The sequence below is a fragment of the Ctenopharyngodon idella genome, chromosome 2, assembly GCF_019924925.1.
Source record: "Ctenopharyngodon idella isolate HZGC_01 chromosome 2, HZGC01, whole genome shotgun sequence".
Classification (NCBI taxonomy): Eukaryota; Metazoa; Chordata; class Actinopteri; order Cypriniformes; family Xenocyprididae; genus Ctenopharyngodon; species Ctenopharyngodon idella.
Genome location: NC_067221.1, coordinates 38021069 through 38261653, shown reverse-complemented (window position 1 = coordinate 38261653; position 240585 = coordinate 38021069). Strand labels below are relative to the sequence as shown.

General features: G+C 36.6%; 12 protein-coding genes and 1 pseudogene across 22 annotated transcripts in view; 6 read left to right on the top strand and 7 right to left on the bottom strand.

Annotated features, from left to right (window-relative positions):
• Window positions 1-2838: 2838 nt before the first annotated feature.
• Window positions 2839-29067, bottom strand: zcchc2 (zinc finger, CCHC domain containing 2). The gene is made up of 14 exons (XM_051911770.1): window positions 28468-29067; window positions 25117-25225; window positions 24951-25021; window positions 17170-17241; window positions 14745-14845; window positions 13866-13960; window positions 13644-13727; window positions 13495-13531; window positions 12328-12412; window positions 10966-11033; window positions 10673-10764; window positions 10438-10533; window positions 8132-9178; window positions 2839-4433 (listed from the first exon to the last, which is right to left on the bottom strand). The coding sequence occupies exons 1-14, from the start codon at window positions 29029-29031 to the stop codon at window positions 4372-4374; spliced, it is 2583 nt and encodes an 860-aa protein (XP_051767730.1). The 5' UTR covers window positions 29032-29067; the 3' UTR covers window positions 2839-4371.
• An 846-nt stretch (window positions 29068-29913) lies between these two features.
• Window positions 29914-65679, top strand: si:ch211-106n13.3 (vWFA and Collagen domain-containing protein). Its single transcript, XM_051911792.1, is given in 32 exon segments — window positions 29914-30050; window positions 30810-31378; window positions 31919-32042; window positions 32502-32761; window positions 32763-33066; window positions 34262-34427; window positions 34591-34816; window positions 35861-36034; window positions 36187-36264; window positions 38017-38028; window positions 38123-38206; window positions 38336-38389; window positions 38481-38534; window positions 38608-38661; window positions 38747-38791; window positions 38917-38970; window positions 39068-39121; window positions 39245-39289; window positions 45098-45151; window positions 48641-48685; window positions 49215-49268; window positions 49630-49683; window positions 52587-52640; window positions 53306-53377; window positions 54989-55024; window positions 55485-55529; window positions 56322-56354; window positions 58616-58762; window positions 58846-58900; window positions 63412-63603; window positions 63697-63774; window positions 65363-65679. Coding segments are annotated over 30 exon segments (2859 nt in total). The 5' UTR covers window positions 29914-30050; window positions 30810-31378; window positions 31919-31957; the 3' UTR covers window positions 65554-65679.
• A 919-nt stretch (window positions 65680-66598) lies between these two features.
• On the top strand, window positions 66599-68921 carry ccr12a (chemokine (C-C motif) receptor 12a). Its single transcript, XM_051911781.1, has 2 exons — window positions 66599-66744; window positions 66847-68921. Exon 2 carries the CDS (start codon window positions 66866-66868, stop codon window positions 67937-67939), a length of 1074 nt encoding a protein of 357 aa, XP_051767741.1. The 5' UTR covers window positions 66599-66744; window positions 66847-66865; the 3' UTR covers window positions 67940-68921.
• Window positions 68922-69269: 348 nt separating this feature from the next.
• On the top strand, window positions 69270-113279 carry hecw1b (HECT, C2 and WW domain containing E3 ubiquitin protein ligase 1b). 2 transcript variants are annotated; one of them, XM_051911748.1, is made up of 28 exons: window positions 69270-69570; window positions 79814-80144; window positions 82790-82897; window positions 85500-85594; window positions 89293-89368; window positions 91158-91327; window positions 93495-93637; window positions 93779-93879; window positions 94189-95334; window positions 95480-95581; window positions 98294-98444; window positions 99118-99230; window positions 102853-102974; window positions 103590-103775; window positions 103857-103991; window positions 104071-104176; window positions 105590-105686; window positions 105779-105862; window positions 105998-106104; window positions 107651-107765; window positions 108469-108582; window positions 108660-108812; window positions 108971-109069; window positions 109967-110096; window positions 110623-110769; window positions 110848-110962; window positions 111301-111499; window positions 112611-113279. In XM_051911748.1, exons 1-28 carry the CDS (start codon window positions 69526-69528, stop codon window positions 112720-112722), a joined length of 4602 nt encoding a protein of 1533 aa, XP_051767708.1. In that variant the 5' UTR covers window positions 69270-69525; the 3' UTR covers window positions 112723-113279. The 2 variants fall into 2 exon arrangements, with proteins under 2 accessions (XP_051767708.1, XP_051767716.1); XM_051911756.1 differs by having other exon boundaries at window positions 69271-69570; window positions 95513-95581.
• Window positions 113280-117608: 4329 nt separating this feature from the next.
• On the bottom strand, window positions 117609-124180 carry LOC127497690 (cytochrome c oxidase assembly factor 1 homolog). 2 transcript variants are annotated; one of them, XM_051866371.1, is made up of 5 exons: window positions 124084-124180; window positions 120546-120667; window positions 120305-120456; window positions 120127-120203; window positions 117609-119972 (listed from the first exon to the last, which is right to left on the bottom strand). In XM_051866371.1, the coding sequence occupies exons 2-5, from the start codon at window positions 120637-120639 to the stop codon at window positions 119891-119893; spliced, it is 405 nt and encodes a 134-aa protein (XP_051722331.1). In that variant the 5' UTR covers window positions 120640-120667; window positions 124084-124180; the 3' UTR covers window positions 117609-119890. The 2 variants fall into 2 exon arrangements, with proteins under 2 accessions (XP_051722331.1, XP_051722330.1); XM_051866370.1 differs by lacking the exon at window positions 124084-124180 and adding an exon at window positions 121234-121481.
• blvra (biliverdin reductase A) lies at window positions 121499-129776 on the top strand. Its single transcript, XM_051866330.1, has 7 exons — window positions 121499-121648; window positions 122883-123006; window positions 125988-126107; window positions 126221-126318; window positions 126466-126573; window positions 126650-126818; window positions 127813-129776. Exons 2-7 carry the CDS (start codon window positions 122888-122890, stop codon window positions 128075-128077), a joined length of 879 nt encoding a protein of 292 aa, XP_051722290.1. The 5' UTR covers window positions 121499-121648; window positions 122883-122887; the 3' UTR covers window positions 128078-129776.
• Window positions 129226-140754, bottom strand: wdr48b (WD repeat domain 48b). 2 transcript variants are annotated; one of them, XM_051866281.1, is made up of 19 exons: window positions 140513-140754; window positions 139841-139981; window positions 139547-139622; window positions 139358-139440; window positions 138473-138602; window positions 138249-138337; window positions 138037-138138; window positions 137236-137460; window positions 137043-137117; window positions 135791-135893; window positions 135458-135555; window positions 135274-135381; window positions 135079-135175; window positions 134255-134350; window positions 133841-133946; window positions 133657-133744; window positions 133499-133575; window positions 133122-133314; window positions 129226-131425 (listed from the first exon to the last, which is right to left on the bottom strand). In XM_051866281.1, exons 1-19 carry the CDS (start codon window positions 140558-140560, stop codon window positions 131330-131332), a joined length of 2031 nt encoding a protein of 676 aa, XP_051722241.1. In that variant the 5' UTR covers window positions 140561-140754; the 3' UTR covers window positions 129226-131329. The 2 variants fall into 2 exon arrangements, with proteins under 2 accessions (XP_051722241.1, XP_051722232.1); XM_051866272.1 differs by having other exon boundaries at window positions 139547-139625; window positions 140513-140737.
• Window positions 140755-141599: 845 nt separating this feature from the next.
• On the bottom strand, window positions 141600-157288 carry LOC127497607 (interferon-induced very large GTPase 1). Of its 2 annotated transcripts, XM_051866193.1 has the most exons (7): window positions 156992-157288; window positions 154769-155107; window positions 151320-151659; window positions 150742-150853; window positions 150031-150630; window positions 149492-149580; window positions 141600-147261 (listed from the first exon to the last, which is right to left on the bottom strand). In XM_051866193.1, exons 2-7 carry the CDS (start codon window positions 155095-155097, stop codon window positions 142453-142455), a joined length of 6279 nt encoding a protein of 2092 aa, XP_051722153.1. In that variant the 5' UTR covers window positions 155098-155107; window positions 156992-157288; the 3' UTR covers window positions 141600-142452. The 2 variants fall into 2 exon arrangements, with proteins under 2 accessions (XP_051722153.1, XP_051722163.1); XM_051866203.1 differs by lacking the exon at window positions 154769-155107.
• A 3662-nt stretch (window positions 157289-160950) lies between these two features.
• Window positions 160951-211120, bottom strand: LOC127497660 (CD48 antigen-like). The gene is made up of 9 exons (XM_051866317.1): window positions 210878-211120; window positions 207886-207973; window positions 202629-202934; window positions 202321-202360; window positions 186079-186296; window positions 185861-185992; window positions 162265-162305; window positions 161931-162139; window positions 160951-161115 (listed from the first exon to the last, which is right to left on the bottom strand). Exons 2-8 carry the CDS (start codon window positions 207938-207940, stop codon window positions 162047-162049), a joined length of 885 nt encoding a protein of 294 aa, XP_051722277.1. The 5' UTR covers window positions 207941-207973; window positions 210878-211120; the 3' UTR covers window positions 160951-161115; window positions 161931-162046.
• On the bottom strand, window positions 162577-190108 carry LOC127497676 (CD48 antigen-like). 3 transcript variants are annotated; one of them, XM_051866350.1, is made up of 5 exons: window positions 180006-180261; window positions 172122-172382; window positions 171392-171439; window positions 170748-171005; window positions 162577-165291 (listed from the first exon to the last, which is right to left on the bottom strand). In XM_051866350.1, exons 1-5 carry the CDS (start codon window positions 180136-180138, stop codon window positions 165212-165214), a joined length of 780 nt encoding a protein of 259 aa, XP_051722310.1. In that variant the 5' UTR covers window positions 180139-180261; the 3' UTR covers window positions 162577-165211. The 3 variants fall into 3 exon arrangements, with proteins under 3 accessions (XP_051722310.1, XP_051722317.1, XP_051722303.1); XM_051866357.1 differs by lacking the exons at window positions 171392-171439; window positions 180006-180261 and adding an exon at window positions 189926-190108 and having other exon boundaries at window positions 172074-172382; XM_051866343.1 differs by lacking the exon at window positions 171392-171439 and having other exon boundaries at window positions 172074-172382; window positions 180006-180221.
• On the top strand, window positions 210879-221934 carry cactin. The gene is given in 11 exon segments (XM_051866213.1): window positions 210879-211195; window positions 212342-212846; window positions 213632-213727; window positions 215782-215927; window positions 216017-216047; window positions 216049-216180; window positions 216329-216443; window positions 217862-218054; window positions 218145-218267; window positions 219916-220283; window positions 221083-221934. Coding segments are annotated over 11 exon segments (2481 nt in total). The 5' UTR covers window positions 210879-210914; the 3' UTR covers window positions 221574-221934.
• Window positions 221935-227570: 5636 nt separating this feature from the next.
• On the top strand, window positions 227571-230572 carry LOC127501791 (serine/threonine-protein kinase pim-1-like; annotated as a pseudogene).
• Window positions 230573-231853: 1281 nt separating this feature from the next.
• sema4e (semaphorin 4e) overlaps window positions 231854-240585 on the bottom strand; it is a 21334-nt gene continuing 12602 nt past the window's right edge. For 4 of the 5 annotated variants that reach the window (XM_051866245.1, XM_051866226.1, XM_051866236.1 and 1 more), the window contains 8 exons: window positions 239554-239705; window positions 239260-239432; window positions 238945-239101; window positions 238631-238853; window positions 238349-238464; window positions 237344-237507; window positions 233932-233984; window positions 231854-233846 (listed from right to left, as the gene is read on the bottom strand). In XM_051866245.1, the coding sequence (XP_051722205.1) occupies window positions 233221-233846; window positions 233932-233984; window positions 237344-237507; window positions 238349-238464; window positions 238631-238853; window positions 238945-239101; window positions 239260-239432; window positions 239554-239705 (1664 nt within the window). In that variant the 3' untranslated portion in view covers window positions 231854-233220. The remainder of the gene's footprint in view (window positions 233847-233931; window positions 233985-237343; window positions 237508-238348; window positions 238465-238630; window positions 238854-238944; window positions 239102-239259; window positions 239433-239553; window positions 239706-240585) is intronic. The other variant, XM_051866261.1, reaches the window with a different exon arrangement.

Genomic DNA, 240585 nt, shown 5'->3' with positions numbered 1-240585 from the left:
TTTCATTTCGTTACAAGATTTCATTGATGGTTGGTTTTGTTCCTTTATGAGATTTAAATGACGGCCAGTTTTGCTGGGTTATGAGATTTCAATGACAGTCGATATTGCTGGGTTACGAAATCTCAATAATGGTCGGTTTTCAGTGTCAGCCAATTTAGTTCCATTACGAGATTTCAAAGACGGTTGGTTTTGTTCTTTTAAGAGATTTCAAAGACAGTCGACATTTCAATCATAGTCGGTTTTGTTCCATTACGAGATTTCAATGACGGTTGGTTTTATTCGGTTACGAGATATTGATGACAACTGTTTTATTCAGTTATGAGATTTCAGTGATGGCCGGTTTTGTTCGATTACGAGATCTCAATGACTCAATGACAGTCGGTTTTCATTGTCAGTTTTGTTCAGTTACAAGATCTCAATGAAATATGTTTTGTTCTTTTAAAAGATCTTAATGACAGTTGGTTTTGTTCCGTTACAAGATATAAATGATGGTCGGTTTTATTCGATTATGAGATTCGAATGAAGGTTGGTTTTGCTGGGTTATGAGATTTCAGTGATAGTCGTTTTTTTTTTTATTACGAGATTTCAGTGTCACTCGGTTTTGTTCCCTAACAAGGTTTTGATGACAAGATTTCAATGACAGGTCATTTTTTCCATTACGAGATTTCAATGACAATCAGCTTTGCTCTATTATGAGATTTCAATGACGGTTGGTTTTCGTTTCGTCGCAAGATTTCAGTGGTTTTGTTCCTTTGCGCGATTTCAAAGATGGTCGGTTTTGTTCCATTATGAGATTATATGACGGTCAGGTTTGTTTCATTACGAGAGTTTATTGATGGTTGATTTTGTTCCTTTATTATATCTCAATGACAGCCAGTTTTGTTCCCTTACGAGATCTCAATGGTTGACAGTTTTGTATTGTTTTGAGATCTCAATGACGGTTGGTTCTGTTCCACTTCGAGATTTCTCAATGACAGTCTGTGTTTTTCCTTTTTGTTACAAGATCTCAATGAAGGTCGGTTTTGTTCGGTTGCGAGATTTCACCAATGGTCGGTATAGGCCTCAATACAGTATGTTTTGTTCTTTTATGAGATTTTGTCCATTACGAGATTTCAATGATGGTCGGTTTTGTTCTATCTTGCAAAGGAACAAAACCATCCATCATTGAAATCTCATAATGAAACAAAACTGACAGTCATTGAGATCTCGTAAAAAAAACAAAACTGACTTCACAAGTTTTCAGTGATGGCCTGTTTTTTTCCCATTATGACATTTCAATTATGGCTGCTTAAAGGGAATTCAATGATGGACTTTTTTTTTTTTTTCCGAGATCTCAATGACGGTAGGTTATTTTTTTCCTTTTTTTCCCTTTACAGAATTTCAAATACGGTTTTGTTTCTTTACCAAATTTCAATGATGGTTGATTTTAGTTCTTACTAGATCTCAATGGTTGATGGTTTTGTTTTGTTATGAGACTTCAATGATGGCTAGTTCTGTTCCCCTTCTAGATTTCAATGATGTCAGTTTTGTTCAGTTACGGGATCTCGTCGGTTTTGTTCAGGTACGAGATCACAATGACTGGTTGTTTTTTTTTTTTTTTTATTATGAGATTTCAATGTCACTCGGTTTTGTTCCATAACAAGGTTTTGACGACAGTCGGCTTTGTTCCTTAAGATTTTAATGACAACTGGTTTTGTTCCGTTACGAGATTTCTATGACGGTCAGTTTTGTTCAGTTACAGGATCTCAATGATGGTCGGATTTGTTCAATTGCGAGATGTCAATGACAATCGGTTTTATTCCATTAAGAGATCTCAATGATGGTCAGTTTTATTCCGTTATGAGATTTCAATGACAGTTGAGTTCGAAAGGAGTCAAACTGTTGGTTTTTACAATGTATGCTCTGGGAACGTTCCCAGAACGTTCTGGGAACCAGAAACTAACGTTCCCAGAACATTCTGGGAACCAAAAATTGTTAGCTGGGATTTAACCACTGGATTTACAGAAATCATTTTGTTATGTTTTCTTTTCTCAACATTGAATATCTAATCTGCTCCTGACGGACACAATTATTACTATTTCAATTATCACTCAGTTAAATTTAACTATGTATTACTGTCTTTGAAAAAGGCTAACACATTAAAACGCACAGATTCACATAATTTAATATTTATATGTGATACAGGGATTCTCAAACTTTTTTTTGTCAGCTGAACCTCTTTGACCTAATATATTTACTTGAAGCACCCCCTGAGATTTTAAGTTAATAAGTTAAGTCAATAATCTAAAAACATTTGCAGGTTCTCTTATGTCAGTTAATGGTCACATGACATCTAGGTAAACAACAAGAAAATTTCATCTTATTTTTAAGTGTTTATTTTTATTTTTTTTTTATTTTAAAATTATATAAATTTTAAATTTTTATTATTTAATTATCAGATTTTCATTAAACTGCATGAATACCTTGCAGTTCCTTCACAAACCCCAGTCTGGGAAACCCTGACGTAATATAATTTTAATGCACTTCATGTTGTTGATAAAGAATGGAATGCAATTTTTCTCTTTGTATGTTTATATCAATATGATGCAAGATTATCCTTTTCAAATCAATAAGATAAACGAGTTAGATCAAAAGTAATCTAAAAGTAGTCCGATTATATTACCTAAAATGTGTAATTTGTGATTACATGACTAACTACAATTTTTGTCATGTAATTTGGAATCAGTAATCGACTACAATTTGTAAGTAATCTACCCAGCGTGTGATTTAACTATCCGTTGGCTTTTCAACATCATGCATCTCTTGACAAGATTTCAAATCAAAAGCAACACAACAAAATGGGTTTTTGATATTTATTGCTAATATTTCTTGACATAAATGATCAATTTGCCAAAAAATGCAAATGTGATCAGATTAATTTGCCCTCTCAGTACAGATTAATCAACATTTACATATGAAATACAGTAAACGTAAATTCAGAGGCAGATATCAAACCTCGTTCATACAGTACAGCTTCATAAATCTATAAAAAGTGTAACGAATACAGTCGACATGGTCTGAACCTCGAGTAGTTAACTCCCTTTCGAGTCTATTTACAGATTAGTAACAATTTACCAAACCAAACGAAAGCACATTTAAAAACCTGCAACACACGTCTTCTCCACCGCATGTTACTAACCATAAATGTGCTAAAAACTCCTGGACAAGCATTAAAGGCCTCGAGCCCTTCATCAAAATCTCATGAAAATATCAAAATAAAATCCTTTCATGTATTTTCTCAATACAAACATGCCAAATCTGCTTTTCCTATATATATATAGTATATAAAAAAGAAAAAAAGTTAGGGCTGCTTTGGCAAAACTGCAACAATATTTCAGAAATACAACGTCGCAATTTTAAATATGTACTTTAAACACAAAGAATTAAGAGTTTTGAAATTATTTTCAACACACTTCCAGCTGCTTGCATGGCAATAGGCACAAATGTTCGCCTTCACAATTCGCCGACAATTTTTTCAACACACAAGCAAGATACTATGGATGCTCAAAGCTGTCCTACGTTAACAATAACTTTTCTTTCTTGGTTAGAGAGTAACTTGTGTCAAAATTACCTTTGAATTTCCTTGAACAGTGCTATAGGCTTAGGATGAACATATATGAAGGATTTTGTCTCCTGACATGAGTAACTGTGGCGCCCTCTAGTGGTCAGAGCGTGTAAATGAGAGGCAGTACTGCAGATCTGGGTATTTCAGTGCATTTCATTTTAAACACCCGACTCACATTTTTCGGAGAACAGTTGTAGTGCATCACGTTCAGAAAGAGAACAGGGCAAACCAGCAGCGTATAATGTCATAAGAGCATCATCATAAGCCCTCAAAAACTTCCTCTCTGCTTTCAGAAAGAGAACTCTCATCTTCAATAACAAAACAAGAACTTCCAAAATATGTTTACAATATTTTTTTCTTGTCGTTTTCTCTCGTGGCATGTATAAAAGCCTATAAAGATTAACCCGTGTCAGAAAACAAAAGAAATACTGCACTACAGGACTCAAGTTTCTTTTTCTCATTAACTTCGCCAGACGCTGCTAATGAGAACCTCAGCTTGTATAAAATCCTTCTGACAACAATGAACTATTCTGGACCTAGAACAAAAATCCTCTTGCAATCCGCCCTACTTAAGCTATAACATTAAGATAATTTAATTTCTAAGAGAACCCATTAAGTTTAGCAACTTGTCTTGTCATCAGTGTCGTTTGCATTGGCTCTTTTAAAGCAAACCTCTCCAAACAAGGATGCTTATACAAACAGAACAAACTCCATCTAAAGGGTCTCTGGAATCGCTGGCTGGCAGGGCTTTGGTCCCCTGCTTGCTGTCAATCGGTTTTGTCAAGTGCTTCTGAGGAGTTTGGGGCAACGTACTTCAGCCGGAAACCACCTGAAACATACGGAAATGTGTCAGTATGAGCGCTAAACGCATCAGGGAGCTGAAGAATAAAGCTGGAAACAAGTATGTGGACAAAAAGCACAGATATCGGTATGTAACTGTCGCCCCCTTGAGGTTTTTTACTGCCACAGCTCACAGCAACACAAAGAACATTTAAAAAGATTGTGCACCCACTAATGAAAATCATGTCAGAATTTACTCACCCTTATGTTGTTCCAAATCTGTATGAGTGTCTTTCTTCTGTTCACAAAAGAAGATATTTTGAAGAATGTTTGTAACCAGACCATTGACGGCACCCGCTGACTTCCATAGTAGGAAAAAAAATACTACGGAAGTTGATGGGTACCGTCATCTGTCTGGTTACAAACATTCTTCAAAATATCTTCTTTTGTGTTCCACAGAAGAAAGAAACTCATAGAGGTTTGGAACAACATAAGGGTGAGTAAATTATGACATAATTTTCATTATTGGGTGAATTATCCCTTTAAATATATAAAACGGAGCCACGCACATGCAATACACTGGTTTACTGCGTCACAAGGCATTTCCATAAAAAAACAAAAACAAAACCAAATCTCGTTCACGTTCTACATTCAAATCTACTATGGCAAGCCACTTTAACATTTAATCCTTAAAATGTACTAGTATCCATTTTCATGCTATAATACTTATTTTTTTTAGATACTAGTATCTATTATATTAGATACTAGTACTTATTCATTAGCTACTAGTGCTTTTTCTTTAGGTACTAGTACCTTTTTAAAAGATACTAGTACTTATTCATTAGATACTAGTTTTTATTTATTATTTACTGGTACTCAATCATTAGATACTAGTACCTATAAAATAGACACTAGTATTTATTTATTAGATACTAATAATTATTATTAAATACTAGTACTTATTCATTAGATACAGTACTTATTTCAATAGTGACTACTAACTACTGTTAACACATTTCAAAATTTGCCATTGACTTCTATGAGGATCTGTCATTCAGATATGAACTATTCAGTTTTGACTTGTATTCCAATTGTGACCAGTACATATATTTTTTTAATATACTAGTAGTTATTCATTAGGTACTTGTACTTTTTTTTTTAGATACTAGTACATATTATTAGATACTAATACTTATTAGATATACATACCTATTAAATAGATAATATTTATTAATACTAGTATTTATTCATTTGATACTAGTTCTTATATTTTTAGAAACTAGTACTTATTGATTAGCTACTAGTATTTATTCAATAGATGCTAGTAAACATTTTTATATACGCTAGTACTTATTCCAATTGTTACTAGTAAAATAAATAAATAAATAAATAAATTTATATATATATATATATATATATATATTAATATATATATATATATATTATAAAATATAAAGTGGCCATTCTGACTAGGCATAACATAAGAGGAGTAAAAAAGCAGTTGTGACTAGGACAATTACAAAAGATACTGATGTCTAATAAATTAGTACTGCTACCTAATGAATAACTACTAGTATCTATTAGTACTAGTATCTAATGAAAAGCATAGTATTTAATAAGTACTAGTATCTAATGAATATTTATACTAGTAATATTTAAAAAGATACTAGTCATTATTGGAATAATTACTAGTCAGAAGAATAAAACAGAATAACTACCAGTACCTATTCATTCGGAGATATCTTGAACCTCATAAGGAATTAGTGAAAATGTATTTGGAGATATCTTCAATCAAACAGATTATTACATAAACATGAGTACATTTCAACCATCCAATCAGAGTTCACATGGTAATACAATATATTAACATAAACATACTGAATGAAATTGATTGTAAGTAACTGGCTTCGTATGTTAGCTTATCTTACTAATTTGTTAGCATGAAAACACAAGGAAAGATAAATGTTTAATATGTTTAATATGACATTTTTTTTTTTGATGTACAGTATCATAAATACTTGACTGTTTGGATTTGATTATTGGCAGTTAATTAGATCCAGAAACCAGTTCATGCACTCCAGCCACAATACCCACAATACCCGCTCAAACAACCATAATAACCACGACATCCAGCACAGCAGATTTTGGAGTTTCTGAATTTTTGGAGAGTATTTATAATTCCTTAAAATAAAAAAAATAAAATGAGTATTTATCTGCATCAGAGAATGATCAATTCTTGGCATGTCAAAATTAGAGTCCTTCTCGCTGTAAAATAGGCCTACTCAAAATATATTTCAGCTATTTGAAGATTAAAAATTTCTACAGTTTGTGAATTTATATTTATGAGTAAGGCCCTTTGATAATAAAAAAGGTTTATGTTGCCCCTATAATATTAAAATGCAACACATTAAGAATGATGCGTCTCTTAATTTTAATAGTCGCTCTTTCTATGAGACAGAAGATGGTCTTATTGTTGGTAAAACTACTTCACTTGTACATTCATTGTTTTCTGCACCATTTTTTAAGGGTCAGTGTCTCTAATACAGCGAATTCACCTGATGACAGTGGTGAATCACTGGTACAACAATGCTAATGAATGAACAATAACATCAAAGAAACATGAGAACTGCCAAACAATGAAACATAATTGCATAAAGAGGGAAAACAATAAATAAATAAAAAATATAGGTGTCTTATTTCTCTATAACTTTCACATTTTACATTTTATATATCATATATATATATACATATATATATATATATATATATATATATATATATATATATATATATATATATGAATTTAAAAATGAATGAATTCATATCATCATATTCTCTAGTGCCATCTCCTTATTTCTAATCTCTCTCTTATGTTGTTGATTCATTATTATTCATTGCATTATTAGCATACTAAGCAGAAAAGTTAATTTAAAAAGTACTAGTACCTATTACATTCAGGATATCTTTGGTCTAAAAAGTTACTAGTAACTAAAAAAATAAGTACTAGTTCTAATTTTTCTTAAGTAAAGTGTAATTAAATACTAAACACTATTGGAACAAGTACTAGTATCTAATAAATAAGTACTAGTTTCTTTGAAAAGGTACTAGTAACCTAAAGAATAAACACTAGTAGCAAACGATTAAGTACTAGTACCTAATGTAATAGATACTAGTATCTAAAAAAATAAGTACTAGTAGAATGAAAATAGATACTAGTACGTTTTAAAGATTAAATGTTAAAATGGCTTGCCATAAATACGCTAGACTCAAAAACCAAAAACTGATGCACCTCTTGATGTTAATAACATCACAACATTTATTTTCATCAAGAGGTGCTTCGATTTTTGGTCAAGATCTTGTATTGACAATGCAAGAGGTGAGCACTCTGTGAAGTCTCCTCCAGCACATCCCAAAGACTTTCAATGAATTTAAGGTCTGGACTCAGAGGTGCCAGTTCATGCCAATTCAAACGATTCTTCATGCTCCCTCCCAACCATTCTTTCACAATTTGAGCCTGATGAATGTAGACTTTGTCATCCTGGAATATGGTCATGATACGTCTTACTACATCCTAAGTATTAGCTAAATTACTACATTTTTTTGTTCATTATTCAACATTTTTAAAAGAACCAATCAGATAATGGGGATGATGTGCAAAATTTGCAAATTGGAATGTGGAAAAAAAGAAAAAGAAAATTCACATCTGTGTTTGTATACTTGTGTAGAGCATTGCTGCCATCATCGTACCTGTCAGCCCGGCGTCGATGGACGGTTGCTTACAGTCTTGAGCGTAATGTCCACTCATGCCGCAGTTATAGCAGGACACGTTGTTGGTCTTCTTCATGTTGGTTCCGCCAGACATCAAGCCGACTGGTGGAAAGACAGGTGGGTAAAAGCGACGGAAGGGGGGCATCTGAGGCAGGCTGTAGCCCGCCTGCGACGCCAGCATGTGATCCGAGTGAGCGTGCAGAAACGCAGCAGGAGGACCGCTATGGGCGTAGAAGGGCAGAGGTGTCCCGTTATTCTGATGACCCTGGGCGGGGAAACTGTTGCATAGAGACGGAGGGAGGTGGAAGAAGGTAGGAGGAGGAGGCCCAAACATCTGACGTGCAGGTTGGGGTGGCAGGAAGTAGCTGGGTGTCTGGTGGGTGCCGTTGCCCCCACAGGTGCCACGGCAGCCGCAGGTATTGCAGCCCCCCTGCTGCTGCTGCTGTGTCCCACAGGCCTGTGGGGTAACTGGCAGGCTGGAGCTGTTGATGTAGGACAAGGAATCGCTCTGAGCGGTGCTGTGTGTAACCGCGGGGGCTGGCAGGGGCCCCGGCCCTGGGGTGTGCGTGGGTACACTTGTGGGGCAAGGTCCCGGTACTTGGCTACTGGAGAGAGGGCAGGAACTGGAAGGGGCGCTGGCAGTAACGGAGGCCTTGGCGTTTGTTTTGACGGGATTGTTGGCGGGTTGTAGAGGACACTGGCTGGTCGAGAGGACGCTGAACGCCCCCAGCGGTGGCTGTTGCTGTGGTTGAACGCTGGCCGATGATGTTCCCGGGTCTCGGGCCAGTGGGATGGTGATGGTTATCTTACCCTGCCCAGTGTCCCTCTGGGTGGTGTTGTACTGCAGGGAGTAGGGGAGGCACGCGGTCAGCGCCAACTCCACAACTGAAGGCGGCGGCTGCTGAACATTCTGGGGCTCAGCAACTAATGGATTCACCATGGCAACTGCTTTCCCGCCAACGCCTTTTGCGAGGGGAGTCTTTTCAGCTGGTTCCTGGGCTGAGTTATCCGACTGACTTTCAGTATCTGAATAGACACATCAAGTTTAAACATAATCAATTAAAAATGTCAATCATTGACAACAGATTAGAATTATTAAATCAAATGACTTTTTAGTGGATGTGATTAATCTAAAAACAAAAGTAAAGCAGAAGTTAAAATCACTAAATTAAAAATGAAAATAAAAACAAAAGCACAGACTAAATGTTAACTGGTTAGAGGAACACACATTCACTCAATCTGATCTTAGTAATTATATTAGCCAACATTTGATTAGCCCATTACAAAAGTCAATTTACAGTTAAAGGCACATTTAATGTCCAACAACAAATATTTTAGCAAAATAGTCAGAATTATTGCACTTCTTCTGTTTGGAGCACATGCGTGCAGCGGCGCTTGTTCACTGAAATCTGTGGAGTTTCGTTTGCATAAGGCTCGTCCACTCCTGACAGCAAAATGTAAATATTTGCATGACTTTCTAACATTTACAGATGGAGAATATACCTGTGAAATGTAAGTTATGTACTAAGGAAAATGCTATATTTAAAATACATTAAACAGCACAAGTATCTGTAAGAGCATCTGACGGGGCAAGCCACACTAAACTATATGCATTAACTATATCTTACCAATTATTTTGAAGCCCTTAATATAAAGAATGTCTCATGTTTAGGACAAATTGGATTAGCACTTTCCTCACAGAAACTCACTCTGCGTCCTCCGCTATTTTTCAGATTCGCTTGTAATATCAAACTACTGTATACTGATATAAACGGTATTGCCTCATCCTATATAGTTTATAAAAAATATATCAATATATTGTACAAACTCGATATACTGCCCTAGCATGAGTATATTACAGATTTTCTGGATGAAATCTCTCTTCAAAAACACATTCTGAACAACACATTTTGCATTCCTCCTCTTCTCTAGCTTACTTCCCAATCTAGTTGTCTAATAAAACCGGCATTGTATATTATGAATATTGCTGGCTCTTTGACAAATTGCTTTTGTTCCTCTTTTGTAAGTCTTTTGGCTAAAAGCATCTGCTGAATGCATAAATGCAGTGTAATGAAATGCAACAGCCGATCGCCTCATGGACAGTGTTCTGACATTTAGCGCAACTGAAACTCTGTCAACACAAATTCGATTCCCGGCTTGAGGCTTTTTGCCGATCCCGTTCCCCTCATTCCAGCCCGTGCTTTCCTGTCTGTCCTGTATACTGTCCTCTCCAATAAAGGCATAAAAAGGCCAAAAACATAACTTGTATAAGAAATGTAACACACCTTGGTCCTCCAGGCTCTTCTGGTGAACAGGGCTAGATGGCACTGAGTTTGAGCTCTCTGATGATGTGTCCCCCCCATACCGGTCCCTTCCTGTGTCTAGAAACCAAAGGATAGGAGTAAACAGGGTTGTAGGTCACTGTAAGGCAGTAGTACATGTATGCGTGACAATGTATTTAGAGATGCACATATATTGATAATTATCATTTTGTCACTTTTCTAGCCATGGCACAAACACCTTTGCAAGATGCCTGGTTGATCATCAGTGTTGCAGAAGGTTTCTGGATCCCATTAGAACTCTTGACACCAACAACTCGCCGGCCTCTATCCCTGAAAACATACAACAGCCATACAGCAGCCATTACTATAAACACTCCTGCTGCATCAGTGAGTACAAAGAAACTGTCTTAAATTGTTTTTTCTGTGTACATCATTTCGTTTTAAAATTTTGCCAGTTCAGACATAAAAACCAGGCCAACATTACAATCTGAAGGAAATTCAACACAGTAGTGTATGTGTGTGTTTGTGTACCTTTTTCCAGTTGATCTTCCTTTGTTCTTCTGTCCAGCTGTGAAGATTCTTCTGTCACTGGTGCAGCTCTGCAGGGAGACAGAACGAGAGTGTGTGAGCAAAACATATCTAAAAAGATCTGTGCATTACTTCAAATTGTTACAATGACTAACTGTATGTTACTTTGTTTTTTAAATAGTATGCAAAATAGTTTACGTGTGAACTATGTGCAAGTATGCTACACTGTCATCACATTAGTTCATTAGGTTGCATGTTGAATTCGGTGAGCAGTGCCCTGTCCTCGTGTCAAAAATAAAAATGGTTACTGCTACGGCTGCATGATTTGGGGAGGAATTTTTTTTTGCGATTTTACTGTTGAAAATGGTGATTGTAATTTAAAAAAAAAAAAAAAAAAAAAAAAACGACTGGATGAAAAAAAAAAAAACATCCAGGCTTGTGCTTGTTTGTAGGGCACAAAATTGATTTGTGATTTTATAAATATGTGAATATTGCTATAAAACAATAATAATAATAATAATAATAATAATAATAATTCTTTTTTATTATTACTACTTAAAAAATGCTAAAAAAAAACAAAATAAGTAATATTATTCTTGTAATGTCAGTGTAAAAATTGAAAAATTAGTGCTGTCAATCAATTAATCACAATTAATCGCATCCAAAATAAACGTTTGGAAGCGATTAATTAATTAATTATATATATATATATATATATATATATATATATATATATATATATATATATATATATATATATATATATATATATATATATATACACACACACACACAGGTAAATACTTCTTAAATATATACATCTATGTGTGTGTATTTATATCTACATAATAAATACACACACACACACGTATATTATGAAAACGCAAACTTTTATTTTGGATGCGATTAATCACGATAAATCGCTTGACCACTAAAAAAATCTATTAAAAAATATTTTACATTAAAACTGTAAATTTACAATATAATTATTGTTGTCTTAATTTCATAATTTTCAACCATTAAACCAATAAACCTTTTTATTTTTGATTTATCATGCAGCAATATTTACTGCATATTTTTAATTCCATGCAAAAACCTTTTGACAGAAAGAACATTTTTTCACAGTCCAATCAAACAGTGATTCAAGATTTGAAAGATTTGCTGGGGAATTACTTCCCAGTTCATTACTAACTTATGAAAATGGAACTTGACTACGTTGAATTGTAGGATTCAGTATTTCATTATAGACAGTATGCATTAAAAATTGTGCACTGTGTCCACTGTATACATACTGCAGAAGCACTATCAGCAGTATGCCATTCCAAGAATACCAAAGAGAGAGAAAAAAAAAATTTACAGTCTCACCTGTTCCAATTCAGTTTCTTTCTTCCAAACTCTCTCTCCATTCTGCTCACAGTTTCCTCTCCTCTGGCATTCAGAGCGCTGATTACTACAGGGAGAGGAAGACAGATTATGTGACGAGAGAAGGCCACGAACACAGGCTGCATCCGAAATCGCATACTCTCTTGAGTAGGTACTTGTTTTGAATAATTACCGCTAAAAAAGTATGCAGGATGAATGTGTGTAGTATGAATGTAATCTAGATGTACTACATTTGCCACGTTGTCATTATCATGTGACCTACCAGGGTCAGTTGCGTCGCTTCACTGCCATTCATAAATCCTCTCCTGTTGCCTCATGGGATAGTAAAGTGTCCATCATATGGCACACTTCAAAATCTCACCAGAAGTGGTATCTCATCTGGGTACTTTTTGCCCACTCTTTTATGAGTACTGTGAATTCGCACATACTTCTTTTGTCACATCCTGTTTTTGGCCTACTATATAGACGGGGAGTATGCGATTTCTACTGATCCTTACAGGACAGACCTGATTTTAATCATACAGTGGCCCCAGAATTATTTGGATATGTAAGACACATTTAATATATGAATGTCACTGAATTAGACAATAAAATATCAAACGTTTCAGACATTTTAAAAAAAGATTGCACAAGCACACTTTGCAAGCAAAACATTTCACAAGTTTGTTAGGTTTAAAATGATTAAATAGATACATTACCATTAAAAACTTTTTTTTTTTTTCTTCTTTTTTTTTTAAATAAGTCTCTTATGCTCATCAAGATGGAATTTATTTGATCAAAAATACAGTAAAAAGAGATTATTGTGAAATATTATTACAATTTAAAATGACTATGTTTTCTATTTGAATATATTTTAAAATGTAATTTATTCCTGTGATGCAAAGCTGAATTTTCAGCAGCATTACTCCAGTCTTCAGTGGAAATATTCCTTTTTATTATCAATGCTGAAAACAGTTGTGCTGCTTAATATTTCTTTGGAAACTGTGATACTTTTTGTGTAAGGATTATTTGATGAATAGAAAGACCAAAAGCATTTATTTGAGATAGAAATCTTTTGTAACATTATAAATGTCTTTACTGTCTCTTCTTTTGATTAGTTTAATGCATTTTTGCTGAATACAAATATTAATTTGTTCAATGAAGGTCTACCTCAGTCCCGCAGCTCTGACACTGTAAGCCTCCACATCTGTAAAAGAGAAAAGACACAGATGAGGCTGTAGCAGTCAGTACAGCATTAGCACTTGTAATGGTGCTGGCGTGTGTTTCTAGGGCAGATCTGACAGGTCTGTTTCTCTCACCCTCCTCTAGGCTGGAAGTCTCGGAGCAGTCCTCGGAGAAACCACGTTCAGGCTGATGGATTCTGGTCACGGGCGCACTGGTACCTGCAGAGAGGAGCAGATGGGCAAGTATTACAAAGAAAGATCAGGACAGGTGTAATAAAAAGCTCATATTTGGTCATTTTTAACATTCAGTCATCAACTGATAACATTCTACGATTGGCCAGTCAGAAGGTTCCTCACAGTGGCTACATGGCAGTACAGGAGCATCAGACAGGAAGAACCTGGAAACGTCACATCTCTGAAGGACGTCCTGTGATAAAGACAGGAACTTCTCCCTGCAAATGAACAAGAGAGAGAGGTAAAGGTATTAAAACATCCATTTTTTCTTGCTGGTACAGACGAGCACAATCTGTGACTGCATCTAAACTGTGCTACAGGAAGTAGAATCCCCTCTGGTCCTGACATCAGTGTTACTGACCTAAATACTGCCATGTGTTGTGGGACTTGAAAAGGACACTTTGTTTCATGTGACAAAAAAAAGAAAGGAAACACTGATTCCCTTTGACAATTTGATGACGAACTTATCGAAATCTTTCAATCTCTGAAGAATTTAAAACCATCTGCATACTGCTATATAATTTGAACATTTCTAGGCAGGAAGAGGGACTGGATAGATTTAGGTTGGGTTGGGTTAGTTGTAGTATTCCTAACCATGTCTACCTCATGCTCACACTTTAAAACAAATTGTACGATAACATGTACAAGCGTTCCGTTCTGGAAAAGATAGAAAGCCCAAGTAACTAAAAGCTGAGGAAAAGGAATGCAAAAGTAAGGATTTGCTGTCAAATCGATTAATCGCGATTAATCACATCTAACATAAAAGGTTGGTTACATAATATATGTGTGTATATGTATTTTTACATTTATATGATATATATAAAAATGGTATAATATATATATATATATATACACACATATATTATGTAAACACAGACTTTTATGTTAGATGCGATTAATCGTGATAAATCGATTTGACAGCACTAGGAGTAACGCAATGTAACATGTTCCATTTAAAAGTAATGTTCCCCAACATTCACTCAACACTAAAATAAGAATCACCTGAGGTTTCTCTCCAGTTCTCTGGATTCACATTGATCTCCACGACTGAGTAATCTGACGATGCCCTTCTCAAAGCCGTCAGGGCTCTGCTCCTTAGGAAGCTAGAGAGACAGAGGGATTGTTTAAGGGATTATTTTACCTCACATTGCACAATTTACATTGTCTACAGCTAAGCAGGTGACAAAATGCCAATAAAGCATACTAAACTGAAAGAGTGAGGCTATTTGGAATGGCATACTACTATACTATGCATTAGGGCTGCACAATTTTGGGAAAAAAAAAAAAAAAAAAAAACGACATTGGGATATTTTGTTTTTCTGCGATATGAAAAAAAAAAAGTCAGATGACTTGAATAGCTCAATTTGGAAAGAATGAATCATTCTAAGATGATTGGGGTGATTTTGTAGGTAAGTAAATACACACAGAAAATAATGAACAAATTACAAGTATAGATAAATTTAATAGAACAAAGATACAAATTAAATAAATAGTGCTTTATATTTTTCAGGTAAATCTAACAGTATTCAGGTACAGAAATTGAATACTCAAATGTAAAATAACACCGCACAGTCCTCACTGTATAAATGAAATATAATAAATCTGTGTCAAAACTACAAAAGTGATTTTTCTCTTTTTCTTTTGTTGTTTGATTAACATTCATGACACAGAAAGCAGCAGGAATATTGGGCTGCTGTCACTTTAAGACCGAATGCGTGGATCCAAAATACTGTTACACGTCCGTTTTTCTTTCTCAATTGTTTAGTTCACCTAGGATACAAGCAACTGTGTTAATGAGGATACTCAATGTTTTACGTGCATTTTGAAAATTTTTTTGCATGTGTGTTCGTTCAGGCACAAATAGACGCAAAAGAGAAGGCCATTCGGTGTTCACGTGCATCTGCGTGGCTCTGTGTGTGTGTGTGCGCACAGAAAACAGCCGCACATTCAGAATTGAGTTCTCTTTCGCATCTTCGTGTGATCAAATGGTTTAAAATCGCTCAAATGTTTACACTGAACGGACCTAAAATACGTTCAAATGATAAACTTTTGTATAGGGTATATGTCGAACGTCACATGACCAAACCAGAAAACTGGTCTCACTGCATCCGCTTGTCAGAGAAAGTGTTAACAGCAGTATGAAATGATGGCATATCTATGGACTTTTAAGGTAATCAGCGAAACTACCTAGTGTTTTATTAAATATCTAAATGTTAGTGTGAAGAAGAAAAACGAAAAAAGCTTTTAAATATCAATCAGCATATGCGGGGGACATCAGTTATGCTCATCTTTGCCCGCTTCTTTTAAATTATCTTAAATAAAACAGCAAATTTTTTCATGAAGCACATACAAAAGACCTAAACCGAAAGCGATCTGAACTGTTTTACAGAATATGGAAGTTAGATTGCGCATAACCCCTATGATGGTCAAACTTTGCATTTAATCTAAGAATCACGTGCGTTTTGAACCGTGGTTTCTGGTCCGTACGGAATAACGTGATGTGACTATCACGGATGCACACATCACAATTTCAATGCTAAAACGATATATCGTGCAGCCCTACTGCGCATACTGCATTTGCAGTTTGCAAAATGAATACCTTGCACAGTATGAGAATTTTCTGTATGCATAGAAAACCCAGATGACCCAACTATATACTTTACACAAAATGTGCAGAGCACAACCAAACCACACTGTGGAATACTGTTTCCCACAATGCAATGTGCCCGACCTGACCTTCCATTTCGAGTGTAATGTCTTGAGCCTTGATTCCGTAATTTGATTGGAATGTCATTTTCTCACTCTCTCTCTCACACACACAAAAACATAACCATTTCCAAAATTATAATGTGCTAATTTCATGTGAAAATAACTTGGCATACTACTGTTTGAAACATTTCTTTGCATAATGCTGTTTGGAACAATATTTTTAAAGGTAGTATGCATGCAGTACATTAATGTTGTTATTTTTAACTAAAAGTAATTAAAAAATCTGAAATAAAAAACAAATATTAGATGAAAAACTTATTAAATTTAGAAATGATTCCTTGGCAACTAACTAAAATAAGTTTAATTTGAGGTACTAAAATTAAAAATCAAGCTAACTAAAACTAATAAAAATAACGCACAACAAAATTACTAAAATTTAAACTAAAATTAAGAATGAAAATATAAAAATAAAAGCTAATTCAAAATATTAATACTAAAATAACACTGAAGTACACATAATGAAGTATGCGGAACGCTAGTATTCCATTTTAAACAGAGCCAGAGAGAGGGAAATAGAAACAGAAACAGATGGATGTCCATTGCTGGTCTGGCCAGGTGGCATCTTGCCCGACTGGTGGGCACACTGGCATGTGCGACAGATCCACGTGACTAAACGAATACAAAATACAGCACCAAAGACCTATGTCTCTCTGCTCACCTTTAATAGAAAGTCCTCCAACTCACGATGAGTTTTGGTGACAGCAGTAGATGAAGAGTCTGACCATTTCACCTGCAACAGAAGAGAAGCTCTGTGAGAATTGACCAGTGCTGCTGTCATCAGTCTGAACATAATGGATCTTTTTCTTGGATTCCCCAAAGCTCATCGTATTTCACTCAGACATGACTAACTGTGCTTGTCCACTTGCCACCGATGCCTTAACATGGATTTCTTCACATTGTCCTCAGTCAAATATTCCAATACTTTGGGTTAAAATTACAGCATGAGAAGAACATTTGAGCTCTTAGACTATTAGCTCATTTTCAAAGCTTACGGTGTGTTAGGCAAATAAAATACTCCAATGGAATCTCCCATTGAAATATGGGCATACCTGAAATACTTAAACCAGCCCAAATAAAGACAATGACATCAGCATGGGGCGTATGCCCAGAATCTGTTCCTGCCAAACTGGGTCACTGCACTTTTTTATGCTTTAGCATTTCAACCGCTAGCGTTCAATCTGTTTAAATGAATTCAAAAAGGCTTCAGCTCATGAAAAAGTTTTGTAGAAAAGAAATCAAAGTCTCGGTGCTAAACTAAAAATAACATTTAAACGTGCATAACTAACATACCTTAACCTACACTACGGTTAAAAAGTTTGGGGACAGTAAGATTTTTTTTTTTTTTTTTTTAAAGAAATTAATACTTTTATTCAGTAAGGATGCATTAAATTGATAAAAACTGACAGTATAGACATCTATAATGTTACAAAAGATTATTTATAATATACTATATATTAATATATAATATATTATTGGTTATATAATATATAAATTTTTCAATTGTAGTCTTTTAAAAAGTCATCTGAAATAAACTAAGTGTAGTGTTGTCAAAAATAGTGTTTTTTTGATACATATTGTTACTGAAATATCTGAAACGCTTCCAATACTCATTTTCCGCAGAATACATACACAACACCAGCTGCGCTTACTCTCTCTCTCATCTCTCTGACAGCGAGTTGACACACAAACCCGCCTCCCCTCACTCGTTTCATTTGCTCTGGATGAATATTGTTGGTGTTACTCAAATTTGTGCATGGGATTGTGCGTATTGCGCATAATTTTACTCATTCCCACATATTGTGCTCACACCCAAAGTGCCTCTCAGTACTAAACGGAGTTCTTTTTTATTGCTTATTGCACTTAAACAGTCATATACACACAAAATAATGTCAAAATGCCGGTCTTGGTGAGTATTCATGTGTAAACAGTCAGTTATGTTTTAAGTGAACGTAAACAGTTGAGAACGAAAACGCATACGTAACAGTATAATGGATCCTTGCGTAAGGTCTTAAAGTGACAGCAGCCTAATATACCTACTGCCATATTATGAGATAATATTAAAAATATCTATATGGCAGTTTTTCCCCATGGAATCAATAGCCGCTTTTCCACCGTCTTGCTGAATGGTTCTTAGAATGGTAAGGAACGGTTCCAGTTGTGTTTCCACTTGAGCCTGGTTCAGCACGGCACGATTACAAACCGTTCTGTGTATATATAAATATATATATAATAACATTAACTGCAAAAACCATGATAGTCTCTTAAGCCATTTCATGTTTGTGGATTTACAGAAGAGAGGAACGGTTTTCACTGTAGTCTGTTTTTGGGTAGAATTACACAATACACGTCCAAATGAATTACAGCCGTTGTGAAAGTTCTGGCAGATATCCACTCAAAAAGACTCAATTAGATGATGTCTGTAATTGGGGCAATTCCTCTATCTCAGATAACAGAGAAAGTGTTGAAGTGTTTATCTGTAACTCCAAACCAGCTCTTTCAACACCCGGGTAGCCAATCGCGCTGAGTAAATATTTTAGCCTTAACAAGGGCTGGCACGCTGTTTCGTCTGCTTCTCCAGTGAATACTGATGTCTTAATCGTAGGGTTTGGCGAGACACAGGTGGTCAGGGTTCAGTGGTAAGCCTGGGAAAGGGTGGAGAATCCGTCTTCTAGTGATGTATGGGGATTTCTGATTGGGATGCAACTCACATTAAGTTGGAATACAAGACTTCAAGACGGACAGAGAAAAGGTAGTGGCTCGAATTTGGGAAAGAACACATAATACTTTCTTTTTCCTTCAATTCTTATTTTGATTCGAATGGATGAGGTGAACTCATCCTGGATTGGAATAACACCACGTACTAACCAGGACCGACAGTGCACAAATCACAGCGTCTAATGTTTTTATGTTCACACTGAAAATAAAAACATTTCATGTTTAATAATGTGAAGTAGCATTCATTTATGCTGTTTATGATGATAATGAACAAAAGTGACAGTGATTGTGATTTTAAACAATCTGTCAGCACTGTTTTCTATCTTAATATATCCTGGGGAGAGTAGAGCAAAAGATGTCCTCACGGGTGTCCTCAATACGTCTCCTTCCCACTTCAGCCTCCAAACAACCTTTAGGTTATGAAAACTGAACAACAGCACAACAGACAGGCTGTTATGGAAATTCTGTTTATTTGTAATAAATGAAGATTTTTTTGTCACTGAACATTTAGCTCCTGAAACAGAATAGTTGCATACTGCCGAACCAACAGTCAAGTAATGTTTTATTTACTTGTCAAAGACAATTTCACTCGCACACTGTCTGTAACTTTTAGGCAGGCAGTTCCGCATGACCTTTTACAAGACCTGATTAATAGTGAAATTGTCAAAGCCATTTTAAAAAGTGGAACTAGTTTTAACTGTACATGCATCCTAAAAACACAACACAACACGCAACAGACAACCAAACATGTACTCATATTTGCGTGATATGGACAGTCACGGAAACACTGCGCATTGTATATAAACAAGAAATTCAGCGTTTGAGAGGAAAAGTCAAATGCTGACAGAAACCACGACAATTTTAGTGAAGAAGAGACCGTTTCATTCTTACCTTTATAGTCCGAAATGCCAATTCAGTATAAACGCCATAGCACAGTCGGCAAGACGAGGAATCGCAATGCTAGAGTTGTGTAAACAGGTCACGTGCTGCGTTCATCCAATCAATGACACCGCAAATATGCAAATAAGAACGTTAACCCAGCGTTTAGGAACGTACAGTGTGAATACCCAAGATTAATTGTTAACTCTGGGTAAATTATGAGCAGTGTGAAAAGTGAAGCAAGATAACCCAGGATTACCTGGGGTTTAGAATGACCCAGGGTTAACTATTTCAAGTGTGAAATGTCCTAATGAGCCATAACGCAACAGCTAAAGATGCCAGTCTTAATGAGTATGGCTGTAGCAGCAGTTCTAGCCGTCAATTTAAAGACTAACACCTTAAAACCAGTTGACAGATGCTGGATAATAACTTGCTTGATGTCTGATATGACTTATCTTTTTCAAGCTCTTATTTTTCATCTTTTCTCCTCCAACCACCTTTAAATGGTCCATGGACAAATTCAAGCGCTTAATTTTCTCAGACACATACCTGTTTACACATGGTATTTCAATCTGTCTCTTTTGTCCACTTCCGACCAATTGTCTCCTGATTTCTTCGAGGGGAGGGTCTATGGGCGGGTAAATGTATGGGCTTTTTTCATATCTTTCAATCTAATGGATAAAATAAGCTCCCGCAATTTACATATACACGCACCAAAGATGACCGAAAAAGAGCTTTTGTTTCTGCTCTGACAGCGGCAAGACCACGCCAAACGCAGTGAGTGCACGTTAGAAATCAGAAATGGTAAGAGAACATTGTGCTTGGTATGTTTTTTTGTTTTCAAACCAAATCTTCAGCCAACAAAGTTTAAATCCCGTCTGGCTAGGGTGCTTCCCACAATGTTTACACGATAGGTCAGTAGGCGAAGAGCAGGTGGTCTTTTGTGGCTGTTCGAACACATTCAACCACATTCAGCAATGAGAATACTTTTTGTGTGTCAAAAAAACAAAATAATGACTTTTCAACAATATCTAGTGATGGGCGATTTCAAAACACTGCTTCGAATCTTATGTTTCGAATCAGTGGTTTGGAGCACCAAAGTCACGTTATTTCAGCAGTTTGACACGTGATCCGAATCACTGATTCGAAGCAAAAGATTCGAAGCAGTGTTTTGAAATCGGTCGTCACTAGATATTGTTGAAAAGTCGTTATTTTGTTTTTTTGGCGCACAAAAAGTATTATTATCGCTTTATAATATCAAGGTAGAACCACTGTACTCACACAAACTGTTTTAAATATGTTTTAGTACATTTCTGGGCGTTTGAAGGTGTAAATTAACTTGCTGGCAATGGAGGCCCCACTGAGCCATCGGATTTTATCAAAAATATCTTAAATTGTGTTCCAAAGATGAACAAAGGTCTTACGGGTGTAGAACGACATGAGGGTGAGTAATAAATGACATTTTCATTTTTGGGTGAACTAACCCTTTAATACCATGTATAAATAAGGCCTAAGTATAATAGGTTGTGAATTTAATTGTGTTGACCAAATAGACTATTATTCAAAAAAATGCAATTACTCATTATTCATTCGTCATTTATGTCAGACACATTGTGAGATGATCATCTTGTTTTCATATTTTGCTTGGTACACTACAATGCCTTTCAAAGGGTATTTATCGTAGCATGACCCAGGTTTTGTTATAAAACAATATTGCAGGATTCCAGGGGCAGTTTTCACCCCTAAAAATTACACGATACATTAAGCAAAGGAAAAGAAAAGCACTTCTCTCAGTCAGGCCTCTCTCTCTTTCTCTCCCCAACTGTTTTGGCACTGGTCCATACTCTCACTGTGAGCCGAGCCAAAGCCTCTTTGGTAAGGCTGTCAACTCTGTATCAACAACCGGATGTTTACAGCTCAGGCTTTGCATGTTTCCTCACTTGTCCCAGAGAGACAGGAATCTCATGTACATAGCTGAGAGCGTAGCTCGGCCTTCAGGACATGTCTGGAGCCATAGAGGCTGAGTGTATGCTCATTTAAGGTCTTTTTAACACCATGAATAATGCAAAGCATCTATGCAAATCTAAAACAACAGCTTCTACAAAGACATTAACTGTGATTAACTGTGAATTGATTCACACCTACACTACATCAATGTTCTTTTTAACCAACCACATAAGCACAAATACAACAAATTGTTTTAAAGTCAAACTTTACTTTACTGTTTATTTCCGAGTGGAACATGATATTCAATGAGGGAAAAAAAAAAAAAAAAAAAAATGTAGTGTAGGATTTTATCCTTCGGGAATTGTCTAAATCATGAAACGTGGGTGTTAACATACCAGAATGCAGCCAGGCGGTTTCTTATTGGAAAAACGTGCAAAATAGCACCAAGAACATGTATTAAAGGGATAGTTCGCCCAAAAATGAAAATTCTGTCATCATTTACTCACCCTTATGTTGTTCCAAACCTGTATGAGTTTCTTTCTTCTGTTGAACACATAATAAGATATTATGAAGAATATTGGTAACCAGACAGTTGACGGTAGCCATTGACTTCCATAGTATTTTTTTTTTCCTACTATGGAAGTCAATGCCTACCATCAACTGTTTGGTTACCAACATTCTTTAAAATATCTTCTTTTGTGTTCAATTGAACAAAGAAACTCATACAGGTTTGGAACAACATAAGGGTGAGTAAATGATGACAGAATTTTCATTTTTGGGTGAACTATCCCTTTAAGAAAGTAAATGGGGTCCATTTTGATTTCATGTTGAATCTAATCTTTTCCGTAGCATTCTAAGCCCACTCCATATAGCTGTATAATATCAAATACATCAAATATTAAGGATGCACCAGTATTAAAATTCTGGCAGATATAGAGATGTGCTAATAATCATTTTCATTGTGTGGCCAAAAGAAAATGTATTTTAAAAATTATTAAAACTATTATATTTAGCAATGATTATGCTGGAAATAAATCTGCCGATAGGGTTGGGCTTTTTTCACAATATGAACAGAGAAGCAAATTACAAACAACAGGAGAAAAAGGACAAAGATACAAATTTAAAAAATGTTTTTCAGTAGATTATTTACCAGAAATTGAATAATCAAAAACACTGCATAGTCCTCACTGAATTATTCAATATAAATTGATTTTTATTAAAGTTACAAAAGTTATTCAGTCAAGAGCAGTGGGTGATTTTTTCTTAGTCTTGTGTTGTTTGTTGTTAACATAAATGACACAGACGGCAGCAGGTATTTTAGGCTGCTGTTACTTTAAAGGGGTCCTTGATTATGATTTCACTTTTTTAACTTTAGTTAGTGTGTAATGTTGCTGTTTGAGCATAAACAACATCTGCAAAGTTATAATGCTCAAAGATCAATGCAAAGGGAGATATATTCTTTTACAGAAATCACTTTTTAAGGACTACAACAAACGGCTGGTAGGGACTTCAACGAGCTTCTTCCCGGGTTGGTGACATCACAAACCCCAAAATTTACATAAACCCTGTCCCCGAGAACACACAACAAAAGGGGGTGAGGCCATGTTGGGTTGCTTTAGAGAAGAGGAAGAGTTGGATTTGCAGAAAAGATTAATATGATGGCCCATGCTAGTCGACGAGTTGAATCAACTCCACAGCTACTACATAAATTTACCCACTAACCATTCAGAAAAGTTGTAACTTCTTCCTGAGTCTCTCCATCAGTGTCTGACTCCGGTTTGAACAATGTAAGGCTGAACACTGTTACTGACAATCATCATTTTGGCTGCGTGAGATTCTCCAGCTTTGTTGTTGTTGAGCAGCTGATGTGTGAGCTGTTAAAGCTCCGCCCTCTTTGGAAAGCGGGCCAGGAGCAGCAGCTCATTTGCATTTAAAGGGACACACAAAAACGGCATGTTTTTGCTCATACCCAAATAGGGGCAAATTTGAATAGCTATAATAAATGATTTGTGGGGGATTTTGAGCTGAAACTTCATAGACTCATTCTGGGGACACCAGAGACTTATATTACTTCTTGTAAAAGGGGAATTATAGGTCCCCTTTAAGACCGAGTGCATGGATCCAATAAACCGATACACATACGGTTTTCACCCAACTATTTACGTTCATTTAGGACAAAACTGACTGTATTTTGTGAAAACTCCAAACTATGAGCATTATGACAATTGTGTGTGCATTTGACCATTTAAGCACAATAATCCGTGAAAAAGAACTGAATTTGGGAAAAAGAAAAAGAACATCGTTACTGTTTGTATCACTACACAAGCGCTGAGGAAGCCTCTGGAGCTGATATTCAGATATGGTAATAGGAGTTTAATTTCCGACAGGCACTTTTAATTGTAGACCACTCACAACAGACTGGGCCGTCTGACCAATCAGAGCAGAGTAGGTTCTTGGAAAGGACGAGTTTAGAGAGACTGAATCCTTTATTGAACCGTTTAGACACGGTGAAAAAACATATGCTGAAAATGTATATTGTGAGAAAAATAAAGTATTTTTTGACCTTGGACGCATGTAAAACTTTTGTAGGAGACCCCCAAAAACAAAATTAGGAACTTTTAAAATAGCATAATCGGGGCACTTTAAATAAGAATTTAATTCAAATCATTAATATACGGTCATTCGAATTCTGTGGAAATCTGTAGATTCTGTGCAGATCAACCAACATTTCTTTTCTTGCTTTCTTAGGAGACTCTTTCTTACCGTTATGACAGCTATGGGCACATATCATTCTAAATCATTTCCCACAACTGTGAAAATCCTGGAGCTCTCCAAGCTTCTTTTAGATGAAACGTCAGTGTTAAAACTCAGCTGTCTCTGAGGGGTTTTTGAACTTACCTCAAAACTGTACTGCCTGCCGTCTCCTCCCATAGAAACCTCCTTCAGAATGATCTTCTCAATGTGCACCACTGCAACATCAAAGAACATCATCATTACAGTGCTGCATATGTGGCTTTTTTTTTCTTTGTGCTGACAGGGTTTTCAACATGCGAAGGTGAGATACCTTCCCTCTGCGACGTGCCGCTGAGGTGTGGATTGGTGTTGCTGCAAAGAGTCCAGTCTACGTCATTCTCCCGGTGTCGACAGAGGAACCCCGGCCTGGAAAACTGGCTCTGTGACAGCGAAAGAAAAATAAGTTATTAAAAAGGTGCATAAACACATAAATTTCCAACATCACACTTTCTGAAAAGGAAAATAGACGCACTTGAAGTTTATAATTATGAATTCATGTACACTGTGTTTTTTTTGTCCTTTCCACACTAAAAGCAAAAATGTAATTTTAATGGGGTCCTTGATTATGATTTCACTTTTCTTAAACTTTAGTTAGTGTGTAATGTTGCTGTTTGAGCATAAACAACATCTGCAAAGTTATGACGCTCAAAGTTCAATGCAAAGGGAGATATTTTCTTTTACAGAAATCGCTGTTTAAGGACTACAACAAATGGCTGGTAGGGACTACAATGAGCTTGTTCCCAGGTTGGTGATATCACAAACCCCAAGATTTACATAAACTCCGCCCCCAAGAACACACAACAAAGGGGGTGAGGCCATGTTTGGCTGCTTTAGAGAAGAGGAAGAGTTGTTGTTGTAGTAGAGTGTTGTTGTCATGCCCTCATTTTACGCCGGACTGCTTCACAAACGAGGGTCAATTCAATGCTGGATTTGTACAAAAGATTAACATGATGGCGCATGCTAGACGATGAGTTGAATCAACTCCTAACCATTCAGAAATGTCCAGTTTCATTCTAAAAGTTGTAACTACTTCCTGAGTCTCTCCATCACTGTCCGACTCCGGTTGAACAATGTAAGGCTGAACACCGTTACTGACAATCCTCATTTTGGCTGTGTGAGATTCTCCAGATTTGTTGTTGTTGAGCAACCAAATGAGCTATTAAAGCTCCGCCCTCTTCTGGAGGAAGGAAATGAGGAAAGGGGTCCGGGATCAGCAGCTCATTTGTATTTAAAGGGACACACACACAAAAACGGTGTGTATTTGCTCACACCCCAATAGGGGCAAATTTGACAAGCTATAATAAATGATCTGTGGGGTATTTTGAGCTGAAACTTCACAGACACATTCTGGGGACACCAGAGACTTATATTACATCTTGTAAAAGGGGCATTATAGGTCCCTTTAAATCAACAAAACTACAGCCATATGTGATGTTTAATATACAGCTACGTGAAGAAACCAACAAAAACATTTTGTCTAAGGTGACAAGACTCAGGTTAAAGGTGCATTCACTCATCTTCACGCCCACTGTCGATGACGTTAAGGTCTCCTAAAATTGCCTACTTTATCATGTCAGAGCAGGTTAGAATAAGGTATATATACACATACAGACATCTAACAATAGCCTACTATTTTTAAATAGTGGATGACTGGTATGATTTTTTTTAAATGGACAATACCTATCTAGTAGACAGCAGAATGTCCATTATAACGTCAATAAATGTGGGGCGTCAATCAAAGCATTGCATCTGAGGTGCAACACTTACACAATCAAACCAGATCAAAGCCATTCACATTCAGTCATTCAAAATGTGTCAATTAATTTGGATTGAACCAAGTGATCCCTCGTTTCCTCTTGTTTTATAGCAATTGAGCATAATGCCTCAGCTTACATGTATACGACTCATCACCATCATTTAAACCATTAACATCATTCTCAACTTGACATCAGCAACAAACAACAGACATTCATAAACAGAGAGAGAATGTTGTTTTGGAGACCCGATTCAGTCTAATGAGTGCGGATGTCCCATGCAACGAAAAATCCCACACATGGCCTCATTTACAAAATGCAAAGCCCACAATAAAGTCATTCACATAGAGATCAAAGGAGATCAGGGAGGATAGAATTGGACACACTTGACCCACAAGCCTATAAGATGGATGAATTTAGCAAAGCAAATGTCCCATCATGTGGTTGTATTGGATTAAAGGGTTTGTTTATTTGAGATGGCACATTCCATATTCCTATTAAGATGGAATATGGACTGTGCTATAATTTGCTGACACATAACTCACATTAGATAACCAGGCATGTACTCACAAAAAAAGGGATGTTTCTGTGTTAATGGAATATTTTTAAATTCATGTTGGTGAATATATTTGTTCACAGTATTTGCCAGGATTTTTCCTGTCAGTGACTCAACATATGTTGACAGCTGCCAATCATCTGACATGAGCACATGAATCCTGTTGATATATGATACACCTCTGGCTGTCCCTAGTCAAAAATGAATAAACAAACAAATAAAGGAATCCTATTCGAGTATCTGAAAACAATCCGAGAGGGAATTTTCTTACAAGATTTCAACATAACTTAACAAAACTGCCTCTTTTAAAGAACTCAAAGTTCTATTATGGTTCCCAACAAGACAAGAAAAGGCACCTGCAGGACATAAAATGGAATGTAAATAAAATCTCAGTAGGGGTAACATTTTTCAGGAACCATGCGATTCCTTTAACTGCCCGACATTAAGACATTATTCCAGTACAAAACCTTTAGAACTTTAATAAACATTATACAATATCCAATGAGACTCTAAAGATTAAATAATAAATCAAGAAATCTTGTAGGAGTTTCAGTTTATCCAGTAGGATCTTATTTTATTCTTACTCTCATTGGGATCCTTTAGGATTGATTCGCAAGTATGATAGAAATTCCAACAGGAATCCAGCAAAAATTCCTTATAAACTAGAGGTTATTCAGATTCATGTACCAGTAATGTCAGTTTAAGTGGCAGTACCATGGAGCACTGATGGCATCACATGATAAAACCATGGTATTTTAATATGTATGGTACTACTGGCATAATGTTCAAATTATACTATGATATACTATGGTACTTTTTGTTAGTGTCTTTAAATTTCTATTCTCTACCTGATTTCTATTGGTACTGAATGTTTACCATGGTATGTATATGCTTCTCCAAGTGCTTTGGTCATTTGTATTAGTAACTTTAGACAATACATGAAAAGTATCATGGTACTACCATGTTTTTGGACAACATGTACCATAATAGAACAATTAAATTCCCTGGAGTACCATGTAAATACAATAGTAGGCCTACATGAATTTCAAAACCTTGGTGTGTGTGTGTATATGTGTGTGTGTATATTTATATATATATATATATATATATATATATATATATATATATATATATATATATACCATGGTTTTGCCATTTAATGTACCATGGTACTGTCACATGACTTTTCTGTAGGGGTGGTACTTCAAACTTCCATATTATTTTGGGGTACGTGTCCAAAACATTAAATTACCATGATTTTTTGCCATTTTTTTAGTGTAATGTAACAGATTTAGAGGTAAATAACACACACCCATCTTTGGAGTCTGTCCAACTGCGCACGCAGCTCTTCCCGCTGATGGAAACTGAACGCCGGGTGTAACGAGCCCATCGTGAAGAGCAGCAGCAGTTGGTCCACAGTCTCCGGCTCCGGTAGAGCCCCGCACATCCCCGCGTCCATTCGACTCAACGTCCTGAAGAGAATCGCGGCGCATTCCCTGCTCTTGGATCCGAGCAAAGACAAATAAACTAGCAGTTTGGACAGCACCACGGGGTCGCTTACGTCCACCAGCCCCTCTAGATCAGCGGGGCAGTTGGCCCGGATCTCGAAGTCCCGCAGGACGGTGAAATCTCTCCGGGCCAGATCCTCCAGACAGGCGCCGAGGTAGCGCAGCTCCAGCGGCTGACACATATGCAGCAGCCCGCACAGTAGTTCTACGCGTCCGGCCGGGTTCAGCTGTAAGCCGAACCACTCGAACACCGTCTCCTTATCGAGCGGAGCCGCTCCGGTGCCGCTCTCCCGATCGGTTCCGTTAACGGAATTCAAGTCGCATCGGTGATTTTCGCCTCCCGCCGCTCGCAGCTTCATCTTCATCATTATCAGCTCTCAAACACGATCATCAGAGATGGAAGTCCATGGATGGTACTTTCTTGCCAATATGTCGGCATCAAAACGCGATGAAATTCCCGATTTGGGGCGGAATTTCGTTAAAATTTGCTGTCTGTAATGTGACGGTGTGGCTTTGGTCAGTTTGCCAGATTACTCGCCTGCCGTGCCTCCAGAATATCCTGTCAATCATTCGTGACTCCGCCCACTCATCATAGGAATCGCAGGGTCCTAAACTCACCCTTTTGCTCATATTTGGCAGCTCGAAAGATAATTTTTATTTAATGATTCGATATACAAACTATAACAAATATATTTACATAATTAAATATATTTATGATTTATTAATTTAATAAAATATCATAAAATATTACAATAATTAATTACATATGGCATGAAATATAATAAATGGTTTTGCTGTGCTATAATCATATACCCGAGTGACCTTGTGCTTTTTATGTAACGATGATTATAGACATAAGATAAGAGACACCAATGTTCAAGTAACATTTATTATGACACCAGTAATCACAATAAACAATTCTTCCGCCAAGTCAAATAGTTCCATAGTAAGAGACAGTTTATGCTCATTAATAGATGAATTCAATTGACCTATGACTGAAGAACTACTTTCCACCTCTCGAGTATGTCACGTTCAAGTGTTTTGTGTTAGATATTTGCTACTAGCCATACTGACGATACAGGAATTTAAATACTGTTTTCTACATGTAAAAATGCACAATATGCAGCCTAACAAATGGTAACAGACAACGTAATAGCACGTTGCTAAATAAGGGCATAAGGATGTAAGTTAGTCTTTACACAAATCTAACCATTATACTCCTTAAATACAGTGGATTGGAGGTATTAACAGTGCACGTGCACTTTTTCAAATAATGTAAACCACAAGTTTATTTTACTTATAATAAATCCAAAACCCAGACGGAACCCACACATCATTTGGCTCAAGATGATGGCGTCACGAGACATGAAGAAGTCTTAAATCTCAAGTGAGTGTGTATGATTTTAGGCACTTTTTATATTATTTGAGTTCAAGTTTTTTGTAAATGATTAAATTTAAAAGTACACATTTAATTTAGTTCTACGAATCACTTGCAGTTCCATCATGAACCACTAGGGGATCCCGATCCCTATGGGGAAAACCTAGTTGTACTCAGTGTAAAGACCATTGTATCCACTAGAGGGCGACATTGTATAGCCGTGACATGCATGTTTCAGCACGCATTCACTTCTCAAAGTTTCAAGAACATGTAGAGTTAACAAACAAATGTCACAACCACTCTCCCCAACACCACCATTTCATTGAATATATTAGGACAAGCAGAAACATTCCTCATTCTTGAGATGATATACTTCTGTGCATGCCACATTCATTTCCAGTGCTTTTCCACCCTAGATCCAGTCCACACAACAAATGCATTGTAGTTCAGCGTCATTACATCGTATTAAAAACACTACACACCATTAAACTAAACTCACATGCTTCAGTTCAGTTGAGTTGTTTATGTCTTCTCTATTTTTGTCTAATGTGATTCCTCTGGTAGCTGGAGGGGCCCACCTTTGATCCAAAATAGCTGTGCCAATATATAAAAGTGTTTGAACAGTGGATATGTGTACAATTCTGTGGTGTATAAATATATACACATGGACGTTTAGCAAAGCAACTCACAGGTACATATTCCTTGACCAGGTACTAATGTGGTTAGATGTGCTACTTTCTTTCTAAACATATTTTTATTCATAAACAGGCCAATAGAGAACGACGGTGGTCCCCTAGAAGTTATTTCACAGTATTGGGATTCAAAGGAAGGTGCCAACATCTGTGTTTAAGTATCTGGCCTAAACAAACTACGTGCTGCTACTGAAGAATAAAGACATAGTCATCGCTATAACACAAAAGACATTGCACAGACATGATGTTAATGTAATGTCAATGGACTCTTCTAAATAACTCCATGCATGACGGCAGAGAAAATAAAGACATTTTGGACTGCGCTATTTGTGGAATGGGCCTTGGGATTGGAGGCTTGGAGCCATTTGGCTTGACTTTCTTTGAAGATGGTTTTGTGGAGGGTTAAACCCATACTCCTCCCTCTCTCTGATGCCTGTCGCTCTTTCATTCTGCCCAGGGAAGGCTGTACGTCACTGTGGGTGCAGATATAAAATAGTCTTTGGCTGTATCTTGCCATCTGCGCACTTTCTGCTGCACTGGACTGTAATTTATGTCAGTGATGAGAGCTTTTTTAGCTGTTGCCTTGTAACGTGTTGGTGGCGACTGACTGTTTAACCTTGTGGATATCCAGGACTTGCATTGTTGGTGAGAGAGAGGTTTTTTTTTTTTACTTGTTTATTGACATTTTTGATTTTCTCTCAATTTAACTTCTCCAAGGACCATGGTATTACTACAAATATACCATGGAAAATCATGGTAACCATAGTTGTTGGATGCATTTGTTAAAATAACCTATCAAACTGGTATAAGTGCTGTCAAATTGATTAATCACGATTAATCGCATCTAACAGAAGTCTGTTTACATAATTTGTGTGTATATATATATTATTATATTTCTATATATTATGTATGTGTGTACCTATACATACATTACATAAATGTAATATATACTTATGTAAGTGCATACTTTTGTGTTAGATGCGATTAATTGCGATTAATCGATTTGACAGCACATCTGATCATAACATGGTACTTCCGCAGTACTTTTTTGAAAGTGCAGATTCAGAATGTTTTAATTTTATTGTTAAATTTAATTTTAAATAATAAAAAAATTCAAATATTCTGAGAATGCTCAATATATATATTTATATTTATACTTCACATAAAATGCCATCTTTTTTACAGGATTTTTCTACCTGCTGCTTGGCTTCTAGTTGCCATACCATGCAGACATGGAGGTTTCGTTCACTGATTGTTTGTGTTTTGTTGCCGTACATCAGTGGATTCCAGCAAGAGGACACTCAAGCTGGTTTGTTATCTTATTCTTAGTCTTATGCTTTATGATGTATTAGTCAAATGATTTAAATCACATTTTAACAATATAAATATGCATTAAAGTGACACTCTTGAGGAATTTGTAGCTCAAAAAGGAGATTGAAGGCAGTAGCAACGTCAAGGCCATGGGTTCAATTTCCAGAGAATGCATGAACTGATAAAATGTACATGTATACCTTGAATGCAATGTAAGTTGCTTTGTATAAAAGCATCTGCCAAATGCATAAATGTAAAGTAAATGAATACACTTGACTTTAGTAATGCTTATTCAGTCATTCTTGTGTAGATGCTGTAGGGTGAATTCAGGTAAATTGAGCAACTCTTGACATTGAGACAAAATGTACCTGTCTTCACTCTACATTTCCTCAAAGAATTGTAACACAACTTTGTGTGCATGTGGACTCTATGGGCCAATGTTTTCCTGGGTTTGCAGGTTGTAGCACAACTCCCAATGACCTTGCATTCATCATCGATGGCTCCTCAAGCTTGGGTGTCCCCAACTTTGAAACAGCCAAGCGCTGGCTCATCAACATCACCAGTGGCTTTGACGTGAGCACCAGGCACACTCAGGTGGCGGTTGTCCAGTACAGTGACACCCCTCGACTTGAGATTCCTCTGGGAAAGCATCAGAACAGCCAGGAACTCATCGAGGCCATCACCTCCATCTCGTACCTGGGAGGCAACACGCGAACCTGGCCGCGCCATCAAGTTTGCCACAGATCACGTCTTCGGGATGCCTAACCGCACCTCCCTGTCTCCCAGAAACCGCATCGCTGTGGTTCTCACCGATGGGCGTTCACAGGATGACGTTGAGGATGCTGCAATGGAGGCCAGAGCACAGAATATTGTTCTGTTTGCAGTCGGTGTGGGAAATGAGATCACTAACTCTGAGTTGGTGTCCGTGGCCAACAAGCCAGCCTCTACTTACGTGCTACACGTGGAGGATTACAAATCTATTGCAAGCATATGGGACCTGATGGAGCAGAAACTATGCGAGGGTGAGTAATGCTTGAGCATATTTTTATAATCATTACAGGGACATAAACATGGGGCCCAGTACATTTGTTTACTCCTGAAGAGAAACTGTTGGTCATCATCTGCCAAGACAGGATGCTTACAGACCAATGGAGATTGTATCTTTGGACTAGTGTACTAGTTTTTTAATGCTACATGGTTTTGCACTGGCATTCATTTTCTGTTGTTTTGGTCACTGCATGTTGATTTGTTTCCTTTTTATTGCTCAAATGTTGCTCTTTCATAGCTGGAGAGACTTTTTTAAATAATCAACTTTGTCTCTGATGTTTCTCCTGAAATTCCTTAGTATGGAGGAATAAAAATGAACACAAATGAGTCAAAGTTATAAAATGAATGTGGATAGTGGCTCAGATTTGGTTTTGGAAGAATTTGAAGAGAAATCTTGAGTTTATATTGAAGGATTAGTTCACTTCAAAATTATAAATTCCTGATAATTTACTCACCCCCATGTCATCCAAGATGTTTATGTCTTTCTTTCTTCAGTCGAAAAGAAATTAAGGTTTTAGAGGAAAATATTACAGGATTTTTCTCCATATAATGGACTTTAACAGTTACCAATGATAGAACAATCTGTCATTTTCTAAAGAAGATAAAAATGATATACTTTTTGACCACAAATGCTTGTCTTGTACTAGCTTACGTAATCATGTTAGATGACGTAGGCAGAAGTACTGAGCAAGTGTTTACAACACAGTTGAAGTCCACTATATGGAGAAAAATCCTGGAATGTTTTCCTCAAAAACCTTAATTTCTTTTTGACTGAAGAAAAAAAGACATAAACATCTTGGATGACATGGGGTTCAGTAAATTATCAGGAAATTTTAATTCTGAAGTGAACTAATCCTTTAAGATCTCTAACTTTTGATTGCAGACTTTTTTTTCAGTGTTGATATCTCTTCTGAAACATCTGAGAATCTGAAGATGTAAGCCTCCATTTGCTCTCTCTATTTAATCTCAAAATCTCTGCTTTTTAGGCAAAATAACAGATATTAAAGAGATCTCATTAAATTAGATCTCAGATAATGGACATTTTCTTATTCTGTCATGGTTGTCTGGTTGGAAAAACACATTCGATGCAAAGCATTACAAAACAGTTGAAGTGCAACTAAAGGCTATAAAGTGTCTGTGAATTGAGTGGCTGCATTCTCTCATTCACAGAATCGGTGTGTCCGACGCGGATCCCTGGGACAGTGAACGATCAGAAAGGCTTTGATCTAATGAGCCTGATGAAGATCGAGCAGGTGGCTCAGAAGGTTCAGGGCTCTTTGATATCAGAGAGAGCGTCACAGCTCAGCCCTCGCATGGACATCACTCACAACACCAGGTGAATTTTGCTTTGCAATCTATAGCTGATAGATATATAGATATATTCTTGCACACATTGAAATGCTTGAATTGTCAATCCATGTGATGTAAATGAGATGTTGAGTGAATTCCTGTGGTTAGAAATTCAGGCTACTTTGACCTACACCTGATGTTCCTCACAGAGAGATCTTTCCAGAAGGCCTTCCTCCAGCTTTCGTGTTTGTGGCAACTCTACGCTTGAAAAACCCAGCTCACTGGATGAAGTTTGACCTCTTGAGGGTGTTATCTCAGGATGGAGTTAAGCAGATCGCTGTGACTGTGAACGGAGCAGACAAATCGGTCACTGTTACCTGCACCAGCACTCTGAAGAAAGAGCAGTCAGTCATATTTAATGACAGAGGGATCAAGGTCTGTGAAATTTTTGTCACTTTTAAATCTCATTAAGATAAACATTGGCTTCACACAATATCCATGCTAAATAGTAGGCAAGATAAGAATTAGTGCATCCCATATCCTATAGTAGGTTGATAAGGTGCCTAAATTATCTACTATTTCCAGTGTTGGGGAAAGTTACTTTTAAGAGTAATGCACTACAATATTGCGTAACTCCCTTAAAAAGTAACTAATTGTGCCAGTTACTTTTTTATGGAAAGTAATGCGTTATATTACTTTTGTCTATGTTACTTTTGGCTGTTTGTTTGTTTGTATTACAACAAAAAGGAGAGCTGTCATTCAATAAATTGGAAAACAAAGTAACTTGCATTACTTATTTGAAAAAGTAACTCAGATATTTTGTTGTAAATTTAAAAGTAATGCGTTACTTTACTAGTTACTTGAAAAAAGTAATCTGATTATGTAACTTGCGTTACTTTTTATGCGTACCCCCAACACTGACTATTTTTGGTGTAATCAATTTTTCATCAAAATGTCCCATTTAACATCAGAGTAAATACTTTTAGGACAAATTGGAAGTATGCAATTTGGGATATGGCTATTATTAAAATATCCATACAGTAAGAATATAAAAGCAGAAATTAATTAAGAATTAGTCTCTGATGATTCCTAAACAAAAAAGAAAATGTGAAATTTATATATCTGGTTAAGTCTGATGTCACACGTCACCGTGTGACATAAGTTTTATCTCCATAGTTGACCAGACAGTGATTCATGTTTTCTGAATCGTTTAAATATAGGTGTCCGGTTTTTAAAAGCCTAACCTTAAGGTGTTCTATAAATGAATAATGCTCTTAAATGGCTGTTGAGATAGTATTCTCCCTTGAAACGGAGTAGAGGCTTGGATCCAGAAACAGTATTTGATACATCACAACTTAACAATTGGTTTGTGTATTTATGTCTTATACAGTTTGTTACCTGTCAGGTGTGTACTTGTCTCTCATAAATGATATGACTGAATGTGTATGTCTTTTAATGATATGATTTATGTCTCCATAGAGGCTCTTTGACACGGATTGGCACCAGCTGAAGTTCTTGGTGAGACCCAAACGCATCACTTGTTTCGTAGATGGCGCGTACGTGGAGGAGCAGCTCCTAGATCCAGTTGTTCCTATCTACATTAACGGAAAGACTCAGGTGGCCAAGAAAGTCAATATCGAGACTACAGTCCCTGTGAGTGTTTCCAACATTTTATGCGCTTTTTGACATCTGACTGATCACAAGTTTGTAGTGGTAGACTGGTAGTTGGAAGTTTGCTACCACAATATTGTTCAACAAATGGTCAGATCATTACATTTCTGTTGTGTTTTGTTATGCTTTATCAGATTGTGCTGCAGAAGTTACGGCTCTACTGTGACCCCCAGCAAAGTGAACGAGAGACAGCATGTGAAATTTACTCTGTGGTAAGACTGTAGTATTATCTGCCACACTATTGGGCATGTGCAACATGGATCAACATCCTTTATTAGTTCTGGAACAACATTCCTATTCAGCAATTACAGCCTTAACCTTATTTCTACCCCTTATGCCCATTCATCCATTACCTTAAAGGGTTAGAAATTTCTATCATTAATTACTTAATTAATTAATGTCTTATTACCAAACCTATAAGACATTGGTTCAGAAGGCAAATGAAGATCTTTTTGATAAAATCCATGTGACTACAGTAGTCAATCTGAGGTTTAACCACTGGAGTTTACTACCTTTCTAGGCCTTGAAAGTGGTAGTTGTGTAGGCTGTCAATGGAAGGATAGAAAGCACTCAGATTTCATCAAAAAGATCTTCATTTGTCTTCTGAAGATGACCTAAAGTCTTACAAGTTCAGAACGACATGAGGGTGGGTAATTAATAGCAGTGTGCAATATTAAAATGTGACAAGATTTTTCGGCTGTCTCGTGATATCGCTATGACAGAGCGCGAGGGTGAAATTAGCATAGAATATACCACCGCTACATTTACATTAGATTACGGTGCCTCCCCTGTCGTTTAGCTTTTTTATAGAAATAAAAACCATTTAATTCAGTTGGATAATTTCAGTTGTAAACTATTGTAAACGTCTGCTCTGCTCATCCAGCACGAGCTGCAGAGTCGCACACAGTGCAGCAGGAATCACAGTTCACTGATCTTGTGACGAGAGTAAGGCGAGATGACTTACAAGACCATGGCAGAGGATTCGTTGCACAACAGAGCCTAAGTGTCTGATAAATGTCTTATCTTGTTGAATGCGTGCTCAGCACCGACGCTCCTTATACACAGAGTACATAAGATCGCAAATTCGAAAGCGAAAGTAAAACGCGAGCTCCCTGATGCGCACAAATTAGGCTACACACAATAGCCTGTCTCCCAATATCAAACCTATCTTAGGCTGGGCTGTGTAGTTGTAACCACCTCTTAGCTCTGGTCTCTGTTTTGGTCTCTGTACTTTGCACTTTGAATATTGAGACAGTACTTTGATTATGGTTGCACTTATTGTTTGCACTTAATAAGACTAAGACAAACTGTGTTATTTATTTTTGTTATTTATATTGTTTTTATTTCTGTGTTCAATTTGTGGAAAGGAGTTTAATTAGGAGGTCACACACAGCCTCAATAAGAAGTTTTGGAAGCTCATAATTCACGTACAGTAAGGTCTGAAGAGACTCATGTGAAATCATACAAGAGAGAAGCCAGTCAGTTAAGTTTGTGGCAAAACCTTTTACAGTGTGTGTATATTGTTGTCTTTTACTGCATATGATAATTCATACTCAGAAAGTAGAACTGAAATGACATTCATTACAAGATGATTAGTTAAAACATTTTGAAATGCACTTGCAGATTATTTTTCCAGTCATGAATTTTGTCACTGAGGATTTCTTTAAAATACTGTGCAAAAATCTGGTCTCGTTCTCGTGAACCCAATCTTGTGTCTCGTGAGCCTAAGTGTCTCGTCACACCCCTAGTAATTAATGACAGAATTTTCACTTTTGGGTGAACTAACCCTTTAACTCATATCCTAAATGAACCTTCTAATCTGACTGGTTGATAGTAATGTTGTTTCAGGACCAACAAGGATGTTGATCCAGGAATGTGTCAATCTAGGTTAACTCATTTAAAGTGTTTATCTGCCACCATTGATTTGCTTCCCACTCTAATTTATCTTTCTGTGTTTGTTATAGGATGATGACAGGGTAAGTTACAAGCTTAACTATTCTTGCTTTTAAAAATTAAAATGTTCTTTTTATTCTGGATTGGCTTATTTTGTTTGTGTTTTGTATCCCCCAGTGTCCTTCGGATCGCTCTCCTGCTGTAGAAGGTTGCGATTGTCCCAGTGGTAAACCTGGTCTGCCTGGTCTACCTGGACCTATGGTGAGATCCAGTAGGATGCATTTTTCAACTATGCATTCTATTGGATGGACAGACAAACTTGCTGAGGTCTTTTGCTTGTTGGGACATCTGATTAAAACATATATTTAACTCTTCACTGTTTCAACGCAGGGCTTCAGAGGGGAGAAAGGCAGAGAAGGACCTCCTGGACCCGATGGTAAACCTGTAAGTAGAATTATTACTGGTGTAGGTATAATTATTAGTGGCTCAGGTGATTTGGACAAATGTTTACCGTCATGATTTATTCATCCACCAGGGAAAACCAGGGGAGAAGGGAGCATCTGGAGAGCCTGGTCAAGATGGACAGAAAGTGAGTGAAACATCAAGAACATTTTCTGATATTCTCAAAGCTTTACGTTATTATTTTATTCATTTATTTACAGGGTGAAGCAGGTGAACCAGGACAAAAGGGGGAGCGAGGGCTGGAAGGACCCAAAGTATGTCGATTTTGAGCTTTTCTTTGACATTAAAATTAAAAAGTATATAATATCTTGTATAATTTTTCCCCCAACCTTTTAATAGGGAGAAGTGGGACCACCAGGGCCACCGGGGCCTTCAGGACCGACAGTGAGTCTCAAACTTTTTTAATCTTAATTTTCCTGTTGTTGTGTTTAAAGGTTAAGTGTATAAAGTTTCTCTTTAATAAGCAAAAACTACAATGACTGAAATTATTCCCTTAAAATCTTCTTTAGGGCACCGGCTTTTCCAAATTGGATTTAGATGACTTTGGAATTCAAGGAAGCAAGGTTAAAAAAACAATACATCATTCTATATCTATTGAAAATTACATTAAATGATTACCAAACATTATTTTTGCATATGCAAACTATCTTGACCTTATAGGGAATCCCAGGAGAGCCAGGGGAAATGGGACCACCTGGAAAACCCGGACCAAATGTAAATAATCTGCTTTACTCATGAATGTTCATACTGTGCATTAGTGATCATTAACAGATTTATCCCACTTGGAAATGTAAGTCTTTGACTGAAGGAGGTCTTCTTATTTTCTTTCCCTTGCAGGGTGAATCTGGGCCACCTGGTCTACCTGGACTTGCTGGTCCCAAGGTAAGACAGATTTAATTCTGACATTGCATCCAAAACTGTTGTAATTCAACTACCACTACTTCTGTAATCATAATCACTCACAACCAGGAGTTTTGTCCTGGACATTATGATAATGGAGCTCATTAAAAGCAGCTATTAAAAGGCAGTGGCCTTAAGCACTGCAAAAAGACTGTATGACTTGTTTTCCAGTACAAATATCTTAATATATATATATATATATATATATAAACATTCTTAAATCAATATACGTTTACTTGAGAATCAAGATGACTTAAGAAATTAAGTCTTATTTGCTGATAAATTTGTCAAAATTAATTGAGTTTATGTTTAAAATTAGAAAAAAATATCTGCTATTGGGGTCGGAAAAATAAACATATATTTTTCTTTACCCCATTGGAAAATGTTTTTTCTTGTTTTAAACTTATAAATTATAAATTAAACTTATAAATTTCTTATGTTACGTCCCTTTGCTTTTCAGGCAAGTGTCTCTTTGTTTAAGAATGCTTAGATGTTTGTACTGGAAAACGAGACAAAAATGCTGAGTAAGAAAATCACTTTTTGCTGTGAAATTCAGTGCAAAGATGCAGTGGTGCATAAAAGCCATATAAAAATGTACCAGTTCTGATTTGTTTTGATTGCATAGGAAGGAAATGCTACATCAGAAGCGCACGTCTTTTTTTCTGTTGACTTGTGCATAAAAATGAATGCACTTCCTGTTTCAAACCGTTGTGCTGTATAAAAAAGACTGTAAATGCATGTTTTTGTGGTGTATATTTTTAGGCAAACCCCACCCACAAATCTCTAGTCCTGTACCTCATGAATTCAAGTGATGTTGATGACTTCTACCTTGTTTTTGAAGTTCTTGTGAATCAGTGGAGTTGTTTCCTGCTCCTAGTACATGGCATAAACAGGCAAATGAATTTCAACATCACACCCAGAATTTCAAAGTATTTAAAGCAGCACAGGGTGTACACCATCAGAAGTGTTAGGGATACAATCAGACGTCCTCTCACACGAGAAAGTCCTCGATTATTTTAAGCTCAAGGGCATATTTGTGGCCTTGTCGTCGATCCTTTTTATCCGTCTCTCTGACATTTTTCTTAGCTTTTTGCCAGCAGGAGACTGCCGTCTTGCCCAAAGCTCTATATATAGTGACTTAAACGCCTAGATTATGATGGGTCAATGACACAGTACACATCATGAGCTGCTCTCTGCTCTATATGAATATAAGGTCACATTCCAGCCTAATTACTGTGTGCTGGTTACATTTTACATCAGGTTTAGCGTTATTATACATGAATACTGTGGTATTATGATAAATAAAAGATGAATGTTGCTTTTATGAAGTTTATGTTTCATGGCAAAGCTGACAAATCAGAGGTGTTTAAGAATCCACTCAACAGCACTCAAGATGCTAGGGGAAAATGCTGGCATTGTCTCATTTAAAAATTTTTAGTACCAACTTACCAGTATTGAAGTACCGAAGTCAGTACTTTTGACAACCCTACCCTTTGCTTAAAGGGTTAGTTCACCCAAAAATGAAAATTCTGTCATTAATTACTCACCCTCATGTCGTTCCACAACCGTAAGACCTTTGTTCATCTTTGTAACACAAATTCAGATATTTTTGATGTAATCCGAGAGCTCTCTGACTCCTACGTAGACAGCAATTTAACCACCACTTTCATGGTCCAGAAAGGTACTGAAGACATCGTTAAAATAGTCCACATGACTACAGTGGTTCAACCTTAATTTAATGAAGCGACGAGAATACTTTTTGTGCGCAAATCAAAACAAAAATAATGACTTTATTCAACAATTTCTTCTCCTCTGTGTCATTCTCAATACTGAGCCGGCGTTCTGATGTAGAACCTGGAAATGCTAAACGTAAACAGCGTAGGAGAATGTCAGGGAAGAGAAGAAATTGTTGAATAACGTCACTATTTTTGTTTTGTATTTGCGCACAAAAAGCATTCTTGTTGCTTCACAACATTAAGGATGAACCACTGCAAGTCACGTGGACTATTTTAACGATGTCTTTAGTACCTTTCTGGGCCTTGAAAGTGGTGGTTAAATGGCTGTCTATGGAGGAGTCAGAGAGCTCTCTGATTTCATCAAAAATATCTTAATTTGTTGTTCCGAAGATGAACGAAGGTTTTACGTGTTTGGAACGACATGAGGGTGAGAAATTTCATTTTTTGGGTGAACAAACCCTTTAAGTCTACTTTTCAGAAACATCTGAAAAGTAGACTTAAGCAAAATCTCCATTTGCTCTGAATTTAATTTCATTGCTGTCTTGGAGAGATATTAAAGAGATAGTATATATTTATTTAACCCCCACCTCCCCCCATAGTGTAGTGGAGTTTTTTAGACATAAATTGGAAGTCTGTCACTCAGATCTATTTTCAGGCTACTGCATCTGTCTCAGCATCTGCGTGCCGCCTGATCCCTGAAAATTAGTGCCGCCCTGCCATTTACTGCCCCATTAAATCAAGCCTGTTTATCAGTACAGGGCTTTGATTTGACTCTTGGCGGAGCTCAATGTTTGTTCAGGTTTGAATGTGGCTCTGTTTAAAAGATGTGACATTTAGATTTTGTCCCACAAACCAATTAAATAACCTTTAAAAACTTTCAAAACACTTGTTGATAATGTTCACTGAAATTAAGTGAACATTATGTTAAAGACATGCTTTTTTGGGCCGTAAATAATGGCGCAAATACCAGTAAATTGATTTGCGCAAGCTGGGGTTTACATGCTTGATGCATCGCACATCGGTTGAAGCTACTTGTTTAAAGCGTGCAATGGTTTCCGATTCATGTTTGAGACTGTGTGTTAGCTTTGTGAATTAGTTTTTTTTATATTGTGCATTTTAGGACTTTTTTATTGTGCATTTTAGGACTTTTGAAATTGTCTTCCAGTTGTATACAGTAATAAGGGGCTAGCATATGCATGATGAGACTTAAGTGAAAGTTGAACTCCAGGGCTGTGGAACCATTGGCACCAATGGTCTCTACGATCAACTTAGCTCACGATGCTTTCGAGAAACGCAGTCCTGGATGGGATCACTATTATCATGTTTGCTAGTTTTCCTTGTTAAGTCCCGACCTTCCCACTTTGGATCTGAGACAGAATTGCTCGCTGTAGCAGCAACATCAGGTTTCCCCAGACCACTGAGGGATAATTAGTTAACCAAAACTTGGTTTCATGTGGCGCGCCAAAAGAGAGCAGCCTCGTAAGGGTGGGTTTCCTGCAGCATTAGTGGTGCCACCAGCACTGGAAACAGCCTTTAATCATGACATGCAGACATACATGCATATGGCCTGTTAAAAGAAACTGAAACACACAAACCCCAAAACCCAAGAACAACTCGTGACTAGGTTGATTATAAGTTTATTTAAACAGAAATGGGTCATTATTTACACCTGCATCAAACATTCAGTGCATGCACAACAACCACCAAAAGGTTAAAAGAGATAAAAGTCATGTGGAATCTCATAAATTGCTTTTAGTTGGCCTTCTCCTGGATATAATTGCAGAGCAACGGTAAAAGGTACAATTATTGTTTGTCATGTTTTGAGAGCATGCTTTGTGTGAGGTCTTTCCAAATGTCAGAGCCTCGGGGTGAAGTATACATGTGCATCAATTTATGTGCGTGAAAGAGAAATACAGTAAGAGAGAAATATACTGGGAAATATATATTTTTACACTAGCATTCAGTAAAGAATGAGAAGACTGACACATTAGACATGAAACACTTCAGGATTATTCCGTGTCAACTCAACCAGAGGTCCCCAGCTCAGATTTTGATTTTTGTGAATATTGTTTCTGTAGAAAGACAAACATAAATAACAATGAAAGCCAAAATATTAAATGTCACAGATATGTATTTACTGAGTAATCCACTATTTTGTAGAGGGGGGTCAAAATTACAATTTTAACCTGTGATTTGGAGCCAAATTAGAGAGGTGTAAAAATGACTTTATTTTATTTTTAGACAGAGATTGGTAGGTCTATTAGTAAAATCTGTTGACTTCTGTTGAAATCTGTGTTTTTTGCCTCAAGTTTGCATGCTTGTAACTCAAGAAGTATTAAATATACCTTAATATCCTTTTAGATTCTGGTTCTTAACAAACTTTCCTTTTGGTATCCTCATTTTACAGGCCCTCGATGGTTCAATCCCAGAGATATAGAGACCTTAATGTTGAAAATCAAAAATTTGAGCTGGGGAAGTTTCCGAAATTTGATTGATTTGACACAGAATGATCCTTTAGTATCTTATAGCACAGCCTATGTATTTTACATTAACACTGTGGGCAATTCATTTAAGGCTGCATAAGGAATTGCTCAGTATATATATAATATATATATACCTATTTGAAAATCTTGAATCTGAAAAAAAAAATCAAAATATTGAGAAAATCGCCTTTAAAGTTGTCCAAATGAAGTCCTTAGCAATGCATATCCACTCACAAAAATAAATTTTTGATATATTATGCTAGGAAATTTACAAAATATCTTCATGGAACATGATCTTTACTTAAAATCCTAATGATTTTTGGCATAAAAGAAAAAATAAATAAATAAATATAATAATAATAATTAAAAAAAAATTATATATATATATATATATATATATTTTTTTTTTTACTAGTGGGTGCAGGACATAGTTTATTTATGTAAGTGAGGATAGCAAAATAAAGTAAACTGTGACATATTTTACCCAAAAATTCTTCATACAGTGGACTACCAGTAAAATTGATAAAAATTTGGAACCAAAAATTATTCAGACACTTTGACCTGACCATGTTTTGCTTAAGTGTTATCTGACATAATTAAGATTATTTTTTTCTGACACAGTTTAACTCTGAGATCTTGTCATATTTTATTACTAACTGTATTAATGAATGAAATGTTCAAGGTGTCTGAATAAATTTTGGTTTGACTGTATATATATATATATATATATATATATATATATATATACATAATTAAATATTAATTTTCACACTTTTTTCTCTGAATCTGAGCTTAGTCAAGTCAAACCCGTCTGTCACAGGACCGAACATAGTCTAAAAGAAATGTGTAGTTACACTGTTTGCCTTTGTAGGGCAGTATGGTAGTGTGTTATTCCCCATGCCTCATGCAGAATGTGGGACATTACATATTTTCTGTCAGGTGTGTTTCACCATACACAAATTACATGCACATGAAACCAGAAACATGCTATTTTAGACTTCAGAAAGGAGGACATCTCTTACCAGCATTCCCACATGTGTACGGCTTGTAATTTAGTACCTCAGAAAGTGCAAAAAAGTCTTTAGATAAGCGCTCTTTACAGTTGGGTGTAACATGTTTAGATTTTAATGACAGACTGTCTCAAATTTCATACTTACTTTACAATTAGGATGTGTGCATATTTAACTTCTCAGCGCTTGATTTCTCTTTATTTAATTAGTATGTAAAAATGTAACCCAAATTGGAACGGCAAAACTCTAATTATATCTGCAATTAGTGGAATATACCATGATTATTTAAGGCACAGTGAGAGCCTTTACCTACAGCTTACCACATTTCCCTCATTTCTGGAAATATATTCTGGAAATATCTGGTGTGGTGTTAACACAACATAAAAAACAATGTTATTTAAATAATATATTAAATTATTTACTTTTTTGCATTACAGTAATGCCAATAGGGGCATACATTTAATTTTAATTTTTTTTAAGAAAAAAATGTCACAGTGCATTTAATGGTCTTTGAGGTGCAATTTGATTTTAACAGCATTTGACCGCTTTGTTTTCATTCAGGGAGAGAAAGGAGATGATGGCGCTTCAGGATCAGATGGACAACCAGGAATCCCTGTGAGTTTATTTTACCATCTTATGTGTCTGTTCGTTGTATATTTATTCCCTAATCTGTTTTCTGCCACAGTTTTAGTTCACAACAAAACCATTTTTAAGCCACTTTATTAGTCAACTTCTCATTAACGCAAATATCTAAACAGCCAATCGCATGGCAGCAACTCAATGCATTTAGGCATGTAGACATGGTCAAGATGATCAAGTTCAAACTGACTGGTTCAAGCTGATAGAAAGGCAACAGTAACTCAAATAACAACTGGTTACAACCGAGATCTGCAGAAGAGCATCTCTGAACATGTTGAACCTTGAAGCAGATGAGCTACAGCAGCAGAAGACACACTGGTGCCACTCCTGTCAGCTAAGAACAGGAAAATGAGGCTACAATTTGCATGGGCTCACCAAAATTGGACAATAGAAGATTGGAAAAACGTTGCCTGGCCTGATGAGTCTTGATTTCTGATGCGACATTCAGATAGGGTCAGAATTTGGCATAAACTATATGAAAGCATGGATCCATCCTGCCTTGAATCAGTGGTTCGGGCTGGTGGTGGTGGTGATGTAAGGGTGTGGAGGATATTTACCTTGCACACTTTAGGCCTCTTTAGTAGCAGTTGAGCATTGTTTAGCCTACCTAAGTATTGCTGTTGACCATGTCCATCTCTTTATGACCACAATGTACCCATCTTCTGATGGCTACTTCCAGCAGTATAACTCACCATGTCACAAAGCTCAAATAATCTCAAACTGGTTTCTTGAACCTGACACTAAACTCAAATGGCCTCCACAGTCACTAGATCTCAATCCAATAGAGCAGCTTTGGGATGTTCTGCAAAACTGCAGAAACTGCGTGATGCTATACGTCAATATGGACCAAAATCTGTGATGTTTCCAGCACCTTTTTGAATCTACTCTCTAGTAAATCGCTAGTTTTCAGGTTATCTCGTTGTGAAATTTCTGTAGCCCACCAGATTAAAACTTTCTGAATGACACAATAGCACAATAATAATGTTGTGTTTTGGTGTTTTCACTTTTAATCAAATATTTATGTGATGAGATTGACTGTGTAGTAGTGAAAGGGTTCTAAAGTTTCATGCATGATGTTTCTAGTGAAAAGGGCCGTGTCACATGGTTTCCAGGAGGCCCCACAGACTGCTGCTAACTCTAGATTTAGATACTAATCCCCAAATACATACACACACATGTATATATATATATATATATATATATATATATATATATATATATACATATGTATACATATATATATATATATATATATATATATATTCTCAACATCAGCTCTCTTTATGCTCCAAATGTACTTTAAAATCATCCTGCTTCATCACCAATCATGCATATGTGCAACTCTCCGACTATGAGGAAGGAAAACGCTTCTGTAGCACAACAGATGGGGTTTTAGTCATTCTTATTTCACAATGCCTCAGAAACTGAAAGAGACTAATCTTGAGATCTTTATATGGTCCTAGCCACAAAGCAAACAGAATCCCTTTTGTTTTACATAAGGGTTCATTATTACTCCTAATCCTAATATTCTTCATTTTTTAACCAGTTGCTTTTTAATTTAAACGCCCAGTGCTGGCCTGTTTGTGCTCTTGACACACATACACACACACACACACACACACACACACGTATATATATATATATTTAAATTGCAAGAACTACTCTCTCTCTCTCTCTATATATATATATACATATATATATCAAGCAGTGACATCTTTTACATCAGTGACATTCTTTGTTAAAATGTCTTTGTTCTCATCATAACAAATGAGATGGCAGGAAGAGCATGTAAACTGCTGATGCCTTGCAAAGTTTTGTGATTGTGGTTGCAAGGGTGTCACTTCTTTTATTAGAAGCTACTTTCTTAGACATGCATCAATATTTTTTTTGCTCATACTTCTGTATAGTGTTTTCAATAGAACTATTAAACTTTGGTAACTCCTCCTGCACAGTTTGCACTATGGACATGAACGGCACGACATGTGTCTTGTTGAGGAGTGGTGTGTTTTTACTTTTGAGATGGAGACTTTTATTTATTAATTATTTGTTTAACAGCTGCAGCTTGAAACTTGCAGCTGTATATTTCTGCATGGTTAGTGTTAGATGGTTTCGATCCAAAGCTAAATTGAAGTGACTTCAGATTGTTTATGCTTCCAACAGCTAATGACTTGAAGTGATGTGGTTTAGTCCTCACTGTAAATATTTAGATATCCTTGGCTTAGTTTGATATATATTCATATAGTAAGTACTCCCTTTTGGGGGAATGTTTTGGCAAGCACACAGTTTTGCCCATTTCCAAGCCCAGATGCTAAGAGTAGCTGTATGGAAACTTTTAGGTAGACTGTGTCATGTGATTAATATAACAGTTAATACACCCCTCCCTCTTTCTGAGGTTATGGTGAACCTCTGAATGTTCTTATTTCTCTTTCTTTCCTGTGGATCCGTTTTATTTGGCCGGATCGTGGATACAGCAGGTGGAGACAGAGGTATTTCTAGTAACCAATTCCTTAATGTCAATAAATGCTCTAGTGCACTCCTAGAGGTCAGCAGTTTTTCTGCACATGCTCAACCTCTGTCACCTTTTCTTTCCGTCTGAAAAAAATCTGTCTTTCATGTCTGCTGCCTCATGCACTGTGTGGAAACTTTGCAAAGGAACTTTTGCTGTTTGATTGAGCAGTTTTACACTCATTCATTTCACAAGTTGTTTGGCCTTTGCTTCCTGTTTATGGCCAATGGCTCATTTGAAAGAAAAATTTACAACATTCTGAGATTCCTGAAATCTTTTGGTGCAGGAAACGGGATGTATCAGCTGTGGCTGGTTATATGTGTGGTGATTTGTGCTTCTCTTTTATCTTTCATCATAAAGCTCTCATGTAAACTGCTCTAATGAAAGAATACGTGCTTGCCAGTACATTGAATGGGTTACAGTGTGGCTTGGCAATGAGACAGAAAGGCTGCACTGGGTAAACATTCAATAGTGGTAGTAAAAAGTGCTGCCAGCATGTTAAAGTCACCATGAAATTAAAATGAACTTTTTTTTAATGGAATATTGCAGTATTTATTATAAACGATTTATACGTGCTCGTCATTTTTTTAAAATTCACGTCCTCATAATCTTTCATCAAAATAACTTCCCCTCCCTCTTATAGTGGCTTCTCTGATAACGTTTCCTGGCGTGTAGGTGGGACAACCTGTCACTCACATGAGATCGACCAATGGAAATCAACAATGATCCAACAATCCAATCAATTCCCCATGGACAAAATTTAAGCCCCGCCCTACATTCAGTCTTGTTCGAGAAGGCATTTCACTGATATATGTCACAATAGGGAATAAAAGACTATCTCAACTTCTGTTTCAGAGTAGATCCTTAACTGTGTATTGCAATTATTGTTTCAAAGGCTCATGGGAAGCAAAACTGTACTGCCTAAACCATGGCACATGATTGCTTTTTTTTGTTTTTAGGGGATACGGGGACTTCCTGGAGAGATAGGCCCTGCTGGACCTCAAGTAAGAATTAAAATTCATTAAAAACTATTCATTAAAAAAAAAACTTTTTTTGAAAGAAATTTTTACTTTTATTCAGCAAAGATGCATTAAATGACAGTAAAGACATTTATCATGTTAAAAAATATTTCTGTTTCAAATAAATGCTGTTCTTTTGAACTTTCTATTCATCAAACACAACTGTTAACATTGATGATGACGATAATAAGAAATGTTTCTTGAGCACAAAATCAGCATATTAGAATGATTTCTGAAGGATCATGTGACACTGAAGACTGGAGTAATGTAATGAAAATTCAGCTTTGCATCACAGGAATAAATTATATTTAAAATATATTAAAATAGCAAAGTGTACTATTTCACAATTTTACTGTTTTTACTGGATTTTTGGTTGAATAAATGCTGCCTTGGTGAGCATAATATTTTTTAAATCATTAAATAATATAACCCAGACAAAGTTTTGAATGATAGTTAATGTCATTTTAAGAGTGTTGATTTTGTCACAGCAACTTTTAACAAGTTATTTTGACAGGGTGAGCGAGGCATGCCAGGACCAGCAGGCTTTACTGGACCAACAGGACAGCAGGTATCTCATAATTTCAACAGAATGATGTTTTTGTTTAGTGCAAATTGTTGGCTCAATGCTAAAAATGCTAAGCAGTAGCTGTTTAGTTTCCTCATCAAGGCTTCTAATTTTGAGCAAAATGTCCAGCCTAAATGTTCCTAAACAAAATCATGCACCTATTACTTTTGTAAGAAAACATACTTAAGATTGGATAATTAAAAAAAAAAAAAAAAATCCCAAAGTTTAGCTGTTGATTTAAATTTTCTACAGCGTTTCTCAGCTTTAATCACTTACTGCACCTTTAAATGCTTTAGCATTGAATTACTGATATTTGATGCTTGTCTTATTGCAAAGTTGTCTTTAAAAATGTCTTTAATTTTAGGGACCCCCAGGCCCAGCTGGCCCACCTGGCATAGAAGGTCCTCCTGGTCCAAAGGTAAATCATCTCAGTTAATATGCGTAGTTTATTGCATATTTTGCATTAAGTCATATTTTATATAACATATTTATATAACTTGTTAAATGATATAAAAAACTAAAACATACAATGATTTTTTATATATATATATATATATATATATATATATTTATATACACACACACACACACACAAATATATATACAGTATCTCACAGAAGTGAATACACCCCTCACATTTTTGTAAATATTTGTAATATTATTATATCTTTTCATGTGGCAACACTGAAGAAATGACACTTTGCTACAATGTAAAGTAGTGAGTGTACAGCTTGTATAACAGTGTAAATTTGCTGTCCCCTCAAAATAACTCAACACACAGCCATTAATGTCTAAACCGCTGGCCACAAAAGTGAGTACACCCCTAAGTGAAAATGTCCAAATTGGGCCCAATTAGCCATTTTCTCTCCCCGGTGTCATGTGACTCATTAGTGTTAGTCTCAGGTGTGAATGGGGAGCAGGTGTGTTGAATTGTTAAATGTTAAATTAGGTGTTATCACTCTCACTCTCTCATACTGGAAGTTCAACATGGCACCTCATGGCAAAGAACTCTCTGAGGATCTGAAAAAAAGAATTGTTGCTCTACATAAAGATGGCGTAGGCTATAAGAAGATTGCCAAGACCCTGAAACTGAGCTGCAGCACGGTGGCCAAGACAATACAGCGGTTTAACAGAACAGGTTCCACTCAGAACAGGCCTCGCTATGGTCGACCAAAGAAGTTGAGTGGACGTGCTCAGCGTCATATCCAGAGGTTGTGTTTGGGAAATAGACGTATGAGTGCTGCCAGCATTGCTGCAGAGGTTGAAGGGGTGGGGGGTCAGCCTGTCAGTGCTCAGACCATACGCCGCACACTGCATCAAATTGGTCTGCATGGCTGTCGTCCCAGAAGGAAGCCTCTTCTAAAGATGATGCACAAGAAAGCCTGCAAACAGTTTGATGAAGACAAGCCGACTAAGGACATGGATTACTGGAACCATGTCCTGTGGTCTGATGAGACCAAGATTAACTTGTTTGGTTCAGATAGTGTCAAGCGTGTGTGGCGGCAACCAGGTGAGGAGTACAAAGACAAGTGTGTCTTGCCTACAGTCAAGCATGTTGGTGGGAGTGTCATGGTCTGGGGCTGCATGAGGGCTGCATGCTGCCAGCACTAGGGAGCTACAGTTCATTGAGGGAACCATGAATGTCAACGTGTACTGTGACATACTGAAGCAGAGCATGATCCCCTCCCTTCGGAGACTGGGCCGCAGGGCAGTAGTCCAACATGATAACGACCCCAAACACACCTCCAAGACGACCACTGCCTTGCTAAAGAATGTCTCCAGACCTAAACCCTATTGAGCATCTGTGGGGCATCCTCAAACAGAAGGTGGAGGAGCGCAAGGTCTCTAACATCCACCAGCTCCGTGATGTCGTCATGGAGGAGTGGAAGAGGACTCCAGTGGCAACCTGTGAAGCTCTGGTGAACTCCATGCCCAAGAGGGTTAAGGTAATGCTGGAAAATAATGGTGGCCACACAAAATAGTGACACTTTGGGCCCAATTTGGACATTTTCACTTAGAGGTGTACTCACTTTTGTGGTCAGCGGTTTAGACATTAATGGCTGTGTGTTGAGTTATTTTGAGGGGACAGCAAATTTACACTGTTATACAAGCTGTACACTCACTACTTTACATTGTAGGAAAGCGTCATTTCTTCAGTATTGTCACATGAAAAGATATAATAAGATATTATTTACAAAAATGTGAGGGGTGTACTCACTTCTGTGAGATACTGTGTATATATATATTGAATATAATTTTTTTAAGAGTTTAAAAAATATATTTTAATTAGCAATGATGCATTTAATTGATAAAGTACGTAATTTTTTATATCACTTCTCAGCATTGCTTTACATCTTGATTATAAGTGTACTATATAACATTTTATATATTGTATAATTATTATATAACATTATATAATAATTATGTAATGGAAAATTGAATGGAAATTCCATTTTAAATGTTATCTCCTGTCTGGAGGAAGTTAAAATGTGGTTGTCTGAAAACTTTTCTGACTTATTATTTGATAAGCAGATAAATTCTGTTGTCAAAGGAAGCTTCTTTCATCTCCAGTCCATCGCCAAATTAAAACAGTTCCTCTCAAAGAAAGACCTAGATGTAGTGATCGATGCACTTGTTACATCTCGGCTTGACTACTGCAATTCACTATATATAGGTCTACCTCAATCCTCCACACATCGTTTGCAGTTGGTTCAGAATGCGGCAGCTAGATTTCTGACGAGAACTAGGAAGAAAGAACACATCACTCCTGTTCTCTCCACCTTACATTGGTTACCAGTCAGATACAGAGTTGACTTCAAGGCTCTGCTGTATGTGTATAAAGCTTTGCATGGGTTAGCACCACAGTACATTTCCGATCTTCTTCATCCTTACTCTGCTCCAAGATCTCTCCGCTCATGCAATAAATTCCTTCTCTCGGTTCCTCAGTCCCGCTTAAAGACTAAGGGTGACCGAGCTTTTGCAGTTGCGGCTCCTAGGTTGTGGAATGCGCTTCCAGTTGGCGTGAGATCTTACCCCACTTTTAAATCTAGCCTAAAGACTCATTTATTTTCTTTAGCTTACGATGTTGCCTGAATTATATAGGGGGTTTTTGATTGGTTTGTGGCCTATCTTGCATGCTTTATATTTTATCTTATGTATTAGTTTATTATCTTTTATCTTTTGTGTAAAATTGTGCAGCACTTTGGTACAACACACGTTGTTTTTAAATGTGCTTTATAAATAAACATGAACTTGAACTTGAATTTATATATATTATATGTTATATTATATAACATTTTATTGAAACTTGTTTGTTGACAGGGTAATTCTGGCTCTCACGGACAGGATGGTCTCCCTGGTGCACCTGGTGCCAAAGTGAGTAAGCTAAGGGAGGGGGATTTCCGCACATAAAGATCTGAAAATATGATATTATCTCGTTTAGTGACATACCTGCCACTTTCACAAACAGCTTCAGGAAAAAACTTTGAGCAGCAGATGCTATATTAAGCCTCGATCAAGGAAATGTTTTCATTTTACAGAGTGTGAAATGGTTGCAATTTTTAATTCATTGCATTCATTGTACATTAAGCAGAAGAGTTAAGTTTTAAAGTGATGGGTCACCTGAAAATGAAAAGGTCTTCTGAAGCCATAAAATAGTGTATATGCAATACAATATATGCGAAAAACTGAAATGTATGTCTTTATTCTTTGAGAAGTGTCTGTCCAGGGTCCCTGTGGGTCCTTAAATTAAGTTTGATCAAATTTAGGGCCATTGAAAGTCTTCTTAAATATTTTAAATTGTATAACAAAAGTCCTAATTATCATTTTAAGAGGTCTTATATTGGGGGACTGAAAAACTGACCTAATGCGATTACTAAAGTGGGCTGCTTCTGTCACAGGAACGAAAGCACATTATTTAAAACATAATTTGAACACAATTATTCATTATATAGATTTCACTAGTATCGGCACTGTAGCGATTGTTGCACAAGTGAACCATCTAAATATTGTCTTATAAAGGTGTATGCATGTATCCACAGGGTTCAGATGGAGAGCATGGCATTCAAGGTCCCCCTGGTATTAGAGGTCTACCAGGGTTCAAAGGTCATAAGGTACGTTCTTCAACAGACAAACCTTGCTTTGGGATGCTTTAATAAAGATGTCCATACTATGGATGGACTCATAGGTTGCATTACAAATAGTCATCATTTGTCACAGACTGGCTATCATGCTATGTTTTATTTGTCAGTAAAATATTGGTATTTTTAAAGTCGCAATGAAACAGAAGTAACGACAGATTTTTTCCTTTGTATTGTATCGTACATCCAAATATAACAGATTATCAAAAAAGAAACAATTTAGGGAAGGGGCTTGGTTGAATGGATTGATTGTTGATTGGATTTTAAGATGTGGGTGTTTCACTCAATTGCATGAACGCAGGCTTGCGGGTATGGGGTTTAAGTGAACTAAATGATTGGAGACAGCAACAGAAAGAAGTCTGTTATTTTCACCAAAAGATTCTGTTATGAAATTTGGATTAAAACTTACAAGGTCAAATGAGTAAAAAAAATAAAAATAAAATAAACATAAATGGATGAGTCATTCACACAAAGATCTATAACATACATTTACAAACTAGACAGGCTGACTTTAATGTGACATTTGACATTTCAATAATCACTTTTTCCCTTCTTTTTCCCCTCCTACCACCCTTACAGTGCAAAGAAAGACACTTGATTTAATGAACAATATCATGAGTCATTACAGAAATTTTCATTTTCCCTTCTAAATTCCTGCTCTATTTTCGTGGTGGTGCTTAAAACCTTTTTATTTTCTCTTCTTTTCTTCACTTTAAATCCTTATAGGCATATTTTGTAGTGAGAATGATTCTTAAAATCATCATGAAATCAAAATGGACCATTCTTGTTTTTTATGCAATATTACAGTATTTATCATAAATGATTTATCTGTGCACATTCTATTTTTTTATTTATTCATGTGCCCTCATAATCTTTAATCAGAATAACTTTCCTTTCCCTCTTGCAGTGACATCTCTTCTCTGATGATGTGTTTACTGGCGTGAGGGCGGGACAACCGAGAGCCTGCTCACTGCAGAGCCAATGGGTGGAGCTTGACTTCCAGCCCCCCTCGCTGGACATAATGGGTGGAGCTAGACGGTCCAACTACACCCTAACACTACCAATAACCCTGTCACTAAACATAACTCCACCTATTATGCCCAGAGAGTGGGAGCTGGACATCATTTGGCTCTGCAGTGAGCACCACACGGGACACCCTGTCAATCACACAAGATCACAGCAATAGCAAACTACAACCATCCAATCATTTCCCTATTGATAAAATCAAGCCCCGCCCTACATTTTTTTCTTGTTTAAGAAGCCATTTCACCTGGATATATACGTCACGATAGGGAAGAAAAGACTATCACAACCTCCATTTCTTGCTGACTTTCACACAAAATGATGAAAAGTGTTGAGTTTTAAATGTAATTCAGCAAATTACTATTTTTGGTTAATGCAACCTCTGGATGGACTGTAAACTTTTGCACTTGAATGTATTGTTTCACGAGTTCGCCTGCCCATCACAAGTTCGGACTGAATGATTAGGCTCCCCCCAAACCTATGTTTGGAACTTCATTAAAAATATTCCTTGTTTCAGCACTATTAAGTGCCATGCTCTTACATTCTTGTGCACTTTTGCAGGGTGACTCAGGATCATCTGGACCAAGGGGAAGTCAGGTACTGTTACTGCTCAGTGATCACTGACATCTTTGACATTTGATTTCTCATCAACTGATTAAAAAAAACATGTCGTGAGAGAGAGAGAAAAGAGGAAGTAAAAAAAAAAAAGGTGTTACTGTTGCTGTTTTTTTCAAACAGGAATTCCGACCTACAGAAGACACAAACACACGCACATTTTTTTTTTTTTTTTTTCAGCAGTCAGAGTCAAAAAGTTTTAACAAAGTACCACACAACATGTTTCCAGGCTGTTTTATTGGTTAATGCTGATATGGTGCTGGTCCAGCTTGTGGATAAGCACAATCATGCTATTTACCAGCAAAACAAAGTAAATTTGTTGACCAAGTCTTTCTGGTTTCAGTAATTAAGACCAACCACTGTTTGTTGGCCTTTTCGACATAAAACTGTACATTTTTGTCAGAGCAATATTGACATTGTGATGATAAATCTCTCATTCCAGGGCGAGAAAGGAAACCAGGGAGAACCTGGAGTTGCTGGAGAACATGTATGTAACAGTCTTTATGCTTTATTAGTGATGTTGTTAATACACATGTACTTCTGGTTATGAATTTGAACAAACCCATAAAACCTACATATTAATCTTTGACACGCAGCTTGCCCCACATTGCTTGTGCAATGGAAATGAAAACATCCCACACACTTGTTTTGAAGGAAGAACGCAAGTCTCCATATTTAGAAACTATAGAGACTTGAATGTGAACTCTTTTGATTTGAGCTAGAAAGCAGCTACATAGCAACCATCCAAAAGACTCATGCAAACACATAACAATGCTCTAAAAACAGTTAGAAACCATGTAGAAATGCTCTGGCAACACCTTGGTAAAAAAAACAGTTATATACACAAACTACTGTTCAAAAGTTTTGGGGTAAAACTTTTTTTTTTTGAAAGAAATGAATACTTTTATTCAGCAAGGACACATTAAATTTTTATCAAAAGTGACAGTAAAGACATTTAAAATGTTACATTTCTATTTTAAATAAATGCTGTTCTTTTGAACTTTCTATTCATTAAAGAATCCTAAAAAATGTATATCATGGTTTCCACCAAAAAATAAGCTGTTTTTAACATTGATATTATTAAGAAATGTTTCTTGAGCAGCAAATCAGCATATTAGAATGATTTCTGAAGGATCATGTGACACTGAAGACGAGTAATGATGCTAAAAATTCAGCTTTGCCAATAATTAAGTTCATGATATTATCGTTTTATATATTTAAATGCAGATCAACTGCGCAGCACCTAATGTGTGTGATGTACTTCTGTCATTCTCAACAGGGTGAACCAGGCCTGAAAGGGAACAAAGGAGAGGTACATAACCAACTACTCAAAACAATTACTGTTGTCAATAACTCATAACCGCTTCCCGATGAGTCATAACCTGAAAGTCTCTCGGTTACGCAGCAAGGGACAGATACAAGCTTTAAGGTTTTGAGCCAAACATATACAGTGTCGCAACATTCTGGGATCTTGTTTGCAACTCCACAGTTTAAAGTGCCCCACTTTTCGGATTTTACCATATCAATCCGAGCGCGAGTCTGATGATGAAATATTGGAAGAACTAGTTATTCAACCCAAACCTCCATGGCAAGGATGACTTGAGCAGGACATTTCTCAGTGATAAGCTGCTCAGTTTGTCGTACATTATGAGATGTTGCAACTGTAATTCCTCACATCAGCATTAACAAGTGTATGTCCATCAACAAAACGAAGTGTACATTTCTAATTTATTGCGATGCATATGTGGGAACTGTACTATTAACTGTTTCAATAACAGCGCAGATGTTAGCCGAGCACTAACGTGAATGACTGATGTAACATTAAAGTTTGTAAAACAAATCTTGCTCCATCCTTAATTACTCAGAGTAGTAAGAACGACAGACAATCTGCATTAAGGGGTTAGTTCACCCAAAAATGAAAATTCTGTCATTAATTACTCACCCACCTTCGTTCATCTTCATAACACAAATTAAGATATTTTTGATAAAGTCTGATGGCTCAGTGAAGCCTCCATTGACAGCAAGATAATTACAGTTTTTCCTCAATTGCTTGAATACATTACTTGAACTTATGCCTCCTTTTTTTCGAAACTCTAAACACAAATCTATAACTTCTCACCCAATTCCCCAAACTTCCTATTTTCAGGTCAAAATGAAACTCTCCACTCAAAACCATTCAATCTAAGTGAAAAAACAAACTTTGCCCTCAGACATGACACACAAGCCCTCAAAAACACACACACTACAACACAGTCTTACACACTGGTGAAATAAATTCAAAACAATACTACAAAAATCAGTAAGTTATGTTTCTTGGTTCTCTCCCTCAAAAACATTTTCACATGATCAACACAACAAAAGAAACAACAAATTTGCACATTTTATTTATTCCTTAATATACTGTACAGTACAATACACCAAACAACAACAACAAAAAAAAATTCTGCCCCACCTCAGCATCCCGTCTTTGGTCTGGGACGGTAAAATCCTCTTGCATGCCTGATCCACCCTGGCACGCATCAACTGAAACTCATTACCCAGCCTCCCTCATAGTCATACCATGGACAAGGATATGGTCAACTAGAGTGACACGAATCTGAGGCTGCTTCTCTCCTTGCCTCATCCTCCTCATCTTCCTCCTCATCCTCTTCCTTCACCCCTTCCTCCTTCTCCTTCTCCTCCTCCTCCTCCTCCTCCTCCTCTCTGGTGTCCTCGACCTATTCAATCACGTCTCTCTGGATCCATTGTTCCAAAACTGAATGAACTGACATGGGCTCTTTTATCTCTCTATTGAAGGTTCTGATTGATGTGTGATAAATTTTGACTGTTAGTGTTTCCACGTGGGTAATTGTGTGCTAATTGAGCTCAGGCTGTGTTGACTTGAGTGAACAATATTGAATGCTAGTGCTTTCTAAATGACGTCATGGTGTAGGCAATGAGAAATGAAGGGATTTGTGTGTAGAGCTTTGCAGTGACAGTTCAACAAATCTGATTCATGTATCAAAACGGGAGTAGTGTTTATAGTTTAGGGAAATGGGTGTGCTTTTTGATAAATGGTGTTATGGTTTTGAAATTTTAGTTCAAAAGCCTGGTTATAGTGTTTAAGCAATTGAGAAAAACTGTAACACTTTCAGATGCCCAGAAAGCTACTAAAGACATATTTAAAACAGTTCATGTGACTGCAGTGGTTCAACCTTAATGTTATGAAGCGATGAGAATACTTTTTGTGCGCCAAAAAAAACAAATTAATGACTTTATTTACGACTCGTTTAAGCGGCTCAGAGTCAACTATTTTTTTGAGAGACAATAACTTTATTTATGATGCACTTTCAGCTTTACAACTTTGCAGACTGTTTACATTCACATACAGCTACATTACACACTGCATGAAAGGTAATCTTCAAAAATCCATAATAGGGGCACTTTAAAATACTTCTACTCACATTACTCAAATGTGCACAAAAAAATTTAAAGGATTTAAAAAAAGAACAAGTATTTTTTACTGATATTTCTGAATTCATTCTATAACAGTGATGACACTGATTTGAATTGTTCTCCCCCACTCCCTTTCAGCCAGGTGTAGCAGGGGATCCTGGGAGCAGAGGGGCTGATGGGAAAAAGGGAGATGTCGGTCCATCAGGGCCACCTGGATCTCAAGGCTTTCCAGGTCTAGATGGGTTACCAGGACAACCAGGAGTTCCAGGTTACCCAGGGAAACCAGTGAGTGTGATGCTGCTTATGAGCATTTATAAAGTATGCATGATGGTGATGGTCTTGTTCAAATATGACGCACTGTGTTACAGGGCAAGCCACCTACGGAAGAGCAGCTTATGAAGATTTGTGCTTCTGTGCTACAAAGTAAGTGTTCATGTTTTGTACTGTTAGGAAGAGTCTTTTGTCTCGTTTCAATGGCAAATACATTTTGTGAGGTAACGACAAATGAACAAATTCATTAAAAATATGCTTATGCAAACATCACTATCACTATTGCTCATACTTTTGGTTAGAATTTGAACAAATCTTTAACCGTTACTATTAAATTTAGTCATGTAACTCATCCTTACCAAGAAATTATCACACTAGCAAACAAATAAAAACCACCTTAGCAACACACCCACAACATCTTAAAATCTTTTCCATGACATTTTACGTAGAGCATCAATCACAAAATCTCAAAATCTACTTGTCATCTAAATTTATTTTGGAAGAAAAGACAAAAGTTTAGTCCCAAATGACACACTATACACTATGCACTTATACGCTATGCACTATTTAGGCCGTGTGCCCACCAAAGCGTTTTAGCCAGCTGAAAACTCTAGGCGCTCTGCTGAAAACGCCTATCTGCCTATCTTCTCATCCATTTTGTTCCGTTATCTGCTTGTTAATGTCGTTGTACAGCAAGAATGTTGTGACAGTTGCCCCTCCTCCACTCTGATCGGACGACTGACTAAAAAGTGACAGTGATGAGCGCAGCGTTTTACTCAAAGCTGAACATTCTTCATCTCGAGGCGACCGGTAAAAAGGCGAGCACTCGGTGCTTGAGCATGAAAAGACGTTCAGCGCCTTGTTAAGCTAGCCGCTGGAAAAAACGCTTTGGTGGACACACGGCCTTACTCAACCATGTATGAATTTTATAAGGTATTTTGTCATTTAACATCAGAGTCTGATAGCCCATCCCCCTCTGCTACACTGTAAAACCCAACAGTGAAATTAATTAAATAAAACGAGTTAGTTTCACTCAATTTATAATGAAAGTTCATTGTACTTAATAGAAAAAAGTTGCATGAACTCAAAATCTCATTGTAGTAAGCTGAACTCAATATTATTAGCAGCAGATTTCTAATTCCCAGCATGCTTTGCGTCAGACTGTATAAGAAAAATAAATGTTGAAATGAAGTGTTATTTTGTGTGTTTTTGCACAGGATTAACATACAGAGTTTTTGTGTGTTTAATGTTGTGTTGACTAACAGAGTATTTTTTTTTTTCTACTATGGTAGTCAATGGGGGGCGAGATCTGCTCGGTTACAAACATTCTTCCAAATATCTTCCTTTGTGTACAGCAGAACAAATAAATTTATACAGAGTTAGAACAACTTGAGGGGGAGTAAATGATGACATAGGAATAGCATTTAACTCTATGATAACTCTATGATAAATAGAGTGTGTAAATGGAGGAGTGTGCCTCATGGTCAGATAGCTGGAAACATCTGGAGTGGTAGGAGCAGTGATGCGACTTTCAGTTCTCTGTAAAAAGAAGAAAAACCTAAATACGGCTGTGAAATCAGGCTATTTTCATATAGGTGAACCACAGACCTTACACCATCTTCACCACGCACCACAATTCTGTGGAGTCCACAATAACTATGCTTGTCACTTGCACATAGCAAGGGATAACGGACAGACAGATGGTCATTATTGCAAAATAAATCACGTCAGAATGATCACGATGCCAGTGTGAGGCATTTGTACATTATTTTGCTCATTGCACACTATTTGACAAATAATTAAATACATGAATAATTTATTATGTGAGAATGAGAGATGTGAAACTTGCACAGATATGTAGGAAATGGTTGCCAGGGACAGTGTTAAAGTGTTCAGTTTAGCATTGTTATACAAAAATGTTTGATTGTAGAACACAGCAATTGACCAGAATGAGGTATTCCAGAGAGCCATGAAATGACACCTAACAGCATTATATCTAGCAACTGCGTTTGCAGGTGTGTATGATGCTGAGCGGTAGTCTGTCATATTAGAAAACCCCATTTAATCACTGAGTACCCAATATTATATCAAAATGTGTTTTGATATGATATTGTGACATCCATCACCTCATTAGCTTATTAGCAAATAAATATACATTTTATAATGAAGTTGTGCATTATATATTTGTGTATGAGTGTATTCTTTCTCCTCTCAACTTCAAAACTTGCCATCTCTTCTTTGGGCCTTGCATGTAGTCATATCTACTGTTAAACACGTTTCTTAACTATGAAACTTATTTAAACTTCAAATGAAATGTATGACAAAAATGTGTGTAATATGTCACAAACAAAACAACTTGAATTGTTATGTTTATACATTAAAGGGGGACCTATAATGCCCCTTTTACAAGCTGTAATATAAGTCTCTGGTGTCCCCAAAATGTCTGTGAAGTTTCAGCTCGAAATACCCCACAGATCATTTATTATAGCTTGTCAATGTGCCCCTATTTGGGTGTGAGCAAAAACATGCCGCTGCTTCCGGACCCCTTTCCAGAAGAGGGCGGAGCTTTAACAGCTCGCGCTTCGGTTGCTCAACAACAACAAAGCTGGAGAATCTCACACAGCCAAAATGATGATTATCAGTAACGGTGTTCAGCCTTACATTGTTCAAACCGGAGTCGACACTGATGGAGAGACTCAGGAAGAAGTTACAAATTCTAGAATGCATCTGGACGTTTCTGAATGGTTAGTGGATAAATTTATGTAGTTGCTGTGGAGTTGATTCAACTCATCGACTAGCATGTGCCGTCATGTTAATCTTTTGTGCAAATCCAGCGTTGAATTGACCCTCGTTTGTGAAGCAGTCCGGCGTAAAATGGCGGCATGGCAAACAACACTCTACTACTACAACTCTTCCTCTTCTCTAAAGCAGCCCAACATGGCCTCACCCCCTTTGTTGTGTATTCTCGGGGGCAGGGTTTATGTACGTTTTAGGGATAGTGATGTCACTAACCCGGGAAGAAGCTTGTTGTAGTCCCTACCAGCCATTTGTTGTAGTCCTTAAACAGTGAATTCTTTAAAAGAAAATATCTCCCTTTGCCTTGAACTTTGAGCGTCGTAACTTTGCAGATGTTGTTTATGCTCAAACAGCAACATTACACACTAACTAAAGTTAAAAAAGTGAAATCATAATCAAGGACCCCTTTAACACGATCGCTCCCACCACCTAGTTATAAAATGAATCATGAGGATTCGCCACCATGGGTCACATGACCATAAACGATAAAATTACTTCCTTGAAGTGAAGTCATTCCATGTACCCTTCACTATCAAACTTGTGAAAGGGCCCACTTTCATTTGGAATGCCCCTACAAATGGCACCCCCTTCTCAAAGTCCCCTTCAAGGGTGCAAAAACGTAATTTGGAATTCGTCCATTATGTTTCTTATTTTGATTCAATTCTCAACAACTGTCATTTTTATTTAAAGTGTTAAAGGTGCAGTAAGCGATTTCTGGGAAGCACTGTTGATATTTGAAATCAACCCGAACAAACACACCCTTCATTGCTCTGCCCACAAAATGCACGAACACGCAATGCAGTGGATGTCTCTTTATCATAGCTGAAGTGAAGCAAAATAATGCTTTGTGAAAAATGAAGCGAAGATGACAAACAAATGACAAGGAAGAAAAAAATTAACACACTGTACGGTACACATGAGTATATACAAGCAAGAGTTGGTTGTTAGTCTCCAGTAGCACAGCAGCTCCAGACAAACAATGACACTCAAAACTGTCCTGTTTCCACTTTTCAACAGCATTTCTTAGAAATCACTTACTACATCTTTAACAAACAACACCCCCCCCCCCCCTTTAGCATAGATATGAACTTGTAAAGTTGTAAAGTTGTAATTCATGAATGACTTGGAACACAGACCTAAGATTGGTGCCTTTTTAAAGAAGACACTCTGCAGATTATTGCAGAAGTGAAAGCCCTTAAAAAAAGATACTGTTAAGCCATAGAAGTTTAAGTTCACTGAAAAGCAAATGTACTAAACTAAACATTTTATTTAATACAAAATATATATATTTTACCATATAATTTGGATTTTGAATGTTTTTAAATAACCTATTTATGGTGATTACTAAAGTATGTGATTAAAAAAATGTGCCAAGTGGGGCACTGTCAGTTAACAGGCTATGAATGGTCTTGAAAAACTTGGTATAGGTGAAGGAATTTTAAAAGTGTGGTTTCTAGACCTGGAAAAATCAGGGAAATTAACAAAAATTGAATAAAGGTCATGGAAAATTTTTCTAGTGATATCAAGCTCTAAAATATTTTTTTTGGGTGGAAATTACTGTTTGTGACTAAAAAATTATTTTAAAAATCCCCATGGTGGCGAACGATTAGATAAGATAAAAAGTATAAACCCCGAAGAAGTTTCAGTTATTTAAACTTCTGGAATTTAATTATTTTAATTATCTTTTAATTATATTATTAATACATTTTAAATTACATTTAAAATTTCAACATTTTATTATTGTTATTTTTATTTTCTATTTCATTGTTATTTTTTTAATTTTATTTTAATAAATTGCTACTCCTAGTTTAGTACCAAATATCAGTTAAACATGTTGACAACCATTGCGGTTTTTGTTCCTTCAACAGGCCAGCTGCCACAGCTCCTGCAGGTGATGGGCCAAAGAAGTTGCCAGCACTGTGAAACCATACAAGGACCACCAGGCGATCCAGGTCCCCCAGGCCCAACGGGCCCATCTGGACCCACAGGGTATCCCGGCATGGCTGGGTCTCCAGGCTACCCAGGACCTCCAGGGAGGAGGGGACCTGAAGGGGTAAAAGGTGAGGATTATGTGAAGCTGTTTTGATGTTTATTTGTTGATTATAAAGTGACAGTACTGAAGGGAAAATCCCGCTCAAATGTTATTCTTACAGGTGATATTGGCCCAATGGGTATGAAAGGTGCTAAAGGACAAGGTGAAGTCGGGTTGCCAGGTCCACCTGGCCCAGCAGGTAAAAAACAAATGTCAAATCATACTCGTGATGATAATGATCCCTCCCATTTTATTATTAGGGGCCAAGCACCAAAGGTGCGTAGGCACCTATTGTATCTGTTGGCGTTCTTATTTTTCTTCTTCCACTCTAAGAAGTCTATGGCAGCCCATAGAACTGCTTGCGGGAAAGTTACGAAATTTTCCACACTGATAGAGGTCAGTCCCATCATTAACAACACCAATTTTGGAGTCTCTAAATCAATGCCTCTAGCGCCACTACCTGTCCAAAGTTTCACTCATGTTTATGCCAATAACTTTTAAACAATAAGGGTCAGAAACAATTTTTTTTACTCTGATTCCTTGGCTCAAGACGATTCCATTGCACCCTATGACATCATGAAAATGTCCCTGCCATTTTGAATTTTTCCGAAAACCTACTTTTTCTAACTCCTCCCCCAGTTTTCAGTTTCACGAAAATTGAACCAGGTAATCTTCAGATCATGCCGACAAAAAGTTTCAAGTCGATTTGTCAAAACGTGCGAACGAATTTTAAATAGCGCTTCCAAAAATAGACGTAAGGCTCTATCTCCTTAACGCTTTATCGTATTCAGACCAAACGTGGTCCATGTCATTACCTGGTGAATTTTGGCGGAGCGCCACCTAATGGTCCGGAGATACTAAAAAAATGGCTATTTTTGCTTATAACTTCTGAACGGCTTGTCCAAATAAAATAAAAGTGGTCTCGTTAGATTCGGGACATCATGCCGAGATTTCCCATATTGGCCATTTTTGGCATCAGCCATTTTGATTTTTTTTGCAAAATGCTATATTTTACACACGCATGAACGTATCATTACGAAACTTGGTATGGGTCATCTGCACGATGCCCTGAAAGAGTCTGAGAAGTTTCGGACCAGCGTCACCTAGTGGTGAATTTTTTTTTTACATGATTATAAATTTGAATGTGGTTTACTTATTTTCACGGGAGTCATCTCCTTGGATTCCTGAAGTGTCCAACGATACTAAACATGCTAGGTTTTGCCTTATGGTTAGTGCAACATTGTGATTTAGCGTTTAAACAACATTCGCGAATATCTTCTAAACCGTTTTGTCCGATCGAGATGAAACCACCGTAGGAAAATCGGAAACAGGTTGTTGACTAAATGCTAATGGCCAAATGTCAAAATTCTCATAGTATTTGGCAAATAAATGCAATCACAGTCAGGTGTGGGTAATGTGTTCATACATATAAATGTCTCTTAAACGAAGAGACATTTAAACGAAATGAGATATTTTCACCAAATTTGACACGCTTATGTATGGAGGCACTCTGAGGACACACAAAAAAAGTGGTGGGACTGCGCCCCTTGGTGGCGCTATAATTGAACAAAACATGAAATTGGCTCTAAATACAGTACCGTTGGTCTGATTGACTGTCTTTGTCTCAGTTTCTATCATAGTCTGTTATGACATTGTTGGTCTGCTGCTAGCTTCCTTGTTTGCTTCTGTTGTGCTTGGCCCTTTAATTGCTGCTTGCAGCTATATTTATTTATTTTTTATTTTTTTGTCTTTGTAAGCACGTCCTAAAGTAACTTTTTCTTCCACAGGTTTGCAGGGCCAACGTGGGGATGACGGTGAGGGATATCCTGGGCCTTCTGGTCCACCAGGAAAACCTGGCACTCCGGGCACCCCAGGCAAACGTGGGCCCCCAGGATCCATGGGGATTTGTGACCTGTCCTCTTGTTATCAAGCCTATGGCTTTCGGGATGATCCATTTAGAAAAGGACCTAACTTTTAGCATCAGGACAGTGGGATCTTACTGATTCTTTACAGTCTTTTCTCTCTCAGATGAACATTTCTGGTGCTCAGCATTGACCTCAAGAACTCATAACCTCTAAAGAATGATGTCATGATCTTGAATCTTGATCTTAAATATGTGACGTGTTTTCCTGTCTGAGAATCTTGAATGTGGTAAAATCTCTAATTTGAATGAATCTTCATTTTTGATGCCGCTCTTTTCCATACGATGGGGGCAGGGCTTCAAAAAATGACACAAGTAGCACCATAAAAATGGTCAGTACAACTCATGCTTTATATTCCATGTCTTCTGAAGCCTTTGTGTGAGACACAGGCTAAAAATTAAATCATTATTCAGTGAAAATGCTCTTGAACACCATACATGTTCATGTACTGTATACATTCATCATTGGTTTGTTCTCATGTGTCCTGTGACCAATTTAATTTTCAATTTCAGAGTTTCGTTTTTGAGTGAACTGTTCCTTATAGAAAATTTGCTATACTGTATCCACTGCACTGCCCTAGCCAAGCTACCTCTGTACGGGATGTGAAGCAATTTCTGCGGGCTATACATTGAACACCTATGTTCAAATACTTCTACTCAAGGGCTATTTGTTAGTTTTTATAGGAACATTTTTACTACTACAACATTTTTTAATTATTTAATTATACTTTCAATTGTTTGAGAATTTGAACATGTCTTGTAGAATTTAGCAGTACTCTTATTAGTGTAGTTTTGGCATGTCTTTCTTATTTGTACAAAGATCATCAATTAACATCTATTTATTATTTAATTTTTTCTGTTGATGTTCTTTTTTTTAATGCACATAGTATTTTAGCCTTATGTTTTTTTTTTTTTTTTACAGAATTTAGTTGTGCAGCTGACATTTCAAACTCTTTAAATTACAATAAATATTTTAAAATATTTAATAAAATTGTTTAATTCTTAATCATTTTGCTTGCTACTCTGTCACTTCCTCCTCTCAAAAAAATGTAATTAATTTGACTTGACATTTGACCGAAAATAGCAATGGTGAAAGGTTTTGCGTAGTGCTGACGAGTTGATTTAAATGCTCTTGACAGTTCCTCGTTCAGGATGTGTGCTGAGTTTTTCTCGGTAAGCAACAACGTGTTTGCATCAGTTCTGTCGCGGCTTCAGATAGTTTCACACATTCATTTACCAAAGGAACGGGTGAGTCAAGCCAATATTTGATGCTCAGAATGAACATCAATACAAATTATTAATTATTAACTCTGTGTTTGTGTTTGCTGTTGTTTTATTTAATTGCAACAGAATCTGACCTCAGAAACCAATGGATTATCAAGAGGAGGACATTTACGATTTTTTCAAAGATGCCAATGACACAATAACAAATAACGTTGTAAACAAAGAGGTTCCTTTGTGCAAGAAAAGTGATGTCATCCAGTTTGGTGCAGCATTTCTCCCAGCGTTCTACTACACCAACTTCTTGCTGAGCTTGGTGGGGAATGGACTGGTGCTGTGCATCATCTACAAATATGAGAAGCTCTCCACGGTCACCAACATCTTCTTGCTCAACCTCGTCATTTCGGACCTGATCTTCGCCTCCAGCCTTCCATTTTGGGCAGTCTACCACAAGTCAGAATGGATCTTTGGCAGCTGCCTTTGCAAGTTGGTGGGAAGCTGTTATTCCATCGGCTTCAACAGCACCATCCTCTTCCTCACTCTCATGACTTTTGACCGCTACCTTGCGGTGGTCCACGCCATCAGTGCAGTCGGGAGGAGGAAGAAAACATACGCGTTTGCATCGTCCGCTACCGTTTGGGTGCTCAGTATATTGGCTAGTACAAAGGATATAGTTCTTTATGATGTGATGGATGGTTCAAATGGTAAGCTGTGCGAAGTGACTGGTTACTACCAGACTACCCTCACAAAGTGGGAGCTGATCGGCTATTATCAGCAGTTTCTCCTTTTCTTCCTAGTGCCTCTAGTTATGGTCCTGTACTGCTATGCCCACATAACCATCAAGATCATGTCCACACGCATGGCGGAGAAGTGCAGGGCAGTCAAACTCATCTTTATCATTGTCTTCACCTTCTTCATCTGCTGGACGCCTTACAACGTGGTCATTCTGTTAAAAGCCATCAAGACGTCCTTTGGAGACCCGAACAATTGCTCAGAAGCCCTTGACTACGCGCTGTACATAACGCGTAACTTTGCCTACCTGTACTGCTGCATCAGCCCTGTCTTTTATACCTTTTTGGGGAAGAAGTTTCAAAGCCATTTTCTGAAACTTTTGGCCAAGCGTATACCATGGTTGAAGATTGATAACTTGCTGTCAGTGCCAAGTAGTAAAACCACATCAATCAGGAGCCCAACACTGCTTACTGACCAACTGCGTGACTAACAATTTTGTGTTTGGAAATTTGTTGTTAAGAGGACACAAATTGGAGCACCAAGAGAAAGAGGAAAAACAAAGAATCCAAGATGAAATGTTTGACCAATGTATGTTGTTTGACCATAAAAAAAAAAAAAATTCTCATTTAATGCATATTAATTAATAGTGTTTCTGAAGAGCTCCATCAATTTTACCAAATGAAGAAAAAGTATTGATAAAAAACAAATTGAAAAATATTTTACACGTTCATTTGATGTGCATATGTAAATATTCTTTCATAAACATCCTTTTGATGACATCAGAAAAAAAAATTATACAATTATTTTCTCGTTTAATGTATATTAATGAATAGTATATGTCTAATGGGCTCCATCAATTTTACCTAACTGAGAAAAGGCATTTAATAGTTATTATTGTTAAAAATAATTACCATATTTTACTGTCCGTTTGATGTACATGTAAATATTCCTTCACAAATATCGCTTTGATGATATCAAAACCAAAAAAATAAGAAAAAAGAAAAAAACTTCTATGAAAGAGTATCATTGCAACATAATGTTCATTGTGTAACCTAGACCTAATCTATGGGTTCTTTAGCAACATATAGCTATCAAATCTCTACGCTCTTATATTTTATTCTGTAAGGAGTAATATTACTTTGTGTAACATATATTGTTGTAAAGAGTTGCAAATTAATGATTTTATATTGCTGTTAATTGCTGGTGTAGCCCATGCTGAGAATTAAAATATTAGTAACAGGAATCTTCCTGATATTATCTTTTCAGTGTATCTAGTGACCTGTTCTTTGAACAATATAAAGGTCTCAGAAATGAGTAAGCTTCCTGTCTTGTCAACATCTAAATATATCCTGTTCATGAGATGGTTATGATGATCACATCTTCATTTTGAGCATGACCTCAGTCTCTACATTGTGTGTGTTTGTTTTGGATCTCATTTTAATATAAGACAATAAATGATTCTAAATAATCTATTTGATTGTGGTTGTTTTCTTTTAAGACATTAGTATCTGTTATACGCATTGTTTTTTATTCTCAATGTTTTAAATAAAAATGTGAATCCACCAGACCTTCCCAAATAAGAAAGCTGCATACTTATGCAGAAAAACACAATAGATCCAAAGGAAAACGACTATACTTTAATTTTACGAGTTTTTATTAGTAATAGTAATTTCTGTCGTCAAAACACAGTTTCCCAGAAGCACTTTACAGATAGCGTCCTTTGAGCCTAATAACATCCAATCACATCCAAGCCCAACAATCCATTCATCCAATCACATTTCGTCACTATAGGGACGATTAATCAGCAGCCAGTCGCTATCCAGACATCCAGTCAGCGTCCAGACTATCAGTGCGGAGAGCGCGTACGTGCGCGGGTGGGGTGGATGACTTAACCGCGGTCATAACTGGAGGGGAAAAAAAAACAGAAATCAATCTGACGGAGCGTTTCCATTGGTTACAGGCTCCTGGTACCCAGGAAATAGGATGTAGCATCTCCTGCGGTAGCTTTAGCAAACAGGGCAAATGTAAGGAAAGGGCGGCTGTTGTGCGGGTAAATATGGGACGGCTAATGGCCATATGAACGAGAAGGTGATGATTCACCGGCAGGTGATACTGACCCAGGTAAGTGTTTGTGTATTACACACTAATGCACCCTAGTCAGGCGTGTTTTGCGATGTCTGTAGCGAGAGGCAGTGGATGACAGCACGATAACAGTCACTGGGCTTCGGAAGTGTGGTGCGCTGCGATGTAATGCTGTTTTGTTTTATTTTGCCTGGATTTTTTCAGTTAATGTTGAACATCAGCCTCGGCCTCGCGCGTCTTTGTGTGGTGTGCGCGCGCGTTTGCGTGCACGTGCGTGTGTATTTGGCCCAGATGAGCATCCTCATTCCTGAACCCTACACTCGACACTGAACCTTAAACCGAAATCGACACAGTAACACTACAACTAAACCCACCATTTGTTCAAATATTATATAAAATTGTTTTAAAGATTTTTTAAGCATATTGTGCAGTTGTGCTTGGACTGGAGGCAGTTGTTTAATTTTCTGATAACGCACTGAAACACGTAATTTTTGGCGGTCGTATTAAACGAAATTATGGAAACATGCAAATTCAAGAAACCAACGAAATATTAATAACTTCAGTTTTAGTCAGTGTATGCTTTTTCCAGTGAGCTTTCTGCTTTTCTAAATATTTATTTTGCATAGTAAAATAAAACATGTAGCTGTCATTTGCCTTTTTTGCCAGATAATTATTCCAGATAAATACCTCAACCAAGTTTAGTGATTTGTTCTTCCCTCATATTTAAAATTATATAAAATATTTTCCTCATATTTTTATGGTTTAATCGAACTTGTAGGGTCATTAAAAATATCCCCCAAAAATTGGATTAAAATAGGCGATAAATAAATAAATAATAATAAAATATAAAAAATAATAACAGCATTTAAAAATAATAAAAATGCCCTGTCCAAATACCCACACTTGTGGTCTTGGCCACTTGAGAGCACATGTACACAACAGGAAGACTGTCCCATGTCTTAAAAATGCCCAAGTGCATTACTCTTAATGCACACTAAACCCACACTATCTTGAATCTCGCTTCGGAGCGGTATTCGAGGCTAAGTGTATCCCATCATGCATTATGTTCGAGAACTTGCATACCCCGAAATCGTGAGTTGTCAAGAAAAACATACTACTGTAAGTTTAATTACTAGGGATGCACCGATACCATTTTTTAAGGACCGAGTACGAGTACCGATACTTTTTTTTTCTAGTACTCGCCGATGCCGATACCGATACCGATGCCTATACATTTATTAATTTCTCTCTCTCTTTGTTTTTTCATCCCTATATATTACATATAATTTGGTAGTAAAATATAAAGTGTTGCACATTTTATTGATGCAAAGATGAGTAGGCTATGTGTATTTTCAATTTGCAATCATTTGCAACTGCTTTTTATCACTTAAAGAAGCACCACAATTTTAAAATTGTGTCTTGTGTTAGTTACATAACGACTACTGAACAGATATTTAGAAGTGTGTTTTAAAATGCAAAGTACTGAAAATAATAATAATACAAAAAAAAATAAAAAATGTAAATGCTCTGTAAATGCTTGCATTTTTTGCAAGACTATAAGTGTGTCCCATTAGGTAATCAAAAGTTTTCCACACACTTGCAGGAAATACGTTATGTAAGTAGACAAGTGGTAAGTGCAAAGATCGCAAGTGTGGGTATTTGGCCAGGGCAAAAATCAGACATCCTGAATGTCACTGAATAATTCACAAACTACCCAAAACAGCATCTTAAACCTTACATTCTAAGCATAAACTACACCTGATACTAAAATATCTACACCTAAACCCCAATGTAATGGATGCAAATGAAGTTAAGATGAAGTCAGACAGTCATAGATCGATAATCATCTTTTAAAATGATGTAACATCTGTTCATGGCTGTATAGTATATAGGCACTTCAAGAACTGCTGAAAATATCCACATAAAAAAATCAAGTCACTTTCTTCAAATCACTTTCAAATGAAACTCACCAGAATAATGATGCCGTATGAAAGTCAATAGTAATACATAAACAAATGACATAATAACAGAGTTAAAAGCTTATGTCTGGGGTGGATGATAAGCGTGGTTGTCCGTGTTTAGTTGGGGACATGTGTTCATTACTCAGGGGTCGTTAAGAGCAGGAATCATTTAGGCGAGGAGCAGAGATGAGGTAGATTAGTATTGATTTACCTGAGACCAGCAGTATATTGATCTGCTCTAAAATCGGCATCAAGGGACGGAAAAGCTTTAGAAGAGGAAAAATGGCCTTGTTCCTTTACAGACAGAAGTGCTTCCTGTTAAACGACCTTCACATGATGACATGGATGTTATTGAGTGAACTGACTTCATAAGTTTTTATTTATACATGACATTTTATGTAAATGAGCTTCCAGAGGGTATCCCAGAGCGATTATGTAATTTCATCATATTATTTCCATTAGTATGTTTTAGGTTAAAAGTAAAAATATATTTTGATCCTTTTAAAAAGGCAGAGCTTTTCTAAGGAGAATATTTTACATTTTGCCACCCATAAAATATATATTTTTTTAATTAATTAATTTAATATTTATTTTGATTATATTTAGAGTAAAATACTCATTAAAAATAGACTAATATGTGAAACATTATGCACTATGGCTGTGTCTGAAATTACATACTTCCCTATTATATATAGTAGGTGAAAAACAGCATGTGACAAAAGAAGAAATGTCCGAATTCACAGTACTCATAAAAGAGTGGGCAAAAATTACCAGGATGACCTACTACTTCTGGCGAGATTCTGAAGTGTGCATGTGATGGACGCTTTACTATCCCATGAGGCCACGGGAGAGGATTTGTGAATGCCAGTGAAGCGACATAACTGACGCTGGTGGTAGGTCACATGATAATGACAACATAGTGAATATACATATAGCACGTCCGTAATTTCCGTAATTTCATTAATACTACACACATTTATATATAGAACATACTTTTTTAGAACATACTTTTTATTCGCGATAAGTACCTACTCGAGTGTAAGCGATTTCAACACAGGTTATATAGCGTTAAATCTTGTGGACATTAGCATATTGATGTCATTGCATCATCAAAGCATTGCATTTTAATATGGTTAATGGCATCTGGTTATAATCTCAGAAATAAATATGATTATTTTGCATTTTTATTCCAGTTTTGGCTGATTTGTTCTGGTTAGGGCCCGAGCACCGATGTTGTGAGGAACCTATTGTAATTGTTCGGTCAATTCTTCTTCTCCAAAATGAATTGCATTTTTGAGGGCCTAAACATGCTCGAAACTCATGAAACTTTGCACACGCGTCAGAAGTGGTGAAAATTTACATATGGGTTTCAAAATTAGGTGTGGCAAAATGGCTCGATAGCGCCACCTACAAAATTTCAATTAAGCGCCCTTCGCTCTACGTTTCACATACAAGTATGAAATTCGGTAGACAGATGTAACAGCCCAATACCTACAAAAAAGTCCCAGGGAGCAAAATCAGTTACAGTTGTAGCGCCACCTGCGGGCAACGGGAAATGTCATGTTTTACACTGTGATTAACTCCTTATAGAGATTTAACCAAATCACCATCATATTTGGTCAGTCTAATCTAAAGCCTTAGCGATGTTAAATTGCCAAGATCTAGAGTTTTCGCTGAAGGGCGAAAGTCTGATGTTTTGCCATGAAAGAGGAAGCTGTTGTAAGTCAGGCATACAATGTCCGATCTGCCCCAAACTTCACGTGTGATAAGAGTCCTGGCCTAAAGACATCTACATGCATAATATTCAGTTAGTCATAGCGCCACCTGTTGGCAACAGGAAATGGCATGCTTTACACTGTAATTCACTCCCTGAAACACATTTAAATATGCCAGTGAAGTACCAAACATGCTAGAAACATGTTAAATCATGCAACACTTGGCTAAATGCTAATGTATGCGATTAACGCCACAAAACAGGAAGTTGTTGTAACTCAGGCATACAATGTCCGATCTGCCCCAAACTTCACATGTTTGAGAAGAGTCCTGCCCTGAACACATCTACATGACAATATTCAGTAATAGCGCCACCCACTGGCAACAGGAAGTGATGTGTTTAACGCTGCGATGGATACTAAAAAATGCAACTGAGTGCTAAACATGCTACAAACATTCTAAAACATGCTAGCAACACTTAGCTGAGTGTTAAAGCATGCTATTATCATCATGAAACAGGAAGTTGTAGTAACTCAAGCATACAATGTCCAATCTGCCTCAAACTTCGCATGTTTGATAAGTACCCTGGCCTGAAGACATCTACATGCCAAAATTTAGTTATAGTCATATCGCCACCAGCTGGTAGCAGAAAGTGTGGCAAATACAAATGACTGACGTAGTCCTCCTATATTTATATACTTAAATGCACCGTGCTCTGTTTTCCTAAAGCCACCGGGTGGTGGTGGCATGGGTGCGAGGGCCTTTTCATCGCTGCTTGCAGCTTTAATTCATTAGTTATATCGGAAATTCATCAGGTTGAGCACATTGCATTGTGGGATACAGTATCACACAGTGTTATCTGGTTGTATAATGCACATTTTGGCAAGTGTTAATTAAAGGTAGGGTAGGCAATTTCAGAGAGGCTTGCAATAGCAAGCTAGCTTAGAAAGCATAAGATCCCACCTGCCCTTCAGAGCATCTCCAAAGCCATGCCTCCTGCAAAACACAGCAGAGTCTGCAAAGCGTCATGATAGACGCTGTTAAATTACCTTATGTCTCAAAACACATACAGAGCTCTTACTTGTACCACCTGACTGCTGCAGATTGATATTGGCATTAAAAGTGTTGACATAGAAATGCAAAAATCCGAGTTTGAGGACGTGAACAGCTCCGGTTAGAATGTCACAGGTTGCCATCTCGTAATTACTGTTATGTGTGGCGTGAACGCAGCATAAACTTGTTGTTTTGGTTCAGGAGGAACTGTAAAAGGCGGCAGTTGTTAGTTTGTGGCGCTCGGTGACTACAACTCTGCATAGTCTTACAGAGCGCGCTAATGACGCGTGATGTCTGCGCAAGCAGGTGTGCGGAAGTATGGAAATACATATGCTGACAGGCAGGTAGGACATCCTATCATTGGATTCGAACTGAATGAAATGCTTGGATGAACATTTTTTGGTCCTGAGACTTCCACGGAAGATATATGTAAATTTTTTACTATTTAGACCATTTCTATTATTGATTGCTATCAGGATGTGAAGAGAGTTTCAAGCAGTATAACAAAGTGTTCATAAAAAAATTACCTACCCTACCTTTAAATGCATTTAATGCATGCAGATTTGCATAATTGACTTTACATTTACATGCTTTTGTCCAAAGCGACAACAAGCGGTTTGTCACAGAGCCAACAATATTCTTAGTATACAATGCCAGATTGCTCATGGCAAACTGTAAACAAGCTGTGAGATGCAAAAATAGTAACATAATGATAGCATGCCATTAAATGTAAATGTAAACCTCCAAGATGTTTGCAAATGTACTACCGTGTTCTGTGCCAAGCTAGAGTCTATTCTACGTCACAGAGGAGATTACATACTTCAGATCTTCTTGGTAACAGAATTGTGGCTTGATCTCTGTATTCTGGGGAGAAATATCCCGCTCCCATAGGCCTCTGTGCTTCGTTATGTAAGTACATTAAGATTCTCGTGTTTCATTTTGGCACGGCAAGCCTGACGCTGCTTGAGCTAATGCATCTCATCCTGCGCGACACGCAGGCACTCACAGTGGTATTTAATGGAGTCTGCCCTCGGGGCCTTAATGATTATAATTAATTTATCTGTGTCAGTGTGATTGCAAGGTGCATTGTTAAAGCTTCCTTGCATCTTGTAAACACAAATTTGCCCGGTGGAAGATTCACTTTGTTTTGTCATGTCACGATGATTCAATCAGCATCTGAATTTGCATTCCAACTATTTTCCATCAACAAAACACAGCAAAGAAATTACCTCGTTACCTACAAAAAAAGCTCTCTATTGTTATCTGCCCTCTCATTAACCTTTATGAGGATCACATGTCTGCACTGCTGGAGGTCTGCTGATGATATTGCTTTGCTGTGCTACGATCGGTTGTGACCCCTACAGTCCTCTGCCCTGTGGTGACCTCCAGCATGAAGCGCGGCAGATGCCCTGACCGAATTCACATCCCTTTTTCACATCTTATATACATGCATTTCAGGTCAGTATAATGCAATTCTGGACAGTCTTTCTCCAGTCAACGTAAAATTAAAGTGCCCCTATTATGCTTTTTCGAATATTACCTTTCATCTAGTGTGTAATATAGCTGTTTGTGAATCTAAAAGGTCAGCAAAGTTTTAAAGATCAAAGTGTACGATAAATGGAGTTATTGTCTCTCAAAAGAAAGAACCGATTCTGAACTGCCAAATTGAGTCGTCAGCAGTGCCAGTCTCACTTCCGTAACGTATCTTTGTAGGTTTGTAGCAAATTTGCTTAAAGGAGTCCTTGATTACGATTTCACTGTTTTTAACTTTAGTTAGTGTGTAATGTTGCTGTTTGCATCTGCAAAGTTACGATGCTCAAAGTTCAATGCAAAGGGAGATATTTTCTTTTACAGAAATCGCTTTTTAAGGACTACAACAAACGGCTGATAGGGACTACAACGAGCCTATAAACCCTAAAATTTACATAAACCCTGACCCCGAGAACACACAACAGAGGGGGTGAGGCCATGTTGGGCTGCTTTAGAGAAGAGGAAGAGTTGTTGTAGTAGAGTGTTGTTGTCATACCGTAATTTTACGCCGGACTGCTTCACAAACAAGGGTCAATTCAATGCTGGATTTGTAAAAAAGATTAACATGACGGCACATGTAAGGCTGAACACTGTTACTGACAATCGCCATTTTGGCTGCGTGAGATTCTCCAGCTTTGTTGTTGTTGAGCAACCAAAGCGTGAGCTGTTAAAGCTTCGCCCTCTTCTGGAAGAGGGGCTGGGAGCAACAGTTCATTTCCATTTAAAGGGACACACACAAAAATGGCGTGTTTTTGGTCACACCCATCGAGCTCAGATACTGTGAGAAAAGAGGTAAAGCTGCAATTAACCTCCAAAACAAAATTAAGAATGTTTAAAATAGCATAATAGGGGCACTTTAAATGAATATTCTATAGTTTGTGGTATAATGTGGCCACGCTAATAACTAGCATAGAAAATGATTTTGACTTTTTGTTCCTCACTCTGTTCTTCTTTTTTTGAAAGAAGTCTTTTATTCTTACTTCATTTGATCAAAAATACAGAAAAAAATAATTTTGCGAAATATTATTACAATTATAATAAGTGTTTTCTATCTGAATATATTTTAAAATGAAATTTATTCATGTGATGGCATAGCTAGATTTTCAATGTTGGAATATTTTTGTGGAAACCGTGATACATTTTTTAGGATTCTTTGATGAATAGAAAGTTCAAAAGAAAAGCATTTATTTGAAATAAAATAATTTTGTAACATTATAAATATCTTTACTTGCTGAATTGAATAAAAGTATTAATTTCATTAAAAAACTTACTGACCTTTAACTTTTGAATAGTGTTGCACATTTTTGAGATAATCAGCAATAAGCCACAAGTGCTGTCGATTTTGCTATTCAGAGTTTACATAACAGCAGACAGATGTTTATTTTTGGCTCTTAGGGATTTTATTGTCCGTAAATAGTAGATAGAGGACAAAAAACAATGTTGATGTCACAGGAACAGGAGGAGGAAATGCCAGATTCGAACCCGTGTTGTCTGCTTGAGCACCATAACTCAGCTCAATGTGTTAGAGAGCAAAGGTTATGTTTTTCTGAATTTTCTTTGGTGCAGTCTGTGGTGTCATTTTTCACTCAGTTTCCTGGACTGAATTCTAGCCTCTTTTTTTGAAGCATTATCTGTCCTGTAAATTTGCCAGATTGCCTCAGTCGAGTTTAGGAAGCAGAAACTGCTGATGATTGTGTGTGAAATTGGATTTGCTGAGTGTCCTTTGTACAGTACATCTTTTGCAGTGCAGTTCTATGCTGTTTAACAGGGTCTTCAAGTGCATGTCATGTGAGTTCTGTTGTTCTGCAGGCTTTGTGCAAACTGGGATGGTGAGGAGGAGGAAGTGAAGTCTCATAAATAACCCTTATGCTATGACACCAGGGTTGCACAATAACTGATGCATTTTGGTAGTTTTTCTACATTGCTTCAAACACTGCAGGTCATTGTATCACTCGAGATAACTTCGTCTGCACCTATCACAAAAACATTGCTCAACGCTGTAATCTTGTTTCTTATATTTTTGTTATAGAGGCATAATATTGTAAGAAATATTTCACTTGTGTGTTCTGTGGAGAAAAAAATGTTAGTCCTTCCTTTTCCGAAAGTCAGTGAAAGATACAAGAAACCTGACATATCATGTATTATGTTGCAGTTATACCAAGTTATCGAGTTACTCAGTTATACAATTTACTCACCACACATTCATTTTTTGACAGACAGATTTTTATATAGCTTTTAAACTTTATATCTTTTTAAATATTTTTTGCTTTATTTTCATAATGAAAATAGACACAAGCAAGTTATTTATCAGAAAACAGTTATTTTTGCATTATAATAATATTTTAAAATATATTTTTGATCAATTGAATGCTGCCTTGGTGAGCATAAGAGACTTTTTTCAAAAAATCATACTGACCTCAAACTTTTAAATGGTAGTTATGTTATTTCAGTAAGTTTATGTCAAATTATATAATTTAAGTGTAGTGACATTAAATATCTGAGGGACATCTAGTGTTATTGCTAGTGTTATATAGTGCCATTGTCATGTTATGGATTATAACATTTTCACAATATATTCTAAAGAATTGTTGGATTAACTTAAAAAAGTAAGTTCCCTGGTTGCCTTAAAATTTTGAGTCCCTTGAAATGAAAAATTTGAGTTAATACAATGAAGGCGATTGGTTTAATCAACAGAAACTCAAAATATTACGTTATCTGAACCACATTATTTATTTAAGTTGCAAATGTTAATTTTGCACCGTGTCTGTCTGCATTTGTACGAAGAACAAAAAATAAAAATATGTGGACTCCTCTTGACAATTAAAATGGTTAAAGTGTTGAATTTATTACAAAAGCATTTAAGCATGTGGACTTATTGTAATTGTGCATGTTGTCTGCACGCTAAAACCCTTCAGAAGTCATGTTTCTAAATTCATCTCCTTTAAAACAACGCTGCTAAAATATCTCTAGTTAAAATCTCTCCTAGAAAGTTGTTGAATGACTAGTCAACCACTTTGCCCATCCTTACTGAACAGAAAACCACAATACCTAGTTCATTTTTTGCCTAGGTTTTGGCATCCCACAGAGAAGCATAAGCTGCTGTACTTGTGGTCTATGCTACACATGCATCTGCGACTGTCCTACCACATCTGCTAATTGTTGCTAGACAGCCTCTTACTCTTCAACATGCAGGAAATCCTGTCTTTAAAAAAATGCATGTTACTGTGTAGACATGAGGGAGAGGATAATCCAGTTAAATAAACCCTATTTATTTTCGTTACACCTATATTCAATTAGAGATGAAAACAGCACATCACTCGATGAATTAAACATGAAACAGAATGAGGTCATGTGACAAAGTTGTACCAAACTGCAGTTTTTCTGTTTTAGTTTTCATTCTGTAACTATTAGTTTTTATTAGAGTTTTATATCATTTACTCTACCGTTTTACGGTTTGGGATCAGTAAAATTTGTTTTTGAAAGAAATTAATACTTTTATTCAGCAAGGATATTTCCAACTTCTGGCCTGGCAGCATAATACATTAATTTTCGTGGATCCATGTGAACAGGGATCATTTGACAGCGTTGTTGTCTGTACGTGAACGTCATCTGTAAGCACAGCATTCTAGTTAAGCACATGTGTGCCTTGCATAGTTAGCATGCATCCGTTTACTAGATGTTTAATACACTTTGAGAAGAATCTCTCAATGCAGATGTTCTTTGCCTGCTGAAGTAGATATCTTCCACTATAGAATGATCTCCTCAGTCCCCTGTTGGCGACATTTAGTGTCTCAGCCGCTGTTCTCCCCCTCAAACATGTCCTGACCTGCCTCGCTCCCAGCGGTTTTGTCTTTTCTGAGCTGACCATAAAAAGTCTGTATTTAGCGCAGCGTCTAAACCCTCCAGAACATGATTGTTCTTTGATTTCTTGCATCAACAATACACTTCGCACACCATATATGCATTTGCGTATAGCAATGGTGGGATACATCCTGTTTTACTCTTCCCTCTTGATTTTTCCTCAGAACTTGTACCAGAACAGGTTTCTCGGGCTTGCAGCTATGGCCTCTCCATCTCGTGCATCTCAGGGCAGGCGGCGATGTAAGGACCCGATTCGGCACAGTTTCAACCCTGAGCAGTTCCCCAACGTGGACTTCCAGAATGGCGTTCCTGAGGAGCTGGCGGCGGCCGTGCTGCGTTCCACCAGTGACACCGACCTTGTGACCTCCCACTGTCGCTCCACCCTCACCGTCAGTACCTCCAGCTACACCATCGGTCAGACGCAGGACATCACCCTCAGCTGGGACATCAAGGAGGAAGTGGATGCGGGTGACTGGATTGGCATGTACCTCATTGGTAAGCGTGTTTCTGTTTGGTCGTGTTTTATGCTGCAGGTTGAATGTTAAAGGGGATGCCCTTTTTCACAAGATATAAGTCTTTGGTTTCCCCAGAATGTGTCTGTGAAATTTCAGCTCAAAATACCCCACAGATCATTTATTATAGCTTGTCAAATTTGCCCCTATTTCGGTGTGAGCAAAAACACGCCGTTATTGTGTGTCCCTTTAAATGCAAATGAGCTACTGCTCCCGGCCCCCTTTCTAGAAAAGGGTGGAGCTTTAACAGCTTGCTCTTCGGTTGCTCAACAACAACAACAAAGCTGGAGAATCTCACGCAGCCAAAATGAGGATTGTCAGTAACGGTGTTCAGCCTTACATTGTTCAAACCGGAGTCGGACACTGATGGAGAGACTTGGGAAGAAGTTACAACTTTTAGAATGAAACTGGATGTTTCTGAATGGTTAGTGGATAAATTTATGTAGTTGCTGTGGAGTTGATTCAACTCATCGACTAGCATGTTAATCTTTTGTGCAAATCCAGTGTTGAACTGACCTTGTTTGTGAAGCAGTCCAGCGTAAAATGATTTGCACAAATATATAACCCTTTACTGACTTTCTTCGGCACATTTCCTTCATAAATAAAAATTCAACCACGGTGTCCTCAGTGGCTCAGATGCCGACAGTGGTCACTCTTATGTTCATTGGTACATCCAATAGCAGAACATTTGTAATGCTTTTTGGCGCATACATTGTATATCTCCAGCTGCTACAGCAAGTAAACAGAAATACTGAAATGCTGCTGCGGCGGCTCTTTCAGAGCGGTATCTATGCTAATAGGGCAGATCATCACCAGTTATGGGCGGGGCTTCTGGAATCTGGAACCACTCGTTTGGAGAGACTGTTTATTATTTATGGGGATTATAAAAAATGGAGTGGGTGGATTTTACCATTATAGGCTATTTGTTTACACACTGTGGACACACATCTCTGTTCAAACACCTTATAAAAGTGAATTTTGCATAATAGTCTTAGATTTAATGAATATTTTTAAAATATTTTAAAACTTTTGTGGTTCTTTGCAGCACCGTAAGGTTCTTAAGAACAATTTTACACTGAATATGTTCTTGATGTTCTGGATTTTCAGCCCATATGTAAACATTCCAAACAATCTTAGACCGCTTTAAAGCGAACCGAACCAAGACCATTTCGGGAGGTGGTCTTTAGTATGGTTCGCTTTCAGCTAACGGTACAGTCTCTAAAGAAAAAACGTGCACTGTGAGCACAAAACACTCCGGGCTCACTTGATTTTTGCACTTGTGAACTCCAATATTGTTTGGTCATCAGATACCTCCATACAAATCAGCTATTCATCACAGCTGCTTTTTACTGTCACTTTTGATCAAATTAATGCATCCTTTCTGAATAATAGTATTAATTTCTTTCAAAAAAATATCATACTGACCCCACACTTGTGAATGACAGTGTATTGTTGATGTTAAGTTATAGATTCTTCAGAACAGTGTATTTGGTTTCTGGGTTTTTAGAGCACCAGTACATAAATGGTTTTCTACTGCATATACATCTGGTTAGAAACAAAAAAAGAAATTATTTAAAAGACCAGAAACATCACAAGCTTTTGAAGCCCATTTCCACCTCAGTAAAGTGAAATGACTTTATTTCTCATAATTTGCTACTTTGTTTCTCATATCTGCAACCTTTTACTCACAGTTTGACTTTATTTCCAGATAATTGCAGCTTTATTTCTTGCAATTGCATCTTTATATCTCACAGTGTGACTTTCTCATGTTAAAGGTGCACTATGTAACTTTTTTGTTTTCAAAATGTATATAATGAGCGAGTACATCATGAATCCATCTTCTAAACCATGTTTTTGTCTTATCATGAATCACTACGGTACGCCTATAATAAGTGTTATATTCAGACTATTTTAGACCGAACAGGACGGCAACTGCTGTGGAGTATCCCAGTACCCGCGTGACTCGTCATATATATATATATATATATATATATATATATATATATATAACAGAGAGAAGTAGCTCCAGCTACAATGTTCTTCCACAAGACGCACACAGTTTTGTTTATTAACCAATAGAGCGCCAAAAGTTACATAGTGTACCTTTACACTTTCATCTTGCAATTGCCGATATGATTTTTTTACTCTGAGGTGGAAATGGACTTCCATACAAGCTGACTTTGTATTGTTAAACACAAAAACATGATATTTGTGTGATTATGTGGTATTTTTGAAATATAATTTTATTTCAGATAGACAATAAAGTGGCTGGAGTAGCTCTGCAGCACAGCAAAAAAAGTCTGTACACCTACAGTAGGTGTCATGTTTCCGGTGTAGACAACTCTGAATTCTAATGAGAGCGAAATAATATGTGTCACATGTGTCTAATATTAAGACACATGTGACACACATAATATTTGTCCCATGTGTCTGGTGTTATAAAGGTTCTCTGATGGCCTTTAAAAGCTGTTAATGACTTTTAGCTTTCATTTGAACCTTAAAGTGTGAGTTTAAAAGCTTTCTCATCTTTTAAAACTATCATGAATGAATAATCAAAAGATGCAATTATCTGTATGCCATAACTTGTGAAGAATAAGATAAGAGGCTTTTCTTTACTCTTTCTCTTAGATGAGGTTCTGTCAGAGAACTTTCTGGACTACAAAAACAGAGGTGTGAACGGCTCCCACAAAGGTCAGATCGTCTGGAAGATCGAGGCCAACTCCTACTTTGTAGAACGTATGTGCAGTTTTAACCGTACAATGCAAATTAAATGATGCAGCATTATAGACACTTATTTCACACACACAGGAAGCTGTCGAAGTTGCTTAAGATTTGTTTGTGGCTAAAATTTTAGCATGGCTGCTATGGTAACAAATGCACCAAGACAAACCACTTCCATACTAACAGTTTGTTCTAAGATATTTCAAGTCAAGAAGTGTGAAGAGAAGTTCACTCAGTTGTGACACGTTCATTTCATAGAACTCATTGTGCACTCGTGGTGATTTCAGCCTCTGCCACCTCACTATATGGGGAAATGAATGCATGAACTTCAACTTACCGTTTCATCTGAGAGAAACTATCATCATATCATAAACACACAGACACTCAATGGTCTTTACTGCAACCCGTCAAAATAATAGTTAGGTTTAACTTGAAGAAATTGTGACAGAAATATATTACTATTGTACAGTAAAATGTAGCTACGTCTAAATGTATTAATAATACTAACACTAATAATAATAATAAATTATTATTATTAAAACTTTATTTTTTAAGGAATAATCAAAATTTTTCTTCCATGTTTTAATTTTAAAAGTAAATCTCTGTTGTGCAACACTTTGTTTGACAAAAAAAGTTTGTTTAATTTCATATGATTAAAAGATAAATAAATTAATGTTTCATGTCTTCATTTGATTGCCAGAAAAATTTAAATACTCAACATAGAATTTCTGGAAAAAAATAATTATAATAAAAAATGTTTTTTATGAATTCAATTAATTAGACATGCTTTTTTGATTATTAAATTTTAATTAAACCATTAAAATGGAATACAGAAAACAGAATTTGGTAAAAATAAAACGGAATTTCAGGGGGAAAAAAACATATTTCATAGCAGAGTCCTGTACGCGGGTACCCGACGGGTGACCCGCCAAATTTTATGTAACGGGTGGAATAATATTTATGTGTCGGGTGCGGTGCGGGTCAGATGCGCGGTAGGCACGGGTAGACTGCGGGTCCAATAGCAAAGACTATTCCAACTCAATTCGGTGCATTTGACAGCTGCTTTCAAATGGTCCCGTGCTTATTTGTGTTCACTCGCTGTCTGAAGGCTTTTAATTACAGCAGGATTTGCAGCGCTGAGCATTGTAGACAATCGCGCTGCATCTGATTGAAAGCTATAGTGATTATTAAAGGGAGCGCGCTTTGCTTGCTTTATGTATTTAATATAGGCTATTTACAATTTGAATAAAAGATTTAGAATATTTTTTGCGCTGCTACAACAGGACCAGTGGCCAAGTAAACACTGCTTAGTTTTAGAAGAGACAACCACGTTTAAATGCCGAGTGAATCTGATAAAATATTTACTAGCTTTAAGCTTATAGTTAAATAGCCCTACTAAAACATTCTTTGTTCTATTATTTTACTTGTGTTGTTTAATGCCTAATGTTGGTTTTATTGCTTGTGTTGGGCTACATGAGAAAAATAGTTTTGTCTACCTGATGTAGGAGATTTAATGCGGGTGCAGGTCGGGTCGTGGTTTTTATGTCAAACGGGTCGGGTCGGGTCGGGTCGGGTGCGGGCTAAAATTAGTCTTTCTGTCGGATATCAGGTCGGGTGTGCTGTTAATAACTGCAGGTTTATCAAACAGGACCCATGCAGGACTCATAGGGCCCTAAAAATTAAATTTTTGTTAAACTAATAAATTGTTGTAATAGATGTTTCTTTCGTATTAGATGCATCTGTGCCGCAAAATGTTTTAAAAAGTGGTGGGGACAATATCGACCCTGGCAAAAAGTGGTGGGGACATGCCCCACCCGTCCCACCCGCAAATTACGCCTATGCTAAAATTTAACCATTAAAATGGAGTCCAAAAAAAAAAAAAAAATAACTGAATCCAGAAAAATTAAAACAGAAAAAATGGAGTTTGGAAAAAAAATAAAATGGATTTTATACTGCCCTACATATGGCTTATATGCTGTTTCTTTTTTCCTATTTGTTTTTGGCTCTTTTACTGATATGGTCAAATGTCCTATTTAAGAATTTTTTTTAAGTCCTATAACTTAAAATATATTAAAAGTAATGTTAAATGTTATATTATTTTTAATATTATTAATATTAAAATATAAATTCTGGCCATTATTTGACAAATAGCAAGCCAGATTTCGTTTATAGCAACATTTTCTTTCCTGTGGTGTTGTGTTTGCTTTAGAAAGAGGAAGTTGGGGTGGGATTTATTTAAGGGCCCTTTGAGAAGAAAAAAAAAAAAAAAAATTGACAATAACCACATTCAGCTATTTTTGTTATGAACGAAACCAGTGATGAATATTTCCAGACACTTCCTTCGCAACCAAATGATGGTAGGGGCCCTGAAAAAAAGTAAGCAGCCAATACACAGACAGTGTAGGATTAGCTACTTGCTATTTCTAGTTGGTGACATCATTTATAATTTATAATTTTCTGGGTGGAAACGATTTAGACACCTTCTAGACAGCCTTTTTTGGCTCCTGTGAACAAGATGAGTTAAGCATATCTGGAAGAAAAAGAAAATGTAAAATCTGCATCTGTAAAAGATTCTCGCTGTGACCTTTGATGTTTTCTGTGCTTTGCTCTTTTTCAGTGGAAACTAAGATCTGTTTTAAATATTATCATGGAGTGAGCGGAGCCCTGCGGGCCACCACACCATGCGTGACCGTGAAGAACCCCTCTGCACCGGTGAGCGAATGAAACAAGAAACATTTAGATTTTTTTATTTTTTGCCATAGTTTAAATGTCCAGACATCATGCCTTTAGTTGAGCAGTCGTGAGAAACGGACCAATCATGTGACCTCATGATGTGTGCATCTCTGCAGCGATTCCATTGCATGATATTACAGATGTGAGAAGAATGCAGCTGTTTTATCTTGCATCACATTTCATCAAGAGTTTTCAAGAGCAGAATAGTCTGTGCCATCTGTTTCTCAGAGGATTAACGTTACAGATAATCTCAGGTTATCATTCGATGGCTTAATAAAGGCCTACCTCCATAGCCACAGAGTGAACCAAACTCTCTTTTTGTTTCTTAAAGGTAAAGTGTGTCATTTACAGGACAAAATTTATGTTTTTCACCTTAACATTTTATTTCCACATGTGAAAGGAGCAAATTTTTATCAACTCCACAGAAAATTAGTCTTCCCCACACTTAGGTTCACATTATATCATTCATTTTCATTTAAGTGCCCCTATTATGCTATTTTAGGTTCTTAATTTTGTTTTGTCGGTCTCCTACAATAGGTTTACATGCATCCAAGGTCAAAAAACACTTTAATTTTCTCATAATATACATTGCAACATCACCTCTTTTCTCACAGTGTCTGAAACGGCTCGACAAAGGATTCAGTCTCTGTAAACCCCCCCTTTGTGAGAGCCTACTTTGCTCAGAAGGTCTAATCTGTTGTGATTGGTTGACCGCTTACAGCATGTGTCGAAAATTAAACACTCATTACTATATCTGAATTTCAGCTCTGGAACTTCCTCAGCACTTGTATACACAGTGATACGAACAGCAATGATGGTGTTGGTTTTACCATATCAGTTTAAGTCCTCATCCTTTTGAAGTGCAGCAAAGCAGATTTGCTTTGACAGTGCAGAAAACAGCATTTTCTCAACATGTCGACAACACAAACCAAACTCTTCCAGTCTCAGTTACAACTACGAGATATATCCAGCTGCAGAACCGCAGGACCAGCAGTTTCAGAACCGCAGCCACGGAACCGGAAGCGAGGGGCGGGGCTTAAACAGTCATAGTTGCGCTGTACATACACATAATTTTCTTTTGTTAAACATAAACTGTTTTCACATGGATTTTGATTGGATCGATGTCTACAATATTTAACAATACTTTTAAATAAAGTCACTTTTCTGTTCATATAATATGAATAAGATATCATGATGTACAATGAGCAAAATTTTAAAACATAGACTATTGATCATGCTTAATGTCAATGAATGGATACAAACAGTAGTTTATACTTCAAGGATAGGCTACAACTATACACCGTTTTTATTTAAAAAAATATTAATAAATGTGTAACATGTTGTGAAGTGTTTCCCATTTGAATGTATACATATGTGATAGTATTATTTCCTTCACGTTCATGTTAAAAATAATACTTGACACAGAGTATGAGAAGATTTAATGGATACAAACACTGCAGTTTATTGTTACTTCAATGATACTACAACTATACAACTTTTTTTATTATTTTAAAAATATATTAGGCCTAATAATAAACGTGTAACATGTTGTAAAGAAGTGTTTCCCATTCGACTGTATATTTAATCGTATTATTTCCTTCATGTTCATGTTGTTATAGACACTGAGATGTGACGTATTTAATGTCAAATAACACTTTAAAATATATTAAAATGAATAATATATTTTGACAAATGCAAAAAAGCTTTAATGATAAAATGTGAACAGATTGAACATTTTTATCAGATAAACACTTAATATATAAATTCGTTCGCCACATCAAGACAGAAATGTCACACACACAACTCACTGTATTCTTCGTCATTCTTAAATAAATGTTTCACTTGTTCAAGGATTTGCAAAGATTAAATACATGTAGGCCTATATTTGACATTAAATGTCCTACCTCCATGTCTTTAAGTAGGCTACTATTCACAACATGAACATACATAAGGAAATAATGGTACACTTTACAATAAGGTTAATTAGTTAAACATTAGTTAATGTATTAACTAACATGAATTAACCATGAGCAATACATTTGGTACTGTATTTACTGTATTAATCTTTGTTAATGTTAATTAACGAAAATACAGTTGTTCATTGTTTGTTCATGTTAGTTCACAGTGTATTAACTAATGTTAACAAGATTTTAATAATGTATTTGTCAGGAAATGAGCACAGACAGAGGATCCAAATGCAAGTATAACAATATTTATTGACAGAAAACGCTGTACAATAACTTCACTCCAAATGGTCAGTTGAGGCAGAGACTGTGGCGTGCAGAACGGTGGCGTGCAGAGTGGCGATGAACCGGGTGGCGCAGGGCTACAGCGGGTATCAGAGACCAAGGATAATCCAACCCAGAAAACAGGGCACACGACGATAGTCCAGAATCCGAGAACCAGGAAGATAAACACAGAGAACACGACACCGGGACAGCCTGCAACGAACTGACAAAGACCACATAAAGACACGCACAATATATAACAAACACTAACAAGACACGGCTGGCAACAGATCGCAATCAGACCATAATGGGTGACACCCACACAATCATTCACTCACACCCATACACACACACACAACAACACACGAGGGTGAGTAAGTGAATCCACGAACCGTGACAGTATTAGTAAATGTTGAAATTTCCATTAACTAAGATTAATAAATGCTGTTTAAGTGCAGTTCATTATTAGTTTGTTAACTAATGTTGTTAACAAATTAACCTTATTGTAAAGTGTTACCGAAATAATATTATCACATAATACAGTCAAGGGAGACATACTGTATGGTTACACATTAAGATATAAACTCGCAATTCTGACTTTTTTTTTTCTCAGAATTGTTCATATCACGCAATTTTAACTTTATAACATGCAATTGCGAGTTTATATCTCGCAATTCTGAGAAAAAAAGTCAGTCTTTTTTCCCCTCACAATTGGTAATAAAAAATTCTTTAAAAAATTTAAAAAACGTTCCAACTTTTCAGAATTCGGGTTGTACATTTACAAACAGCTATATTACACATGGTAATATCCGAAAAAGCATATTAGGGGCACTTTAAACATTTTATATTTATGATCATTCATTGAATTTCAGAGCAATAAAGACTTCATCATCCTTGATATCTTTCTCTCTGCCTGTCAGTTTCTATCCCCTGGCTACACAGCTTTTGTGTAATAGCAGCAATATCATGAATTTACGTCATAACAGTTTTTTCAGAACAATTTTTTTTTTTTTTTTTACTTCAGCTTGCGACATTTTTCAGCCAAATGAATGTGTGAAGAACATATTTCAACACAATTCAAAATCAACACAGCAAATGGTGTTAGTTACTAACCTATTGGCTGGTTGCATTATTGAGAATTGCTGTGTGATGCAAAGCTTGAATTGCAATGTGAGAATGGTAACGTCTGACCTGAAGGAGTCAAGTCAAAAGACAAAAGTTTTACAAAAGAAATTCTCAATTGCTGTGGCATATTTTTAAACCTTAGTGAAAAATTGACCTTTTTTCATTATCATTTTTTTTTTTTTTTTGCAATGAGGAACAAAATTACAATGTGTAATGCTACGATGCTGTGAATGATTTGCAGGAAGAACTGTTCTGTTGTGCAAAAGCTATGTAGCTGTTTTCAATGAAATCTGACGCATTTTACACTGAATTTTCTGCTATCAGGTTTTTAAGCCAGTTGCCACAGATGATGTACCTCAGAGTCAAGGCAGAAGAAGACTCATCAGCTTCTCTCTGTCAGGTGCGTGTTTCCATAAAAACGGGCATGACCAGACTGTTGATCATTAATCTTTATCAATATTTATGGGGCTTCTATATTTAGTGTATCCAGGGGTTTCATTATTGATCCAGTGCTTGCAGTCTCCTGTAAACAACTGTAGGAACATGTTTACCACAATTACTTTTTTCTTTACTTACCAAAAAAAAAAAAAAAAAACAGCTTCTGCAAGGTACTTCTTGGAAACCAGTGTTCATCTTTGTTGAGCAATTTAAAAGAATTTAAGATGCAAATTTGGCCCTGGTCATATAATAATAAATAAGTATGCTCCATTCTATTCTATTCTATTCAATTCTATTATGTTCTATAGTGTCAAAAGTACCGACTTCGGTACCAAATTTTAAAAATGTGATGCTTTTATCTTTGAAGCGTTGATCATTGTAGCCAATCAAAGACATACATTGTATACACAATGGCCAATCAGAGGTGTTTACGAATCCACTCAACTGCGCTCAAAGCGTCACATTTTTAAAATTTCAGTACCGAAAGTCTTTTACTATCGAAAGTCAGTACTTTTCTATTCTGTTCTACCTTTTGTTACATGTAGGGATGCACCGATATGAAAGTTTTGGCCGATACTGATAATTCTTTATATTTGAAAGCTGATAACTGATATATTGGCTGATAAATCTAAATCCGAATTTTTATATAATTTTTGAGAGCCTGATTACAAAAGCAAAAGTTTCACCATTAAAAGCCATATCCCAAGCACACAATTATCATGTTCTCATTATAATTTTTTGTGGCCTGTATGACAGACTTGCGCTGCACATGTTGCACTTGACTGTATTTTCCTTTTTGAAGTGACTCCAATCATATTTCAAACAATTCAGAACCATCATGGTGAACAGTGCGCATCTGAAGTGTCTCATCTGAAGGAAATAATCCATTATTTTTCGGCTTTAATATATCGGCCAATAACGATAACATTAAAAATTAACATATATCGGCTGATACTGATATGCTGGCCAATATATCGTGCATCCCTAGTTACATGTGATTCTGTATTCTTTCTGTTCAACTTTTTGCTCTGTTCTGTTCTGTTTTGTTCTGTTCTGTTCTGTTCTGTTTTATTTTGTTCTCTACCGTTTTGTTTTATTTTGTTCTGTTCTATTTTCTTTTATTCTGTTCTTTTCTGGGGTTTTTTCTGTTTTGTTTTACTCTGTTCTATGCTATTTTGTCTGTTTTCTCTTGTACTGACTTTCTGTTCTCTTCAATGCCTGTTTTGTTCTGCCATGTTATCTTTATTTGTTTATTCTTTATTCTGTTGTATTCTGCTCAGTTCTCTTCTTTTATATGCTGGTTTGTGTCTTTCTGTTTCTTTTAATGCAGTTGTATACGGCCTGTTCTGTTCTGGTCTAAAAGACACTTAATATTCAGCAATATTATTGATTTGACTGCACTGAGAACAAAACTTGAACTGAATTGAGCTAATTACACTGCTGTCTTCTGCTTTATAGTTGAATAAATAAATAAATAAATAAATAAATAAAAAAATGATTAAGTTTGCAACATGGACACTAATTATTGAACTGAATTGAATCAACATTGAACTGACTAACAACATTATTGAATTGAACTTGTTTCCAGCAGAACCAATAGAATTTGAATCGGTCTCTTATTTAAAGTTTGCATCATTAATTTGGTTACTTTCTTGTTTATCACTGTGAAGCTGCTTTGAAACAATTTCTATTGTATGAAGCACTATAAAAATAAAGGTGACTTGACTTCTAATTCATCCCTCTGCGGTCAGACTTTCAGGCCACCGGGCTGAAGAAAGGCATGTTCTTTAACCCCGACCCCTACCTGAAGATCGCCATCCATCCTGGCAAACACAGCATCTTCCCTGCCCTGCCTCACCACGGCCAGGAGAAGAGATCAGGCATCGTCTGCAATACCATTAATCCCGTTTGGCAGAGGGAGGTATGGGAAACAAACAAGCACATACACACACTAGATTAAACATGCTCATCTTATAAAACAATATCTGGTCCCACTGTTATTTATTCACAGATGTTTAACCCAACGCTGCCCTTCTGTGCTTTGTACAGAGTCCACATGGAATTTGTCATGTAAATCCTTCTTTCTGCAAATAAACTTATGCGTCACTGCAGAATATCAAACATGGCACACTGTCCTGCTCACTGACGGACAGGATTTTTGAATCTTTTTCTATTTTCATTTGACAACATGTCGTCTTTATAGGGCTGGGGTTTAAGAACCAGTTCTATTTATATATTAAAAAAAGGGAACTATTTGATTTGAGTCACAGACAAAATCGTTGGTCTAAAATGGCTTACTTACTAACAGACCCAGTTAGAGGCAATATAGATACACAGTTTTGTTTAATAAATGGTACTAATATATATAATATACAATATACACTACCTTTCAAAAGTTTCTTTTTGGAAGAAGTCTCTTCTGCTCACCAAGGCTGCTTTATTTGTTCAAAATACAGTGAAAACTGTAATATTGTAAAATATTATTACAATTTAAAATAACTGTTTTCTATTTGAATATATTTTAAAATGTATTTTCCTGTGATGGCAAAGCTTTCAGCATCATTACTCCAGTCTTCAGTGTCACATGATCCATCAGAAATCATTCTATCATGCTGATTTTCTGCTCAAGAAACATTTCTGATTATTATCAGTTGAAAACTGTTGTGCTGAACAATATATTTATGGAAACTGTGATTTTTCAGGATTCTTTGATGAATAGAAAGTTCAAGAACAGCATTTTTTTTTTTTTTTTTTTAAATAGACCTTTTGTGACATTGTAAATGTCTTTACTGTCACTTTTGATCATTTTTTAATACATCCTTGCTGAATAAAAGTATTAATTTATTTAAAAAAAATCTTACTAACCCCAAACTTTTTGAATGGTAGTAGATATATAATTAGGATTAATTATTTGGTGCTTTTTCAAAAGTATTTAAGAAACCTTAACCATATAACCATATAACCATAATCATTAAATGGATTGAGAATCAGAATAGTTAAATTCCTTACAATTCCCATCACTACATCTTTTTGGTGCAGATGAGATGATCACCTGGATTTGATGGGATTGTTTTCATGTTGTAGAGTGGTTGCTTCTGGATGATATTGTCTTCTGCTAAGTGCTCTTATTAGATTCGTGATGAGTAGAGGAGATCGCCTTACAGCGGAGGATTGCAATAGGTCAAGATATGGGGAATGAATGACAGAGAGCGGGTTTGTTGCCTTACTATCAGTATTTGAAGAGATATCTTTTGGTTGGTGCTGTATCTTTTATAGGTGATCATAATAGCTGAACTTCAGTCCTTAATTATTATAGGTTAAATTAGAGGGGACCTATTATGCCGCTTCTCACAAGATGTAATATAAGTCTCTGGTGTCCCCAGAATGTGTTTGTGAAGTTTCAGCTCAAAATACCCTACAAATCATTTATTATAGCTTGTCAAATTTGCCTCTATTTGGGTGTGAGCAAAAACACACCGTTTTTGTGTTTCCCTTTAAATGCAAATGAGCTGCTGTTCCCAGACGCTTTCCAAAAGAGGGCGGAGCTTTAACAGCTTGCGCTTCGGTTGCTCAACAACAACAAAGCTGGAGAATCTCACGCAGCCAAAATAATGATTTTCAGTAATGGTGTTCAACATTACACACTAACTACAGTTAAAAAAGTGAAATCATAAATCAAAGACCCCTTTAAATAGACCTGTTGAAAAAAAAAAAAAACTTAAAGGTCAATAGACATGCTATGCATTAACTGCCCATACAACTGCAGTCATATTGTTTAAGCACAGCACAGTCAAGCTCCATGCCAAATATTAACACACATAAATATTTGGGTGGCTTTTACAACCATTATATCTGTTTGTTTTGTTTTTCTACTTTTGAAAATAAAGAGTTTCCTGAACAGTGTCTTTTACACCAGCAACATCCATCTACCGTATGATGAAGAACGACTTCTCACATTGCATACACATTACTTTGTAAATTGAGCAATTGTTTGATACCAACAAATTTATTTTTTCGTATTAGGTTATAAGTTCTACTTGAAATGATTGCAATTTCTTCCTCTGTGTCTTTGTATTTTCTTCTCGTAGCGCTTTAATTTTGTGTCTCTGCCTACGGATGTGTTGGAGATTGAGGTGAAGGACAAGTTTGCCAAAAGCCGACCCATCATAAAGCGTTTCTTGGGCAAGTTGTCCATGCCAGTGCAAAGATTACTGGAGAAGCATGCTATTGGGTATGTACTCAAAGATAATCAAACCTAAACTAAACTTAAAGAGAAATTAGGCACTTTTGTGGTGTTTTAGCAGTTTTGATTTGTTTTGCTATTAAGTTGAAATACTAATTGCAAGGTGCTTGCTTTTGTTTTTTTTAATAGTGATCGAGTGGTCAGTTACACTCTGGGTCGGAGGCTTCCAACAGAGCATGTCAGTGGCCAGCTTCAGTTCAGGTTTGAGATTACCTCCTCCATCCACCCAGGTAATTCCAGTTTTTATTCTACCTTTTATTAAACTTAACAAATCCATGACATGTTCATCTTTATTATACATCCTCCTTCCTGAATAAAAGTATTCATTGCTGACCCTAAACATTTGAGCGTTAGTGTAGTTAATTATAATAAGCCATCATATTATTGGCTTCTACTACTGGTCTAATCAGACCACTCATGATAACATTAAAAAAATCACATGGTTGCCAGTATATTGTGCATCTTTACTAAACAGTATTGTCATGTATGTGTTGTACCACTATGTGCATGTAGGTCACAGATTTCTGTCCTCTCCACAGATGACGAGGACATGTCCCTTAGTACAGAGCAGCCAGTGGCAGCAGCAGAAGCTCAAGTCCAACCTCAAGCAGAAGACACCATGAGCTTAGACCAGGGGGCACCAGAGTTGCCCTTAGATGGAGATACGGCTTCTGTAGAGATGCCCATGGACGTTGAATCCGGGCAAAGCTGTGCAGCTGAGGAAGATGCCATAGAGGAAGAGCCTTTAGAGGCAGAGCAGCAGGAGGCAGCTGCCGAGAGCCGCGAACAAATGGAGCAAGGTGAGACCAGCATAGAAGCAGAAGAGACGTTCCAAGAAGAGGCAGAAAATGATAGTGCCTTTGCCGAAGAGCCTGCAGACTCTTCAGGAGCTCCTGCTGGAGCCGAAGAGGAGGTGGACCCGCAGCCAGTTTCGGAGGAACCAGAGGTGGATCTAGAGGAAGGCTGCTCGCTGAGGATCAGAACCACACCGAGACGGAAGCCGCGGCCCTGCTCTCTACCCGTGTCTGAGCTGGAGACGGTCATCGCTTCGGCCTGCGGCGAACCCGAGACACCGCGCTCCCATTACATCCGAATCCACCACCTGCTGCACAGCCTGCCGTCCACCCAAACCCAACCAGAAGATGCGGCTGGGCCTGAGCCCGACCGGCCACAGGGCGTAGAGGAGGAAGAAGAGGAGGAAGAAGAGGGTGCGACACTTGAGCCTCATGCTTTAACACCCAATGGCCCTCGCAGGACGCTGCCCCGCAGCCGATCGCATGAGCGCCTGTCCGACCTCATTCAGATGCTCGACGGAGATGGGCAGCCGCTCGGGGCTGAGGGCCAAACCGGAGTTCAAAGGTCACCAGGGGAAAGTGAATGCGATTTGAGCCCGGTGCCCTGCTGTAGTCATATGGCACACAGGCCGTTGGGCCCTGTGCGGGCGCCGTCTCTAGACAGTGCACGTAGATCGGAGAGCACTGTATTCTCATCGCAGGATGATGAGGATGAGATGGACAGGGTAAATGGCATTCTGGGATTGGAGGCAGAGACAGGACAAGGCGCTAAGAGCCGGGAGCCGGGGGATGGAAGCTGTCAGTGGGAGGAGGTGCCGGACAGTCACGTCCAGAGCCCACATGGCATTATGGGTAATGGAGAGTCACCTGTAGCTGGTCCAAGCAGTAGGAGTGAGTAGACTTCTATGGGTTTTCATGCATAAATCATGTGTTTTTTTTCATTATTATTATTTTAATAAGGTCTAGGTTTTCCCTTTAGCTGATACTCTAAAGTATCTATGAAGAATGCCCTGGATTGTGTTTGTGGTATGTTTAGGAGAATGTCCTTTGCCTTGTAACCATCCTGCAGTGAGCCAGCTTCCCGCACTACGGCCCGACCCACATCACTATCCCACCATAGACGAGCCGCTGCCCCCGAGTAAGTTCTGCTGTCTCATCATGCACTGTAATGTATTCAATGTGCTACAGGTAAATCGCCTATAGATTATATATAGGTATCAAAATAATGATTATATATATATATATATATATATATATATATATATATATATTCAGCAAGGACACATTAAATTCAAAAGTGACAGTCAATACATAATAATGCTGTCAAACAATTAATCGCGATTAATCGTTTATAAAATAAAATTTTGCAAAGCAACTGCGCTACTGAACAGTAATTAAAATGCTTCAAACAGCCATTCAGTTTTTTGTATTCGCAATGTTGTTCATCACAGCACCAAATACTTAATACTAACTTAATAGGCTATTTACTTTCAAACTTAAACATTTTTATATTTTAATCTGGACTACAACATGCCCTATAATGATTGAAAACGTTCTGACTATTTGTTATTGTTCAGTAACACTTGGTGACATAAGGCCTCATTAGTTAACATGTTAATTCATTATTAACCAAACTGACAATGAAAAATTTAAACTTATAAAGCAATTATTAATGTTAATTTCTTTGTTAAAGTTTAATAACATTACTAAAATCAAAAGTTGTTACTATTATTTAATGGACCTGAGCTAAAACTAACAATGATCCGTTGTATTTTTTTAACTAACATTAACAAAAAAATAATACCTTCTGTAGCAAAACATTCTTAATCTTAGTTAATGCATTAACTAACATTAAATAATGAGACCTTATTGTAAAGTATTACCTGTTGTTCTTTATAATTCTTTTGCACATTAATCTGTTTGAAACATTTTACTTTAGATTTTTTTTGTGTATTGTGTTATTGTATTTAAATGTTCAGAGTTCGTTTTGTTATAAGAAAAATAATTCTTAAACCTGTTATAGTATGACAACACTTTTTTGCAACTTATTTCAATATCGTGATAATACCGTATACCGTGATAAAAGCTTCAGCAATTATCACAACATGAAAATCTGATACCTTCACATGCCTAATATACACAGTACACACACATATATTATGTAAACACAAACTTTTATTTTGGATGTGATTAATCGCGATTAATCGTTTGACAGCACTAAGTTACAAAAGATTTCTATTTCAAATAAATGCTGTTTTTTTTTTTTTTTTTTTTACTTTGTTTATCAATAGATTCATTCCACAGTTTCCACAAAAATATTAAGCAGCACAACTGTTTTAAACATTGATAATAAGAAGAAATGTTTCTTGAGCAGCAAATCAGCATATTAGAATGATTCCTGAAAGATCATGTGACACTGAAGACTGAAGTAATGATGCTGAAAACTCAGCTTTGACATCACAGGAATAAATTACATTTTAAAACAAATAAAAATAGAAAACAGTTATTTTGAATTGTAATGATATTTCACAATATTACTGTTTCTACTGTATTTTTCACAAAATAAATGCAGTCTTAGTGAACATAAGAGACTTCTTACAAAAACATTAAAAATATATAAATGTATAATATGAGGTCCTATATCTATTACGAAACATCAAATACTATATGAGCAAAATGTTACCTCACAAAAACGTCCATAGCAAGACATTAACCCACGCTTTATTTATTTGCAGAATTATTTTTTATACATTTTGTTGCCTTTTAAATTGGAAATTGGATGGAATCAGATGAAAGTTCAGTTGTTAAAGTTGCAAAATATTGCATCAAATCAAAATTGTAAAATCCAAAAATCCAAATGAATCACTTTCTTCTAGTGTACCTCCCTTTATTGCATTTCAAAGCTGTAGGGAGTCAAAATACAACCACTTGGACGTAAACACCCTTTCTCGTGAAACATGAGTATTTTCATTCTCACTCTCACTAACCCACACTGTGAGATTTCATCACTGATTACCTATAATGCTGTAACCCCCTCAAGAATGTCTGCTTTCAAAGACATGATTTCACAGACCGCTTCTGTCTGTCACTTCATTTTCATAATGCTGGGGTGTGTGTTTGTGTAGTGTACCACAAAATGAGTCAAATCTGAAACATCCTACACTGAGGGAATTTTTGAAATGTTCTAAATAATGAAATCACTAAATAATGCACTAATTCAGAATGTGCACTAGTATTTTTTTAAGCAGTCAACCTTATATTAAATACTTAAAGGGTTAGTTTACCCCAAAATGAAATTTTCATCCCCCATAGAAAGCAACGTAATTACCACATTCAACGTCCAGAAAAGTATTTAAAACATCATTAAAATAGTCCACGTGACTACAGTGATTCAACCTTAATGTTATGAAGCGACGAGAATACTTTTTGTGCTCAAAAACAAAACAAAAATAACTTCTCCCTTGTCATTCACCTACTTTATTTACGTTGTTGGCCAGCTCCTATGTCAGCATCATGTGCTGCTCATGTGAACAGCGTCAGCCAATACTGAGCCGGCTGTAGTCAAGTGGACTATTTTAATGTTGTCTTTACTACCTTTCTGGACCTTGAATGTGGTACTTGCGTTGCTTTCTATGGGGGATAAAAAAACCTCTCAGATTTCATCAAAAAGATCTTCATTTGTGTTCCTAAGATGAGCGAAGGTCTTACGGGTGTGGAACGTTATGAGGAGGAGTGCTTAATGAAATTTCATTTTTGAGTGAATTAACCCTTTAAATATTTTTGCCTGGCAGACCAGTATATTGACTTGGGTGTTAAACACGTGTTTTTGTGTTTTGTTTGCCATGCTTAGACTGGGAAGCCCGTATCGACAGTCACGGTCGTGTTTTCTATGTGGATCACATTAACCGGACCACCACTTGGCAGCGGCCCACGTCCGCAGCCACGCCGGATGGCCTGCGCAGGTCTGGTTCCGTCCAACAGATGGAGCAGCTCAACAGGAGGTAAACAACACTATTTATCAGCTGTTACTCTTTTAATGACAACAGTCTATTGAGTAAACCATAATTTTACACTTCTTTTACAAAAAATCTGGAATTTAGATCAGTTGTATTGTATTAGTTCTGACTCACAGATCTGAATAAATGAGCCATTGTACTTTATTAATGCACCAACTTTTTCCTTGGCAACAGTAAACAGCCTACATTTGCAAGTGGTATATTTAGCACTAAAGGGATGCTGTTGCTGTAGTTAAAAGAAATGGGCACATAACAGTAGTATCTACGGCAACCTCTATTGTGCATAATTCAAATGCTGCTTTAAGCACCGTCTCTGTCTGGACAGTCCAAAGTATGTTCACATGGGCTTATAATCATGCACTCTTTTGCCACCTACAGGACAAAAATATAGGAGGTTCACAGAAGTGTGTTTCAAGTTAGGTTTCCACTTAGAATGTAGATTAAAGGATGTAATTAATGTAATTAGGCTATTTATTTAATGGTCCACAAGCAATGGATGAAAGATTTAGATTATTTTTAAAGCACACAAAGCTTTACTGTACCATCAAGCAGCATAAGCATAAGTGAGGGCATTTTGGTAAAAATAGTTGTAAAGGATTCAGTCCTACTGTACTGAAATTAGTGACTAATAACAACAATACTCTTGTGCACTCATCAGGTACCAGACCATCCAGAGGACGATGGCCACAGAAAGGAGAGATGAGGAGTCAGGCAGCCCACGCAACGAGAGAACAGCCAACACTGAAACAGACTCGCCTCCACAAACAACCGGTAACTTCATATACTTTCTATTCAATTCAATTCACATTTATTTGTATAGCACTTTTCACAATTAATTTTTTTCAATTAATATTGTTTCAAAGCAGCTTTACAGAAAAATGCATGTTTCTACATTACAATTTAGAGTAATTTGTTATCAGAGGTGACTGTGTCAAAGTAATGTCTATATGTCAAAAATATACAGTTCTAAGATATCACAAATAATGCAGTTAGCTAATATGATGTATTCATTTAGGCAGAAACAATAATCTCATTAAAGCAATTATTACAAGTTGTGATCATAATGATTACAATATGTAGAAAATTTGGCAGTGGTACATGTTGATTCAGAGTTGTCGTCATTTGAAGTCCTCGCAGGGGTTGGCGTCATCTCTTCACAGGTGTTTGGTTGTCTGAAATCTTCATAAGAGTCTGGATCCAAACTGGAGCTGGCGTACTCTCTAGTTACCTTGAGATGGGGATCCGGAGGTAGAGACAGAAAACCAAATGGAAAAAATTAGCATAGCTGCTGTTCATAACATTTCAGGCAAAAGATAATCATGTGCATTTCATCTGATATAACTGGAGACAAGGTTATGAGGTGCATTATGTGAATGCTTGGCCGAAGAGATGTGTCTTTAATCTAGATTTCAACTGGGAGAGTGTGTTTAAGCTCTGAACATTGTCAGGAAGGCTATTCCAGAGTTTAGGAACCAAATGTAAAAATGCTCTCCCTCCTTTAGTAGACTTAGATATAAGGTACTACCAAGAGTTTTGTGACCTTAAAGAGCGTGATGGATTGTAGGGCCATAGAAGATCTGTTAAATACACACCTTATAGGTCAGTAGCAATACTTTGTAATCAAAACGGAACTTAATATAGGTAACCAGTGTAGAGAAGATAAGATTGTACTTTATTTGATCATGATATGATCATTATATGATTTCCTGACCTGGTAAGAACTGCATTTTGTAGTAGTGCATTACAGTAGTCCAATCTAGAGGTCATGAATGCATGAACTAACTTTTCTGCATCAGAAACAGATAACGTTCCATAGCTTAGCAATGTTTCTGAGGTGGTAGAAGGCTGTTTTTGTAACATATGAAATACGATTATCGAAAGACAAGTTGCTGTTTAATACAACACCCAGGTCCTTTAACTGTAGAGGATGAAGTACCAAAAGTTTTTGGACCAATAAGTAATATCCTAATATAACAGAAGAAATTTACTGGTCATCCAATATTTTATGTATTTTCTGTAATTTAGAGATTTCATCTGGTCGTCATAAAATATGTAACTGAGTATCATTGGCATAACAGTGAAAACTAATTCCATGTTTTCTAATAATATGACCAAGAGGCAGCATGTACATTGAAAATAGCAGAGGGCCTAACACAGACCCTTGCGGCACTCCATAATTTACTGATGTTAACTTGGATAATTCCCTGTTTAAATAAACAAAATGGTAACAGTCATAGGTACGATCTAAACCACCCTAATGCCTGTCCCTGAATACCAGTGTAATTTTGTAATCTATCTGAGTATGTTATGATCTGTAGTGTTGAACGTAGCACTAAGGAAAAGTAAAACTTTTGATGCAGCCTTGATCAGAAGCTAGAAGTAAGTTGTCTTAAATTTTAACAAGTGGCGTTTCTGTGCAATGATGGGGCCTGAATCCAGACTGAAATTTTTTAGAGATATAATTTTTTTGCAGGAAGGAGCACAATTGAGTGGACACAACTTTTGGGGGGTATTTTAGACATAAATGGAAGATTTGAAATGGGTCTGTAATTTGCCAGTTCATTTGGGTCTAGTCCAATCTAGAGGTCATAAATGCATGAACTAACTTTTCTGCATCAGAAACAGATAACGTTCAACTTTGGGGGGTATTTTAGACATAAATGGAAGATTTGAAATGGGTCTGTAATTTGCCAATTCATTTGGATCTAGTTGTGGTTTCTTAATGAGAGGCCTAGATAGAGGTAAATGATAGATAGATAGATGGATAGATAGATAGATGGATGGATGGATGTCCTATAGTTGTAAAGTAGTTGTAAGTAGTTGTGCCCTGCAATTGTTCTTGAAGGGGCGATAATTGAGACTGAATCATAAAATGATGTAAGAGGTTGTACATTTACAATTGTATTTCTGATGCTTTCGATTTTCTCAGTGAAGAAATTCTTACTACTAAGCTAAACTGTGATCAGGTGATGTCTGTTTATTTGTTAATCTAGCCACTGTACTAAATAAAAACCTTGGATTATTTTGGTTATTTTCTGTGAATTTGCGGAGATGCTCGGCCCTGGCAACTTTTAGAGCCTTTTTATAGTGGGATATACCGTCTTTCCATGCAATTCTGAAGACCTCTAAATGAATTTGTTTCCATTTGCGCTCTAGATTACAAGTTACTCTTTTGAGAGCGCGAGTAATACTGTTGTACCATGGTGCAGTACTTTTCTTTCTAACCTTTTTTTATCTGATAGGTTTCTAATGTACTAGAGAAGATTTAAATGCAAAAAAGGCATGGGAGTCTTATTTAAAACATTTTGTGATGTTAACTTAGAAGTACCATATTTAAATGTTTTCCACTTGCTTGAGCAACATAATATAAATTTATATAGAAGTGATAAATGGAATAACATGTTTATATTTATTGATTTAAACGTGAATATGTCTATGGAAGATTGTATTACTGTATTATGTACATAGAATCACAATGCTGAAAAAGCATTTTCAGTAACTTTAACTACATTTGGAAATCAAAATATTGAATAGATGGAGAACTAATAGTTGTATTTGTGGTATACAGCCGCAGACCAGTTGCGCACTGCAAACGCTTCTTATGTGAAAGCACAATGAGCCCGTGCTGCTTCTGCACTGCATATGTACCCACATACAAACTGCGTACGCACTTCACACAGAGTATGTGTCAAACAGTGTGAAAATAATCTGTGAAAATGTGAAAATAATTTGCTCACCCTCATGTCAACCAGTTTGTTTTAGTCTTTTTCTACAAAAAAGTTATTAATATTTTGCACAATATCCAATGCAGAATGCTCTTTTCCAGGCCATTTGATAATGCGTCCAGCTACCAATTAGAGTATCATTTTCTTAGCTCCATAACACATTTTACCACGTTTAAATCCATTTGCAGAATTATGCAGATTTTCCACAAAAAAAAAAAAAACCCTGCAGATTCCATCAGGGCTTGCTCATTTGCATGTAACAAATGTAGAAAGTAAGCAATATCTGTGACGTTCTAAAAAGCACAAAAAGCATCTTAAAAGTAGCATATATGCTACATGTCAGGTCTTCATTTCAGGCTTTCTTTGAGGAAAATCAATCAAGGACTGAAAATTAAGTCATTAGTCATTAGTAACTTAAAAACTTGCCTTCTGTCTTTTGAAATCGTGTGTTCATGGTGCATGTGAGTCTTTGTTTGCATGCAGCCAATAGCAGAGCACACTAGACGTAGAAAGACGATAAGAAGGAACTGCACACAGACCTCACATGTCTTGTGAATGTGGCAGGTTTGATCATGCAGAAGCATAAACGAGATTTTAGAGCTGGGTCAAAAGGCATGATTTTAATTTTGGGTTAACTGTGCTTTTAAATGATCTTTCTTTCATTTAAGAGTTGAGGAGAGACGCACCATGTTCTCCGGGTCATTGTCAGAAGATCACTTTACTGCTGCAGAGTCCAGCAGTCAAATTCATCACTCACCCAGAGTTCTTCACTGTGCTTCATGCAAATTATGTGAGTTTCCACCACACTACACTTTTATTCATTTTTTAAATCATTAATTTTCTCTCTTAGACTATTTAAGTTAGACTACCGTTCGAAAGTTGAGGTCAGTAAGATTTTTTTGAAGGAAATTAATACTTTTATTAATCAAGAATGCATTATATTGATCAAAAGTGACAGTGAAGATATTTATAATGTTACAGAAGATTTCTATTTCAAATAAATGCATCACATTTTCCACAAAAATATTTTGCTGCACAGCTGTTTTCAACAGTAGCTTCTTGAGCACCAAATCAGCATGTTAGAATGATTTCTGAAAATTCAGCTTTGCCATCACAGGAATAAATTACATTTTAAAATATATTAAGATAGAAAAGAGTTTTTTTTAAATTGTAATATTTACACAATATTCTCACAATATTACAATATTGTAATATATACACAATATTTTTTACAATATTACTGTTTTAACTGGATACTTGATCAAATAAGTGCATCGCTGGTGAGCAAATAGACTTCTTTCAAGAACATTAAAAACTCTTACCGACACCAAACTTTTGAAAGGTAGTGTATGTTTTAATTAAGAAGTTATGCTAATGTTATGTTAACTTTCTCCCTTTTATATAGGGGGCGTATCGTATGTTCACCAACAGCTCATGTCTGAAACACATGGTCCTGAAGATCAGGCGGGATGCTCGAAACTTTGAGCGTTACCAGCACAACCGTGACCTGGTGAGCTTCTTGAATAGGTTCGCTGATGCTCAGCTGGAGCTGCCGCGGGGCTGGGAGATCAAAACGGACCCACAGGGGAAGGTACATCACAGTTCCTAACAGATCACATCACTGTCCGTCAAGACATTATTTCAACTGTTTGTCCTCCACTTTTCTCCACAGTCGTTCTTCGTAGACCACAACAGTCGTGCCACAACCTTCATTGATCCCAGGATCCCCTTGCAAAACGGCAGATTGCCCAACCACCTGACTCACCGCCAGCACCTGCAGAGATTACGCAGCTACAGCGCAGGAGAGGTCAGACAAACTCACAATCTAGAGGAAATTACTTTTATGTAATATTAGTTCATTTATTCGTTTCCTCATTCATTTCCAGGCATCGGAGGTGTCGCGCACCCGAGGGGTGTCTTTGTTAGCCAGGCCTGGAAACAGCCTGGTAACAGCCATACGTAACCAAAGCCAGCAGGAGCCAGTGCCATTAGGTTAGTTACACTTAGGGCTGGACGATGTTCCTTTTTTTCTGAAATGGGTTAAAAAATGTATGTACCCTAGTGAAAAATATAGTAAAATGTATTTGAAATACATTTATTTCATGCTAAGTATACTACTATTACATTTACATTTTTATGTACTTAATAAAAATACCCTGCAGTTGAACTTTTGGTATACTGAACTGGTATACTTAAGTCTGCTAAATTGGAACAACTAATTGTACCATGAACACAAGCTTTGTGTTCATGGTACAATGTTTCTCATGGTTTCCAGATTACACAGTGCTGGGAAGAAAATGCTTGAATTCATCGCAGAATTAATAACATCGCTGTGAAATCTTGTGAGAAGCAATCACATTTGTCACAGAATTCTCTGTTAAACCACAGATATCAGATCAAACAGTTTCCACATCAGCACTGTTGATCTGTGGTTTATCTGTGGTTTAACAGCATTCTGTGACGAGTGTGAACGCTCATCAATCCTTATCCATATTGACATTAAAACTCATTTTAGGCTTAATATTAAGAAATGTGCATTGTGCACAAGTAGTACTCCAAATTAAGTTTTAAAATAAAAATGATCATTTTTATATCAGTAAGTCTCATGCGATATGTCAGTAAATATGTTAATAAATTTGAACTATAAATTTTAAATATATTACTTTTTTACTAGGGTATACACTTCCATTTAAAACTGGGTCAGTAAGATTTTTTAATACTTTTCTTCAGCAAGGATGCTTAAATTGATCAAAAGTGAACGTAAAAAAATGTATCACAATTTTCACAAAATATGAAGGAGCTCAACTTTTTTCAACAATGTTTATAGTAAGAAATGTTTCTTGAGCAGCAAATCAGCATATTAGAATGATTTCTGATTAATAACAATGTTTAATGTAAAATAGAGTAAAAATCTAGTTAATGATTTATGTTTTCAGTAAATCTCGGGATGCAATATTTAATCATTTATTTTTAATGTACTACTATAACAATACTATAACATAGCTATAAACAGCACTATTTTATAAAAACATTTAGAGACTTTAGTAAACACATTTGAGTGATGAATCAGTGGCTAAAATGGTGTTTTAGACGGATTCATTTTTTCAAAAATTGGTTTGCAGAAATGAATCGGATTGTGCCAGTCTGTGGTCATTTTAATGTTTATGTTTTAACAATTTTTAGTTTTAAAAGTTTACATTTTTAAGTTTAAACAAGAGACTTTGTTAAAAATCTGAGACAAGGAAGGAGTGTGAAACTATTCCTGTTTCACTTGCAAATACAAAGACGTTAAGATCACAATGTTCATGATGTTGCCTATTTTTATTTAACCATTAAAAGAAACTCTGTATATCATAAATTTTCATATTGTTGAGTTGATATTAATGATTTTCCTTCTGTTCCCAGCATACAATGATAAGATTGTAGCGTTTTTACGGCAGCCAAACATTTTTGAGGTACTACAGGAGCGACAGCCGAGCCTGGCGAGAAATCACTCACTTAAGTATGAACCTCCGCCTTCCTCTGTTATTGTAATGAAATGCATCATTAGCACTTCCAAACAGTTCTCAGCTTTTCTGCTGTTTATGTTTTAAGGGAAAAGGTGCACCACATCCGAACCGAAGGCACACAGAGACTGGAGAAGCTGTCGTGTGATGCTGACCTGGTTATGCTGTTAAGGTAAAGCACCCAACAGACTGGCCACATGAAAACAAATTTAATGCAAAGATTTCCTGGGCGTCACAAGGTGTGCATTTGTAATTTATACTCTGTCACGCATGCTTTCTTCAGAATGTGTTTTGCTTTGCTTTTCAGTTTGTTTGAGGAGGACATCATGTCTTACGTTCCTCTCGCTTCATTTCACCCCGGGTTCAACTTCTCTCCGCGCTGCTCCCCTGGTTCTTCTCCTCAGAACTCTCCAGGTGAGTCGGCCGGGCAATCTCCAGGTAACCACAGGCCTCAGATGGTCTGCATATTACATTATATTATTTAGAAGTAAACTTTATATGATAATTCCCAATTCAGGCCTCATTTGCACCTGCTGTACACATCCTTCTCAAATGCTCAAATCAAAATCTCCTGACCACCTTTTCAAGACACATTAGCCCATATACATCAGTATTTAGCACTGGGATAGGATCTGAGATGGATATTAACACCAGTTATTACAGAGCTCTCTGAAATACTTGCTTCTGATTGGTCAGTTGTAACATTCCAAGGTCAGTCGATAATGTATGTCGTTAATAGCAGCGCTGTATAATGACCATTCATCTGGGTATTTGAGGCCAGCACTTCTTACTCTCATATCACTCCGCAGATGGACGCTGATGGCATCAGTTATTGACTCTATTTACTGTAAAATGAAACCAGATGACTTCAGTATTAATAGTAGCCCTATGGTAATATTGTTGAAGTATTTGTCTGGTTGCTCGAATGATTATTTTGTACACTGTAATGGATTATAAGATAAGAAACAGGTAACATTTTAAAACAGTTCTTCTCAAATCAGTATTTCCATGTCCCCATCATTATTTTTGTGCTGAAAACAGCTACATAAATAATAATAAGTAGTACTACTATAGATTATCCCTTAAATGTCAGTCTTGTTGAACTTTTTTGTTCATCTAGGCTCAAAGCTGCTTGCTAGGAACTGTTTTTATTTGTGGAAGCTTTGCATTATTAAATGTTTCAACTCAAATCAATATTTCGTGTCTAATTATTTACTTATGTCAAGTAGCTTTGTAATAAACGGGATAATGTACATCCAGCCGTTGTTATCGCAAAATGACCCCCTTCAGGCTGATACAAGCGATAACAACTGGCTGGATGTCCATTATCCCTTACTTAAAGTGATTTATTTACATGAAGATCCTCAAGTTTGCAAGGAAAGTGATAGTTGATTCACATACACTCTGATCTGCTCTGATAAAGGCTTCCTTGAGCGAACTCCTCTCGTTCCAGCCTGCTGTCTGTCTGGTGAGGGCTCTCCAGGTCAGCTGCTCTCAAGCCTTAAATACTGTCCCCACCCAGCTGCCCCTCTCTGTGTCATGATGGACATTTTACAGACCCTAAGCCTGTTTTGTGTGAATATTCAAACCTTTATTCACAGAGTTTCCTTATTCTGTCCATAAAGTGGTTAACTAGTCTTGTTTTGTATTCTTTCATTTTGTGAAACTTGACCGATGTGCATGTTTGGACACTCTCAAAAACCAGACAAAAAATGATCAAGGATAAAACTGTACTCCGGTACATTATCAAAGATCCTTGTCCTGAAATATGTCTTTTGACGTTACAAAAGAAATAATCATATTACCCATTAGTGTGTTTGTTCTTGAGGTGAACAAACTTCTCTTTCCTTTTGAGTTGTTTTATGGCCTGTTGATCCTTGTCAGTCATTCCCTGATGATTGATATTTGAAGTAAGCTGGAGTTCACGTCTGTGGTGATGGTTTGAATGTCTTTTCTTTAGGGACCCAGAGGGCTCGGGCACCAGCGCCCTACCGCAGAGACTTTGAAGCCAAACTGCGCAACTTCTACAGGAAGCTTGAGGCAAAGGGCTACGGGCAAGGACCTGGGAAGATCAAGTGCGTTAAGGCTTACAATTTTTATATATATATATATATATATATATATATATATATATATATATATATATAATAGTACTGTTCAAAAGTTTTGGGTCGGTGAGATTTTTTTTTTATTGTTTTGTAGTCTCTTCTGCTCACCAAGGCTGCATTTATTTAGTTAAAACTACAGTAAAAACAGTAATATTGTGAAATATTATTACAATTTAAAATATATTTTTTCTATTTTAATATATTTTAAAATGTAATTTATTTCTCTTAAGGCAAAGCTGATCCTTCAGAAATCATTCTAAAATGCTGATTTGCTGCTCAAGAAATATTTCTTATCATTATCAATGTTGAAAACAGTTGTGCTGCTTAATATTTTTGTGGAAACTGTGATAGTTTTTTCTTTTCTTTTTTTTTAGAATTCTTTGATTTAATAGAAAGTTCCAAAGAACAGCATTTATTTGAAATAGAAATCTTTTGCAATATTATAAATGTCTTTACTGTCGCTTTTGATCAATTTAATGCATCTATGCTGAGTAAAAATATTAATTTCTTTCTTAAAAAAAAAAAAAAAAAAACCCTTACTGACCCCAATCGTTTGTGTGTGTATAAATATGCTGCATATAATATTTAAAGTAAGATAAAGTGTAGACCATAAAAGTAGATCAGCAAGATAAATGTCCTATGCTTCTCATTTCATCTTATTTTTTTTTAGACTGATTGTCAGAAGAGATCACCTGTTAGAAGGAACGTTTAACCAGGTCATGGCCTACTCCCGTAAAGAGCTCCAGAGAAACAAGCTGTACATCACCTTTGTTGGAGAAGAAGGGTGAGGCTTTCAAATAGTTAGTGTTTAAGCTAAAGCCATATGTAGTAGTTTTATCTGAATTCTGATCTTCTTTCCAGACTGGACTACAGCGGACCATCGCGAGAGTTTTTCTTCCTGCTGTCTCAGGAGCTGTTTAACCCTTACTATGGCCTGTTTGAATACTCCGCTAACGACACGTACACTGTCCAAATCAGCCCCATGTCTGCTTTTGTGGAAAACCATTTGGAATGGTAAGGTTCTTTCCACTTCCTCCCAAGGAATTCCATTGACAGAGAAATAAATAGTTATGTCATTGGCTGCTCTCACCGACTGCTGTTGTTTTTGCCATAATGTCTGTTTTTGAGCTTTGTTCATGGACCGCATGATGTGACCGCATGTGTGTTTTCAGGTTCCGTTTCAGTGGTCGAATCCTCGGCTTGGCATTGATTCATCAGTATTTGTTGGACGCCTTCTTCACCCGCCCATTTTATAAAGCTCTCCTCAGACTGTGAGTGGACCAGAAGGCATTTAATGCATTAAATTAAATCTACATGTAGAGTTCGAAGTTGACAAAAAAATGACATAAATTGTGAATGTCCTGTGTATTGTATATAAACGTCTTTATTAAAAACACAAATCTAATTGATTTGTGAATTTTCAGCAGGCGTTACTCCAGCTTTCAGTGTCACATGATCCTTCAGAAATCATACTAATAAACTGATTTGCTGATGAAGAAAGATTTCAATGTTGATAACTTTGATAAATATGCTTAATATTTTTGTGAAAACCCATACATTTTTAGCAGGATTCTTTTATAAATAGAAAGTTCAAAAGAACAGCATTTATTTGAAATAGAAATTGTGTGTAACAATGTCTTTACTGTCACTTTTGATCAATTTAATGCATCCTTGCTGAAGATCAGTATTCATTTCTTTCAAAAACAACAAAATCTTACTGACTTACAAACTTTTATATTTGCTTCTGAATTAGTGGCTGACCGAAATTGTATTTTTGATAGCCAATAGGAAGCAGATATCTAGATTTATTTGATTAAGGGTTAATTGCAGTAAATTAAAGGGTTAATGACAGCAGTCTCAAAAATGTACTTTAATTCACTCTAATGCAATTTAACAATAAATAAATTAGACCTGCATAAAATCAAATTGAAACAGCTTAAATGAACATTTATTTTTTCCACATTTAAAATTCACAAAAAATATATTTTAAACCAACACAATGAAAGCAAACGCATCTGTTATTTGATCAAGCGGCCACAGTAATCTCAAAATAATTTCAAATATCAGTCAAATAGTTGGCCCGACCAGTATATCAGTCTAGAACTTATCAGAATATCCTGTAATCCTGAACTGTAAAAGCACTTGTTCATTGTTACCCCTGTTTGCAGAGCCACAGATCTCAGTGATCTGGAGTATCTGGATGAGGAGTTCCACCAGAGCTTACAGTGGATGAAGGAAAATGACATCACAGATGTGCTGGATCTCACCTTCACTGTCAATGAGGAAGTGTTCGGCCAGGTAGGAGAAACCCTGAAACATCATTAAAATGTTTGGTTTCCCTTTTTATCTTAAAATGAACACAAATACAAAAATGGGTAAGTTATATATATGAAGAGTTCAGATGCAAAAGCCGCTAAACGCCACTTCCGTCAAAATTGAGATAATGAAATTGAGCAAATGCTCTCCTATATAAAGTATACGTTCATCAAATACTTCCTCTTCAAATCTGTAAATCCTAGCATCAGCCCATTTAGAAATACCGGTTCGTTGGCAGAAACCACTAAATGCCACTTCCCTTTGTCAGCAAAAGCCTCTAAGTCTAAGTACAAGAACCAATTGGAAGATGCAAATCGAATCATATGATTTCAAGATGAATGACGGTGTGCGTATGAGCCGCTTTCGATTGCCGAGCTACAAGTTTTTATAATGTTTTGTCTATCGTTACAGTGGCAATGACAGGAAATATCTTTGCTGAGATTGGATGTGTGTGTGTGTGTGTGTGTGTGTGTGTGTGTGTGTGTGTGTGTGTGTGTGTGTGTGTCAGGTAACAGAGCGGGAGCTGAAGTCCGGCGGGACAAACATGCAGGTGACAGAGAAAAACAAGAAGGAATATATTGATCGGATGGTGAAGTGGAGGGTGGAGCGAGGCGTTGTCCAGCAGACACAGGCTCTGGTCCGAGGCTTTTACGAGGTAAGCATGATTGCCATCTGAATTACTCTCTGCCTGTCCATGTGGCCACCATTTAACCTATGACCTGTGTGTGTTTAGGTGGTGGACTCTCGTCTGGTTTCTGTGTTTGATGCCAGAGAGCTGGAGCTGGTTATAGCAGGAACAGCAGAAATTGATTTAAACGACTGGAGAAACAACACAGAGTACAGGGGAGGTCAGAACACACACTTACACCTACAAATACACAACATAAATGCACTCAGAAATCTTGATATTAGGGCTGTGCCGATCAAATCCATATGTGTTGAAAGATATCAATATATGTCCGGATTCTGTTTCTCACTATATTGTATTGTCACTTCAAGACCTTGTATTCATTATGTATTATATTTGATTTATGTGTTCATTCATATAATTTTCCTACAGTATATATAGAAGCAGGTTGATGTGTCTCAGTGCAGTCAGAGCAGCTTCTAATGGAAAAGTGAAATGTAAAATTCTAGTTGTAAGAAGGTTGTGTATATTTTAAACTCTCCGTCTACTCGCCCTCAGGTTATCATGATGGGCACATCGTCATCCGGTGGTTCTGGGGTGCGGTGGAGCGCTTCAATAACGAACAGAGACTGCGTCTGCTGCAGTTTGTGACGGGCACATCCAGCGTGCCGTACGAGGGCTTTACCGCCCTGCGCGGGAGCAACGGCCTACGACGCTTCTGCATCGAGAAGTGGGGCAAGATCACATCGCTCCCGAGGTATAGTGACACTCTCTTTCATCTTTCACAAATCTTGATTTGAGCTGGTATGCGAAAGGTTTTACATGAATTCAAAGGTGCAAATATCAGTAATGAAATAGTGAAAAGATACGTTTTAATAAAAATCTCTGTCGCCTGACAACTGTAAGCATTCGATTGATCTTTAAATGTTTTCTGCTAGTTTCTTCTGCAGTGATAAAGTCAACATACTACATTTACAAACCAGTTTACTTCCATTTTATTTCTGAGTGATGTAGATATTGATCATCAAAATGAAACACCTTACCGAATTTTAAGAAATAGAAATTTAAAATAGTCTAGAAATTCTGTGTAAATTTTTTTTAATATGAAAAGGTTTGACTGACAAATGAATGAAACTTTTCCTTACAAAAAACTTATGAATTTGTCAATGCCATCTGTTAATTTAAAAAAAGCTGAAATAAAATATAAATATTAGTTTAAAAACTTTGAACGAAAATTTTAAATTACTAGAATTGTTGCCTTGGCAATAAACTGAAATAAGTTAAAGCACTAAAATTATTACCTGGAAATAAATAAAAGCTAAAACTAAGATAAAAATAAATGAAACCTAAATAGCAATATTTATTTTAAAAAATAATAATAAAATAAAAAAAAATGACAAAAGCGCATAATGAAATTCCTAAAAATGAAAATAAAATTAACATGAAAACTAAAAATATAAAACTAATTCAACATATTAATAAAACTATAATAAAAATTAACAGTATTTAATAATATAAATAACTAAAAAAAAGAACATAATATAATTTAAAATTAGCATTAGTTAATAATTTTATTAAAAATTAACCATTTTAATAATATAATTAATTTAAAATGAACATCAGTAATACAAATAATTTAGAATTATCACTAAGTAATAGTATAATTACAAATGAAGTGTATTTAAGAATATTAATAATTTAAAAAAAATGCTTGTTCCTTGATTTTGTTTTTTCATTGGTGTCATCAATGTTAAAAACATGACCAGACCTAAAAAAAAAGAAAAAAGAAAAAAAAAGAATGACCGTGAGACTGGATGACAGAAACGTGTTTTCAGTCAGGCTGATAGATGTCATGTCTGGTTTCTCAGGGCACACACATGCTTTAATCGTCTGGATCTTCCGCCGTATCCATCCTACACGATGTTGTACGAGAAAATGCTGATCGCCGTGGAAGAGACCAGCACTTTTGGCCTTGAGTGAGGACTTCACATGACTTTCCATGTACACTCTATGTAATTATCTACTAGCGTGGATCGTGTCCTGTGTTCGTTTCTTTGGTTTGTTCAGGACACCACTGCATGCATCAGTCACCTGCGCGGGTGTACAGTGTGTAACGGGTATGCAATAGTGAAAGAGAAGCCTTCAACCTGCTTTAACACTCAGGGCCTCGACCTCCGCTGGAGTCACTCTCAGTTCGCACACAATCATTTCAACGCAAACACTCATTTTCCTTTGGTGCATTTTGACATTGACAAGAATTGTAAAGTTAAAACCAAATACGCTCATGGGAAAAATTTCTGACTGAGGTGCCGTAATTACTGTAAATGTGTGCACTAGTGATGAGTTCACCTCTCACCCAACACGGCATTATCACAGGAAGTGACATCACGTCATGTCACTTTGCAGGAGTCAAAGATGGACTAGGAGGAAATGGAAAGTCTAAACCTTGATTTGACACTTTTGATGTATTAAAGGAACACTCCACTTTTTTTGAAAATAGGCTCATTTTCCAACTCCCCTAGAGTTAAACAGTTGAGTTTTACCGTTTTGGAATCCATTCAGCCGATCTCCGGGTCTGGCGGTACCACTTTTAGCATAGCTTAGCATAGTTCATTGAATCTGATTAGACCGTTAGCATCTCGCTCAAAAATGACCAAAGAGTCTCGATATTTTTCCTATTTAAAACTTGACTCTTCTGTAATTACATCGTGTACTAAGACCGTCGGGAAATGAAAAGTTGCGATTTTCTAGGCCAATATGACTAGGAACTATACTCTCATTCCGGTGTAATAATCAAGGAAATTTGCTGCCGTACCATGGCTGCAGCAGGCGTAATGATATTACGCAGCGTCTCTCACAAACGTCTCCATGGTTGCAAGGCACGCTCCCTGTGCAAGCAGGGGGTCACAGGCGCTGCATAATATCATTGCGCCTGCTGCACCCATGGTACGGCAGCAAATTTCCTTGATTATTACACCGGAATGAGAGTATAGTTCCTAGCCATATTGGCCTAGAAAATCGCAACTTTTCATTTTCCGACGGTCTTAGTACACGATGTAACTACAGAAGAGTCAAGTTTTAAATAGGAAAAATATCGAGACTCTTTGGTCATTTTTGAGCGAGATGCTAACGGTCTAATCAGATTCAATGAACTATGCTAAGCTATGCTAAAAGTGGTACCGCCAGACCCGGAGATTGGCTGAATGGATTCCAAAACGGTAAAACTCAACTGTTTAACTCTAGGGGAGTTGGAAAATGAGCCTATTTTCAAAAAAAGTGGAGTGTTCCTTTAAAATCATTACAGCGTTAACAATGTTCAAGGATGTTCAAGGCTTCATGCTGTTTTATGTCTTGTCTGTAATGTTCGAATGAATTTCTAGTGTTGACACATGATTGCTTTCAATGAATGAATGTTTTTGGGTATGTTAAAAAAAAATGCCCCAACATAGCATATTTCCTTTAAGGTCATCACTGAAAGTGAAAATGCTAAGCAACACAACAAATCCAGTCAGAATATATTTTAAGTTTATTATACAGCTGTGTGTAGCGGGATTTTGAACCAATGAGATTTCACTGTGGGCAGAGCTACCCAGCGGAACAAAACAAAAAACATGGGACTGACAAAATGTCTTGTTAGTTGTTAAGACACTATGTAAAGGTGCATTTATGGTGACAGTGATTTATAGCGATTTGTGCTTGTACTTTATGTAAATGAGCAATGCAGTGCACTGCCAATGGGAGTGAAGACATCTCAGTAACTAAATGCTCATAATGAGCAAGTTTTACTGTTCATGATGTGATTCTTTATGCACTGCTGCAGTTTATATACAAATTTCCCTTCAGCACGTTCATTTTTATTGCCAAAAATTTTATTAGTAGTCAAAATGGAATGATTCTTTATTTTATTTATTGTATGGTTATTAGGGGTTCAAGCATGTAGCACTGAAACCCTATTGTAATTATTTACATTTCCAAGCATCAGCATTCTCCCCTAAAAGTGATTGGGCAGACCAAACCGTAAGGCGTAGAGACTTGAAACTTTGAGGGCTGGTAGTACTCATACGCCTGACGGTGGTGCTACTGCGGTCAAAAGTACGAAATGGCTCATAACTCCTGAACCGTTAGGCCTAGGCTCAAGTGTCTTATATTGTTGGAATCCTTGGCCGACGGATTTTTGATAACCTACTTTTGCAAACTAGTCCTAGGTTTTTGGCCCAATCGGAACCAAACCAGTGCAGCAAGATTCTCTGGAGTCTGATTGTCTATAGTTAACAAAAAAAGTTGAAATTCCAATTCACAGTCCCTAAGGGTGCCAAAGCGTTCAAAGTGGGTGGAGCCACTTTTACTATAATGGCTATAACTTGTTAACAGAATGAGATATTTTCACCAAACTTAGCACAGCTATGTAAGAGCTCATACTGTGGTCATGTGAAATAAAAGAATGTGGCGACTGGCCACTTGGTGGCGCAATAACAGGGGAAAAAAAACATGAAAATGGCTAAAACTACTTCACCGTTAGTCTAATCAACTTGAAAATTGGCATGAGGTGTCTTTGTTCAAGGTTCCATGACTGTCTATGACGACACTGACACATCTCATAAAACATGGCCGCCATCAGACAATGAATTGAGCAGCTATCATACAAGGTTAACGGAGGCCAATCGGAATGAAGCTTGCTGGACCTGTTTGACTCACGGCCCTACAGGCCTTTGAGAAATTTTAAATCGGGCACCGGGGTTGCCTTCGTGCGCGTAAAGGTTTGTGTATCGCGCATACCACATGGTAGAACTCCCTAATTCTGAGAACCTTGCTACTGTCCACCAAATTGTTCATTAAATATTGGAGATTTTTTTCGAAACCAAGTTTGGCAACTAGTTCTAGGTTTCTGGCTTAACCTTGATAACTGTTAAAAACCTTTTATAAACCATAAATTTCCTATGGTAAATTGCCTGTATTGGCTGTAAATGGTCTTTTACTTCTATGATCTAAGTAGTTACATGCTTGCTAAATAAAACATAATACATTTTAACGCATGTGTTTAAAGGCCTTAAAGCGATTGAACCCCGATAATTGCTGCTCGCAGCTATATTTTATGTATTTCAATTTTCAAAAACCGATCATGTTGGCATTAGTCTGCACTCTCATTGGCAGTTGCTGCATCACATCGTGGCTCATTTGCATATGATTAAATCTCTCACTAACACTTAAAATTTACTTAATATTTCCTGATGCCATGATATGCACTCATTTTCCCCAATATTTATAAAATGTATTATCTATTTATATGGTGTTTTTTATTAATTAAATTGGTGAGGGGTATGTAAGAAATGACAGACCAAATAGTAAAAGAATTTGTGCACCACACCTCAGCTGTTTATCAGAGTGTTTCAGCTGTTTTTGCGTTTAAGAAGAGCAGTGAGATATTCTGAAAGTAATATATTTATTCAAAAAGGAAGCTGGTTTAAATGTCAGGAAACATTTGAAAGGTCAGAATGGTTCGTTCTGTGGGTCGATTTATTAACGATTAGATTCCTGTGCTGAAGTTTTCATTATTGTTCATGTTTACATTTTAAAATGGCGTGAATGTGTGTATTATGCATTAAGATCATCATAAATCATCTTAACATTATGCCATTTAAAGGTGCATGTGTTTGTCTAATCCACACTTGATGAATCGGTCTTTTATTTTTATCTCCTAATGTTTTCATAAAGGGATTGTTCACCCAAAAATGCAACATGCAGATGATTTAATAGCTGAAATGGTTCATTTTCTTTCTTTCTTTTTTAAATAAATAAAAAAAATCTGAATGACATGAGGGTGATTTAATTTTTTTTTCTTCAGTTTTCATTTTTGGGTGAACTGTCCCTTTTAATGTGGTGATGGAGAACTAAAGCAATCACGGCTTTGATCGTCTCTGAAATGTAATTCTCTCTGAAAGCAATTGCAGCTCAAAATGAACAACACTTCCACTCAGCTTAAGATATTAGGAATGTAGAGAAAGTGCATTTGTATTATTTATCCCAATTAAGAAATTATAAAATGTCTGTATATCAAATGTGTACATATTTGCTTGAACAGTTTATGTAAAATCTACATTTTAAAATGTGATGAATCAATTCAACAGCCAACAATTCATCTTTTTTTTTTTAAAACATGTCCTCATATTACTATTTGCATAATGTTAGTTCAAAATGGTTTTCTCAAATGTATATTACTATGCATATTTGGTTGGAATTATAAGAAATGCTACTCTTTGGCGGTTGTGAAGGACGTTTCTTCATTTATCAAGCCCTGAAATTAAAATGAGAGAAATGAGAAGGTTCTGCAACAAACTGCCTTTCTATAAACATGGCATTCTGGGAAATGCAGAAAGAGTTGGCTCCTGCTTCCACCTCGGACATACACTAGCCTGCTTTTGTCTTTTTACACTTTTAATCTATCTGTATGGAAGAGAATAAGAGCGGAAACAAATGATACAAATGTTTGAATTGTGTATTGAGGTCACTTATAGCGCCTCTCTCAGGCTGAGCTCTGTAACTACAGCATTACACTGTTAACGAATGTCAATAAACAATCACTTTCTATCTCAACGTGACTCATGACTCAACATGACTGCATAATCCATCGGATGTGGTCTGACATTTTGCTGAATCTAGGAAATTGTACCATTTCTTAGTAACATTAGATATTAAATAACATTATTCTGTATGTGCTATTCTCTTCAGTCTCCCTTCTCATACACTCTTTTTAGTCCTGTAATATGAATCTCATGCCAGTTAGAAATGTGCCAAAACCAGCCAGCACATTGCTCTGTGACCATAGTAATCTGCAAAAATAAATAAATATATATAAAATAGAAAAAATATATATTAAAAACTTCATATCGTTTAATGAAAGATTTATACATTTCATTGGCTAAAACACTGTGATGTAATATAAAATATATTGTAATATATACAGATTGGAGGAAGTATTCATATGCATGGATGTTTTGGCAGATGAAAGCGAGGACAGATGGTCCCCAGAGCTCTGTGGAATATGAGGATATTTCTGGAGCAGGGGCAGGGTGGTTTTGGGGGATAACAGTGGGATTTTTGAGGAGCTTGAGAGAAGGAAAGTTTGAGACATGAAGCCTCAACTCGGTCTGGAACCGAGATTTAGTCAGATTCAAAACAGATTCAGAGAGATCTGAAGAAGAGTTGAGTTGAACAGATCATAGCATATTGCTTACCGCACTGTACTGGATGTACTACTATACAGTGCGGTAAGCAATATGCTAGTACAATTTAATAGTTGTTGTTGTTATATTATTATTATTATTATAGCTTGAAGTGTTTAAAGATTCTTAGGTTTAACCAGCATTTTTGGGCTCCTATGGTTCTCTGGCCTCAATCCTTGTCAAAAAAGTAATGAGAGAAGATGTGGTTCAGATCAGAGTCTGAGGACACGACAGGCCGTGTGGCTAAACTGGGTCACTGTGCTGCTGTGGATGAAATCTGCTCACTCCTGTGAATGATGATTTTTCATACGTAATGGTTATTATGAACTGAGCATGGTATAAATTAATCAAATGAAAAAAGATAAGACGTAACATGGGAAATCTTTCAGTACATGGCTCGGGAAATCAACCAATTATACTTCATGTTTTATTTCTAGAGAACAAAGAAAATTTAAAGGGTTAGTTCACCCAAAAATGAAAATAATGTCATTTATTACTCACCCTCATGTTGTTCCACACCTGTAAGACCTTCATTCATCTTCGGAACACAAATTAGACAGCAAGTTAATTCAAGTACAAACACCCAGAAAGGTACTAAAACATATTTAAAACAGTTCATGTGACTACAGTGGTTCTACCTTAATATAATAAACCGAGAATACTTTTTGTGCGGTGATGGCCGATTTCAAACACTGCTTCGAATCAGTGATTCGGATCGCGTGTCAAACTGCTGAAATAGTGTGACTTTGGCGCTCCGAACCACTGATTCGAAACAAAAGGTTCAAAGCAGTGTTTTGAAATCGCCCATCACTAGATATTGTTGAAAAGTCGCTATTTTGTTTTTTTGGGGCACAAAAAGTATTCTTGTCGCTTCATAATATCAAGGTAGAACCACTGTACTCACATGAACTGTTTTAAATGTCTTTAGTAACTTTCTGGGCATTTGAAAGTGTAAATTAACTTGCTGGCACTGGAGGCCTCACGTAGCTATTGGATTTCATCAAAAATATCTTAATTTGTGTTCTGAAGATGAACGAAGGTCTTACGAGTGTGGAACGACATGAGGGTGAATAATAAATGACATTATTTTCATTTTTGGGTGAACTACCCCTTTAAGAGAAAGATTTTTTTCTTATTTTTTTTTTTAAATGGCACAAAATTGTCTTACGTTTAACTTAACCGCATGACCTACAGCACTTTGACAAAGTGCACTTGTTTTTCTGCATATATTGCAGCTTTTGAAATTTCTCAGAAAATGAATCAATTGTGATTTTTTTTTTTTTTTTTTTAGTCTCATGAGAAATGTCATTCGACTTTCTGTAGTGTCTGAGGTTTAATCTTTTACTGACACCTACTGGTAAGGTTTAGTAACTACAGTGGTACTAAACTAGTCATGTCAATAGAATAAAGATCCCAGTGTAGGTAAACTGTATGAAAGGCTAGTATTCAATTTTTTTTTTTTATGTAACCCTGCTTTTTCAATATGACCAGACATCTGCTGTTACTAAATAAACATGTTCAAGAAAATAGTTCAATTAAATTTTGTCTCATAAAATGAGTGGATAATTTAGTGGAATTGTTAATCATTATATATATATATATATATATATATAAAATTACATTGTATGACATCATCCATCTTTAATGAAGCACATAAAACAGCAAAAAAACTACTAAATTAATCACAATTTCTCCAAGCTGCCCCATAAAAAAGTGCATCATATGACACAGGTTCCATACATGCCAAATAAATATATATTAACATTTAAATATATGTAAATGCCATAATCATATGTGCTTAAAAACATGCTGTCAATCATCTGTTGTACAGGAACGCTCTGACGATCCATTGGCGTTTGTTGACTGAGTTTAACGTTGATGCAATACTTCGGTGTGACGTTACTCCTCAGATTCCGTTACTTATTCTGTTACTCCTCAGATTGCGTCCTGTTGAAAATCTCTATGGTCTCTCCTTCCCTCAGCCTCAGGAACACTTGCTGGAGATGCCATCTAGTGACAAAAGAGGTTAAGATGATTATATAATGTAACAACATATATTAGCATACACAAGGTTACTTATCAAACCCATGCAGACACAGTTCTGCTTTGTGGGCTTCAGAGGAATATCTCTATTCTGGGATTTTTAGAAGTGAAAACATGGTACCTGTTCATGAGAGTGTCTCTGGTGGACGTTGTGTAGAGATAACCTCCAGTCTTTGACCCGGTAACTGGGATCTTCAGCTGAAAAATGATTTATACAGTGATTAATATATTGCTGACCAGTAGTAGAGTGAGTATTTCTCATGTACTGCATGGAGGATGGTTTATGGTGAGCTGCTGACCTGAGCGCTGCTGTGGTCCATACGGTTGTGTCGGTCAGATAAATGAATGTTGTGGATCTTTAGAGGAGGAGCGCCCAGACTGGCCATGGCTGTGGAATTATTGTTCAGTTGTTCAAGGGCCAGACGGTAGTACTCTGCTTTTGCAAAATTTTCTGAAAGAAACAGGACACATTTAAAAAAAAAAAAAAAAAAAAAAAAAAAAATTAACAGATAACATAAGCTTTAATTAACAATGACTTACTCTGCATGAGGTAATACATCATAGCGCACCCGCCGCCGGTCACTACAGTGATGAATATGGTCATCTGCTGCAGGAGGCTGGTTGATCGACTCATCCTTCCTCACTTCAGCTGGAGGAAAACTCTATACAATAGTAATGACAAAAAAATAGCTGAACTTGATCATATAAATATAACTGAATTTATTTCCTTCATGATCTTAAAGACCTTTTCATCTTCAATGCTTGAAATTAGTTTGATACATAAATGTAAATTGTGCCTCTCTCCCTTTCGTCATTTTTGGTCACTACTTATTGTCATACTGCCATTTATTGTTTCATAGTTCCATGGCTTTACTGTTCTAAATTGGTATTTACATGGTACTTCAATGTCCTTGAAAGACAGTCTCATGGGACATTCTCAAAAAAAATAAATAAAAAAAATAAAACAAATATATAAATAAATAAATAAATAAATAAAATAAATAAACGTAAAACAGTATGATGCAATATGCTATAATAGTACATTTTGTTAGTAGCCTATGAGAAATTTCATTTACAAATATCTGCCTTCGTCTTAAAGAATGATACTTTAGTAAGATATGGATTATCGTCTAAAAATGTCCATGAATTTCACAGAACTGAGCCCTAATTTTGTCCATTTGTCCATCGATTTCAAGGGCCGTTCATTATAATAATAATAAGAACTCACCGTCACATCGATTATTTTTATAAGACACTAACAGCAGCGCGCTATGGGCGCGGCCATGTTCGTTTTTCTTTGAAAAACTTTATTCAAACATTGATGTTTATAATCTGATTAAACGCATTGTAAACATTCAGTTGTGCGATTTGTTATCATATAAAGGATAAAGTAAATGTGTCCGTACTCCGTAAAGTTATCAACTCTTGATTTTTAAGATAGTCTGTTTATTTTCTGTAGCCTATTATTTGTCGACAACAGGAACACGTGCGGCTGGAGCGCGTGACGTCTGACGCAGGCGCGGTTACGAAAAAAGAGTTATGAAAGTTCTTTACTGAGTCACAGTAGAATGTCATTCATCCCTCTTATTTCACTGCAGATGCATTAGAGTTCCACACCAAAGGCTCTTTGAGGACATTCAGAGGTGAGGACGTTTATATCTTGCTCTTGTATTTGTGCATATGGAAGAATTAACATTATCTGTTGTGTAATCACTCATTTGCGCGTTCTTGTGCGCGATGCTGATGCGTTTCGTTAATGTGACGCTTTTGGTGATTTAATTAACACGCGCATTGAAGCGTTTTAATAAACCGATTTCTTTCTAGTATATCAATATACATTTTCTAGTATTTGAGAAAATAGCCATGTATTGACTATTTTAATAGCCAAAATCCTGTTGTCAGTAGTTTCTACATGCTGCTGCCTGCTGGTTAGTTTTATAAACCTTGTTACATTACAATTAAGCTCAAATAAATTATATATATATAATAAAATTTATATAAAATATAAAATTAGATTTTTTTTTGTGTCATTTGAAAACAATAATAGAAAAAATCCATTTTGACTTCATTTGGTATTTATGTGTATAGTTTGTAATTTTTAAATGAATGTCTTAAATACTCCTGTCATTACCATCACGTCAAGCACTTAAAATGTTAATTATTCTATTAATCACACAAAAAAGTGCCGAAGTTAAGAAACACAATCAAACATATTTAAAGGAAAGTTTGTGACCTTTATCATGAAATAAAAAGATCCTTTTATTTTAATAGCATGCACTTTAATGAATAATTTACTCATTTTCTACTGAGTTGTAAGGAGACTGACCACACAGTTAAAACACACTGAATGCCAAAAATGTTTTAAATTCCAGGTAATAGAAAATGTTTCCCCCATGTTAAATAAATGGGTAACTACTATAACCGATATAATACTTTATGCAATATTCAGAAAAAGTCCATTTGGGAGTCCAAGTCAATTCTCAAGTAACTTTTTTTTTTTTTTGTAAATGTAGTGCGACTCGATCTCTAGTTACTGCTTAAACAAGCCTTTATCAGACAAACACACATGCAGACACACCAAGTACTTCATTTCAGCCAACGTTCTTCTCAAACCAGTTTCTCAGAAATATTCTGCTCTGTCATGTCTTTGCATTGACTTGTTTTCATAGGATGACAAGATCAGTGTAGATGAGGATTGTTCCACTCCATGCTTGTTTGAACCTTTTGTGTAGATGTTGCATTTCATTTTTTTTCTTCATCATGCAGCAATTTAAATCAAGTTCAGAACAAACTCAGTTGTATTCCTCTACTATAAGCACACTTGTTACACTTGTAGCTAATGCTGATTTTCTGCTTGTGCACGTTGTGTTCCTGCAGGAATCATGTTGGGATCAGTGGTTGTAGGTGTAGGCATTGCAGGATGTGTGAGAATGAGAGATTTACTCGCTCCTCTACCGTCCAGCGCTGCAGAGAAGCTCAGCATCAAAGGCTTTGTGTCCAGGTCAGTGCATCATCCAGACATTCATACAGACACTTGATTTGTTACACACATTGAGCCTGATTGGCTTAAAGCACTTACGTTGCATGTTTTATTTTATTTTTTTGACCCCATAGAACGGAAGATAAGCTCTCTGTAGCCATTTCATATCATATAGCAAATATTTACTGTTCTGTCCTTGGTGTGCAGTTTAGAAATCCATACGCATATATACATAGACTATGGTGATATCTGCAGTTTAAACATGTTTTTGAGTCCTCATACTGATAGGTTCATATACATCAAAGTTGCACATACATCAGACTTTGACTCTGTATGTGTGTGTGTGTGTGTGTGTATATATATATATATATATATATATACATACATACATACATACATACACACACACACACACACACACACACACACACATATATATATATATATATATATATATATATATATATACACACACACACACATATATATATATATATATATATATATATATATATATATATATATATATATATACACACACACAATTTTTAAAAAGTCTCTTCTGCTCACCAAAGCTGCTTTTATTTGAACAAAACTACAGTAAAAATAATAATGTTGTGAAATTTAATTGCAATTTAAAAGCACTGTTTTCTTTTTTTTTTTTTTTTTTTTTTTTTTTTAAATAAAATAGGTATAAAACTGTTTTTATTTTGAAATAAAAATCTTTTATACTTATTTCAAACATTTGAATAGTAGTGTATCACGGTTTCCACAAAAATATGAAGCAGCACAACTGTTTTCAACATTGATATAATAACAAAAAATTAATAAAAAAAAATATTAGAATGATTTCTGAAGGATCATGTGACACTGAAGACTGGAGTAATGATGCTGAAAATTCAGGAATAAATTAAAATAAAATTTAAAATATATTCAAATAGAAAAGTTATTTTAAATTGTATTACTGTTTAACAATATTACTGTTTTATTGTATTTTTTATTTAAAAAACACAGCCTTGAGCAGAAGAGACTTCTTTCATTAATATTAAAACATCTTAAAAATTCCAAACTTATCAGTCATCAGTTGGAAACAGTCACCTCAACTCCTGTGATGTGTGGCAGCAGCAGCGTGAGATCGATCTCGGGAGAACTCTCAACATTCTCAAGTTTATTAAGGAAGAAGGGTCATATTTATACACAAGATAAAGCAGAATCATCCACAATGTCCAGTCCATCCAATCATAGTACACAAAGATCAACCCCTACCATATATGGCATATTAGGAAATATAAAAACAAGTAAGAGAGGTCAAATATTCAAATGTATGTGCGTGTCTTGAGTTCCCGTTTGCATACGAGTGTATAAATGTGTCCAAGGCCTAGTTCTTGTTTTGTCTAGGTGTGCCCATAATGTGCGCAACCTAATAGAAAGAAATTACGAACGGGCAGTCTTACACAAGAATAGTCAAAAGTGGAGCCTGAGAAAAAAGAAAATATTAACACACACACACACACATATAAAATATATAATATATATAAAATACACCGATCAGGCAAAACATTATGACCACTGACAGGTGAAGTGAATAACACTGATTATCTCTTCATTGCGGCACCAATGAACCATCAATGGCTCATTGATGCATGTGGGGAGCGAAGACTGGCCCGTGTGGTCAGATCCAACAGTTGAGCTACTATAGCTCAAATTGCTCAAGAAGTTAATGCTGGTTCTGATAGAAAGGTGTCAGAATACACAGTGCATCGCAGTTTGTTGCGTATGGGGCTGCATAGCCGCAGACCAGTCAGGGTGCCCATGCTGACCCCTGTCCACCGCCGAAAGCGCCAACAGTGGGCACGTGAGCATCAGAGCTGGACCATGGAGCAATGGAGGAAGGTGGCCTGGTCTGATGAATCACGTTTTCTTTTACATCACGTGGATGGCCGGGTACCTGGGGAACACATGGCACCAGGATGCACTATGGGAAGAAGGCAAGCCGGCGGAGGCAGTGTGATGTTTAGGGCAATGTTCTGCTGGGAAACCTTGGGTCCTGCCATCCATGTGGATGTTACTTTGACACGTACAACCTACCTAAGCATTGTTGCAGATCATATACACCCTTTCATAGAAACGGTATTCCCTGGTGGCTGTGGCCTCTTTCAGCAGGATAATGCACCCTGCCACAAAACAAAAATGGTTCAGGAATGGTTTGAGGAGCACAACAACGAGTTTGAGGTGTTGACTTGGCCTCCAAATTCCCCAGATCTCAATCCAATCAAGCATCTGTGGGATGTGCTGAACAAACAAGTCCGATCCATGGAGGCTCCACCTCACAACTTACAAGACTTAAAGGATCTGCTGCTAACATCTTAGTGCCAGATACCACAGCACACCTTCAGGGGTCTAGTGGAGTCCATGCCTCGACGGGTCAGGGCTGTTTTGGCAGCAAAAGGGGGACCAACACAATATTAGGAAGGTGGTCATAATGTTATGCCTGATCGAAAACTTGCTCAACTTATATTAATAAGTTGTAATATATATTTATACCATCTGAAAACTTGACACCAAGAACATCCAGGTAAACAAAAATGGATGTTATTAAAAATAAGATCAAAGAGACAACAATAGGACAAATACAATAAAACAAAGATACAAATGAAATATTGAAATATTGAACAGTAGCATTCAAGTAAGAGACAATACAGAAACTGAATAATCAAATGTAAAACTAAAACACTGCATAGTCTTCACATGATTTAAATATACTTTGATTCATAAGTGCGAGTACCGCGATGAGTTGTTTTCTGCATCTTATTGTGCTTAATAGATATTTTTAACGATAATTTCGATATATCGTGAAGCCCTATATTTTTCTCTCAGGATGTAGTAGTCATGTTTCTTTAAAAGATACATAATATATAATATAATATATATATAATACGCATTTCTTTTGTTAAATATGAATTTGAATCTTTCTGAAGTAGCAGCATGTTTTGTTTGTGTAGGAGGACTCTTGAAGATCAGCAGGGTGTGAAGCAGATCACGATGACGGAGGCGTTGAGCAGAGCTGACATCCATGTGGCATTTATATGCACAGAAAACACCAGCCATGAAGAGAGCATCAGGTATCACACAGGCTCCATAATCTCTTCTGACCCCTCTCACATGGCAGAAATGATCATTTTTGAGTTTCCTTCTTATAATATGATGGTGTCTCCACTGATCTGCTCAATCTCAGGCAGTTCCTGGAGGCGGGGAAGCATGTGTGCGTTGAGTATCCCATGACCCTCAGCTACACGTCTGCAGTGGATCTGTGGAATCTGGCTCAACAGAAGGGTGAGCTGCTGTCTTCATTCACAGCTGTGGATGCATGTCTTCTTGAGTAAACATTTGAAATTGTAGAGTGATTGTCATTATAAAGTAGCTAAATAATATTTTTCTGCATCATACTTAAATGTTTTAACTTCTATATGGTATCTTCAGGCCTGGTGCTTCATGAAGAACACATTGAACTCCTCACTCCTGACTTTAAACAGCTGAAAAAAGACATATCTGGGAAAACACTGGAGAAGGGAACGCTGCACTTCACAGGTATAATAGCAAACAGTTTATGTTCCTTTTAAAGGGTTCCAATAGAGTTTTGAGTGACAGTCATGTTTCTTCTCAGGTGGACCCCTGAAGGCAAATTTTGGGTTCCCATCATTCAGCGGCATTGCCAGACTGACCTGGTTGGTTGATCTTTTCGGGGAGCTCACGGTTACTGCTGCATCTCTGGTGGAGGAGAAAGAGAACAAATACATGAAGATGACGGCCCACTTTCTGACCCAACAACAGAAGTGAGTACACTACAACCACAGAGAGGGGCTTCTTTGTTTCTTAATTATTATTATTATCTTTTTTTAATTAAATTTATAATATTATTAGTGTATAGCTGCCAAATATTGTGACCATGAACACCAAAATTTTAGGTTAAAATATAAATGAGTGTACTTAGAAAATGTGAGTACAGAAATTAATAAAAAAAACAGTAAAACTGTAATAGTGTGAAATATATTTACAATCTAAAATAGATGTTTTATATTTAAATTAGGGCTGTCAAATCGATTTATGATCATGATTAATCGCATCTAACAAAAGTTTATTATAATATATATATATTGTGTGTGTGTGTGTGTGTGCACACGCATCTCTCTGTGTGTGTGTGTGTGTGTATACATATACACACATATATTATAAACACAAACTTTTATGTTAGATGCGAATAATCTCGATTAATCGATTTGACAGCTCTAATTTGATTATATATTTTAAAATGTCATTTATTCCTGTGATGCAAAATCATTACTCCAGTCTTCAGTGTCACATGATACTTCAGAAATCATTCAAATATGCTGATTTGCTGCTCAAGTATTATTATCAGTGTTGAAAACAGTTGTGCTGTTTGATATTTTTGTGGAATTCTTTGAATAGAAAGTTCATAAGAACAGCATTTATTTGAATTCTTTTGTAACATTATAAATGTATTTACTGTCACTTTTGATCAGTTTAATGCATCTTTGACGCATGATTTTTTAAAAAATACTTTTGCTTTTCTGTGTAGCCTCAATAAATATGAGGTCATGAAACTGCAATCACTATAACTAGATTTTATGGGTGGTGCTTGCATTGCTATGTGATTGCTAAGGGTGTTACAAAACAGTTGTTTAAGTCAAAGAGCCCATGCCCAAAACTACATGAATTTTTAAAAAAAAATTTTTTTTATTTTTTTTCATCTGTTTTATCATCTAACATGCAAAAATCAGATGTTAATCAAAGTTGTTTCTGACACAGGCCTCTTACTTGGATTGAAGAACGAGGTCCAGGACTGGGCAGAGCCAAAAACATAGATCTTCACTTCCAGGACGCCACTATCACAGAGCTTCCTGCCGGTCAGCGGGAGCCAGTGGGGCTGTTCATGCAGGATCTGGTGCTGTTCAGTCGAAAGTTGCAGGGTGACGTCTCTGCCGCGGAGCTCCAGGCAGAGAGGAGCCGGATCTTACACTGTCTGGAGCTGGCGGACCGCATTCAGCAGCTCAGTGAAAACGCTCAGGCCTGAACCTGTCCTGAAAGCATTCTCACAGAATTAGCCACTATGGGATTTTCGCTCTCTTTTCCCAAATGTCCCATGTGGAATTGTGGGATATAGACTGTGGGATAGAGACAACTGCAGTATAGAATAATATTATAATAAGTATACATTTTTTTTGGTAACAATTTACTTAAAGCATAATAAAAATATATATAATGCATTATAAAAATATTATGATCTCATTAATAATTATAACCACAGTTATAATAGTTTATAATACATATCTATTCATTAAACACACCTTTAGAAAGTATAATGCATTAAAATAGAAGGCAAACAACCAATTTCTGATGTACCAATACATTTTAACGTTATAATTATTTATGAAAAGATATAATGCATTGTAATGTACATTATGAATAGCTTTATAATGCATTAAACAAAAAGGCTTTAGAGGGTAACACTTTACAGTAAGGTCTCATTTATTAACATCAGTTAATGCATTAACTAACATGAACTAACAATGAGCAAAATATTTTACAGCATTTATTAACCTTTGTTAATGTTAGTTAATAAAAATGTTTGTTCATGTTCGTTCACAATGCATTAACTATGCTAAGAGATATAACTTTTGATTTTAATAATGCATTAGTAAAAGTTGAAATTAAAATGAACTAAGATTAATAAATGCTGTAGAAGCATTGTTCATTAATAGTTCATGTTAATCCTTATTGTAAAGTGTTACTGTAAAGGGTAATCAATTTTTTTTTTTTTTTTGGAACAGTGAAAATGAGTATCTAATGAGTTGTTGTTAAGCTCTAAAAAGGACAAAAAAGAACACCATAAAAGTTGTGACTGTTCTATTATTCACAAAAAATGACAACTTATGGTCTTTTTGTCCTTTTTGGACCTTGACAGCTATTTTTGTGTTAAGTATTTTTTAAAAATCAGTATTGGGAAATTGCAGTGATTTAAAAATGTATAACATATCAGCATAAAATCAAAAGTCTTTGATTTTGGAATTGAACTAATAGTTTTGTGTTTAACTAGTGGGCCGCATCAGAATATGCAGTAACAGCACTTTCCTTCATTGTATCGTGCATCTAAACTCTAGTTACTTATTAAGGTTACATGGCTAATTTATTATTCAACAGAAAGGGATCTTTCTTGCTGACTTCTTGTTTTTTTTTTTGTTTTTTTTACATCAGTTGGTATTTAGTGTGTGACTGATGAAGTGGTTTGTGTGTTTGTGCAATACATCTGCACCAAATTCAAATATACATTTCAGACAAATGAACCAGTGATTTTGGTCATTGGTGTTCATACAGGCTGGTGCATTGCAAAACACTATTGTTTGCTTTAATATTTCTCTTTGTCATAGTACATATTTAAGTTGCTCTGTTGACATGCTGTACTTTGTTCTGTGAAAACTGGAGGAGCTCTGTAGGCATTCATACATGCTTGGAGCAAAATCAAAGGTTCACTTATTCATGAAGTGCTGAAAGTTTTTCTGATCTATCTGTTATTTATGAGGAGATTAGAGATGAGAACTCTGGGAAAGCACTGAATTGAGCAGATTATGAGCTCTATCAAGGAAAAATAAATGTAATGCACATATCATTAAGGAATGTTCAATTTTGTTTCTAACCAAAATGCATTGTTTACATTTGTCTTCATATGTACATATTTGTGTTATTCAGTTAATAAATAAATTGTGCCTGCTTTATGGAGTTAGTTTCTGCAGCTGAATCCACACATTAACACAACTACATTTCAACTGTAGAACTTGAAATCTTGAACTTTTATTTTGTATTATGAAAATGAAGCCTACTTTTTTAAACACTTTTTTTACATTGAGTTTTTAAGCATCACAACTTGTTACTGTTATAAAAAATAAAATACAATTATTCTGACTTGCACTTGTTAAGTTCAATTCACGTTTATTTGTATAGTGCTTTTCACAATACATATTGTTTCAAAAATTCAGTAAAATGTTTTTGTATTCTTTCACATTGTTTTACACAATTATGATGGGTGCATATACTTAATTGCCTGGATCAAAAAAAAAAAAGTCATTTTCTTAATGCAAAATATTTTTGTTAACACAGGTTGATTTATTAACTAATTAAAGTATTAGTTATGAACTAACAGTGAACAATAAATGTTCACAGCAATTATTAATCTAGGCTAATTACTATGTATACATTTTAAAATTTTGTTTTATACATTAACATCAGTTAATGTAAAAATTCATGTCTAATGCATTAACAACAAACAGAACCTCACTGTAGTGTTAGCATTTATCTTTTGCTTTTGAGATATAAATATGATCCAGACATGAGATTCATGAAATCCTGCATTCCTTCCTCAAAAGTGAAATATTAACCATGTTTACAAATATTTATAAATCATGTTCAGACACCAAGAGTGAAAAAACAGTTTCAATTTTTATTCAAAAGACAAGTCAGTCCTAATGCCACATTAGTTAACAAGGGCAGGGCCATATTTCCCAGAAGCTGTGCTCAGATTCACACACACACACACAAAAAGAACAAACATTCAGATGAAACATTTCCATTTGGAAAGTGTCTGACACGTATGCAATAAATTGCATCTATACATTAAAAACAAGAACTTTTTTTTATTTTTTACTGGCTGCGTTGCTGAAATGCAGTTTCTAGATCCTCATTGGACAGTTTCGATTTCTGATTGCGAAATTTGCTGAAACAGTTTCTAGATCCTCATTGGACAGTTTCGATTTTCTGATTGCAAAGTTTGGTTGATACAAAAAAAGCTTCAAATAAATTACAACAACATATTAACCCTAGAAAATAAAAGTTGTACTTTGTTTATTTGTGGAAGAAAACAAAAAATGGGAGCAATGGAGCTTTAAAGAGCAGCTGATCTCAGTTCTGGTCTAGTTGAAAAGTGTCTGGAATGTTTGAGAATGGAAGTACTCGTGTGCATCATCATCATCATGCTGGACAAACACAACAGTAATAAATATACAAAAAAAATAATGAAATAATAGAAAAAATACAAAGTCCTTGTTTACAGCACATCGCAACAACTGCATCAATCTACAGTCGATCTTTAGTCTTTAACCTTCAGCTGTCGGTCAGATCTTTCTGCTGGCTCTGTCACTTCAGCCGGTGCAAAGAGAATGAGAAGAAAAAAACATTCCTCCTGGGTGACTAATCAGACCTGAGAAGAGCAGGGCATTCTGGGATGCTTCTTCTGGAAGTCGAAGTGATGCGGGCTGAAGGTGGTCGGAGGGGCTCACGTGGATTTCTGTTTATAATGAAGGGTCAGGTCTCCACCGCTCTTCCAGATAAAATGCTTAACAGTCCGGAGGTCCATGTTTGGATCCAAAACCTATGAAGTCAGCAGACATTTTTTAACAATAGTCTACAAAAAAGCATTTCACAATTTTTACTATTTAAAGCCGTTCACAAAACGAATGATAACGATAAATATATTAGCATTCACACCAACCCATGATATTGGTCTGTTTATTATAAGAACGCACTGCAGTTTTGTTGTCTCCTGCATCTTTAAAGCAGGATGGATTCTGATTGGCTGTCAAGTTTTATTGTTCATCAGCTAGAAAAAATCTGAAAGTGATATTGTTTCTCTGTGTTATCATTATTGTTGTGGTGTGGACTTAGCTATTCTTTTAAAGGGGTCCTTGATTATGATTTCACTTTTTTAACTTTAGTTAGTGTGTAATGTTGCTGTTTGAGCATAAACAACATCTGCAAAGTTATGACGCTCAAAGTTCAATGCAAAGGGAGATATTTACTTTTACAGAAATTGCTGTTTAAGGACTACAACAAATGGCTGGTAGGGACTACAATGAGCTTCTTCCCGTGTTGGTGACATCACAAACCCCGAAATTTACATAAACCCTGCCCCCGAGAACACACAACAAAGGGGGTGAGGCCATGTTGGGCTGCTTTAGAGAAGAGGAAGAGTTGTTGTAGAGTGTTGTTGCCATGATATCATTTTACGCCGGACTGCTTCACAAATGAGGGTCAATTCAACGCTGGATTTGCACAAAAGATTAACATGACGGCACATGCTAGTCGATGAGTTGAATCAACTCCACAGCAACTACATTAATTTATCCACTAACCATTCAGAAACATCCAGTTGTATTCTAAAAGTTGTAACTTCTTCCTGAGTCTCTCCATCAGTGTCGACTCCGGTTTGAACAATGTAAGGCTGAACACCGTTACTGACAATCCTCATTTTGGCTGCGTGAGATTCTCCAGCTTTGTTGTTGTTGAGCAACCGAAGCGCAAGCTTTTAAAGCTCCGCCCTCTTCTGGCAAGGGGGCCAGGAGCAGCAGCTCATTTGCATTTAAAGGGACACACAAAAATGCCGTGTTTTTGTTCAAACCCAAATATTGCCAAATTTGACAAGCTATAATAAATGATCTGTGGGGTATTTTGAGCTGAAACTTCACAGACACATTCTGGGGACACCAGAGACTTATTTTACATATTGTAAAAGAGGCATTATAGGTCCCCTTTAAATTTAGAAAGATTTTTAAAACTACATCTTTATAATTGTGGTTATCGTCATTGGTGCGAATGGGTCTTTAGGAACACAATGCAAATGATATAATCTCGCTTTAAATTTTTAATCAAATTTAGCGCAGTTGAGCAATAATGCATTATAAGGATGAAAATAACATTAAAGCAGGGGAAAGTAACCAAAACTGTGAAGTAGTGAAGGATTTACTTATGTTTTAGTATCGGTAACTGACTTTTCACACAGTTTAACTGGGGTTATAGTCACTTTTAACCCTGGGTTAATCAATGTTTCACACTTCTAATATTGTTATGAATGGTTATTTATGTCACAAAAGCAGGGCTACTGGACTGTGCTGACAAAGGTCAGTTGCTTAGCAAAAAACAACCATTCAAAACTAAATAACGGTCACCTCATTTAAATTTGTTTCAGCATCTGAGGAAAATAAAATGTTGAAGAGCAAATAATGAGTATATTGGAGCATTGAGTGAGTTTTCTTGTCTGGAGGCAGTAAGAAGGTGATGGCAGGTCTAACCTGATCTAAACACATGAGCTCAATCTTCTCTTCGGCCATCACTGCCATGTCTTCCTCTTTCTCCTGCTCTCCCGGCTTCTCATTGGCTGAAGAGCTGGTGGTCTGTGACTCTGTGTCAAGGTTGATGATCTTCTCATAGACGTGTTCCATCACTTTCCGCACCTGAAGCATGTCACTCGCAGACAGACGGTCCCTGAAAACAACAGGCCATGATGAATAATCTTCAAAATATTGTTGCAAATTTAGTCAAGTATCACTTTTACAATTCAGATGCATTTATCTTACGAGATGTCTAAAAACATTAATTTAGAAATTAGACTAAGCATAATGATTATTAATTATTATTTCTCCATTTGTCACTTATAGAGACAACATACTTTTTGAGTGTTTTGGCTCCAGATGATGAATGAGGTTGGAGGTAGAATGGGATCTTGTTGAATTTTGGCATGTTTTTCTGAAGCAGGAAAGAAAGCAGTCAATATACAATCAAAAACATTATCCATATGATGATGATTGTGGGATTTTAAACACTCACATCTACAGTGATATCAATAACCCATTGAGGTACAGTTTCATTCAGTAACATAGACTCTGTCTCTCCCCCAGAATCACGGCATAATAACCTGGAATTAGAAGGAAATATGAATATAATGAAGACAAGATCCAGGAAGGATAGTGAGTTTAATATCCTCATCAGTACTAGACTCTTTCATTCTGACCTAAACAGCGTTCTTCCGCCTGCTTCACCAAAGATGACAGGAGTGTGTGGGGGAACCTGGAAGTAGCCGTTGCCCTTTTGAATTCGACTCTCTTGTTCACCGTTTACTACAGAGAAACAAACACAGAAGATAATGAAGTCAGAAACCAAGTACATAATTACATGTTGCAAAATATCAGATGTTTTATAAGTATGTAATCGGAGTTCCAAAAATTAGCTCAGAACCCCAAAAAACAAAGCTTTATATAAACACAAAAATAAGAGTATTTTTTAAGAGATAAGAGTCAAGGAAAATATTTTTTAGTACTAAAAAGTATTACTAGAAAATAATTCCTCCTATATAATAAAATTCTTATTTAAAGTCCTTTATTAAAAGATGCATTCAAAAGTTTTGTTTTTACAAAAACACATCTACCATGATTGAGTTCATTTTCCTCCTCTTCCATTGGGTTTATGTGAGTTCTGGGCCAGAATTCCAACAGAGCCTGCAGGAGCAGCCCACCCAGATTCACTGGAACAAATGAATAAATACAAAGAATAGTTATGTTACATAATTCCCACTGTTGAGTTAATGTTGTAAGACTGAAAAACAAACAAACATACTCTTCAAAAATCCTATTGTTTATATGTATCATTGTCTTGTTTTTCAGAATGATATTCTAAATGTCCTATAGGTACATCAAAATGTCCATAAAGTAGAAAGATTTGTAAAAGAATTTTAAACAACTGCTAAATTAAAATAATTTCTATCTTGTTTTAAAGGTGAAGTAATACATTTTCTGCACCCCTAATGACACCCCTAAAATGTATGCAGTATACGAAAACTATTTTGTTTATAGACACAAAATCCATAACTTTTTTGACCACTGAGTGGCACTGCACCAAAACTGTGCAGGTATTCTCAAGTCATGGTTGTCATAACACACACCAAATTTGATCTGAATGCGCTAAAGCAATGCAGAGATATAGCCTTGCGTCCATTTTGATGTGCTCTTCGTAGAATTCGTTTAAACGTCATTCGAGGCCGGTTTGACTAATCAACTTGAGTTCAGTAACTTTTTGTCTGCATAGTCTGATGATGATCTGGTTCAGCTTTGGTGAAAGGAGGAGCTTGAAAAAGTAGGACTAGCTTAAGCCTTGTCTGTGAAACCAGGGGATAAACTCACAATTCTGAGAAAAATGTCTGAATTGTGAGACAAAAAGCATTTTCAACAGTATGCACTAAGAAGACAACTTTACACTTAGGGTCAGAGCCATCTGGGCTTGTAAAACCAGCATCTTTAGCTGCCACCCACGCCGCAAAGGAATCGCTTTCATCCAGCGTGATAGTCAGCATCTGAAAAACACATTTAACACACATTAACATACATCTTCGCCCACATTTTAATTGAAAAACATGATGCTAAGGCAAAAGGCATTGCCTCTAATACTCACCCCTGTTTTGAGATCTACAGAAAACCAATTCGGCACATAGACCATCTTAAACCTCTTCTTAATTTCCTCATCAAAGTCCACTTTACCCAGGTCTTCTCCCTTGCATGCCTACAAAACACAGATCAAGATTACATAACATTTGGCCAAAAGATGCCATAAAAATGTTCTCACTATCTGCTCTTACCTTGAGGACATCCCAGAATGCCACACTGTTATTGCTGTCTTTAGTGAGTATGTGCCTCTTGTCATTGAGAATATGACACTGAACGATGCTGGTGCCACCTGAAATTAAATTAAACTCAGTTCAATACAAGTTTCAATCAATTATAGATTAAAAAAACGGTAGATGTTTTTATCCAAAACACCTTGCTACAGTATTTTTTTTTTTTTTATAATTTTCCTGGAGAAATTGGGGTTTGGTGTCTTTCACAACCAGCAGCCTTGCTGGTTTAAGCTTTATCCATTACACAACATCTCCACCTTAAGGTTGTTCTAGCGTACAGTGAGGGTCTTTTACCTTTGATGACCTGCTCTGGCTGTGTACACAGAGGAGTCAGTGGGGCACTACAGTCATTGTCGTAGTCTCCAGATGTTCTGAAGTTAAGCATGCCCTTTAGAGACTGATGATGACAAAGAAAGACAAATACACATGAACTGATTGAATGATGCAATTCAGCTCATTTAAATTAGATTGCAGATATATGCTTAGACATAAGCTAATGTCAGGGTTTCTGCAGGTTTATGAAGGTAAATTTAAGACTTTGTAAAGACCTTTTTAAGACCAAGTAAAGAAAATTTAAGGAATAAATTGAAGGAAATACGATCTGTCAATATGTTCTGTAAATGTAAATGTCTACGGAGAAACACAATGAGTTGTATTAGAGTTTGAAAATACATTCATTTCACAAAAAAGGGTTTGGGTAGCTTGAATCGCTCTGCTCCCAAACACTAAAATGTGGATTTTTTTTTTTTTTTTTTTCCTGTACCTTCTGATCACACTGCACAAAAGTTTTTCCTCAGTATTTTTGTCTTGTTTTCCAGTGCAAATGTCTTTATACATTAAATACATCAACATGCATTTACTGGAGAAGCACAATTCATGAATTGAAGACTTTCAACTCGAATTTAAGACCTTTTTAAGGCCATAATTTGTGTAAAGGCAAATTAAGACAAAGACATGGCACACTCAACGCAATATAATTTTAAAATTATTTTTAAAGTACTTTAAAAGGTAATTTTAGTCCTTTTTGGAGCTTGACAGTAATAGTCCTCATTCACTAACAATGGAAAAGGGCAGATTAGTCACATCATAGGTAACTCTTATTATGTTATATTTACATTTACATTCATTCATTTAGCAGATTCTTTTATCCAAAGCAACTTACAAAAGAGGTACAAAACAAACAGTTCATCTTAAGGAGACAACAACATGAGAAGTGCCAGCAATACAAAGTTTCAAACATCCAGAATAGTACAAGCTAGATCAAGCGGGATATAAAAAAAAAAAATAAAAAAAAATAGTAAAAACATAGAAAAAACTCTCTTTTTTAAGTTAGCAAGATGCAATTAAGTGCTAATGGAAGAAATGAGCTTTCAGTTGTTTCTTGAATATTGTCAGGGATTCGGCTGTCCGGTTAAGGTTAGGATAGGTGTTCAAGGAAAAAAAAAAAAAATTGAGCGATATAAGGCTGAATAATGACAGAATTTTTATTTTGGCTGAGCTATTGCTTTAAGGAATAAACCCTCCGAATTGTGATTATGTAACTCACCCATTTGTTCACAAATGATTTAGTTGTGGACACCCAAATGGCTTGAGGAGGGTCGGCTGATTTGTCCAATTCCATCTGCACAGAGCATCAGATAAGTTGTAAGAGCAGCTTTCTTGAAGGATTCAGCACTTGCATTTGAGGATGACTTCATTTCTTTATTTCCGAGCATTATGCATCTCAAACTTGCTCTCACCTTTAGGACAGGAGCTTGCTCTTCACATATGAGCACACGTATGTCAGGGTTTCGCAGGTCAGTGCAGTAGATTTTTCGGTCACGTCCACCAGAGTAAATGTGCGTGAAGGCCTCGTTCACCTGCAAGGCCCACACACCCTCGTCGTGGACCCGGTATGTGGCAATACATCGCTGCTGGCCAAGAGACCACAAGCGTATTGTACCATCTGAGCTACCGGAGAGACACTATACAGAGAAACACAGCAGGCGGATAACATTATCAACATCAGTGAATGGTTGTGTTCAGTTTTTGGCAGTCTGAATAGCAAATATATATATAATATTCAAATATTTTAAGTAATATTTTTAAAAGTATTTTTGAATGTGTCTGAATATTTTTTTTCTAATTTGGCATGAAATGCACATGTGACCAGTGTTGGAGAAAGTTACTTTTAAAAGTAATGCATTACAATATTGCGTTACTCCCTTAAAAGGTAACTAATTGCGTTACTTTTTATGGAAAGTAATGCATTACGTTACTTTTTCTTTACTTTTTCTGACTTGATCTGGGCTTGCTTGTAGTCAATACATAGGAAAACAACGTAACTTGCATTACTTATTTGAAAAAGTAAGATAAGATAAGATAAGATATTAAGATAAGATATTTTGTTGTAAATTTAAAAGTAATGCGTTACTTTACTAGTTACTTGAAAAAAGTAATCTGATTACGTAACTCACGTTACTTGTAATGCGTTACCCCCAACATAGCATGTGACATCTTACAAAGTGTACAATATTGTCTGGAACGGTTCAAAGTCCTACCTGGGTGCCGTCTCTGTTTAGTAATAATGACTTGACGTTGTCACTGTGGCCTTTCAACTTCATTAGCTTGGCACATGTCCGTGGATCCCAGACCCTCAAAACCTGTCATAACAAAAAAAGTGACACAAAATACTTATTTAAACCTGCCTGCAGTCACATGAATGACAATATTCTTTCCTTCAAATGTGAAAGTAAAACATCATAAGACTAACCTTTTCTGTAGATCCTGAGATGATCACGGTTCCTGCCTGATTCATGGCCAGACTGTAGATGGAGTCCTTGTTTCCACTCAGCGAGGAAGCTGTCACAGAAAATATGAATGCAATACTGCACTCACTTCAAAGCAAAAGGGTTTTCAAATTCATCTGCTTTATTCCTCCTCAGTGAATAAGAAGGAAGACTGTGTCAAGAGTTATGATAAAGAGAGTTTGCTCACTGGTGACTGTATTATTAGAGGCGGTCAGAGCGGTCAGCGTATTCACATCCCACAGGAAGATCTGCCTGTCCAGCCCGGCTGATGCCACCAGCTCCTTGTCTTTCGCATATGCTAAAGCTTTGACGTAGTCCTGAAGTGTGAATCACAACCATCTTCACCATCAACAAAGATGTCTCAAAAATAGTAAGTTTGCACATAAAAATAGTACAAATTAGCATCAGTCTGTTTTCTGGGCCAATTCTCTAAGCTCCAAAGTGGATAGAGTTTATACCGACAGTCAAATGTCTGGCTACCATCAACAATTAAAGAGGACACTTTTACAAAGTCTTGATTTTGTTTTTGCGGTCTACTAGAATAGGTTTTTATGCTTCAAAAAAAATAATTTTTCACATAATTGATTTTGTTGCAGCACGTCTCTTCCCAGTCTGTCAATAATGCTCTATTTAGTTCCTGTCTCTATGAAGCTCCTCTTTCCGAAAAGCACAATGTGCTCTGATTGGACGGCTGGATAAGTGTGTTGTGATTGGTCAACCTCTTTTAGCATGTTTCGGAAATGTCACGCCCTTACCATAACCACGAGTTTCAACACACTACTAACTAACTCAACCAGGCCCCGCCCCTTTATATTGCGCGTGCCCTGGGCGGGAATCATTTAAATGAGGAATATTGCAACGTGTTCATTCCTGGAAGAAAATTTCGGGACTACAATCGAGGCGTTTCAAGGAGTTCCAAAACAGTATATAGAGAATAACTCCCTTTGGAGTGACTGTAACTTTGCTGACCTTTTTTATGCTCATTACAGTAACAACACACAAAGTTGAAAATGAACAATACACAAAGTTGACAAAACATTTTAGATCTAACTAAACAGAATACGAAACATACCTTATGTGTCCGTAACGTGGACATACAGAATCCCTTGTGTGCATTCCAGACTTTCACAGTGGTGTCCGAGGAGGCTGATATCACTACAACACAGAACAATCCACTGAAACTGGCTAATGCTTAGAATATATTCAATGAGATTTAAGCATGAAGTTTCCTGTAAAAAGCTTCTGAAGTGCTTAGACGTACATGTTTTTCCATTACAGCAGAGGATGATGTCATTCACCCAGTCAGTGTGATGCTCCATCGAAGCGATGTAAGGATCCTGCTGTAATAGTAAACAGCTGTCAGTAGCACATAAAGCTGGATATATCAGAAACATTTAACTATAAAGAGAAAGAACTTATGTTAGAACTTAAAATTATGATTTTGATGGAGATACAAAATTAAGTGATGCTGGAAATAGAAAGATATGGTCATACAGAAACAAAACATGGGACTAAGTGCATTAACATTCATAAATCATGAGCATGCTGGTTGTACTTTGTGTTGATTGACACTCCATATCCTGACGATGGAGTCTCGACCGGCTGTAAAGAGTCTGTTGAGAGCAGGATCCAGCTGAAGGGCATTTACACCGTTACGATTGTACTTCTCCACCTCATCCCTAATCACATAGGAAACCTGTAAACTCATCATTATTAAAAAATATTAGTTTATTAGACAATTAGAGATCTACCAAATCTCACAGTCTACCAAATTACCTATTTAATAAAGTTAAAGGAAAATGATTACAAAGAGGGTCTTAGGAACCAGATGTGTGTCTTGTAAATCTGTCATTAAGAGGTTATTTGATTTTGAAGCTATACGAAACTTGTATACAAACACATATATTTATCTAATGATTGTAATTACTGCGCCGCCAGTTGTAACGTTACTCAAACAATAAATTCAATTACAATATCACATATCTGTAGTGTACAGTGGCCCAAAAAATTATTTAGACACACCGTAAAATGACTGAATGTCATTGCGTTAGATACCTCACTGTACCATGGTAACACCACAGTACTTTTTTGTAAGGGTGGAAATGTTTCGGTTTGTAGATATTAGGAATGCTACATTGGGCGACCCTTTCCTGAAACACGTAAACATATTACAAATTCACTAAAAATAGTTCTATAATGTTTTGAAATATTATGTGTAAATTATCACCTGGACTTTCCTCCGTCCAGCAGCGTTCTGTCTGTGATGAGTCGCCATCTTGCATGTTGACAATCAGTGAATGCGTCACTTCCGGGGGACAGCGGAATACGTTCTGGTGCTTGTTAGGCCGATATCTGTCACTAGAGGCCGCCGTTGTGAGTACATTTGCGCACGAGTAAAATTTTTCTCTGGTAGTTGGTAATTTGCAGGAACTGGACATCATAGCTTTTAGACCCTAAATTTAAAATAGTTCAATGGTATCGAACTGCATATGACATAACAAAAGTTAAAATATAGCCTATAATTATATACTACTATAGCCTAATGTCTGTACAAAACAAGATGTGTACAATCTGGGTTACACATTATGTCTCCATAATCAAACACCTGATTTAACTCATTAAAGAAACTTAATGTCCTGAAATAGGTGTGTCACATAAGGGAGACATCCACAATGTGTGCTGCAGAATCAAACATAACGCACCATAGTAGTGCACAACACTGAGACAGACAGTAATGTGACAGTAACGTCCAAACATGATCCAAAATCTCTCCTTTTTTGAAATTTTGAAAGGTTTTCTATCAAACAAGACCATGAAATCAATTCTACATTGTTTTTTGTAGCATTAGCCCTTGCTTTTAAGTTATGAAATCTTTAAAAATGCCTTCAGGGTGTAAGGGGTTAATAAACATAACAGTACACTGCACACACCATATGAATAAACACAAATGAACCCTCCAATTTCTTCCTGGATAACATTTTATGGTGTTTTTTTCTGGTTTGGTATCAATATTAGAAAAAATGTGATTCCTGAGTATAAATGTAAATGACTGCTTTAAGAGCAGCTGACATGTGAGTTCAGCACATGCAGAATGCACGCATGCAGAAGACATTTGCCACACCAGTTGAAACTAAAGGGGTATGTTTTCAACTTAAATGCTTGATATTGCTCTGTTATGTCTGTCACTATTAAAGCTAATTCGCATATAAACATTATGCTTTTTTACCCTTTTTTTTTTTTTTTTTTTTTACATCTGAAACATATGTGTACAGCATAAATGTTATCTAAGTTATGCGCTAAGCAAAAATCAAACCTTATTTCATTCACTCAGCTTTATTCAGAATTGAATCATCACACAATTTAAAACATGTAGAACTACAATATGTCTGTGATAACCATGAGTACAAATCATATTATTTTTGCTCTGTATGTACTATATAAGCTTTCTAAAGAATAAAGTGATTAATTAGGAAATCATGGTTCATTTTCATCTCTGGTAAGTGAAACATGTGGTCAAGGTTTAACATACAAGCAACATGACTCTGCAAAATGATATATAAAATGAAATAAACAACAAAAACAGTAAATACAATTTGGATTGTCCATCACAGTTTAATGTATCTTCCAAATTCCAGCCAGGGACAGATTGCATTATCGCATCGACCACCTAGCATGGAGCAAGTCTTTAATTTCTTTTTTTAAGAAGAGGATACATTTTTGACACAGTAAATCATTAAACATTTCCCACTGGCTTTAACAGCCATGTTTGTCTCCACTTTGATGGTGAAATAAAAAGCAAAGCAGAATTACTAACAAAACATAATAATACATTATTTCCAGGAGCTCATTGCTTCTACCTTCAATTAAACTGCTAACAGTGATCGTAAATTAAATTGTCTAAATTATTATATTGTTAGCTAACTGCATTCTCTAAATTGTAATGTTGACATGCATTCTCTGTAAAGCTGCTTTGAAACGATATGTATCATGAAAAGCGTTTTACAAATAAATGTGATTTGAATTGAATTGAATATTTGTCATTAAAAACACCTCCTACAAAAGCATAATATGCTGCATCTACTAGTTCAGTGTGAAATAATATTTGATTTGAATTGGCATTTGTTTCTAATTTGATTTGGCATTTGTTTTTGTTTTTTGTACTTTCTATTACATGTACTGTAAACTCTCCAGAGCATCTTTTTTTGTGTACTTTTTCCATTCGTTTGGAATCTGACCATGTCCCTGGAATGTTTTACTGTAGTACTTTTCCAGATCTTCCTGGAATCTGCACACAAACCATTTCCAGTACGGCAGCTCAGAGTGGTCAGGGGTGATGCTCCAGTTAGCATATATAGAACCTCCTTTTCTGTATTCTTTCCAGGGGACTTTGTCATCTGAGGAATTTGGATAAAAAGATCCATCACTCGCTACTGCTGTTGTGCAGATATTAATGGACAAGTTTGTTGTTCCTCTGTAAAACCACCCATTCAGCCCATTATTGCGGTGGAAAGAAACACTGTGATCTCCAGGATGGCCTTCCATCGTGTGGGTGCAGATGGCTTTACAGAAAGGACACTGAACCCAACAGCACTGACAGAAGTGGTCAATCAAAATCTCTTCTGGTCTTTTCCTGCACATTTTCATGTCATTAATGCTTGTAAAGCTGTTCTGAAGCTTTGTCATCCCTTTCTTCAGACTGTCATTTAAAAGACTCTCAAGAAAATCGAAGTCAATTTCACTGAGATCACCACATGTATTCTCTGTGAGTTTTAGCTCATTTGTTAGCGTCGTGGTAAAGCATCTGAACCACATGTTGCCGTCTCCTCTCCGACTCTTGACCTCCACTGTAGCTGCTTTAATTGCATTACTTACAATCTTCCCTTTTTGTGTCAGATTTCCTTTGAAAATGTTTAGAATCATTTTGTTTTGTTTGGTGAAGTATCTGTCCACTTCATTTTTTATGAATTGTTTGAAGTGTTCTCTGGGATTATGAATGTATTTTATGTACTGGTCAAAATCCTCCTTTTCTGCAAGGGATTTCAGAATGTTTTTCTCCAGATTTGGTCTGTTTTCACGTAATGCTTGTATGTCAGACCTCATCTGTGCTGCCAAATCAATAGCAGTTTTGTTGTAAACCGCTTGTAGGATAGATGGGTCAAGTTTGCTGCAGATGAATTCACTCAGTATGGCTGTTGTTGTTGCTCCTTTGTAGTAGTTCTTGAAGATGTTCCAATACTGAGATTTCTGCTTTTCAAGATAAATTCTTGGGTCATTTGCTTCTCTGAATTCTTTGTGGAGTTCAGTAAACGTGTGTCTTGCAATGTCACAAACATGAAGACTGAGATCTATGGTAAACTCTTTTTTCAATGTGTATTTTTGGCTCACAGATTCATGTTGCTTTATTGACTTTTGAACACAATCGGTTATTTCCTGAATGTAACTGTCACTGTAGCCTCGTGTTCCAACTGGTGACTTCTTCATTATTTTCTCAGTGTCCTGAATAATTTTTTGAGTCAGACGCCTTATAGAGTAATGACATTCAGCATTTAGGTCCATGTTCTCTGGTGGCTTTTGAGTCCCTCTAATATATTCTATACCTGACATAATTTTTTGACCAAACCGCTTCAGTAATCCACCCTTGCTTTTCCTAGAGCTCTCGCCAGCTTCCTCTGAGGATTCAGCTTCATCAGAATGCTCTAGATGCTTCTTTAGTCTCATGTAGACACAATAATCATTCCGGATGTCTATCAGTTCATAGTCTTTCTGATTTAACCGCTCATTTACAAGAGTCAATTCCTGATTTTCAGATAAGATTTGAGTCACATCCTCCCAGAAGTTCAGGTCTTCCAGTGGAGGAGTATCTTCAGTCATTTCAGTGACCCATTTGTTCCACATTGTGTCAAACTCCTTGCTCAGCATATTTTCATCTGTTCCTGTATCTTTCAGTCTCAAAGCTAGTTCCTTGCTCCAACTGAAAAGCTTGTTTTCATACTCTGTCCTTCTTTGATCCAGCTTCTCCCTGGCTTTTTTCTGTTCAATTGCTTCATCTAACTTTCTTTTTGTTCCCTTCACAAGGTCATCATGAAGATCTTTGATTCTGGTTTCAAATCTTCCCCGCCACTGACACAGAATTTCTTTGTCTTTGTCCTCTTCAAAGTAAGACATCATTGACTTTTCGACCAGCTCTTTTGTCATCCTCATGTCAGCCAATAAGTCATTATCCTGAACCTTAATGTTTCCATTGGCAATTCTGTTGTAGAATTTGTCTTCAATGCTCAACATGGCGCTTCTGAGGCTCCACGTCCAGTCGCTGTACTTAGTTTCCAGTTTTCTGTATACTGCAATCTCAAGTGTGTTTTTGAAGCTGAACACAAAGCTTTCATTTAGCAGTGCATTCCATAGATCTTTAATACGCATTTTAAACTGAGTCAGCGTAATGCCACTGGAGTTAGAAGCTTTTGAGAGAATGGTGCTTTTCAGCTCCTGAATATTTCTGCTGTAGTCTGGGTTTGGTGGTGCCATTGGTGGGCTGCCTTCCCACAGCTGTGCAAAATATTTAACATCAGTCTGAACGTCAAATGTAATGACATCACTGAAAAACTCTGTATCACAGTCTTCTTCTTTAGCAGCGAGTTTCGTCATCTCATCCAGTTTCTCCTGCAGTCTTCTCCTTCCCTCCATGTTTTTCTCTCCGGCAGTGACATCTGAAACATTCTGATGCACAAACATGCAGCCTGGATTCAGCCTGATCTTCTTCATCCTCATGAAGGCCTGAACAACAATCTGAAGAATGTCCTGCATCTCCGCTGTGTTTTCTCCAAAGATGTTGATCAATGTCATATTTCCGAGACCAACAACAAATGTGGCCATTTCATTGTCATGATTTCGTGTTGACCTTCCAGCCAGTTCTAGCGCACGAAGTCCCTCAGTATCGACAACTAGAATGTAGTCAAACTTCAGCTGTGCTTTTTTCATCTCCTCTGACACTCTGACCAACTGCATGAAAGCTCCTCTGGTGCACCTGCCAGCACTGACGGCAAACTGCAGTCCAAACATGGCGTTCAGCATGGTAGATTTCCCAGAGCTCTGAATCCCTAAAACTGACAACACATAGACTCTCTTGTCTCCCAGTTTCTGGATGAGTGCATCAAGAACTGCAGTAACCCAGATCAGAGGAACATGGGCAGCATCGCCATCCATCAGCTCTAGTGGAAATCCAGACATCATCATCTCTGCTGCAAGACTCGGGAGAGAAGAGAATTTAAACGTCAGGTCTCGATTGTGCCTTTTCACAGATGAACATGATTCATAAATCTGACCAATCTCTCTCAGTATGTGCTCCAAGCCAAAGGTTGCAGCTTGTAGTTTCTCTGATACTGTCTCAAGTTCTACTTGTGCAGCTGTCAGTTGCTGTGATTTATCATGTTTCTTTTTAAGATTTAGGACTGTTGACCATTTTTCATCATACTCATGAAGAAGGGCTGAAAGACTTTCAGTAGTGTAGTCATCCAGCAGGATGCCCAGCCATTTAAGAAAATATGACACCTCATTTCCTACTGGTGAATTAAGTTTTTGGATAAAGATTTGGATAAACTGACTTAAGACTGATGTTTGTTGCTGTTCACGAATTTTTAGCATTTCTGATTGCTTAGAACTTTTGTTCTTTTCTATGTTGCTCCCCTTATATATCTCTCCTAATGTTGGTCGATGAAGTTCTTTATTCTTCTCACACCATTGATGCCACAGTTTTCCCTGCAATGGCAAAAATGATCCTTTGATTTCAGTCAGATCTTTACCCTGCAGTAAACTCATCATCTGCTGTGCTGACTCTTTTCCACTCCTGAGGTCTTCATCATTGTCCTCATCTACGATGATACCGGAGTGCTTGGCCACGTCTTCAAGCTTGAAAATGGGAAATGATTTAAAAGACAAGAGCCCATTATTTATAGCTCTTCTGATTTCTTCAAATACAGCTGACTGATTTCTGTCTTTTAAACCAATTTTGTATTTCCCTTCTCGCATTTCTGTGAGAGCTGAATCATTATCAGTAAGGAGGCAGACGAGTGGCTTTGAGTCCTTGTAGAAGTTTTGGATCTTGGTCATGCTTTTATCATTCTTGCCAAGTTGTGGTAAAATAGCAACATTTACAGAGGCCATTTCAGTCAGGATATCCAGCTGCTTCTCATTGGCTTCTGCATCACCATGAAGGTTACAGAATGCAACACAATGAGAAAATCTATCTGTTTTCTCTCCAGAGGGACAGTACCAGGCGATCTCCACCAGTCCATCCATCAGGACTCTGGTTCTGCTGCTGCCTGGGCAGTTCCTGTGGAAGAAAGTGTTGTGTTTCTCATTGATCAGGCTGTTCATCAGTTGAGACTTGGAGGTCACAGGGCCAAACCTGAAGAAAGCCACCATTGGAGTTTCTGCCTTGTAGACTGGCTGGAATTTGCTAGAGATCTTACCTTTATCATCAGTTGTCTTCCAGCTCTTGTTGATTTGTCGAAATGTCCAGAGTGGGAACTCAATCTGTTGTGTGAATGGATTTGGTACAAGCAGAGGCAGAGCATACTGACACTGTGAGAGTTTAGTCACCATGAGCTGCTTTAAGAAACTATCAGCACAATGAAACACAGCCATCTGAACATCCATTAAGTGGACAGCATCTAATTTGTTTGTTTCGTCAGAGGTTTTAGCAGTTTCTCCAAAAATATTAGCAAAGGCATCGCCAACATCTTCAGATGAGTCATTCTTTGTTTGTTGTGTGTGATGTTGTTCATTATTCTCTTTAATCTGGAGGCATCTTGCTCTGTAGTCCATCATCATCAATTTTTGTAGAAAAACTGAAGCCAGCTCCTCCTCTGCAAAAGACTCTTGGGACTGTGATTGTACAATTGGCTTAAGGAAATCAACAGTTCCCAGGTTTAGGTGTTTGCCTTCAAGATGAATCCTGTCAATGAGCTGCACAGAACCTAGCTGAAAAAAAACAAACAGAAAAAAAGTACCATAATACATAGTTAAATGGTATGACTAGTTGAAAAGCAATGGAAAAGAACGCTAATTAGTACACTTTTTGGTCATTTAGAATTAGAACATATACTAAGTATGAATATGTAATGTGATCCCATTGTCAATTAACATTTTCAGGTACAAATACGTACATAGGCTATTGTACACTTGGATAGATGCTGAAAAATAGGCTACAGTATATTTATTGACAGCATCTAAAGGTAAACATTACACTTACAGCTGTAGAAACTGATACAATGTAGGCTATTATATCACTTAAATTTTAGTTACGACATAGGCTAAAGTACTTTTGAGCCGCTATCCCACACTTTTTCTAAATATAGCCCTATAGGCTAAAGAAAAACTTAACAGGAAGACAAGTGAATCAAGTGAATCCAAAAATAGTCTTTCAAAAGCAAGTACAGACGACAATATGTTCCATTCGATTCAGGCCACTTGTAACACTTCTTGGGCGGCAAATTTTAATAATTTTTTTTTTTAAACAAGTGCATTATTTGATGGTCAATATTTAAACGATTCGGTTGCTACTGAGGAGACATTTCGCTGCATCCAAAAGCTGTAAATAGGGAGGTATGTCCATGTCCATAATATCCTTCGCTGCCTAAAGATAGGCCTATCCCACTACTGATTCTGTGACAGCTAAAAAAATAAAAGGAAAGTTGCGGTAGCCAGTAGCCTATACATGAACAGTTTGTGTGTATGTTTTTGACCAACATTTTCCACTGATGTAATTACTATAGAAATTAATATTGTAGTAGCCTAATACATATTTGCTTAGTTATCACAAAAGTTTTCTCTATTTATATTGCATATCATTAACCTATACGTTGCCTGCCTCAGAAGTCTGTCCGACTCCGAAATCAGTGTCGTGAGGCAGGTAGGCCAACCTCTGTGCGCAAACACTGCCTGCAAACTCACTGCCTGATAGGGGGGCAGCGAGGCAACAGCTGCGCCCGAAAACTGGAAAATGCTGCCTTCGGAGGACACATTTCAAAGTAAGAAGGCATCAAGGCATGTCCAAATCCAATGTTAGCTTTACTTCCTGTTTCCTGAGATTCTGATCTATTTTTTAAAGGCATCATAGATGTATCCTTCGCTGCTTTGATATCCCACAATCCTGTGCTTTCCATTCTGTGAGAGTTGAGATAAAATAAAGATGGCGTCTGAAAGTTTTTGCCGGTCAGTTTGTGTGTAAATGTATGTTTTTGACCAACATTTTCCACTTTTGATGTCATTTCTAGCGAGAAAATACTATTGTAGTAATTAAATATTTGTTTAGTTCTCACCAAAGTTTGGGCTATTTTGCTGCAGATCATTAAACTGTTATGCTGCCTCAGAATCAGTTTCGTGAGATGCCTTCATGCACAAACGCTGCCTTACAAGTCATTGCCTGATAAGGCAGAGAGGCAACAATCAGCTGCCGAGGTTTTCGGATGCAGCCAACAAGTCAAGTCGACTTTATGGTAATTAACTATGACGCGGTTCGGCGGCAACCAATCGGGATGTAGAGGTCCTCTGCTTGAGAGGATTACAAAGAATGTGGTAGTTTAAACTTTAGAGATTATTTTGATAGCTGCTGGTTATGAAATAGATCTTCGTCTCGTGGTGCCATCTAATATTATCACCGTGTCTACACCAGACGCGCTGCAACAGCTAAAAGCAGTCTACACTGAATGCGACAACCCGACTGTTGCAAAGCACTTGGACTACATCAGAAAAAGAACAGGGAATCCGTTTACTGTCGGGAATTTGTTGTGTCGCGTCGCACCGTGCCGCATCCAGTGTAGACAATATCACTGATTATAACGGGTTCTATTATCTTTTGTATCTATTATCTTTTTGCATCTCCCACATATGTGTGTTTAGCAAGGCGGTCTGTGTTGCAAGTTGGAGAAATTAAGATACTTGCCAGGTTATGTGTCACTACTCTGCTTTATTAATTTATCTAGTGTAAAACCCGGACGCCGCCACACAAATGTGGCTTTTTGTATGTCCTACTACAAAATTTAACACAGAGTAACAGCTCACTACCAGTTACAAAAGTCTGTCACAGGCAATTCTAGTTGCATTTTTCAATTAATTTCTTAAATTTTCCTTTGAATATGTTCTGGCCCGGCAACTAGTGGCGAATTATTTTTTTTTTTTACATATGGGTTGGCAACATACAAGTTCTTACCTTTTGTTTGTCACGTTTATCAGTTTGTAGTGCCAAGGTCCCCGATGGATGTGCGTTATTCTCACCGATGCTGGCTTCTGTTTCTGAACCTTGATTTCATAAAAACAGAAGAGCGAAAAATCACTGGCCGCCAATTTATAGACTTCCGAATAAAGCAAATGCCTCTTATGAGCTGATTCTTTTAAGTTGGCTAATTAACAAATATGGACAGCAATACATCCAGTGTCTTGCAACTTGACAAATATATTTTCAATATCATTAGGATATATTAAAATTAAGGTAACATTTACTAACCGTCAAGTATTTTGGAGATCACTCATCGATCCATGCAGTTTTATTACTACTACAAGACAATCCTTCGAACCAGTTACACAGATTTTAATCTACAAGACATTGGCTTCCTCTGGTGGACAACATTAGTATTACGACCTTCCCTAACAACTTCCACATGAATCATAACCTAATATTTAAATATATTGCAGTATTGAATCTTGAATGAAAATGTTAAAATCATGTAATAAACAAAGCATCTGTGTTACCACTTTGATATTCACTGTTTTTCAAGCCTCTTGAAGGTGTGTACATCTCTCTGGTGTGGAACTGCTGATTATTGTCAGTGAACAGACGTTTAATCTTGTCAATCAATTCTCTCATCTCTGATTGGTTGTTCATGTTCTTGCTGCAGGTGTGATATCTTCCTCCACATTTCTCCACCAGCTGCTCCAGAACAGAGTTGTTCTTCAAGTCATCTATTATAGTGTCACACTCTTCCCCTCTCTCATAGGTGAGGAGAATAATGAGGAGAACTCCGTCACCAAATATTCTCTGTAGCCATTCAATACCCATCTTATCCTCATCTGTCAGCTGTCCGAGTCGCACAACAAAAATGAAGACATGGATTTCATTCAGTATTTGACCAATAACATGATCAAGACGTTCAAGATCAGTCTCATCTGAGCCAATCAAGTTGATCACAGAGACATGATGTTCTGATATCTTCGTCTGTAATGGAACGATCTCAGGGAATTCTGCATTTTTTATACAGAATTGTTTCTCTCCAAGTAAAATGTTGTCACATCCAAACTGGACTGCCTCAGAGCTTCCAAATAATGCAACAGTCAAATCGGGATCACAGTGATCTAAAGCAAACACAGAACTGTTCTTAGACTCAGATAATATAAGAATAACACCACAATATAAGATAATGTAATGATGCTTTTTGCTGATATAGGCACATGTCTTACTCTTACCCTTTTTGCTCTGAGATGAATCATTAAAGCCTGAGCACACATGTACTATACTTGTGTTTGGATTACAGTCTGGTTCCAGGTTACTCCCTTCTTCTACTGGCTTCACATTATCCTAGAGAAAGAACAACAAAGGATCGGTTCCTTATTACCATGACTTTAAAAGGTTGTATAATTGTGCATGAGTAAACATTTGTATACATATGCCATGTGGCCAAAAGTAGGACATCTGAACATCACTTGAATGTTTATTCTACATCTGTGTAGGTGAAATTGCCAAACTTGTGAAAACGAAAATTCATAGAAAAATATATTGGGCCTTATATGTAAAGTGCAGCAAGAAATTTTGAAAATAGAAATACTTTTCTTTTTAAATTACACTCCTCATTCTTAAAAAATAAAGTGTCTTTATTGGCGTCTGGCAGCATAAAGAACATTTGAAATCAATGGAACCTTTTTTTTAAGAACTGTTCACAGAAAGTTTATTTTGGAGTGGGGGGAACCAAAAATGGTTCTTCTATGACATTACTGTAAAAACCCCCCTTTTGGAACATATTTTAAGAGTGTGTTATCACTTTTACCTTGTATTCTCCATGTGCTTTATTTGAGGTCTTTGATCCAGGGTCTTGATCAAGTGATGTGAAAGGAACTGAAGATGGTTGCAGTTCTACTTTAGTTGTTGAATCTGTCACAACTGGTTCATAATTGTCTTTGTTTAGGGTTTCTGTGTATTTTTCATCATGTGTCATTGGAGGGTTCCCCAAGACATCATCTGGTTCTTGATTTGTTACCCGAGGATTTTCCATGATGTCATCTGTATATTGATGTGTGACTGAAGGATTGACACAATCTGAATCTCTATATGACTCTGGAGAGGTGTCCATTTTATTATCATCTGTATCTTGATCCATAATTATATGACTGTAAAACAAAATAAACATTAAAATAGGTTTAGTGGATCATATAAACCCCAGACAAAATACAGTGGTCCCAAACACTATTTGAACATTTTAACTTTCATTGTATTGAATACAAAATATACTGCATATCAAACATCCGCAAACAAATGATGCTTCCCTTCAAAACAGGTATATATAGAGTAAAATAAAAGTTTTGAATGCTGTTCGCTTAAGTACGTCAGTACATCAAAGATGAAAAGGGCTTTTTAAGCATAAAAAAAGTGTAATACAGTTTTAAATTTTGCTCCCCCCCCCATATTAGAATGTGTCCTGTTTAACTTTATAAAAAAAAAGGACTACCATACATTTTTTAACATGATTTACAGAAGACACCCACTAAAAAGTAATTCAGTGTGTAACAATAGTTTATATCAAAAAATCTTTTTTTATTTAAAACAAGGATCATTTGATGACAAATTAAAATCACAGTACAGCCCCTAAATATTAATTGCCTTTTTTTCCATCTTTTCCACTATCCTTCAAACCAGTAGGTTTTACCCTTTTCTCAGCAAGTGGTTTTTGTAAGGAAGTAAACATCATTTAACATTTATGATCACATATTGTTATATATATTTCAACAAGTACAGGTCAGAGTAAGAATTTTTTTTCTTCATTTTTACATAAAATATATCTATTACACTAAATGACCATGGTTTGTTACTCTGAATGACGTTTTGCCAAAAAGGGAGAGAATATTGTCATTGTTGCCATTACTGCAATGTTTTTAGTATTAGTCTGTATCAGTCTGTATTAGTTTTAATAATATTCCTGAGTAAATGACAGCAGAAGCAGATGTTGAAAAATAATAAGTATTTTATTTTACTGTTCTGATGCTCTCTGCCATGCTTGCATAGATTGTCACTTTGTTTCCGACTTGCTTGGCCACAAAAATTACTGTGTTCCCTTTCAAGGGATCTCGTGCTGCATCGAGAATGACGCTGTGGGAATGCTCTGTGTGATTGCTTCATGAAGCACATGTGAAATCAGTCCAATGGTGTGACGAGACATCAGAAGCGGGTGACGTCATGACCAGGAAACTATAAAGCACACTCAAACAGTGAAACGCTAGCTTCTGTGTCTTCAGTAGCAGTCTCTGTGAATTGTTTGTCTTATCTGGTGTTGTTTGTCAGTTCACGAGCAAACAGAAGTTTAGATTGTGTGTTCCTCCCTGCTCACGCTACATCAAGATACACACAATATTTGTGTTGTTTGTTTGGGAGCAGAGCATGCACCCTGACACTGCCCACCAAACCAGTTAGAACGACTTCAGCTTTGGTAGGCAAGGCTTATGCAGCTTCTGGTCAGGCTGCAGCATGTCTACACACTATGAGCATACTGCAGGCCTACCAGGCTGATCTGCTAGGAGACCTAGATGAGGGTGGGGGTATTGGCCTGGACGCTGTCAATGACTTGCGCTGGGCCACAGACCTTTCTCTTCGTGCCACCAAGGAGACGGCCAGATCCATCGGCTGTGCTATGGCAGCCCTGGTGGCCACAGAGAGGCACTTATAGTTAAATTTGAGCTCAATAAAGATAAAGACATGAGGCCTCATTTATAAAGCATGTGTACACACAGATTTGATCTTAGAGTGTGCGTACACTTAAATCCTCGTCAACGCTCATATTTATAAAAACGGTCTTTGACGTGGAAAAGTGCTTAGCGCCACATCAGGGTCTGAGCAGATGTATACGCACTTTTCCTCGTCAGATTACTGCAGGTTTTTGGAAATCTAAGCTATTCTTGCAGCTCGTCATTCTAAATTAAAGGATTTGGACAATGACTAGTGATCTTTTATATGTAAATTACATCAATTAGGTGTCATTTACAATGCGGATGACTGAAACCATTCAGCTGCGCGCAAGTTCAAGATCATTTGTGATTTATAGATTTCACATCTGAAAGAGAGGCGTACGCTCGTTTTCTGTGTGTACCTTCATTCTATGAATCACACGTATGCACATCTGAGAAAAGATCATAAGATCAAATTTAGGGTGGTTTCTGCACAACATTTTATAAATGTGGCCCAAGAACTATCTTATGGACGCAGTGCTTTCACCTCCTGGCCTCTTCGGCGACGCAGTCACCACTGTTGTCGAGAGGTTTCAGGAGGCCACTAAGCAAGCGGCTGCGTTCCAGAAGCTCATCCCCTGCTGCTCTCAGGTCTTAGGGGCTGCTGAGTGGGAGCAGTCCCAAACATCAAAAGCCAGCTCCTCATACCGTGCCACTAAAAAATAGAGCATTACCACTCGGGCTCCCCCCCAGAAAGAAGAGGGACCGGGGAAGCGCTCTCAACCGCAGCCTTCAAGGGGTAAGACGGATCTGAGGACCATCATTATCGCCAAGAAGGCTGCGGGGAAGAGGCACTGATGCCAGTGGTGCCAGGCCTCTGAGGGTAGTCCCCTCCGAAGGGAAAATGGTTAACACCTCATTATACGGTGCCCAGTTCCCTTCAGTGCCCTCAGGGGGCCGTTCTGCCAACCCTGCCACCTTGTGTGCTTCAGGGCGCAGCAGTCCCCAGCAAGCATATATCCCAGTCTCCGCCCTGGAACGTAGCGGCGCCAGGATGCTTGCCCACTCTGAGGAGGGTCTCAGAGCGACCAGTTCGGTTGTTCCCTACCGGTTGCCGCTTCATGACTCAATCACGCACAGCGTTCCCACAGCGTCATTCTCGACGCAGCGTCTCGTTCCCTCTTCAGGGAACTAAGGTTACAGTCATAACGTAACTGAGACATTTTTGTAACTTAGGTTAACACCGTGAAATTGTCAAATATTTAAGAGCAATCTTTGCTGTCTTGTGTCTTTATTGGCATCTGGCACCAAGAAGAACCTTTAAAATCAATGGAACCTTCCCACTGCAAAAAATAGATTCGTTAATAAAATGTTTTATTATTAAAATGTTCTCCACACTAAGAAAAAAATGTTTTTTTTTGTTTGTTTGTTTTTTTTTTTGCAGGGGTTCCACAGAAATTTTTTTTTTTTTTTTTGGATGAGGGAACCAAAAATGGTTCTTCTATGCCATTACTGTGAAAATCCTTTGGAACATATTTTAAGAGTGTGTTATCACTTTTACCTTGTATTCTCGGGTGCTTTATTTGAGGTCTTTGATCCAGGGTCTTGATCAAGTGATGTGAAAGGAACTGAAGATGGTTGCAGTTCTACTTTAGTTGTTGAATCTGTCACAACTGGTTCATAATTGTCTTTGTTTAGGGTTTCTGTGTATTTTTCATCATGTGTCATTGGAGGGTTCCCCAAGACATCATCTGGTTCTTGATTTGTTACCCGAGGATTTTCCATGATGTCATCTGTATATTGATGTGTGACTGAAGGATTGACACAATCTGAATCTCTATATGACTCTGGAGAGGTGTCCATTTCATTATCATCTGTATCTTGATCCATAATTATATGACTGTAAAAAAAAAAAAAACATTAAACAGGTTTAGTGGATCATATAAACCCCAGACAAAATACAGTGGTCCCAAACACTATTTGAACATTTTAAATTTCATTGTATTGAATACAAAATATACTGTATATCAAACATCCGCAAACAAATGATGCTTCCCTTCAAAACAGGTATATATAGAGTAAAATAAAAGTTTTGAATGCTGTTCGCTTAAGTACATGTCAGTACATCAAAGATGAAAAGGGCTTTTAAAGCATAAATAAACGAATAAATAAATAAAAGTGTAATACAGTTTTAAATTTTGTAAGATTTTTTTTTCTTTTCATTTTTACATAAAATATATCTATTACACTATATGACCATGGTTTGTTACTCTGAATGACGTTTTGTTAAAAAGGGAGAGAATATTGTCATTGTTGCCATTACTGCAATGTTTTTAGTATTAGTCTATATCAGTCTGTATTAGTTTTAATAATATTCCTGAGTAAATGACAGCAGAAGCAGATGTTGAAAAATAATAAGCATTTTGATGCTCTCTGCCATGCTTGCATAGATTGTCACTTTGTTTCCGACTCGCTTGGCCACAAAAATGACTGTTTTTGTAATTTAGGTTACCACACCATGAAAAGGTGAAATTGTCAAATATTTAAGAGCAATCTTTGCTGCAGCACCACATGGTCTTCTGGGTGCCTTTTGATGATGTCACAAACTGTCGAATGACTATCAGTTTTTTATATGATTTCAGAATGGATTCTTGTTCCTGTTACACTATGATAAGACAAAAAACAATAAGACACAGTCCTTTTAATACAACCCCAATGTATTGTAATGTAATAAAATCAATAATCTGTGATTTGTTAGTTTTCTTTAACTTTTATTTAACTGACAAAAGCACAAAGAAAAAAAATCCAATGTTTTCACTGACCAAATTAATTGTATTTTGTAAATATAAACAAATTTTGATGTTGATGGCTGCAACACACTCCAAAAAAAAGGTTGTGACAGAGACAAAATAAAAGTAAAAAATTTGTATAATATTTTGAAACAATTCATAACATGGTAATAGGTGAGGGTATCATGTTTGGGTATAAAAGGAGCATCCACCAAAGACTCTGGCTTTGCGAGCAAAGATGGGTCATGGCTCACCACTTTGTGCCAAATTTCATAAGAGAATTGTCAAACAATTCAAAACTCACATTTGTCAATGCAAGATTGCAAAGTATTTGTCTTTCAACATAATATTGTGAATACATTACTTCACCCATATTTTGACATTTTAATTTCACAAAAGCTATCTGAAACATGAAAGTATAAACACTTTATTTGCATTTAATTTTTTTTTTTTTTTTTTTTATGTATAATGTATCTAAAATTACTTTTGTAAATTTTATTTGATGCAAACAACAAAATGGCGACGTCTCGTCTTTGATCCACATGCCAAATACACCAGTAGAATAGCTCCTACTCTACTGCCTAATATGAAACCCCAATATATATATATATATATATATATATATATATATATATATATATTTCATAGCTCTATACTACACGGAATAGACCATTAAAGACCAACTTTGCATAATAAATTCTGTTTATTGGTTATTTGATATAGTAAATATATAAAACAATCAAATAGGCTCTATAACACACAAAATATTATTGCGGGCTTTCAACAAACAGCATGAAGAAAATAACAATAATAAGAAAATATAACAGCTGCAAGCAACAAATAAGAATAATAAATTACTGTAGTTGATTTTAAAATATCTTAAAAAAAATGTCTGCATGTGCACATCCTGGAGAAACATAGACAAACTTCTCTTTAATCATAAAACTATTAATTAAAAAAAAAAAATAATATTAATAATAATAAATGAAAATTACCTGTTGTTCAGCAACTGGAATCCATCCCAGCTTGAAAGTCAATAGGATTAAAAAAACTGAAACACTTAAAAAATGACACACTGCTTATGAAGACAGGGTGATCAAATCCTTACTAAGAGAATCTCAGACAGCCTCATATAATCATAAAGATCCAACCTCTCAAACACAAAACTCATTCATGATTATCTTAATCTCACTAAATCTGATTATTTTATCTTAATCTCAACAAATCTGGTTAATACCAGATAGACCGATGGTCATTGAACTGGTTGAACTGGTAAAAATGAAACTGATCTAGAGTTTCTAAATAGGTTTCTTGTTTAAATAAGTCACGTGATTTCTGGTAAACTGAAAGTATGGGGTCAATTTCCCATCAAAAGTATTGCAGTCAGATAAAAAAATAATAAGCGTGCATCTGTCACGGTTTTGTTTTGTTAGTTTACTTTTCATGGACTTTTAGTTTTGTTTTCCCTAGTCATGTGTTTTTTTGTCTTTGTTTCTCACCAATCATTAGTTTCTATGGATTCTCACAGCTGCTTGTCACTGAATTCATTATCTCTGTGTATTTAGTAGGTTGTTGTTTGTGTTACGTGCACTCTGTTACGCCTTGTGGATTTACCTGAGGTCTTTTATTATTATTATTATTATTATTATTATTATTATTAAATACATTTGTATTGGAACCTGCTGACTCATCTTCATCTTTGGATTTTCAGATGTGTAACAGACCAACAGACCTTAAAAATAGACTATGCAGCTAAGTTTGCACATTTATTGGGATTATACAACGGAGTTGTGCCATCAACGTGAGCACTCCTTTCGATGACAAGACCCTCAAATCAATAAGTTCAGGTCTCTGAACAATTACGTACACACTGCAGCTAAATTTGGTTGTCAGTTCACCTTTTAGTGCTTAATCGCGTTCTGTACACACACAGTTAAGTAAAATACAGGAGGGACAACCGCATTCTACAACCATATTAACTCCCAAAAAATACAGGTAGTGACAACCGCATTTACAGAAAGTCTATGCAGTGTGTACAGAACCGAACTGAACAACTAGTTGTTAATGACATTTACGTGCACCGGTGTAACGTGTGTCTCTCGTGTATGCGCGGCGAATCACAGGGAAAGCATAAGCCTATCCAAATGCTTTATGCTGAAAATCGCGATTCATGTTTGCTCACTTTAATAACTTCATAAACCCGTTCGCTTTATGAAACGAGCTTAAACAACAAGTCCAAAAACGCTTATAGGGAGTGACCATGGCAACACAGAAAGAGCGCGCGCTGTGTGAAACTGGCTGTACAAGCAAAACACGACGCCTCCATCGACTGTGTTAGTGTGTTTAAATTGCTGAAAATAACGAGTGTTTTGTCACTTTAATATTACTTTGGTCACGATAACGGATACCAAACATGAAAGACGCCAGAACGTCGCTATGGTTTCCAAGCTGTCAATCATCGCATTTTCGAGAGTGAGTCGTGTTCCGTACACACATGTAACGATAATTTAGGGGATTCACTCCCGCATTTAAATGCGGTTGTCACTCCTGAAACTTACAGTGTGTACGTGCCTGGAATTTTGGTTTTGTTTTCCTTAGTCAAGTGTTTCTTTGCCTTTGTTTCTAGACAATCATTTGTTCATTGATTATTCTCACAGCTGCTTGTCATTGAGTTCATTATCTCTGTGTATTTAGTTCCTCCTTGTTCACCCTTCAGTTGTCATTTGTGTTATGTGCACTCTGTCATGCCTTGTGGATTTACCTGAGTTGATTTTATTATTACAGTTTTTCTCTTGTTGTTGTTTTTTCTCAAAACAATAAGTTCAGGTCTCTGAACAAGTAAGTTCTTGTTCACATCAGATTTCTTATTGATTTAAGCAAATTACATTTGTTTTGCCACATACTATGTACAAATTGTACAATTATCTCTGTGAAACTGTCAAACTCTTCAAAACTTCTAAACATTCTTTCATCCTTCCACATGCAAAATAATCTATTTAGTTATCAAAATCTGACAGACATGCATGTAATCCATAAATACTTATGACATGGAATATTTGTAATGTCTGCTGAATTGGCAAATGGCCTGCCATTGTAATGAAATAAGAATAACAATCTTTCAATCACCCAATCAAGTTTGGAAGCATACAGTAGGCTATATGGAGTTTTCCCAGCACAATCACTACCATTTTTGAACATGCAGAAACGTCTAAATCTCTAAACAGCTACATCGATACAATGCACTTATTATGTACATACATGTTTTATATTGTATTTATTTAAAACAAAAACAAAAACAAAAAAAATTAAAAATACAGCTGTAATTACACTGTTGAGCCTTCCGTAACCGCTTAACTGTCACGTATAGTTTTGGTTTTGTTTCATGTTTTATTTTGAAGTTTAGTCATATCTTATTGTTATGTTTTCATTGCTTTGTTTGCCATGTGCTCCCTGTTGTCATGTGTTTCCCATGTCCGCATGTGATCATGTTTATGTGCTTCCCTTGTTCTCATGTTTTAGGTTGTCATTGGTTCATTGGTTTAATCATTGCTTTCAGGTGTGTCTTGTTATGTCATGAGTCTCTGTGTATTTAAGCCCTCATGTTTGCCATTGTTCCTTGTCAAGTATTGTCAGCAGTGTAACCTCTGTGGGTGAGTTCCTTGTTCTATGCCATGCCTTTGTTTTATGTTTGATTAAGTCAGTAGTGATGGGAAACCAAGGCTTTCTGAAGTGTTTGAGGCTTTCATCAAATTGTGCCGAAAAGCGGTTCATTACTCGAAGCTTTTAACACAGTGTGCATTAGCAACATCTGGTGGTCAGACTTGTTTTCTCCACCAAATCATCGTGGAGCAGATCTATGGTTTGAAAAAGCACATGACCAAACAAAGTTTCGTAAGTCTGTGACATACAAAATCACTCTTGTCTTGTCTTGGATCAGTACTGTTCTATCTAACCTGATCTAATCTCATCTAAATTAATTTGTGACAATGAGGCCACATCTTGTGTCATGTGTAGCCTGGTCAGCGGATTCACATAGCCTATCGCTTTGACACATTTCTCAGATCAGAACTGAATCTCTCAAAACTACTTGTTTAACCACCACATCATCTAGTCTCTTGTGCATATCATAAAAGCAGTTTCTCATTCGTTTGAACAAATTGCAAATGCTTTAGTACAGTGGTTCTCAACCGGTGGGGCGCGCACCCCCGGGGGAGCGCGGACACTCTCCCGGGGGGGTGCGAGTAGGCTACAGGATGGGAGGGAAAAAAACCTGAAAAAAAAAAATTGCAAATTTTTTTTATGACTAAACTACTGTCATAAAAAGTTATAGTTTTGTATATGCATAACTCCTGAATAAAATTAAAATGTGTTTGGACTGATTTAAAAAAAAAAAAAAAGTTTTGAACAAATTTGATTAGTTTGTCGATAGTGGTAGATGGTATGTGGAGGGAGAGACAATTTTGACGTATCCTACTCACTCACTCTGCCGCCATCTTGACCAAATATATGATTATATGAATATGATTCTTGTCTATATCGTTTTGCCATAATAAAAAATAACATCTCTTTTCTCTGTTAATTTTAATTCCACTTAAATGTCCTCATAATGAAGGACCAGAGAGTGGTAATTGCTGAGAAAATGCAGACAGAAAGTTAGTGCAGTTTCATGAAGGACAAATGTCAATATCCAAGAGTAGGGCTCGAGCACAGCAGTCGGGTGGCTGGGCCTAAGTAGACAAATTGCTAAAATGGTTGCACAATGTGAGAACAGTTTGAGACATCCCTATCACACTGAACCAATGATACCGTCCTCAGACTGCCCTGACAAAAATGTGGGGCCAATCTGTTCTTCCAAAGGGGCAAATCCTACCTCATAGTCATTGGGGATCGGGAACGCAATAAAAGCACTGAAGGCCATTTGGAGTGCTGGAAACACTAATAAGTGAAAATGGCACACCATTGGCTGCAAATTTTATTTATTCTAAAGTATTAGCCTATAAAAATTGACCTTGTACTACTTAACCAGGTTAGTCCCACTGAGATTTTAAAATCTCTTGTTCAGCGAAGCACTCGTTCATAACATCTGCAGTAACTGATTGAAGTTCATTCACAACAGTAAAGGCCCGTTCCCACCAAGAACAATAACTATAATGATAACTTTATTTGGGTCCAAACCAATGAACGATAACTGTCTGTTTATTCTAAGCTCAGGTGCTGCAGTTGTGTATAACATGTTTTTGCTGTTCTTGTTGCAATTACATGGCTTTAACCAGCAGATGTCATTGATTGCTATGTTTCGAGTGAATAGTGTAACGCTGGGTGAACTCAAAAAACAAAAGGAGAACTGGATCCAAATGCAAAATAGTTTAATAAAAACAAACGTAACAAAACCAGAGAACCAGGGCACAGATAGCAGAATGAGTACCACAACAATGTACATCCATGTAGGACAAGACCTGACAAAGATTACAGGAAACACAGAGGTATAAATACACAGGGTCAAACAAGATAACAAGTTAACAAGACACACCTGGGAAAGACTAATCAATGGGGAAAACTACAAACATGGCCTCAGGAAACAGGACACAGGAATGAACACAAAGACAAGAGGAATATAAAAACACTTCAACATAAAAGTCCATACAAAACAAGTACAACATCAGGATTGTGACAAATAGCTAGTGTAATCGATCTAATCTAACCATGAATTTAGCTGACGAAGTCAATATAGTGGAATAAAAACAACTCCTAGTCTTTTTCACTGCAGCTTCAAAGGAATCAAGATAATGTTGTCGAAACAAGCGCTGGTTATAATCATTATAGCTGTGGTGTGGACAGTATTCTTTTATTTTTAGAATGATATTTAGAACTATGTCTTTATCGTTATCTATGTATAGTTTTTGTTCTTTTGTTCTTGGTGTGAACGGGCCTTAAGAGTATCTGTACACTTCCACAAGAGTGATGAAGTCAGAGAGTTAAATGAAGACTTTAAGCTCTGTTTGTGAATCCAGTCAATCATCAAAGTCTTTTTATCCAGTTGAGTCTGATCTTCAGCAGTCATGAGCAGATGAAGGTGTTTGGTGTCCTACTGTACAGTAGCTGATGGTGGTCCAGGTATCTCCTGTCATCTTCTGTGTCAGAGTCTGAAGAGAAATAAATCAAACCATCACAGAATGTGAAACACAGTTAATATTCAGTTTTTGCTGACATGATATTTATAATCTGTGACGTCTGCAGGAATAGAGATGAACAGACATTTGAATCTCACCTCAACATCATCGTAGTCTGTATCATCACTCTGTTTGACACCTGAGAGTCAGAATGGAAGTTGCATAGGTTGTATTGGATCATGTTTGTTTGCTTTTGATTGCTGTCAGATTTTAGCATAAAAAAGTGTGATTTCTTTCATTTATCCTTTTTTTTTTTTTTTTTTTTTTTTTTTTTTTTTTTTATAAAGAAAGTCGAAAGAAACTGTCATGTAATGTGGACAATAGACACTCGCACGATGAGGAATTCTTCAAGAAGACAGGCTTTAATAACAAATACTTAGTGATGCAATGAGATCCAGGCAGTCTAGCAATGATTATGTCAGAGATCAAATTTTAATAAGGAATATAGACATATTTTGATACAAAGGTACATCACATAATCAATTCTGATGGAAAATATGCCCACTCAGTCTTACAGCACAGAAAAGACACCAATGGTCTTACATTTGGAAATAATCAAACATATCAGAGCATATAGTAGGAAACATATAAATGATTAAAGAAATCAATACCATGTAAAAGAATAATACTATATTAAAAATAATAAAAAAATATGAGTAAAGACATTATCATAAACATTGACCATTTTGGATACACCTCTCAGGAAAGAGGATTAAAGGATTATTTCACTTTCAAATTAAAATTTCCTGATAATTTACTCACCCCCATTGTCACGTGTTTGGAATTTCTGTTTGCATTTTGATTTGTTCCTGTGTTCCTTTGTTAAGTTTCCCGCCAGTACTTTGTTTCTATGGTTACCTTCATTAGTTTAGTAGTGTCAGCTGTTCATCATTAATCATCTCGTTTCTGTTTATTATTTAACCTCCACTCTTCCTTGCACTCTTTGTTCAGTCTCTAGGCATCTTTACACAGCCGAGTTAAGCCGGGTCTGTACCTGCTCAAAATTCTGTGTAAAGACGCAATGGCGCATAAAAGCAGACCTAAAATACGCCGGGTCTGACCCACCTCAGCCCCTAGTATCAAAGGCGACTCTGATACTGTTTTGGTTCAGTGTAAATGAACGCGAGCTTGTGCCGCACTAAACTACGTCATTGTCGTGACAAACAAAAGCACACCTGTCAGCTCAGGCGGCGCGAGAATCAAAAGCGGGAGACAAAATATAGACCTCGCTTCATATTGTTTTAGGCAAATTAAATGTATACCAACAAGAGACCGTGAAGTAAAAGAGTCCTGTACTCACATCGCAAAGTCTCCGTTTGTAATCTTCCTTTGAAGAGGTGGATCACTGCGCTGCTACATTTCTCTCAGATACGGTAAATGCTTAACCCAGTCGGCGTCACTGTAATTATTGTTATGTTATATTCCAAAAATCCTCTCTTTGAGGATGATATTTTCACCCACACACGACGGTCTGGTGACATCTGCTGTCCTGCCTGAAATGCTAATGCTAGCATCATCAATGTTCGTTTGTTGTGCCAATGACTTTCTGGCTCTTTGAAAAAAACTTTCACCCTCTTTTAATCCTGTGGTAATGTACCCGGTGTAAAAATTCATAATTTCTTTATAGCACTTGATCCAAATGTAAAAATTTTATTAAGAAATAGAAAATAACTATCAGTACCACAGAATTACGACAAACATCAAAGTGTGAGATAGCTATAGCACGCAGTGGAAATAAATTTTTTTATTTCAAGTGTAATTTCATTGTTTATTTGATTATTTTTAAATTCTTAAAACTGTAGTTTTAAGCTTAAACATTTAAACATTGTTTCCCGTGATTTTAATTCCCGTGCAAATGCATTTATGCCGCTTCAGAGAAGCATTAAACATTCTGTGTAAATGCACATTTTTGTGATTTTATGCCACTACAGAGTTGGTTTCTGTGCCGCTTTTTCTGTGTAAAGATGCCTTCTGTTGTCAATAGATGTGTTTGCACCGTCCGTTTGCCTGCCTTTTACCTTTAATTAAAGTCTTTGAGTTTTGGATTACCTGTTTGACTCCAAATGGTTGAAGGTCAAAATGACAGTTTCAGTGCAGTTTCAAAGGGCTCTACGTGATCCCAGACAAGGAATAAGGGTCTTATCTGGAACGATCGGTCATTTTCTAAAAAAAATAAAAAACTATATAAACCATAAACTAAATTGTCATATACTATATGCTAGTGCAAGTATGTAACAATTAGTTCAAACTTTCACCTGTGGAGGGCAGTAATACACTTAGCAGCATCTACACTGCCGGAATTCTAATAGAGAAGAAGAAGAGAGCTAGTTCAAGACGATTTATGGTTAAAACGTATATCATTTTTAATTTTTTTTTAGAAAACGACTTATCGTTTCGCTAGATAAGACCGTCCTTATTCCTCATCTGGGATCATGTAAAGCCCTTTGAAGCTGCAGTGAAACTGTAATTTTGACCATCAACCGTTTGGAGTCAGTTGAAGTCCACTATAAGGAGAATAATCCTGGAATGTTTTCATCAAAAACCTTAATTTCTTTTCGACTGAAGAAAGAAAGACATAAACATTTTGGATGACATGGGGGTGAGTAAATTATCAGGAAATTTTAATTTGAAAGTGAGCTAATCCTTTAACTCAGGAGAAATCTAGTGGTCTGACTGTAAAAAATTGCAACATGTATGAAATAAGAAGTAATGTGTTGAGTATTTGTTTCCCAGATTCCCAGTATTTGACCCAGATTTAGTGTAGTCAGAACAAATGCAAAGATTTAACAAATAAATCTATTTTTAAACAAAAATAAAATATGGCCAGACAAAACTAGATGATGTATCTTGGTTTAATATCCTATTGACTGTCAAAATACATATTGTTTCTCTATATAAATTTTGCTGCTTATTTCAGCCCCTTTAATAATTTCCATATTCCAACATTCTTTCAGCACTAAAAAAACCTTTTCAGTTTTTTGAAATTAGCGAGATGGACATACCTTTTATTATTCTTGCAGCAACAGTAAAGGATCAAACCACAAATCACTCCCACAACACCAAACACAATAAACACAGATATGTAAGATGAACTGTAGGAGAGTGGGATGGTAGTCTATCACTTTCTGAAAAGTAAGAGATGAAGAACTGCAGTAATTAGTTTATTCATAGTAAACTTTACAGTCACTTAATTACAGTATCTACTGACATGACGCTTACAGTTTGTAAACCAAAAGAAGTTTGCATTGTGAGAATAAAGACGAGTAGATAATGCTCACTGTATGTAGCGAGCGGACTGCCCTATAGGTGTCTGTGCTCACTCCACTAGGGGTTTGGCCTCGTCTTGGGCTTGGACTAAAGGTATGTCTATTCAGGACATTTGTCTGGCAGCAGGATGGTCTTCGCAAAATACCTTAGCTAGATTCTATCCTTGAAATCCCTTCTTTTGCACTGCATGTGCTGTCTGTGCAATGGGAGATGGATGAGCCCTCGTTAGATGGCTGAAAGACCTTGTAGCCACGGCCCTCCTCAGCGAGTGGTTTCGACTAGACCGTATAGTCTGGTATGCTGCATAGTGTCTCCACCTGGGTTTCATTGTGGGACTATACACTGATTCTCTACATAGCTGTTCTTATTTATTTTGAACAATTTATTCACAGCACAACCTGCAGTGTTCTGTGTTGGGATTTTCATGGTGGTTAGGGGCTCCAGCTGGTGTTGCTTCAATCTCCTCTCATTGCATTGCACTGGTCTAATGTCATGGCCTTAGCAATGGCTTGGGTGGTGCTGAAAGCGCCGGCGCCGTCTTGGCCAATTGCCACCTGACTGGTTGAGTGTCTCCATTAGGTCCGGTGGCCGACCTAGGGAGAGCTTGGCGCTCTCCTGCCTTATTTATATATTATTCAACTCTTATTTTAGATTTGGGGATTGTGTAGTTTTTACACAGCTGGGATTTTATTTTTTCCCCAAAGTGTCAGCTGTGACACAATGACAAGAGATCTAAATCTAAAAGGAATGTCTCGGGTTACTCAACGTAACCATGGTTCCATGAGAGAAGGGAACGAGACATTGCATAAGTTGCTGTGTAAAACCTCCTAAGAGTCTTTACATGTACTGTATGCTCTTGCTCAGTAGAAAGAGACTGAGGCAATAGCACTTGGCGCTGAGCTATATAGCGGCTGGACCCACCTGTCCCTCGATCGAGTGCGCGAGCACCATTGGCAGGGGTTTCCCAAACACATTCCTTGAGCCTCCCCAACACTGCATGTTTTCCATGTCTCCTTAATCAAACACACCTGATTCAGATCAGCAGCTCAATTGGAGACTCCAAGCAAAGAGTATAGAACACAAGAGGCGAAACTCTGATACTTTTTGGGTAACAGCCACTAGGTGGCGCTTTGGTAGCGTGCCAGCCATTTTGGGGTGAAAATGCCAACTGAACAAGGACGACAGAATCCATCACATCTTAAGGCAGGAACACACCAAGCCGACGCAGACGAACTAGTGGCGACGAAAGCAGACTACGGGGTTGGCCAAACCGACAGCTGACGTCCGTTCTGCGCCTGCATAAGATGAAATGCCTTTCTGTACCAGCAGGTGGCAGTAGCTGAACAGCCAATCAGAATGATCAGATGGCCCGACGGTGCGGAACACACTGAGAAAGTTTAGTCGGCCGACTGCCGACCATCAGCTTGGTGTGTTCCTGCCTTTGTTCCACGCCAAAATCGGCGAATCTCACAGCCAAATCAGAAACGCAATAGAAAATTTCTCATATTCAGTAAATTTTATGATACCTACAGTAAATGTTGTATTGTCTTAGCCTGTATATGTTTTATGCGATCAGTTGTGGAATCCAACCATTACAACATAGTTAGCCTACTTTATTGAGTATTTCTATTTTATGCAACTTTACATATTTACTATTAATAGTAAATTAATAATTAATAAAGTTAAGATCATCATGTTTGTAGCGTGATCCATGGGATTAAAATGTACAATATATATTTCAGACCTAGTGGAGTAATAGTGATAGTAAATTACTCCACTAGGTCTGAAATATATATTGTACGTTTTAATCCCCCGGATCACGCTAAAAACATAATGATCTTATAGAACATGATGCATTGTGTCTGTTGTCCCATAATTCCCACTTTTGGGCACAAAAGTGTTTTTTTTTTGTTTTTTTTGTTTACATAGTCTTGCTTTAACAGACATTAATATAAGAAAACACTGCGAAAACAGTTTACTGTCAAGCTGCTATATTCGGTTATACATTTATTGTCCAACATTCCCACTTATTCTGATGCATATCCTTAATTTAATTTCATATGTCGGTATTAATTCAGTGTTTATAATGCTAATACTTGAACTTCAAAGAATTTTAACCCAAACTGACTGGGTTTCTAGAGAGCAAAGGTTTTGTGAAAAAAGTGGAAGACTTAAACACAAAGTCTGTAAAATAAACTGTAAAAAGGATTTGATGTTCACTAGTGATTTTATGTTATTCTGTGTTGCCATCATTCAGGTTGGATTCCAGCTTTAATTTACGTTTTTTTTTTTTTTTCTCAACACAGCAGCTGATATTGCCATAGAAGCTAGTTGGACTCATTGGACTGACGAATCGCTTTCACCCCAAAATGGCGGAAGCGTAGTTCTTTATGGAAGCACCTGTGTAGCAAATTTCAATTTGAAATGTAATATGCAAAATGGCAATGCAATATGTAAAATGGCAATGCAATTCTGTATTTAAATTTACATTTTCCATACTATTTGTGCAATGTTTGGAGCAAAATGATAATTAAAATTTAATAATATAATTTACATTTGCTATTTCCTACACTCGTTTTAACATATAATTTAAACATATATTTTAACGCTCTATAAGTTGCAAAATTGAAATGAAAATGTATTACAGAAATTGTTATATATGTTTAACATTTTCCAGCAAAAATTGTAGCAAAATGACCATTTAAATGTTATTTTTCTTAATTGCATTTACACTCACAGTTAAGACACTTGCGATTGCATTTTCATTAAATGTCCCGCAATGAATGTAGCAAAATTCAATGTGGATTTCAAAATGCATTTCGAGCCGATCACGTCTCCGCCCCGCCCTGTCAATCATTGCATCAAGGCGGGGCCAGGTGTTGCAAACATGGCGACAGCAGAGCTAAGAAGAGCGAGGCATAAACTGGCAGATGAAGCTGAGCAAGAACAGAGAAATGTCAGTGTTCCTGAAGATTATGCGCGTCCGTCAGTGATAGAACCAGTACGTTATTAGAAGCATAGTTATTTATAGATAGAACGTCTCGCAGAGAACGCGCCTGGCGCTCGTGCATCTTATCGTGAGGTGAGCGCGCTCGCGTGTCTGTAGAAGTGCTGAAACAGACGCATCGAGTGAGCGGTGCTTTACAACAGGCTACTTACTCATAGAAATAATCTTAAACAAGCTGTCCGAGATTATTGCTTGCTCTATGTTTTTCTTTTTATCGTTCTGATTATTGTTTATGCATCATTTATAGAAATGATAGAAAACACGATCATTTAAAAATAAAAAGCACTTTAACCAGCAGATGGCAACAGAGGAGCATTTATTGGCTCATATTAGACATTTCCTGTAATATTTTTTTCACACGTTTTGCTTTTGAAAAAATATTAAACATTATAAAATCAATAGCCTAGGTTTAAAAATAAATGTCAAGGTGAAGTATGAAGTACTCACAAAATCTCATGAAAAACAATAACTTTTCTTGTGCACGAATTACACAGAAAGCACCAAGCTCTCCTTCCTGACTATATTCTGATTATAAACTATTACACTATTGATGCTGTTAAAGCTACCTCAGGACATTGAAGATACCGACACACCAACAAGTGACATTTCACAGGAAGTCTTCCAGCTGGCTTATATTATTGCGGATGTTCTAAAGAACATCCTGTGCATATGGTCCATTGGTAGGCTACTAAAGAACCCCAAACTGTGCCAAGAAAATATCCTCCACACCACCTGTTCACATCAGACCAAAGTGCTTTCTATGTAAAAGATGGGTTTAGGCATCACCAGAGTTATTTTGGGGAACAGAAATTATTAATATTATTACTATTATTATTATTATTATTATTATTATAAATAACACTCAACATCCATATTGACTACACATCGTTTTATTAATAGGCCTATAAATGATGCATAAACAATAATCAGAACAATAAAAAGAGAAAAACATACAACCATACTATTTCTATGAGTAAGTAGCCTGTTGTAAAGCACCGCTCACTCGACGCGTCTGTTTCAGCACTTCTACAGACACGCGAGCGCGCTCACCTCACGATAAGGTGCACGAGCGCCAGGCGCGTTCTCTGCGAGGCGTTCTATCTATAAATAACTATGCTTCTAATAACGTACTGGTTCTATCACTGACGGACGCGCATAATCTTCAGGAACACTGACATTTCTCTGTTCTTGCTCAGCTTCATCTGCCAGTTTATGCCTCGCTCTTCTTAGCTGCTGCCGCCATGTTTGCAACACCTGGCCCCGCCTTGATGCAATGATTGACAGGGCGGGGCGGAGACGTGATCGGCTCGAAATGCACTTTGAAATCCACATTGAATTTTGCTACATTCATTGCGGGACATTTAATGAAAATGCAGTTGCAAGTGTCTTAACTGTGAGTGTAAATACAATTAAGAAAAATAACATTTAAATGGTCATTTTGTTGAATATATATATAACCATTTCTGTAATACATTTTCATTTTAATTTTGCAACTTATAAAGCGTTAAAATATATGTTTAAATTATATGTTAAAACGAGTGTAGGAAATAGCAAATGTAAATTATATTATTAAATTTGAATTATCATTTTGCTCCAAACATTGCACATATAGTATGGAAAATGTAAATTTAAATACAGAATTGCATTGCCATTATACATATTGCATTGACATTTTGCATATTACATTTCAAATTGAAATTGACCAAGACCTGAAATAGTTGTGTCAGACAAAGGAGAAATGCAAAATGTGCAGTGTTGGGGAGGCTCCAGGAATGTGTTTGGGAACCCCTGCAATAGCATGATTCAATCAGGCTTCAGCATTTTCAAAGAAAGATGTTTCCCCAAAAGCATCAGCTGTGATGCAATGACTCGTTCCCTCCTCTCAGGGCACATTGGTTATGTTGAGTAACCAGAGACGTTTTATTTCTCTAATGTAACAAACTATTCTTTAACACTCTATAGTGTTAGTGTTACAAAATAAACACTTTAGCTCTCTAGTGCTTTGAGGTTTTACCTGGAGCAGCTGTGCATGAAATGTAGAACTATGGCAGACTGAAAGCGATTGGCATTTTACAAACGTCATAGATAAAGTACTAGAAAATGACAAAATACAAACTTGGACATTTAAATTATTTGTTGCACATTTTTGTTGCAATTAGTTTATTCACTTTACAGTCACTTAATTACAGTATCTACCGGCATGACGCTTACAGTTTGTAAACCAAAAGAAGTTTGCATTGTGAGAATAAAGACGAGTAGATAATGCTCACTGTATGTACACACACATCTTGAATAGGAGATATTTACCTTCACAGAGCTGTTTGATCTCTATTCTGTCTTTTTTGCTGCTAACTGGGTTGCTATGGTTACAGATGATGGATTCCTCACTGCAGTTCAGGATGAGAGTGTAGATCTCATGTGATGTCACTTCCTCTGGAGAGCATCTGTTGTTCTGATAGCTGGAGTGAATCATGAGGTCATGAGCTCTGCATGTGAAGTTCACAGTACAGGAGTCACTGCTGGACCTGATTGAGTTTACAGTCAGAACAGGAGCCTCTACAGCATCTGAAACACACATTTACTACAAGATCAGAATCAGACTCACAGACCAGAGATGTAAAAAACTTTAAATGCTAGTTTTGTTGAATAAAGACCACAGTAGAGATGCAGTACACATTCAAATCTTAAGACAACACAAAATTCGTTTTCATCGCTAACTAAATATATTTCTTTAACCAAATTATTTATCTGTATTCTCTATGAAAACATTTGAGTAAAGGACTCCAATGTTGTTTTTGCTTTAATTAAAGTTGCAGAAAAACCTGATGAATTAAAAAAAAATGTGCCACAAACTGGTTTTAATGTGCACATTATATAAAGTGAAAATTAAACAAATTACTCATATGAATTATCTGCAGGAACACATTAAATCACACAGAAATCACACTCGCCTATAACAGATACTCTGTATGTAACAATAATTTTCTCTGATTCTCCTGCTGCTTTTGCTGTGTAGAGTCCACTGTCTGTCTTCTGCATGTTCTTCAGTGTGAGAGAGAAGGTTTTATCATTGAAATCCACTCTGTTCTTGTAGGAAGGGTGAGGTCTTAGTGTTTTAGATGCATGTATATATTTAACTATATTCTCTGATTTATCATTTCTCCAGGATAAATCATCAAACTCTGGTAGTTCATGTGTCTGTATATCCAGTTGAACAGAATCTCCCGTCTGCACAAACACAGAGATCTCAGCACTGAACCCTGAGGAGAGAGAAACACACAGTTCAACAGCTTTTGGATTTGGACCTATTTTATACCTTTATCTCACTGCACTCACATTTCATTAAATAAAAAATTAGTTTAATAAGGAAATAGTTACTATTCATTTAAGGCAATACATGCAGGCCAAATTTGGAAAAGAATGGGCAAAAATTAGTACTTCACAAAAATAAGTTTTTATATTCATGTAGCTATATAAAATACTCATTCCATGATATATGGTTTATAAAATATAATCATCCATTTTAATACAAATTTTTTATAGCTTTATGGGCTATATAAAGTGAAAATTAAACAAATTACTCATATGAATTATCTGCAGGAACACATTAAATCACACAGAAATAAAACTCACCAATAACAGATACTTTGTATGTAACAATAATTTTCTCTGATTCTCCACTTGTTCTTGCTGTATAGAGTCCACTGTCTGTCTTCTGCATGTTCTTCAGTGTGAGAGAGAAGGTTTTATCATTGAAATCCACTCTGTTCTTGTAGGAAGAGTGAGGTCTTAGTGTTTTAGATGCATGTATATATTTAACTATATTCTCTGATTTATCATTTCTCCAGGATAAATCATCAAACTCTGGTAGTTCATGTGTCTGTATATCCAGTTGAACAGAATCTCCCGTCTGCACAAACACAGAGATCTCAGCACTGAACCCTGAGGAGAGAGAAACACACAGTACAACAGTTTTTGGATTTGGATCCATTTTATACCTTTATCTCACTCCACTCACATTTCATTAAATAAAAAATTAGTTTAATAAGGAAATAGTTGCTATTTTCTGCTGTCTATCATCATTATATGTCACTTTGGCATTGCCATTCAGTTAATTAACCGAATTTAATGAATTGTTTGTAATTATTAATACATCTTATCACATACAGTTCATTTAAGGCAATACATGCAGGCCAAATTTGGAAAAGAATGGGCAAAAATTAGTACTTCACAAAAATAAGTTTTTATATTCATGTAGCTATATAAAATACTCATTCCATGATATATGGTTTATAAAATATAATCATCCATTTTAATACAAATTTTTAAAGCTTTATGGGCTCTACAGCACCAGCAGGGTACACTGGGGCTAAAGGCACATTTGACTTTTTTCTCTTTTAAACCACAAGATGGCACAAAAATTCAGCTCAGCACTTTTCTTAACAACCACTTTTGATGATGAACCTGGAAATTTGGCTGATCCTGTGCTAATATTTAATGTTTTTTAAAATGCTGTAGATTTATCTAAATGAGTACAGATAAAATTATTGACTATATTTTGAGACTTGTAAATGTTTTTCAGTTTTGTTCAAGGTAATTAAATCAACAGATTTTCAATAACGGAAGAATATGTAAAAGTATGGTATTTGGTGTAATTATAGGCACAGTATGTAGATTTTTCACCGCTAGAGGTCGCCTATTCAAAACAAAGGTGTAGCCTGATGACGCCAAGTTTGAGCGCAGAATCTTGGGAGATGTCGTCTTCACCTCACAGCCGGTGGAAAAGAATCGGGATGGGACTCGGGCAGAAATCATGTTCATGGATGAGATTATTAATGGTGTTGTAGCATGAAGCAGAGCAGGACCGAGTGATGTTGGAGCTGAATGAGGCCACTGGAGCAATTGCTAATGTGAGATGATCGCGACACACAGCTGGAAAGCAGCGGAACTTTTATTATGCCACAGTCACCACTTGCGCTTCTTTCAGTCATAGGCGTTACTTTCATAGGCATTTGCTTAGTAACTCAGTAACGTGGTGCACAACATGGGACAAAGGCCTTGTGGTTTGCCCCTTGTAAATCACCTTGTCTTTTATAAAAGTGTACTCGGATGGTGACTGTATGCCCTCTATGCTCTGAGTGTACAGCAAGTAACGGCTTGTCGCCAACATATTCAGAATCACCCGGCCAAATGTCCTGGCAATAAGAATTTCATAGTTATATACCCAAGTGCTCTCAACACCGTTCAGAGCTCAGGTTATAATGCTTCAAGTGTTTGATTCTCCTGAAATGATCTCTGACAAAAGATTTGAAAACAATCATTGTGCTCTTTTCGTGTGCTGCTTGCTTATGTGGATAACTATTCATCTGCTCCGGGCGAGCTAAGAAAGGCTATCCAGTGTCAAAGAAGAGGCTATCACACTGGAAAGTGGAAGCCATCTGTCTGGCTCCGTCTTCCTAGGGAGCGGACTGCCCTATAGGTGTTTGTGTTCACTCCACTAGGGGTTTGGCCTCGTCTTGGGCTTGGACTAAAGGTATGTCTATTCAGGACATTTGTCTGGCAGCAGGATGGTCTTCGCAAAATACCTTAGCTAGATTCTATCCTTAAAATCCCTTCTTTTGCACTGCATGTACTGTCTGTGCAATGGGAGATGGATGAGCCCTCGTTAGATGCCTGAAAGACCTTGTAGCCATGGCCCTCCTCAGCGAGTGGTTTCGACTAGGCCGTATAGTCTGGTATGCTGCATAGTGTCTGCACCGGGGTTTCATTGTGGGACTATACACTGACTCTCTACATAGCTGTTCTTATTTATTTTGAACAATTTATTCACAGCACAACCTGCAGCGTTCTGCATTGGGATTTCCATGGTGGTTAGGGGCTCCTGCTGGTGTTGCTTCAATCTCCTCTCATTGCATTGCACTGGTCTAATGTCATGGCCTTAGCAATGGCTTGGGTGGTGCTGAAAGCGCCAGCGCCGTCTTGGCCAATTGCCACCTGACTGGTTGAGTGTCTCCATTAGGTCCGGTGGCCGACCTAGGGAGAGCTTGGCGCTCTCCTGCCTTATTTATATATTATTCAACTCTTATTTTAGATTTGGGGATTGTGTAGTTTTTACACAGCTGGGATTTTATCTTTTTCCCCAAAGTGTCAGCTGTGACACAATGACAAGAGATCTAAATCTAAAAGGAATGTCTCGGGTTACTCAACGTAACCATGGTTCCATGAGAGAAGGGAACGAGACATTGCGTAAGTTGCCGTGTAAAACCTCCTAAGAGTCTTTACATGTTCTGTATGCTCTTGCTCAGTAGAAAGAGACTGAGGCAATAGCACTTGGCGCTGAGCTATATAGCGGCTGGACCCACCCGTCCCTCGATCGAGTGCGCGAGCACCGTTGGCAGGGGTTCCCAAACACATTCCTTGAGCCTCCCCAACACTGCATGTTTTCCATGTCTCCTTAATCGAACACACCTGATTCAGATCAGCAGCTCAATTGGAGACTCCAAGCAAAGAGTATAGAACACAAGAGGCGAAACTCTGATACTTTTTGGGTAACAGCCACTAGGTGGCGCTTTGGTAGCGTGCCAGCCATTTTGGGGTGAAAATGCCAACTGAACAAGGACAACAGAATCCATCACATCTTAAGGCAGGAACACACCAAGCCGACGCAGACTAACTAGTGGCGACGAAAGCAGACTACGGGGTTGGCCAAACCGACAGCTGACGTCCGTTCTGCGCCTGCATACGATTTTTCTGTACCAGCAGGTGGCAGTAGCTGAACAGCCAATCAGAATGATCAGATGGCCCGACGGTGCGGAACACACTGAGAAAGTTTAGTCGGCCGACTGCCGACCGTCAGCTTGGTGTGTTCCTGCCTTTGTTCCACGCCAAAATCGGCGAATCTCACAGCCAAATCAGAAACGCAATAGAAAATTTCTCATATTCAGTAAATTTTATGATACCTACAGTAAATGTTGTATTGTCTTAGCCTGTATATGTTTTATGCGATCAGTTGTGGAATCCAACCATTACAACATAGTTAGCCTACTTTATTGAGTATTTCTATTTTATGCAACTTTACATATTTACTATTAGTAGTAAATTAATAATTAATAAAGTTAAGATCAATATATATTTCAGACCTAGTGGAGTAATTTACTATTACTATTACTCCACTAGGTCTGAAATATATATTGTACATTTTAATCCCCCGGATCACGCTACAAACATGATGATCTTATAGAACATGATGCATTGTGTCTGTTGTCCCATAATTCCCACTTTTGGGCACAAAAGTGTTTTTTTGTTTACATAGTCTTGCTTTAACAGACATTAATATAAGAAAACACTGCGAAAACAGTTTACTGTCAAGCTGCTATATTCGGTTATACATTTATTGTCCAACATTCCCACTTATTCTGATGCATATCCTTAATTTAATTTGATATGTCGGTATTAATTCAGTGTTTATAATGCTAATACTTGAACTTCAAAGAATTTTAACCGAAACTGACTGGGTTTCTAGAGAGCAAAGGTTTTGTGAAAAAAAATAGAAGACTTAAACACAAAGTCTGTAAAATAAACTGTAAAAAGGATTTGATGTTCAACACTGATTGTATGTTATTCTGTGTTGCCATCATTCAGGTTGGATTTCAGCTTTAATACGTTTTTTTTTTTTTTTTTTTTAAACAAAGCAGCTGATATTGCCATAGGAGCTAGTGGACTCACTGGACTGCCGAGTCGCTTTCACCCCAAAATGGCGGAAGCGTAGTTCTTTATGGAAGCACCTGTGTAGCAAATTTCAATTTGAAATGTAATATGCAAAATGGCAATGCAACATGTATAATGGCAATGCAATTCTGTATTTAAATGTACATTTTTCATACTATATGTGCAATGTTTGGAGCAAAATGATAATTCAAATTTAATAATATAATTTACATTTGCTATTTCCTACACTAGTTTTAACATATAACTTAAAGATATATTTTAACGCTCTATAAGTTGCAAAATTAAAATGAAAATGTATTACAGAAATTGTTATATATGTTTAACATTTTCAAGCAAAAATTGTAGCACAATGACCATTTAAATGTTATTTTTCTTAACTGCATTTACACTCACAGTTAAGACACTTGCGATTGCATTTTCATTAAATGTCCCGTAATGAATGTAGCAAAATTCAATGTGGATTTCAAAATGCATTTTGAGCCGATCACGTCTCCGCCCCGCCCTGTCAATCATTGCGTCAAGGCGGGGCCAGGGGTTGGAAACATGGCGACAGCAGAGCTAAGAAGAGCGAGGCATAAACTGGCAGATGAAGCTGAGCAAGAACAGGGAAATGTCAGTGTTCCTGAAGATTATGCGCGTCCGTCAGTGATAGAAGTACGTTATTAGAAGCATAGTTATTTATGGATAGAACGCCTCGCAGAGAACGCGCCTGGCGCTCGTGCACCTTATCGTGAGGTGAGCGCGCTTGCGTGTCTGTAGAAGTGCTGAAACAGACGCATCGAGTGAGCGGTGCTTTACAACAGGCTACTTACTCATAGAAATAATCTTAAACAAGCTGTCCGAGATTATTGCTTGCTCTATCAGTATGGTTGTATGTTTTTTTCTCTTTTTATCATTCTGATTATTGTTTATGCATCATTTATATGAATAAAACGATGTACTCCATCTGGATGCTAATGAGTATTATTTAGCCTATATAATAATAATTTCTATTCCCAAAAATAACTGTTTAAATCCCTCTTTCACACACTAGAAAGCACCCCACCCAGACCGTCTGCTCTTAAAATTAACTGGTGATGTTTAAATTTCTCTCATCTCTAATTTAGAAACATTTTGGACAGCTACACAGAGTAGGGTCATTTTTCTGGGTCACAGCAACGAATTACATAGGCCTATTTCTTTTTAAAATATATTTTTTTCTTCTATGAAACTATTTTATTTTACAAAATTTTATTTAAAACTTATCAACTAATGTTTTTCAATATTGTACAAAAGCTATCATGCCACAAAACTCCAGCTCCAGCACATCCCAGTGCTCTACTGGACTGAGATCTGGTGACTGTGGAGGTCATTTGAGTCTAGTGAACTCATTGTCATGTTCAAGAAACCAGTTTGAGATGATTTGAGCTTTGAGACATGGTGTTATCCTGCTGGAAGAACCCATCAGAAGATGGTAATGTGGTCATAAAGCAATGGACGTGGTTAGCAACAATACTCAGGTCGGCTGTGGTGTTTAAATGATGCTCAATTGACCATATGCATGGTTACTTGGTTTTTGTTAAACCAGCTTGGGCATTTCCAGGGAAATAGTTGTCATTCTGAACTTGTTGTACATCGACACAAAACCATCAATGGTTGCTTTTTTAATGTTGTATTTATATTTTAATGCAGTTATCACACTTACCTCATATGCCAATAAACCAGTTTTACTGATTGCAATAAAGATGAAGCTAATGGGAATGTTTGAATAAGAAACATGGTGTCTGTATTTGGACACACACAACACAAGCAACATTTTTCCAGCACTTCAAATGTTATTTTTAAATGTGATGACCAAAAATATTTGTTCACCCTTCTGAGATTGTCCCATTTGTAAAACCGAACATTTCAAGATGTGGGAAATGCAACATTTGATAGAAAACACTATCATTTAAAAATAAAAAGCACTTTAACCAGCAGATGGCAACAGAGGAGCATTTATTGGCTCATATTAGACATTTCCTGTAATATTTTTTTCACACGTTTCGCTTTTGAAAAAATATTAAACATTGTAAAATCAATAGCCTAGGTTTAAAAATAAATGTCAAGGTGAAGTATGAAGTATTCACAAAATCTCATGAAAAACAATAACTTTTCTTGTGCACGAATTACACAGAAAGCACCAAGCTCTCCTTCCTGACTATATTCTGATTATAAACTTTTACACTATTGATGCTGTTAAAGCTACCTCAGGACATTGAAGATACCGACACACCAACAAGTGACATTTCACAGGAAGTCTTCCAGCTGGCTTATATTATTGCGGATGTTCTAAAGAACATCCTGTGCATATGGTCCATTAGGCTACTAAAGAGCCACAAACTGTGCCAAGAAAATATCCTCCACACCACCTGTTCACATCAGACCAAAGTGCTTTCTATGTAAAAGATGGGTTTAGACATCACCAGAGTTATTTTGGGGAACAGGAATTATTAATATTATTACTATTATTATTATTATTATTATAAATAACACTCAGCATCCATATTGACTACACATCGTTTTATTAATAGGCCTATAAATGATACATAAACAATAATCAGAACGATAAAAAGAGAAAAACATACAACCATACTATTTCTATGAGTAAGTAGCCTGTTGTAAAGCACCGCTCACTCGACGCGTCTGTTTCAGCACTTCTACAGACACGCGAGCGCGCTCACCTCACGATAAGGTGCACGAGCGCCAGGCCGTTCTCTGCGAGGCGTTCTATCCATAAATAACTATGCCTCTAATAACGTACTGGTTCTATCACTGACGGACGCGCATAATCTTCAGGAACACTGACATTTCTCTGTTCTTGCTCAGCTTCATCTGCCAGTTTATGCCTCGCTCTTCTTAGCTCTGCTGTCGCCATGTTTCCAACACCTGGCCCCGCCTTGATGCAATGATTGACAGGGCGGGGCGGAGACGTGATCGGCTCGAAATGCATTTTGAAATCCACATTGAATTTTGCTACATTCATTGCGGGACATTTAATGAAAATGCAGTTGCAAGTGTCTTAACTGTGAGAGTAAATGCAATTAAAAAAAATAACATTTAAATGGTCATTTTGCTACAATTTTTGCTTGAACATGTTGAATATATATAACCATTTCTGTAATACATTTTAATTTTAATTTTGCAACTTATAAAGCATTAAAATATATGTTTAAATTATATGTTAAAACTAGTGTAGGAAATAGCAAATGTAAATTATATTATTAAATTTGAATTATCATTTTGCTCCAAACATTGCACATATAGTATGGAAAATGTAAATTTAAATACAGAATTGCATTGCCATTTTACATATTGCATTGACATTTTGCATATTACATTTCAAATTGAAATTGACCAAGACCTGAAATGGGTGTGTCAGACAAAGGAGAAATGCAAAATGTGCAGTGTTGGGGAGGCTCCAGGAATGTGTTTGGGAACCCCTGCAATAGCATGATTCAATCAGGCTTCAGCATTTTCAGAGAAAGATGTTTCCCCAAAAGCATCAGCTGTGATGCAATGACTCGTTCCCTCCTCTCAGGGCACATTGGTTATGTTGAGTAACCAGAGACGTTTTATTTCTCTAATGTAACAAACTATTCTTTAACACTCTATAGTGTTAGTGTTACAAAATAAACACTTTAGCTCTCTAGTGCTTTGGGGTTTTATCTGGAGCAGCTGTGCATGAAATGTAGAACTATGGCAGACCGAAAGCGATTGGCATTTTACAAACGTCATAGATAAAGTACTAGAAAATGACAAAATACAAACTTGGACATTTAAATTATTTATTGCACATTTTATAAATGAGTTTATTACCTGTGGTAGAGATAAGGAGAAGGATGAAGGATGAAAACAGATGATCGACCCTCATTGTAATAATCACAAGATGGCTGATGTTTTGTTCTGAAGAGCTGAGAGAAAAAGTTGCAACACTCCAATGGATTCCCATAGGAACGGAGGAAAGAGGAAATTACACCGCTTGTGGCATCCGCTAGTTCCAAACAATAGTTAGTGATTGTTCCAGCACCGAAGGCCGCCCATTCATCCCAGGTGCATTTTTAATTTTATTATTATTTCCAAAGAAATGTTCATATAGCATGACAGAAGTACACAATGTTTCTTATAGGCCTACAATAATATGAGTGCTATAACAAACATTAAGGACAACATTTATTACGAGAATATCAATGAGAAAATTATTCACATACAGTAGGGTACAACGGGGCTAAAGGCACACTTTAAGAAACATTGTGCTTTTCACTACTCTCAAAGTATGTGATTGCAGGAAAAATATATATGTTTGTATTGGACATTGATGGAGCAACATATTTTGTGTGGGGAAAAAAAAAAAATCATAAAGTGGTTAATTTTGTTTAAAAATCTTATAAATGTATGAGGTGGTGAGGGGGGCCTTTTACCCAACACACAGGGTAAAAGGCCCCCCAGCATGGGGTAAAAGGCACACTGTATTCATACAAATACTTTAGCTAAAATAATAGTTTTTAATAATGACTCGGTTAATACTTGTTCAAAAGAATCACTTTAGCGAAGTTCACTGTAAAACATTTTCAGCTGGTTAAACTTAAAAATGTAAGTTCACCTGCCGCCTTAAATTTGAGTTAACTCAACTTGAAAATAAGCTGTGTTTCAACTCAAAAATAGTCAAGAACGCATTACTTTAAGTTAAAATTTAAACTTAAAATAATGCATTGTCTAGACTATTCGTGAGTTGAAACAAAGATTAACTTCAAGTTGAGTTAACTTATGTTTAGTTGAGATAACTCCCATTTTTAAGGCAGCAGGTGAACTTTCATTTCTAAGTTTAACCAGCTGAAAATGTTTTACAGTGTACTATTTTCTGTTTATTTTGATAAATAAAAGAATTCATTTTTGTTCAATAAATATACTGTCATTAAAATAAGCCTATGTAAAATATAAAAATAGATTTTAAAAATACAGAAACAAAATTTTAAAAAGTAAAGATTCTGAAAGCATTGAAGGAGATCCCATAATAGCCTACTTAATATAGATTTACAGTAGTAACAATAAATTATTTATTATTATGATATGATTAATATATTTTAAAATATGATTGTTTCATTATAAATATGGGTATTATCTCTAAGATGGATACCCAATTTGATATATGATATTTGCTATGTGAATCTAACCATGTCATGTCAACAAATCAAATGGAAAAGTTAGCCAGCTATTCATTATCATGTTAATTATTGTGCCTTTTGCACCAACATCAGCGGCGCTTTTTACCCCAAACACCATACTTTTACATATTCACCCGTTATTGAAAAACTGTTGCTTGAATTATCTTGAACAAAACTGAAAATCATTAAGAAGACCTTTGTCTGAAAATACCAACATTAATTTAATGGATTCTTATTTGCTACTTAAATCAACAACATTTTAAAACACATCAAATATTAGATCAAACTACCTCAGAATCAACTTTGCGTTGCTGCCCACGATCGCGTCAAGGATCAGACAAATTTGCACATGCATTTTGAAAAACTGATGTTTAGGAAAGTGTTGCGGCAAGTTTTTCTGCCATCTAGTGGTGTATAGGAAAATAATATCAAAGGCGCCTTTAGCCCCGTTGTACCCTATTAAAGAAGAGGAAAAACGAGAAAACAAAACAATACGTGTGACAGTTGGCGTAACAGACTGAAGACTCAGGGCATGAAATCCAAAGGAAAAAAACTTTAATAGGCCTAATCTTACTCACAAACCAGGAAACAGACAGGGGAAACGCCTCTTACCATAACAGTGATCAGACAGAGAATGAAAGTCAAGGCACAACTTAAATAGCAGACACAAACAAGGTAATTAATTACACACCTGAAACAAGTACAACTACTAACGGTTACCAGAAACTAAGGAGTGGCAGGAAACTGAACAAAGAAACGCAAGAACTAATTAAAATATGTGACAATACCTGCATACTCAAAAAAAAGTACGAATTTCGTTTTTTTGTTTTGTAAATCTCCTTAGTGCTAAAAGCTTTATGACTTGGAAGTCCTTGCAGAGTTTCAAAATAAATCTTCATGACAGTCTTGAAAAGGATATGTAAAACTTACAGAATCATCAAACTCTGGTTAACTCTAATTAAGTAATATTATAGGATTAACATAAATATGTGACTCTTGTCTATATCTTTTTGCCATAATAAAAAATAACATCTCTTTACTACGGAGCCCGGCACGTCACCTATAGGAGAAAAAAAAAACAATCCTTGCCGACGGTTTTGCAATCCGTTCCCTCAGGTTATAAACCGTGCTCACGAATTCTTAAACTGTTCCCTCGGTTTAACAAATCGTGCCCACGGTTTAATAAACCGTACCCACTAATTTCAAATTCGTGCGCTCAGATTTTGCAAACGTACCCTCAGTTTTTAAATTCGTTCCCACAAATTCATAATCCGTGCGCATGCTTTCGCAAATCCGTTCCCACGGGTTTGTAAAAACTGTACTCACGGATTTGTGGCACCGCCTCCAATCTTTGCCGGCAGATTCAACCAGTCACCTATTTAGGTGAGGGATGCATAGGCTTGTAAATAAATAAACTTTATTTTACAAAATGGAGAATTTCCTAAACTTCCATTCAGAATTCATTTGAGAATTTCCATTGTTTTTATCTTTTAAAGTCCATTTTGGGCAAAAAGCTTAGTATAATAAAATCACCAAAACAAGTCTTTATGTTAAGAATGAATAGTACACAAACATTTCTAAAACTGTAAAAAGTTTTTTTTTTTTTTTTTTTTTTTTTTTTAAATAAAAAATAAAGCATTCATTAATTATTTTATGATAAACATACTGTCTTAAGTGCACTCATTTATAGTCATAAATTAAAAATAATTGATAAATACATTTAAAAATTATTACAATAAATAATAATAATGTTGTTGTTATTATTATTAGCCTATTGTTGCATTTAAGGCTACATGCATTTAGAAGAAGAAAAGAGGAACAAAAAATTAAAAGTCAGTCATAATACACAATGCCAGGTTTATTATGCAATAATAATAAAGTGCTAAGATTATCAACTATAGTAATATAAACAAATTACTTTACCCAATATTGTACTAAGTTTTCTACAACTTTAGGGTAGGCTATATTATACTACAATATACACTACAGTTTACTGTAGTAAAAACTAAAGTATACTACAGTATTTATAACAGTTTGTTCCCTATAATTAATACTACAGTATGCTGTAGCATTCATTAACAAAGTGTTGTAAATACTATAATGTATACAGTATACTACAATTTACTATAGTAGGCTATGGTTTAAAAACACTATAGTATTTACTATAGTATTTTTTCACCTGGGGGAGTTTGCTGTTCTTCTTCTAAAATGAATCCGTGAGTACATTTTTTACAAACCCGTGCTGGGAACGGATTTGCGAAAGCATGCGCACGGATTATGAATTTGTGGGAACGGATTTAAAAACCGAGGGTAGCTACGGCTTGCAAAATCTGAGCGCACGGATTTGAAATTCGTGGGTACGGTTTATTAATCCGTGGGCACGATTTGTTAAACCGAGGGAACAGTTTAAGAATTTGTGAGCACGGTTTATAAACTGAGGGAACGGATTGCAAAACCGTCGGCACGGATTTTTTTTTTCTCCTATAGGTGACGTGCCGGGCTCCGTAGTTTTTCAAAAAAAGCAAAAAAAAAAAAAAAACATGAAGGCCATTTTTAGGCATGGAGTGCAGGAATCACTAATGAGTAAAAATGGCACACAATTGGCTGGAAAATTTTATTTATTGTAAAGTATTAGCCTATAAAAATTGACCCTGTACTACTTAACCAGGTTAGTCCCTCTGAGATTTTAAAATCTCTTGTTCAACAGAGACCTGGTCAAGAAGGCAGCAAACAAATTCAAAAAGCACAAAAACACTAATAATTACAGTAGCCTACATGATATTCAAGTGAAATGAGCGAAACAGTGAAGCACTCGTTCATAACATCTGCAGTAACTGATTGAAGTTCATTCACAACAGTAAAGGCCCGTTCCCACCAAGAATGATAACTATAACGATAACTATAACGATAACTGTATTTGCGTCCACACCAATGAATGATAATTGTCTGTTTATTCTAAGCTCATGCGCAGCAGTTGTGTACAACATGTTTTTGCTGTTCTTGTTGCAATTACATGGCTTTAACCAGCAGATGTCCTTGAATGCTATGTTTAGAGTGAATAGCTAGTGTAATCGATTTAATCTAACTACGAATTTAGCTGACGAAGTCAATATAGTGGAATAAAAACAACTCCTAGTCTTTTTCACTGCAGCTTCAAAGGAATCAAAACAATGTTGTTGAAACTAGCGCTGGATACCTGAGGTCATTTTAATGTTACACTGTTTGCTAGCCTAATAATCTCATCGTTAATACTTCTCACCGTTTATTCCGAGGGTATGACCAATTGTCTTCCATATATCCATTTTCCTAAAAGTATCCTTGTCAAACAGGGGTTGGCTTTTTCTGGACCTCGGTGATTAACTTCTCCGTAATGTCTTCTGCCATTATAAATGCAGATTCTGATTGGCTGTCAGTGTTTTATCGTTCAACAGCTGGAAAAAAAAAATCATCCTGAAAGTGATCCCAACTTAATACCTTAAGAGTATCTGTACACTTCCACAAGAGTGATGAAGTCAGAGAGTTAAATGAAGACTTTAACCTCTGTTTGTGAGTCCAGTCAATCATCAAAGTCTTTTTATCCAGTTGAGTCTGATCTTCAGCAGTCATGAGCAGATGAAGGTGTTTGGTGTCCTACTGTACAGTAGCTGATGGTGGTCCAGGTATCTCTTGTCATCATCTGTGTCTGAAGAGAAATAAATCAAACCATCACAGAATGTGAAACAGTTAATATTCAGTATTGGCTGACATGACATTTATAATCTGTGACGTCTGCAGGAATAGAGATGAACAGACATTTGAATCTCACCTCAACATCATCGTAGTCTGTATCATCACTCTGTTTGACACCTGAGAGTCAGAATGGAGGTTTATTTCACAGATTACAGCTTGTGTGGAAACATGTTTCTTTGTGTTTGATTGCTGTCAGATGTTTGATTTCTCTCATGTATCAGACTGACAGCCTTCAAGTTTAATATTGACCAGACTTCTGGATTCACTAGACAGATCTTACTAATAATAAAAGGGCATGTTAGATATTGTATTGTTGTTGTTGTTTTTTTTTTTGTAGCATCTCCTTTATATTAAACAAATATAAATTAATAAATTATTATAAAGTGTATGAAATTTGAAATAATGAGTTAAGTATTTATTGCCATGGAGCAGCACATATTTTAGAGTAGTCAGATTTGAAAATAAATATTTTGAAAAAGATCATTTTGTGTATTTTAAGGGATTTGCAAGGAATCTTTTATGTTGTGAAACAGAAGAAAAATGAACTATAAACAAGAAAAGGCCAGACAAAACTACAGACACAATGACATATCTTGGCTTAATATCTTACAGGCCAATAAATGTTCAGACTGCAGTAATCATGTGTTGTTTCTCTATTTAAACCTTATTGCTTTTTCACCCTTTAATTATTTTCATATTCCAACATTCTTTAGCTACTAAAGAAACTATTTCAAGTATGAATATGAAATCAGTTTTTCAATATTTGTGAGATGAACGTACCTTTATACTGGCAGCAACAGAAAAGGACCAAACCAGAAAACACTATCACTCCCACAACACCAGACACAATAAACATAAGCCCAGACATAGAATATAAACCATGATGAGTTTCGATTGGTCGTCTTTCATTATCTGGAAAGTAAAAGATGAAGAATCAAAGTAATCAGTTTATATAAGCAGTCTTGATTTGTGAGATAAAAATAAAAGCAGATATTTACCTTCACAGAGTTGTTTAATATTTATTCTGTCTTCTTTCCAGCTGACAGTGTTGCTATGGTTACAGATGATGGACTCCTCACTGCAGTACAGGATGAGAGTGTAGATCTCATCTGATGTCACTTCCTCTGGAGAGCATCTGTTGTTCTGATAGCTGGAGTGAATCATGAGGTCATGAGCTCTGCATGTGAAGTTCACAGTACAGGAGTCACTGCTGGACCTGATTGAGTTTACGGTCAGAACAGGAGCCTCCACAGCGTCTGAAACACACATTTACTACAAGATCAGAATCACAGTTTAACAGCCCAGTGATTCTAAAAAGCTTTAAACATTCATTCATGCTGTATAAATATCACATAGATGCAGTATACATTCAAACCTAAAGACAACATAAAGAATAAACACGACCAAAAATATTTCTTTAACCACATTTATCTGTATTCTTCATGTAAAACGTCAGAGTAAAAATCAGCAGGACTTTTGTTTTTGCTTTAATTGAAGTTGTTTAAAAAAACAAAAAAAGTTTAAATTAAAAAAGTGTGCACACTATATGAAAGTGAGAAATTAAATTACTCTTATGAATTATCTTTTATACTGGAACACATTAAATCACAATTGAGACTCACTTATAACAGATACTCTGTATGTAACAATATTTTTCTCTGATTCTCCACTTGTTCTTGCTGTATAGAGTCCACTGTCTGTCTTCTGCATGTTCTTCAGTGTGAGAGAAAAGGTTTTATTATTGAAATCCACTCTGTTCTTGTAGGAAGAGTGAGGTTTTACTGCTTTAACTCCATGTATATATTTAACTATATTCTCTGATTTATCATTTCCCCAGGATAAATCATCAAACTCTGGTAGTTCATGTGTCTGTATATCCAGCTGAACAGAATCTCCCGTCTGCACAAACACAGAGATCTCAGCACTGAACCCTGAGGAGAGAGAAACACACAGTTCAACAGCTTTTGGATTTGGATCCATTTTACACCTTCATCATCAACTCACACTCCTGTATTTGGTTGGATAAATGAGTAAATCATGAGGTTCATTGGTTCAGTAATTTGTTGGGGCTGTGCTCACAGTACTAATACAAATGTGGTTATATAAAGACAGGCAGAGGTCTGATTTCAACTAATGCAGCATTAAGACATTGGTCATATATTGTAATGTTTTATCATTTTTATATCATCACCAGCTGGCTGAGTTTTGTTAAGTGTCTCAGAGTGAGGCTCAATCCATGAATATAAAATACTTGTTTCTATGATATATGGACTATGAAATATAACTAAAATATCTCTAATAAATAAAACTGTAACTTTAGGGGCTCTAAAGCATCAGCAGTATCACTCCGTGATTTAACTCCTGGAAAACTGCTGTCTGTAAACAGATGAACATTTGTTTTTCGCTAATGTGTCAGAAATGATTCCTTAACACTCTGCAGGGGTGTCAAACTCATTTTAGGTTGAGGGCCGGATGGGAAAAAAAAAAAAAATGTAAGCATGTGCGGGCTGACATTCAGTCTACATTAATATTAACCATACAAACTACAAAATAATTGTTGAGAAAACTACAAAAACACACTGTTCTGTGAAAACTGATTTTTTTTTTTTTTTTTTTTTTTTTTTTTACAGTGATTATGATTTTTCACAGCTAATTTCGATTTTTTTTTTACAAGCAAATTATATATAAATGTAGCCATTTGAAATTAGATTAAATTAGAGGCAAACACTACATTTTAATCATGATGCACACATGTAGCATCAGTTATTTTTTTTTATTTAAAATTAGATTAAGATTTTATGCAAAAACAGACTGGTCTGACTTTTGTTTTGTGAAATTATGCTATAATTATGCTGTAAGACACGAGCACAAAACAAAAACAGCAGATGGACTGAATGAAAACGCAAATTCACTGTCTGACTGTAGGGGGCGCTGATGGAACAGCAGCAATATAGCGTTTCCTTGTTTACCGCTGTATACAAAGCAGTGCTGCACTAATAAACACTATAGGGAGGTAAGAGCAGGGTTGGGCAAAGATACGTCAAAATGTATTTTAAATTAAAATACCAAATACCTTAATTTTAAGTGTATCAAAATAAACTACAAAATACAGCAGCCACACCATGTATCAAAATAAACTACTGTATATTTGTATTTTAAAAATACTAAAAAAATACTTTTACAAGGGAGCATGAAATTTCTTCGCAAACCTTCAATCAGTTGGACTATTTGAACTATTACTTCACCATTACACTGACTTAGGTGATTAAAGGGATAGTTCACCCAAAAATGAAAATTATCCCATGATTTACTCACTGTATATGATCTTCTTTCAAATGAACACAATCAGAGATATATTTAAAAATATCCTTTGTCCTCCAAGGTTTATAATGGTTGTGAATGGGGGGCGAGATTTTGAAGCCCAAAAAAAAGTAATCCGTACGACTCCAAGGGGTTAATAAAGGTCCTCTGAAGCAAAGCGATGTGTTTTTGTAAGAAAAATATCCACATTTAAAACTTAAGAAATTCAAATAACTATTTTCCGGCGAATCACCGGTCACGGATTATAAGTCTAAAATGATCCTTTTTAAAGAGAAATGTCGGAGGATTTCGATATAAGAGAAGAGGAGCTTAAATGTTGCACAGCTCTATTTATTTTAACCACGAGAGGCGTCTAAGCTTACGCTACTCCTACATCCTGCGTCATACATCGTGTCAGGGGATTATTCATTTTGGCACAAGTCGACTTGCGCATTCTGCGTACGGTCGTCCACCGGAAGCTAGTTATTTGAATTTATAAAGTTGTAAATATGGATATTTTTCTTATAAAAACACATGATTTGCTTCAGAAAGCCTTTATTAAGCCTTGGAGTCGTATGGATTACTTTTTTATGGATGGATGCATTATTTTTCAAAAATCTCAGATTGTGTTTGTCTGCAAGAAGATAGTCATATACACCTAGGATGGCTTGAGGGTGAGTAAATCATGGGATCATTTTCATTTTTGGGTGAACTATCCCTTTAACATTAAACTGTTAAAAATTATAGCAATTTCTGCAAAAAAAAAAAAAAAAAAAAAATTGTACCTTGACCACCTTCTTTCATATGGATCAATTTTCTGTTCTGACCTCAAGAAGTCTGGGCAAACTACTGAGCAGGCACCAATCAGAGGCTGCATTTTTATGATGTCATCATATTTCACAGTATTTTAAAACTACAAGAATACAAAACACTAAAGTATTTTGATACAAAATAATAAGCCATTTTCATCAAATTTCAAAATACTATTTCACATTTGAAATACATATTTGAAATACATGTATCATAAATAAGCTACTGCTCAACCCCAGGTAAGAGGACAAGAAAATGCCATTGAAACTATTCTGAAGACAGTTCCCTTCATAGATACATATTAACCCCATACCCCCATTTCAATATATTGTCTGGCCTGTGTTAACGTCCTGTTTACAGACTTCGTAATCATAATATTCCTATTCCCACACAAATTAAATTTTGGGAAATGACTGCAAAGCAGTTTGTGTGCAAGTACGGTATAGAGATCGGCCAAAATAAAACTTGAAATGTTTCGATTTATGGCCTATTTTCTTTTATTGTTCAAATCGTGGGCCGTATGTTTGACACCCCTGCTCTAGTGTTAGAAATGTTAGAAACGATCCACTCTTTCTCTCTAGTGCTTCAGTTTGTCATCAGGAGCAGAAACCGTTCATGAGAAGCAGAACTATAGCAGACTGAACATGATGCTTTATACAAACATCATTATAGATGAAGCACTTGAAAACAAGACATTTCACTTATTTATACACATTTAATAATTGACTGTATTACCTGTGTTACTGATGAGGAGAAGAATGAAGGATACAAGCAGATGATCTACTGCCATTGTAACAAACGTCAAGATGGCTGAAGTTGTTCTTAGAACAGGAAGTGGAATATGTTGAAGTGACGCTCATGTATCCTCTTTATAACTCCTCCACGTACGGCTCACTTCAGTTTTTGTCATGATCCTCTGCTAGCTGGACAATTATTAGTTTAATTAGATTAGTTACATTACATACATGTAATGCTTGCAAAACAAACAAACAAACAAACAAACAATAAATAAATAAATAAATAAATAAAGCAAGATATGTTTACAATTTAAGCAAGTTACGGCCCTTTAATAACAGTAAGAGGAGGAACATCACTGTGTTACATTGTTCCTTGAAAAACAGCCTCTTTCCATATAGATGAGACTAGAAACTATGAAAAAAAATAAAAACAGACATTAGTTTGAACCAGTGACAGAAAACATTACAGCGTCCAACAATAAACTGAACAAATCTAAATGAGTAACTGTAAATAAATGTTAAATTGGCATTGTTCTAGTTGGGCTTTAAAAGAGACTTAAGTTTATCTGGTTAGCATGGTCCTGTTAGCCCCTGCTAGTAGAAGTTGTAACTACACCAGTATCTTTCTCCATTGACAGCCATTCAAAATGATCAGTGTAAAAATATATTTTTTAAAAAAAGTCAGATTTCAAATTGCACTCTTCAGTCCTGCAGCACCTGAGTAACTGTCTTTGAGATGAACAGGAATACTAGCTTTCTCTAGAAATTATAGAGCTCATAAGAAAACATCAATTGTTTGGTCAGTTTCAGCAGCAAATTTCATTTATTCTATAGTATTACAACAATTGACCTTTCGCAAAGACCCGCCCACCTTAGTTACTGTACGTCCGACAAGCCATGGGCTCTCATGCCATACATCATGTTCTCATGCAGTGAAAAATACATCGCAGAGCAAAAAGGACACTGACAACACACCGACAGACAAGACAGAGCAGAGTACTTTTGGTATGAAAGAAAGTCAGAGAGTTAAAAAAGACTTTAAGTTCTGTCTGTGAGTCCAGTCAATCATCAAAGTCTTTTTATCCAGTTGAGTCTGATCTTCAGCAGTCATGAGCAGATGAAGGTGTTTGGTGTCCTACTGTACAGTAGCTGATGGTTCTCCAGGTATCTCCTGTCATCTTCTGCATCAGAGGAGGAGAAATAAATCTGAAGAGAAATAAATCATCACAGAATGTGAAACAGTTAATATTCAGTATTGGCCGACGTGACATTTATAATCTGTGACGTCTGCAGGAATAGAGATGAACAGACACTTGAATCTCACCTCAACATCATTGTCTGTATCATCACTCTGTTTGCTCACTGTATGTATGCACATGTCTTGAATAGAAGCTGATATTTACCTCCACAGAGCTTTTTGATGATTATTCTGTCTTTTTTGCTGCTAACCGGGTTGCTATGGTTACAGATGATGGATTCCTCACTGCAGTACAGGATGAGAGTGTAGATCTCATGTGATGTCACTTCCTCTGGAGAGCAGCTGTTGTTCTGATAACTTGAGTTAATCATGAGGTCATGAGCTCTGCATGTGAAGTTCACAGTACAGGAGTCACTGCTGGACCTGATTGAGTTTACAGTCAGAACAGGAGCCTCTACAGCATCTGAAACACACATTTACTACAAGATCAGAATCAGACTCACAGACCAGTGATGTAAAAAAGTTTTAAATGCTAGTTTTGTTGAATAAAGACCACAGTAGAGATGCAGCACATTCAGATCTAAAGACAACACAAAATTAGTTGTTTTCATCTCTACCCAAAAAATCTTTGACCACATTATATTTATCTGTATTATGTAAATGTTTGAGTAAAGGACTCCAATGTGATTTTTGCTTTAATTAAAGTTGCAGAAAAACCTGATGAATTAAAAAAAAAAAAAAAAAAAAAAAACTGTGTCACAAGCCGGTTTCAGTGGTTGCTTTTCCTAAGCTCATGAGACTTAGTTGTGATTCTCATATATCCCTCATTTTTACTATCAACAGAGTTTCAGATGTTTCTCCTAAACTTCCTTTATGAGAAATAAGAGTAGACAGAAATGAGACATGAGAAATATCTGAGAGAAAAGGAGTTAAAACTCAGAATGTGGTGGAAGGAACATAGATCATCTCTTTACTGTCTTGCTGCAATCTCTTTCAAGACTCCATTATAGGAAAATTTTATTGCTCAGAGGTTGCTCTTTGTAAGCTCGTGAGACTTAGTTTTGATTCTCATATATCTCTCATTGTAGTATCAACAGTGTTTCAGATGTTTCTCCTATAAATCCTTAGGAGAAATAAAATAAACAGACACAACTGAGACATGAGAAGAGAGATCTCTTTATTGTCTTGCTGTAATCTCTTTCAAGACTCCATTATAAAAATATTTTCAGAGGTTGCTCTTTTTTTGGATGACATTGTGTTTTTTAACCTTTAATGGAAAAGACTGTATGATGAGAGACAGGAAATAATGGGAGAGGTGAGAAGGAAAGTACCTTTAGCTGTGACTCGAACTTGTGCTGTCTGAGGTGCTGCTGTGCCTCAATGTTGATGTGCTGCCCACAAGGCTATTGACAGAGATTTCTCTAAGCTCAGGATACTAAGGGCTGATTATTCTCTTTTATGTCTCATTTAGGTATCATCTTTGTCTTCTGGTGCCAGCTGCATAAACTTAGCATAGTTGCATATTATTTTAAGAACTAGTTTGATTAAGTAGCAGTTAACCAAAGGGCAATCAGTCTTACTTTTCCGATTCAAATTAAACAGATACCTTTTTATGTAACTGACTTTAAAAATTAAAAATTAGATGTCTAACTTTTAAGACTAGTCAAAGAAGTTCCCTTTCAAAAGGGAACTCGTGCTACATCCCCTCCCCTGCTATGGAGGATGCCTCCTGCATGACTGGTGTCTGAAGCAGGAGTCTAAGCGTGTCTCAATCAGCTCCCTAGTTCAGTAGTCAGGGCACTGATCAGGGAGCCGGCCACATTAATTTACACAATATACTGATTCACGACCTAGCAAGCTATGTAGCTGATTGAGATGCAGGGAAAACATTACAATGAACTTGACATTGGCAGGCGGCAGCCTATGACGTCACCACTGGTGTGACTGCAAGTATAAAAGGGCACTTGTGAAATACGTCATCCTCTTTAGAAGGAGAGGAAGAAGAAGACGTCATCCTTTTTCTTGTCTTCAGGAGACTGTCTGTTTGTACATGAGAAATGAGGAGCACGCGTGTTTAGCTCCTGAGGGAGCAGAATGCGCGCATTGCGTGGGTCTCCTGTTGCTATAGAGAGTATTTCTCAGTGAAAAGCTCTAGTTGTAGGGTTGTAGGCAGAGCAGGGAGTCAAACAGGAAGTTTCCTTTTTTGGCTCCTTTTGTTGGCTCAAATATCACTATTGTGATTATGTACGTTTCTAATCCTAGGAAAGAGATAGCGACCCCTAGGGGACACAGCATTTCGTTCCCTATTCTCAGGAAACCATGCATGGTTACATGCGTAACCTGAGACGTTTTTGCAACCGGCTCCAGATGTCTTTATTTTAGGAGAAACATGTTAAATTTTAATTTTTTACTACCATTGTAAATACTGAAACTATCATTTATAGCACTATACATTTCAGAATAAGAAGGGTTACTTGTTTTAATTTATCTTCAGTGCCCAGCAGTGTATATCCAGTGCATATTCCAAACAAAGGAAAAGACAACTGTAAGATGTTTAGACTAAGATAAATACTTTCCTTTACCAAATGTAATACTAGTGTATTAGCGCTATGGTTGTTGCATAATCTTTTTTTCTTCATTTAACATTGCAAAGTTTGTCTTGTACAACCCATTTTGCATGCATGTAAATCAGGGGCGTTTCCTCCGAGGAGGCAAAAAAATAGGATGAGAAAATAATCCATATTACATATAAAACAACACAAATATTACAAATGATGACATTAAAAAGAGCGCAAGTCACTCGTATTTCTTAAGGAACACTGCCCAACAGCGACACCCGCAGGTAAAGTTACACAGGAGTCATGCCTCCCTTTCCACTCATAGAAAACAAAACCATTAGACCCCCGGCGTGCGGTGGGTTTTGTGGGGGGTAATTGAGAATGAATGGGGGAAAGTCACGTGAGAGGAGGCAATGTCTCCATCGCGCTATGATTGGATGTAATTGGTTATGATTGGATATGATTGGTTTGTGCGATAAACTGACTGCGATAAACATTCAAACTAACAAATGATGGCGTCAATGGGAAGACTAATTGAAAGACTTTTTTTAGTGCAATCAGCTTGGTGAAATTTAAAATACAATTCGTGTCTGTGACAGACGGTGTTTACGGAACATGACTGATGATCCAAAATAGCCTAAGTTGACAATTAAAAAGAAAAACATCAATACACAAATAAAATATATTGCTTAAATTATTATTGCCTTTAGTTATTATTTTGGAATGAATGTAGAAATGCTTAAAACACTAACTTGATGAGATTGACTTGGTTTTGATAAATAGAACATTTATTACAATACATTGTTAATGTAAAATTACAAAATAGAATTGTATTTGGTTTCTTTTTTTCTTTTTTGATGTGATGTAAAGTAATGTTCATTTAACAAGGAAGATGTGTCAACGATAAGAGTAATGCACATGAATTTACATGGATTCATAAATAAATAAAAAATGTGCCTCCTCATTTCAGAACACCACTGCACGCCACTGATGTAAATACAGGTCATGATTTCCTCTGTTAAATCATTGTGCAGCAAAACACTGTCTACACTAAACTTCAAATATGAGAATGCATGTTTTGTGCTTGATTGAAATGGTGTAGATATAATGCGATAGAAGCTACCCAGAGGGAAGAAAAAAACTTTAACATCTCAAATGTTTCTGCTAGACATAAATGAGGTTACCTTAACATCAAAAGGAGACTTCTGCTTGAGTCTCCTGCTTCTCACACTTGTCTCCTGAGACAAAAACTCTAACAGTCTCGCAACGGTCTCCTTTAAAGTTTTTGAAGAGGTCTCAATAACATCACACACTATGCTCAGACTTTTCTCCTTAGCTAGTGTGGCAGATTTTCCCTACGCACCTAACTTAAGTTTACCTGGGATGTCTCCAGTCGACACCTGAGCATCTACATTCGACAGTTAATATATTTAGCACTGCGTCTACAGTCGACAACTGGCTTTGAGTCGGTCAATGTCTCAGCCTGCTTGAACACTATCACTTGGGAATAAGGTCTTTACTGCCTAGTTTGTTAGTTCCCTAACTAACTCCCCAGACAGGCTCTAGACATTGCCTTTGAATATGCTTTAATCACGGCTGGAGGATCTCGTATCAATCACAGAGAATCCCACCTGCCAAAAAGAATACAACAGTTTATATAGGATAGGAGCATGGCAAATCTACAATATGATTGGTTCTTCATATGTCAAACCCTTCTGTTACTAGGTAATGCCAGATCTGTCCAAATCATGGGTTTATTAGTTTGTTGATTACTCAATATGTTGATTACTCAATATGGGGCTATTGTATTTAGACAGTTATCTAGTTTCATTTCCCCTTATATTTGGAAATGATTCAGACAGAAAAATCTGAGCACAATGTGCGATGTTAGAGATATCTTCTAAACTTTTAAGGGGAAAATGTGAGAGATCCAGAGTAGGAGAAAAATCTGAGCACAGTGTGTGATGTTGAGATATCTTCTGAATCTTTAGGGGAGGCAAATGTGAGACTACCAGAGTCTCTAAGGAGAAGAATCTGAGCACAGTGTGTGATGTTATTGAGATCTCTTCTAAAACTTTAAAGGAGACCATTGTGAAACTTTTAGGGTTTTTGTCTCAGGAGACACAGTGTGAGAAGCAGGAGACTCAAGCAAAAGTCTCCATTTGATCTTAAAGCAACCTCATATTTGTCTAGGAGAAACATTTGAGATGTTCAAGAGATCTCACTTTTGATTTTTCTTTCCTACACTCTTAAAAATAAAGGTTCTTTATTGGCATTGATGGTTCCATAAAGAACCTTTATCTTCCATGGAACATTTCCATCATACAAAAGGTTCTTTACGGTGGCAAAAGGTTCATTAGATTATTAAAATGTTCTTCACATTAAGGAAAAAAATGGTTCTGTTAAGAACTGCTCAATGAAAGGTTCTTCGAGGAACCAAAAATGGTTCTTTCATGGCATCGATGTGAAAACCCCCTTTTCGAAACTTTATTTTTAAGAGTGTATGGGGTGTGCACATTACATAAAAGTGAAAATTAAACAAATTACTCTTATGAACTATCTTTTGTGCAGGAACACATTAAATCACACTAACTTATAACAGATACTCTGTATGTAACAATATTTTTCTCTGATTCTCCAATTGTTCTTGCTGTAGTCTACTGTCTGTCTTCTGCATGTTCTTCAGTGTGAGAGAGAGGGTTTTATCATTGAAATCCTGTTCTTGCACAAATACAGAGATCTCAGCACTGAACCCTGAGGAGAGAGAAACACACAGTTAAACAGCTTTTGGAATTGGACTTGGACCCATTTTAGACCTCCATCTTACTCCATCATCAACTCACACTCCTGTATTTGGTTGGATAAATAAATAAATCATAAGGTTCATTGGTTCAGTAATTTGTTGCCGCTGTGCTCACAGTAATACAAATGTGTATCTACTTACCTCCTCTGTTGTTCATCCACTGCTGTGTTCTCAATAAAAGTACCATCAACTCGCTATCTGTGTCTCTCACCATCTGTCCGTAACAGTCACATAGTGTTTTATTATTTTTAAAGCGTCACCAGCTGACTGAGTTTTGTTATGCATTTCAGAGTGATACTCTGTGTTCAAGAATCAAATTTTATCAAAATAACTTATTCCATTTTGGAGTTACAGATATTTTAGTCAAAGACACCATACATTATTCATTGCTCTCATGTGGCAAATTAAGAATGAAAGGTTTGATGTGTTTGATGATTATTGACATATTGACAATGACACTCCAAAATTTGGCAAAAAAAAAAAAAAGAAAAAGAAAACATTAGAAAAAAATTCAGGCAGAATTATGCTAATTAAGTGGAATCTCTAGAGCATAAGAGAGGGAATCAATCCATGAGTAAGAAATACTTGTTTCTATGACACATGGTTCATTAAATATAACTAAAATATCTAATAAATAAAAGTTTAACTTTAGGGGCTCTAAAGCATCAGCAGTATCACTTTGTGTTTTAACCACTAAAAAAACTGGTGTCTGTAAACAGATAAACATTTGTTTCATTTATTCATACACATTTAATAATTGAGTGTATACTGATGAGGAGAAGAATGAAGGATACAAGCAGATGATCTACTGCCATTGTAACAAACATTAAGATGGCTGAAGTTGTGTTCTTAAAAGAGGAAGTTGAATGTGTGAAGTGACGCTTGTGTAGCCTCTTCATAAATTTCTCACCAAAAAACTGCTTAGTTCAGCATTTAATAACAAAAGGAGGAAATGAGTTTCACACTGATCCCTGAGAAACAGTTCTTTCCTCCATATAGACTAGAAACTATAAAAATTGACTATATGGAAAAATATATACATGGTGTGAATAGTAATGGTTATAATGCTAGTACTACTACTACTAATACTAGTGTTGAATGTGTGAACGTGTTATATTATATTATATATATATATATATATATATATATTTTACATAAAGACTGATACCCTTACAAAAAAAAAAAATGTGTATACTTCAAATGATGTTTTATTAACAAAATTCGGGAGGAGCAAGTTCAGATAATTAACCTAATTAGCACAGGTGGAGAGCATTCAGTTAATCAACTCAACCGATGTCAAGAGGTATAAATTCAGCAGACTTACCTTTGTTCATCTGAGAGTTTATCAAGATCCCTCCTCCACCCCATCTCCTCACTTCTAGTTCTATCTACTTTTACCACACCGGGGGAGTACTCTGGGTTCGGGCCAAAATTCTGAGCTCGGAGCCCTCCCCCCGGACAGCACGCCAAATACGCATAACTTTACTCTATTTAATTATATGGATATGTGAACTCGTGAAGTTCATTTTATTAAGTATAGTTAAATAAAGTTCAAGTATATTTTAAGTATACTTTAGACTTGTAAGTAGGGTGTAAGTAGGGAAACAAATGTTTTTCCATGCTGTTTACTTTTTTCCATACTTTTCCAGACCTGGAAATTAGCCTACTTAAATCAAATTCCATAAATTTCCAAGCTGCATAGGGACCGGTGAGCCAGGGGAAAGCACGATATTATACACCAGTGTCATGAATATGGCTCCCACGGTTCATCCTCCGGACCGCCGGAGGGAGCCATCACCGGAATATTGATACTCTGCCATTCGGACTCCATTTCCCATAGGCCCTCATTCCTGGGACTGATTGCACTCTCACCTGCACTACATCACGCACACACTATTTAAGACACGTACGCACACCATATCTTCGCGAAGTCTTGATTTGCTACGGTGGTAATTTGTGAGCGTTATTCTGTGGACTGATATCTTGTTATTACCTGGACTGTTTGTTATCTGTGAACCTCTGCCGCCTGCCCTGAACTTTGCCTGTACTCTGGACTGTGATTGTTTGCCGCCTGTCTTGATCCTTGCCTGTGACCCGTCTCTGATTCTTGCTGCCAGCCTCGACCCCTGCCTGTCCCTGTTTACGGTATTGCTCTGTCCTTGTCTGTATCTCTGCTATCGTGAATAAAGCTGCAAATAGATCCACTTCCTGTTGACCCTGCATTACAACCAGGGGCGTTTCCTTCGAGGAGGCAAGGGAGGCAGTGCCTCCTCAAAAAAAAAAAAAAAAAAAAAAAAGATGAGAAATTAATCCATATTACATATAAAAACACAAATATTACAAATTATGACATTAAAAAGAGCGCAAGTCACACGTATTCCTAAAGGAACACTGCCCAACAGACACCCGCAGGTAAAGTTACAGCAGGAGTCATGCCTCCCTTTCCACTCATAGAAAAACAGTAAAATACGCAATGAGTGTGTGAAGTGAATGAGTGTAAATACTATAAATGAACTGAGCGCAAATCAAGTAGCTGTATTCCTGTTGCTTTTTCCATCCTTTTCCAGACCTGTAAATTAAAGCAATTTCCATACTTTTCCGAACTGCGTTTAGGAACTATTACTGTTTTATTTAGAATATATTTAAATAGCCTATTTATTTATCCGATCAGAACTCGTGTCGTCCGTAGACGAAGACATCTAGAAGCACTTCCGTGACCGAGACCATCGATTAGAAATTATATTTAAAATGTTATAATCATAAAATATTTTTTTCAGTTTTACAAATATATATATTTTTAGTTATATCTACGAAGAAAACAAATATATAGGCAGTAGTAGCCTAATACCATATGCATAAAGGTCTTCTCAAGTAACTTCAGGGTAAAGCCCCGCCCTCATCCGGTTGTATCCAAATACGGATACGAATAATTTTGAGATTGTTACAAATACAGACATTTGCTCCGCTGCACACCCCTACTTGCAAGTGTACGGTTTCAATACTACTTGGGACTAAACTGGCCCTCTTTTTAGTGTATAAAAGTAACAACAGTAAACTAGTACACAACTAGTTTCTCGTTTGTACTGCAACTATACTACAAGTGAACTTATATGTATGATAGTTTAATAGTCAAATACTTGTAGCACATTTTTTAGTTTATGAAAGTACACTTCGAAGTATACTCTCAGGAATCTACTAGTTTAGTAGATTTATACTGCAAGTATACTTGCAAGTAAGTTTCCTTTAAGTGAATGTAAGGGTTAGTTCACCCAAAAAATGAAAATGCCGTTCCAAACCCTGCAAGACCTTTGTTCATCTTCACAACACAAATTAAGATATTTTTGATGAAATCCGATGGTTTCTGAACCACACATAGGCAGCAATGTTATTGCACCTTTTGAGGTCCAGAAAGGTAAAGACAATGTTAAAATACATGACTACAGTGGTTCAACCTTAATGTTATGAAGTGACGAGAATACTTTTTGTGTGCAAAAACAAAACAAAAATAACGATTTTATTAAAAAATGTCAGTCTCTTACACTGTTGATGTAGTGAACGCAGTGCAGCGCTTCAGTGTTCTATGTCACAACGCCGAAGTTTCATAAAAAGCAACGTTTTAAGCAAAAAGCTGAGAAAAATCATATTTTTGTCAAAGACTATGTCCGGATGGGATTCAGAGTGATGATCAAAACACAGATGGAGTAGATCGAGTTCATCAACACCCCCAACGCTTTACATTCATTTCCTCTTCCTAGGTCGACATTTCATTTAGTAACGTTAAGCAGTTTTGATTTATATGCTGTTTAATGTTTGATGATCGCATTATTTTACATTTGCATAAGCAATCTTCTATCGCTTGTTTCTGCTTCTTCTTCACTTGTGTTTTGAACTGGAGAATCATTACTATTTCAGAAGATGCGTAATAGCGCCCCCCTACCGTATAACAGTGAACAGCCGGAAAATTCAGTCAGTGGCAGGGAAAGAGTAAAGTAGATCTGAAGTAAATTCCTATGTACACTACCAGTGGACTAGCCTACACAAAAATCCACAAATCTGTTTTATTCATAAATCAATATTTTTAAACAATGTAAGTTTATAAGACAGTTTGTAAAACTATGTGAAAAAAGTATTTAAAGGGTTAGTTCACCCAAAACTGAAAATAATGGCTTTTATTACTCACCCTCATGTCGTTCTACGCCCGTAAGACCTTCATTCATCTTCAGAACACAAATTAAGATATTTAATTTGATTCGATTCACTGATTCGATTCGTAAAGCTCCGAAGCAGTGTTTTGATATCGGCCCATCACTATATTGTTGAAAAGTCGTTATTTAATTTTTTTTGGCACACAAAAAGTATTCTCGTCACTTTATAATATTAAGGTTGAACCACTGAACTCACACAAACTGTTTTAAATATGTTTTTAGTACCTTTATGGATCTTGAGAGAGGAAATGTCATTGCTTTGAATGCAGGCCTCACTGAGCCATCGGATTTAATCAAAATATCTTAATTTGTGTTCTGAAGATGAATGAAGGTCTTACGGGTGTAGAACGACGTGAGGGTGAGTAATAAATGACATTATTTTCATTTTTGGGTGAACTAGCCCTTTAATAGGCTACTCAATCAAAAGAGAAAACACAACTACAAGCAAGTATACTTAGAATACTTGATTATACTTTTACGTTTATCTCGATCAAATGACTGAGTACAAGTATAGGCCAAATATGCTTAGACCTTTCTATCATTATGAGTCAAGTACACTTAAGTGCAATTGTATTTCTGAGAAGAACATAAAAAGTAGACTGAAAAATACCTTCTTATTTTTAGTTTAAAAGAAGTATTCTAATAGCACACTTGAATGAAGTTATTTTTTGTAAGGGTATGGCAGTGATCAAAATAGAGTAAATCACAATTTCAAGTTATGCAAAAAATTTAAATTTATGCAGAATTGTGCAGCTCTAATGGTAGATGATGGTGGTCCAGGTATCTCCTGTCATCTTCTGCGTCAGAGTCTGAAAAGAAATAAAACAAGCCATCACAGATCATCACAGAATGTGAAACACCAATAATACTCAGTATTGGGTGACACGACATTTATAATCTGACGTCTGAGATGAACAGTCATTTCAATCGTAGTGAGATGATGTTGAGGAGATAAACTTTTGAGGAATGCTAAGCATTTGCGAGAGAAAGCAAAAGCTAATTTTAACATCTAATTTTCACCATCACCATGTCCCTTTAGGGGCTCTGTAGATTTTCAGTATTTGTGAGATAGACATACCTTTTTTTATTCTTGCAGCAACAGAAAAGGACCAAACCACCAAACACTATCACTCCCACAACACCAAACACAATAAACACAGATATGTAAGATGAACTGTAGGAGAGTGGGATGGTAGTATTTCATTCTCTGTAATGTAAGAAATACAGAAATGCAATAATCAGTTTATTCACAATGAACTTTACAGTAATTTAATTACAGTATCTAATAACATTTAACACTTAATAACATGCTTCTTGCAATTTGTAAACCAAAAGCAGTTTGATTTGCGAGAATAAAGACAAGTAGATAATGCTAACTGTACTAATGTCTTGAATTGAAGCAGATATTTACCTCCACAGAGTTGCTTAATCTCTATTCTGTCTTTTTTGCTGCTAACTGGGTTGCTATGGTTACAGATGATGGATTCCTCACTGCAGTTCAGGATGAGAGAGTAGATCTCATGTGATGTCACTTCCTCTGGAGAGCATCTGTTGTTCTGATAGCTGGAGTGAATCATGAGGTCATGAGCTCTGCATGTGAAGTTCACAGTACAGGAGTCACTGCTGGACCAGTTTGAGTTTACAGTCAGAACAGGAGCCTCCACAGCGTCTGAAACACACATTTACTTAGAAAGATCAGAATCACACTCTGACAATCAAAGGTTTAAACATTCATTCACGCTGTATAAATATCACAGTAGAGATTCAGTATACGTTCAAATCTGCAGTTCTGTAGAAGCAGAAAAACTCCTGAATTAAAGACAATGTGCCACAAGCTACATTAAATGTACAAACTATATATAAAACTGAACATAAATTACTCTTATGAATTGTCTTTTATGCAGGATTTCACTAAATCACACAGAAATCACACTCACCTATAACAGAGACTCTGTATGTAACAATATTTTTCTCTGATTTTCCAATTGTTCTTGCTGTATAGAGTCCACTGTCTGTCTTCTGCATGTTCTTCAGTGTGAGAGAGAAGGTTTCATCATTGAAATCCACTCTGTCCTTGTAGGAAGAGTGAGGATTTACTTTAACTCCATGTATATACATAACTATATTCTCTGATTTATCATTTGTCCATAATAAAATAGTAAACTCTGGTAGTTCTTGTGTCTGTATATCCAGTTGAACAGAATCTCCCGTCTGCACAAACACAGAGATCTCAGCACTGAACCCTGAGGAGAGAGAAACACACAGTTCAACAGCTTTTGGATTTGGACCCATTTTACACCTTCATCTTACTCCATCAACTCACACTCACATTTGATTAAATAAATAATAAGGTTAATAAGGAAATAGAAATATTGTTTCCCTTCAAAGTAATATTTCCTGTCATCTGTTATCATCATACATGTAATATTTCCACATGACTTTGCCATTCAGTTAATTAACTCAATCTAATGAACTGTTTGTGTAGTTGTTAACACATACAGTTCCTTTTTTTAAAACAAAAGACAATTAGAAGAGTATACATTTGATTTTCTTTCTCTAATGTAACAGAAATTATACTTTAATACATAAATAGTGTTAGAGAATAAACTCTAGCTCTCTAGCGCTTTGGGGTTTTATTTATCAGGAGCATGAAATGTAGAATATGGCAGACCCCAACTGGCATTTTACAAATGTCACAGATAAAGTCCTAGAAAATGACTAAATATAAACTTGATTATTGAATGCACTTTTAATAATTGGTGTATTGGCCTACCTGTGTTAGAGAGAAGGAGAAGGATGAAGAATGCAAATAAATTATCTACTGCCATTGTAATAAATATCAAAGTAGCCGATGTTGTGTTCTTCAGAGCTGCTGAGTTGCGAGACTTGCAAAATAGGAAAAAGAAATGAAAGAATGTGGAAGTAGCGCGTCGTCTCGTGTTTTGTTTTCTGTAAAAGTTTTACACCAAATGGACAAATCAGGATATGGGTTGATTTAAAGCTTCCCACTAACACATAATCCTATATGGTTTAAAATAAAATGTGTAAAAATGTTGAGTTCTTACAAATCATATCTGGACATCAAAATAGAAGTAAATGACATTTCCATAGCAAAAGAACATTTAAAAAATTACTCCATCATCATAATACTGCTGACTGATAACACTATACCCTTTACATTGACTGCTTTAATAACAAACACATTTGTACAGGGGCGAAGCCATCATTTCAGAAGTGAGGGGGACAGAAATGTCAAGTGCACTGTAAGAAACTGACTGTGAAAATCACAGTAATTAAGTGGCACTGGCAGCCACTGGTAAGTAATGTTAAAAAACAACAACAACAACAAAAAACAGTTATTAACTAGCAGCCATTGACAAGTAACTTATTGTAAAAAATATTCACAGTAATTAACTGGCAACAATTGTCAAATAACTTACTGTAGAAGAAACAACCATGAGTTCATGCTGGACGGGACAAGCAGGGATGGGAGAAACAGGGAAATATCCTCCTCAAAATCATCCAGATAATTACCAGAGGCCAGGCAATTCTAAAGACTATAGATATAGAAAGACACTCCTATTACTTATGAATGGGAGAAACTGCAATGTGCAATATGGGAGAATATGTCCCGCCTTCCAAGTAAAAAGCCAATCTCTGATTGGTAAAGTCATTACTTCACTGTAGCTGCCGTTTGAAGTTCCGGTTCAATAGAAACCGGAGACTCGCGCTTAGGACTGCACATGCGTATTGGCTGATCTAGCCTGAAAAAATAAGCTTTTTTAACACTATTTGAGCATAAGATACAACATTTATGGGATAGTTCATGTCAGATTTTGTTTCTGATTTGAAATGTTTCAAATCAGTTTTTAAAATTTCAGGATTCCCCCATTCAAATAGGTAGAACTTGGTCTTGGATGCCCAAAATACTGTAGCTGCCCAGAGGCGTTGCAAATATGGCCACCGAGTGAATAGACTTTCTTTGAAAATGACTTTGGCAATACGCAACCCCAGTGGCAGGGGTGTGGGCAGGGCTTCCCTCCATGCTCTCGAATTCCACCAAAACTCCCGTGGGGCCGGGTGTTGTTGCCACCTCGTGCACCTGGTCAGAAATGTCCAAGGGCTCAGGCTCTGGGATGGGGTGTGGCTCAGCTTGGTGCACTGCCTCGATGTCTGCGGCAGGCTCTGGCTCCGTGTCCGTTCCGTCCGCCGAAGTAATGGCTGACTGGGCTCTGGGTACCCGACCTAAAAAGCCTCTGCATCCATCTAAAAATCTCTATGAACGACAGCATAAAAAACACAAATAAATCAACTCATCAACTTACAGTGTGTAAGTCTCCTCGGCGTTCATTGTAAATTGCGTTCCCTTTTTTTGCATGTCCTCAAGCTGGCAACCTGTGTCTTTGAAGGAGGGGGCGGGGCAAACAATATTTTGAATTTGGACTGCAGTACCTATTTCGACCACTAGGTGTCATTCCTACAAACCGCACCTTTAATTAATGAAACAACAGGTGAATGGGGTATTTAATCAAATACACTGGGAAATTAGGTCAAACAGGCAAACAGAACCAGAGCACAATGACTAAATCAAAATATATAATACACGTTACACCTATCTCCTAGTCATTGACTGCTTCTCAAGGTATATTAAAATCAAAATGATGCCCATCACCACAGCTAATGGTTTAATAAAAGCACTGAGTGCCATTTTTTCTAGGCATAGAGAGCTGCAAATTTGATTTATTAGTATTACACAGTTTACCCTGTACTTTACCAGTTTATTCCTACTGAGATTTTAAAATCTCTTGTTCAACAGAAACCTGGTCAAGAAAGGCAGCAAACAAATTCTAACAGCACAAAAATACAAATATACAGTATGATTACAGTACATGAAACTATATTCAATTGTCTTGAGGGAAGCAGAGAAGCACTCGTTCGTAACATCTGCAATAACTGATTGAAGTTCACTGGACTCAAAAGAGTATCTGTACACTTCCACAAAGAGTCATGAAGTTAAATTAAGAATTTAAGCTATATGGTTATCCAGTTGAGTCTGATCTTCAGCAGTCATGAGCAGATGAAGGTGTTTGGTGTCCTACTGTACAGTAGCTGATGGTGGTCCAGGTATCTCCTGTCATCTTCTGCATGAAGAGAAATAAATCAAACCATCACAGAATGTGAAACAGTTAATATTCAGTATTTGCCGACATGATATTTATAATCTGTGACGTCTGCAGGAATAGAGATGAACAGACATTTGAATCTCACCTCAACATCATCGTAGTCTGTATCATCACTCTGTTTGACACCTGAGAGTCAGAATGGAGGTTTATTTCACAGATTACAGCTTGTGTGGAAACATGTTTCTTTGTGTTTGATTGCTGTCAATCATGTTGTATCTTGGCTTAATATCTTACAGGCCAATAAATGTTCTGTGCAGTAATCATGTGTTGTTTCTCTATATAAACTTTATTGCTTATTTCCCCCTTTAATTATTTTCATATTCCAACATTCTTTAGCTACTAAAGAAACTATTTCAGGTATAAATATGAAATCAGTTTTTCAATATTTGTGAGATGAACGTACCTTTATACTTGCAGCAACAGAAAAGGACCAAACCAGAAAACACTATCACTCCCACAACACCAGACACAATAAACATAAGCCCAGACATGAAATATAAACCATCGGGAGTTTCGAGTGGTCGTCTTTCATTATCTGGAAAGTAAAAGATGAAGAATCAAAGTAATCAGTTTATAAGCAGTCTTGATTTGTGAGATAAAATTAAAAGCAGATACTTACCTTCACAGAGTTGTTTAATATTTATTCTGTCTTCTTTCCAGCTGACAGTGTTGCTATGGTTACAGATGATGGATTCCTCACTGCAGTACAGGATGAGAGTGTTCTCATGTGATGTCACTTCCTCTGGAGAGCAGTTGCCATATTTAAAAGTAGAGCTGAGTGTGAATTCATGACTTTTACATGTATAACTGATAACACAGGAATCACTGGACGAGTTTGAGTTTACAGTCAGTACAAGAGCCTCCACAGCGTCTGAAACACACATTTACTACAAGATCAGAATCACAGTTTAACAGCCCAATGATTTTAAAAAGCTTTAAACATTCATTCATGCTGTATAAATATCACAGAGATGCAGTATACATTCAAACCTAAAGACAACATAAAGAATAAACACGACCAAAAATATTTCTTATCTGTATTCTTTACGTAAAATGTCATAAATCAGCAGGAATTTTGTTTTTGCTTTAATTGAAGGTGAAAAACCTGATAATTTTAAAAAAGTGTGCACACTATATAAAAGTGAAAATTAAATTACTCTTATGAATTATCTTTTATGCTGGAACACATTAAATCACAAATGAGACTCACCTATAACAGATACTCTGTATGTAACAATAATATTCTCTGATTCTCCACTTGTTCTTGCTGTATAGAGTCCACTGTCTGTCTTCTGCATGTTCTTCAGTGTGAGAGAGAAGGTTTTATTATTGAAATAAACTCTGTCCTTGTAGGAAGGGTGAGGTTTTTCTGTTTTAGATGAATAAATAAATCTAACTATATTCTCTGATTTATCATTTCTCCAGAATAAATCATCAAACTCTGGTAGTTCATGTGTCTGTATATCCAGTTAAACAGAATCTCCCGTCTGCACAAACACAGAGATCTCAGCACTGAAGCCTGAGGAGAGAGAGAAAGATACTGTTTTGTTACCAAGTACCAAATTTGATCAAAACTACTGACACCTTATATTATTCATTACTCTCAGGTGGCAAAGTTAAATTACAGGTCAGATGTGTTTGATGAATATTGACAATGGCACTGTAGACTACAGGCATGTAAAATTTGGCACAGATAACAAAAACAAACAAAAAAACAAACTAGGACTTCAAAAATCCTCATGCAGAAATACATGTAGGGCAGGAGACAGGAAACCAATCCATGGATATAAAATAATTGTTTCTATGATACATGGTTCATATATAACCATGTTAGTGATGTTAGAAACAATCCACTAATGCTTTAGTTTCTGATCAGGAGCAGAAACCGTTCATGAGAAGCAGAACTATAGCAGACTGAACATGATGCTTTATACAAACATCATTATAGATGAAACACTTGAAAACAAGACATGTCAGTTATTTATACACATTTAATAATTGACTGTATTACCTGTGTTACTGATGAGGAGGAGGATGAAGGATGTGAGCAGATGATCTACTGCCATTGTAACAAACGTCAAGATGGCTGAAGTTGTCTTCTTAAAACAAAAAGTTGAATGTGTGAAATGACGCTCATGTAGCCTCCTCATAAATATTTCACCTAAAACTTCTCAGTACAGCATTTAATAACAAAAGGAGGAAATGAGGTTTCACACTGATCTCTGAAACAGTTCAAGGGTTACAGGTTACACTGCTCTAAGGACGGCCCTGAGTACATACCATATGAAGCTAATAATAATAATTACTAAATACTACATATATATTTTAATTGTTTTTCCAAATGAGGATATACTCAAATGTTTTGTCATACAGCCAACTTCCCTTCACACACGCACACACACACACACACACACACAGAGAGAGAGAGTACTCGGTTTTGCTGTCTTTGTGAGGACTCTCCCTAGACATAATGGTTTTTATACTGTAAACACTGTATTCTATCCCCTAACCCTAACCCTACCTTTAAACCTACCCATCACAGAAAACATTAAAAACATTTTTACATTTTTAATAAAACATTGTTTAGCATGTTTTTTAAACTTTTTAAATATGAGGACTCATGAAATGTCCTTGTATTTCATGTTTACGTCGTAATACCAGTGTAATACCTATGTCATTACAGGAATGTGTGTGGTGGTGGTGGTGGTGGTGGTTGGGGGGGGGGGGGTGTATTGTATTGTAATTGTATTTTATTGACATAGAGCTCATGTTTAATATGATAGTTTCATCCTTACACCTACTATAATCCAGTATATTATTAGTCTAGAGAGTATTTACAGTAGTAAGTAAATACATGGTTCCGCATTTATTGTTAGGTTGTCCAGATGGACTAGTGGCATCTTTGTGTTAACTCTGAAGAAAAAGTCAGATAAAACTACTTATATTGAAGTGGCATCATTCCTCTGATGATCACATTCAGAAAGAATAGACACTGATGGAATAATCCAACTGGCAAGAAAACACCTGCTGAAGTGGCGATAAGCTTCTCATGGTATATTTATGCTTGCCACAGTAGTACTATCCCAGCTAGCAAAGAACAACGTTCCCATTAAGTTATAAAAACACTATTTTTTGAATGTTCTCTGAATGACAAAAATGTCTAATGTTTGAAAAAGTTAATGTTTAAAAAAAGTGAACATTAAATTTTATTGTTTTGCAAACATTATAATACGTTAGATTTGAATGTTGTCTGAACAAGAAATAGCAAAAAAGATGAACGTTTGCTAAGTTATTAAATGTTTATTAAACTTTTTTTTGTATTTTACGTTTTTTTTTTTTTTTTTTATATTAACAAAAATATTACAAATTTACAAAACAAATTGGCATATAATTTACATTCAAAAACATCAACGTTAAGAGGGGCTTAGACTTAACATAGAATACAAAAAAAAAAAAATACAAAAAAAAACAACACTTCAATTTTTAATCCATCTATATTAATAAATAAAATAAAAATAAAAAAATTGTTATAATGTTTGAATAAAAACATTATAACAAATTATATTTACCCAATAGATCTAACAAAATTCCAGCTTTTTTATTTTTGACAACGTTTTTGAGTATTGTCTCAAATAATTCTTAAATACTGTAAACAGGGGTGGGTGATTTAAAAAATCTACATTTGTGAATACAATTTTTAGCTAACAAAAGTAAGATATTAATCAAAAACCCTGTTTTACCATCTTCTTCATAGTTTCCATACTTAATATCTATAAAGGACAAGGTCAATTCAACCACATTTCCCTCTTTTAACCATAATTGCACTTTTTCCCAGAAGACACACGAATATTTGCAAGCAAAAAAAAATATGCTCTGTATTATCTGGAGAAGAGTTACAAAATTTACATAATATCATTTCAAAATTAAATCTAACCCTTAGAAACTCCCCAGAAGGATAAATATCATATAAGATTTTAAAGTGAGTTTCTTTAATTTTGGGGTGAACTGGAAATTTTAAATAGGAGGTTCTAATATGTTTAAGTATTTGTTTGTCAAAGAAAATATCCAAATTATTTCTTGCAGACCTGTAAGGGAACATGATATTGTTGAATATTTGTCTAATATAAACGTTTGTACATTTCTTATTTTTAAACTTTTTGCCCCAGGTATAGTGATGGTAAAATTGGTGTAAATTGACTATATGATAAATAACCCTTCATAATAATTTTAAGTCCAGAAGGAATGGCTGAAATTACTGTGAAAAACTGTTTTGGATGGCATGCGAAACCATGTTTAATAGTAAAAGCATTGTAATCCAGCACCTTTCCATCATCGTCAAAGAGATCCTTTATAAACCAAATATTTCTACAAAACCAATCCTCATAAAAGAGTGATTTTATTTCTATGTAGTATATACTTATTATTCCATATTAAGGAATTATGTGGTGTAAAGTTATGGGTGTGTGCTAGTTTCCAATTTCGCAAAGCTTGTTGATGAAATGCAGATAATTTAACTGGAAGTTTAGAAATATTGAAGTCACATTTAAGTAAGAATTCAATGCCACCAAGTTTCTTAAATAATGATGCTGGAATTTTAAATCAAAAACTCTCAGAATTGTATAAAATGCTGCAACCATTTTAACTTCAACATGCCATTCATCTGTTCAAAATCAATTATGTTTAAACCACCCAGGTCATAGGGTTTGACTATATCATTTTTCTTAATAATATTTTACGTTTTGTTTTTTTGTTTTTAACGAAAGTGCAAATTAAAATGACGGAGAAACAGCGAGCCTTCCTCAAAAAGGACCTCAGATGAGGCGCTCTATATATCGCCTGCTTGAAATTATATGAATATTTGTGTAAAGCTTGAATAACAATAAAACTGCATACTTATAATATATATATATATATATATATACAAATAAGTTTTATTATTTCATCTTAACGATTATCACGGGATTGATTTGCTATACATAAGTATTACAAACATTATAGACTACCTATTTACGCGACGCGGCGCGATCAGGACCTGCAAACATGGGATCGAAGAAGCATCGTAGGAGCCGATCGCGGTCCCTCTCTCGAGAAAGATCCAGCAGACATGTCCGCTCGTCAGAGGACAGACACGGTCGGAACCGTTCACCTGTGAAGGGTTCTCGCAGACGAAGCCGGTCTGACAGCGGCGGCTCTAGGAGCAGCGGAGCTTCCGCAGGCCCGAGCCGACACAGAGGCAGAGAGTCCGGCCACTCCAGCGACTCTGACCGCTATCAGAGAGACAGAAGAGTACGATCACACGGAAGATCAAAAGACAGAGACAGGTACTTAAAAACATAGACACAAATAGTAAAAATATTCTGTAGGAATTTTAGTTTATCCAGTGGGAGTCCGTGGAAATGTTTAAAGAAAAACAGTGTAGAAATGACAAATAACAGTACTAACAAGTGGAAAGGCGTAATAATGTAACGTAGTAGGCAAGACAAGGCACGTTTATTTATATAGCTCTTTTTATACACAGTGCTAATTCAAGTGCTTTAAAAGGAAAAAGTAATCATAAAAAGGCTAATAAGAAACAAACAAAAAAATACAATACATAGTAATAACCCTTACGAAAATTAACCATGGTTTTACTTAACTACAAAAAAAAAAAAGCATGGTCACTATAGCTAAACCATGGTAACCAAACACAAATTACTATACTTTTAAACTTTTACTACACACAAACACACACACACATATACATATATATATATATATATATATATATATATATAAACATGGTTAATTTTTGTAAGTGAAGAAAAAAGGGAAAAAAAGAATAAATTAGCTAAAATTCGATAAAGATATACTTGAAAGGAATATGAGGGATAATAGAAACTAAATATTTTCTGAATAATATTTTAGACATATTTATAATAATATATTTTTTCATAGTGTAAATTGAGTCTTTATACAAGAAACTAGGTAGAAGTCGGCATGAAATGGAAGTTGCAATATACTTTTCTTCCTCATTGTGACGTATATCTGAGTGAAATTGCTTATTGAACAAGAAAAAATGTAGGGTAGGACTTGATTTTGTTCATGGAAAATTGATTGGTTGGTTTTGGTTTGCTATTGGCCGATCTCATGTGAGTGACATGTTGCCCCGCCCTCGTGCCAGTAAACGCATCATCAGAGAAGAGAAGAGATGTCACCGCAGTAGCGAGGGGAAGTTATTTTGATTAAAGGTTACGAGGGCACATGAATTATAAAGCAAATAATGATGTGCACTGAGAAATCATTTATAATAAATGCTACAATATTCCAAAAAAAAAAAAACAAGAATCGTCAATATTGATTTCATGGTGATTACAAGATGGGGATCCTTCGTACAAGGATGATCATATTTTACCATATCCAAAAAACTGTAAACTCCTGATTGTGATTGCAAGTGTTCTAACCCTTTTCATTATTATTTATTGTTGTAGCTCTTCAGGTGATAATCACAGTGATCATAAGAAACATAAGATGAAGAAGAAACACAAGGATGAGAAGGGCAGGAGGAGGATGAGTAGAAGCTTGTCACGCTCCAGCTCAGATTCCAGCGTGGAGCGCGAAAGAGAGAGGAGGAGACGACAGAGCAGGAGCCCCAGCCGGGAGAGATGGAGGCAAAAGAGTAAAGAGAAGGAACGAGATAGACGTAGACGCTCCGAATCCAGATCCTCGTGTTCCTCTACCTCCTCCGCCGACTCCGATCGGGGGGGCAAGACGGCAGAGGGTCCCTCTGCCAAAGAAGAGATGAAGAAAAAGAGGGAGATGATGAAAGCGCTGGAGACCCCGGAGGAGAAGAGAGCCAGGCGTCTGGCCAAGAAAGAGGCCAAAGAGCGGAAGAAGAGAGAGAAGATGGGCTGGAGTGAAGAGTACATGGGCTACACCAACGCTGACAATCCGTTTGGAGATAACAACCTGCTCGGCACGTTCAAATGGCAGAAGGTGAGAGATGCTTTGATAGCAGAGGTCAAATGCTAAGGGTGGAAATTTGACCTTTTGATCACGATACGTTCTGATATCGATTCTCTTAGACGCCGAAACAAAATAATATTTACCTCAAAACGTGCCATGATATGATTCAGATTGAATTAGATTTAGTGGGCCTGTGATTAGATACATCAATATTATGTGCCTATTTTACACAACCAGTCATTTTTACTCACAAATGCAAAAAAAAAAATGTAACATAAATATTTAATTGAACTCTCTGAAAATCCTGCAAATCTTGTATCCTAATTGGGACATCCACAACAAAAAAAATACATTTTTTGTTTTTTAAATAATATATATAATAATATAATAATTTACTCACCCAAAGTTATACCAGTTTTGTTCCAAACTGGTATAACTTTCTTTTTTTCTGCTGAACGCAAAAGATATTTTGAAGAATATGGGTAACCAAACAGTTGATGGACCCCATTGATGACATTCTTCAAAATATTTTTTTGTGTTCAGCAGAAGAAAGAAATTCATACAGGTTTGGAATAACTTGAGGGTGAGTAAATGATGACAGAATCTTCATTTTTGGGTAAACTTTAAAGACAGTCTTAAATGTATATTGATCAATACATCATATCGTTAGTCATTTAATCGTTGCATAGATTCATATCGATGCACCGTTACACCCCTAAATGCATCTTGATATTGCAGTGATGTTGCTTGAGAAAGTCTGGTTAGGACTTGTGTTAATAGAAATAAAGTTCATTTACTGTGTGTGTATTTTTCAGGCTCTGGAGAAGAAAGGGATCGGGCACTTGTCAGAAAAGAATCTGAAGGAGAGAAATAAACGCATCCAGGAGGAAAACCGCAGGGAACTACAGAAGGTACCAAATACTTTTGAACACTGAAACGTTATAGAATTAAGGGCTGGAACAATGCGTTGACGTAATTGATTAGCATTAGCATCTGCTCTAGAGTTTTGTTTTGTGTGAAACATGACAAAGGATTAGGGATGAATGTAAACAGTGTGTAATTGATGTAATCGATTACATCGACGCGTCGTTCCAGCCCTAATAGAATTGGGAATTTATTTTGATTTCTAAATTTAATTAAGAATTACTACAGAATTTAGAAAGATTATATATACATGATACATTAAAAAAATAATAGTATAAAAGTAGATACATTTAAAAAAAAAAAAAAAAAAAATTGTTTCATTAGTTATGAACACTTAAACATTATAGAATAGGGAATTTGTAAGGCGATTTTGAAATTGAATTAAAGGGTTCACCCAAAAATGAAAATTCTGTCATTAATTACTCACCCTCGTGCCGTTTTACACCCGTAAGACCTTCGTTGATCTTCGGAACACAAATTAAGATATTTTTGTTTAAATCCGATGGCTCAGTGAGGCCTGCATAGGAGCAATGACATTTCCTCTCTCAAGATCCACAAAGGTACTAAAAACATATTTAAATCAGTTCATGTGAGTACAGTGGTTCAACATTAATATTATAAAGCGACGAGAATATTTACGAGAATAGCGCCATCGGATTTAAACAAAAATATCTTAATTTGTGTTCCGAAGATCAACAAAAGTCTTACAGGTGTGGAACGGCATGAGGGTGAGTAATTAATGACAGAATTTTCATTTTTGGGTGAACTAACCCTTTAAGAATTATTACAGAATTTACAAAGATAATATATACTTGAAAAACTTTTTATGCATCAAGCATTTTTATTCAACATGACAGGAGGCTCCTTAAACAAATATGTGATAATATTTTAGAATAGTTTAATTAGTCAGTATCAAATATAAAAGGTCAGTAGTTCATTAACTTTCAAATATAATGTGACAGCAACATATCAGTTATTTTTTACTAATATTTTGAATTAGTTGTTATTTTTTGTATTTTCTTAAAAATAGTTTAGTAGTTTTGCTTATTATGGTTTTAAAGTTTAGTATTTTGTTGAGTGTTTTTGTCATTTTTATGGTTTTAGATTTTTTTTTTTTTTTTTTTTTTTATAAATATGTCAATAGTTTCTATAAATTTTTATTTCAGTTAGAGTTATTTTTGGCTATCAAGTTAAACTGAATGGCAACTAGTCTAATTTTTAAAAAACTATTTAAGTGTAAGTTTATTTTTTTTTAAGTAACAGAAGTTTTTTATTCTGTTTTAGTTTTAGGTAAAGGTGCTGTATGTAATTTTTTTGACTGTACTAACACATTAAAAATACCATAATATGTTTGCAAAGATTTAGGAAACATGCCAAGTTCACATACCTGTTTCTCTGAAAAACAATGCTACAGCCAGTTATTCTCGAAATGTCCGTTTTTGTTTTGGTCTGTGATCCCGCCTTCTGCCAATTTACTCAATAGTATTTCGACACCCCGGGTTGCCAGTTGGTTGAAAACAAAGCTTATTACAGCCATGGAAACCAGCAAACAAACTGGGTCAGAGATTGCAGATTCTACCTGACCTTAAAAGCCTCGGCATCCATCTAATAAACTAAATGACCAGAGGAATATTAAAACACAGATAAATCAACTCATCAACTTACTGTGTAAGGCTCATACATAGCCTTCCAATGTCAATTGCGCCGGATCCTGTTGCGTGTCCAACAATCTGGCAACCCATGTGAGCCTTGAGTCTGAGGAGGAGGGGGTGGGGGAAACAACCCTCTCCAATATTTGGAATTTGGACTGCAGTACCCATTTCAACCACTAGCTGTCAATATTGCATACTGCATCTTTAACTATAATAACCCTGCAACATATGAATTAAACTTTCATTACATTAATAACTATTTATTCATTTCCCTAATGAAATGTTCTCTCATAATAAATTGTACTACTTTTTATGTCTAAATGTGTATCCAGATGCTTTTGGGAAATGAACTAAAAACTGAACTAAATGTGTGTGACTTGTGTGTTCAGGTGAAGCAGCTGCGTCTGGAGCGAGAGCGGGAGAAATCCATGCGTGAACAGGAGCTGGAGATGCTGCAGAGGGAGAAAGAGGCGGAGCATTTCAAAACTTGGGCGGAACAGGAGGACAACTTTCATCTGCACCAGGCCAAACTGAGGTCACGCTCTTCAAATGGCTAATCTTTTTATACATATATACATGCATGTGATTGGATTATTTGTAACGTGTTTCTGTGATGTGATGCAGGTCTAAGATTCGCATCCGTGACGGCCGAGCGAAAACCCATCGACCTGTTGGCTAAATACATCAGCGCTGAAGATGATGATCTGTCGGTGGAGATGCATGAGCCATACACATTCCTCAACGGACTCACCGTCACAGACATGGAGGACCTGCTGGAGGACATCAAGGTGTGTAGGAGAGAGAGAGTCCAACACATGATTGGACTGCCAGTTCAGACATTATATTAAAAGTGTGGAGTAACAGTATTTCTTACATTCTTCTGTGATGATTTTGGTCATAGTGTCGTAGTTTTAACAGCTGTGTTACTGGCTGCAGGTGTACATGGAGCTGGAACAGGGCAAGAACGTGGATTTCTGGAGGGACATGACCACCATTACTGAAGATGAAATCAGCAAACTGCGCAAACTGGAGACATCAGGGAAAGGACCAGGTGATGTGATGACCTTCGCTATCATATTTACATCCTGTTTACTTTACAGTTGATTCATTTCAGAGTAAATATTGTGTGAAATAAATGCTCACTAAAAGTTAGTAATTTTAATTTATGCTGTCAATAAATTTTTATATATATTTTTTTAAAGATTGTATTTACACTACTATTCAAAAGTTTGGAGTATTTTTTTTTTAAGAAATTAATGCTTCTATTCAGCAAAGTAGCAATAAAGGCTTTTATAATGTTACAAAATATTTCTGTTTCAAATAAATTCTGTCTTTTGACCTTTCTATTCATCAAAGAATCCTGAAGAAAAAAAGTATCAAGGTTTCCACAAATATTAAGCAACACAACTGTTTTCAACATTGATCATAATCAGAAATGTTTCTTGAACAGCAAATCAGCCTATTAGAATGATTTCTGAAGGATCATGTGACACTGAAGACTGGAGTAATGATACTGAATTCATAATGACACCAAAGGAATAAATTACACTTTAAAATGTATTCAAATAGAAAATAGTTATTATAAATTGTAAAAATATTTCACAATATTATAAGTATTTACTGTATTTTTTGATCAAATAAATGCAACCTTGGTGAGCAGAAGAGACTTTAAAAAAACTCCAAACTTTTGAGTTGTAGTGTATATTTTTTATTGTATTAGTTTATTTATTTTATTTATTTCATTTTTTATTTTTTTTTTTAATTAGTTTTTCATACAGTAGTGGTCAAAAGTGATGTTCGGAGGATTAGTTTGGGGATGTTTGTTTTTAATGACCCTACAAGTTTGATTCATCCATCAAAATATGAGGAAAATATTTTATATTTTTAATTATTTTAAATTTGAGGGAAAAACAAAACAGTAAACTTGATTAAGGTATTTATCTGACAATTATTTGGCAAAAAAGGAATTAACGACAGCTACAGGTTTTATTTTACTATGCAACAAAAAAAAAAATGCATAGAAAAACAAAAAGCACACAATAAATACCACATAATCAGTTATTCATATTTTGTTGGTTCTCTCTTGTTTTTGCTTGTGTTCATAATTTCTTTATGTCAGCCTGGCCAAAAATTATGTCAGCACAATTTGGCATTGTGTTATCACAAATAAAAAATTGACTCCAAGCACAACTACGCAATATGCGTAAAAAATCTTTAACACATTTTTAAATAAAGGGTGAAGATGTCAATTTTCCTAGGCCGGATATCACTTTTGGCCACTAGCTGCAGTTCTCTCTAAATATCTGCTGTGAACTCTTTTGAAATCTGCAAATTCATGTAATAGTGCAAATGAAGTTTATGTGAAATCTGTGACTTTATATAGTTTTTTACAACACTTCTCATAGATTAATACATTTAGTAAAGAAAGCCAGTGCAGAACCCCTCATCCATCTCTTTTGTTGGTGTCAGGTGACCGTCGTGAGGGTATAAACACATCCGTCAGCACAGACGTGCAGAGCGTGTTTAAAGGGAAGACTTACAGTCAGCTTCAGGCTCTTTATATGAACATCGAGAATAAGATCCAGGCCGGAGGCTCCAACCTGGACATCGGCTACTGGGAGAGTCTCCTGCAGCAGGTGCGGGTCTACATGGCACGAGCCAGGTGCGTATCAGACTATAAATCATGAGGCCTTTGGAGATTTTTAGCATTCGGTAATGTATTAAAATAAGTGCTTGTGTGTCTTTTATGAAGGCTGAGAGAGCGCCATCAGGACGTCCTGCGGCAGAAGTTGTATAAACTCAAGCAGGAACAGGGTGTGGAGAGTGAACCGCTGTTCCCCATCATCAAAGAGGAGCCAGAGAATGAGCGGCCCATGTGAGTGATTTCATTTCTACCTGAATGTTCAGATTTACAAATGCTATTTTTTAGAGAGAAATGTGGATTGAAAATTCAAAATAGCGATATTTCCAAGATGGAAAAATAAACTGAAACCTGCTGAATTAAATATGCAATAGAATGGTCATGTGATTGTGTAGCGTGCTACATTTTAAAATTTTTTGTTGTCATTCTGCATACTTTTTCACATATAATTTTTTAAAAATAATATGCATTATAGAGCTAGAGCTACATGATTAATCGTGAAAAGATCGCGATCTTGATTCAAACACCCACGCGATTTCTTTCCTAAATGACAAGTACGATCACATCGAACAATCAGATCTGTGTTCTGATCTAGAGAGAGCAGTGTTCATGTACAGGTATGAAACGGCTTCACAAACAGTCTTTTCAACCACACAGTATCATTATTTCTGTTGCAATCATTCAAATTATCACAGAAGTACAGGGATAAAAGTTTATAGTTCAGATATAAACACTGATGTCTATGGTAGCGATTTAAAAAAAAAAAAAAAAAAAAAAAAAAAAGTAAACCACCTTTACAAAGTAAAGTGACCCTTCAAATAAAGATTGTATCAATTACACCATTACACCAGTAGGTGGCGACAAGTGACTTTTTAAAAAAAATTTGTCTCTCAATCATTCAAGAGAATCGTTCAAAAACGCTGATTCATTCAATAATGAAGCAAGTGAAGTCTTTATGAATGAGTCATTAAATCATTCATTCAAACCAATTAAAAATAAATAAATAAATAATTCATTCAAATTAATTCAATATTGTTTTAAATTAGACTGCAGCAATTAACATTTTGTCAGAACCTTTAGTAAATTACATGTTGTTTTGTTTAGTTTTCTGTTCAGAGTCACGGGAGAACATCTATTTTGAACAAAAAAATAATAGTGATTCTCAATTTTACCAGAATCGTGCAGCTCTAGTATATACTTCACATTAACCAGTACCATGGTGACCGAAAACCTGCAAATATTAGGGAATTTTAAAGTAATAGGGACTGAAAATATCATGGACATTTTAATAATATGAAAAAATATAAAATTTTAACATAATATAAATATACATTTTCTAGTTCAAAATATCTCAAAAATTCTTAAAATTGATCAATAAAATAATAATAATAATTGTAATTCTATCACAACCGACTGGAAAATTCAGTAAAATTACCTGAACGCTTAGACTTCCTAATCTGAATGTTATTTTTAGACTAATTTGAATTGCAGAAAAATACTAAATAACTATATTTCTAAGATGGAAATGAACTGGACTCAACCTGCTGAATTAAACATGCAACTTAATGAGGTCATATAACCAAGTAGTATACTACAATTCAAAATGATTATTGTTGCATTCTGCATACTGTTTCATGTTTGTTTTTGTTTTTGTTTGTTTTTAAATAGTACGCATTATACAATACGTACTTCTTACTAAGCAATATGCTAATACTCCTGGGTTTCCATGATGATAGAAAACCTGGAAATATCAGGAAATTTGTATAATTATTATTAATAACTTTTTTTTATTTGGGCCTAAAAAATATCCTGGATACAATTATCTAGTTACTCAGCTCTAAATAACTAAAATTTCTAACTAAAAGTCCGTTCTGTTACTCAGTAGCCCTAGAGAGGCGGAGTCTGCAGACGAGGAGGCGGGCAGCTCTCAGCAAGGTGCCAACTTGGAGAAACAGGAAGGGAGACGGACCAAAGGAAAGGATGGAGAAGAGGGTGAGCGGTCTGGAAGGAGCAGTCCTGAGGAGAGGAAGGGTGGAGAGGGAGATGGAGAGGAGGGAGAGAAAGATGAAGCAGCGGAGGCCGTGTTAACAGAGGAGGATTTGATCCAGCAGAGTCAGGCAGAGTACGACTCCGGCCGCTACAGTCCCACCCTCCTGCAGCCCTCCGAGTTACCGCTGGACACGCACATCATCAACGTGGAGGAGGACCTGCAGAGACTCCTGCTGGCCCGGAGACAGCTGCAGGTGACAGGTGCGTATCGCTCTATCGCATCATATACCATGGTGAAATTACACACGCCACGTGCTTTAATGTTTCAGTACCAGAATTGCATCAGGAAAAAGATCAAATGTGAACTTTTAAAGTTGAAAATAAGCATGCTTTTTCATTGTTTGAAAGATTTTTTTTTTATGGCTGAAGTGTTTTTTTTTTTTTTTTTTTTTTGCCTCTGTTTTACCTCCCTACTTTATTTCTTACTTTTTTGCTGTCCAACAAAAATAGGCAAAAAGTTTCTTTTTTCCTCCAAATTTCCTGCACATTTTTCCTGCACACTGGGTGCTCAGAAAAGGCAACATGAAAAAACAACTTTTTGCTATTTGAGCAAAAAGTTGAGAAACTTGTTTTTGTCAAAGACTACATCTGGATCATGTTCAGAACCATGATCAAAACGTAGATGGAGTCCATGCTAATGCTTGCACAGTCCTATAGCTCATCCTGGGTCAACATTTCATTCAGTAACATTAGGTAGTTTTGATTTGTATGCTGTTTAATGTTGGTAATCGCGTTATTTTAAAAATCCATATGAATACATATGATATCGCTTGTTTCTGCATCATCTTCGCCTGTGTTTTGATCAGGAGATTCAGGACTCTTTCAGAAGATGCGTAATAGCGCCCCCTACTGCGGTAATACGGAAAATTCCGTCAATGCCAGGGAAGCGTTGTCTTACAAATGACGGAAATTTCCGTTAATGGCGGGGAAAGCGTTAAGAGTTCACATTTGCCTTCTGTTAACATCTATTCATGTTAACTTTTGTCTTTTTCTTGAACAGGTGATGCAAATGAAAGTGCGGAGGATGCATTTGTGCGTCGCGCTAAAGAGGGAATGAGCGGCGACGAGGCCCAGTTCAGTGTCGAAATGCCTTTGACTGGAAAAATGTACCTGTGGGCCGACAAATACCGCCCGCGCAAGCCCCGCTTCTTCAACCGCGTTCACACCGGCTTCGAGTGGAACAAATACAACCAGACGCATTACGACTTCGACAATCCGCCGCCCAAGATCGTCCAGGGCTACAAGTTCAACATCTTCTACCCCGATCTCATCGACAAACGCTCAACTCCACAGTACTTCCTCGAGCCCTGTCCTGACAACAAAGACTTTGGAATTCTGCGCTTCCATGCCGGACCACCATACGAGGACATCGCCTTCAAGATCGTGAACCGTGAATGGGAGTATTCCCATCGCCATGGCTTCCGCTGCCAGTTTGCCAATGGAATCTTTCAGCTGTGGTTCCACTTTAAGCGGTACCGCTACAGACGGTGAAGAGGGAGGATTTGATAGCGTTTGATTTATATTAGCCAAGTGTTATTGGGAACACTGAACGTTCATTTTTAAATCCTGTAAAATTGGTGTAAATCTAAAAATACAAGTACAAACTCTGTTTATTGATGCCACACACATCCCCCGTTAGTGGAAAAACTGGTTTGCAATTGGATAGGACCTAAATATGTCTACTTGACCTTGTTGAAAATCTTGTTTTGTACATTTTCTGTTTTACAGGCACTTCGCTTGAGTTTGATTCCATTTCAAACCATGTAGTTGTTTGAGGTCTACCTTGAAAAATGTTATTCTTGTACTATTTGTCTTTGAGATGATACATTAAAGGTTGTTAGCTAATTTTTAATAGTTTATGCTCATGTTTTATTCGCTTGTTTTTCATTGGCAAAAGGTATTTTAAATGAGGACTTTTACACCATTTTAGGTGCAAAACATTCATAAAAAAACATGTAACATAAACTGCATTATTGACTAAGATGCAGTCATTTGACACTTGTCTTGGCATCCTGAAGATACAGGAAGTTCATTCTGGTCCATGTGGAATTTCCTTTAAAGGCAACATACTTGGGTTCGTGGCAACACCCACGGCAGGTTTTAACAAGACAGCATGTCTCACTTTAACCCTGATGAGTGCCCCTAAAACAGCAACGCAACCATTACAATCCTGAGGAAGAATCAAAATAGTCTGACTCAGACTTCAGGGCTCACTTGTTTTTTTTTTTTAAAAGGCCAACCTGGGGGGAAAATTTTTTTACAAGATGCAGATTTTAAAAAATGATTACTTCTGAGAGAGAATTAATCACTGAATTTGATTCAGAGTTTGTTTGCGGCATTTAGTAGGAAGTGAAGTACATATTTATTAGCAGAACAGTATTTCTGGCCTTGTTTTCAGAGTTAGGGGCCGTTCACACAAAGTTTTTTTTTTTTTTATTCCACTGTGCTCCTTTTCCATTGTTTTTCTATGTAAACTTGTGCTGGATTGACGTGTTTGACTGTTGTGCTCACGTCTTTTTGTCTCAGCGTCTCATGAATGACATGGCTTTCTGAAAATGCGGCACTCAAGTTAAAGGAAGTTCAATTTAAAAGCATGTCTCTAGGTCGTTTTGTGAGTTCTGTGTGAAAGGATCCTTAGGCACAATCAGTATTTATTAATTTTGGACAAAGCAATTCTTATCATTGAGAGATCATTCACGCAGAAACTTGAGTACTGCATTAACGTCTGCAAAAGACAGTCAACAAAACAACAACCCCCTAACTCTTAACATGGTTTGACTGATTTCAACATTGATTTCTGAGGAGCTGTTTATAAACCACACATAAACAACAAGAAATGTGGTTGGTCGCTTGCTTTGATAAGACAATCATTTCCTGTCTAAGTGGGTGGTTCCAAAAGAGTGTATTATAATGGGCCTGGCCAAATACCCACATTCGTGGTCTTTGCATTTGATAACTTCTCTACTTCGATGACATATTTCCTGTAAGTGTTCAAGTGGCGTGAAAACCGCAAATGTCTGTAGAGATTGAAATGATATATCCAATTAATCTAACTTTAACTGGCAAGTTTTCCTCAAAATCTCGCAATTTTGGGGCACATGAGTTCCTGAACATGAATGATGGGAAACACTTAGCTTTAAATATTCTGAAGCAGTATTAGAGATGGATTTAGTGAATTAAGGACACTGAGATGTGGCATTTTTTAGACCTAGGACAGTCTTGCACACTTATTTCCTGTCACGTACATCCGCTCTCAAGTGGTCAAGACAGCAAGTGTGGGTACTGTGTATTTGCAGATACAGTTTTGGATAGAAAAAGAAAGAAAATAAAAAGTCGGCTGTGCAAATGGTTTGGTGAATAGTGAGGAACAGTAGGGCCATTCCACTCAACAAAAACTACTAGAGTGTATTTGTCTGTGTGAGTATATGGTCGCTAGTAGCCTGTCATGTAGTTATGTATGATTTGGGAATAGGGAAGAGCCTATAAACCAACGCCCCAAATTATCAGGTGCTCGTAAGATACTCGGCTTGGCTTTTATATAGATGAAACACTTATTTTGTGTAGTGAAAAGGATACTTTGTGATTTTGTGTATTGTACTAACACAACTGAAAATATGCTGAAATGTTTGAGAAGTGCCCTCTTGATGATCTGTTGTGATATTAGTACTAAGAATTTTGAAAATGTACCAATTGTGAAAATTGCGCCAAAGCAATAAAAAAAAACTGTCAAATGATTTCTGAAGGATCATGTGACACTGAAGATTGTACAGAGAAAACTACACAAAGAAAACTATAAAAATAGACTGCACAGAGAAAACAATATGAATTGCACTCCACTGCCACAGCCTCCATGCACGCTTGCCACAGAAAACTCCATTATTGAAGAAAAGGCATGTCGAAGCTCATTTGAAGGTTTCTGCACAACATTTGGAAAGGTTTGAACTACTGGGAGAATTTAGTGTGGTCAGATGAGACAAAATTAAGCTTTTGGCAACAATACCACACGTCATGTTTGGAGGAGAAATGGCTTTGCATATGACCCTAAAAATACCATACCAACAGTGTAGTTTGAAGGTGGAAGCGTTATGGTATGGGGCTGTTTCTCTTCTCATGGTAATGGCAGAATAAATATTATTGAAGGATAGATGAATGGATGAATTTTAAAAATAAGTTTGGCACTTTATCTATGTGTCTAAAGATTTCAATTACAATGCATATTTTTCTCAGAATTTGTTTTTTTTTCTCCTACACTGAGCCACATATCTCCACTTCAGAAGCACTTACATACACCAAACTTTACAGTTTTATTCCTGTCTATATTCTAAAGGTTTTTACAGAGGGATTAGTTCATAATATAATTTGCCAGATTATATACATTTTATTTTAAAGAAAAATTGTGAAAATGTATTTTTTTTTCTGACTGTTCACAGTACTTTCTGAATTATGAAAAAAAGAGATACCCAAAATCTCCTCTGTAAAAACCTTTGACTCTAATATGTAAAAAAAAAAAAAAAAAAAAATGAAACAGGAATTCTGAACCTATAACTTCATCCAATGTTCAGATTTTTGTACTAAATGTATGCAAATTAGTGCATTTTTAAGTAAATACTGCCAATACCGAAGGCGGTCTGGCGGAAGCTAGATATTTTACTCACATGTTGATGTTTTTTAATGTTTTTCTTACACAAATGGAGGAGAGAAGACCAAGACAAAAGACTCTCAGACTGAAATATTTGGCCACATATAGGCGCCATACTGGAGGTTATTCTTCTGTTGCTAAATAATAAAGCAATGAAAAAAAAGATTTATATTTTCAGTAAATAAAGGAGAAATGAGGAAAGTCTGATACTTTATTACAGAGTTGCATTATAAATTGCTTGCGCTTTTAACTTCACAATGACAAATCATTGTGACATCTCCTGCATTGAGATTTGTGTAAAAGAAGTACACTTAATTGCATGTTACACAAATTTTTTTTAAAAAGTGTATTAGTTTGCATTTATATTAAATGCAATTATAGTTGAACTTAAGAATGCTTTATTGCCCCACTTAACTAGGACTTAGCCTTCAGTCATAAATGAAAAAAAAAGGAAATATTTTTCTGATTGTGTTTATTTTTTACTTAATAACCTGTCATGAGGTGAAAATACTGAGGTAATCTTACCTCTTTTGCCCCCAAAAGATTTTCAACAAAAAGCGGTCAAAAATACGGTGTTAAAACGTATAACTTATAGAGGAACGGTGGACATCAATGATATATTGATAACAGAACTAGAAAAATACTGATTTTATTGAAAAACCACATTTACATTAAACATTTAAGACTGAATCACAGAAACTCAACAAAACAAGCGCATCTTTTCTTCTTTCATAGTGTTTTAAAATGCTTTAAAATGTTTAAAATCAAATTAATTAAACAATATCGGAACAAGCATGTCTTGAGCTATGAGCTATGAACTATCATAGACGTGTGTGGCACCTTTAGGACGATGCGCGCGCGACAGATGCGTGAATCTTCTCTCTCATTACTCACTGTTTCTGCAGCTCCTGAATTCCGATAGTGTAATTCAAGCGCACATTGTTATTATGGGACAGAAGAGGAAAAGAAGTTGTTCTCGCAGCGCAGAAGCTGAGAATGCTTGCGATCTGCTCTACAACTTCGATCAAAGTGCACCTCCAACATTCAGCACTAATGTGGCGGTGAAGCATCTTCAGCCCGTTGGTGTTGGTGAGGGAAACGAGAGGCCGGGGAGAAAGAGGAGGAGAGCCGGCTCAGGTCAGAAAGTAAAAGTGGAGGATCATCAGGGTACTGCGCAGAGAAGTACTGAAGGTGAATCTCACGTGATGCCAGTGTGGTTTAGTTTACTGGAGCTCTGGACATCAAAAAGTCTCATCTTCATATTCAGCTAAATAAACATCCTTTAAAAGGACATTAGTTAATTAAAGGGGAACGTTAATGTCCATTAGGATGATTTTATCATTAACATCTAATATTTTCCAAACACATAAGTACCAAAGAATCACTATCAGTATGCCATAAACAATTATTATTATTTGACTGAAACCAGCTTTTGGTTAATGTGCCCCTCTTTAGATCAGGATTCTCTACAGCACACGAGCTGTTCTGCAGAGAAACATGGTGCTCAGGACCCTCGCAGCAGTGGCCCTGATGTCCTCTCAGCTGAAGATCAGCAGGTTCAGCCGCCTCCAGCTCAAGTCCCCAACAGCAAATGACCTTCATATGTAACGTAACTACTTTATGTAAAAAAAAAAAAAAAAAAAAATTCCAAAAAAATTCCACGTTATTTGTCAACATCACGATTTTATGTTAAAATTATTGTTTTAGAAGCTGTAATTGCAGTAACATTTCTTTTAGGTTTTTCACTATTTAAAATTATGTTTTAGCTCTTTTAAAAAATATTCCAAATAACAGACAAATACTCTAGCAAATTACTATTCATAAATTAAAACTACAAGTTTAACTAGATGAGTAAAGTTTGTAGACAAACTTCAAGTTGGCTTGAAAAAGCCTAGCCAGAAAGTTGAGTAGTTTTACAAGCTTGAAGTTTGAAGGTTTTCAGTTTGAAATAGTTTAAGTTTTAGTTTAGTAGTTTAAAAGCTAGAGAGTGAGTGAGTGAGTGAGTGAGTGAGTGAGTGAGTGAGTGAGTGAGTGTGTGTGTGTGTGTGTGTGTGTGTTAGTCAGTTAGTTAGTTAGTTAGTTAGATAGTTGGTAAGTTAGATAGTTACATGGTAAGTTAGATAGTTAGATAGATAGTCAGTTAGTTAGATAGTAAATTAGATAGTTACATAGTAAGTTAGTTAGTCAGTTAGATAGAAAGTTAGTTACATAGTAAGTTAGATAGTCAGTTAGTTAGTTAGATAGTTACATAGTAAGTTAGATAGTTAGTCAGTTAGATAGTAAGTTAGATAGTTACATAGTAAGTTAGATAGTTAGATAGTCAGTTAGTTAGATAGTAAGTTAGATAGATAGTTAGATAGTTAGTCAGTTAGTTAGATAGTTAGTAAGTTAGATAGATAGTTAGTTAGTTTATGAGTTTGAATGAGTTTAAATGGCTTAGAAATAGTATATAGAATGGCAGCTTCATTGAGTCTAATGGGCTTCAGTGTGTTTAGATTTGAATTTGTGACAGTTGGAGGTTGATGGAATGTTCAGATTTTCAATGTAAGTCTATGGGAGTTTTTCCGAGATTTGATCAGCATTTTTAGGAAAACCGTAAGTCGGATCAGTTTGAAAAGATATAGCAACCCGAGTCAGAACAGTCTGAAGGTCTGAGCCGAGTTTGGTGGTTTGGTGGCTTTAAAGCTCTAGGAGGAGATACTGTTCAAATTTTTTGTCAGAAGAATAATAAGTTTATATAGCAGATCAGTAAGTTGGCTTTTTCAAGCCAACTTAATAATTCTGGAAAACGTTGTTTATAATGTCAACTCCAATTATTTATCTTTTTATAGGCGACATTTTGAGCCGCTATGAAATCGGCAATAAGCTCGGTGAGGGAGGATTTGGCGCCGTCTTCGAAGGGATTCGCTTGAAGGATGGCCTCAAGGTTTCATTTTTTTACAGTATCTAGTTAGCTAATTGTTTTTTTCTCATTGTATCCATTCCAGTCCATTCCTAATGTAGCCTATATTATGTCCACTATTTTGGCCACTTGACGTGTTGAATGACTGTAATGATATGACCTCTGCACATGCCAACTGTTACAATTTTTGTGGTTTTGTTGATCAGGTGGCACTGAAATTTGCCTTGAAGACGGATACCACGGAATTTATCAGCATTGTAAGTAGGCTGCGGTCTCTGTGTTTTTTCACTTGGCGCCAATGAAGACAAATTTTGTGCGTCATTTAAACTTGATATATATTAACGAGTTATTATGTTCAAATAATGAGTTATTATGTTCAGATAACGAGTTATGTCGAAATAACGATATTATGTTGAAATAACGAGTTATGTCGAAATAACGACTTAATATCTCGAAATGACTTAATATTTCGAAATAACGAGTTATGTTGAAATAACGACTTATCTCAAAATAACAAGTTATTGAGTTATGTTGAAATAACTTATGTCGAAATAACGCTATATGTTGAAATAACGAGTTGTCGAAATAACAATCATAAACATGATCTTTTTTCTAGCCTGGTCATCCTACGCCCCTTCCCTTAGAAGTTGCCCTAACAATGCTTGCTAACAAGGGCCCCAGGGTTCCACAGATAGTTCAGCTGCTGGAGTGGCAGGACCAGCTCGGCTTCTACATCATGATCCTGGAACGTCCCTCACCCTGCGAGGATCTGTTTGATTTCCTGCAGCACCACGGAGGCGTCCTCAGTGAGCACTTAGCATGACTTATCATGTGGCAGGTAGTGCAGGCCGCCCACATGTGCTGTCGCCGTGGAGTGCTCCACCGGGATATCAAACTAGAGAACCTGCTGTTCAACAAGGACATGCTTGAAGTCAAACTTATTGACTTCGGGTGCGGGGACCTTCTAAAAACTTCTGCCTATAAGACATTCTGGGGTATGTATGATGCCTCAAACCTGTAGTTTGGGGCTTCAATTCTAGTGACCACTTACACCATATTCTAATATGCATTCTTCTTCTAACCAGTCAAAAAATGTCTTCCCGTAGGCACACAAGTGTACTGCCCTCCTGAGTTTGATCAGAGTGGCAAGTACCATGGGAAACCCACAACTGTATGGTCGCTGGGAGTGCTTGTGTTCGAGTTGTTGTGCAGAGATCCTCCAGACAGCAACGACCTGGACATGATTGACGCGGGCATCTGGTCTAAACCTGGATTGTCAAAAGGTGAGCTGCCATTCGCCACAGCAAAGAAGGCTGATTGTTATTGTAAATCATAAAAAGCAGAACAAAGAAAAGGCGGGAAAATTAATATTACTGAGTTTCTCTCCCATCTTTCTGAGAATGCTGCCATTTGATTCATTCTTGCCTGCAGCAGAAGCCAAAGAAGCGGCTTGGTTTGGGGAAAATCATTCTCCATGACTGGTTCAAGGTACGGTTCCAAAATGAGTATGTTTGTTTATTGTGACATGGGAATAACTATGAAGTCAGTGTAATTCATGTAGACAATAAACCTGATTTGTGTTTCAGGTCACAAAATAAGACATGGTGAAGAGGGGGGAATGTAAATGAAATCTAAATTTCATTTGCACTATTCAGCACATCAGTTCAAGAGCTTCTCAGTCAGCTGAGCACCTGGCAGGCTGACGTGAGTGAACTCTCCATCCCTTCTTGCCTTTGTGAGGCTGGCAAGGTTCCTGCCACGGTCAACCAGAGGTTTATGTCTCTGCCTTATGACTGACGTGGGCCTCTGGTCTAAACATGGCTTGTTAAAAGGTGAGCATGCATTCACCACAGCAAAGAACCACACTTGTTATTCTAAATCATACAAAGCAGAACAAAGAAAAAGGTGGGAAATGTAACACCCAACTCAAGTGAATTTACAAAAGATCTGGATAATGCAGGACTTTCTCCTGAGTTTCTGACCTTACAGTTTAGATTAGGATAATCAGAGATAGCAGGTGTAAAATTTAGGGTAATAATCAGACTCTTCCATCTTCCTGCACAGAATGCTGCCATTTGATTCAGTCTTGCTTGTCGCAGAAGCCAAAGTAGTGGCTTGGTTTGGGGAAAATCATTCTCCATGACTGGTTTAAGGTAAGTTCTAAATGCGTTTAATTGTTTTGGCTCCCTATTTATGTACATTTGTTTCTATATAGCATGTTTATTTTGACATGAAAAGAAATCTGAAATCAAATCATTTTTAAGTGTAAAGCCCGGAACACACCAAGCCGACGCCGACGAACTAGTGGTGATGAAAGCAGACTGCGGGGTTGGCTCACGTTGGCAGTGTCTGGGTCCAAAGTTGCCCTGACACACCAAACCGACGCTCGACACCCGACAGCCAAGTAGCACCTCCGTTTTGCACCTACGTAAGAAGAAATGCCTTTCCGTACCAGCAGGTGGCAGTAGCTGAACAGCCAATCAGAATGATCAGATGGCCCAACTGACCGACGAGCTCTGATACTGATTCAACATGTCGAATCGGGCAAAAAAAAGCCGATGAGGACCAACTTCAGCCGATGGTGCGAAACACACTGAGAAACCAGCGCTTCATGACAACACTATCCACATCTGAGAACTCACTGTCAAGGCTGCCTGGGACCTACAGTTCCTGACAACACTGTTCCTGTTACGCCAGTCCCAGAGCTCTCCGTCTAGGCTGCCCTGGCCTCAGCACTCCTCATTCTGGTCTCAGATCTCTGCCTGATGCAGCAAAGTTTGCCACAATAAAACAATCAAAATGTGCCACAATAAAAATGAGCTGACAGCTGACTGTAAACAAAGCCAAGCATAAAATCTTTCTTTGTAAAAAATAATCTCCAAAGAATTAAACAAAACACTTAATCAAATGGGAGTTTAAAGGGATAGTTCACCCAAAAATGAAAATTATCCCAAGTTTTACTCACCCTCAAGCCATAGGTTTATATGACAATCTTCTTTCAGACGAACACAATCCGAGATATATTTAAAAATATCCTTAGTCCTCCAAGGTTTATAACGGTGGTGAATGGTAGGCCAAATTCTGAAAACAGAAAAAAATGCATTCATCCATAAAAAAGATAAATCCTTACGACTCAGGAGGGTTAATAAAGGCCTTCTGAAGTGAAGGGATGTCATATGTCGCGTCAGCGGATTACTCATTTTGCGCTAGTCGACTTGCGCATTCTGCGTGCGGTCTTTCGCCAGAAGCTAGTTGTTTGAATATATGAAGTTTTAAATATGGATATTTTTCTCACAAAAACGCATCCTTTTACTTCAAAAGGCCTTTATTAACCCTCGGGAGTCGTATGGATTATGACATTTTTTCTGTCTTCAGAATTTGGCCTACCATTCACAACCGTTATAAACTCTGGAGGACTAAGGATATTTTTAAATATATCTTAGATTGTGTTCGTCTGAAAGAAGATAGTCATATACACCTAGGATGGCTTGAGGGTGAGTAAATCATGGAATAATTTTCATTTTTGGGTGAACTATCCCTTTAAGCTTTACAATCCATGTGTCACAATCATCAGCTGGAGTGCCCTTGAGAGCCATCAGGGGGCACTCCACCCCAGACTTTTGTCACTCTCACAAACTACATTCCCCATTGCCTTGTCTCATCAATGATTGCTTTCAGCTGTCTCATCTGTTATCCCTGCTTATATAAAGCCTGGTTTATCTGTCACTCCTCACTAGATTTTGCATGTCTGTTTGTACTGCTTCTCTGAGCCTTGTATCCTGGTTTTCCTCCCATGTCTTGTTTTTGATTCTCTGCCTGTTTTTTTTTTTTTTGGATTTCTCAGTTTACATCTGCCCTTATCTCAGTTATTATTTGGATTGTTTACTTGTATATGACCTTTGCCTGTTTTTTGGACTTCGATTGTGGGTTACTCCTTTTAATAAATACTGCGTTTTGATCCTCAACCCTTCGCATCTCCGAGCAGTTCATAACACCATGAAACGGTAAAATATATTTTACCTTTCCAAACAAAAAAAGTCATTGGTCAATCTCAGTTGGATTCAAGGCAGACACTAAATCATTAACCCATGATCAAATCTTTTAAATCAAGCTGTCTGGCTACCTTGTTCAACATAAATTTGATTCCTTTTTAAACCATGTTAGTTGTTTGAGGTGTACCTTAAAAAATGTTATTCTTGTACTGTACGCCTTTGAAATGATACATTGAAGTTTGTTTGCTAATTTTTAACTGTTTATCATTTGTGCTTATTTTTTATTAATTTGTTTTTCATTGGCAAAAGTCATTTTAAATTAAGCATTTACAGCATTTTAGGTACAAAAATTGTATTACAGTGAAAAATATTGTAAGGATGTGAAGCACATTTCTGCAATACATTCATTAAAAAAAAACATAAGCTGCATTATTGACTGAGATGCAGTCATTTGACACTTGTCTTGGCATCCTGAAGATACAGGAAGTTCATTCTTGTCCATGTGGAATTTCCTTTAAAGGCAGCATACTTGGGTTTGTGGCAACACCAACAGCAGGTTTTAACAAGACAGCATGTCTCACTTTAACCCTGATGAGTGCCCCAAAACAGCAACGCAACCATTACAATCCTGAGGAAGAATCAAAATAGTTTCTGACTCAGACTTCAGGGCTCACTTGTTTTTTTATCAGCTGACCTGCGAAAAATCATGTTCACAAGATGTCAAGTCTGAGGGAGAACTAATCACTGGATTTGATTCAGTTTGTTTGCGGCACTAAGTAGCAAGTAAAGTACATATTTATTAGCAGAACAGTATTTCTGGCCTTGTTTTCAGAGTTAGGGGCCGTTCACACAAAATATGTTTTATTTCACTCTGCTGCTTTTCACTTGATGACTTCGGTGTAAGTGTTCCTGTAAGTGTTCAAGCGGCGTGAAGACCGCAAGTGTCTGCAGAGATTGAAATGATCATATCTAATATCTAATTAATTTAACTTTAACTGGCAAGTTTTCCTCAAAATCTCGCAATTTTGGGGCACATGATTTCCTGAACATGAATGATGGGAAACACTTAGCTTTAAATATTCTGAAGCAGAATTAGAGATGGATTTAGTAAGTTAAGGACACTGAGATGTGGCATTTTTTTAGACCTAGGACAGTCTTTCACACTTATTTCCTATCACGTACATCCACTCTCAAGTGGCAAGTGTGGGTACTGTGTATTTGCTGCTATAGTTTAGGAAAAAGAAAGAAAAGAAAAAGTCGGCTGTACAAATAATTTGGTGAATAGTGAGGAACAGCAGTAGAAATAGCTGCCTAGTGATGTTACAAATATGGCCACCAAGTGATTTGACTGTGAACGGACTGCAATGTGGACAGACTAAAAAGTCTGGTTCAGTGTCTTTTTTGTCCATTGGACATGTAGGCATATGATGGTTGAACAATGCCATTTGGAATTGAAGGCAATTCATCAAGGACACAAAGTAGTTCAAAACAGCAGTTTAGTCAAAAGTTAACAGCTGCAAAAGAGGAACCAGCACCCATGGGCTTGGTCTGCATTTAAATGACCACACATTAGCTGCATTAGCAAGTCTGTGCATAAAAACAATCTCAAATCTCTGATTCATCATCCATATATCTCAATGAGATCTGACCTGAGGAACCAACCGTGGTTGAGAGTCTGTCCATTTCTCTAGAGATGGAATACCTCTGGTCGTTTGCATAGTTGTTGTTGCTGTTCAAGTTCACTGTTGGTGATGCTACTTTATATTGTTGAGCCTGGCTTGCAGAGAACCTCTCATCTATGTTCCTGTTCGGCATGTCTTTTACCCTACTGTGGCAACACGGCAAAAGTAAATGCCCTTTGTACAGGTTCCAAATTACTAACGTAGCTAGAATTAGCGACAATATCACCACCATAGCCACTAGGGTGTTCTCTTTTTCCTTAACGTCATGGAGTAATGCTGCAGTCCCAAATCCTGACCACATTTGCAGATCATATGCTACGTGCTGGGCCTCGTATTTCTGCTCAACAGAACTGCAGGTGTAGTAGCCGCTGGCTTCTGCAGAGGCGTTGAGGATCATCAGGCCGTCAGAGAGGATCTGTATGGTGTCTGACAGTCTGATCGGTTGTCCGTTCAGCTTCCAGTGAACCTGTGCCAGGTTGGAATAAGGCTGGCACCACAGCTTCACGGAATTGCCATGGATAAACCAGGTGCTGACTGGCTTACTGCCATCTGTAACACAAGATCTAGATGTAACTTAATGTTTCTACCAGAACATACAGTGTAAAGACTTTGGGAAATTACAATTTACCATTACCTATTGGTGGACATCGACTAGTGTCACCGTCACTCAGACTCTGAATCATGGTGCTGTGGAAGAAAAAATATTACCGCAATCAGCAATATGCCAATATCAATATTAGTAATGATGTGCGAAATTATCACTTAAAAATATAAATACATACATTTTGCATAAAGAACAAATTTTTGCATACATTTTTCTGTAAATTAAACATTTTCCTGTACAATTACCATTAATGTGTGCAGACTTTTTAGAATAAGGTTTTGAATTACAAAAACCTCAAATGGTAATTCTCTTTAATTCATGCTGTAAAGGTTAATATATTTAAATAAAGGCATTAAAACAAATACTATTGTGATACTTTACTATTTAAATAATAAACATTTTTTTAATGCATTACAGTAAGACAATGCTATTTTTATTTTTTGCACGGGAAATGTTATTAAATGCTTAATTGTCATGCAAATAATCATGCCAACGATTTTAATGGTCCTAAAAACAGAGTTAATTTTCTTCAAGTAAAATATAATTTCTTTATTTTTCTGTTGATTTCGGGATTTTGTATATTATATTATACACTGCCTGGCCAAAAAAAAAAAAAAAAAAAGTCGCTGTTTGGATTTAAACAGGCAAATACTTAAGAGTCTAAGACTGGATCATTATTGCTGTGATTATTATGTTTCCAGCATGTTACATGTTTGGGAACAGTTCTTTTAACCCTAAGTGATGGAGTGTGTAGATTTTCATTTCTTAAACAACCATGTAGGAAGACACATCATGGCCATTTTCCAGGATTCATCAGGCTCAAATTGTAAAAGAATGGTTAGGAGGTGTCACAATTATGTTCTGTTTAGTTGTTCCTGTTGCGTCTGTATGAGTTCTCGTTTGTTTCTATGGTTACTTTTTAGTTAATCGTTGTCCAGCTGTTCCTGTTTAGTTCCCTCATTTACCATGTGTATTTATACTGCCTTTTCTGTTCAGTCCTTTTGTCGTTATTTCTTTGTCGGATCTTCTTCTGCCAATGCTCCTGCCTGATTTCCTGGTCCTATCTTCCCCTCTGGTTACGGCCAGTCTCCTGGATCCGTCGGCACTACTGGTGTCATCAAGTTCCTCGGCTCTGCCTCTGCACACTAGCTCCGTGTGGCTCATCTACCTCACCTCAGGCTTGCCCTCCACCAGCTAGGCCAAGTCCCCAGCTGCACCTCAGGCCTCAGGCCCATGTCTCCACCTCAGCCCATGAGCCTGTCGCCATCACTTCAGCTCACCATTCCCTCTTCGCCTCTGTGGGCATCTGCCCTTTGATTCCACTGAGCTCCCTTGTTACTCCAGGTCAGCCTCCGGCGGTTGACGCCCAGCTTCAGCCACGGACTTCCGGGATTCCAGCAATGCCTACACCCTCCACCCCTACTGCATCATCGGGCTCCTCCCTTCCTCCGACCTCCCCGTTGTCCCGCTCCAGCATCGCCCCGGGCAGCTGAGTCCCCATCACCGCCTCAGTCCCGCGAGCCAGCAGCTCAGCCTCAGGCTTCTAGGCCATCGGTGTCACCCTGGTCCATCGGCCACTCTGCTCCGCCGGTTCCTCCACTCACCATGGTTCCGCCACCGGTGATCGGCTCCTGGGTTCTGTCCAGCCCTTCAGCCAAAGCTCCACCCTGGCTCCTCCCACCGTCTGCACCACCGTGGTGTTCCTCTTCGACTCTTCCTGGTCGTTCCTGTCCATCACCAGCTGCACGCCCTCCTTTAAAGCCCCCTCCCTTCCTCCTTAGTTGGACATTATTCAGCGCGAGGATGCACCTTTCCGAGGGGTGCATAATGTCACAATTATGTTCTTAGTTGTTCCTGTCGCATTTGTATGAGTTCTCGTTTGTTTCTATGGTTACTTATTAGTTAATCCTTGTCCAGCTGTTCCTGTTTAGTTCCCTCATCTACCACATGTATTTATACTCCCTTTTCTGTTCAGTCCTTTGTCGGTTATTGTTTATATCAATTTGTGTCATATTCATCTGAGTTTCCTATTAAAGACTGTGTATTTCATCATCTCCTTCGTTATGCGCCTTCTACAGATCCTGTGACAGGAGGGAGCATGAAGAATAATTTTCACATAAGATCTTGACCAAAAATTGGTGGCCACCTGGAATATGGGCCTGATACGTCTTCCTACATGGTTGTTTAAGAAATGAAAAGCTACACGCTCCATTAATTAGGTTAAAAGAACTGTTCTCAAACATATAACATGCTAGAAACATAATAATCACTGAAATAATGATCCATTCATAGACTCTTAAGTATTTGCCTATTTAAATCCAAACAGCGACTTATTTATTATTATATTATATTATATTTAGTGCTGTCAACGTTAACGCGTTAACGCACACGATTAATTTTTTTTCCGGTTTAACGCATTAAAAATATTAACGCAATTAACACAGCATCCGTTTTTTTCTGTCATCCTTTGGCTAGCATTACAACATATGATCACGCTCTTATTTGTGCAAATGCTTTTAAACCATTTAAGTGCGGCAAAAGAGAAAAAGAGAACGCGCTGTCTCCGAATGTCTTGTCACACACACGACGCACAGAAGGACGCACGCCAGTATCGTGCACGTGGACGTTGCTCTGTCACGCTTGAATGAACAATAACATGCAATAATGCCAAAAATATCCATTTTGTTGAGTATTCTCTTTAGAGCAGCCTTGAATGAGTTAAATAAAGTCTTAAACGAAAGTAAAGAGTTATGAGAAAGTGTGTGAGAGCCGCATCATGTGCAGAAACGGCAGCTCTTAAAGGGACAGCCAATGCCATTGAAGATAATGAAAGAAGGTAACAGAGAAAATTACTCACTGCTCTTGACTAAAGAAATTTTGTAGCTTTAATAATGATTAATCTAAATTTAATTTAGGCTATAAATTATGCAGTGCAGACTGTTTGGTAACTTTTTTTAATTTCTGTATTTTTCCTATCTGTTAGACAGGTAGGAAAGGCACAGGTAAATATGACATTTATTATGGGTTTATGTGAGGATTGTTCTAAGTTCACTTAAATTAAAAGTTGTTATATTTTTGAAGCCTAATAAATGTATTAAAAAAAAAAAAGATATGGCTTTCAATTACTCTGTAATGTTGAATGGCTATAATTCATATTTAAAATTGGGGGAAAAAAATCAATTTCTTCGTGACATCAGTAGCAGTATTAGTATCAGTGATACTGGCCTTCATTCATAAAAAGATGCCATTAAACAAGTATTTAAAATATACTGTCTTCATGTTGTTTCTTTATGTTGTTTTAATTTGTTGTTTTATTACATTATAAAATATATTAAAAACGTATAAAAAGTGTTTTTAATTGCGATTAATCGAGTTCATTTTTTTAATCGATTGACAGCACTAATTATATTATATTATATTATATATTTATTTGTCTTTTCACCTGGTTCTGTGTGTGCTGTTTATGGTAGAGCAGCGGCCCGCATTGAGGTCCCAGCCACAGTACGGATCCCTGCCCAGAACACAGTCCGGACATGTGTGGTACCGCCCACATTCACTGATGGACAGCTGCAACACGCCCACCTCCGAACCCACGTACAGCTGTTTCTGGGATGACATCACACATAATTTAACATCTCTATAGACAATAATAGAGACTACAATAAATTTGACACGTCCTTCAGCTGAACATACATAACCCAAAATATTGCTTTAGAACAGCACATGGCAGACACAGTACCATTTAAAAGTTTAAGGTCAGAAATATATATATTTTTTAAAGAAATTAACTTTAATTGAGCAAGGATGCATTAAATTAATCAAACGTGACAGTAAGGAGTTGAAAATGATATTTCAAATAAATGCTATTCTTTTGAATGTTCTGTTCATCAAACAATGTATCACAGTATTTTACAAAAATATTAAGCAGCACAACTGTTTTCAACGTCGATAATAATAAGAAATGTTTCAAAAGCAGCAAATCAGCATATTAGAATGATTTCTGAAGGATCATGTGACTGGAGTAATGATGCTAAAAATTCAGCTTTGCATCACAAGAAAAAAATTATATTTTAAAATATATATTCAAATAGAAAACAGATATTCTTGTTTATAATAATATTTTCATTATATTACTATTTTACTGTATTTTTAATCTAATTATTGCAGCCTTGGTAAACATCCAGAGACCTCCTTCAACAACATTAAAAAAAAACTTACCAACCCTAAACTTTTGAACATATGTGTATATACAGAAAATAATTGTTGACTGCTGTTTAAGATTTGACTAAGAATGCCATTCAACCCATGACTTTGGCATTGTTGCTTTACCAACTGAGTTACAGGAATAAAATTAGCTTTGCTGACAGAAACAGACAGAGCATGAAACTGCACAGCACACATAGCTCACGATGTTGCTAAGTGAGAAATAAATGCATCTGCTTTTTACCTTGGTGTTGGAAAGTCGCAGTATCTTGATGGGCTCTGAGGGCTCAAATAGCTGAATCTCTTCCATAATAACCATCTCTCCCTCATAATTCACAGATTTCAGCACTGAACCGTTCTCTGATACATAACAGAACAAAACACAATGCTGAAGACAAGACAACAATCTCAGTTAAACACACTCATGCAGCTGAAGATTACATTAAAAGGCTTGATGAGCATGTAAAATACATTACATTATTTTGAGGGCTTGCTTAACTATAAATTTACATAAACACATCTTTACTTGTGCCAATGAACATGACTTGATGGCTGTTTCCGTTCAAGGCAGTCGCTGTGGCCACCACAATTCTAGTGAAAGCAATGCCTGTCTTCACCAGCAGTGGTCGCTGTCCAATGGCTTTGACGGCCTGGTCCATCAGAGGCTTGTCTTTAATGAACTGCAATGTTTTGTCTGGCAGATCCAGAGATTTGTTGATGTTCTTTTCTCTGGCATGATTATCAATGCACTTTAGTGAGAAGCAAAGAGAAAGTTACTGAGCTTTGGTAATCAGTATTACTGAACAAGTGCCAAACAGAATTATTGAACAGAAGACTCACTGCTCCAGGTCGGGGGTCAGGTAGTTCGCCCGAGTACATCACCCACTTCACAAACGACGTCTCGACGGTAACAGGAGTCTTAAACTTGCTCTTTGAGAACACGGTCTTGATGTCTTCAATTTTGTATGCACATACTGCAGAGTATTCAGAGGAGTCTCTGTCGATCAGACACAAGACATCAGCTACAATTACTGGGAAGAGTCCAGAGTGTGAAACTACAGTAGTTGATCATTCTTAAAGTTTGTAGTTTGAGTTTTGTTTGAGGCAGTAAGTATCGAGATATGCTTTAAACAAAATCAAAGAGTTCAAACTTACAATTGTAGAGTAAAAACAGCATAAAAAATGCAGGTGGTTGAGTCATCTTGGCACAACTGGAACACGTCCTGGACCAGAAGGGGTAGCTTGATGTTTGGAAAGGAACAGTCAAGCCTCGCTTTTAGAAATGATGTCCACTTCTTTTGCAGCGTCCTCAGCCCACCCAAGTCTCCCTGAGAGGAAATAAATACATCATTTTGCACTGATGTCATATGTGGTATAGACAGAAATGCTGTTGTTGTTGATGTTTCTCAGTATGGGTAATCATATAAAAATGACTCCAAGGGAGTTTACCTTGCAGACGCGAGCTACCCGAGATACGTCCACCTTGGTGTATGAATCATATTCTACTGCGCTCTCACTGAAGAACAGATAGATCTTGTCGTCATCCCCCTCTGGGCTCGATTTTCCCTCCGGTATGTAGGCCATGCGGACAAAATTTGGTTCTTAACAAATAAAACTATAAGTTACTATCACCTTCCTGTCAACTTTTTGGTGTTTTCTGCAGAACTGCTGTTTTTTGTGTTTTCGCATTCTTTGTAAATGACTGTGATCAGCAGACACTCAAACCACCCTGTCTGGCACCAACAATCACTCTACGGTAAAAAGGCACCTTAGATTATGTTTATTTTTAATGGCAACCGAACCACTAACCTTGTCTGCATATTTTTATACACTGGGTTGCTGTCACATGATTGGCTGGTTAGATGCATGCATTAACAAGTATTTGGAGAGATGCATCCAGGGGTTTGCCAGTCCCTTTCAAGGAAAGTCTGTTTCGAGCTATTTCGGGCATCCAAGACCAAGTCCTATCTATTTGAATGGGGGAATCCTGACATCTCAAAAACTGCTTGCTGAACTCACAATTAAATAACAAATCAGCAATAAAATCTGACATGAACTGTCCCATAAATGATGTATCTTATGCTCAAATAGTGTTAAAAAAAGCTTATTTTTTCAGGCTAGACCAGCCAATGCGCATGTGCAGTCCTAAGCGCGAGTCTCAGGTTTCTATGGGAACCGGAGCTTCTAACGGCAGCTGCAGTGACGCAATGACTTTATCAATCAGCGATTGGCTCTTTTACTTAGAAGGCGGGACGTATTCCGCCATATTGTGGGTTGCAGTTTCTCCCATTCACAAGTAATAGGAGTGAACAGTCTTTCTATATCTATAGTCTTTGGCTACAGTTAACCAATGGTAGTATATGAAATAATAAAAAAAACTATTATGTAAGTTTTTTTTTTTTTTTTATTACAAATGGCATCGTAATTCATAGTTTTCACATGACATCACACCCTTACAGTAACGCTCACCTGACGGGCAAA

Excerpts from the sequence above, each read along its gene's own strand:
- zcchc2 (XM_051911770.1), bottom strand. The coding sequence starts at position 29,031 with ATGATGAAGATGAAGCTGCGAGCGGCGGGAGGCGAAAATCACCGATGC. Across the intron at positions 25,022-25,116 it reads CGGCACGTCGCAGAGGGAAG|TGGTGCACATTGAGAAGATC; the intron begins GTATCTCACCTT and ends TTGATGTTGCAG. Across the intron at positions 12,413-13,494 it reads GTCAGAGCTGCGGGACTGAG|TAATCAGCGCTCTGAATGCC; the intron begins GTAGACCTTCAT and ends CTCTCCCTGTAG.
- ccr12a (XM_051911781.1), top strand. The coding sequence starts at position 66,866 with ATGGATTATCAAGAGGAGGACATTTACGATTTTTTCAAAGATGCCAAT.
- hecw1b (XM_051911748.1), top strand. The coding sequence starts at position 69,526 with ATGAACGAGAAGGTGATGATTCACCGGCAGGTGATACTGACCCAG. Across the intron at positions 99,231-102,852 it reads CTCGCCTCCACAAACAACCG|AGTTGAGGAGAGACGCACCA; the intron begins GTAACTTCATAT and ends CTTTCATTTAAG. Across the intron at positions 104,177-105,589 it reads GCAGGAGCCAGTGCCATTAG|CATACAATGATAAGATTGTA; the intron begins GTTAGTTACACT and ends TTCTGTTCCCAG.
- LOC127497690 (XM_051866371.1), bottom strand. The coding sequence starts at position 120,639 with ATGAGTCGATCAACCAGCCTCCTGCAGCAGATGACCATATTCATCACT. Across the intron at positions 120,457-120,545 it reads GATGTATTACCTCATGCAGA|AAAATTTTGCAAAAGCAGAG; the intron begins GTAAGTCATTGT and ends TGTTTCTTTCAG. Across the intron at positions 120,204-120,304 it reads TGGACCACAGCAGCGCTCAG|CTGAAGATCCCAGTTACCGG; the intron begins GTCAGCAGCTCA and ends ATCATTTTTCAG.
- blvra (XM_051866330.1), top strand. The coding sequence starts at position 122,888 with ATGTTGGGATCAGTGGTTGTAGGTGTAGGCATTGCAGGATGTGTGAGA. Across the intron at positions 126,108-126,220 it reads AGCCATGAAGAGAGCATCAG|GCAGTTCCTGGAGGCGGGGA; the intron begins GTATCACACAGG and ends GCTCAATCTCAG. Across the intron at positions 126,319-126,465 it reads GAATCTGGCTCAACAGAAGG|GCCTGGTGCTTCATGAAGAA; the intron begins GTGAGCTGCTGT and ends TGGTATCTTCAG.
- wdr48b (XM_051866272.1), bottom strand. The coding sequence starts at position 140,560 with ATGGCGACTCATCACAGACAGAACGCTGCTGGACGGAGGAAAGTCCAG. Across the intron at positions 139,982-140,512 it reads CTGGACGGAGGAAAGTCCAG|GTTTCCTATGTGATTAGGGA; the intron begins GTGATAATTTAC and ends ATGAGTTTACAG. Across the intron at positions 138,139-138,248 it reads TCTCAGGATCTACAGAAAAG|GTTTTGAGGGTCTGGGATCC; the intron begins GTTAGTCTTATG and ends TTGTTATGACAG.
- LOC127497607 (XM_051866193.1), bottom strand. The coding sequence starts at position 155,097 with ATGGATCAAGATACAGATGATAATGAAATGGACACCTCTCCAGAGTCA. Across the intron at positions 150,854-151,319 it reads AAGCACATGGAGAATACAAG|GATAATGTGAAGCCAGTAGA; the intron begins GTAAAAGTGATA and ends TTCTTTCTCTAG. Across the intron at positions 149,581-150,030 it reads AAACAGTGAATATCAAAGTG|GTTCAGAAACAGAAGCCAGC; the intron begins GTAACACAGATG and ends TATGAAATCAAG.
- LOC127497676 (XM_051866350.1), bottom strand. The coding sequence starts at position 180,138 with ATGGGAATCCATTGGAGTGTTGCAACTTTTTCTCTCAGCTCTTCAGAA. Across the intron at positions 171,440-172,121 it reads ACTCTATACAGCAAGAACAA|CAGGAGAATCAGAGAAAATT; the intron begins GTGGAGAATCAG and ends CAGCAAAAGCAG. Across the intron at positions 171,006-171,391 it reads ATACAGAGTATCTGTTATAG|ATGCTGTAGAGGCTCCTGTT; the intron begins GCGAGTGTGATT and ends TGTGTGTTTCAG.
- LOC127497660 (XM_051866317.1), bottom strand. The coding sequence starts at position 207,940 with ATGGCAGTAGATCATCTGCTCACATCCTTCATCCTCCTCCTCATCAGT. Across the intron at positions 202,361-202,628 it reads ATACAGAGTCTCTGTTATAG|ACGCTGTGGAGGCTCCTGTT; the intron begins GTGAGTGTGATT and ends TGTGTGTTTCAG. Across the intron at positions 162,306-185,860 it reads CTGTTGCTGCCAGTATAAAG|GTGTCAAACAGAGTGATGAT; the intron begins GTACGTTCATCT and ends TCTGACTCTCAG.